The sequence below is a fragment of the Sorex fumeus genome, unplaced genomic scaffold (assembly GCF_029834395.1).
Source record: "Sorex fumeus unplaced genomic scaffold, SorFum_2.1 ptg000020l, whole genome shotgun sequence".
NCBI lineage: Eukaryota > Metazoa > Chordata > Mammalia > Eulipotyphla > Soricidae > Sorex > Sorex fumeus.
Window position 1 is genome coordinate 8,620,964 of NW_026606077.1, and position 281,427 is coordinate 8,902,390.

At 51.2% G+C, this 281,427-nt stretch overlaps 10 protein-coding genes across 37 annotated transcripts in view; 5 read left to right on the top strand and 5 right to left on the bottom strand.

Moving 5' to 3' along the window:
* USP54 (ubiquitin specific peptidase 54) overlaps positions 1–29,989 on the bottom strand; it is a 98,715-nt gene extending 68,726 nt beyond the window's left edge. Inside the window, exons 1-3 of the mRNA XM_056113336.1 lie at positions 29,887–29,989; positions 7,006–7,549; positions 1,280–1,372 (exon numbers count right to left, since the gene is read on the bottom strand). Of these exons, the coding sequence (XP_055969311.1) occupies positions 1,280–1,372; positions 7,006–7,152 (240 nt within the window). The 5' untranslated portion in view covers positions 7,153–7,549; positions 29,887–29,989. The remainder of the gene's footprint in view (positions 1–1,279; positions 1,373–7,005; positions 7,550–29,886) is intronic.
* A 51,081-nt stretch (positions 29,990–81,070) lies between these two features.
* On the bottom strand, positions 81,071–93,498 carry MYOZ1 (myozenin 1). The gene is made up of 6 exons (XM_056113337.1): positions 93,462–93,498; positions 90,628–90,721; positions 87,934–88,112; positions 83,514–83,757; positions 83,039–83,204; positions 81,071–81,549 (listed from the first exon to the last, which is right to left on the bottom strand). The coding sequence occupies exons 2-6, from the start codon at positions 90,698–90,700 to the stop codon at positions 81,318–81,320; spliced, it is 894 nt and encodes a 297-aa protein (XP_055969312.1). The 5' UTR covers positions 90,701–90,721; positions 93,462–93,498; the 3' UTR covers positions 81,071–81,317.
* Positions 93,499–96,966: 3,468 nt separating this feature from the next.
* On the bottom strand, positions 96,967–106,137 carry SYNPO2L (synaptopodin 2 like). Of its 2 annotated transcripts, XM_056113331.1 has the most exons (4): positions 106,033–106,137; positions 103,793–103,944; positions 102,860–103,371; positions 96,967–99,583 (listed from the first exon to the last, which is right to left on the bottom strand). In XM_056113331.1, the coding sequence occupies exons 1-4, from the start codon at positions 106,135–106,137 to the stop codon at positions 97,521–97,523; spliced, it is 2,832 nt and encodes a 943-aa protein (XP_055969306.1). In that variant the 3' UTR covers positions 96,967–97,520. The 2 variants fall into 2 exon arrangements, with proteins under 2 accessions (XP_055969306.1, XP_055969307.1); XM_056113332.1 differs by lacking the exons at positions 102,860–103,371; positions 103,793–103,944; positions 106,033–106,137 and adding an exon at positions 101,458–101,560.
* A 5,930-nt stretch (positions 106,138–112,067) lies between these two features.
* SEC24C (SEC24 homolog C, COPII coat complex component) lies at positions 112,068–141,798 on the top strand. Of its 2 annotated transcripts, XM_056113329.1 has the most exons (24): positions 112,068–112,187; positions 113,736–113,935; positions 117,617–117,752; positions 125,693–125,862; positions 125,974–126,348; positions 127,173–127,309; positions 128,629–128,697; positions 130,159–130,270; positions 130,493–130,620; positions 132,558–132,696; positions 132,908–133,023; positions 133,217–133,341; positions 133,477–133,668; positions 134,214–134,307; positions 134,674–134,790; positions 137,014–137,184; positions 137,817–137,913; positions 138,016–138,161; positions 138,600–138,738; positions 138,864–138,982; positions 139,078–139,257; positions 139,893–140,084; positions 140,316–140,405; positions 140,545–141,798. In XM_056113329.1, exons 2-24 carry the CDS (start codon positions 113,764–113,766, stop codon positions 140,683–140,685), a joined length of 3,357 nt encoding a protein of 1,118 aa, XP_055969304.1. In that variant the 5' UTR covers positions 112,068–112,187; positions 113,736–113,763; the 3' UTR covers positions 140,686–141,798. The 2 variants fall into 2 exon arrangements, with proteins under 2 accessions (XP_055969304.1, XP_055969305.1); XM_056113330.1 differs by lacking the exon at positions 128,629–128,697.
* A 119-nt stretch (positions 141,799–141,917) lies between these two features.
* On the top strand, positions 141,918–145,605 carry FUT11 (fucosyltransferase 11). Its single transcript, XM_056113383.1, has 3 exons — positions 141,918–142,571; positions 142,653–143,278; positions 143,759–145,605. The coding sequence occupies exons 1-3, from the start codon at positions 141,918–141,920 to the stop codon at positions 143,904–143,906; spliced, it is 1,428 nt and encodes a 475-aa protein (XP_055969358.1). The 3' UTR covers positions 143,907–145,605.
* Positions 145,606–148,527: 2,922 nt separating this feature from the next.
* CHCHD1 (coiled-coil-helix-coiled-coil-helix domain containing 1) lies at positions 148,528–149,888 on the top strand. Its single transcript, XM_056113335.1, has 3 exons — positions 148,528–148,690; positions 148,774–148,892; positions 149,599–149,888. Exons 1-3 carry the CDS (start codon positions 148,567–148,569, stop codon positions 149,707–149,709), a joined length of 354 nt encoding a protein of 117 aa, XP_055969310.1. The 5' UTR covers positions 148,528–148,566; the 3' UTR covers positions 149,710–149,888.
* A 4,477-nt stretch (positions 149,889–154,365) lies between these two features.
* Positions 154,366–169,798, top strand: ZSWIM8 (zinc finger SWIM-type containing 8). Of its 5 annotated transcripts, none has more exons than XM_056113325.1 (26): positions 154,366–154,957; positions 157,071–157,224; positions 157,473–157,567; positions 157,747–157,919; positions 158,090–158,197; positions 158,304–158,385; positions 158,508–158,628; positions 160,143–160,344; positions 160,466–160,641; positions 161,183–162,176; positions 162,470–162,601; positions 162,736–162,915; positions 163,205–163,388; positions 163,550–163,648; positions 164,690–164,814; positions 165,220–165,460; positions 165,555–165,713; positions 165,801–166,029; positions 166,187–166,476; positions 166,614–166,837; positions 167,437–167,925; positions 168,109–168,292; positions 168,392–168,565; positions 168,675–168,794; positions 169,107–169,217; positions 169,322–169,513. In XM_056113325.1, the coding sequence occupies exons 1-26, from the start codon at positions 154,750–154,752 to the stop codon at positions 169,366–169,368; spliced, it is 5,301 nt and encodes a 1,766-aa protein (XP_055969300.1). In that variant the 5' UTR covers positions 154,366–154,749; the 3' UTR covers positions 169,369–169,513. The 5 variants fall into 5 exon arrangements, with proteins under 5 accessions (XP_055969300.1, XP_055969301.1, XP_055969302.1 ...); XM_056113326.1 differs by having other exon boundaries at positions 154,367–154,957; positions 167,437–167,560; positions 168,218–168,292; positions 169,039–169,217; positions 169,322–169,798; XM_056113327.1 differs by having other exon boundaries at positions 154,367–154,957; positions 167,437–167,560; positions 168,218–168,268; positions 169,039–169,217; positions 169,322–169,798.
* Positions 169,799–169,914: 116 nt separating this feature from the next.
* Positions 169,915–175,719, bottom strand: NDST2 (N-deacetylase and N-sulfotransferase 2). 2 transcript variants are annotated; one of them, XM_056113334.1, is made up of 13 exons: positions 174,486–175,719; positions 174,229–174,316; positions 173,820–173,968; positions 173,460–173,645; positions 173,100–173,228; positions 172,799–172,981; positions 172,613–172,709; positions 172,127–172,250; positions 171,831–172,005; positions 171,286–171,456; positions 171,071–171,180; positions 170,597–170,699; positions 169,915–170,515 (listed from the first exon to the last, which is right to left on the bottom strand). In XM_056113334.1, the coding sequence occupies exons 1-13, from the start codon at positions 175,482–175,484 to the stop codon at positions 170,390–170,392; spliced, it is 2,640 nt and encodes an 879-aa protein (XP_055969309.1). In that variant the 5' UTR covers positions 175,485–175,719; the 3' UTR covers positions 169,915–170,389. The 2 variants fall into 2 exon arrangements, with proteins under 2 accessions (XP_055969309.1, XP_055969308.1); XM_056113333.1 differs by having other exon boundaries at positions 173,820–173,974; positions 174,486–175,718.
* Positions 175,720–178,827: 3,108 nt separating this feature from the next.
* CAMK2G (calcium/calmodulin dependent protein kinase II gamma) lies at positions 178,828–236,248 on the bottom strand. 21 transcript variants are annotated; one of them, XM_056113487.1, is made up of 23 exons: positions 236,055–236,248; positions 235,058–235,152; positions 221,846–221,905; positions 214,354–214,408; positions 213,609–213,674; positions 211,176–211,248; positions 210,932–211,034; positions 210,454–210,537; positions 209,783–209,877; positions 209,222–209,344; positions 204,768–204,851; positions 204,393–204,435; positions 202,436–202,498; positions 200,600–200,643; positions 192,210–192,242; positions 190,406–190,474; positions 189,113–189,157; positions 187,317–187,365; positions 185,578–185,691; positions 183,949–184,024; positions 183,507–183,601; positions 181,309–181,553; positions 178,828–180,823 (listed from the first exon to the last, which is right to left on the bottom strand). In XM_056113487.1, exons 1-22 carry the CDS (start codon positions 236,117–236,119, stop codon positions 181,321–181,323), a joined length of 1,767 nt encoding a protein of 588 aa, XP_055969462.1. In that variant the 5' UTR covers positions 236,120–236,248; the 3' UTR covers positions 178,828–180,823; positions 181,309–181,320. The 21 variants fall into 21 exon arrangements, with proteins under 21 accessions (XP_055969462.1, XP_055969465.1, XP_055969464.1 ...); XM_056113490.1 differs by lacking the exon at positions 202,436–202,498; XM_056113489.1 differs by lacking the exon at positions 192,210–192,242.
* Positions 236,249–275,838: 39,590 nt separating this feature from the next.
* The window catches only part of PLAU (plasminogen activator, urokinase), a 6,815-nt gene continuing 1,226 nt past the window's right edge, over positions 275,839–281,427 (top strand). Inside the window, exons 1-10 of the mRNA XM_056113510.1 lie at positions 275,839–275,912; positions 276,109–276,196; positions 276,593–276,626; positions 276,782–276,889; positions 277,527–277,701; positions 277,861–277,952; positions 278,267–278,489; positions 278,721–278,872; positions 279,588–279,728; positions 280,218–280,366. Of these exons, the coding sequence (XP_055969485.1) occupies positions 276,140–276,196; positions 276,593–276,626; positions 276,782–276,889; positions 277,527–277,701; positions 277,861–277,952; positions 278,267–278,489; positions 278,721–278,872; positions 279,588–279,728; positions 280,218–280,366 (1,131 nt within the window). The 5' untranslated portion in view covers positions 275,839–275,912; positions 276,109–276,139. The remainder of the gene's footprint in view (positions 275,913–276,108; positions 276,197–276,592; positions 276,627–276,781; positions 276,890–277,526; positions 277,702–277,860; positions 277,953–278,266; positions 278,490–278,720; positions 278,873–279,587; positions 279,729–280,217; positions 280,367–281,427) is intronic.

A 281,427-nucleotide genomic window follows, 5' to 3' on the forward strand; every position in this document is an offset into this window, starting at 1 on the left:
ATTTTGTATATCAAAATCATAAATGTTAATATTATTGCTACCTAAACTACAGTATAAACTTAAGATTGAAAACAAAATTTAATACTGCTGAAAACAGGTCAAATAATTGAAAATTTTAATCAACCAGCTGATAAAACTGTCAGTTTTCGTCAGAATTCCTACACTAAGAAGCAACTAAGTTAAACATAAAATTATTATTTCCAGGTAATCCTGAGACAAACCAAGAATTATGACTTAACGAAACTGCAATATGATTCTGGAAGCTTACTCAGCAGAACTGAAGCAGACCCATCCAGAGACAAACAATACACTGTAAATCTGGACTAAGGAAAAACAGAAAAGCCATGTATAGGAAAAACAGCTAAACAGATAAAGAGCAGGCTTCTTACGGGTATCTAACTTCTAACTACAATCCTCATCAGCATACACAGAAATGTCTCACTTGAAGTCATTTCTTGAACTTTAAACAAATCTATTTTATTTTATTCAGAAACAGAACAACTTGGTGACTGACAATGAGATAAAGAACTGCTAATCTACTAAATCTGGTCAGAGAAAACATTAGGAAATGGAGAAATGTAAAATTTTTAGTAGTGGTTTTTCAAGAAAGCAAAACTGTGGTTTTTCAAGAGAGGAAAACTTGTTCAATTTAGTTTTACAAGACAACAGTTAATTCCATTAAAAAACATCTTGTTCATGAAGGGATGGGTGTTAGAACACTGTATGAAGCCGAAACATGAACAACTTTGTAGCATTAAAAAAAAAGAAAAAAGAAAAGAGATCTTGCTCAGGGGCCAGGGCCATAGTACAGTGAGTAGCGTACATACCCCACTTGTATTTGGCTGACCTGGGGGTGGGGGAGGTAGGGTGTTGATCCCCAGCATCCCCTATGGTTCCCTGAGCATTACCAGGAGTAACTCCTCAGCACAAAGCCAGGTATAAACCCTAGGTGTATCCTCTCCCCAAAAATAAACAAATAAATAGACAAAACACCTTCCCGTTTATTCTTCTAATGAAAATTTACATTTTTATATAAATATGAATAGAATCCTATGTCACAATAAATAAAGATATCTAGGGAACAGTTCACAAAACAGAGTATCCAAACCAAACAGTAATTGTTAGAAGCAAGCAAAATGAAACATAAACTTCTTTTACACTAAGCTATAAGCTTGTAATTTATTAAAAAATTCCTTAGAATTATCCTGATAACCAAACCACCTCCATATTGATCCTCTGGCAACTTAACTGGAGAAAGAAACAAATCTGAAGTATTTACCTTGAGAGCACAAAAGATGCAGGAATCCCCCATGCACTTGTGAGTTGTAAGCTGCCTAAAACTACGTCGGAAGATGTCCAAGTGCCATAAAACCTGGCAAAAATGGAAAATGCTTCATTATTGTATAAAAAATTACTAATTTTAAGTTCAGAATTTCAACAAACATAAATTATGATTATAATAGATAACTTCCTTTTTTTCACTTTTTTTTATTAGTGAATCACCGTGAGGTACAATTACATACTTACAAACTTTCATACTTGCATTTCAGTCATACAATGATCGAGTACCCAACCCTCCACCAGTGCCCATTCTTCACCACCGATGATCCCAGTATCCCTCCCACCACCCCTTCCCCATCCCCCCTCCCCACCCTGCCCTTTTGTTCTCTCTTTCCTTTTGGGCTTTGTAGTTTGCAATAGAGGCATTAAGTGGCCTAAGTGGCCATTGTGTTCGATCTATAGTCTACATTCTCTCCCAATCTGAGTGGGTTCTCCAAACACCCTTTACTTGGTGTTCCCTTCTCTATCTGAGCTGCCTTTTCCCCCAGCAAATGCCTGCTTCCAAGCCATGGAGTAAACCTCCTGGACTTTGTCTCTAATATTCTTGGGTGTTAGTCTCCCATTCCGTTTACTATATTCCACAGATGATTGCAATCTTTCCATGTCTGTCCCTCTCTTTCTGACGCATTTCACTTAACGATTCTTTCCATATTGATCCACTTATATGCAAATTTCATGACTTCATCTTTTCTAACAGCTGCATAGTACTCCATTTTATAGATATACCAGAGTTTCTTTAACCAGTCATCTGTTCTTAGGCACACAGGTTTTTTCCAATTTTGGCTATTGCAAACAGTGCAGCAATGAACATACAAGTGCAGATGTCATTTCTACTATACTCTTTTACCTCTCCAGGATATATTCCCAGAAGGGATATTGCTGGGTCAAATGGGAGCTCAATTTCTAATTTTTTGAGAATCATCCATACTGTTTTCCAAAAGGGCTGAACCAGTCAGCATTCCCACCAGCAATGAATGAGAGTCCCTTTTTCGCCACATCCGTGCCAACACCAGTTGGATAACTTCCTTTTAAAAAAAAATTTTTTTTAACTTATTTTTGGCTTTAGGGCCACACCCAGTGGTGATCAGGCAGTATTCCTGGCTCTGTGCTCAGGGATCATTCCAGACAGTGCTCAGAAGACCACATGAGTGCTGGTGATCAACCATATTGACCGCATGCAAGGCAAGATCTGCCCATTATACTATTTCACTAGCTCCAAAAGATAACCTTTATTTTCAAGGGGGAAAAGCTCATTTTTAATATGTATACATTTTTACATATGTATACACACAATTTTATATATATACATTATACATTATATACACTATATACCTATACAAAATGTCAAGGAAAATGTGAGGTTTCTAACGAATGGGATAGATGACTATATTCTTTGGGAAAGACAACCATCTGCACATAAAGGTAGGTCACACAGAACACAGGGTATGACATATACCAAATGAGGCCCAAAATAGGAGATGCATGAGTTAAACTTGAGAGACTGGCACACATCAAAAAGAACAACCTGTGTCAGCATGGATGCAGGAAAAGGTATCCCTCATTCACTGTTGGAAGGAATGTCTACCGGTCCAGCCTCTTTGGAAGACAATATAGACACTTCTCAAAAAACTAGAAATTGAGCTTCCATATACATACCAAGCAGTTCCACTCCTGGGAATACATCTAAGGGAGCGCCCAAAAACATAATGCAGAAAAGATCTATGACTTCTATGTTCACTGTAGCACTATTTACAAGAGCCAAAATCTGGAAACAACGTAAGCACCCAAGAACAGATGACTACATAAAGAAACCATAGTACATCTACATAAGGAAACTCTATTCAGCTGTAAGAAAAGATGAAGTCATACAATTTGCCACTACGTGGATGGACCTGGAAAGTGTCACTCTGTGTTAAGTTAGTCAGAGGGAGAGGGACAGAAACAGAATGATCTCTCAGATATGTGGAGTATAAAGAAACACAGTAGAGGGGCTGGAGCGATAGCACAGTGGGTAGGGCATTTGCCTTGCACGCGGCCGACCCGGGTTCGATTCCCAGCATCCCATATGGTCCCCTGAGCACCGCCAGGAGTAATTTCTGAGTGCAGAGCCAGGAGTAACCCCTGAGCATCGCCGGGTGTAACCTAAAAAGCAAAAATAAAAAAGAAAGAAAGAAAAAAAAGAAACACAGTTGAGAATGAAAAAGAAAAATGAAAAGTAGGCTTGGTCCTGGAGGAGGGGTAGGAGGGAATAGGTCAGGGAATGATACAAGCTGACCATGGTGGAGAGAATGGTGGGGGACAGGGTACTGAAAGAAGGTATAAAATGCCTACCATAGAGATAGGCTGTGGGGCTGGAGGGAAACTGGGGACACTGTGGAGGGAAGTGGACACGGGTGAAGGGACAGGTGTTAGAATATTATGCACCTGAACTGTCATGAATAACTCTGTAACTTTGCAATTCACTGTGATTCAATAATTTTTCTTTTTACCCACACCTCCCGCTTTAAAAAAATTTTTGTTCAATAATTTTTAAAGCTATAGTTTGTCATTGTTAGATTTTTCAATTTTTTATTTTTAAAGTTACCATGCTATTTTTCTCAATTTTTAGATATTCTGTTGACCTTCTCACCATAATTTTAAAAAATGATGGGAACAAACATATTCATGACCCTGAGATTCGATGATAAGAAGGGTGCTTTACTTTTAGGATTTTTCTCTCAAAATCTCAAAATGTCATTCTAATAATGAGAAACATCGAATAAATTCCAGTGCTAGGAGATACTACAAAAGACTGGCATTCCACGAAACTGCTCAACCCATCAAGAAAAGGTAAAGGTAAAGTCCCTCCCGTTGATCGTCGATTTGCTCGAGCGGGCCCAGTAACGTCTCCATTGGAGACTTTGTTGTTACTGTGTCTGGCATATCGAATACTCTCGGTAGCTTGCCGGGCTCTCCGAGAGGGGCGGAGGAATCGAACTCGGGTCGGCCATGTTGGCCGCTTGTAAGGCGAACACCCTACCACTGTGCTATCGCTCCAAAACTGTCTAGCCAAGAAGAGCCAAAGGAGACACAACATGTAAAAGGTAATGAAGCACTCTGATAAGATCCTGAGGCAGAAAAAAATTACAGTGAAAAACTAAGAAATGCAAGTAAACTATAGATTTTAGTTTAAAAAAAATAGTACACTATAAAGAATGCCTTAGGAAGCTTCTCTTGCTCAGGAAACATTTAAATGGCATCATAAACAGAAAAATCACTCTACATCTAGAGTCCCAGTTCAGAGCATATTTCTAGAGCTTTTTATTTGTGTGTCTCAGGTATAAACTATTAAAGTTCTTCAAAATAGATGTAAAGAGAACATATATTAGTAAACAGAACTTTTTTAAAAGGAATATAACAGGGCAGGAGGGAAACTAGGGACATTGGTGGTGGGAAGTGTACACTGGTGAAGGGGACAGTGATGGAACACTGTATGACTGAAACCTAATCATGAACAACTTTGTAACTGTGTATCTCAGGGTGATTCCATCAAAAATAAATCAATGAACAGGAATAAAGATTTCAATGCAAAAATAAACAAATTTAAAAGAAGGACTATAACAGACTTAAAGCACAGCTTTTATATTGTTAAATATTAATTCATAGAAACAATTATTTTTAACTTCACAAATCACACAAATCACAAATCATCCTGTTATTCGTCGATTGCCTCGAGCAGGCCCCAGTAACGTCTCCTTCATCCTAGCCCTGAGATTATATTCAAGGCTCTTTAGGAGAATGAGACCCATCATTTTTAACTTATTATATAAATATTCTAAAACTTCATAAATAACTCAGCTTGAAAATATGGACACAGAACACACATATGGAACATATATGTATATTTCTGTATGAAATATTCCTATACAGAAACATACATGTGTGTTTCATATGGCACTGAGAATTAGAAAGTCAATGATATAGTATTGTTTCACCTGACAATAGAGATATAAAATAAGTAAAGAAACAGAATTATAAAACAAGATTTTGACCAGAAAGGGAAAGAATACACAAACCCTTTATTTAACACCCAAATTTGCTAGTTTCTAAATTATAAATGTACTATCAATTAATGTAAAGTTGCTAAAAATATATGTATTTTATAACATTTGAAAAAATCAAGCAACCCAATCCATCTATAAGAAATATGTCATATAGTTACTTAAACCTTTTCTATAGGCTTAACAGCATAGGAGTTTTTTAATTTTTTCCAAATTTCTTTCAACGAGAGGATGAAACTTTTATTACATAGAAAACTTTAACAAAACTCTTACCTTTATATAAAGAAACTACCTAACACAGTTTACTACCCAAATCTTGTGAATTCGTGTTGAAAGATTTTACCACTTTCTGAGCAATATACATGAAGTTTATAAAGGCCTAAGACTAGGAAAAAGTGGCCTGAGAGCAAGCGCAAGGGCTAAAGACAAGCTTTGTGTGTGGGAGACTCAGGTTCGGTTCCCCATAACCCACACTTCCCTGAGCACTGCCAGGTGTGGCAAAAATAAAACTAAAATACAAATCTGAAAATTCCTAAATTCAACACTTTTGATACCAAATACATTGTCATATGTTTTTCTCTGCTGGCAACTTATTTTCTCATTATGTTTGAAAAATATAAAGCTAATCTTTTACTTGCGCATAATTACCTCTACTCCACTAAGCAGAAACTAGAGCATAGTAATTGCTTGAACGGCAGGCCAAGGGTAATGACCCTAACACACGATGGTCCTGTGCAGAGTAAGCAGACAGGCTGGAAGCACTGAGACCCTGAGCTCACTAACGTGGCAAATGACCACAGAGGGAAACAATCGAGGAAGCAGGACACTAGCACTTGGTTAAGGGTGTATGCAGGTCTGATCTGTAACACCACATCAACTCCCAAACATCACTGGCTGTAGCTCTAAGGCACCTGAGAATCTCTGGTGTGGCTCTGGAGTTCCCTCAGCACAGCTGGGGTGGCCCTGGTGGGCCCCGACATCATTCGGATGGAGCAGCACTCATTCTCCAGCCCTTGCACTGAACTGCTGGTCCAGTGGGTCAAGCATTGCCAAAACAGTTCCAGAGCCCCTGGACACTACTTGGGAACGCTTTTCTCCCAGCCACAAAGAAAAGGGAAATCTCAAGTACATAATCACCTTAAGGGAATTACTTTCCACTAAGTCTGTTCAAGCATATCTGACTGATACCAATCATGAGGCCATACAGGAAAGTTCAAAGGAGGAAATAATGAAGTAACAGCAAGACTGGAAGCCATTCAGTGAGGATGCTAAGAAAAGACATATCATGAGACAAAAAAAGAAACGTGAGAGTCCGTGACTTGTAGAAAAAATGTTTGTTTCCTATACAAGAGGAAAGTAACAAACATGCAGGCTGGGAAGAGGAGAGGGGTAGAAAATCATTAGACTAACACCCTACCTGCTGTGCTATGGCTCCAGCCCCACAGTTTTGATTTTTATGATCACTATTAATCTTCCATTTAAAAAAAAAAACTTGTCTAAAATTGCAGACAACTTGAAAAAAATATTTGAGGTTACTGACCTTGAACAGAGACGGTCATATATCTATATCTAGATGATCAGAAATGAAAAGTCCAAGTTCACCAAAAAGAAAGTTCACTCTTACCTGCAGGGCACTATTGAGGAAGCAGCTATTTTGCCCAGGCTGGTTGATGAGGCCTTTGCTAGGGGCAATAGAGGTTGAGCTCCGTGGAGTAAACATCCCTTGAACATTACCACGGCCCCCTGAAAAGTAGTTTCTTTTCCAAGACATTCTTATTCACATTTAGCCTGAAAAAACACAGAAGAATTGCTTTGTGGAGAACGTTTCTATTGCTGAAATTCTAAATAGAAAGAGGATCCAGAATTCAGTGAATTTTTGCCGAAAGATTTGGAGCTTACAACTTTTCAATGATAAATATAGAAGGAATTTGGGTATCCTTAAATCCACAGGACCAAGCCGACTTTCACTTGCTCCAAACAATGGAAAATTTAAGGTCTGATATGAGCGGGAAAAAAATCCTTCAATGTTGCCTTTTTCTACTTTTCTTGAACTGTCTCCAGAAGATCCCGAAGTAGCTGAAATCCTCAGGTCCAACAGCATCCAGGGATCAGGGTAGGATGTGTTCTTTATGTTTGTTTATAATGCTTCTTCTGGGAGAGTTCTTCAGCTGCAAGGAGAGGCAGACAGATAAGAAAGAATCCATAGCAATCCACCTTGCCTTCTATCATCATTCTCTGAAGTAAAAACTCAGGTTCTAAGCAGCTGACAGTAGTGTCCACATCTCTAAGAAGCTTATTTTAAAGAGTTTTACTGTTTTTGTTGCTGCTTTTAAATATATTCCACACATCTATTACTCCATGTAGAACTCAGAGAATTTCATCTCCTCTTTTCCTCTGTGACTAGAATAGCCAGCTATGCCAGAGAGCTTTAGCAGAAAGAAAAAAAACCAAGAGCTTGCATCACTTAATGACTCTCCTGGCTTTGTGCTGTTCTGCCAAGATCAACGTTGCCTCACCTCTCACTATAAATGTGAAACCTTGGCAAACAATAGGGAAAAAAACAAAACACAGCCCTAACAACAAAAAGAGAAACACTCCAGCCAAAAAGCACGGGGAAAGGTATGACCAACTTTATCCTCAGTTAATACTGAAATTTTATAGAAGAAAGTTGATCTGGCAAGATTAAAAACAAATGCAAACTCAGGCTAACAACAACAACAACAAAACAACTGAGTTAGCGCACACCAAAACTAGGAGTTCGAACAGTTTCTTCCAGATACTGTTAGTAAATAAAATTTCAAAGATGTTTTACATACTGGTGGTTATAAAAAGTTGTTTAAAGATAGGAGTCAACCATGGCTTGGAGGCCAGCCGCAAATGCTAGGGGGAAAGGCAGCTCTGATAGAAAAGTAAAGTAAAGTAAAAGTAAAGGCCCTCCCGTTGATCATCAATTTGCTCGAGCGGGCCCAATAACGTCTCCATTGGAGACTTTGTTGTTACTGTGTTTGGCATATTGAATACGTCACGGGGAGCTTGCCAGGCTTTCCAAGAGGGGCGGAGGAATCGAACTCGGGTCAGCCTTGTTGGCTGCATGCAAGGCAAACGCCCTACCACTGTGCTCCAAATAAAGGGTGTTGGGAGGATCCCCCAGGATGGGAGATGCATGCTGAAAGTAGACTATAGACGGAACATGACTGCCACTCAATGACTCTTTTGTAAACCTCAGCACCCAAAAGGAGAGAGGGAACAAAAGGGAATGCCCCGCCAAAAAGGGGGGATGAGATGGTGGGGATGGGGGGGATGGATACTGGGATCATTGGTGGTGGAGAATGGACAGTGGTAGAGGGATGGGCACTTGATCACTGTATAACTGAAACCCAAGCACAAAAATTCATAAGTCTACAATTGTACCTCATGGTGTTTCACTAATAAAAATTTAATAAAAGATAGGAGTCAAGAAGTTTCTGCCTGCAGACAAGGGCCCTCTATAGTACCTCCTGTCTGTGGCAGTTGGGTGGTCCTGCCCACCTTGCCCCTATGCTCTCTAAAAACTTCCCCTAACTCCTGGCTTTTCTGTCTGAAGGCAGAACAAGCAAAGGGTCTCAAGCCATCTCCCTCCCAAATCTGACTAAAGGTTTGGATGTTGTGTTCTGCGTTTTTATTTTCTGAAATTAAAATATGTAAAAAAAAAAAAAACACACAACCATGAGCGTCAACTTGTCAGTCTCTATTCTGAGTAAAAGTGACCCATTCCAGAGGAAAACCCATGGTGAGTAACTTACAATTTCTTAACAAGCAACCCAGGAGAATGAAATTTTCTCCTGCACTATTTGCTTATTTCTCTTTTTTTTTGGGGGGGGGGGGCGGGTCTCACCCGGCAATGCTCAGGGGTTACTCCTGGCTCTGCACTCAGGAAGTACTCCTGGCGGTGTTTGGGGGACCATATAGGATGCTGGGAATCGAACCAGGGCCGGCCGTGTGCAAGGCAGACCCCTACCTGCTGTGCTATCGCTCCAGCCCCAGTATTTGCTTATTTCTTGGCATGTTTTCTTTTAACAGAGGACATGAGATATCATTTGGGTAACAAATCACTTAATCTTCACAGTATATATGAGGGACTTATCAGAGGCCATCCATTGGCCAACACTAATTTTCAACTAATTAAGATGCTAGTGAGGAAAGTCACAGAGAGCCAGTGGGTAAGGCACTGATTGCCTTGCATGTGGCAGACCCCGGTTCTAGCCCCGGCGCCATTGAGGGTTCTCCCTAGCACTGCCACCCATGATCCTTTAGCAGAAGCCAGGAATAAACCCGAGCACAGCTGGGTGTGGCCCCAAAACAAAACAAAGCAGAAAACAAGCTAGTTAGGCAACAAGGAGAAACACCAAGGCAGGAACCTTCTTGCAAAGAAATGCTTCTGAGCTTTCACTTCAAGTTTTCCTATAAGGTTGCCATAGCCACACAAGGAAAAAGAATTGAAATGTTAAGTGCTAATTTGGTTCCTAACAGTTTCCCAAATTTCTCCTCTTCTCACCATCATCATATAAACTACCTGGAAAATGTTAAGTGCTAATTTGGTTCCTAACAGTTTCCCAAATTTCTCCTCTTCTCACCATCATCATATAAACTACCTGGAAAATTAAAAATGCTCTAACATCTTAATCATTCTCTGGGAGGGTCAGAGAGATAGTACAGGAGTTAAGTTGCTTGCTGTGTATACAGCAGACTCAGGTTGAATTCTCAGCACCACATAAGGTCCCCTGAGCACCACCAGATGTAGCTCAAACCTGCATGCACCCCCCCACACCACCACCACCAAAAAAAGTTCCTTCTGAGATATCACCTAGGATTATCCACAGTATGTCCACCGGAAAACTTGAGGCACAGGAATATTAAGTTATTGCACAAGACTGTTCTTTCCTTCTCTGAATTCCCAGACTATTTATAATCTGCCCGTCATAATTAAAGTATTTGATTATACACAGCACTGTCATATTATTCTTTGTTTTTATTACTCTGTATTTGTTTTATATGTGGTCTCTCATATATCCTGAATGATTCTATAAAATAAAACACTAACTCATGTCAGATATATGTTAAATACTATTTGATTTTCATAACAGCCCTATCATGTAGATATTAGCAGCTTCACTGGGGCTGGAGAGGAAATACAGAGATTAAGAAGCTTGCTTTGTATGCGGCTGACCAAAGTTCAATCCTCAACACTGCATATGTGGCCCAAATCCCCCACCACACACATTCAAAATATTAAGAGGCCCAAATAAAGGTATGTGTGGCAGAACTAGAACTGTGGAACTGCTATGCTGTGACTTTCTTATACATTTTACACAGTTCTAGAAGATCCCATCCTTATATTAGTCATAAGGAGACACTTCAGTATATATACACTGCCTGATGATGACACCAGGAAGGATCCCACATCTTCCACACTGACTATAAGACCCTCAAAATACACACCCTCTTACACGCCCTACTTGAAGCTTCTAAGCAACTTTCAACAAGCTATGCAGCATTCCTCCAGCTCAACTGCTGCAAAGGAATGACAAGTACCAAGCCTCCTCTTTGCTCGCAGCCAAAGGACTTGGCAAGTAGGTGGGGCTTCCAACAGCCACAGCGGAACTTACTGAAACCCAGTCTGCCCTATAACACACACTTCTAAGCTCAGGGAACAAAGGGGGAGAGGCAGCAACAGAGAAGATTCCCAGCTCTTTGTTTTTTTTGGGGGGGCTCTGCACTCAGGAATTACCCCTGGCAGTGCTCAGGGGACCATATGGGATGCTGGGAATCGAACCCGGGTCAGTCGCGTGCAAGGCAAATGCCCCACCTGCTGTGCTATTGCTCTAGCCCCAAGTTTTAAATATTCTTTAAGTTGAGAATACATGGATATTTGCAAACAAATATTTTGTGTGTAGTACAAGGCAAGTACTCTACCCCTGAGCCACATCCTTGACTCTAGAAACAATCTTTTAATTACATAAAAATGACCTTGTACTGTAAGGTAGTGCTAAGATTAAATGCAAAATCAGCCTAAAACCACTAAACTGGTCAATAATAATTATGACATATAATACTGACAGTCACAAAGTTGTGGATTTCTTTTTAAGAGAAAGAAAAAGATATAGAAGAATAATTAGAAAAAGGAGCCAGAAAGAGAAAGAGAGGAGAGGGAAAGGGAGAGGTAGAGGGGGAGAGAGAGGGAGAGGGAGAGAGAGAGGAGAGGAGAGGAAAAGGGGTCAGGGAGATAGCTCAAAGGGTTAGAGCACATTTTATATGCATGAAGCCAGGGTGCATTTCCCAAAGTCTCAAGATCTCCTGAGTACTTAGGGAGTAGTCCCTAATCATCCCTATGTGTGACTTTAAAAAAAAAGAAAAAAACAGGGCCAGAGAGATAATAAGGGGACGGGGGGGGGGGGGGGGGGGGGGAGGGGGGAGGAAGGGGGAGAAGGCTCTGCTTTGCCCATGGCTGCCCCTCTTCAAATCCCAGGAACCACATATGGTCCCAGGCACTACTGGAAGTGATCCCTGAGCATAGAGCCAGAGTCAGAAGTAACCTGAGCCCAGTCACGTGTGGACTCCACCAGCCCCCAGCCCCACAGGAACATACACATACAAACACACACATACACACTCACACACACACACACACACACACACACGGGAGAAAAAGAAAAGGACAAATTGAAATAAAACCTGAATACTCTTTCTATGGATAGGGGCTATCACAAGAGTATAATGTCATGTTATAAGCAATAAGTGAAACAATAATTGTGATAGGATACAAAGAGAACTAGTGCTAGACTTGGTGTTAGAAAACAAGGTTTGGGCCTACAGAGATAGTACAGCAGACAGGATGTCTGCCTTGCACTGATGAAGGGACTGGCACTGGAATAACATACGCCTGATACTCAATAATAATTATCTTTATAACTTACGGTGATTTAATTTTAAAAAATTATACTTGCATTGATAAATCTGAAACAATCAATAACCTCAATTCCTCGGAACAGTCCAGAATCAATAATTACATATATAACCTAAACTGAACGGGAGGGATAGCCAGACTCAGTGGTACTCAGGAGCTATTCCTAGCTTTGTGCTCTGGAGTAGCTTAGGGACCACATGTGGTGCCGGAGAGTTGAAATGGGGTTGGCAAGACACAAGCCAAGCTCCATAACTCCTGTACTATCCCTGTATCACAATCTATGACATCTTGCTGGTTACTGTGAGAACTGAAATTTAAGGGGCAAGAGCAAGAGTACTTGGTTTGCATGCAGGAGCCCGGGGTTTGGTCCCCGGCATGGCACGGACCCCTAAGTATTATCAAGTGTAACTCCCTCCAAATGTACTTAATTTTAGCATGCAAAGTGCTAGGATCAAAATCTGGCATATAGGCACTGGAGCAATAGTACAGCGGGTAGGGCATCTGCCTTACATCAGCTGACCGGGGTTTGATCCCTGGCATCCCATATGGCCCTGAGCACCGCCAGCTGTGATTTCTGAGTGCAGAGCCAGGAGCACCCCTGAGCATCTTCAGGTGTAACCCAAAAATTTTTTAAAAATATATCTGGCATACAATAATTGCTATATAAATGCTAATGTTATCATTACCTTTCAAACAATCCTTCCTCATATGCTCTTTTACCATTAAAGATAAATTCACAGGGGCTGGGGAGACAGTTTGAAGGGGTGGAGTGGAAGCTCCTGAATTTGAACCTTTAGAAGATGGTACTGCTCCTCCTCCTCCACACCGACTCCAACACCACACCGACATCACTCCAACGCCACAATTTTACTTCATGGAATCTTCACTTTCTAAAGAAATCTCCCAATTTCAAAACATACTGGCTATTTCCACATCATTTTTCTTAACTTTTCTGAGGCCCCTAATAACACCTGGATGCTCTGATTAGATACTGAATAATAAAATGAGAAAATGAGTAAAAAATAAGTATGAAATTTGAACTACTAGCCTTACTACTATTCATTTTCCCTCTCTTTTTCTGCTGTCTTAAAATGAGCATTCCCTGGGAGCAGAGCAATAGCAGGGAGGGTCCTTACCTTGCGTGCCATACCTTGCCTTACCTTACCCAAATTCAATTTCAGGCACCATATGGTCCCCTGAGCCAGGAGTAAGCCCCAAACACTGTGTGTGTCCCCCCCCCAAAAAAAGAAACAAACAAGCAAACAAAAAACCTCCAGTCAGTTTCCTCTAAAAGCCTGTGCTCTCCCTGAGCACTTATCTCCTTGCTGTCCATTTCGCTGCTTGGTTTGCAAGCAGGAGCCCGGGGTTTTCACTCCAGAAGTTCTCTCTTGAGCATGTACTCCTCCCTTTCTCTTCCCTAACATCTTTCTAAATGTTTCAATAAAAACTTTCTTGCTTTACCAAAAAAAAAAAAGGAAAGAAAGAGAAAAAGGAAAAGAGAAAGAAAACTCCCAGTTATAAAAGAACCCAGGGAAATGCAATGTACAACAAGGTGACTGTGGTCAGCAATTCTGTATTTCAAATTTAAAGTTGCTAAATGTTAATTTAAATATGAGTTCTCATCACAAGGAAAAAAAACTGTAATTATAGTGATCAATGTTTACTAAACTTATTGATCATTACATTGTACACATGAAACTAATATATCAGTTACATGTCAATAAAGTAAATAAATATGGGGCCAGAGATGAAGTTCAGTGTTAGAGAACTTGGCTTGTTTGTGCGAGGTCCTGGTTTGATTCCCTGCACTGTCGAGTCAATAATCAAGTAAAACAATAAGAATTTTTGCTGTCATTGTATTTTGGTTTTTGTTTATGGGGTATTTTTGTTTGTTGGCATTTTGGGTCAGACCCAGCGGCAATGCTCAGGGATTACTCCTGGCTCCACACTCAGGAATTGGTCCTGGTAGTGCTCCAGGGACGAGATATAATGCCAGGGATTGAACCTGGGAAGGCAAATGCCCCATCTGTACTATCTCTCTGACCTGAAATGTTGTTACTGTTTTACTCTCCGTAGCACTGTCTGTCCTCCCTGTTGTTCATCGATTTCCAGTAACGTCTCCATTGTGAGACTTATCATTACTGTTTCTGGCATATCGAATACGCCACGCCACGGGGAGCTTGCCAGGCTCTGCCGTGTGGGCGAGATACTCTCGGTAGCTTGCCGGGCTCTCCGAGAGGGATGAAGGAATCAAACCCAGGTCGGCTGCATGCAAGGCAAACACCCAACCCGCTGTGTTATCTGTGTTATTCTCAATTCTGAAAAAGATACAGTAACCTGTAATTTTACAACAGCTGAATAAACTCTAGGGAATACCAAATAAAGCTGTTGAGTAATTTTTTCTTAGCTTTACTGAGGTATTCTTGACAGATGACATTGTGACCTATTGAAAGTATGAAGTGACATGTGTATAGTATTGTGAAAGGAATCTCACAATCAAGCAAACATACTAGAAGGACAATAGGAAAGATCAATGAAACTAAAAGCTGGGTGGGTTTTTTCCTTTCCCCCAGTTTGTCTTCTTTCTTTACTCTATGGAGGCCCCCCCAGTTGTGTCTGGGTGTCCAGAAACTGACCATTCCTGGAGACACTTTACTCAGGCTGAGTTTTTCAGCACTGGTGGGTCCCTAGCTGGTTCATACCTGGCAGTGTTCCCGGGACAAAGTAGTTCTGAGGAACAAACATGAGGTCTGTGCATGTAAAATATGCACTTCAGGGCCTTGAGTCATCTCTCCAGCCATAGGGATTTTGGTCTGCTTGGTTTCCAAATTGATTTTTTTTTTGCTTTTTTTGGGGGGGGGTCACACCCAGTGATGCACGGGGGAGAGCGGGGGGGGGGGGGGGATTACTCCTGGATCATGCACTCAGGAATTACTCAGGGGACCATATGGGATGCTGGCAATCAAACCCTGGTTGGCCATGTGCAAACGCCCTACCTGCTGTGCTATCGCTCCAGCCCCAATTGTTTATTTTTATTACTGAAAGCTGACAATTCTTTATATGCTAGTACATGCAACTCTTCATCTGATAAGATTCCTTGGAAATACTAGTTGGATACCTGCTGCAATTTGTTTTCGAGTCTAAAATGTGTTTTTAATTGTTTTGATAGTGTCAGGGGGAGGGCATTTGCCTTGCACACAGCCAACCCAAGTTCGATCCCTGGCATCCCATAGGGTCCCCCAAGCACCATAGGAATAACTCCTGAGTGCAGAGCCAGGAGTAATCCCTGGGCATGGCCAGGTATGACTCAAAAAGCCTAAAAAAAAAAAGGCCTATATCAATGGACAGGATTTCTTGTTTTTAATGGTTTATCCATTTTATCTTTCTACAGATGTGCTTTTTGTGCTATGTTGAAGAAATCTTTGCCTAAACCAAGTTCACAAAGATTTTCTCCTGGGTTTTGTTCTTGAAATTTTATGATTAAGTTTAAATTTAAATTTATGGAGGCCACAGTAATAGAACAGGTAGAGCTCTTTCCTTGGTGGCTGACATAGGTTCGATCCCTGGCCTCCCATATGGTCCCCTAAGCCCCACTAAGTGATCCTTGAGTACAGAACCAGGAGTTAAGTCCTGAGCACCGACAGATGTTACACAGAAAATAATCTGTGATCCATTGAGTTAATTCCTATAGATAGTGTGAGGTAAGCATTCCAATTACCATTATTATTATTTTGTTTGTTTGGAGGCCACACCTGGCAGTGCTCAGGAGTTACTCCTATGTGGTGTCAGGGATTAGCCATGTGCAAGGCAAGCACCTTACCTGCTGTACTATCTTTCTGGACTTATCATTATTATTTTTGCATGGATATTCAATTGCTTGTTTAAAAGGTTGCCAGTTTCACATTGCCTTATCATGTTATTTTTTTAAAGAGAAACAAAACAGATAACTAGGAGGCAAGACTCGTTCAAATAAAATCAGAAATATAAAAAAGGAGAGATTATAATTGATGCCACAAAACTACTAAAACCAAGGCTTATCATGCTGCTTAAGAAGTAAAACTCATTTTAGAAATATAATCCCATTTGTCTACAGTGATTAAAATTAAAGAAGTACTGGGCCCGCTCGAGCAAATCTCTGAATAGATCCTAATAAATCAGCTGATTTATTCTATCAACTCCTATTCCACAACTCATTCTAACACTCAGATTATGCTCTGTATCTGGGATTTCCTTGACACTGAGATTCTATATTCTGGTTAATGAATGTTGAAAGGAGTGCTTGACCATTTTTTAGAGGAATAAGTTGATTTCAATTTGGTGTACTGATTAATAATAGTTTTCCCATTTGTCTATTCCTGGGGTAGCCATCATTACACTTTTGAGTTCACTAAGAGGTAGATAATTTTCCCACACAAACTCCACACTAAATTGTAGTGAAGGGCATTAGCAACATAATTATATTACTTCCTACTCAGATGAGAAAGAATTGGAAGTAAAATTTGGATCTTTTGGTTATCTGCTCAATTTTCTTTACACTGTGATACAATCTATCTTTTTAAGAGATTGAGTCAATAAAAGTTATGACTCTTGAAGAAAAAAAATTATTGTGAGTTGAATAATATAAGAGAACATTTTGAAACATAAATCAGGAAGTTGGGTCTTAAAATGCAAGTCCCAAATTGGAAATGGCCAATTAAAAAGCTCCTTTTATCAATGTACTCCTATTCCTTTGTTACATGTGTAAGAGTAAAAAACATCAACAAATAAAAAAAAGTAAAGCTTAAGGCGTACATGGGTGAGCCCCTGAGTAAACCCCAACACTGCACACTCACCTCTCACTCAGCATTGCCAGGTGCGGTCCTGGCGGTCTCCAGCAGTCATGCATGGCCTCCACAACAATAGCAGAAACATTTTTAAGAAATACGAAAGGTCATGGCAGCAAGGCAGTAAAGGGCTTAAGGTGCTTGCTTCACATGTAGTCAACCCTAGTTCTATTTCTAGCACCTCATAGGGTCCCCTGAGCAGAGCCAAGAATGACCCCTTCAGGGGTCAGAAGCCAGAAGCAAACCCTGACCACTGCTTGGTGTGGCCCAAAAACAAACAAACCAAAATAATAAAGAAAGAAAGCAAAAACTATGAATTCTAGAAACTAAAAAGAGTAATTATATACCAACAAATTTTACTTTAAAATCTTGGAATACATAAATTCTTAGAAACACACAAATAACCAAGACTGAATAATAAAGAAACACAAAATCTAAACATAAGGGACTGGAGAGATAGTACAGCAGGTAAGGTGCTTACCTTGCATGTGGCTGCCCTGGGTCCGATCCCCAGCACCACTTTTTGTCCTCCCGATTGCCCTAGGAGTGATCCCTGAGCACAGAGCCAGGAATCAGCCCTGAGTATTGCCAGCTGTGGTCCCAAACCAAAACAAACAAAATCTAAACATAAATTTTTATGTTTACTATTTATTTAATCTTATTGGGGAGGGGCTTGTGGGGGAGATTTGGGCCACACCCACCTGCACTCAGGGATTACTCCTGGCTCTATGCTCAGGGATCATTCTTGGGGGTGCTCAGGAGACCATATGTGGTGGCAGAGATCAAACCCCAGTGGTGTGATCTGGTAAGCACCTGATTTCACTGTACCCTTCTCTCCAGTCCTATCTAAGGACTCCTAATCCCCCTTGTACTTAATCATTACTAAGTATCTCCTAGGACTAATTTTAAAGGCCTGTATTAACTTTGTAGTTTCTAGTAACAAATAAATGTGGAAGCTAGAAGCCAAGATTCCCAAAGAAGCATGTTATCTTACTACCTACTTCCTCCCTGTAGTGCCACTGCTCTAGTTTATGCGTCATTCTTTTTGCATCTGAAAGCGCTGATTTCCTGTGCGCAGGCTAATAACCTTTCATGCGTGAGATGGTGGAGAACACTGGTGCTCAACCTTTCTGCAAGCCCGCATGAAGGTAAATTTATCAAGAAACTAGTGAAAAAAAAATATTGCTCCATTTTAAAATTTGGGTTGTGGGGTTTTGGGATCACTCCTGGCAATGCTCAGGGGACCATATATTGTGATGTGTGTGTACTGAAGATCAAACCGGGACTGCCCTCAGACAAAGCAAGAACTATAACAACCCCAGTACTATCTCTCCAGTCCCACCAAAAATATTTTTAATTAAGAGATTCCCTGGGGCAAAGAGATATGGTATCAGGGAAGGATCAGCCTTGGATGTTCCCAGTCCATGTTCATCCCTGGCACCCCATAAGGTTCCTCCAAACCCCACCAGGAATGATCCTTAAGCAAAGAGCCAGGAATAAACCCTAAGCACTTGTTTCATTCAGGGCGCCCTGGAGGGGGACAGGTGAGACTCCTCCCCACCCCAAGGGACCCAGCCCCAGCTGCTGAAAACCTCCAGAACTCAACCACTCCCATGCTCACGGCTGCTCTCCACACACTCGGACAGGTCTCACCCATGAGTGAACCTATTCCTGCACATCTCATACTTCACACCGCTGATACACCAAGAGCAGCGCACCCCATTTGATGTTATTTAAAGTAAGAGGCAGCCAGCCTTAGAGGGAAATTTTTTTATAGATATATGTGTGTGTGTATGTGTATACACACATATATATATACATATATATATATGCCCACAAGGCTCAGCCTTTAACAGCATGTTAGTGATCTCTTATAGAATGGCTCAATGGCCTCTGGGCGAAATACAACAATCTTCACACTCTCTTCTAAGGAAACTTTTTTGTAGCATTTTCAATGACTTTTCATAACAAACAATACAAAATAAATTATTCCGGTTCTGCTTTGGGGCAGGGGTTAGGGTTCAGGATGAAAATATTCAAAATATGGTGGTGGGAAGGTGTTATGGTGGTGGGAAAGTGTAATGGTGTTTGGATTGGTGTTCGAATATTAAATGTAATCAAATATTGTGAACTACTTTATGAAAAATGAAAAAAAAAAGCCCCAGGTAAGATAAGGCCTATAATGATTGTGTAGTACTCTTCTTGTACCATTTTTACAAAATGGTTTTGTTCTCCTTATTTTCCCAGGGTTGATTTTTCCTTGGATATTGTGATCTTGATTTAAAACCATGTTATGAAACAACAGTGGACATTTTTCATACCAAGCATACAAAACAAGTATGATGGTAAGTGGTCTAATTTACATTATATATTTTTATTGTCAGTACATACTGTATACACTGCATTTTTTTACTTTGATTAAATTATTCCTGTACCAGTTTAACAATAAACTTTTATATTTCTATTGTATCACTGTATCACTGCCATCCCACTGATCTTCACTTTATGAGCGGGTGCCAAGCAACATTCCTCCCAGTCCTGAGATTTTTTTTTCTTTTTTGGGTCACACCCGGCGATGCACAGGAGTTACTCCTGGTTCATGCACTCAGGAATTACTCCTGGTGGTGCTCAGGGGACCATATGGGATGCTGGGAATCGAACCTGGGTTGGCTGCATGCAAGGCAAACGCCCAACCCGCTGTGCTATTGCTCCAGCCCCCCAGCCCTGAGATTTTAGCAGCCTCTTCTTACTTGACTTTTCCCAGCAATTGAAGGCTCCTTAAGAGTCAGGGGAATGAGACCTATTGTCGTTACTGTATTTGGCATATGGAATAAGCCACTGAGAACTTGCCAGGTTCTGCATATTTCTATTTAAAAAAAAAAAACCTGAGCACTGCCTGGTGTGGCCTTCCCCAACCCTATCCTCAAAAAGACGGCACCCTAAATTACATTACGTAAGTTTCAGATTCCATGAATCTGAGTCATAACATGATTATCCCAGAATATCAGTACCAACACCAACAGCCCAGATAGTAGGCTGTTATAGTATGTGTTCCTTTAAAAAAATACATGATTTAAATCATGGTGTTATTAATAAAAAGTAAAAAATACATAATGTAAAAATTATGTTGAATTTGGGGCCAGAGAGATAGTACAGTGTGTCAGGCTTTTGCCTTGCATACGGTCCACCCAGGTTCAATCTATACAGACATCCTATACAGTCCCCTAAGCTCGCCAGTAGTGATCCCTGAGTAGAGAGCCAGGAGTAAGCCCTGAGCACTGTCAGATATGGCCCAAACACAAACAAAAAAAATTTTAATGTATAAAAATTATATTAAATTCAGTAATACTAATAAATTTTATTAAAGTAGCATTTGCCATTCATCATATAAATTTTGCTATTACTAAATAGAACATATTGTAGAAAAGATTTGGTGCACATTTGGATATTGCATTCTTGAAACTACTATAATAATTCACCAGGAGGCACAGCTCAAGGAGGAAATGACAGCTAAATTTCAAAGACCATAGTTTAAAACTACTAATATTACAAGTTCAGAAGCTGATGACCTTTTAGAAAAAAAATAATTTATTTCCCTGTATTAATAAAAAACGGAGTTGGTTTACTTCACAACAAATAAGTATCACAGAACAGCATAAACATGCCGCCATTTTTCTTAAGCCAAAGTAATAAACCAGCTGCAGCTGCAGTTTCCCTGATTATTCCTTACTGTACTTAACCACAAAATCAGTTTCTCTGAACGCTGCTTCAGGGACAAAAAAAAAGAAAAATTTAAATCTAGTCATTCAAATGTTAGCTGAAATGAAGCTTACAATTATGAATAATAAAGAAAACTTTCTTCCATGGGTTATCAGCAACGGAACTTTGTTATGAATGGGTTATCAATGGGACTGGTAACTTTGCACGCTGCTGACCCAAGTTCAATTCCTGGCCCCACATAAAATCCCTGAGCAAAGGGTCAGGAGTGTGAAACTGAGGACAGGCCAGGAGCAAGCCCTGAGAAAAATAGGATGTGGCCCAAAAATCATAAAAATAAAAGTTCAATAAGACCTCTAACGATAGTATCAAAGTATCTCCACCAAGATATTATTAACTACAAATGGATAGACAGTAATTTTACAACGGAGAAATCATGCAGGTTAACTAAGGAACAAGGTCAACATCATCGGCAACAATGCATACTGACATCATGAATCAATGGAACAGTTACTCTGAAAAGGACACATTATTTCTCAGGCATTCTTGCTTAAACCACCTTATTTCAGTGGGTAGGGCATTTGCCCTACAAGCGGCCGAACCGGGTTCGATTCCCAGCATCCCATGTGGTCCCCCGGGAACCACCAGGAGTAATTTCTGAGCACATGAGCCAGAAGTAGCCCCTGTTCATTGCCGGGTGTGACCCTAAAAGAAAACAACAACAACAACAAAACCACATTATTTTATCCCAATCATGAGAAAACATTAGATATAGCCTAATTTTAGTTCCAATTTTAGTATATGTGCTGCGGGTTGGAGCGACAGCACAGCGGGTAGGGTGTTTGCCTTACATGCGGCCGACCTGGCCAACCCAGGTTCAATTCCTCTGGCCCTCTCAGAAAGCCCAGCAAGCTACCGAGAGTAACTCACCCAAAGCCTGGCAAGTTCCACGTGACATATTTGATATGCCAAACATAGTAACAAGTGTCACAATGGAGACACTACTGGGCCTGCTGGAGCAAATCAATGAACAGGAGGATAGTGACAGTGACATAGCCTAATTAGAGACACTGACAAAATAAATGATCGATATTCTCCCAAAAAGCCAAGGATATAAAAGATAAAAGACCGAAAAACTTACAGAATATAAGAGACTAAGGGGGAAAAGTGCCTAAAATGCAACATGAGGGACCAGAAAGACAGCACAGCAGGGAAAGTTCTTGCCTTGCACACAGCTGGCCTGGGTTCAATCCCTGTCACTCCACATGATTCCTTGAGCCCACCGGGAGTGATCCCTGAGCAATGCTCATTGTGGTCCCAAAACAAAAATTAAAATGCAATGTAAGAACTTAGATAGGACCTGGAACAAATGAAAAAACAATCATAGACAACTATTAAGTTCAAAAAAAGGTATTTCGGGCAGAAGAGCTAGAGGAGGGGAGATGCGTGCCTTGCACACTGAAGGCCCAGTTGATGCTCCAGCATCGGAGATGGTCCCCGAGTCCCACCGAGACTGAGCCCTGAGTACTGCCTGGTGTGGTTACCCTCGCTTCACATGGGGAAAAATAAGTCACAATTAAACGGTCAGAGGGAGCTAACATTGTGATACCCAATATCCTAACAATATAAGATTCATTAATAACAGGCAAATCTTTTGAAAAAGGGAGAGGACAGGTTTGGATTTCGATTTCCTTCCGTCCCTTTCAAAGCTGCTACTGTTTAAGATTCAGCCCTGCCCCACCCGGCTGATAGCAAGGCCTGAGAGAGCACACGTGGCATTTCAGAGGAAACAACACGACACTCCCCTTTTCAAAACTCAGTGAATCCCAGAGGGTGCATTCTTTGGACTGAAGAAGAACGATAGTTTTCTTATAAGAGTGGAAATTAATGGATTACTCACACATTTCTCTCACTTGTGTATTTTATTGCTAATAGAGCAAAAAGTCATGAACTAGTAAACTTAAAGAGAAAAAAACCCAAAAGAGTCAACTGTTTTGACAGACTATTTTTCTTACCAACTTCTACTCATGATCTTAATTTTTCTGTTATATATTTTATATCCATATTTTCTGTCAGTAAAATTACTAATGTATAAAATTCACTAAAATGCCTAGCACTTGATGGGCTGGAAGAGATAGCACAGCGGGTAGGGCTTTTGCCTTGCACGCGGCTGACCCGGGTTCGATTCCCAGCATCCCATATGGTCCCCTGAGCACCGCCAGGAGTAACTCCTGAGTGCAGAGCCAGGAGTAACCCCTGTGCATCGCCACGTGTGACCCAAAAAGCAAAAAAAAAAAAAAAAAAGCCTAGCACTTGCACAAAGTTTGAGAATTAGGTAGGGGTAAGGTAAAGGCCCTCCCGTTGATCGAGCGGGACCAGTAACGTCTCCATTGGAGACTTTGTTGTTACTGTGTCTGGCATATCGAATATGTCACAGGGAGCTTGCCAGGCTCTGCCCTGCGGGCAAGATACTCTCGGTAGCTTGCCGGGCTCTCCGAAAGGGGCTGAGGAATCGAACTCAGGTCGGCCATGTTGGCTGCGTGCAAGGCAAACGCCCTACCGCTGTGATATCGCATACACTTTGTACTCACTCATTGATCAGACATTCCATTAAGTCCCTACATGTGCGCCCCCCCCCCCCCGCCCACTCTGGACTATCTCTGTATAATGAATACGCTCTGTGCCCACAGACTCGGGGCCTTGGTTTACATGCTGCCTCCACCTGGAAAGACTTGCCTCTTTAGATCTCATTAAAAATAAGAATAGTCTTACTATGAACAACTGCACAAAGGCCTCTCCAGACCCTCTTCTACCTTTCCATTCTCATTTCATCCTCCTCTATACATATAAGACTTAGATGACTTCACTCACATCCTCCCTCACAAAACAGTTATTTGTGTATATGGACGATGTTATATATTATGTAAAGGCATTTTTAATTCCACATAAAGTTGTATATAAAGGTAAAGGCCCTCCCTTGATCGTCGATTTGCTCGAGCGGGCCCAGTAACGTCTCCATTGGAGACTTTGTTGTTACTGTGTTTGGCATATCGAATATGTCATGGGGAGCTTTATATAGAGGCATAGAATCGTAGAAAGTTTAACTAATAGAGGAAAAAAGATGTATTTCAAGAGACCAATACTCAGATCAGGGGCTAGAGCGATAGTACAGCAGGTAGGGCATTTGCCTTGCACGTGGCCGGCCTGGGTTCAATCCCCGGCATTCTGTATGGTCCCCCAACCACCGCCAGGAGTAATTCCTGAGCACAGAGCCAGGAGTAACCCCTGAGCATCACTAATAAATAAATAAATAAATAGATATTCAGATCAACCAATCCAGACATTCAGATAAATTTAGACCCTCATTAAATAAAAAAATTTAACTCCCTGAAATGTACCATACCTAATTTGAAATATTGCTGAAGATCTAACGGAATCAATATTTGCCTCTGATTCAAGAAAGAAATAAAGAAAGAGACCTCCTCATCAAAAAATGAGTCAAAGAGATGAACATAAACTTCCTCAAAGAAGAAATACAAATGGCCAAAGGGCATATGAAAAAATGCTCTACATCTGGGGGTATGGTGCCGCCAGCAGGTCAATCTGCACCTGTAAGGCGAGTGCATCAGCAGCCTGATGGTGCCTTCAGACTCCCAGATACCTAAAATTGCTGCTGTGCCTTTGGCCAGACTCCAAAAACTTGGAGTAAAGTTTACCAAGAAAGTAAAGGTAAAGGCCCTCCCGTTGATCGTCGATTTGCTCGAGCGGGCCCAGTAACGTCTCCATTGGAGACTTTGTTGTTACTGTGTCTGGCATATCGAATACTCTCGGTAGCTTGCCGGGCTCTCCGAGAGGGGCGGAGGAATCGAACTCGGGTCGGCCATGTTGGCCGCGTGTAAGGCGAATGCCCTACCCGCTGTGCTATCGCTCCAGCCGTAGGGCGTTCGCCTTACAAGCGGCCAACATGGCCGACCTGAGTTCGATTCCTCCGCCCCTCTCGGAGAGCCCGGCAAGCTACCGAGACTCAATATGCCAGACACAGTAACAACAAAGTCTCCAATGGAGACGTTACTGGGCCCGCTCGAACAAATCGACCAAGAAAGTAAACAGCCAAAAGTTAGGTATGTGGGAGACACACCCACAAACCACCTCCGGCTCAGCTATATAATTGGAAGCATAGCCTCTCTGGTTCTTGATCGAACTGCTTAATGGCCATGATCCCAGAGACTCAGAAACGAATCTCAGAACCCAAAGGCTTTTGGCAGAAATGCGTCCAGTCCCTGCAGTAGGTTGCAGGCGCTGGGCCACCCCAGGTGGGAATAGGTTTCGTGCCTTGGCCTGTTCCCCCTGGCGGCCCGGTGGCAGTCATCATCCAGAGGCCACTAGACAGTTAAGTTTGGGCCGACAGTGAAGAGACACATGGGACCTCACAGGATGGGGATGGAGCCGGCCCTTTCCTCCTCATCCCAACGAGACCCCGAATCACTGCCCACGAATGGCCTCTCTGGCTCCAGATCAAGCTGCTTAATGGCCATGATCCCAGAGACTCAGAAACAAATCTCAGAACCCAAAGGCTTTTGGCAGAAATACATCCAGTCCCTGCAGTAGGTTACTGTTGCTGGGCCACCCCAGGGGGGAAAGGGTGCTATCCCTCCACCTGCTCCCCCTTGGCAGCTCGGTGACCGCCATCCGCCAGAGACCACTGGACAGTCAGGTTTGGGTCCTCAGTGACAAGACACGCGGGGCCTCATGGGATGGAGGTGGCGCCGGCCCTTTCCTCCCCGTCCCAACGAGACCCCGAGTTGCCACCGAGGAATGGCCTCTCTGGCTCCTGATCAAGCTACTTAACAGCCATGATCCCAGAGACTCAGAAACAAATCTTGAAACCCAGCAGCTTTTGATAGAAATCCCCCCACATTAATTGTTAAAATTTCAGAATTTCAAAATCGCGCAGCCACTACTACAGCTGCGAGACATCATATGTTATTCATAACCAACAACAGAAAACAAATTGTCTACGGCTGCCTTTTCGGCAGATGTGAGTGTTGGGGTAAAATCCCAAATAATAATGGTGGGTCTGGTGTCAAAATATTGAATGTAATCAAAGTAGAGAGAGAGTAATGTGGAAATCATCTGCCCCGCAGGTGTGTGTGGGATGGGGGTATACTGGGGTTTTTGGTGGTGGAGAATGGGCACTGGTGAAGGTATGGGTGTTTCATTGTATGACCGAGACTTAGACCCGAAAGCTTTGTAACTGCTCTCATGGTGATTCAATAAATAAAATTATTTTAAAAAATGCTCTACGTCACTAATCATCAGGAAGATGCAAATCAAAACAACAAGATATCAATTCACACCACAGAGACTGGCACACATCAAAAAGAACAAGAACAACCAGTGCTGGCATGAATGAGGGGAGAAAGGGATTCTCATTCACTGCTGGTGAGAATGCCCGCTGATCCAGCCTTTCTGGAAAACATGGGCATTCCTCAAAATACTAGAAACTGAGCTTCCAAAGGACCCAGCAATACCAATCCTGGGAATATACCCTAGGGGCCCAAAAACACAATGCAGAAAATCCACTTGTACTTTCATGTTCACTGCAGCACTACACGCAATAGCTAAAATCTGGAAACAACCCAAGTGCCCAAGAAGACTGGATAAATTAGCCAGTATCTTGTATTTAGTAAATCAGGCATTAATGTTTTGTTTTGCATTTTTAGTTTCGGTAGAGCCATACCTAGCAGGGCTCTGAAGGGTGGCTGGGTCCCAGGGCTACTCTAAGGGGCTGCCAGGGTCACTCTCCATTGTACCAGGGCAGGGGGAGGGGAAGGTGGGAAGCATACAGTGCCTGGATTAAGCCCAAACCTTCACACATGAAAGAAAAGTGCCCCACCACTTGATTCACATCTAGGCAAAAGCATAGATGCTTTGAAGTTGCTGCTGAAGGAAATTAATATTAATCTGCATTACAATCCGCTCTGTCATCTCCAGGTCATTTACTACATGAAATAAATGTGATTTTTTTTTAGAACGTTCACAAAGTTATATGCAAAATATGTAAGGTCACGTAAAAAATAGGAACTCCAAAACAATAGCCATAACTATGACTAACCATCCCTATGTCATCCTCTCCCCATCCTTCTCTATTTTTCTCTTATATACGCACATATGTACAATGTCTGTAAAACTTCTATGTAGGGTCAAGGAGAGGCTTTAAAGGGTTGGAGTGCACCCTTTGTATGCAGAAGCACAAAGTTCAATCGCAGCACTTATGTCCTCACCTTCAGGTGTGGCCTCCCCAAAAAAACACTGACCCAGCACCCCACACAGAAGAAAGATTTATTCCATATAATGTTCAGCATTTTATTCAATAAGGAACAAACATTCCTCTCCACCCCTATCCTCCCAGTCCTAACTGGTGATCCTTTTCACTTAGCACTACTGAAGAACATCTCTAGTAATGCCAGTTATCCTTTCCTCTCAGAAAACCTGTTGGAAGAAGCTATTCTGCTAGCAACTTAAAATAATAGGGGCCATATTCTTTCAGAAAGAAGTAACATTTTATTAATTCTTTTGCCACAGGATTATCTAACTACTGCTCTCTACAAAACAGGACTTAATGTCTCCTTCCCAGTAACTTCCATAGTTGGTAAATAATCAGTACTTTATTGGAATATTATGTAAGAAGCTACATTACCTTACATTCAACATAAACTCTCTCAATATTTGTTAAATGAAGAAATAAATGGGAGCTGGAGTGTGGCATATCCAAGGCCACCAAAAAATAAACCAGACAAAATAAAGAACTAAGTTTTGAAACCATTATAATTTTCAGTTTATAGAGAATTCAAATATAGGCATGATCGGTCAGATTGCTCTCTCCCTGAATCAACTATCTGGATCATATGAGACCTAAATCATATCTTATGTTTCTAAAAGTTGATTTAAAAAAAATACTCTATATTATGGTCAGCAGGACCAAGCACTGCGTCTTTCTCGATAATTCTTCTTATAGCACCAAATAAGTAACAGAAGTGATAACGGAAAGAGAATCAATAGCAAATTATTTGGTCTCACGATGACAAAATGGTAACGATGAGTACCATAAAGTAGTCTGATATTATTCTCTGGTCCAATAACTTAGACCCACAGGTTTTTCCCTAATTAAAAAAAAAAACTAAAGCTTTTAAAATATAAACATTTATGGTAACTATGTGCAATTTGTGAATAAGTATAAACATACCCACTACCTAAATAACGAAAGCAAGATGGCTCTATCAACAAGAGAAAAATCAAAGGAAAGCCACTGACTGTACCGGCTTAACACACTTCTACTGGGAGAGCACTGGTACTGAGTGGCACAAGCCACTCCAGTGTGAGAGCAAGCACATGACCGGGAAGGTGGCAGAGGATACCAAGGAAAGAGGCATCGAGTGCCGAGCGATAGTACAGCTGGGAGGGCACCTGCCTTTCACGCGACTGACCCAGCACCCCAAAGCCCACCAGAAGTGATCTCTGAGCACAAAGCCGGGAGTAAGCCCTGAGCAGTCGGGTATGTCACCCCCATAAAAGAAAGAAGGAAATCTACTCGGTGAGGGGCAGGAGGGCAGGAAAGGCTGGGATCCACTCTGAAAGCCTTCACAATGCTCAAAAATAGTATGTGACCAGACTCCAAATGTTTGGAGTCAGTTCAAATCCCAACAGTTCACAACTGAGTTCACAACTAAGACTTTCGAAAAATTACTTAGTCTCTCTGGCTCTTTCAGCTATAAATTTATAGTAATACTAGTCCCTACTTAGCGAATACCAGCTCTGTGCTAGGTACTGAACACATGGGTGTATATCTTTTAATTCTCACAATCTGCCACATATGAATTATTTTCCTCATTGTCCAGGAAAAAAAAAAGACCACATTCTTTATCTCTATGCATGACTACTCCCCAGAAGGATACTACCAACCTGGCAGAGTTGTACTGGGAATTGGAAGTAAATAGAAAACTCTTAGCATTAGGAACTAGCACATGCCACATAGTAGAAGCTCCGGAAATCATTATTGTACTCTCATTTGAATAAGTGACCCAGTTGAACAGTAATGAAATCCCACGGGTAAGTTTCCCCAAACAATCCTTAACAAAACAACACCTCTATAAAACCCAAGGCTCACAACTTGCAGCTTAAAATATCAGAGTATCATCACCCAGTTCAATAGACAGACAGACAGACACACACACACACACACACACACACACACACACAGAGTTTCTCAGTTGAGCAATAAAATAGACAATGCAAAGAAAGTCCATTACGAAGGCGATATTAGGCTCAATCTGAACAACAAATACTAAATATTCTACTTTCAAAAAAAAATCTCAGACCTCAATGACACAGGTACTACTGAACAAATTTATCTAATGCCTCAAAAATAATTCCCAGAAGCATCTGTTATCCTTAAGTACTCAGCAAACTATTTCCCAGAATTGACAACATATTGCCAAAATCCTAGTGAGTTTTGCCAACACCATTCTGCTGATAGGAAAAATGAAGCATTCTGGATCTGGCAGCAAATGATACTTTCCAGCTTAGCCTCAAAAAAAAGATCTTTTCTTTGTTATTACTTTCAATGTTTTAATTTTTCAGTATGTCAATGCTGGAAATAACTAAAGAAATCATAAATAATCTTCTCTTTGAAGGACATCTAAAATACTACACCTACAACTCTTGCCTTTCACACTACTGTAAGCTCAAGAAAATCTATGACAGTGATTTTTAAAACCTGTAATACAAGTCAAAATGCCAGGGCATGAATAAACACTCAGGAAAAAAAATTACAAACCTTTAATAACAGAACCAGAGAGGACGAAAGAACAGAAGCAAAAATGAACATGAAAAGAGGCTCCTGAATTCCTAAAATCGCAATTTCAAACTTCAAACTGTCCTTTTCAAAGCAACATCTCACAAACACTGATCAGTTCCCCATATCCCTCCATCTACCTTGTTTTCCCACAAGCATGATACTTACCGGGACAGCTAACTCAACCTCCAGCAAGAGGCCTCCAAGCAGTCACAAGGGCATTTGTGGGGCAAGTGATACAGGAATGGGGAGGGCCGAGGGAAGAGCTGGAGTTGTGGGGAGGGAAGGGTACAGAGGGAGGAGACAGCAGCAGTTCGGAACAATGGGAAATTGTGAATCAAAACCACAAAGGCTTCCCGAAGAACAGGATGACAGGGAAAAGGCAACTCTTTTACCACCTCCCAGGAATCAGGAACTGACAAATCACGATAAAGTAAAAAAGACAGACCTCCAGTTAAATACAAACAAAGCAAACATAAGTAACTAACCAAAAGTAACTTGAAAGTACTATCAAAAACTTCATAGAGACTTAAGAAAAACAATTAGGAGGCTGTTTCCTCCAGGGACATTCCTGATGACAAAGGTCAGCAGTATAACAATAAGGTTTACAGGGTGGCAGCTGCTTCCAAACCAGGGCCAGCCCTCAAAAGCAGTCTTCTGCACTACAGTCAAAAGGAGCATCAGAAGACACTTTCATAGTGCTTTAAAGAATAACCCAAACAATGTCACTGCTTAAATCCTTAATTCAAACTTCCAAAACTATCTGCAATTAAATTATTTTAACATGCAAAACTCCAACTGTCTACAGCAATACACACTCTTAAAATTATTATGTGTACTGAGCTGTTGGATTCAACAATTAATTTTCAAACACTTGGGATAGCAAAATTTCCCAACCCTGAAGGCGAGGACAGTGAAAGATATCCACCCTTCTCTCAGGGAAGAGGCCAAGTTATATCATCAAGAACAAACAGCAGGTCCCGTCCTGCCCACAAGCATGTGATCAGCCAGCCCAGAACTTCCATTTGCAGGCAGTGCACAAAGGCCCAGAGGAGCAACACTCTGTTATGAATTGCTCCCAGTTATAAAACAGCTTTATTGAAAGGAGTTGTTTAGTAAGCATACTGATGAAAGAACTCATCAGCAGAATCCTTGCCAAATATGAAGATGCTGTATTTCTATAGATTGTGGAAAATATGAATTGATTCCTTGGAAAATATGAATTGATTCCTAAAAGATTTAGTAAGATCTATTGGCAAAATTAAACAAACACAGGCACTGCCTAAATCTAATTTGATTCTAATATTTTAGCAATACACAGAAATAAAAGCAACTCTTTGAAGATGAAGTGTCAAATTAAAAAAAGTAGGGGATACTATTACTTTTGCATTCAGTTTTGGGGTATTCCTCACATTTCAAAATACAAAACAGGATTTCTTCTGCTCAGTAGTAAATGCAAAGAAAGAATGTACAATATCAAAGTTAAGATCGTCAACCAAGATTAATAAGGTGGCTATGCATCCATTTATGTATACATCCATTAATTCATTAATCAAATAAAACTACAGGGGCCAGAGAGATAGTACAGCAAATAGTGTGCTTGCCTTACAGACAGGGGACGAGGTTCAATCCCCAGTACCCTATGGTCCCCACAGCCCCTGCCAAGTGTGATCCTTAGTACAGAACCAGGAGAAAGCCCTGAGTACAGTGTGCTGTGTCCCAAAAAAACAAATTAAAACTATATTACTGTAGTGATACAGAGCTTCAACCCTAGACACAATGCAACTAGACAACAAGACTCTTCATGTATCAGTCAGGCAAGGGAGGGGAACCACAGTGAACTCTCATCCTAATAGATTCAAATCTTTGAAGTCTGTCAGCAAACACTTAATGTAAAACTCCCACAGTACCCACATTCTACTTTGCCTGAGTAATTTTTTAACATTTCTTATTTCGTCTTCAAGATTATCCAGGAGGGGCTGGAGCGATAGCACAGCAGGTGGGGTGTTTGCCTTGCATGCAGCCGACCCGGGTTTGCGGGTTTGATTCCCAGCATCCCATATGGTCCCGAGCACCGCCAGGAGTAATTCCTGAGTGCAGAGCCAGGTGTGACCCAAAAAGACCAAAAAAAAAAAAAAAATCCAGGAGATTCTATCACAGCGAGAAAGAGAATCCTCTATCATTACTGGACTTCCCTACCAAATAAAGAGAATAACTATAGGTTTGGCCTGAGTGGTAAATTGCCTGTAGGAAAGTTTTTGTGGGCATAATTACTAGATCAAGAGGGAGTGTGATATACATAATTTTAGATGTCAGATATAAATATCCGGAGACACCAAAATTGAATGACTACTTACTACAGTACTTGATAAAACTGTTTCAGTAAAATATGTCATATTTTGAAATACTTTGCAAAGAATGTTATATAACATCCCACTTCTGCCTAACCAAAGATCGCTGAGAAAAAAATTACAAAATTTGGGGGTGAAGCAATAATAAAGTGGGTTGGGCCTTGCATGCGGCGACTGGGGTTCAATCCCTGGTACCCCATATGGTCCACCGAGCACCGTCAGCAGTAATTCCTGAGTGCAGAGACAGGAGTAACCCCTGAGCATTGCTGGGTAGATCCAAATATCCCCCCCAAAACAAATTAAAATATTCTTTCTAATAAATCTTCTAACATATCACAATTATACACACATAGTGCATATATGTGTGCATGCACATATAAGCACATATATTAATAAATTAGGAAGAAACTCTGAAACTTAAATAATGCAATCAAAAAATTCTTTAACGGAGAAGGGGATAATGAAAAGAACACAGAATGAAAAGTAAAGAAATCTACCTGTTGCATTTCCACAACCTTTCATGACTGGTCTCCACCACTAAAGGAGAGATACTGGCAAGTGGACCACACAATGTTCAATTTATGAAAGAACATTTTGCTCTTCATAGAGTTGCAAAAAAGGAACAAGAGAATTTCTCAATGAAACATTTCTCTAAAGAGCCGAAATGAAAGAACAGCAAGTATGCTTGCAGTGCATGCAGTTGACCCGAGAGTTTGATACCCAGCACTCCATATGGTCCCTTGAGCCCACCACAAGTGATCCCTGGGTAGCACTGGGGGACAGGGCTGAAAATACAGCTCAGGCAGTAGAGCACATGCTAGCGCATGAGGCGAGTTCAATTCCCTACAACAGGCAGCCCCTAAGAGGGCCTCTACAAAAGACAGAAGGGACGGGAATTGGGCATACAGTTCAAAACGAGAGAACTTGTCATGCATGAGGACTTGCGTTCAATCTCCAGTGTCACAAAACAGTATATATAGATAGATATAGATAGATAGATAGATAGATAGATAGAGATATAGATAGCTGACAGACACATGAAAAGATAGCATTAGGGAAATACAAATCAAAACAACAATAAGAGAACATCATCTCACACTTATTAGAATAGTTGTGATTGAAAAAAGACTACAGAAAGAGTTTGGTACAATAGCACAGTTGGTAGGACACTTGCTGACCCAGGTTCGATCCCCAGCACCACATACAGTTCCCGGAGCACCACCAGGTTTAATTACTGAATGCAGAGCCAGGAGTAACTTCTGAGCACTGCCAGGTGTGCCCCACTGCCAGGTGTGCCCCTCCCCCCCATAAAAAAAGCTACAGACAGCAGTGTACAGTATGTGGAGAAAAAGGAGCCCTTACACACTGTTGGTGGGAATGTAAACTGGTGGAGCCACTATGGAAACAGCAGAAATTTCTAAAAAAAAAAAAAAAAAAAAAAAAAAAATTGGAAGCAGGGGAGATAATTCAAAGAGTTACAGCACGTGTTTTGCACTCTGGAGTTTCAAGTTTGATCCCTGGGACAACATGGTTCCCTGAGCACTAAATCAGAGATAGCCCCAGCACTGATACGTATGCTCCCCCTCAAAAAACACCACCGATTCCAACAGATATATGCACTCCTACGTTCACTGCAGAATTATATACAACAGCCAAGAAACAGAAACCATCTGAGTGCCAGCAATAGATAGATAAAGAACATATGCTATTGGGGCTGGAGAGACAGCGCAGCAGGTAGGGTGCTTTCCTTGCACATGGCAGACCTGGGTTCAATCCCTGGCATTCCATATGGCCCCCCAAGCACCACCAGGAATGAGCTGAAATACAGAGCCAGGAATTATACCTGAGCACTGCAAGGTATGGTCACAAACCATAGAAAGAAAGAAAGAGAGAGAGAGAGAGAGACAGAGAGAGAGAGAGAGAGAGAGAGAGAGAGAGAGAGAGAGAATATATGCTATTTAGTCATGTGTCACTTAATGATATTTCAGTTCAACAACAGGGCATATATATGGCAGTCTATACCATAATACCTAAGTGTGTAGTAGGCTACACCCTAGGTTTGCATGATTACACTCTATGATATTTGCAAAATGATGAAATCACCTAACAATGCATTTCTCAGAACGTAGCTGGTGGTTGATTCATGACTATTATTAACACCATTATTACTACACAGTTATATTAGAAGGTGAAGTCCTGTCATTCGTCACTACATGGGTAAACCTTGAGGGGATTATTCTATACGAAATAAGTCAGACAAATACCAAATGTGGAAGAAACATAGAAAATAAAACAAAATAAATAAAATCCAATTCTTAGGTTCTGATGACAGAACAGTAGCGATCAGAGAAAGGAAGTATGCCAGAGGTCAAATGGGAACAGGGGCCAATTGTATGATGGGGGGTGACCCAGTGGGGGTGGAAATCGCAGCACAGACTTCAGATAGTGAAGTGTAAAGCTGTACAACTGAAACTTTCCACAATCCACAATATTATAAACCAATGTGACCTCAATCTGAAGCATATACATATGGAAAACTTCTGAGAGCTGCTTAAAAAAAAAAAGATGGCATATAATCCAGGGAATACTGAAGCCAAGGCACCTACCTGACGCTCAGTTGCGGCTGGGGCTGCAGCAGTGACGTTTCATGTCCTGGCACATTATATAGTCCCTGAAGAAAAAAATTCAGTGCTCAGAGGGTCAGGTGGAAAGGAGATAAAATCCATATGCAAAGCCTGAGTTCTCACCTTTTGAGTTATTTTCCTGGCCCCTTAAGGACACATTTTGAAGAAACTTTGGCTATTAACCACAGACCTGAATAGCAAAAGATACAAGAAAACTTCTGTGTATTTTTCATACATAAAGACTAAAAAAGGAGTTAAAGCAGTCAACGAATAGTTAGTTTGGGGGCTTGTTTTTTGTTTTCTTGGGTTGCATTTGTTGTTTGAGTTTTTGTTGTTATTGGTTTGGGGGCCACACCTGACAGTGCTCAGCACTGTCTCCTGGATCTGTGCCCAGGGATCATTCCTGGTAGCTTCAAGGACCATACAGGCCACTGGGAATTGAACCTGGGTCAGTTACATGCAAAGTAAGCGCCCCACCCACTGTCCTATCTCTCTGGCCCCAATTATTTGGTTTCTAATGTTACAGTCACATTATTATTTGCATTCCATATATTCAATTACATTCTCACATCATCCTATAAAGTACTAAAAGAGCATTATGCCATTATGAATAAATCAATAAACCTTTAGAAAGGGTGTTTAAAAGTTATTCATGAATAGGGAATAAGACTCAAAATGCTTTGTATGTACAAGGCTCTGGGTAAGATCCCTGATGCCATTATAGGTCCCTTAATCACCAGGAGGGAGCAGCCCTGGTGGTCCCTGGGCACCACCCACAATTAAAACCACGAACAAAAAAATTTCTCAAATAGAATCAAAACAACTAAAGAATAGTAAGAATATGAAATCTCTCGCAAATGCAACACAGAATCACCTAAGTGCTGATGTCACAGAAAGTGGTGAGAAACATGAATCTCACTTTCTTAAACCTTAGGCTTACAAGTTAAAGACATTATCGAGAGACTTGCTTAAGAACAGAAGGGGAGATAGCACATCTATCTATGACATTGAAACTAGAAGCATCTAGGTACTGGAGAGATAGCACAGCAGGTAGGGCATTTGCCTTGCACACGGCCCAACCCAGCTTCAATTCCCAGCATCCCATATGGGCCCCCAAACTCCGCCAGGAGTAATTCCTGAGTGCAGAGCCAGGAGTAACCCCTGTGCACTGCCCGGTGTGACTCAAAAAAAGAAAGAAAGAAAGAAAGAAAGAAAGAAAGAAAGAAAGAAAGAAAGAAACTCGAGACATCCGTAAAAATGACATGCCACTGACCAAACAAGTGCAAGAAAACGTACGCAAATAGGACTATATTAAATTAAGAAGCTTCTGCACCTCAAAGGAAACGAAGACCAGAATACAAAGACAGCCTACAAACTGGGAGAAATTATTCACCATCACTCAATAAAGGGTTAATAAGCATAATATATAAAGCACTGGTAGAATTTTCCAAGGAAAATTTCCAACTATCAAAAAATGTGAAGAAGGATGAACAGGAACTTCCTCAAAGAAATACAAATGGCCAAAAGGAATATGAAGAAACACTCTGTATCACTAATCATCAGGGAGCTGCAAATCAAAACAATAATAAGATATACCAGTGGTAGGGCATTTGCCTTGCACGCAGCCAACATGGCCAACCCGAGTTCGATTCCTCCGCCCCTCTCAGAGAGCCCGGCAAGCTACCGAGAGTATCTCGCCCGCACGGCAGAGCCTGGCAAGCCACCCGTGATGTATTCGATATGCCTAACACAGTAACAACAAAGTCTCCAATGGAGACGTTACTGGGCCCGCTCGAGCAAATTGATGAACAATGGGAGGACAGTGTCAGTGTCAGTGACCTTACACCAAAGAGATGGGAACTCATCACAAGGAACACAACAATTACCAAACTTGGTGTGGATATGGCTGGGGGATGAGAGAAGGGACACTCATTTACTGCTGGTGGGAATGTAGATTAGTTTAGCCTTTTTGGAAAACAATATGGCCATTCCTCAAAAAACCAGAAACTGAGCTTCCATAAGAACCGGCAATACAGCTCTTGGGAATATACTCTAGGGACCCAAAAACATAATGCAGAAAAGTCATCTGTGCTCCATTGTAGCATAATTCACAATAGTCAGAATCTGGAAACAACCGGAGTGCCCAAGAACAGATAAGTAGGTAAGAAACTATGGTACTGCTATGTAATGAAATACTACTGAGTCATTAGAAAAAAAGGAAGTCATTGAATTTGCTTATATATGAATGGATACGGAGAGTATCCATCAGTGAAATGAGTCAGAGGGACAGACATACAATGACTTCACTCATTTGCTATATATATATATATATATATATATATATATATATAATGAGAATAATACCCAAAGACAACAGGAGGAGGACTGGTCCATCGTAGGAAGCTTGCCACAAGGGGAGGGCGGGGCAGGTGTGGTGGTGAGGGGGGAGTGCAGTTAGGACACAGAAGGGGACCACTACGACAATGATGGTAGGAAATAATCACTCAGACAAGAACTGGGTGCTGAAGGGAGGTAAAGTAATATTCAAGATACCCTTTCAGTAACAGTATTGCAAACCACAGTGCCTAAAAGGTAAAAAGAAATTGAAAGGAGAAAAAAGTGTCTGCCATAGACTCAAGTTGGGTGAAGGGAAGGAAACTAGGGAAACTGGTGGTAGGAAATGTGCACTGGTGAAGTATTTGAATATTAAAATATATGACTAAAACTCAATCATGAACAACTCTGTAACTGTGTATGTCATAGTGATTCAATTTTTAAAAAAGGGAAGGGGATGGGAGGGAAAGGGGAGGGTAAGGAGTAGGGGAGAGTGAAGGGAGAAGAGGGGGAAAGAAAGGGAGGGAAAGGGAAGGAAAAGAGAGAGAGGGAGGGAAGAGAGAAGGGAAGGAAGGAGAGAGCAGAAAAGAATGGAGGAAGAAAGGGAGGGAGGGAAGGAGGGAGGGAGGGAGGGAGGGAGGGAGGGAGGGAGGAGGGCGGGCGGGCATAACGGAGTGCCAATAAAAACTGCTGAGAGTCTATGGACCACGGTGTTCCTAGACTGCAATAGACAAGACATGACCTGTACAGATTCTCTCTGAAGACAACAGTTTGAATGTACTACTTTGATAAATAAAAGCCATTGAGGCCCCTTCTGCTGAATCTACATCTAACACTCTCCCTACTATTTTCTCAGATGTAGTCTGAACCCTGATCCTATAATTTTCTCATTTTCATCTGCTCTAGTTATATAGCTATTATGCTAAACCTCTTTAAACCACAGACCCCATATCTCCTTCTGGGGCTCTTTCTTCAAGCACTTATTCCAAACCAAGGAAGATTTGGAGCCTGAGCATGTGACTCTGGTAATTCACTTCCCTAGTATATGTAATACCCTGACTTTAATCCCTAACACACCCTACATGGTGGAGAAGAATCCCCGACATTACAATAACAAAAACAAGCAGACAAAAAAACACCCAGTTAACAGAGCCAAAAGTCTATGATGACCACCAACTAAAATAAGGAATGAACTGAAAAGCAATTTGCTTCCAGTTCTGACACTACTCTTTGTCATGGAAATGATTGCATGTGCTATAACAGAAGTCTGCAAAAACTCTCTCCCTATTAGGTCTCACGAAATGAAGTTGATTCTACCATCATGGCAGAATAAATTTTAACTCTGGCAATATCGTTCCCTGAATCTTTCTGTGTCCTAATTACAGTGAAAGTCCTGAGATTTCTACCAACTACTGCAAACAGCAACCAATTTGGGATACAGTTACTCTCTCTATATATATATGTATGTATGTATCCTGTATTAAGGTAGATATATATGTATGTATCCTGTAGTAAGGTAGATTAGTTGTATTTTCCTCATGTTTTCTACTCTCAAAAATCACACGGTTGGGGCTAGAAAGACAGTAGAGAGGACAAGGCACTTGCCTTGCAAGTGGCCAGCTGGAATTAAATCCCCATCATTGTATATGTTCTCCCAGTACCACCACAAAAGTAACCCCTGAGCATTGCTAGATGTGGCCCAAAAAACAAAATTAAAAATTATTTTAAATCACACAGTTGGATGGGAGAGATGGCTTAATGGGTTAGAGCACATGTTTTTCATTCTAGAGGCCCAGATTCAATCCAGGGCATGGTGCCCTGAGCACTGCCAGAGTAACTTCCAAGCACTGAACCAGAGCAGTCTCTGGTGTGGTCAAAAAACAAAACAAGGGAGCTGGAGCGATAGCACAGTGGGTAGCGCGTTTGCCTTGCATGCAGCCAACATGGCCAACACAGGTTCGATTCCCAGCATCCCATATGATCCCCCAAGCACCGCCAGGAGTGATTCCTGAGTGCATGAGCCAGGAGTAACCCCTAAGCATAGCCGGGTATAGCCCCCCCCCCCAAAAAAAAAGCCCAAACAGTTGTGGAGCCAAGAAAATGGTTCAGAGGGTTGGAGGTTTGCACTGTAATGCGGGAGCCCTGGGTTCAATCCAGGGCCCTGCACCATCTCTCCTGAGCACTTCTAGAGTGACCTCATTCTAGCACCACTGGGTATGCCCACACAAAAAAGTTATAGACACAATTGTGCCAAACAGGTGAATGAAGAAACAAATTGTAAAGCAGGAATGGTGGGGCTGGGGGTGCATATAGGGCCGGTAGAGGGGGAGGTTCTGTAGGTTAGGAAATTAGGGATGGCCTGTTTGGAAAAAAAAAAACTGTGTTGATATAATCAAATACCAATATCCATGAGAATAAAGTTGGGCTCCTCTCTCAAACAATATGCAAAATTGAATCCAATTGCTCAAATATCCAAATAACTTAATGAACTATAAAAATTTCAAAGAAAATAGAAGCATAAATAATTATAACATCGGGTTCCAAAACATTTTCTGAAATATGATATAAGCAGCCAAAACAAAACCAAAGAGACCTGTGACAGAAGAGTGGTGGAGCACTTGCCTTGCATAAGGTCACACAAGTTCAATCCCAACCACACCACATGCCAAGTCTGATCCAGGTGACACTGTCACTTGGGATTCCTTGTTACCACAACAAAATAACAATCTTTGGCAAACTACAAGTAAAATGTGTAACCCTCCAGTGAGCACTACGTAATAAATACACACACACGCACACACACACACACACGCACACACACACACACACACACACACACACACACACACAGCAAGACCAAACCAAGTGTACAACTCCTGGAAACAGTACAACCCAAGTGTGTATCCCCCTCACCCCTCAGGGTGCACCACAACAAGGGCACAGTGAAACCAAACGCATGGAACTCCCTGACTTACTACAAAGGAAAGGGGGAGAAAATTCAAAAGAAGAAGGATGGGCTAGGAGATAGCACAGTGATTAGGGTGTGTGCCTAGCACTGGTTTGATCCGCAACATTACTTGTCCTCCCAGGCATCACTGGGCATAGCCCTGGAGACCCCCAAGCACCACCAACGTGTCCCTGGCGGTCCCTGGCACCACAGGGCCAGAGCAGCACAGATGGTCAATTATCACTGGGAGAGACCCCCAAGTCCCCATCACTGGTTGGGAAGCTCCCCACCAAGAAAAAAAGAAGAGAAAATGTAAAATGATATAAATTTTAATTAATCAAAATTTAAATGTTTATATATATATATTATCCCCCCCCTGCTTTTTGGAGCCACACTTGGTGACACTTAGGACTTTTTCCTGGTTCTGTGCTCAGAAATCACTCCTAACAGGATTCACAAAACAAAAGAGGTGCCTTGGGGCTGGAGCGATAGCACAGCGGGTAGGGCGCTTGCCTTGCACGAGGCCGACCCGGGTTCGATTCCCAGCATCCCATATGGTCCCCTGAGCACCACCAGGAGTAATTCCTGAGTGCATGAGCCAGGTGTGACCAAAAAAACAAAAAAAAAAAAAATGAGGTGCTGGAGGTTGAACCCAGGTGAGCCACATACAAAGCAAATACCCTACCCACTGTACTATGGCTCCAGTTCCTGCAATGAGTCTATGAGTACCCTTAAGAAAGCAGTAACAGGGGGCTGGAGAGATAGCACAGCGGGTAGGGCATTTGCCTTGCACGCTGGCCGACCTGGTGTTCGATTCCCAGCATCCCATATGGTCCCCTGAGCACTGCCAGGAGTAACTCCTGAGTGCAGAGCCAGGAGTAACCCCTGTGCATCGCCAGGTGTGACTCAAAAAGCAAAACAGAAAAAAAAAAGCAGTAACAATCTGCAGAAAAATATTTACAAATTATTTATCAGGTAAGGAACTTGTAACTGGAATAGTTCAAGAGCTGTCAGGGGCAGGGAGAGGACCCAGAGCACCAGCACATGTGCTCTGCGTGCTGGGCAAGCCTGGTCAGTATACCAGGGCAGCTCTGCCGATGTGGCCCACAAATGAACCAAACAAAAACTACAACAAACGAAAGCTCCAAACTTGGTTTAAAACATGAACTTTTTAAAATTTGTGTGGGGGTGGGTATTTCTAGTTGTGGTTTTGGTTTTCGGGGACTACTAAGAGTCTCAGACACATAAAGCACATGTCCTATCACTGAGTTACATCCACAGCAAATAGAATGTTTAAAAGGAACTAGGGCCAGAGAGATGGGGCAGGGGTCAAGGCACTTGCTTGCTTGCTCTCAGCTGACCCTGGCTTGATTTCCAGCACTACAGTTGGTCCTCCAAGCACTGCTACAAGTGATCCCTGAGCATAGAGGCAAGAGTAACCTCTGGCCACAGCTGGGTGTCGCCCCAAACCAAAAGTAATTCTTAAAAACACACACAAAAACTCTATTAGTCTGAGAAGGCGACTCCCCTAAGGGTTTCCACTCCCCTACCTGCAGCTCTTCCACTGCTCTGCTCCTGTCTTATTCTTGTTTATCTCTTATTTTAATCATGAGCGAAAGGGTGAAAGTACACATATGAAAGCAATTAATAACTTAGAAAGTCCCTCTAGAAACAACTAGTCCCAATAGTTTGTTATGTCGTCCTCCGGAATTTTCACTATAAAAATGATCATATTCTTATTTTTATAAATGGAATCAAACAAACTGTTCAGAGGCATTTCTATTTCACCTGATATCAAGGATTTCTTGTCATATAGATGTGCATTTCCACTTAGTTGGTTTTCCTCTGTCTGATTCTTTATCTGGTTGGTATTTAGTCTTTCGGAGCCCCAAGTCCCTTAGTTTCCAAAATGGCAAGTATACTAAGGCACACTGCCCAGAATTTGTGTGCAACTATGGCTGCCAGAGCCTTCCGGGGAAAGCCCCTACAACGGCAGAGTGAGGAGAGTGGCTGAAATGGGTCCAGGAGGGTGGAAGGACTCTGGGCAGACTTTTCTTACTGGGATGAGGACCCTATCATTGAAGACCCTCCATCAAAGGGGTCCAGGGTGAGGAGCCCCCTTGTCTCCAGCACCCTCTAGGGGCTCCTCTCTGAGCATCTCCACAATCACCTGACTCCACCAGCTGCCAAGCCCTCCTGGCCTCAAGCGGGCTGGGGGACATTCACTTCCCTGATGCTGTCCTTCCAACTGGCTCAGTCATTAGGAAATGCCTGTGAGGTGGCGGAAGGCAGTCTGGTCTCAGTGCCAGCTGCCAGCCCAGCACTGCTCTGAGAGGCTCCGATCTGCTGGATCTGCTGGAGGAGGAGGGCCTGGTGGAAGGGTGAGGAGGATGCGGCTCTCCCTGGTCCTGGTCAAAGACTTTAAGATAGGGAAGGAACGGGGCCCAGTCAGAGTACACTGGAGTGATGCAGAGGGGTGGGGAGAGGACGGGGAGCAGGGAGGTGAGCTTGCGTTAAGGCTCTGGAAGGGAAGCCCAAGATGTCCAGAGGTGTCACTGCATCACAGGTAAATTGCCCATGATGGGGGTGATGGAGATGGCAATATCTCCCACTCTCGGGAGGTGCTGCTACTATGGGTGAGATGGGTGGGTTTCAGGACGTCAGAGCCCCTTGGGCCAGACCCAAACAAGGGGAAGCCAGGTTTAAATTCACACTGAGGAGGGAGGTTTGGGGGGCCACTTTTCCATCACTGCTTCTTGACTTTTTAAACCATTTTACTGAGGTACAATTAACCTTTTTTAAATCTATACTATTTAGCATACAACTAGATTCTGAGGCTCTTATGAGGTATGCTGATACCTGGGTGTTTATTAGATCAGCATCTCTTTAAGGGAAAAAAACTCTCTATTATATGCTCAAATTTTCTGAGCACATAATAGAGAGCAATTCAAAAAACAAAGCTAGGGGCTCAGAAGAATAGTGCAGTGGTTTAAAATGTATGCCTTGGGGCTGGAGAGATAGCACAGTGGGTAGCGCTGACCCTGGTTCAAGCCCCAGCATCTGATATGGTCCCCCACGCACTGCCAGGTGTAACTCCTGAGTGCAGAGCCAGGAGTAACCCCTGTGCATCGCCGGGTGTGATCCAAAAAAGCAAAATAAATAAATAATAAAAATAAAATTTTTTTAAATAAAATGTATGCCTTGCAAGCACGTAGTCAAGAGTTTGAATTCCTGGGTTCAGTCTATATATGCCATGCTTGGCCCTGGCAGCTCTGTTACATAAACCTGACAGCTCTGCAATCTGTGATCCCCAATGCTACAGGTAATTTATGGCAGTACTGCAGCGATGTGTATATAAACAAGCACAAAAGAATGTGACCCCTGGTGAACATGACAATTAAAAAGACATGTGATATCTTGCATTGGTGTGGATATGGGGAAAAGAGGACCCTCACTCACTACTGGTGGGAATGTGGGCCAGGCCAGTCGTTTAGGAAAATAATAAAATATTTCTCAAAAAAATTAGAACCAATCTTCCATACAACTTAGCAATTCCACTTCTGGACATCTACCCCAAGAGCCCAAAAATTCTACTCAGAGAAGACATTTGCACTCCTGTGTTCAATTGTAGCACTATTCACAATAGCCAAAACCTGGAAACAACCCAAGTGTCCAAGAACAGGATAAAGCAAGTATGTACAATCTACAGACATGCCACCCTGAACATGCATGATTTCATCTGATCTCAGAAACTGAAAAAGGTCGAGCCTGGTTAGTACTTGAATGGTACATACACACAATGAAATACTACTCAGCTGTAACAAAAGATGAAGCCATGCAATTTGCTGCTTTGGGTGGATCTGGAGAATTCATGCTGAGTGATATTATTCAGGAGAGAGACACAGAATGATCTCTCTCCTATGTGGAATATAAAAAAACATAGGAGGGAAATAACAAATGCCCAATAGCAACAGAAACTGAGAGCAGATCTTCAGTAGGAATCTACCACAGGGGAGGAGAGGTGGGAAGAGAAGTTGAGGAGGGGGACGCTGGAACAGCGAGGGAGATGAGAAAGTGGTCACTCTGGAGGAGGGCTCAGTACTGGAATGTGTCGTGCATGAAACCCTATCCATAACAGTATGGATAGTGCCCAAAGCAAAATGAAACCAAAAGATGTATGAGCACCAAATGCAGAAGGTACAAGCCTAAGGGAGAACCTCAACCACCATTTGTGTGCCTCAGTGATGAGGGTGACTCGGTGGAAAGCACCATGCAACACCACAACTGAAGAAGTGTCAGCCTAGATGAGCATGGACAGCCACATGTGCGAACACCACAACTAATGTTCAGTGTCCGGCAAGCACCACAGCTAAAACCTGTAAGCACCACACCCAGGAATGTATCCCACCCCCATCACCAAAGCAACAACAAAGGGAAAGAGGAAAAGAGAATTTGTTTTTTCTTTTTGGGTCACACCCGGCGATGCACAGCGGTTACTCCTAGCTCTACACTCAGGAATTACCCCTGGCGAAGCTCAGGGGACCATATGGGATGCTGGGAATCGAACCCAGGTCAACCGCATGCAAGGCAAACGCCCTACCCACTGTGCTATTGCTCCAGCCCCGGAAAAGGGAATTTTTTAAAATTTTAATAAACTCAGAATATGGTTTGCAAGATTCGCACTCTATTAAAAATAAATAATAAAATGCACTACTAATAACTTTTAAACAGGGGCAGGAGAGTTAGTGCATGCCTTGCACTCACTAAACCAACGTTCTATCCCCAGCTTCCCACATGGCCCCCTGAAGCTAAGCCATAAGGAGAGACCTCTTCACACCAAGATGACTGTAATCAGACAGACAGGTATGGATCGGATAAATAGATCAACAGGTTGAGCTCATGATTTGCATGTAGGAGGCCCAGGCTTAATCCCGAGCACTGCCTGGTCCCCCAAGCACCACTGGGAGTGACCCCTGAGCAGAGAACCAGGAATAACACCTGAACACCATTAAGTGTGGCCTCCAAAAACAAAACAAAAGATGTAAGTTTTGGCAAGAATGCGGAGAAGGGGCTGAAGAGACAGAACAGCACGCAGGGCACTTGCCCAGCACGCAGCTGACCAAGGTTGAATCCCCATCACCCCAAATGGTCCCTGAGACCTGCCGGGAGCGACCCCTGAGTGCAGAGCCAAGAGTTAGCCCTGAGCACTGCTGGCTGTGGCCCCCACAACAATGTGGAGAAATCTAAATACCCCTACTCTTTGGTATGAAAAAGTAAAATGATGCAGCCACTTTATAAAAGTGATAGATGCTCAAAAGATTAAACATATGGGCCAAAGAGACAGCTCACAGGGCTGTAGCACATGCTCTGCATACCGGCATGCTGAAGGCCCAGGTTTGACTGCCGGCACTACATTGTTCTCCAACAAATGCAAGAAATGATCCCGGAGCACTGAGCTAGTCCCTGAGGACTGCCAGTGAGCGTCCCTACAATGCACACAAATATTGACAGAAGTATTACTTATTCAGAAGTCAAAAAGTAGAAACAACCCAAATGTACATAAACTAATGGATAAAAAACTAATATAAATAAAATATATATATTCCTATAACAGACTATTACTCAGTCATTAGAAAAACAAACGATTAATACACGCTACGTGTATGAACCTTGAGAACATGCTAAACGAAAGAAGCCAGTCATGAAAGATCACCTGCAGTAAAACTTCAATGACATAAAATGTTCAGAACAGGCAAATTATAGAGATAGAAAGTAGCTTAGTCAATGTCTAAGGCTGAGAAAAGATGTGAAGAAAACTGAAAATGACTGCTAATTGGCACAGCATTTCTCTTGGAAGTGAAAAAAATGTTCTAAAATTTATTTGATTATGATTTTTCAATGGATTAATATAAGGCATTAAGTTGTTCACTTTTTTTAGGTCATACCCAGAGAAGCACTGGGTATTGATCCCAGGGGTCGAACATGTGAAACTTGCACTTCAGGATGAGAGATGGTCGAGGCCCTGAATTTGATCCCCGCTCCCCCTCCCCCATCCCATACTGCTTGGTTCCCCAAATATCATGACCCTGTCCCACCCCCAAGAACAACACTGCTGGGTGTGGCCCCAGAACAAAACAAGAAAAGCATGTATTCCAGCCCTTTGAGCTATCTCTCTCTGGTCCTGAATTCTATATTTTAAATATATAAACTTTATAACATGTAAATTTTATCTCAATATTTATCTTTTTAATGAAAGTTTCCCCATTTTTTGCAAAATGAAGGGTTTCATGCAATGTTTCATGTTTCAGTTGGTGTTTTATACCCATGAATAATACCAGGTGCCACCTAGTAAAATTAGATGCTGGAAAAAAAGCTTTTGTGCTTTTGTGCATATGAAATTTAAAATAAGTTTTTATAAAATACACTGAGGGTAGGGCGTTTGCCACGTGGCCGACCTGGGTTTGATTCCTCCGTCCCTCTCGGAGAGCCCAGCTACCGAAAGTATCCCGCCCGCATGGCAGAGCCTGGCAACTCCCCGTGGCGTATTCGATATGCCAAAAACAGTAGCAACAAGTCTCACAATGGAGACATTACTGGGCCCACTCGAGCAAATCGATGAACAACGGGAGGACAGTGCTACAGTGCTACATAAGCGACAGACAGCTTTTCAGGGCATTCATATATCCCAATATTGCCGTTTTATTCAGGACAGGATAAAGTCATCATTTTTCTGATAATCAAGATGCCAACAGTTAATAGTAACAGTAATATTTTATATATTTTATCTGCCCCAAAACAAAAATTAATGTGTGTAGATAAATAAATGTGTGTGTAGTTCACAGAAAGAAAACATCTAACTAATAAAAACAGGGAAAATGTCCTATTTGTATTCATATTAAAGAAATGCAGGTGGGTAGAGTGACAGCACAGTGCCTTGCACGTGGCAGACCCAGTTTCGATCCCATATGGTTCCCCAAGCACCGCCAGAAGTAATTCCTGAGTACAGAGCCAGGAATAATCCTTGTGCATCACCAGGTGTGACCCAAAAAGCAAAAAAAAAAAAAAAAAAGCAGGGCTGGAAAGATGGTAGAGTGGCTAGGGTTCTTCTCTCTTGCACGCTGCTGACCCAAGTTTTCAATCCCTGGAACCACACACGGTCCTCCAAGCATCACCAGGATCATTCCTGAGAGCACAGCCAAGAGACAATTTCACACCCTGAAATTGTCTGGGTGCAGCCCCAAAACCAAAATTTAAAAAGGCAAAAAAGAGTTGGAGATGTGGCTAAAGGGATACAGCAAACGCCTTGCACTTATGAGGTCCTGGGTTCCATTGCAGACATCAAATGTTTTCTAGCCCTACCAACACTATTGCTGGGGTTAGCCCTGGTGGCCCTCCAGCACTGCTGGGAGTGTCCTGTAGCACTGTAGCACTGTCCTCCCGTTGTTCATCGATTTGCTCGAGCCGGCCCAGTAACATCTCCATTGTGAGACTTGTTACTATGTTTGGCATACCTAATAAATACCTCACGGGTAGCTTGCCAGGCTTTGCCATGCGGGCGAGATACTCTCAGTAGCTTGCCGGGATCTCCGAGAGGGGTGGAGGATCGAACCCAGGTCGGTCAGGTCCACCACGTGAAAGGCAAACGTCCTACCCGCGGTGCTATTGCTCCAGCCATCGCAAAAAGAAAATTACAGATCACATTCACATCTCAGATTTTCAAACATTTAAAAGTTAGATGAGGGGTTGGAGGGACGAGAGGGAAACTGGGGACACAGGTGAAAATGTGCACTAATGGAGGTAATGGGTGTTAGAATGTTCTATGACTGAAACTTGACCATGAACAGGTTTGTAACTGTGTATATCATGGTGATTCAATTGAGAGAGAGAGAGAGAGAGAGAGAGAATGATTATAGTCAATAAAAAGAAAGGATAATCATGTGATATGATAGGGAAACTTTTTTTAAAAAGACTTAGGTAAAACCAGTGTAGCACAGATGAGGGTGTGAAACTTTTTGCCCTGTGCATTTCTGTTTTGAGGGTTCAGATTTGTAATTTTTTGCTATAATAAAAAGTTAAAATATTAGTTGTTAAGAGAATAGCTCTTCCTAGAGTTCTGTAACGTTCTAAAAAATTATTGAACTTCGCTAGAGGGTCTTTATATAGAGAAATTATATGCTCAAAGGTCAGGGAAACTAAAATTTGTAGCTTGGTCAGAAATTAGAAGGCCTGCCATGTTCTCCTGTGAACACATATCTTGCTTGCTTATTTCCACTCTAGGGAAGTCTGTGTTCTCTCTTGAACACATACTCCTTTCTCTCCCCTCACATCTTTCTAAACAAGTTTCAATAAAAACTATTGTGCTTTACAAGCAAGCAAGTCATCAAGTCAGCCATTAAGCCAGTCAGAAAGCCAGCCAGCAAGCCAGCAAGCCAGAAATCCAAAAAGTAAGCAAGAAAGAAAGGCGGGTGGCCTGGAGACTCCCAAACGTGTGGCTGGTATCTAAAGGCATTTTTGTGGAAGTCTGAACTGCACTGCAACTAACCTAGAGTTCTTTACCAAGTTATTCATCACAAAATATAGTACATGTCCATACAATAAAACATGAATCAAACATGAAAAAAACACGATGCAAATAGATATTTATTGACATGGACATACAATTATCATTTTTGTTTTTGTTTTCACTTGAGCACCACAACCAGAGGTGCTCAAAAGCTCTCATCCCCAGGATCCTGGATGTCAAATGGGAACCTCCAGCACAAAAAGTATGGGTTCAATCCAGCACAGCGGTAGGGCGTTCGCCTTACAAGCGGCCAACATGGCCGACCCGAGTTCGATTCCTCCGTCCCTCTCGGAGAGCCCGGCAAGCTACCGAGAGTATTCGATATGCCAGACACAGTAACAACAAAGTCTCCAATGGAGACGTTACTGGGCCCGCTCGAGCAAATCGACGATCAACGGGAGGGCCTTTACCTTTACCTTTACCTATTGCTAATCACCATCTTTTTATCTCCAGTTCCAATCTCTTCCCCTGAAGTTCATAACATATTTTATTTCCTACTAAACTCCATGCAGGGGGGCAGGGGGCGAGAGGAGTTTTGTTTTGGGGCCAAACCTATTGGTGCCAGGGGATCATATGTGATGCCCAGTATCTAAAGGACATCTTTCATCCAAAAGCATGCATTACAACCCAGAGTTATTTCTGCAACCCACCGCTACTACTTTTATACTTGGCTGTCTACTGGGTAGATAATGCGTAACATGTACAAAGGAAACACTTAATTCTCATCACACAGACCCAAATCAGTTCACCATTCTTATTTTAGCAAATAGCACTACCATTTATTCACTTTTTCAGTTCAAAATTAGAGCCACTCAGTGTATTAAACATGAAACTACAGAGACATACATAAGGATTTTAACAAGATTGCTCATTTGTTTTGCTATGGCTGCAGCAATTGGAACTAAAAATTTTTTATTGACAAGGCAAATTAAAAAGTCAAAAAATTATTCTGAAAGACACAGCTCCTTGTAGATCTACAATGCACTCACAAAACTCAGCAACAAAAAATGCAATGACCCCATCACAAACAGGGTGAGGAGATGAACACTTTCCCAAAGAAGACATAGGGATGACCAGGAGGCAATATAAATGAGTGATTATGTTACTCGAGATCAGGGAAATGCAAATCGAAACAATGAGATACCCCATACCTGTGAGAATGGCACATGTCAAAGAGTCTGGGAATAGACAGTGCTGGTGGGATTATGGCACGAAAGAAACCCTCATCCACTGGGGCTGGGAATGTCATGTAGTTCAGCCTCTATGAAAAGTAATGTGGAGCTCTCTCAAAGGAAATAGGAATAGAACTCCCATATAACCCAGTGAAACCACTTCCTGGAATCTATTCCCAAAACACAAAACATTAATTTGAAAAGATATATATGTCTGTTGCATATGTTCATTGCTGCCTATAGAATAGCCAAGATATGGAAACAACCCAAATGCCCAACTACAGCTAATGAACAAAGAAGTTATGGTAAAAATATACAATGGAATACTATGCAGCTCTAAGAAATAACAAAATCATGCAATTCACAGCAACGTGGATAGAACTAAAGGATATGGTGTTGAGTGGTCAGTCAGAAGGAAAGGGATGATACAGAATGCTCTCATACGTAGGAATTAAAGAAACACAGCCAAATAGCAACAAAGATACAAAGGCAACATAAGGGGAGACTTGAGGCACACAACTGAATTGGTAGGGGAGGGGGTGAGGGGAGGGGCATAGGGATCCTTGAGGGAAGAATGTAGTGTACACATCGCATTAGTGTGGTATTGGAATGATGTACATTGAGAAATCATGATTAAAAGCATTGTAGCACTGCACTGTAGCACTGTCCTCCCGCTGTTCATTGATAAGCTCGAGCAGGCACCCGTAAGGTCTCCATTGTGAGACTTGTTGTTACTGCTTTTGGCATATCGAATCCACCACGGGGAACTTGCCAGGGTCTGTCATGCAGGTGGGATACTCTTGGTAGCTTGCCGTTCTCTCCGAGAGGGACAGAGGAATTAAACCCGGGTCAGTCACGTGCAAGGCCTTACTTGCTGTGCTATAGCTCCAGCCCAACAGCACTGTAAACAACAGAATCTCAGTCCATTTTTAAAAACCTCAGAACTAGGGGCTGGAGCAATAGTACAATGGGTAGGACATTTGTCTTACATACAGCCATCCCCAGTTCGATCCCCAACATCCCACATGGTTCCAGCGTCCCACCAGGAGTGATTCCTGAGCAGAGCCAGGTCTCAGACATGAGCATTAGGTGGTGTGACCCCACCCGATGGTGTGTGTGTGGGGGGGGGGGGGGGGGTAGCAGAGGGAGGGAGAGAGAGAGTTCCTTGTAGGAAAGAAAAGAAAGGAACACTGTAAATTTTACCTATAAAGTTTTACCTCTAAGAAAAATAAAAAATATCATGTTAGACATTGAGGATGTAATTTGCGGGGGGGGGGGGGGGGGGTGCGGGGGGGAGGGGTGTTGAGCATTTATTTTGTGTATGAGATCCTGGTTTCAATTCAGATGTTACCAAAATAATAGGTAAAGGTAAAGGTAAAGGCCCTCCCGTTGATCGTCGATTTGCTCGAGCGGGCCCAGTAACGTCTCCATTGGAGACTTTGTTGTTACTGTGTCTGGCATATCGAATACTCTCGGTAGCTTGCCGGGCTCTCCGAGAGGGGCGGAGGAATCGAACTCGGGTTGGCCATGTTGGCTGTGCGCAAGGCAAACGCCCTGCCGCTGTGCTATCGCACCAAAATAATAAAACAAGGCTAATGTTTAACCCAATTATCCATGAACAAATGAGTGGAGGGGAAAAACGTGTGGTAAAAATACACAGTGGAAAGGGCTGGAGCCATAGCACAGTGGGTAGGGCATTTGCCTTGCATGCAGTCGATCCGGGTTCAATTCCCAGCATCCCATATGGTCCCTCCAAGCACCGCCAGGAATAATTTCTGAGTGCGTGAGCCAGGAGTAACCCCTGTGCATCGCCGAGGGTAACCCAAAAAGCAAAAACAAAACAAAAAGAAAATACACAACGGAATATTACTCAGTCATAGGATTATTTTCTGCAGTTTGCCAAATGTGGATAGAACTGGAGGTCATAATACTGAGCGATGTTAATCAAAGGGAGAAGGACAAATGCCAAATTACCTCTCTCCTCACGTAGTAAGAAGAAACATGTAAGGGAATGAAAAATTTCCAAGGGCAAGAGACTCGAGCCTGCTTGTCGACCTGGGTTTTTGGAGTCGTTATGCAGGGAGTGGAGTAGTTATGGAGGGAGAGGCACCTAGAGGCAGTGGGGGAGGGCGCAGTACTCTGCTGGTGGGTGCAGTGCAACAATACGGTCCTGAAACATTCACACCAACAATTTCCTAAATCACAGCAACAAATTAATATAATGAAATTTAATCCAAATTAATTTTAAAAGTTCAAAAGAAAACAAAAGAAAAACATAGACTTTCTGATTTGGGGGCCGTACACAAGTAGTGCTCAGGAGCTACTCCCAGCTCTGTGCTCAAAAGGTTACTGTGATGGTGCACATGGGAATTTGAGGGGATGGGAATCAAATACAGATCCTCTTCATGTAACATATGTGCTTAGCCCACTGAGCGGTCTATGTAGCCTAGATAAAAAAGGGTGAACAAGGGTCAGAGGGGTAGTACAGTGGATAGGCACCTGTCTTGCACACGGTCAACTCAGGTTCAATCCCCAGCACCCCTTATGGTCCCCCAAGCCCTTCAAGGAGTGATCCCTGAGAGCAGAAGCATGAGTAAGCACTAAACACCACTGGGAAAAGAAAGAGAAGAAGGAAGGAAAGAAGGGAGGGAGGGAAGAGGAGGGGAAGAAAGGAGAGGGAAGGGAAGGAAGGAGGGGAGAAGAGAAAACTGAATACCATACTGAGCTATGGGTATTCAATTTTTAGTTGGGATTTTTTGATTGATTTATTATTTTGGGGGGGTCATTTTTTATTTTGGGGGCCACACCAAGTGACGCTCAGGGGTCACTTCTGGCTTACCACTCAGAAATTACTCCTAGTGGTACTCCAGGGACCATATGGGATGCTAGGATCAAATCCAGACAGCATACAAGGTAAGAACCTTACCCACTATACTTTTCTCCAGTCCCTTTTATTCCTTTAGCTTAAAAACTCCAATCCCAATAATTTCCAATACAAATGGTTTTCAAACCATTTGTGATTCAGTCTGCCCTCAACTTTACTTCCAGTTAAACCAGTCTTTCCCAACGTGGGCAAAACCAGATCCCATGGGGGCACTAGAATATGTCCTGGGGGGCAGTAGTAGGAATGGGAGTGGGGGGCCACGCTTTCTGTTTGTTTGCTTGAAGAAAGAGGTAGATGTCTAGGAGGGTGCTGTGTAATTTATTTTTTTGAAAGCGGACAGTTCAAATAAAAGTTTGGGAACCTCTAAACTAAACCGAAAACTCAAGATAAGTTTCTAATCTAGCACAAAATATTTCTTAGGGCCTGAGAGAGAGTGCAAAGGGCAGATCACATATTGTATGAACTAGACCCTGAGTTTGTTTTCCAACATATCATGCCCCCCAACCTCCACTCTTCTGCACCAATAATTATGTTTCTGGTAACCCCAAGTACCTCTTGGTCCAAACAGCACCACCTTACTAGGCTAGGCACGCCTGGGCTAAGTACTCATAGAATGCCTTTCTGCCACCTGAACACCACTTGGGAGGTAAAATAAATCAAATCAGAGGGCGAGATATAATACAGCAAAGAAGGAGGCTGCCTTGTATATGGACAACTGGGATTTAATCCCTGGCACTCCATATGGTCTCCCAAGCCCTTCCAGCAATGATCCCTAAGCACAGAGCCAGAAGCAAGCAAGCCCTGAGGACCAGTGCATATGGCCCCAGAAACAAAATAATAGGTAAGTGGATATATAAATGTACATATATAGAGATGAGATATAGATATATGAATATATATACTTCTTATTTTTAGAACCAATATTCATGCTGTGGATAAATTCCTAGTAATATAGCGGAATACACTTTGGTTTTTGTTTGGGGCCAGACCTAGTGATGCTCAGGGGTTACTCCTGGATCTGCTATCAGGAATTCCTCCAGGCAGTGCTTGAGGGACCATATGGAATGCTGGGGATCAAACCCATGTGCAAGGCAAGCACCCTACCCCTGCAAATTTCTCTGGCTCAGGTAAATGCATTTTTAACAGACACATTGTATGGGTATTTCCTACTATATTTACAATTAACCAAAAGGCCCAGATTTTTCCACATTAAGTTCAGTACAACCGGCTCTTCCTCATTCCATTCTTGTGCTTTTGAGGTTTTAAGTATTGACTTATCCCTATTAAATTTAATTTCAGCTTGAGTCCATGATTTCATCTTATGGATATAACTTTTAAGGTTTTATTCATACCTGTTGTATTATCTACTCTTAAAACTTCGCAATACTTACATGTAAGACTAAAAATCAGGGGAGCCTCCCCAGCCGGGCTTGGGTGTCTGGGCAGTCACTAACGATGTTAACTCAGTCTGGCTATGCAGGCCTAACAATTTGGTGCCTGAACTCAATAATGATGAGGACCGCCAGGGTCCACCAAGGCTAGATTCAGCAGTGGCCATTTGGTACTAGGGACTTAACTTGGGGCTTCTAGCAAGCATTGTATTCCGGCCCATTGAACCAAGTCCCCCCTCCCCAGAATAATAAGCTTTCTCAAGTTTCTACTCTATCCAAGGTTCAAAGATTCAGTCTGCCCTCAACTTTATTTCCAGTTAAACCAGTCTCTCCCAAATTGGGTAAAACCACACCCCATGGGGGCACTAGAAAGGCTTTCATGATGAAATCAAGACATTCTGATAAAAAAAAAGACTATAATAATTAATCTTTTATACACCAATCAAACCATATTTTGTTCATATATATCAGTTACATATCATGAAACATTGAGAAACCACACGATCATAACTATGATCAGAACAAATACTTGATCTACTAACCTCATAAATATAAAATGAAATAAAGAGACTACAAGAATAGAAACAGAAGTAATTTATCATGTTAAATCAATGCATACTAATTTATTTTGTTTAACACTTGGTATCATTTGTCTGTCTGGTCATTTATAACTGAATTCTCACAGAATTCAACATAAATTCCATAAGTCTATAATTTTCCTGCTACTCTTTTTCAGGTATAGACCATACAGCACTGTCCTCCCGCTGTTCATCAATTTGCTTGAGCGGGCCCAGTAACGTCTCCATTGTAAGACTTGTTGTTACTGTGTTTAGCATATCGAATATGTCACAGGGAGCTTCCCAGGCTTTGCTGTGCAGGCAATGGTAGCTTGTTGGGCTCTCCGAAAGGGGCGGAGGAATCAAACCCAGGTCGGCTTGGCCAGCCGCGTGCAAGTCAAACACCCTACCACTGTGCTATCTATTGCTCCAGCCCATTAGGTATCAGGTATCAGGATATTTGCCTCCATACAATTTCTCAAAGAGTAATAATAGAAGCTCTGAGATTATCAGTTAGTTAATTCAACACTGTGAAATTCAATTGAGTTTTTTTGCGGGTTTTTTTGGGGGGAGGGTTGGGGGATGAGGGGCAAGGGTAGCAGGGGAGGCACACTTGGCCGTTTTGCACTCAGGGATCACACCAGCAGGGCTTGGGGGACCATATGAGTACCAGGAATCAAACCCGGATCAGCCATATAGAAGGCAAGCATCTTCCCCGCTGAAGTCTCTCGCTAGCCCTCAACTGAGGTAGGACTTTTTATTGTTTGTTTTGGTTTGTTTGGGGTTTTGGGTTATTTATTTATTTGTTGGGCTATGCTCCATGGTGCTCAGGGCTTATTCTGGGCTCTGTACTCAGGGCTCTGGGGGCCAAATGTGATGTCAGGGAACAAACCTGGATCAGCCATATATAAGTGCCCTACCCGCTGTACTATCTCTCCAGCCCCATCAACTAAGTTTTAAGACAAATCCATCCTAATCACCATGGTTACACTTTATATAAAGAAATTTGGTAATTTGTATTTACTTCATATTTTGAGAACTTTATCCTCATTACTAATAATCTATTCAGAACTTGTTTTGTAAAAGAAGTTTACAATTTCTCAAAAATCCAATAAATCAAATAGAAATTAATATGCTATTATATGACTTTATAGAGAGAGAAACTTAAACATAGAAAAATTAAAATTATTTGCCCAAGGTCAAAGAGCTACAGTGAACCAGTCTCTCCTGCTGCAGTCCAAAGATGATATGGAGGTACAATACAAAATTATTTAAGACTGTAACTAAAAATTATTGCTTAAGGGGCTGGAGAGATAGCACAGTGGGTAGGGCATTTGCCTTGCACACGCCGACCTGGGTTCGATTCCCAATATCCCATATGGTCCCCTGAGTACTGCCAGGAGCAACTCCTGAGTGCAGAGCCAGGTGTAACTCCTGTGCATCACCGGGTGTGACCCAAAAAAAGCAAAAAAAAAAATTATTGCTTAAAAATTTTCGTACTTGTAGTTGTAGACCTGACTTTAAGTAGGGACGAGAATGCAAAGACAGCAGGTATGGCTATAGAATGGCAATCGTAAGGGCCACGGTGAGGCTCTGTTGTAGAGAACAAGCCTCATGTGTTATGTGATCTTCACAGAGATCCCAGCACTAGAAAAAATGAAAGGGAATATAATAAGTCCAGTCATTATGCAAATATGCAATACCTTCACTACATACTGGTTGCAGTATTATACTAGTTCTATAAGATGGCACGGGGGGGGGGGGGGGGGGAGGGTCGGAGGAAAGCTTAGTATAAATACACCAAAGTAGGAGTTTGTACATGAGGCCCAGGTCTGATCTCCAGCACTGCTGAGAGTGATCCCCAAGCACTTGAGCACCCCACGTGTGGCCCAAAAAAGCACACACATCCCCAAAAAAAAGATTACATGAACTCTTCAGATCTTCCTAATTAAGAATTTAGAATTATCTCAAAATAAAAAGTTTATCTTAAAATGTTTTTAAACCAATTTTATTTCAAAGAGATTTACTAAAATAATTTATGTGAATCAAAACAAAATAAACTAGGACTACATACAGGACTCTGAAAGCAGGCACTGTGGACTTTATAAATGGGGTAAGTCCATAACCCAAAGCACAAAACAAAATAAAGCTCGTCAGAAATTTAAAAGGTACGCCAAGGACTCTTGTCTCCCACAGCAGAGAAATCAACCAGCACATAACAGGAAACAAATTACTGTCACCTCAGAAAGACTCGCTAGAACAAGTGTAAACCATGATGTACCCTACTGCAGTCCTTAACTTAGAGAAACCCTGAGTGTCATGGGAGTCACCTTCAACCTAATATTCGCAGCCACACATTTCAAGAGGCCCCCAGATGCTTCCATTTTATTTGCTACTCACAAAGTGCCTAAAGCTTCAAACATTTCCTGCTTCTCCCAGCTGCAGGACTTGAAATTAGGAAAACATTCACTCAGCAGCGTCTGGAGCTGGTCTGGTTAGAAGGATGAGCTCATCCCTTCAGATGTGCACCTGATCCTCAGTGAGCTGCTCCTCCTCCAGCAGGTCTTTGGATGTTTAAAGCGACACCCACAACCTGTGCCACCACTTGGTCACAGCAAGAACAAGTCCTTTCCCACACATGCCGAGTGCTATGGAATCATTTCCTGCTCTAGCTGTTCCACACAGCTGCGAAGTCCAAGCGGCTGTGGAAACAGCGGCAGCTGCTGCGACTCCTCCTCGCTGGAGAAGCTTCTCATGTTCGGCTCTAATGCAGGATAGGCTCTTCACACAACCAGTGAGCATCACAGAGCTTGTTTCAACAGGTCCCTACTGGAGTCAGACCTTATCAGATAATCCTCCCTATTCAGGATGTGTAACTCATTTCCAGGAATGTACTGCTTCCACAGCTTTCTTATTCTCTTTGCTCTGCCTACAATCAGTTAACTAAGACAGCAAGGGTACTTCATGCAATTAGAGCTGCATGCTCCAGATTCGTCTACCCTTAGTTTCACGTTTTTCTTTTGGGGGAGAAATACTGGGGATCAAAGTCAAAGTCCCACATAGGTCAAGAATGCAATTTACCACTGAGCTACATCCCTAGCCACCCTCAGTGTTTAATAGTTTTGTTCTGTGCAAGGTTCCCCAGCGATGCTGAAGGTTACACCCAACAGTGTGCTGGAGAACCCAAGGTCCTTTGCACACCAGACATGCACACCAGGTCTTTGAGCCATCTCCCAGGACCCCTCTATTTTAATACATTTTTTGATGAAGGGGGCACACATACAGCAATGTTCAGGAGCTATTCCTGTGCTCCCAGTTATCCCTAGCGGTGGTCAGGGGAACATGTGTGTGCCAGAAATCCTATGGGGGTTGGCCACATGCAAAACAAGTACCTAACCTCCTGCATTGGCTCTCCATCCCATTATTTTATTTTGGTTTGGTTTTTGGTTTTGGTTTTTTGGACGGCCACACCTGATGATGCTCAGGGATTACTCCTGGCTCTGTGCTGAGGGATCACTCCTGCCAGGGCTTGTGGGATCACCTGGGTGCCAGGGATCAAACCCAGGATGGATGTGTACAAGACAAGTGTGTTACCGACTATACTGTCTTTCCAGCCCCCGTTTCATTACTTTTAAGAAAACATTTACTCTGCTACAGCTATCTAGCTATTGGTAAAGAACAATTTTTTTATGTAGGAGTACTGCTATAAGAACAATTTTTTTTAAGTTAGGGGTCACATCTATCGGTACCCAAGCTCAAGCTCAGAGCTTAAGAGACCACGGAATGCCAGGGCTTGAACGCAGGCCTCCAATATGCAAAGCATATGCTACAACCCAGTGGGCTCCTGCACATAATTAGCGGCAGGTACACCAGTGCTTAGGGCTTACTCCTGGAGGTGCTCAGGGAGTGCCACAGGCCAATCTTGGCTCAGCTATTTGCAAAGCAAGCATCTTAACCTCCGTACTGTCTCTCTGGTTCCTCAGTTCATATTTTTTTTTCTTTTTGGGTCACACCTGGCAATGCACAGGGGTTACTCCTGGCTCTGCACTCAGGAATTACTCCTGGTGGTGCTCAGGGAACCATATGGGATGCTGGGAATTGAACCTGGGTTGGCCACGTGCAAGGCCTCAGTTCATCTTTACCTAGAAGATGTGCAGACTTTATTTCAAAATCATGAAATAGTGATATACTAAAAGAGCTTCATATCAGGGCCAGAGAAAATACAGGAGTTAAGGATTTGCTTTGCATGTAGCTGACCCCAGTTCAAATTCTCAGCACCACAAATTGTCCCCCAGAACTTCCAGGAATAGTTCCTGAGCATTGTTGGGTGTGGAAAAAAAGAAATAAGAAGTCATCTATTTAAAATCCTAACTAAACAATAAATATTTCTGTGCATCTATAACATACAAACATCTCTGACAGAACACTGAACTAGGTTTTGAACAGCCACAAAAAAAATCAGGGGTCGGAGTGATAAAGCAGGTAGATACTTGCATTGCACATGGTCAATCAAGCTTAATCCTTGACATTCCTCTGGTCCCGAGTACCGTGAGGAGTAATTCACAACAATTCCCTCAGTCCAGAGCCAAGAATAACCTCTGAGCATCACGGGGTGCGACCCAAAAATCAAAAAGTAAATAAAATAAATAGAAGACAGGGTACAGCAGGGAGGGTATTTGCCTTGCACACTACTGATCCAGCTTCAATCCCCAGCACTCTATATGGTTTCCTGAGCCTCCCAAGAGTGACTCCTGAGTGCAGAGCTATAACCCTGAACACTGTCAGGTGTGCCCCCAACTCCAAAGAGAAGAAGACACAAGGAAATGGAAAATATTCCACTTTCATAACTTGGAAAAATTAATGCTGCTAAAATGACTAACCTCCCCAAAGCACTAAACAGATCAGATGTAATCCCTACTCAAATACCACTGACATTCTTTGTGGACATATAATAAATACTGCTAAAAGTTATATGGAGCCATAAAACTCCCCAAACATTCAAAGTAATTAAAAGAAAAAAAATAAGATGAAAGGCATTGCATTTCCTGATTTTAAACTATACTATAAAGCCACAGTAATCGAAACAATGTAAAACTGAAATAAAAACATACTTTCAAGTTGGGGAGGTAGCTAAATGGGCTGGAGACAGGCTTACAGGAGTTCCGGGTTCAATGTCCAACACCACATGGTTCTCTGAGCTCTGCCTTAAGTGACCCCAAGCACTGAGTTGGGAGAAGTTTCTTCACCCGTCCCCAGGTATGGCCCCAGGTATGGCCCCAAACACCACCAACAACAGGAAAAAAAAAAAAAAGAACTTCGAGAAAATGGAATATAATTGAAAGCCCAGAAATAATCTCTCAGATGTATAGGCAGTTAATTTAAAACAAGGAGGTGGGTGCATTAAGTAGAGGAAAGAAAATCTCTTCTACAAATGATGATGAGAAAACTGATTAGTCATATGCCAAAAAATGAAATTGAACTCCTATTTCATACCACATACGAGAATTCAAAATAGACTGAAGACGAGAATGTTAATCCCGAATCCAAAATATATATGAAGGAAATATTGACAGAATTCTTCAACACATAGACTTCAGAGATGCAGTCAATGAATAATGCAGTTGATTCCATTGGTGGGGGGGGGAGCAAAAATAAACAAATGGAAAAAAATTGTTTTAATTTAAAAAGAAAGAAAAAAATGGGACTATATCGAACTAAAAATGTCTACATTGAAAAAGAAACAATGGCTAAAATAGAGACCCTATTGCAGAAAAGGGTTTTATATATCTGGCAAAAGATATATAAAACACTCACAGAACTCAACCCAGCAAACAGGAAAAGGAGCTTACCAGACACTTCCTCAAAGACAACATACAGTCAGCCAGCAGGCATAATGGAGAAGTCTTCATCCTCAGTGACCCTCAGGGAAACGTGAATCAAGACAGTGAGATATGATCTCACACCAGTGAGTATAGCATGAGTATCAAAAAGCCGTAGGGACTGGATAGATGGTACCGCAGTTAAGGCACTGGTCTTGCACCACCGGAACCCAGCTCAATCCCCAGCACTGCATATGGGTCCTCCTTCATCAGCAGGAGTGATCCCTGAGCACAGAGCCTGAAGTAAGCCCTGTGCACAGGTGTGGCCCCCAAAAAACCCAAAAAACAAAAACTAACAACAACAAAAAGCCCATAAACAGCAAGCTCAGTTGGGATTCACTGCCAAGGAGAATGTCATCTGATTCAGCGTCAAAAAAGAACTGCATGGAGACTTCTCAAAAAATTATAAATAGAATTATTATACAATGGTAATGTATGTCTAGGCATCAACTTCTAAAGCACAAAAACACTGATTTAAAAATATTCTAGGCCAGTCAGAAAATACAGCGGGAAGCGCACTTATGTTGCACATAAGTCCCCCAAGCCTCTCCAGGAGTGATCCCTGAGCACAGATCCATGAGCAAGCCCTGAGCACAGCCTATGTGCCCACCACGCCTCCCCCGCCACCACCACTCACACACAAAAGTACTCTATTCAGCTAGGTTAATAGCAATTGGGATTGAGAAGGGATCACTAAATCAATAATAGTTAGAAAGATCGTTCGGGATGGGAGATGTGTGCTGAAAGTAGACTGAGGACCAAACATGATGGTTCTCATTATCTGTATTGTAAACTATAATGTGCAAGAGTAGAGAGTCACGGTCCTCCCGTTATTCATCGATTTGCTCGAGCGGGCCCAGTAACATCTCCATCGTGAGACTTGTTGTTACTGTGTTTGGTATATCGAACACATCACAGGTAGCTTGCCAGGCTTTGCGTGCGGGCGAGATACTCTCAGTAGCTTGCCAGGCTCTCTGAGAGGGACGGAGGATTTGAACTCGGGTTGGCCATATTGGCCGCGTGCAAGGCAAATGCCCTACCACTGTGCTATCGCACCAGAGTAGAGAGAAAGAAGGAAATTGTCTGCTGTAGAGGCAGGGGGAGGGGTACATTGGGGTGAGAGGAGGGATACTGGGGACACTGGTGGAGGGATGGGTGTTTGATCACTGACTGAAACTCAATCATGAAAGCTTTGTAACTGTATCTCATAGTGATTCATTTAAAAAATCTCCAAAATTAAAAAAACAGATTAATATTCAGATCTGAAGGAATGATACAGAGCTTCAGGGAGAAACAGCTTAGGGAATTCATAGCCCTGAAACCAGTTTTGCAAGAAGCATTACAGTAGCTTCTTTAAAAGGGAAGACAAAGTCCTCCTACTTAGCATTCACTCATAGTGCTTATGGTCGCCCTCTACTAGATTAAGAAGGGTTTGGCTACTCCTAGCCTGCTAAGGGATTATATAAATTCTCAATAATAAACATGTCATTTATGTTGAACATTATACGTTGAGCACCCATTTTTTTATTATAATCCTTATTAATGCAGACATTTAAGCAGAATCTGTATTTCCTTAAATAAATCCAATATTCTTTCTTAGGATCACGACCACGACCATCCTGTTGTTCGTCGATTGCCTCGAGCAGGCCCCAGTAACGTCTCCTTCGTCCTAGCCCTGAGATTCAAGGCTCTTTCAGGGTTAGGAGAATGAGACCCATCATTGTTACTGGTATTTGGCATATTGGGTACGCCACGGGGAGTTTGCCAGACTCTGCCGTGTGGGCAGGCTACATTCGGTAGCCTGCCAGTTTGTCCAAAGTAAGAATGAGATAATAAGATGTCATAATAAGATGCTTCCTGGAGCTGGGTTTTACAGTCTCGGAGTCTTGGCCGTTGATGGGATTACACAGCTCCAGGGGGCCAGTTGGTGGGTGTGACCCCTGCCTACTACTTGTTTTCTTAGGATAGAACATAGTTTTTTATTTCTAGAGACTTATTCAGGTTCTCCCCTTATATTTTCCTAACTCTCCTCTTAATAAATTTTACACTTATAGGACTTATATATTTCATGTAAATCTTAAAATATACTAGCAAATAATTACTCATAAGATTAATTTTTATAATGTATATGCCTATATATAAATATGTCTACTTATAGGTTTTGGGAAAAAATTACTTTATTATCATTGATTTATAATTTTATGGAATTCTAAGAGATTAGCTCTATCTACATGTGTAATTTAAAAAGAGAGATTTAGGGGCCAGAGGGATAGTACAGAGAGGACACTTGCCTTGCACGTAGCGAACACAGGTTCAATCTCCAGCATCCTATATGGTCCCTGAGCACTTTCAGGAGTGACTCGCACTGTCAGGAGTGACCCTGAGTGCAGAGTCCAGAGTAAGCCCTGGTTGTGGCCCAGAAATGAGAGAGAGAGAGAGAGAGAGAGAGAGAGAGAGAGAGAGAGAGAGAGAGAGAAATTTGCCCTGAATGTGCACTGTAGCACCGTAGCACTGTCCTCCCGTTGTTCATCGATTTGCTGGAGCGGGTCCAGTAACACCTCCATTGTGAGACTTGTTACTGTGTTTGACATATCGAATACGTCATGGGGAGCTTGCCAGGCTTTGCAAGATACTCTCGGTAGCCTGCCGGGCTCTCCAAGAGGGGCAGAGGAATCAGACCCGGGTCGGCAGGGTTGGCCGCGTGCAAGGCAAATGCCCTACCCGCTGTGCTATTGCTCCAGCTCTGAATGTGAGATTAGAAAAAAATAGTAAGGGAAAAACAAATAGTCAAAGTCATCAGAACTGAAGATTTTGTCTAAGAGAACTGAGCTGACATTGGGGGCAGGGGAGATGTCTTGGGACACTGGTAGACACAAGCAGGCAATCTGGTGATAAGAGTGGCACTGGAATGATGTATCCATGAAAAGTATAATTAATAGTATTGCAAATCCTGGTAGCTCAGTTAAAAATGATTTATTAAAATCAAAATAAGTGGCTGGAGTGATAGCACAACGGGTAGGGCGCTTGCCTTGCACGCAGTCAACCCGGGTTCAATTCCCAGCATCCCATATAGTCCCCCAAGCACCACCAGTAGTAATTCCTGAGTACAGAGCCAGGAGTAACCCCTGAGCATCGCTGGGTGTGACCCAAAAAGCAAAATAAATAAATAAATAAATAAATAATAACATAGTCGGGAAGATGACTCAGAGGACTGGACCCATGCATAGCCTACAGGAGCCTCAGGCTCAATCCTGGGAACCACAATGGACCATGAAACCGTGGTGTGTGATCCCGGAACACAAATAAAAGCAAAAATAATTCAAAAAAGTTCCTTACTCAAAATATGTTATGTGGTAACTTGTGGCTTAAGCATTGGTCTTAACTTGATAAAACAAGAATATAAACTATGCATTTTAATCCATTAAATATTCTAAAACACTGAGGTATCTGAAATGTTTTTTAATTGCAAAGTTTCTTACTTCAACTCTATGAAACGACTAGAAGTTTCCTTATTGGTGGGCCCAGAATGGATGAAGACCAGGTCTCAAATAATATTACCTCCCTTTGGAGCTCCCCCATCACCCCACTGAAGGAGCACATGTTGGAATTCTCGATTGTTCACAAAGACATTTCTGGTCTTCAATAACCATGAGGAAAAATAAATAAGAGCTGCAAGAAACAGCAAAAGAAGATCGAGGAAGTTATTTCTTCTGGCTTTGGGCAGGATATACTGCCAAAGGAAGAGGGTCTGCACAGAGAAAGAGGAGCTGAATATAATCCAGAAATGAGACAACTAGGCTGGGACTCATGCTTTGCATATGGAAAGCCCGAGTTTGATCCCAAAACCACATGGTCCCCCAAGCAGCACTGCTGGGTATGGTCCCAAAACAAACAGAGGGGGAGAGTGAAGAGGGGAGGAAAGGGGGGGGGGGTGTGGAAGAGAAAGGGAGAAACTGATGAAACTAATACAAATTAAAAATTCTGTTTCCATGGTGAATGAATAAATTTTTCTACAAATATGACCATGAATCTAAACAATTATCTAAAGATATTTAGGCAGAAATTCTTTTGGGAGAAAAAAATTGTTTTGGCTTTTGAGTTACATTCAGTGATGCTCTTAGCTCTGTACTCAGGGATCAATCCAATAAGACTGACAAAAAATATATATTTTTTGCAAGAGTTCAACATGGCTTTATTTTGTTTTGTTTGCCACACGGATAGTGCTCAGGGCTTACTCCTGACTCTGCACTCAGGAATTACTCTCGGCAGGCCCAGGGGACATATGGGATGCCAGGAATCAAACCTGAGTCAGTAGTGCACAAGTGCACAAGGCAAGCACCCTACAGGCTGTACTATCTCTCCTGTACTAAGAGTCCAAGTTTTTCCATTTTTTTAATTGAATCACTGTGAGATATACAAAGTTGTTTATGGTTAGGTTTCAGTCATATAATATCCAACACTCACCCCTTCATCAGTGCACATTTCCCACCACCAATGTCCCCAGTTTTCCTCCTGCCATCCCCAAGAGTCCAAGTCTTATCCTCAGCTTCTGTTTTCACTAAAAAACGCAAATGCTATTTAAAAAATGTGCTTTGAAAAACATGGCTCTATCTTTCCACATGATACAGGATGGTACTGCTTCTAACAAAGTGCTAATATACTAAAATATAGATTTAAAAAAAAACATTTTAGTTTATCAACAATGACAGCATTAGGCTTCATGTTTGCAAATTTTTAAATAATTGTAACCATTTTCCCTGAAAGTCACATGTATGATATAGATAAAATGAAAAAATCTAGGGCTGGAGTGATAGCACAGCGGGCAGGGCATTTGCCTCGCACGCAGCCAAATGGCCGACCCAAGTTCGAATCCTCCGCCCCTCTCGGAGAGCCCGGCAAGCTACCAAAAGCATCTCTTCCGCACGAAAGCTACCCAGGACATACTCGACATGCCAAACACAGTAACAAGTCTCACAATGTTACTGTGCCCGCTTGAGCAAATCAATGAACAATGGGAGGACAGTGACAGTGACATCTAAAAGTATATAATCGTACTAAAGAAAAGTTATGAAATAACATATTACAAATATTTTATATATATTATCATATACTGATGTACAATGAGTTCTTGAATAACATCATTTTATTAAGCATCATTTCATTCTGTTGATGAGGAAAGTAAGCTGATTCCAAGTTAGGAATAGGTTTTTGAAACTGCAGCTTGAAACAATGTAAATAACCACTTTGTTAGAAGGTTTCTCCACATACATCAATTTACTCCTATATCCCAAAAGTTGTGAACTTTAGGTTTGTTGGCGGTTCTAAATTTCCCATGTCAGTGAGTGTGGGTCTGTGTGTCCATGCACATTATAATGAATAAGTGTACTGGGACCAGAGGATTTTGTGTTTCTAAACAGTAGGAAGGGTGCTTGCCTTGTATACGGCAGACCTGGGTTTGATGCCTGCATCCCATATGGTCCCTCGAGCACCATCAGGAGTGACTGCTGCCTTCAGAGCCAAGAGTAACCCCTGAGCATCACTGGGTGTAATCCAAAAACAAAACAAAAAGAGGGAGGGGCGGGGAGGGGAGAATGGAGAAGGGGAAGGGAGAGAGAAGAGAGGAGAGAAGAGCTAAGCGGTCCTCTCTCTGTGCACCTTTTGCTGGAATATGCAGGCTGAAAATGAGTGAATAAACGAACTATTACGCAGAAATGATTACTTAATTCTGTATGTATTTGGGTACTCCTTTATGAATTTGACAGTTTCCCTGGTAACTTTGTTTTCTTATACATTGTTTCAAGCTGCAGTTTCAAAAACCTATTGTTGATTTTAAATGAGAATTGAGGGGCTGGAACCATAGCGCAGCGGGTAGGGCGTTTGCCTTGCACGGGGCCTACCTGGGTTTGATTCCCAGCATCCCATATGGTCCCCTGAGCCCCTCAGGGGTGATTCCTGAGTGCAGAGCCAGGAGTGACCCCTGTGCATTGCTGGGTGTGACCCAAAAATAAATAAATAAATAAATAAATAAATAAATGAGAATTGAAAGTACTGCATCTGAAACAAACAAGAAGGAAATATTTTATTATACACTCTCTGAGGGAAAAAAGATTGAAACTAGAACCTCAAAGCGAGTTTCTACACCTGATTAATGTGGGCCTAATTTTTTGTATTATAAATTCTTTTCAAATGTGATCAAGTTGATGACCAGTTTATCATTAACCTAGACATCAGAATTAATTTTCAGTATTCTTTTTTTCTGGGAGCAATTCTTGTGTTTCCAAAGGCTAGAGTTCCCTTTTCCCCCCCCCCCCAATTTTGGAAAGAAAATGACAGTCCTCAAACCTTACTCCTTGCTCTGTGCTCAGGGGTCATCCCTGGCAAGGCGCTGGGGACCATATGGCGTGCTGGAGATCGAACCCAGATCAGCTGCATGCAAGGCAAACAACCCACTTCTATACTATTTCTGGTCGCCTAAATGTTCTTTACTATTTTCCGAACTTCATACCTTACCATTTCTTCTCTTTCTTATCCTCGGGAACTTGTTTTATGTCAGGAAAATATCCACATACTAAACACTCACAGTTCCTACAATACTTTGGTGTCAGCCTCTGCCTTCCCTTCCCTTGATGCTGTTGCTCCAACATCCCAGGGTTGTCACACACACACACATACTTGATTGCAATGCTCGCTGGAGGTCACCAACTTTAGTTCCTGTATTTGTACACACCTAGCTGCAGCAGTGCTTGGAATCAGAGATTGATCTAGGGCTAAGTCTTACCACTGAGTTATCCCAATGTCTTCCCACACCCCACCAAGCTTTGTTTAATTCCAATGTCCATGGTTCCTCTATATGCCAACCTCCACGCCAGTGCTAAATCAGGAATATGTCAACACATATGGGCTTCCCTTCAGAAAAGTGTGAGGCAACACTGTTCCCCAGTAAGTTTTGTCCAACTATACCAATAATTAAAAGAAAAGGTATCATCTGCAGGCTCAGACTTGGCCCAGGCGCCAAGATGTTAGCCCCCAGGTACAAGCCAGTACGCCTGGCCACGCTGCCCTATCCTGTCCTGTAATTTGATAAATCTCTGCAAGCTGGGAGGCACCTGCCGAGGGGGTGGCCTAAAATCCCAGCATATACAGCAGTATCTGCTCCTGTATAACAATCCCGGCCGCCACCGGCTCCTCGAAGACCCTGCCTTTGCAAGATCAGCAAATGTGAAACCAATTTCAGTGACCTCGCTCTCAAGATCTCGTTCATAGGTGCTCTGGTTGGAATCTCCCCCCTCTTCTTCTGGTATCACTTAATCACTTAACTTCCCGTTAGTCGTCGATTTGCTCGAGCGGGCGCCAGTAACGTCTCCATTTGTCCCTGTCGCGTGCTAGCGTAGCCCAATGGCATCTGTTCGCTCCGGGAACATGAAGGGCCTCAAACCGCCCACCTACCAGATGGTCAGACTTCTTCGTCAAGATCATGAACGATCGGTTTGAGGCCCTCTTCTGGTATATATTGAAAAAAAAAAACTTATCTGTGAGGGAAAATTGGACAGAACATTTAGCAATCTATATTATGTCTGGCAATGATGACTATATATATTAATGTTTAAATAAATCTTCTTTGATTCCACTGTTCTTCCTGCATTAACATATGCCTCAGAGACCTGGACCCTACGAAAACGGGATGAGAACGCTATTCGGGTCTCTCAAAGAGGAATCGAAAGAACTATGCTTGGAATATCACAATTCACTCAAATGAGAGATAGAATCCGGAGTTCTGATCTTCGTCAACGCTCAAGAATCAGGGACGCTGTCTCATTTGCCAAGACATCAAAAATCAGATGGGCTGGACATGTAATGAGGTTTACAGACAACCGCTGGACTAGAGCCATTACTGATTGGATTCCACGGGACATCAAAAGATCACGTGGATGCTCACCTACAAGATGGTCAGACTTCTTCGTTAAGACCCTAAATGATCGGTTTGAGGCTCTGCATGTTCCTAAAACGAACAGATACCATTGGGCTACGCTAGCACGCAACCGGGATGAATGGAGACGTTACTGGCACCCGCTCGAATAAATCGATGAATAATGGGGATTAAGTGATTAAGTGAAATAAATCTATTGATCATTAAAAACTGAAAAAGGTTTCATCTACATATGTGATTAAGTATCAGTTAATTTATATATTCTAATACAGATTTCCAATTTGACCAATTTTATTCAGTTATCTTTAACTTTAGTGTTTTTGAGTATGTGTGGTGTGTGGTGAGTGGGTGTGTGGGGGGGGATTAAGTGTGTGTGTGTGTGTGTGTGTGTGTGTGTGTGAGAGAGAGAGAGAGAGAGAGCGCGAGAGAGAGAGAGAGTCATTCCCAGTGATATTCAGGGGCTACTCCTGACTCTGTTCTTAGAAGAGTGCTCATGCAGTCCTGGGAATAAAACCAGACCTCCTGGGCTGGGGCGATAGCCCAGCAGGTAGGGAATTTGCCTTGCATGCGGCTGACCCGGGTTTGATTCCCAGCATCCCATATGGTCCCCTGAGCACTGCGAAGAGTAATTCCTGAGTGCATGAGCCAGGAATAAGCCCTGTGTGTCGCCGGGTGTGACCCAATAAATAAATAAATAATAAAACCAGTCCTCCTATACAGACTGGGCCCTTCTCCCCAACTTCAAATTCAACTCCTTTAATTTGGATGGTACATTCTATAAGTAAGGTTAAGTAAGTTTCTGCATTTTATAATCAAATCTCATTTATACCCCAGAAGTGTTCCCCCAACCCCTTTTGGTCAAATACATAGATAGTATAATTAACCAAACTTGGTTTATTCTAGCTCATGGGGGCTGGAGCAGTATCACAGCAATTATTAGTATTTACTAATATCAATAAATATTAGTATTAGTATTACTGTTGCTACAATAATATAATACTACAATACCTGCCTTGCACAAGGCTAACAGGATTCATTCCCCACCACCCTACCTAGTCTCCATGGCAAGCCAGGAGTAACCCCTGAATGGAGAACCTAGAATAATCCTTGAGCATCATTGGGTATGGCCCAAATAACAAAATGCATAAAGAATTCTAACCCCTCTTTAAATTTTTTGAGTAGCACTGTAGCACTGATCTTTGGGCACTCTACTCGGGGTAAGAATTAGAGAATTGAAGGCCAGAGTAATAATGCATAGGATAGGGAGTTTGCCTTGCAGACCTGAGTCCAATCCCTGGCATATCAAATAGTGCCCTGAGCCCTTCCAAAAGTGATCCCTGAGCACAGGGCCAGGAGTAAATCTGAGCACCACCTCGTCTGACCCCAAAACAAACAAACCAAAAGTAAAAAAATAATAATTAGAAGATAGGGCCAAAGAAAAGGCTCAAAGTGCTTTGCATGTAGAAGGTCCAAGTTTGATCCCCAGCACCAGAGAAAATGATACAGAATTGGAAATAGCTCCCAAGCATAGCCAGGATTGCACACCCCCTAGCCCCAAAAGTCAGTGGAGTTTATTTTTTATATTTGGTTTTGGTACCATACCTGGCTACGCTCAGGACTTCTGGCTGTGCTCAGGATTCACTCCTAGCAGTGCCCAGAGGACTTAATGTGGTACTGGAGATCAAACCCTGGTAAGCCACATGCAAGGACCTTGCTAAGCCACACGCAAGGCAAGCACCGTACCTGCCACACTCTCCCCTCAGCCCCTAGAGTGGGGGGTTTAAGAATGTTCTGAGGCTAGTAGGATAGCTCAATAGTCTGAGCACATGCTTTACATACCAGAAACCAGGTTTGATCTCCAGCATTACATGGTCCTCTGAGCATCACTGGGAGTGACCCTCAAGCACAAAGTCAGAAATAGCCCTGAGTACCTCCAGGTGTGTCCAAACAAACAAACAAAAAAAAGTTTTAAGACTTAATCTCCTTACACATCATAAACTATTCTTTGCATTTTCAACCATAAAGAAGATTCATTCTCAACCCTTAAGGCTCTTCTCTCATCACTTTCTCTTGCCATAAACCTTTTTTGCTATGTCTCAAAACAGGAAAAACATGGCACATGGCCCAGTTAGTTAAAAGGTGTAAGAAAATACAAAAATCTCATTCACACCTAAGTGCTATTCTAGCTAAAATCTATAAGGATGAACAACTGCAAAAAAAAAAAGTCAATTCAATGGAAAAAAAACTACATCATGGACTCACCTTAGATCTTCTAGTTTCTTGAGAATATCGAGTAGGAGCTAGAGAGAGACTACAGAGGTTTTGCATGCAGGAGACCCAGGTTTGATCCCTGGCACCAGCGAGCACTAACATGGGAGTAGCCCTTCAACACTGCCAGGTGTTGCCCTAAAAACTAAATGCCACTTAGGGCTGGTACAGCAGGTTGGGTGCTTGCCTTGCACTTGGCTGATCCGGTTTCGATTCCGAGCATCCCATATGGTCCCCTGAACAATGGGAGTAATTCCTGAGTGCAGAGGTGGGAGTAAGCCCGGAACATTGTTGGGTATGGCCCAAAACAAAGAATATTACATACCAGAACACAGTTGTACCCTCCACTTTTTGCTTTAAGGGTTTTTTTAGGAGGGCACACCCAGCAGTGCTCAGGGATTACTCCTGGCCAAGGACTCAAAAGTCAGTCCTGGAGGTGCTCTGGGACCCATAGGTAGTGCCAGGGATCAGGGATCAAACCAAGACCAGCTGCATACAAGCTAAGTGCCTTACTCCCTGTACTATTTCTCTGACCCTTCAGATTTTTAAAGATATAAAGCACTAAGATGTGATGTTTAAATTCCAAATAGAAAACCAAAAATTTGGGCTTTGTAAGAGTTGTTTAAAAATCTAAAAGCAAACTATAAATGCATGTGATACATAAACTTTTCTCCGTACAAATCCCCTCAGCATAAAATATGTTTGACCAAATCCCTTAAGTTCTGTTGTAATAACACTCACCCTGTGCTATGTATATAGATAACCATTTCTACTATTAAAATGATCATTTTCTGGAAGCTAATACATGCGAACAATTTCTTGTTACAACTATTTCCCCCAGCGTCGCCCCTTCTATGATTATGCACAGTGTGAACCTGGTAATTTACTCAATTCTCTATATAATGATACAAACCTCTTATTTAGCATCATGCTAATATTTAAATTAGTTCTTCGTGGGCAGTACATTTAAGAGAAAAAAATCTATGAAGACAGAGATTAAAGGGGTCAAAGCAATAGTGTAGAGGCAGGGCACTTACTCTGCAAGTGGCCAACCCCAGGTTCATTCCCTGGCACCCCAGATGGTCCCCTGGGGCCATCAAGTGAATCTGAGCACAGAGCCAGGAGTAAGTCCTGTTGGGTCTGCCCTCCCAAAAATAAAAACAAAACAGAGACAAAATGCTGCTTTCTAATTCCACCTTGAATCTGCCCCTATCCCAAAGCTCCCTTGCTGAAAAAGAAAGAAATCTTTCAGGCCAGAGCAACGGTACAGTGAGTAGGATGTTTGCCTTGCACGTGGCTGAGCCTGTTCAATCCCCTCTACCTCGTATGGTCCCGAGCCCACCACGAGTATTTCCTGAGCACTGCCAGGTATAGCCTAAAAACAAAAAAACAAAAAAGGAATTTCATAGGTTTTTCCAATCATATGAATTTCCAACTCTAATCCCTATCCTGCCATTTACTAGTTCTGTTTTCTGCTTTTTTTCTTTTTCTTTTTTAATTTTTTTATTTTATAAGGTAGCACTGCACTGTAGCATTGTTCTCCCATTATTCATCGATTTGCTTGAGTGGGCCCAGTAATGTCTCCATTGTGAGACTTGTTGTTACTGTGTTTGGCATATCGAATACGCCACGGGGAGCTTGCCAGGCTTTGCCGTGTGGGCCAGATACTCTCGGTAGCTTGCCAGGCTCTCCAAGAGGGGCGGAAAAATCGAACCCGGGTTGGCCGGGTCGGCCATATGCAAGGCAAATGCCCTACCACTGTGCTATCACTCCAGCCCATTTTATAAGGTAGTTCACAATATTTGATTACATTTAATATTCAAACACCAATCCCACCACCATTACACAATCCCATCACCAAATTTGGGATTTTTCCATATCAAGCCCCGATCTGTGTCCCAAAGCACAACTAAAATAATATATTTTGTATTGTCTGTTATGAAGAACCGTTGACAATGCTTACAAAAAAGTATTCATATAGGAAAGTGTGAACATTGTTCTATTTTGGCAGGGGCCATTAAGACATTCTTTAGGATATTAACATGTTGTTAAAGGTTGAGTGACGTGAGCTTTCGTATACATTTATGAAAATATGTATATAAGCATATATATATATTTCTCTCTATGATTTGTTGCCAACTATCTGAACCCCATCAAATGTGGTGTGGTATTTATGGAGAATAGGTAGGGAGTGTCTTATGGTGTGTTGCGTGGCCACATTTGTGGCTGCTCAGTTCGAAAATAAGTTCACTCATGCATGAGACTCATCCTGAGCATATGGGAAAGCAGCCTTGAGTGTGGCAGCGGTTGGGTTCTGGAGGTGGTTGGCTGCCGGGGATGGGTCCCTTGGGATGGGGAGGCTCTCACGTTTACTAGTTCTATGATCTTCCACAACTTATTTTTTTCCTTCCTTCCATTGTGTGTGTGTGTTTGTTTGGGGACCACACCCAGTGGTGCTCAGGGCTTTCTCCTGGAACTGCTTGGGGAACCTTATGCAGGCTGGCTGTGTGTAAGACTCTACTCACCGTTCTCTCTCTGCAGGTAGGGTGCTTGCTTGTATCAGTCAACCTGGTCGGATCCCAGTAACCCCATATGGCCCGCTAAACTCTGCCATGAGTGACCCCTAAATACAGAGCCAAGAGTAAACTCTGAGCACAGCCAGGAGAGACTCCACACACACACACACACACACACACACACACACACCTCTTTGTTTTTGTTTTGGGTCATATCCAGTGGTACTCAGGAGCCACTCTTGGCTCTATGGTCAGGACTCACTCCTGGCAGTACTAAGGACCATATGTGGCACCCACAACCCAGAATCGAGCCAGTGTAGACCTTAAACTTTTTTAGGCTTTTTCCACTCTGGAGAAGCTCATATCTGGAGAAGCCCATATTTTTTGTGTTTTTGTGGTTTTTTTCTCTTCTTCTCTTCTCTTCTTCTCTCTCTCTCTCTCTCTCTCTCTCTCTCTCTCTCTCTCCTCTCTCTCTCCCTCCCTCCCTCCTTTCCCTCCCTCCCTCCCTTTGTCGCTCTCAAAATTCTCATACATTGACGCTGGCATGTACCACCAGTGACTCACACTTGAATGTGACTTAACGAACGCAAATTGCAGTGCTAGTGTCAATGTGTTGATTCATTCTTTTTCAGTTTTTGTTAGCTGTGGAGTCCAAGCTGAGGTGTACGGGTGAGGGGCATGCAGTGCTGGATACTGAACCTTGGGCTCAGGGAAGCTTGCAAATGGGTCTCACAAATGCAAAACTTGTGTTCTATCACTAGAGTCACATCCCTAAAACCAACTTTAATTTTTAGCTTCAATTTTCTTATCTTTAAAAGTGAAGTACTGGAGCTAAAGAGACAGTATAGCAGGTAGAGTACTTGCTTTGCACACTGCCAACTGGGATTCTATCCCTGCACCCCATACAGTACCCTGAAGTCCGCCAGGAGTGATCCCTGAGTGCAAAGCCAGGAGCAAGCCCTCAGCACACCTGGTGTGGCCCAGTAACAAAAATAAACACACAAAAAATTAGTACTGTACCTGTTGGAAAACGGTGTTGAAAAATGAGATAATGTGCCTGACACACTGACAATTTGAGGGATTATGCTGATTATCATAACTTATGAATATTCAGTAGTATGCTAAAGGGACAGCTCAACATACTGAGTGCAGACTTGAATGTGGGACATTCAGGTTGTATTCCTGCATAGCCTATATTCCTTTCAAAAACCCAGAAGAAATAAAAAGTGTAGTGGACGGGCCAGGAATGTAGTTTAATGGAACAGGACAAGACTCACAAATATGAAGAGGACTTGGGCTTGATGACAGCTACCCGCGCCCCCCCCCCCCCGCCCCCACACACACACAGTCTGCCTCCCTCACCCCCCCACACACTGTTATGTTCAGGTCAAGGACATAGCCTGAAACAGGGAGTACAGGTTTTACATTCAAAAGGCCAAGGCCAGGACCTGATCCCCAGCACTGAGCAGTTCTGAGATTACAGGAGCAATCTACTCCCTCCCTTACCCCATCCCATAATGTATTGCACACCACTGAGTGCAACCCCAAAATAAAAGTATGTTTGGTGGAGAGGCCAGAGAGATAGTCCAGTGGTTAAGAGCGCTTGCCTTGCATGGTGTCAACCCAGGTGGATTTCGAGCACCAGGTATAGCCCCCCCTCCCCCCTCCCTCCTCCCACCCACCCACCCCTCCCACCCACCCCCCTCCCGCCCAAATACCACCAGGAGTTCTGAGCGCAGAACCAGAAGTGACCATTAGGCATCACCAGGTGGGGCCCCAAAACAAAACCAACCAACAAACAAAAATATGTTTGTTAATAATTTTAAAGGACAATTTTTAAACACTTCAACATTATTTACTGACCCACAAATTTTCCTCAAGCTTCCATTCTAACTTTTGTCTCTTCTGAGAAATATGTTTTATTGATAGTTCAATACTTTCTTTATATTTTATAACTTAAATTTATTTCTCAGAGCTGGAGAGATAGCTCAACAGACTGAGCATATGTTTGCATGCAGGAGGCCTGAGTTTGATCCCCAGATCACGTGGTCCTGCTGAGCACCACTGGTGATCGCCCCAGGCACAGACCAAGAACAGCCCCTGCACAACACCAGATATGGCCAAATACAACAAAAAGTTATTTGCTCCTTTTAGCCCTGTTGACTAAGTAAAAGTCTCAGGGCCAGTCTTTTTTCCAAAAACCCATTTCCACTTACTGTGCCTAGTTACATTATAATTATTTGTTGATCACTCTCCCTTTCTAGGCTCAAGGCAATTCCCAGGCAGAGGGCAAGCTTGTATTTGTATCCTGAAAGTTTAACAATCAGCTTGAAGTCCCAGTAATCAGACACGAAATTTATCTAAATGTTTGTGAATAGATTAACAGATAAATATTTTTCCCCTGAAATGCATTACACAGTACACATACTAGGAACTCAGTAAATCACTGGACTGATACGGAAATATATTGGACCTGAGCATATGAAGCTTTATACTGCCTCAAAAAAAGCACTATGGCCAGAGAGACAGTACAGTGGGGTAGGGCACTTGCCTTGCATGAGGCTGACCCTAGTTTGATCTCTGGCACCCAACATGGTCCCCCAAGCTCCCTAGGAGCAATCCCTGAGTTGAGCCAGGAATAAGGCCTTGAGTACAGCCAGGGGTGTCCCTCCCCCCGAAAAAGCACTTCTACTTTCAAGTTTATGTACTAACATTACAAATGTTGTTGGGGCTGGAGAACTAGCACTTGCCTTACACACCACCTACCCAGCACAAAATATAACACTCCCTCTCCCCACCAAGCTTGTCAGAAATAATTCCTGAGCACAGAGCCAGGAGTAAGCCCTGAGTACTTAAATGGTTCCAAAACAAAAAAACAAACAAAGTTTCAGTCTAACACATATCAAATCATTTCAGTCATTCATCAATCACATCAAAGCCAGCTGTAGGAATTTAAAAACATTGTTCTAACGATTACATTTGTCAGCCCCAAACGTGCAGTCATATCAGAAAATATTCTTTGCCAAATATAGTCAGACAAGTTATCAAAACATTTGTATCTCAATACATAAATTTCAAGCCTGACTCAAAGCCATTGTTTTCACTAGGAATAGTGTTAATGAACAAAGTGAAAACTGTTCTTAAGATTCAAATATGGAATATTTTTGACCTCACTGATTATAACTCCTTTAGGAGTTAACTTGTGGTTCGACATATTCAAGCCTTGCTCCGCCTCCTAAAACTAAACAATTCTCTTAAAAACTGTCATACTACTGGTTTACTGAGATACCATATAAGTTGCAGGACACAGTTTCACCTCTTGATAAATACTCGCCCACACTACACACTATCCAGTTCTTAAAAGGCAAAAGCAAAACAAACAAAAAACCCATCTTGTACTTAACCCGGAAACTTAAGTTTTAATGCTATGATCTGGTGTTACTTCAACAAAAATTATGTTTTTAAAAAGCAAATTACTGGGCCGGAGGAATAGCACAGTGCACCTGCTTTCCACGCGGCCGCCCCAGGTTCGATCCTCAGCATCCCATTATGGTCCCTGAACAACCCCAGGAAAAATTCCTGAACCCAGAGCCGGGAGTAAACCCTGAATATCGCCGAGTGTGGCCCCAAATTATTTTTTTAAGGAAACTATCTAAACCTTTGGGGTCTTATAACCAGGTCAGTATAACTACCCCTAGAGCTCAGACTTTGCTGTTGCAATCCAGACACTTTCCTCGGTGCTTAAGTTCCGTTCACGGAAGATGTAAGCGTCTTACAGCACAGTCCTCCAACGTACCACCGAAACTGCTGCTACGCTGCATATGTAATTTCATAAGTGCTCCGTAAAGGAATGCTCCACTTGAATGAATGTGGGAACAAACGTGATCTCCGCGCGCACACACACACGCCCCCTCCCTCCAACTCCAGAATACGCTCTCCGGGAAGCACACGGCAGCTTGGGGTGTTGTGGCTTTTCTTTTTCCCCCTTTTACTCGGAGGAAGTTCTCCCTCCCGCCTCCACCCCGCACTCCCCTTTAGAGCCGCAGTTCCTTGTCCCGCTCTCCGTCTCTCCACCCAACAGGACCTCCCCAACTCCGACAAGTTCCCGGGGACCCTCCCTCCACCTGGCCGAGCCTCGGGGAACCCTCCTGGGGAAGCGGCTGGGGTCGGGAGCGCCCCAGGGCGGCGGGGCCGCGCTTCCCGCCAGGCCCCTGCGGACCCCGCGGCCTCGGACCGTCTGACCCCCCGCCCCGTGCGCAGCCCGCGGGGCCCAGCGCCGCGCCGCCGTCCCCCAGACCCTCCTCGCCGGCGGACCCCGTTTCTCCCCCACTTACTCCTCGGCGCCGCCCGGCCCCTCGCTCCAGCTCGGCGCGCGGAACCCTCGCGCGCCCCACGCGCACCCCGCGCGCTCCAGCCCCTGCCCCTTGAACCCTGCTCCGCCCGGTCCCTCCCCGCCGGACTTCCCAGCAGCTCCAGCCCTCGCCGCGAGCCCGGGCGCAGAGCGGCTCCGCACCCACCGCGGCCCCCGGCTCCGTCCTCGCGCGTCACACTCGGGCTCCCCCCGCCCCGGGCGGCAGCCCCTGCGCCCCGTTACCGCCGGCCCCGCCCCCCTGGGGGTGTCGCACTCACCGCTCCCGCCGCCGCATCCTCCGCCGCCGCGGCTGCTATAGCTACAGGGAGCCAAGGCAACCAGCTCTCGCGACATCTCCCGGCGCCGCGGCGCGAGGCGGCGAGAGTTGCCGCGCGCAGGCTGGAAAGGCGGCGGGCGCCCGGCGGCCGGGACGTCTCGCGAGAGGACCGGGCGAGCGGCGGAAATGGCGGCCGGAAGGTCCGCGGCGCCGAGAGCGAGGCTGGCGAGCGGCCGCCGGCGGGGCGCGGGAAGGGTGGCGAGCCCCACCCGCGGCGGCCGCTCCGACGGGGGCCGCCTCCGCCCGAGGGCCGCGGGCGGCCGCCGGGTTGCGCTCGGAGCTGAGCCGGGGCCCCCGGGGCTGCCCCCGCGGGCGCGCCGAGCAGTCGGGGATGCCGCGAGCGGGACGGGAGAAGCGCGGAGCTGCCTGTCGCCCCGTTTCCCCGCCTGGAGCGTCCGTCGTCCCCCGGCGTCGGGTTGCGAGGGGGAACTACCTCGGCGTCACCGAAGGGGCTTTGATGAAAGTGGGTTTGATCTTAGGTGCAAGAAGGGGGCTGCGTTGGAGTGATTTGAACCCCCCTTCACTTTGTGGCCGCCCCCTTGGCCACATCCCGACCTGGACTCTCAGCTCTTGAGTTTCCCTCACCTCCCAAACCCCTGTCATTACTAGCAGACTGGCGTTGGGAACAGAAGGAGGATTTTAAAGACCCTTAGTTAAGGCCGAGGCGATGGGCTCCATAGACTGGAGCACTTCTTGCTGGGCCATGTGAGAAGCCTGGTTGGATCTCAGGAACCACGTGATTTCCCCCCCGCCCCCCACCAGCCCAGCTGTTAGGGGGAAACCCCCGCCCCTGCACCCAGCTGGATGTAAACCAAAAACCAAATATAAATATCTTTGGTCATGAGACCCAGGATGGTTAGTGTAAATGTGGTCAACAACTGACCCAGAAGCAGAAGGAAAATGTTGTTTCTTGACATGTGATCTCAGTGGGCTGGACTGCATGCTTTGAATGCAGGAGCCTGGGCAGGACCCAGGTAACATACGATGCCCTGAGCACTGCCAGGAGCTACCCCCAAGCACAGAGCCTGAAGCACTTCTGGGTGTAGCCCTGAGACGAAAAGAAAAATAAATGTTGCCTTTGTGGACCCAAGGGATCATACAGTATGTACGACATTTGTCTTGAATGCTGGCCACCGGGTTCTATCCTGGCATCCCATATCGTCCCCTGAACACCACCAGGAGTGATTCCTGAATGCAGAGCCAGGAATAATCCCTGAGCATCACGAGATGTGACCCCAAAAGACAAAAAAAAAGAAAAAAACTCCTTTGTGAAGACTGCAAAGCTTAACAACTGCAAATACTCTGTTTATATTCTTAAGCTGAGAAGCTTGATGTGTTTTTACCAAAGGAGTTAATGTGTTACAGATCTTTCACACCTCAGAAGACAAAAACATTGAGGACTGAGACTCATTGGAGCTTAAGTCCAGTTGAAGCTCAGAAAATCAAAGCTGGAAGACCAAAGACCTATTCCAGTTTCATTGTAAATTGATAGTAATTCATTTGTGTAGTGAAAAGCACACCTCCCCATCTAGAACAGATGAAAAAGTGGCCAAATACAGTTTCAGTCTGGTGGCACCTTGATTCTGGTAGATGACCACACAAAACCTTCCTCTCAAATATAAATATTCTTTATTAGTGTAACCTGTTTCTGTTCCATATAAACAGTAAATTAGTGGAAAAGCATCACTCTTCTCTGGAGTATGTTCACATTCACTCTGATTAAGTATATCCGCATTTACTCTGATTATGTACTATTACTTTCAGTAGACTTATTTAGAAAAAGTGACACTCCTCAGATTACCCATACAGGCGAAGCATGCATTCTACAGTGGATGGACATCATGGGCCCCATGAACCACACTTTGAGTAACTTTTATTTTTTCAGGATATCCCTAATGAAATTCAGCCCAGTTATTCAAAGCACCTTTATCATTGTCTTTTCATTCCCTTGTGCTGATTGGATTTGTGAGATTATATCCCAACTTAAGTAAAAATCTTTATTTCACTATTTGGGGGAAATCTAAATTATGTCCACTTGAATTTGAGAAGTGCACATAAAAATAAGATTTGTGTGAAAATTCATGATTCTGAATCCCCTAAAATTCATTTCTAAAAGACAATAATCAGAGTAAATGTTTCAATTTCATGAAAATGAAATCATTTTAGCCTATAATAAATATATTTAATATCAACATGTAGTATATAACTTGATGGGAGGCACACTGGCACGGTTTGGGGATTTCTCTTAGTTCTGTGCTTAGAGATCATTCCTAACAATACTCAGGAAATTATGTGCTACCACGATTCAAACCAAGGGCGAATCTTAATCCTTTTATTATCCAGCTTCTTAAATACAATGATCAACAACTCACGGAGATGGCTAAATTCTGCCAACTTTCCCCAGAAGTCATTTTCCAAGAGCCTGTGAAATCACCTTTGTTGTTGTAGAGGCCCAGTGATGCTTGTGGACCACGTGGTGCTGAGGATTGAAACTTGGCCCTCACGTGCCTGGCATGTGCTCTTGAGTCAAGCCTATGTTCCCAGACCATTTAAGCCACATCCTTAGCAAGTTCGTTTTTTTGGTGGAGGAAGACAGACAGTGCTCAAGGGCTACTTCTAGCTTTATGGGGGGGGGGGGGGCGAGGAGATGACGGGATCACTCCCAGCAGTGCTTAGAGGACCATGCAGTGTCTGAGATTGAACCTAGAGCTCCCACATGCAAAGCATGACTCCAGCCCCTGCAAGCAAGCAGGTTTCCCCCACTGCCTTCTGTATTCCAACATGGCTTTCTATTTCATCCATTTGGAATCTGTAAGCTTTAACACATATTCCCAACCCTGTCTGGTGCCATCTGAAAACTGAAAACTCTAGTTCTGTGATAATCATTTAATCCCGGTTACCCCACTTTCTAATTTTTAAACAGCACCAAGGTCATTAATATCAGTTTCCTAACCACGGGACAGAATAAATTCTTAGTTTTGGCTACATATGGGCCAACACATATGTTTGTTCAATAATACATCTTACGTATTACTGAATAATTATGTCTTTGTATTGTGTGTACCTATGAATGTGGTTTCATGGGTGTGGATGTGGGTGTGTGAGCACTCAGTGTTCAGGTCTTGTCTTGAAGTCTGAATAATGAATGATTAGTAGTTGGCTTTAATTAGTCTCTGTGCATTGTCAGCCTAGGTTCTCCACTCCCCTCAAATATCAGAGGACGAATTAGTTCATTTCCTTTAAATTTATTGACTGTTAGCAGTGGCAGAGTAATTCCAGAAAAGAGTGGGTTCCATGCAGAGCAAGTGGGAAGGGAGCTCTGAGTTGGTGAGAAGTGGATTGGGGATTTGGGGTGAAGACTGGAAAGACAGATCTCTCCCTCCTTTCTCTCTCATTCCCACAGATGTGCTGGATTACAATGGAAGAAGTCCTTCTGCATTCTCTCTCCAAATTGGAACCAGAAAGGGGAGCTTGAGGCCAGGAACAGGAGGAACCACCTCACAACTCCTCGGTTTCTCCATCCAAGGGGATGCCAAGATTCACATTGTAGTCTACGTGTTCCCCAGAGCTCAGCCAGGGAATGGGGGTTCGGTTGAAAGAAGGCCTGTTGGAGAGGTTCTGGTTGTAGAGAATCAGGGGTCCATTCAGCAGGGGCCCCAGATCAAACTTAGGCATCTGGAAGGTCATACGTTTGGAGGCCCTCTCATATCCACCATAAGGCATCGCTGTCCTAAGAAGGAGACACATTAATTAAAGAATGAGCAAAAGGAATAGAGCTTCATCAATGGGATGCCATCCTGTTTTCTGTTCTTTGGTTGGTTGGTATTTGTTTTTTGAGTCACACCCAGCAGTGCTTCGGGGTTACTTCTGCTTCTGCACTCAGAAATCAATCCTGGCGGAGCTCAACCATACGGGGTGCTGGGATAGAACCAGGGTCCAGCACGTGAAAGCAAGTGCCCTCCCTGCTGTATTCCTATTCAGCCTGGACGCTGCTCTGTTTTAGAGAGAAGCCGCAAAATCTAGTCTGAGACTGCATCTGTACTCCTTTTTCTTTCTTAGACTCCTTTCCCCCTTCCCCAGAAATAGTAAGAAAAGATCTAAGTAGTCAGGGAAATAGTACAAGATTTAGGGTCTTCTCTGCATGCAGTTAATTCTAGTTACACTCCCCAGAATCACATGTGGTCCCCAAACCTGCCAGGAGTGATCCCTGAGCACAGAGTTAGGCTTAAGCCCTGAGTACAGCCAGAAGTGGCCCAAAAACAAAACAAACAAAAAGATAAAAAGAAAATCCAGCTGCTTAGGACCAAATGTGGTACTACCCATTCTAAGGCTTTCACACAGATCTATCCTGTCTAGAAAAGCCCAATTCCAAGAAGAATTACATTAGTATCTCTTAGGCTTATACAATTGGTATCCATACTTATATGAATTAGTGTCTATACCTTGTATCTATAATAGATACTTAGTATCTGCTAGAGAAATAGAAGCACTTTTAGGGAGAATAGTAGACTTAGTCTTAAGTGAAGGGAAGTTCAAGAAGCGTTTAAAAATATATTGGGGCTGGAGAGATAATAGTACAGTAGGGAGGGCATTTGCCTTGCACATCATGTCTGACCCAGGATTGATTCCTGACACTACATGTGGAACTGCCAGGAGTGATCCCTGAGCACAAAGTTAGAAGTAAGCCCTGAGTACTGCTGGGTGCAGAAAAAATAAGTAGTCGGGTCGGTGGGGAGAAGCGGGGGATAGACTGGAAAGATAATACAGTGTGTAGGGCATTTGCCTAGCACACAGCCAACCCAGGTTCATTCCCTACTGGCATCCCATGTGGTTCCTTGAGCTCCGCCAGAAGTAATCCCTGAGCACTGCCAGGTATGCCCCCCCCAAAAAAAAACCCTCTTTTTTAGAAGTCTAAAATATTCCTTGGCTTATAGTCAGAGCTCCCAAGCTCAGAGGTAGAGTGACAAGTGACATCCCCACGTATACACAGCTATTAAGTCATCTTTGAGCTTAAAATCCAGAGCCTGCCTCCCAGCTGGAGTTCCCGTCAGCGTAATTCCCCTTAATTCCCCATCTCTCAGCCTCAGCAAGCCATTGTTTGGCACTCCCAGATTCCTCCCATTCTTCCTCAGCTTCCTTCTGAAGCGTCTGAGCCAAAGTCTCCATCCCCACGAAGGGCACAGTACCACACACTGGAAGACACATGCTCCTTCCCTTACCTGTTGAAGGACTTATACTGGGGGAGTTCAGCTTTGGCCCCATAGGCCAACAGGTCAACACCAAGTTCCACTTTTTGCTGGGAGTCAATTCCCATGGCTCTCTCCCAGGGCGAAATATAGGTCTTAAAGATGGTGACATGTTTTCCTTCTCCACCTGCCTGGTCTCCTAGCAACCAGAGGAGAGAAAAGTGCAATAATGTTATCAGCCAACAGAGGTTTCTGCCATGTCCCTGGACGAGGGCAGTTGCTAGGATCAGGGGCCGAAGATAAAAACATCCTGGTAATTGGAGAAGCTTTGTGGGGTCAGGAGAACAGGAAAACAAGACTTTTGGGTGTGATAGACACATCTCTAGATCCCCTGGACCCAGAACCCATCAAGTTATCCCCCCCGTACCCCACTCCCAAGCCAGCCTCATTCCTGGGGATACCTACGCTCTAGCAAACAGCCACTTTACTCTTGAGTGAAGATACTTGCCTGTTCCCATCTCACCAGCCCCTGCTGTGCCAGGAGCTCCTCCTCTTCCAGCCTGGCCCCCAGGACCACCTGAACCCCCAGATCCAGCCCCAGGGCCCTGGTGGTGCAGCTGGTTGGAGCCATACTGTCCAGCAGAGGCATGTTCCCCTGCCTGGACTCCGCTGCTGCCCTGGCCATAGGACAGTCCCTGGGCAGCTGTGCCCAGCTGGCCCCCCACTGTGGGGAGGAACTTCTGGAAGTGATCCTGAAAGAAATGACAAAGGGAAAGGAAGGTTAGCACGGGGTACAGGGAATATTCAAAATCTGTGCGAAGCAAGGAGGAAGTAAGTGGTCATGACAACTGCCAACTGGACACCTGGGGATTTTCTAAAACTTTCCTCCTCTCTCTGGATAGTGGATAAGCTAACTAGAAGAAATAAACTTCTGGCCTGCTGGGACCCTGTGATCGCACCTTATGGTGAGGCACTCATTTCTCCACTCCCCTTTCTCCTCCCCAGATGAAGAGGACCACAGTTTCTGCTCAACTCTAATCTGAGTGGATGGGAGGCCAGGACCGTAGCTCAGAGGACCCCAATGCTTGCCTGCATTTTCCAGGCCCTAAACTCCGTTCACTCCAAGGGGGGCCGTTGGCACAGGGCAGCATTGCCTTAGCATGCCTAAGCATTGAAGTGCCCAAGCCTGGCCCTGTTATTTGAGTGGCTTATGAAGTGGTCCCCAGACCCAGTGAGCATTGCTTGAGAAGCACCTCCCTCCTTTTTTTTTTTTTTTTTTTTTTTTTGAGCAGATGCATTGGCCTGGAAAGACAAACCTTAATTTGGAGAACTAGGGGCTGGAGTGATAGCACAGTGAGTAGGGCGTTTGCCTTGCACACGCCGACCCGGGTTCAAGTCCCAGCATCCCATATGGTCCCCCGAGCACCACCAGGATTAATTCCTGAGTGCATAAGCCAGGAGTAACCACTGTACCTGTGCATCGCCGGGTGTGACCCCCCCCAAAAAAAATTGGAGAACTAGAGAGATCTCTGCCTCCTCCCCTCCTCATTTTGTCTAACCAGGCAGAATTCGCTTCTCTCCTCTCCTTTTCCTCTCCCCCCCACTTTTCTTTTTCCTCTCCCCCCCTTTCTTTCCAGTTAGACAAGGAGTTCCTGACAGTGAGACGATAGTGGAAAGGGTATGGGTGGCCAAAAGGGCAACACTGGATTTAGCTCCAAAGCCTAAAAATAACTCCACCAACTCCTTTAGGAGGCTGTCCCGGCCATCCCACCATCACACACACACACACACACACACACACACACACACACACACACACCATGCCTCACCCAATGTAATCAGACCCAGGCAGGGAAGAGGCCTCCTAAAGTTAGACATAACCAACTCAGCATTTTTACTGTGCTCATATATGGGACAAGACAGACAGTCCTGCGCTGGCCCCATGGACACATCTATTTCCAGTCTCTCCTGAATGCCCAGGGAAGGTGGAGGGGCAGGAAAGGAAATTAAAAGGCCCCCTTCTCGGATACAGAATCTTTATACCCAGCCCCTCTCCAGCCCCTACTTCTCCTTCTTTGGAGAAGATTCCAACTGGGAACTTAGGATCTTAAAGCATGAGTTTAGTCCCCAGGTCTGGAAGTCCCAAGAATGATACTCTAAGTCTTTTAAAACTTTTCCACTCATGATCTCTTTCCATCCCAGAAATTTTTATAGTGCCCTAGACATATTAAAAAAGATGAACAAATCAAATATTTACTGATAAAGATTTGGCTGGTGGGGGGGGGGGGGGCACACCCAACAGCTCTTACTCCTGGCTCTGTACTCTGAATCACTCCTGGCATGGGTCAGGGGCCGTATTTGGTGCTGAGGATCAAAACCTGGTTGGTTCAAGGCAAATGTCTTATCTATTATACTATCTGCCAGTCCCCAACATAGATTTATTTTTAAAATAGTATTCTCACAACTCTCATAATTGATAATATGACCCTATATGGGATTGTGATCCACAATTTTAGAAGCTAGGTTTTAAGGACCAGAGTGACAGTGCAGTGGGTAGGCGCTTGCCTTGCACACAGCTGACCTTGATTCGATCCCTGGCATCCTGTGCACTGCCAGAACTAATTCCTGGGTGTAGAGCCAGGAGTAACCCCTGAGCATTGCTGGATGTGGTCCCAAAACAAAACGCTAGGTTTTAGATTTATTTTTTAATGACTCAAGAAGATGGCTATATACATTCACTTCATTTGGCACAATCCACTTTTTTTTTTTTTTTTTTTTTGCTTTTTGGGTCACACCCGGCGTTGCTCAGGGGTTACTTCTGGCTCACGCAGTCAGGAATTACTCCTGGCAGTGCTCGGCGGACCATATGGGATGCGGGGCATGGAACCCGGGTCGGCCATGCTGGCTATGTGCAAGGCAAAATGCCCTACCCGCTGTGCTATCGCTCCAGCCCCGGCACAATCCACTTTTGATTCACCTGCATCTCACCACGGGGTGAGTAACTTCTTTCTTTTACTTTATGATGGTCTGTCTATTATGCCTCTCTTTTCATTTAAAAAATTATTTCATATGTATATATGCGTGTGGTGATAAGAGGATAGAATCCAGGATTTTTTTTTTACACATACAAAGAATCTGCTCTACCGTGAGCTATTCTGGCCAATAAATAGTTTTCTATTATAAATCTGTCCTCACGTATTGCATGAGACATCCCTGCAGTTAATTTTTTAAATGCTCAAGCAGCTGGAGAGAGAGTACAGGTGTCAAGGCATTTTTCCTTGCAAACTGTCATCCTGGGTTCAATCTGCAGCACCACACAGGGTCCCCCAAGCCCCATTAGGAGAGATCCCTGAGCACAGAGCCTAGAGTAAGTCCTAAGCACTGCCAGGTGTGACACAATAAAAAAAGAAAAAAGAAGAGAAAATTTTTTAAACCGCACACAGGGTGCTTACCTTGCATGTGGTCAACCTAGGTTCCATCCCCCACACCCCCATATAGTCCCCCAAGCACCACCACGAGTCACCCCTGAGCACAGAGCCTGGTATATGCCTTGAGCACTGCCAGGTGTGCCCCACCCAAAAAAAATGTTGGGGTGGGGGAGATTGGAGAAAAAGCACAAAGGTTAGGGAACTTGCCTTGCATCCCACCAATCCTAGTCTGATTCCCTAGCACCACCAGCAGTCACTCAGCACAGAGCACAGAGCCAGGAATAGTCCCTGAGCACTTCTGGGTGTGGGCCAAACTCTCCACCCTGTAAAGTACATTTCAGAGGCAAAGGGGCTCGGCAGTCGAGAGAACATGCTTCAAATATTTTATGATGCTCAGAGTTGGTTCCTGGCATCAAAACCCCTTCACCCCAAATAAAATTTAAAAATGTGTGTCTGGGGCTGGAGCTATAGCACAATGGGGAGGGCGCTTGCCTTGCATGCGGCCGACCCGGGTTCGATCTCTGGCATCTCTTATGGTCCCAAGTCCCGCCAGGAGTAACTCCTGAGTGCAGAGACAGGAGTAACCCCTGTGCATCGCCAGATGTGACTCAAAAAGAAAAAAAAATGTATATCTGAAATTAAAATTTAGCTGGGTGTCCTGTCCAATATTTAAATTTAATTCACTTTTACAAACCAAATATTTCTCACTTATACTAGAATGCTATTCATGTGTACCCGAAATTTAAGTGACTTGTATTTTTGTTTTGTTTTGGAGAGGCTATATCCAGTGGTGCTCAGGGTTTACTCCTGACTCTGTGCTCAGGGATCACTCCTTGGGGGACCACAAAGGATGTTGAGCATTGAACCTAAGACAGCTGTATGCAAGGCAAGCGCCCTACCCGCTGTACTATGTCTCCAAACTCATGGCTTACAATTTTTTTCTTTATTTTTATACCCCAAATATTTCATAGCACATACTGAAACAAAAAAAGTGTGTCTGCTTGAAAATACAGTACTTGGGGTCTGGAGTGATAGTATCGGGGTTCAGGTGCTTGCCTTTAACATGGCTGACTCTGCTTCAATCTCCAAGCATGACCAAAAGTGACCCCTGAGTACAAAGCCAGGAGAAAGCTCTAAGCTTCAGCAGGTGTGGCCCAAAAACCAAAAATAGATAAATAAATAAATAAATACAAATATAAATATGGCCCTGGGCATCCTGTGTTTTCTCTGGCAACTCTATCTTTAACTATTACCCATACTGAGGAGGAATTTTATCCCTGAGGGTGTGGTACTCCCTAGCCCGCTCACTGGGGCAAGCTGAAGAGTCAGCGGCAGACGTGGGCTTGAACTCACTTTGAGCTGCTGGGATTGGGCTATGCATGGGAGTTTAATGAGTTTATACGTTGGCATGGAGGGGAGCCTGATGGTATTTGGAGATTTGGGACCCACCTAGAAGCTTCTAGAAGAGTCACTAGGCTTTGAGAGTAGTTTCAAACTTACCATCGAGCTGTCAGAGAAAACATCAGGGTTGTTTTCATAAATAAATTTTTCCACCCGCATCTGCCTCAGTTTGAACATCTTGGAACCCCGGTTAGTGAGCAGTGAAAGCTCCTCCAGCATCACATCCCTTGGAACACTGATCTTCTTGCCCAAGTTCAGGCCCGAGCTCTCCTGTCCACCTTTTAGGGGCAAGGGAAAGAAGAAAGAATTTCACGCGACTCAGGATGCAAGTGTCATCGATGGCGAAGGCTGGACTTTCAGGCAGAGCTGGAGAAGGCCTGGTCCATTCTGCCTAGTTAACGAAGATGTGATTTCCTGGGCTTGGTATTGGAAAGAAATGCAGGGAAACTGGGGTGCAGAGTGGAGACAGTGGGACATTCTACAGTAGAGAAAAAGGAATAAAGAAAGCATGGGGTACAGGACAAAAGAAAGTATCATAGGGCTGGAAAGACAGTACAGCAGGGAAGGTGCTTGCCTTGCATGGGGCTGACCCGGCTTTGATCCCCAGCATCCCCTACAGTCCCCCAGGCACTTTGAGGAGTAATTACTGACTGCAGAGCCAGGAGTAACCCCTGAGAATTGCTGGATGTCACTCAAAAACTTAAAAAAAAAATCCCGGGGCTGGAGAAATAGCACAACGGGTAGGGCGTTTGCCTTGCACGCAGCCGACCCAGGTTCGATTCCCAGCATCCCATATGGTCCCCTGAGCACCGCCAGGAGTGATTCCTGAGCACAGAGCCAGGAGTACCCCTGTGCATCGCCGGGTGTGACCCAAAAAGAAAAAAAAATTATATATATCCCACATGAGTGGGGATGGAGGCCTGGCTGAATGACAGAGCGCGTGTTTTGAAGCGCTTGTATGGGGCCTTGGTTTCATCCCCACTTCCCCTCAAAAAAGTAAGACAAGAGTTGGAAAAGTAGTGTGGTGGGTTGGGCACTTGCCTTGCATATATAATCAACCCAGGATTGATCTCTAACCGCACATGGTCCCCTGAGCACTGCCAGGAGTAACCCCAGGAGTCAGAGACAGAAGTAATGTTGGGGCACCATCAGGTGTGGCCCCCAATCAACATACATGCATACATGTTTACGTATTAGGTATGAAGGAAGCTATAGGGTGCAAGGAAGCCCAAAGGCTCAGGCTGTGTGGAGTCCACCACCTCTCAATAGAGGCCCTATCTGCATCCTTTCCTTCCTTGCCCCTCAGTGAACACTGTCTACACATGCTCCTGCCCCCTCAGAGAACATGCCCAAGCAGTTTTCCGTATTGAGTATTTACACAGGCTTGTAGACCTTGGGAAAGACCTAGGAAAATTTGCCATTCTCTGAGATCTTCCTCTATCCTGTGTCTTGTACATCTTTCTGCCTCATATTATGGTCCTGTATTTGAGCTTGGTAATAGAGGAATATATGATGATGATGATGAGGAGGAGGAGGAGGAGGACTTAGGGGCACACCTACCAGGGCTCAAGGCTTACTCTGGCCTCTGTGCTCAGGGCTCACTCCTGGTGAGGCCAGAATCAAACCCAGATTGGCTGCATGCAAGGTAAGCACTCTATCTGCTGTACTGTCTTTCCAGCCTGAGAGGAAGATACTATTGTCTCAAATTATTGTGTTCTATAATTTCACTTTAAGTCCTTTGCTGAAAACAGTTTTGTTGCATAACTAACGAACCATAAGGCAATTCCGCTGTAGAAAATAAAATAACTGCTTGACAGTTTGGTTTGACAGTTTGGTTTTTTAGCTGACACAGTACTCCCATTTTTATATTATAAAAAATTGGCAATGAAACTCACTCGAAGTGTGAAGTAGGAGTGTGTAAAGCAAGATTTCCTACTGTCCTAAAAAATATCACATAAGTTTGCAAATCCTCCTTTGGGGAGCAGTTATCCCTCCTAAGTGTCAAAAGCAAAGGCCTTGCTAATGGCAAATACATAAGGTGATTCACAAATGTCACCAAGAGCATTCATGGTCAGTATCTTTAATTTAGATACAACAAAATGCCATCTTTGCCAGTTTTACTAAGCGTTATTAAGATACTGGAGGTAAAATAATTAAGTACCTCCCAACTCACCCCCAAAAAAGATTATTCAATGATTTCTGTGTCTTGAGAAGGCAATTTGCAAGGCAAATGCCCTACCACTGTGCTATCGCTCCAGCCCCAGGGCATAATATATTTGATAGTAGAAATAACAATGTAGAGAATTTGATATTTGGCATGAAATGTGACATAAATATTTTGATTAAATATAAGGACAAACATATAATGGAAGTATAGTCTCCTGTGGGTGCCAGGTTGTATTATGTTGTTGTTGTTGGCTTGTTTGGGGGTCACACCCAGCGGTGCTTAGGGTTTACTCCTGTCTCTGTGCTCAGGGGTCACTCCTGGCAGGACTTGGGAGACTTTCTGCTGTGCCAGGGATCAAACATGCAAGGCAATTGCCCTGCCCACTGTGCTATCTCTCTGGCCCCCTCTATGTTTACTAGTTCTATACCATAAACTTCATGGTATGAAACCACAGCGATCCATCTCTCAAACATTAAAGAAAACTTAACAACACACATGAAAACTCAAGGAGAATGACCCAGAGGGCTAGAGTCCTGGTAGAGTCCTGGGTTGGATTTGATACCAAGACCTCGCGGTCTTCCTAGGACTACCGGGTATATGTCCTGGCCCCTGAAAAGAAAGTGTACCTCCAGTGAGTTCCATGATCAGCTTGCTGGGTTTCCTCTTCTTGTTGGGGGCCGGAGTTCCCGAGAGTGGCATTGTGGGGCCAGATTCAATAGCCTGGAGAGGGAGGGAAGGAAGTGGGAGTCTGGAAAGAGTATCTACACAGGTCAGAAAGATAGTACAGTGAGGGGGTAGGTCTTTGCTTTGAGCTAAGCGACCAGAGTACAATCCCCTACACCCCATATGGTCCCCTGAGTACAGATGGAAGTACTGTTCCCCCCCCCCCCCCCCCCACACACACACAAAAAAAAGAGAAAGTCTGTGAAAAACTTTCTGGATAACAGTGATAGTACAGTGAGTAGGGCCTTTGCCTTGCATGTACCCTACCTGGGTTCAATCCCCAGCACCCTGTATGGTCCCCCATAACCCCTGAGCACAGACCCAGGAGTAAGCCCTGAGCACTGCCAGGTGTGGCCTGAAAAACAAAACAACAGCAAATAAAAGTTACTTTCTTTGTGAAGGTGGAAGGAGGTTGGGACACAGTCCCCAGTGCACAGGGGCATTCCTGGCACTGCACTCTGGAGTGACACCTGGTATTGCATAGGGATCATTTCGGTAGGGGGGAGGGGGGCTCTTTTTGTATTATTTGTTTTTGAGCCACGCCCAGCAATGCCCAGAGGTTACTTCTGGCTCTGCACTCAGAGATGACTCTTGGCTGTGTTCACGGGACCATATGGGATACCAGGGATCAAACCGGGATCAGCTGCACATAGGGCAAGCGCCTTACTAGCTGTATTGTCTCTCCAGCCCCATTTTTCAGGGTTTTGGAGCAGGAATAGCTGCATGCAAGCAAGAGCCTTAACCTCTGTATTATTTCTCCAGCTTCAAGATAGTACTTCTTTTTGTTGTTGTTGTTTTGTTTCGTTTGGGGTCAAACCCGGTGGTGCTCAGGGCTTACTCCTGACCTGTGCTCAGGGCTTATGGCTCTGTGCTCAGGATCACTCCAAGTGGGCTCAGGAACTCTAGGGGAGGCCGGGGATCGACCCTGGGTGGGCACATGCAAGACAAACACCCTATCCGCTGTGCAACGGCTCCCATAAAAAGTGGTGCTTCTTAACCTAGGGTGAAGGGCTTCAGGGAACAAAATTTATCAAATTTTTCCTAGGTATGCATATTCCTCCAAAACACGAAAACATGCTGCCTGAAAACTTCTTTTTTTTTTTGGTGGGGGGGGAGGCTGGAGTGATAGCACAGCAGGTAGGGCATTTGCCTTGCACACGGCTGACCCGGGTTCGATTCCCAGCATCCCATATGATCCCCTGAGCACCGCCAGGAGTGATTCCTGAGTGCAGAGCCAGGAGTAACCCCTGTGCATCGCCAGGTGTGACCCAAAAAGGAAAAAAAAATTTTTTTTCTGGAGACCAGGCAGGAAGTGTAGCTGAACCTCCTGCTTCTATGCTCTGCCAACCTTGTTTCAGCTGTTTCACACAGAACTCCCGAGGATTAGGATCTGTATGTGTTGGTTGCTTGGGGGGTGGGGGGGTTTGGTAAAACAAGTAACACAAGCAGAGCAATGTTCCCAGGTCTCGTTGGCTGGCATGACTTGAAGATCCTAATTTGCATGGGGATTTCAGATTGGGGCAGTCACTTGAAGCTCTGTTCTCTCTTCAGTCGGCCCCAAAGCCCAGGGGAAGGGAAGATGTTCTGCCAGGGTTGAGGTGAGCAGCCAAAAACGTTCTCCCCAGGAAGAAGTCATGGCTCCCCCGTGGGCCTGCTGGAACGTGGCCTGGGAGGTCACAGAAGTATTTCCACATCCCTTTTAGTCCCTACCCCCTCAGACCCTGAGCCCAAGTGAGGAGAAATATCAGCATTGGGGTGTGTGTGTGTGTGTGTGTGTGTGTGTGTGTGTATACAAGCACGAGCGCGCATGCGCATGCTCAGCCAGGGACAGAGTGGGGGGGTGGGGGTGCAGCAAGTATTTAAACCTTGATGTCAGTTCAACAACAGCACAGCTTTGAGAAACTAAGGGTTGACGGGAACATAATAGGATCTTGCATCCAGGGTATAAGCTGAAAAATGACACAGACCCCTATTCCCCCTTAACAGAAGTTGGACTCATCAAAAACGCTCTTGTGGGATCGGAGCGATAGCACAGCAGGTAGGGCATTTGCCTTGCACGCGGCCGACCCGGGTTCGATCCCCGGCATCCCATATGGTCCCCCAAGCACCGCCAAAAGTAATTCCTGAGTGCAGAGCCAGGAGTGACCCCCTGAGCATTGCTGGGTGTGATCCAAAAAAGACCCCCCCCCAAAAAAAAAGCTCTTGTTAGGCTGGAGAGATACTATAGGGGGTAAAGAGCTTGCCTGGTACACTGCTGACCCAGGATCGATCCCCAGCATCCCATACGGTCCTCAGGCCTGGCAGGAGTGATCCCTAGCACAGAGCCAGGAGAAGCCCCGAGTACTGCCACATGTGACCCAAAAGCGAACAAACAATGCTTTGGGTGCTGAGTGTATCTCACAACAGAATTAGCATATTCTACTCACATACTGGCCAAGGCCAGCGTCTGGAACCAAGTGGCCTCTCCTCTCTGCCTCTCAGACCCAGTCTGCTTCCTTTATTCTCACTTCCCAGAGCCCCTTCTTACTCCTCAGGGCCTCTTCCAACCATCTCCACTGCACCCACTCTCCCTAGCGCCTCTCCCTCCAGCACGCTCTGCAGCTCCTCCGAACCTGACAGCTGGGAGCCAGGCAAAGACGCAGAAGGAGGGGGGTGGGTTCCCACAGATCAGGGGTCCTTTGCAGACAACAGTCGACGGCGGGCTCCTGGTCCTCCGGCCGTGGGGCTGGGGACTTACCGGCAGCTCAGGCAGTGGTCTTGGCTCCCAGGGGTCCAGCAGCTTCAGTGGACTGAACTGCTGTGACCAGAGAACCTGAGCTGGGCAGGGATGGGGGCAGTCCAGGCAGCGGGGGAGGGTGGGTGGTTATTAATAGAGATGATGAGTGCAAGCAGCTCAAATGGCACAGGGGGTACTGAGACCCTGAACCCGGGAGCCCTGCTGCGTGCCCAGAGGCTCAGGAAGGGGGAGGAAAGACCTGTGGGGTTCTCCCACTGAGCAGTCTGAGCCAAGGGCCAGTCTGCCTAGGGACTCCCTTCCCCCTGGCGCATGGAGCACGCAGCCCACAGAAACCTGCAGAGAAACTGGACACCCAGAGCCTGAGAGGAAGCAAGTGGTGCAGAGCGGAGGGTAAGGACCAGAAGCCTGACCAGCTGCGCAGACTCAGTCCGGCTGGAGCCCAGGGAGAAGCTGTGGTTTAAGGTGCCAAGCTGGGGGGACAAAGTCTGTCTACAATGGGATTGCTCTCTGCAAGTTCCTGGAAGGAGGGGCTTTGTCCCTGGGAGTGCCAGGTCTTGACAGGATCAGGAAACAAGTTGTCCAAATCCAGAGCTACCTTATGCTGCCAAGGGTTACACAGGAAGACTTCGACCAGATTTTGCTCTTGTTCTTTTTTCTCTCTCTTTTCACAATTTTTTGGTTTTGTTTTCTTTTTAGATTTCAGAAAGATTTGGGTTATGATTACTTCCAGGCCACACCCAGCATTGCTCAGGGCTTGCTCCTACCTTGACACTCAGGAATTACGCCTAGAAGGGCTCTTGGGGGACGGACCATGTGGGGTGCTGGAGATTGAACCCAAGTTGGTGCAAGGAATGTTCCCTACTGGCTGCACTATCGCTAGACCCTTAATTTTTATTTATTGTAGTTGCAACATTGTTAATAGTTTATGGTTTTGTTTTGTTTTGTTTTGTTTATTTTGGTGATGGTGGTTTGGGGGCCATACCCAGTAGTTCTCAGGACTTACTCCTGGCTTTGTGTTCCTGGCAGTACTCAGGGGGCCATAGATGGTGCTGGGCATGGAACCCCATTCGGCCACATTCAAGTCAAGAGCCTTAGCCCCTGTGCCGTGTCTCAGGCCCCTCTGCACGGGCCTTAGAATCAGCCGCTCTGCACCTCTGCTAGAACATACTGCCGGCTTTGGCTCTCTTAGATGCGGGTCCTCTGGGGCTCCCAGAATCCTTTTCTCACTCTGTGAACTCTCTTTTCTCTCCTTTCCCCATCCTCAGCTTCCCAGGCCCAGCTAGGAGCTGAAGGTTCTCCCATACCCTCCAGATCTCTCAGCTTATGTCCTCCATCCTCTCCCAAACCAGAGAAGAGAGAAACACATAGCAAAAAGCGATTTCATCATCACTGCCTTCCTTCCTTTAAAGACGGGTGAGAAAAGTGGTTCCCTATGATTGAGCACCTAAAACCACCGAATAGAAGGTAATATTTAGCCTGTGTGCTCTGGGCCCAGCGCTTTGAAATTTTCCAATCCGTCCTTGAGAGCGTCTGGGTCCTGGGTCTCGTCCTTGGCACAAATGCGCCCTCTGCTGTACACTGGGAGCAATGACATGCTCCCTCTAAGAAGTCACGTTCTAGCTGCTGCCAGTACCTTTTCTCCTCTCAGTCTACATTTTGTCTCTCCTTCGCCTGCTTTCAGCCCCAGCCACTGCTTTCCCTTTGCGGATTTCCCAGAGTCCGTAAACATAGTTGTTTTCTTCCAGTAGCTTTGTAATGTTGACCAGAAGCTCAAAGGACCTTTCCAACTCCCCCCGTCCCAACTTTTCTAAGTTCTATAAACTGAGACCTCACATAGGAAGTATAAAGCAGAGGGCAAAAGGGGAGTGGAGAGGTGGAGGTAATGTCTTAGCATATCTGATGCTAATCCCAGATCTCTTTGCTCCCAGCATTGCTCCGGGGACCATGTGGTGCTGGGGATTGAATTCAAGCTTCTCGCATGCAGAGTATGTGCTCAGCCTAGTAAGCTTTCTGTCCTGCCCCAGAAAGGGAGTACTCCGAATGGAGAATGTGGGCAGAGGAGACCAAAGGCGGCAGTGAAGTTGGTTAAGACAGAGCAGGACAGAATTGGTAGAGAAGTGCAAAAGACCAGGGGGTGGGGGCTGGAGAGAGAGCACAGCGGGTAGGGCGTTTGCCTTGCACGCGACCAACCCGGGTTGGATTCCCAGCATCCCATATGGTCCCCTGAGCACCGCCAGGGGTAACTCCTGAGTGCAGAGCCAGGAGTAACCCCTGTGCATTGCCGGATGTGACCCAAAAAGCCTAAATAAATAAATAAATAAATAAATAAATAAAGACCAGGGGGTGAAGAGCAAAAGAGTGAGGAAAAGGAGGGCAGGAATGGAGGAGGAGATCAAGGGAATGAAGCAGAGAGCTGAAGAAGAGATCATACTGGGGTATAAAACTAGGAGAGAGTATAAGGAAGTAAGGTGCCTTGCCCATAACTGACCCAGATTTAATCCCCAGCACCCCCTCCCCCCATGAGCCATCCCTGAGTTCAGAGCCCAGTAGTAATCCCCAAGCTCCACCAGTTATGTCCCCCCCAAAAAAAAATAATTAAAATTTGCAAACAAATCAGAAGAGAAGACAGCAACAGAAAGTTAGGGCATACACGTATGTTTATTCTTGTGCAGAAACCAAAGCACTGTGACTCACACCCAGTGTAATAAAGGAAACGGTCAATTCCCAGGTCAACAGCAAAGATGTGTGGAGGAAGTAAGGGTGGGAGCTTGGGACGTCAGGAAGCGGGAAAGGAACAAGGCCAGGGCTTGAGGGTCAGGTACTACTGAAAAGCGTTTGGGCTCTGGGTGTTTCCTTGCTCCTTCCCAGGCGCCCACGACAAGAGGCAGTAGACAGACAGGCAGACAGACTCAAAGGAGGGAGCACAGATACTAAATGTTGTTTCCACACTCAGCCCCACACATCAGTCCCCCACATCATGCCCCTCACTCTCATGACCACATGCCCCTCCCCCCTCACCCCCACTCTTCTTGCAGGCAGTTGGCTGCCTCTTCCCCAGCCTCACGACACCAGCACTTCCTCCCTCCCCCTCCCCGTGACTCACCTTCACGCATTTCTGCGCTGCCCCTGCTTCCTGCCTCACCTTCCACACACTCCCTCTTTTTTGCCCTCCTATCTGTTTTAGGTCTGGAGCACTGAAACAAAGAATCATTTTTCTCATTCTCAGGGAAAAAACGTTTTGCCCCCCCACACCGTGGATGCTTCTTGTGCAAGGGTATCTCGAATTGCTAACTTTCTGAAATCCTAAAAAGTAAAATTCTTTTCCTGATCTAGATGGTATTAACTCAATCCGTACAAACTGCCCTGGCCCCTTCCGGTCACCTCATACTCTGTCTTTCTCGGAACGGTACATCTCTGCTACCGAGGCTGGTGTTTAAGCCAGTGAGCTTATTCTCCCTGGGGACTACTGACACACCTGCATATCTGACCCTTCTCTCGCCAGCAGGTTGGGGGCATGACTAGACCTCCCGTCTCACCCTCACCTCAGATATCGCATCTGTGCACAGCTGGCAGAAGCCACATAGGTATAATAAGCACACGAAGGTATAAGCCAGCCACGTTTAGGAAAGAGTGAGGAGCAGAAAGTCAGTTAGTGCCTGTCAGGGCCACCTCAGTCCCTTCACCTCCTCTCTTGCTGCGAATTTCTTGCCTGAGCTGTCAGCAGTAGTTTCTCTGTGTGTCTCATTATATGTCACCACGAGGAACAGAGAAAAAGCACCAGTAAGGGGAAAGAGACCAATGGAAGGGTATGGGTGGGGATTCAGAGAGAGAGAGAGAGAGATTAGGCAAAGCACTAGAGACAAGAGAAGTGTGGGGACAAAGTACAGCAAGCAGAGGGAAGAAAGCGGCCAGGAAGTTGGAAGGAAACTGGGGGTTGTGACAATCAACTCCAAAGCCATCTCTGGGCGGCGGGAGGGAATTTCACCTCCAGAAGCCTGAAGAGCGAGTGGGAGGGATGGGTAGAACCCTGGACACCCGGTGTGCCGCCCTCCGTTGGTCCTAGCTGCCGGGGCAGTGATGAGCTGCCCCAGGCCTCCACACCTGAGCCTGCAAGCCGGTTCTGGTGGCTGAAAATCTGGGTCTGGCAACCTGGAAGCCGCAGGAGCTGGGGGAGGCCCCAAGCCCCCTGGGAGACTCTGGCGCAGGCACGGGGCTCAGCACAGGGAGCGAGGCCAGCTCGGCTCTCCAGATGGGCTCGTCCAGCGTGGTGGCGGCACGAGGGGCGAGCACAGTGGGGGCCAGGGGCTCCGCCGTGGGCTGCGGTGCTGGGGTGGAAAACCGGCGGATCTCCTGGACGCGGGCGGTTTTGGGGCCCACGGAGCTGGCAGGGCCGGGAGTCGAGGGGCCCTCGTCAAAACAAAACATCGCAGTTTTAAGTTGGTAGGGCTGGTGTCGCATGAAATCGAGAGCCTTGATACCCTGCTTGGGGGGCCCCTGGGGCCCCGGGGACTGGGCCTTGCTGGGGAGAGCGCGGGCGGCCTGGGGGAAGTAGGGCGAAAGCAGCGGGTTGTACGCGATGGGCGGCGGGGCGCGGATGTTGGGCGAGTACTTCCAGGAGGGCGGCAGGGACGGGGTGGGCGAGGGGCTTCGGGGCCGAGGCCCGCGGCCCAGGCCTGGCCCCGGGGGCGCTTCCACCACGTAGCGGTCGGCGCGGCTCTGCCGCCTGGCGAACAGCTCCCCGCCCCGGCCCTGAAGCCGCGGCGGCTCCAGCACGCCCGCCGAGGAGGCCGCCCCGTTCACCAGCCCGTCCAGGAGCCCTCGGGAGGGGGGCTTGGGCGCCACCGGGGGCGGCGTCTTCGGGGGCACCGGGGGCGGCGGCGTCTTGGGCGCCGCGGCAGGCGGGGCCGGGCCGCCCCGGGCGCCCGGCGGCTGCATGAAGTTGCAGGCCTCGGCGCCCAGGCTCAGCGCGTCGTCGTCGGGGCCCGACTCGGCGCCCGCCGCGCGGCCCTTCCCGTCCAGGTTCTGCACCAGCGACAGCAGCTCGGGGTTGGGCGAGTTCTTGGCGTCGTCGGGGCCCGGCCGGAACATCTGCCGGCGCGTGCCGCGGCGCCGCGCCTCCTGCAGGATGCCCGTGCGGGCGGCGGGCACGGCGATGCGCTGCTCGCGCGCGCTGGGCGCGGGGGGCGCGGGGGGCGCGGGGGGCGCGGCGGGCGCGGGGGGCGCGGCGGGCCGCGACGGCGGCGCCGACAGGAAGATCGACGCGGTGGACGTCAAGGCCGCGGCGCCCGGCGGCGCGGGGGGCTCGGGGGCCGGCGTGACGGGGCGCGCGGGGGCGGGGATGTACAGGGAGCTGGTGGCCGTCACGGGCCCCCCCGGGGGGCGCGGGGTGCTGGGCGCGGCGGCGGCGGCCCAGGGCGCGGGGGACGCGAACGGCGGTGGCGCGGGGCCGAGCCCCCCCGGGGTGTCGATCGCGCGCTTCGGGGCGTGGGGTCGGAAGATCACCGAGGAGGGGGCCGGCCGCTGCCCCGGCAGGCCGGGGGTGAAGGGCCTGGCCGAGCGGTTGAAGATGCTGGGCGCCGGGGCGGGGGCGCCGCCGCCCGCGAGGAAGGGCGGGGGGCTGCGCGGAAGCGGCGCCGCCTCGGGGGGAGCACTGTGCGCCCGAGCAGGGGCGGGCGAGGCCGGCCGGGGGGCGGCGGCGGCGGCCAGGCCCTCCCGGGGCGCCTCGTGGGCGCCGGAGCCGGAGGCGGCGCGCTGGACCCCCCGGCCCGACGCCTCGCTCAGCGGCGCCCCCGGGCCCGGCCCCGCCAGCTCCATGTCCAGGTAGGGGCTGTCCCAGTCGGCCTGGTTGGTGAGGCTGCGCGCGTCGGAGAAGGCCTCCTCGTCCAGCTCCGACTCGCTCGTGGGAGGCACGCCGTCCTCCTCCTCCTCCTCCGTGCCCGTGCCGGCCGCAGAGCCAAAGCTCACCAGTGTGTACTTCTTGGCTCTCTGCCGCCTCTTCTTAAACATGAGCACCCCCTTGGAGTGGGGGTTGGGGGCTGCCGTGAGCAGCGAGGCAATGGTCCGGCACTTGGTCTTGGCTTCCTTCACACTCTTCTCTTGGAGGCTCTCAGCCCGTTGCAGCTCTGGGGAGGCCAGCGGGGAGATTGGTCAGGGAGGCCCTCCTCGTCCTGTTCCCCAGGGCCTTCACACGACCCGCCCCGCTGCAGTCAGCTCCCGCAGACCCCCACCCTGTCTCACAGGCCTGCCCCACCGCGCCTCGGCCCCTGGCCAGACGCTCTGACCAGAGCTAGTGGAGGGCTGAAGGTGAAACCAAGGGCAGGCTAAGTAGGTGACCAGAGCTCTCTTACGGCCTCTCTCCCCTCCACTGTGCTGCCGTCTTCCCCCAAATATGCCCTCGACACCCTCCAGTCTCTGGGGCGGGGTTGGAGGGGTGTCATTTCCCATGACGGGCTAGGAGATGAGGCAAGCCCCAGCGGAAGAAATGGGACCCCCCTCCCTACAGAGACTGGCTTAGAAAGCGCCTCAGAAAGTCCCAGACTTAGCCCTCTTCCAGCACTAATCTGAGTCAGAATCGAGGATCCTAAGCAACAAGGATCTTCGCTGGGTTTCTTTCACCCGTCACAGTTTACATCCATAAATTCATAGAAATAACCCCCTCAACACACCATTTCAACAAGAACATGGCTCTCATGAAAGCCATCCGTGGGCATATTTTCCATGCATTTTTCTCTCATTTACAGACACGCTCAGCTTTTACAGGCCCAGGTGACACATACCCATGTCCCCACACAAAACCATTGAACACATTCACACAAGTTCCTGGTAGCCTCTCTTCCCAGAAATCCCCACTAATCCTCACAGAGATCCTTTGACTAACAACTTGGATAGAGCACCTGTACCCCACCCCCCCCCACCTCACACCCCGATACTCACAGCCTCAGATCTGAAATGCCAGAGAAGCCTGGCATTGCGCTGCAATCTTTAGTATACCTCAAGGTTACCAGCTAAATATATTCTTTCCAAGCCAGTGGGGAGCTGCTTGGGGGGTCAGAGCTGCTCCCTGTTTCCTGATTCTTTCAGGCACAATGCCCCGGGCAGCAACTACAAGGACTGAACAAGGGGAACTGTGGGATAAGGCTTCCCATCCCGCGTGGGGTAGGAGGTGGGGCCAGGAAGTGCCCTGCCCCAGTGGCTAGGCCCCTGCTTTGGGCGAGGACATTCTGGTCCCTGAGGCCCAGTTCCCCCTGAAAAATTCTTGAAATTCCATGTAGTTTCCACTCAAGATTCCAAACTCCCTTCTGATGATGATTGCCATTCTGCTCATCCCAGTATTTATACCATATGATTAGTACCGTGGATGAGGGATGGCCATTGGAATCAGAGATTGGCCTGGGGAGAGCGGTGACTCTTCCCTGATGAAGTGTTCCCATATCTGTTCATGAGAATGATAATGGCCAACCCTCAGTGAGCTGCTGCGAAGGCTTTGTGAGATAATGTAGGTAAATTTAGCACTTCACAGCACTGCTGAGGCCCAGAATGAGGAACCAGAATGAATAACTATTACTATCAAAGCTTTCTTGATACTAGGATACTAGTCGTACAACTTTACAGACATCTTCTTGTTCACCATCTTTTCCCATGCATTCCCACATACATGCCTCAGGTTTTCATAACCACTTATACCACTTATTCTCTCTCTCTCTCTCTCTCTCTCTCTCTCTCTCTCTCTCACACACACACACACACACACACACACACACACACTTTCTTCAACCCAAGTTTTTTATAGTTCTTGACAGAGTCACATCATTCTCCCATTTTGGAAAAAAAGGGGCTGTGAAATTATCCCGAGGAAGGAATGCTGAGGAAACAACAATAACAAGGAAGGCGGGGATGAAGTAGTAGAGCATCCCCAAAGACCCTTCCCCTTCTCAAACTGTTGCTGTACTCTCCCTCACTCTAGAGCCTAGAGCGCATGGCCGTAGGAAGGCAGTACCTGCATAGAATGAGTCCTGGAGCTCAGGAAGTGGCTCTGGCTCTTTGTTGCAGCTGGCTTGGCTGAGGGGCTCCTGGCCGTTGGGCACAAAGGTCTCCATGCCGAGAAAGGCGGTGATGGCTGGAGCAAGACCAGCTTGAGCCACCCCCCACGCCTTTTAAAGCCCCTTTGTCTTGTCTCCAGAACTGGCAGATGAATGAGCTCACTGTCCTATTTTGGGAGCCCAGCCCCCTTCCTTCTCTCAGCTGCCCCGCAAGCCTTGGTGTGATGGACGTGGGCACCTGCCTCCCCGTCCCCTCACCCCGCCCCCCGGACAATAAGGACTGCGGGGCTAAAAATATCCCTGAGCCACTCACTAGCTGCAGTCACACCCAGCACGAAGGAAGGGACGAGGGTGCAGAAGTGAGATTGGGGATGAGCATGGGGTCCTGGCACGCACCTGGAGTCTCTGTGGGGAACTGCACATTCTCAGTGATGTCGGGCTCACATGGCCACATCCTTGGTTTCCGTCACACACACACACACACACACACACACACACACACACACACACACTTCTATGGATCAGCAGCCGAATGGTGGAGGGGAGGAACAAGAGATGAGAAGGAGAGGGGGCAATCCTGAGATCTCCAACGTGGCACGAAAGACCTCTGGGGAGAGATTTTAGTCTCAGACCTTGTTCTATAGCTCACATCAAAAATAGCAAAGAGGGGCTGGAGCACAGCGGGTAAGGAGTTTGCCTTGCACGTGGCCAACCCCGGCTTGATCCCCGGCATCCCATATCGTCCCCTGAGCACTGCCAGGAGTAATTCCTGAGTGCAAAGCCAGGAGTAACCCCTGAGTATTGCTGGGTGTGACTCAAAAAGGGGGGAAAAATAGCAAAGAGCCTGAGGTAAGTGCAGCTCGCTTCTTTGGCCCAGGCCTACATTCTTGCCTGAGATAAGGAGCCAACGAGCTCTCCCTCTGCAACTTCCTAGACACATCATGACTCACTCAGTGTCCTCAACTCCAGAAATCCTAACTGAACAAAATGACCGGATGCGGGGCCTGCTATCAGCAGAAGGGCCCCTTGAGCCCTCCCTGCCCTCACACTCTGCCTGCCTCCTGTCTGTCCTCTTTCCCATCTGCCAGCGAGCAAAATCACAGCAACGTCCACTCAGAACCTTTCAACTGCCTGGCAGCTTGTTCCCTGGTCAGTCGGAGCCACACGTGTCTTTTGCCACACGGGTTTCAACGGAAGCAATGGAGATTATGAGGATAATCATTTATCCTCACCTGCTCATCACTCTTGGCCACTTGTCCCCAAAATTCCATCAGGCAGGCAGAGTGTGTGGTTAGTGAGGAGGAGATTTAGAGTTCGTGTTGGAAGTATCTGGCTAGAGAAAAAAAGTCGGGCACTTACTGGCTTGCTTCGCCTTCTGGGCATAGGTGGTTGTAAGATCTTCGGCCACGGGATGGGAAACAGGCCCTACCATAGGGATGAGATGAGGGCCGGGCCGGAGGGGACCATGGGGCAACAGCAGGGCTTCCGCTGGGGGTGGCTGGAGGGTGGCCCCGTCCTCCCATGATGGAGAGCTCACCCGGCTGTCACCCTGGCTGGGGGGGCCAGGGACAGCAGGCGTCGGCTCTGCAGGGCTGTCCGACAGGTAGACCTCGTCAGGTGGGGCTCCCGGCGGGGTGGGCCTCGTGGGGCCTCGGCGGCGGGAGCGGCGAGGCTTCTCCTGGGTGGCGGGGCCATCGGGCTCACTGTCTGTCTCCCCGTAGTAAGCCTCGCTATCAGGGGGCGACAGGAGGCTCCCGGGCTGAGGAGGCTGGGCAACCGGAGCCCCGGGGGTCTCGGGGCTCATAGGGGAGAGGGGTGACAGCACTCGGAGTTCACTCGGGGATGGAGAGCGCACACACTCATCCTCCACCCTGCAGGGAAAAGATGACACAATGTGAGAAATAGGGTCCCCCTCCGCCGTGGTCAGAGGACTGACATGTGTGAGATCTGGAAGGGGCGGGAGGAGGGAAGGCAAGAGGGGAGGGAACTGGTGCATAGGTGGGGCAGAGGGAGGGGGAAGACAGACATCTGGAGGCAAACTGGGAGACAAATGTGCACGGAGGGATGGAGTAAGAGTGGGCGCAGAGGGCATGTGATGGCAGGAGAGACGGGGGGAGTCAGGCCGTCACTCAGGCTCCCACGGGGCCCCTGGCCCGCAGCTGCTGAGTCGCCCACTCAGGAGGTGTGTGCGAACAGCTAGACTCCAGAGCAGACGCAGAAGCACAGACATACAAGCAATAGGAGGCCTGGCCTAGGGGGACAGAGGCGGAGCAGGAGGGAAGGGGACCATACCGCCACACAGTGAGGACAAGCTGCGTCCCTGAGGCGTCGATGAGGCTCATGGCACTGGCGTGAGAGAGGCTGGTGCAGGAGACCCCGTTAATGGCCAGAAGCTGGTCCCTCTCTCGGAGGCCTGCCCTGCCAGCCTGGCTCCGTCTTCGGATCTGAGAAGGCATTGGAGAGAGACAGTCTTACGGGAAGGGGGGACAGCAGGTGGGGACAGGCCCATGTGTGCAGGGCGTTCTCCTGACTCTCGCAGAGTAAGGCTGAGTGAGGAAGGGCAACGAACTGCAATTGTGGGGGCTTTTCCAGAGGGAGAAGGTGCCAGTGGGGAGGGTGCTACAGTACGTGAGGGGAAGCAAGGTAATGTTGCCTAAAGAGGGTGAGGGTGAGTAGCAGCGGGGAAGGTGCTGGAGGTGGAGGTCAGACCCCTCTCAAGATTTCCTCCAAGGGTATAATCTCTACCGGTAAGTAGATCTCTGACATTGGAATCCCAGTGTTATCTACATAGGCAAGATATTTTAATGGGCGGTTGGGGGTGGCAGGTGGCGAGATAGTACAGCTGTTAAAGTGCTTGCGTTGCACACAGCGGACCTGACACTAGCATATTGGCCCCCTGAGAGCTGCCAGGAGTGATCTCTAAGCACAGAGCCAAGAGTAAGCCCTTAACATAGTGGTGCGTTGCCCATATTCCTCCTTCTGCACCCCCCTGCCCCACTGCTAAGAAAAATATTTTTAAGCGGTTTCTTGCAGTACAGTTCAGCAGCTTCTGGGAGATTGTGATAGTGTGCATAAATTGACAGTAATAGTCACGACCATTTCTCATGACCAGACCTTACTAAATGTTAGGCACTGTGCTAAGCACTCTATACTTTCTGGTTTTTTGGCTTTGGGGGTCACACCTGGGCTGTGTTCAGTGCTTAGTCCTAGCTCTGCACCTGGGATCACTTCTGGCGGTGCTCAGGGGGTATGCTGTGCCAGAGATCGAATACAGATCAGTCATGTTCAAGAGCAATGCCCAACCTGCTGTACTGTCTCTCCAGATCTGCAATCTACATATTTATTGCAGTTAATGTTTAGAATGACTCTATGAAGTAGATAGCACTGTAGCACTGTCCTCCAGTTGTTCATCGATTTGCTTGAGCGGGCACCAGTATTGTCTCCCTTGTGAGACAATACTGTTGTTACTGTTTTTGGCATATCGATTATGCCACAGGGTATGTGTGTGTGTGGGTGGGGGGGGAGGCTTGCCAGGTTCTGCCATGTGGGCGGGATACTCTCGGTAGTTTGCTGGGCTCTCTAAGAGGGACGGAGGAATCGAACCTGGGAGAGCCGCATGCAAGACAAACACTCTACCCACTGTGCTATTGCTCCAGACCATGAAGTAGATACAATTATTATTATCATTCTGGTGCTAGGAATCAAAGTTTCATGCATATGAAGCATGCACTCTATCACTGAGCTACATCACAGCTCCCTATATGTACCATTACTGCCCATGTTTTATGTTTAGGAGAAAATTCTAGAGATATAGCTCAGTAGGTAGGGTGCTTGCCTTGCACACAGCCTACCCAGCTTCGATCCCTCGCACCACATAGGATTCCCCGAGTCCCACCTGAAGCAGTCCTGAGCACAGAGCCAACAGTAAACCCTGAGCACTGCCACGCAGGGTCCCTAAGCCAGAAAAAAAATTTAAATAAAGAAGATGAAGCTTTGTAGTGAAGGGAAAAGCATAACAACTTCCTCTGACAGGTCAGGTCTTGCCATGACACTCCTAGTACCTAAAAAAAAGTTTCTTCTTCTGAGCAGGCGGAACTGACTGAGGGGAAGGGGAGCATCGAAGGCTTGAGAAGGGCAGGGCAGGCTGGGTGAGAAGCCTCAGCTCATCACATACCAGCTTCAGGAGAAATGAGCACATTCCTGAAGTTTGCAGGAGGGGAACAGACCCAGCAACGCCATCGTTCTCTGCTCTGACGCTGCCGGACGGAACCGAGGCCGCCTTTCTGCACCGAGGAACACTGAATTCCCTTTTCTGCTAGCATCTCACACACACATAGCCCACCGGAGCCAGTGCTCAGACACTGTTCCCCCCCACAAGATTTGAGCATGCTTCCCTGCCCAACCCCACTCTTCCTCCACGGACCCTCCTCCCCACCTCCCCCCCACACACACACCATGTGCCACCACGACACTTCCCAGGTTCCCTGGGATCCCCCTTTCCCTGAAACCTCAGTTTAGGGTCTCTCCCTTACCTTGGACACCTGTAAGGGTTTCCTCTGCTCGGCCCCCCCCTGAAGTCGGAAACCCCAGGGGGCTCCCCCTGACAGTGTGACCAGCACCTTTTCCTCAGCACCCATTGCTCAGCTTGGCCAATGGCCCTTGAAGTTTGGACAGTGTCCCAGGGAGAGAAGTAGAGGCGCTGGTACCCCGTCCGGCCTGTCTGGCTGTCCTGCTGCCGCCCCAGGCCTTTCCCCCACGCCACACACGGCGGGCAGGGCACTTGGCCCTCGGCTCAGTCCAGTCCAGTCCAGCACATGTGTCCTGTCAATCGGGGCTGCGCTGAAAATAGTTGCCGGCTGTACAACTCCCTGATCTAATTATAGTAAAACCCTCTGCCCTCCGCTGTCCCCCATTCTCTAACATGGCGTTTGACTTGGGACTCCGAGTAGCAACTCTTCTGGCACTGTATAACCAACGTAGATCCATTTGGAGACAACGCCTTCTTTGAGAGGATCGCGGACTCACCCCAGTTACTTTCCTCTGAAGCTCATTTCAGAGTGGCAGCAGTAGAACTTCAGTTCTAGAGCAAGGAATGGCCAAATTGGTCCTCCAAGTCCACAAGCTTCCAAGAAGGACAACCTTTCTGCTGTCTGCATTTATGTCTTAATCAGATGGAGATTTAGACCCTACTGCAGTGCTGGGTGCAGTGGAGAGAAATTCTGATCAGATCTGTTCCAGTTGAACTGTAAGCTCTACCATTAGGTCATCCTTTCCTGTCTCTTGACTCCTGACCTGTAGAATTAATCTTGTCTTCCTCCAGCCAACATATGTGTCTTGTTCATGGCTCCATTATTTTGTTTATTTTGGTTTTGGGGCCACACCCGGAAGTGCTCTTGTCCCGATGCTGCTGGGGAACATACAACGCCAGGGACTGATCTCGGGCTCCCTTGTGCCAAGCATGCTTTGCGTGCACTCTGCCCACTGGGCTACCTCTCTAACCCAAGGTTCCAATATTGTCATTCTTAGTCAGAATCACAGCTTGTAGGGCTGGAGCGATAGCACAGTGGGTAGGGCGTTTGCCTTGCACAAGGTCAATCCGGCTGACCCGAGTTCGATTCCTCCGCCCCTCTCAGAGAGCCCGGCAAGCTACCGAGAGTATCTCGCCCATACGGCAAAGCCTGGCAAGCTACCCGTGACATATTCAATATGCCAAACACAGTAACAACAAGTCTCACAATGTTACTGGGCCCACTCAAGAAAATCGATGAACAACAGGAGGACAGTGCTACATTGGTGTTGGAATATTACATGTAATAAAATAAAAAAAATTATAGCTTGTTGCTATGTCCATCTGCTTCCTATGCTTTGGTAAACCTGAAGGCAAGGCCTGTGTGCTGTAGGCAAACGATGGCCCATAGAGCTCTTAAATATTCAGTAAATGTTTGTTGGAGTAAACGATCTCTTACTGTACAGACATGGCCATGGAAAGGTATAGACTGTGTATAAAAAGCATGCTAACTCAGGTTAATAATAAAGTCTCTATCATTTTTTGTTTGGTTGCTCTTGGGTCACATCCAGCAGGCTTAGGGGTTACTCAGGTGTCACTCCCGGGGGTGCCCAAGGGACCATTCCGTCCCAGGGATTAATCCTGGGCCTCTGGCATGCAAAGTATGCAGCCTAATCCAGCCCTCTATCACTTTTAAAGTTAGCATTACACACATGTGTCCTATGTTAAGAAAGATTTTTTTTAATGTTTGACTCATTTAAATTTTATTTTTGGCACTGGGTTTTACAAAACTGTTATTGATATGGCTTCACATAAACCAGCCCAGCGCCAGACCCTCTGCCAGAGAGTCCATTTCCCTCCACCACTGTCCAAATCTCTTTCCACCCCTTAGACTTTGTGGTAAGCTTCCTACCAGTTCTCAAGTAAGAAAAATTTATTAACAAATATTTAAAGTAATGAAACATTATCATACTCCTCTAGTTATAATCACCCCTTTATAATTGTTTTGCTTTTTTGGTCATAGCCCTGGCTGTGTTCAGGGTTTACTCCTGGCTCTGCATTCAGGGATCACTTCCGGCTCTGCTTGGGGTACTGTTTGCATTGCCAGGATCAAACCCAGGTCAGCTGTGTGGAAGGCAAGAACCTTACGCACTGTATGTAGTTATCATTTTCAAAAGCTACAGGACAATCAGTATTAATTGCCTTGCTATATGATACTGGGATTTAGAGTTGGAATAAGTCATATAAGATACTGGGATTTAGAGTTGGAATCAGGGTGGAGAGTTAAAAGAGCTCATGTGCATGTTTTGCACGCTAGAGATCTGGGTTCAATCCCCAACCCCTACTTGGTCCCTGAAAACCAGCAGAAGCATTCTTGGAGCACAGACTCAGGAGTGTCTCCAACCATCACTGGGTATGGCCCGAAATCAAGAAAAAAAAAAGAATACTTGGATTTGGAATTTTTTTGGTTTTGTTTCTGGTTTGTGACAGTGCTTGGAAAACTGTGTGGTGCCAGGGATCAAAACAGTGCAACTCTTGCATGCAACACATGTGCTTGGCAATCTGAACTATATCTCTCCAGCCCATCATTCGAACATTCATTGAATACTGGCTAGGTATCAGCCATTGTGCTATAGCAGTGGCATGCAGTTAATCTTGAAAACTTGTCCATTACTAGTTCCCCAAAACCGGACAGCATATAGGACTAGATGGTTGCATAATAATGAGATAATCTATTAATGTACACCTACGTAATAATATTCATACATAGTATACACATATATGCATAATCTATTAATGCATATATTATTCCCTCAATCCTATGAATTATGGTTTTTGGGAGGGATGCTTCCAATTAGTGCTCAGATGCTTCCAAACCGTTCACTCCTAGAGATTCTGGGCTAAATGGGCCAACTACTCAATGCTGAGGCACAGGTTATATGGTGCTGTTCTGCTCCAGGGTTACTTGGCCTACAAGGCTATACTTGCAGTGCTTGGGGCTAGTCAAAGATGGGGATCAAATTCAGGCCTTTGCACCTGCCTCTGATCTGAGGAATCACCCCAGCGCAGGACTATGATTTTATTAGTTTGGTTTGGATTACAATTTTATTTAATTCTTTTCATTGTTTCAGTGCTCATACCCTTTTTGCTTGCTGTTTTTTGGTGGGTGTAGGGAGCTTACCCACTGGTGTGCAGGGCTTACTTCTGGCTCTGTACTCAGGGATTATTCCTGGCAGTGCTCAAGGGACCAGAGTCCTTTATGTGTGTCAGAGACTACACACTTTGTTATGGTGCCAGGGATCCCAAACAGCAGTACAACTGGGATTGTCCTGGGCATGTGGGATAGTGCTGGAGATCAAACTGAATGTCATTCAAGTACTGAGTCATTCTCAGCCCCCAAGAGTCTAAAAAGCTCCAATAGATGTTGCTAATTTGCAGTCTAGACTGAGATCCAGAGGAGGTAAATGGAAACCAACAAAACAAATCTATCCTCAAGAAGTAAGTGGCAGGGGCTGGAGCAATAACACTGCGGGTAGGGCATTTGCCTTGCAAGTGGTCGCATGCGGCCGACCCGGGTTCGATTCCCAGCATCCCATATGGTCCCCCGAACACCGCCATGAGTAATTCCTGAGTGCAGAGCCAGAAGTAACCCCTGAGCATCTCCGGGTGTGACCCCAAAACAAAAACAAAACAAAAAAAAGAAGTGGCATTAGCACTTGTTAGGAGTACAGTCTTATCCAAGACAGGATCTACTTGTCTATGCTGATAAATTAAATGGGATAAATTATTCTCAAATGCTGGGTATAGAGCCCAGTGTTAGGCAAATGCTCAATAAATTTTAAACTTGGAAAAACTATTAAACTAAGTGAATCTCAAACATAGTATGTATGAATTATTTAGAAGGTTATTATTATTATTAGGGTTTGGGTCATAGCCAGCAGTCCTCAAGATTTACTTCTGCCTCTCTGCTCAGAAATCATTCTTGGTGGGTTTGGGAGACCATCTGGGATGCCTGGAATTGTACCCAGGTTGGCCGTGTGCAAGGCAAGCACCCTATCCACTCTATATCGCCAGCTCCTGGAAGGCCTTTAGCTTGCTGGGACTCTCCTCCAGTATTTCTGATTCACTGTCTGGGTGGGTATTCTAAAATTTACATTTCTGTTTACCACGATACTTAATTTTTTGGGGGGGGGTGATTGGATAGAGTGGGGAATTGACAGTGCTCAGAGCTTACTTTGGGCTTTGCCCTCAGGGAGCCTTCCTGGCAGTGATCAAACTGGGGTTGGCTGTGTGCAAGTCAAGGTCCTGCCCACTGTACTATCTCTCTGACCCCTATATTGATACTATTAGTTCCAGATTCACACATTGGGAAACACTGACCTTATAAACCTCTGAGGCCAGGAACAATCTGTTTACTAAAGCTTCCAGCACACCAACGCAGATTACAAGTGCAGTGTTTACTAAATGAATCACACTGTCTTTTGGAATAAATATGTACTGTCAACATTCAAGCTGGACAGGACACTTGAAGGGCGGGCCTGAGCCAGCAATGGAGGGAAGTGAACACTCTGCTAGGTGGGTCTGGCTGAACGTGTGAAGCCCTTTTATCCACAGTATTGGAAATCACGGTGACTGCATTTATTTTTATTTATTTATTTACTTTTTTATCGAATCACTGTGAGATAGACCCTTACAAAGCTGTTCATGACTGGATTTCAGTCATACAACGATCCAGCACCCATCCCTCTACCAGTGTACATTTTCCAGTACCATTGTCGCTAGGTTCCCTCCCATCACCCCCACCCCCCTATTGCTTGCCACTATGTCAAGTGCTTTTCCTCTTTTTCTCTCTCTCTCTCTCCTCTTTTGGGCATTGTGGTTTGCAATATTGATACTGAAAGGTTATCAAGAATATCCCTTTACCTACTTTTAACACTCTGATTCTATCCAGCATGATCATTCCCTGCTATTAGTGACTACATTTAAAAGACAATGAGCAAGAACTTTTATTTACTACTGAACTACAACCAAGAACATGGTTGTCACATAGCAGTGTTCACAAAACGAATCAAGTCTTTTTTAATGGATTTTATGAGGCCATGAACATTTTTTTACCCGTTGATTATCTACGATCATTATTAAATGGAACAATCATTGCTCCTGTACCTATAGCTCTACCAACAGATTTAGTTTCCTGAGAGATCACGCCATTCTGCATATCAACCTGGAAACTGTTATAGTAAAACTGCAGCTGACAGTCACCGAGCACTTACTATGGTGCCAAACAATCTATACGAGTTGCCTAAGCTCATCCTCTCATTAAAATAGAAAAGCACTTAGTATTGTATTTTACAAACGAAAGAAACAGAGGCAGTTTTTTTTGTTGTTTTTTTTAAGAAGGGGAGCATACCCGACGGTGCTCGGGAATCCTGAGCAGGGGTTCAAACCCAGGTTCCGTCGCATTCTAGCCTCAGTCTCTCGCCCTTCCGAGACTGATTGTTCCCAAGTCTAGCGACCTGCAAAGCCAGAACTTAGAGGCTGGAGAGACTGTACGGGGGAGGGCGCTTGCCTCGCACGCGGCCAACCGGGGTTCAATCCCCGGCACCCACAGGGTCCCCCAAGGAGTAACTCGAGTGCAGAGCTGGGGCTGAGCCTGCGCATCGCCGGGTGTGGCTCAAAACAACACGAGCCTGGAAGCCGGCGAGCAGAATGCACGTCCTCTGCCAGCAAGGGTCCTGTCCTGCAAACATCACGACCAGCAGAGGTCATGGGTGAGAGCCACCCCGAAGACGGAAGTCACGGGGTCAGGGGTCAGCAGGAAGTGGCTACCAGACTCCAGAGCAGAGGTCACGGACGAGTTAAAGGCGCACGTCAGAGGCACCTGAGTAAAGACAGTGGGCGAGCCAGGCCTTCGGCTGCCTCTCGGCCGGCTGCACCCCCGAGGTAAACGGACCCCAGGGCGAGAGGCGGGAAGCCTGCAGAGCCGGCGCCCGTGGCCACGGCGCATGCGCGGCATCCGGGCCCCCGCGCGCGGCCGAGCGCCGACGTGGCAGAAGGAGTGGCCGGCCCGGGGCGCGGGGGCGGGACTTCCGGGGCGCGCACGCCGGCCCCCGAGGAACCGGAAGTGGAGCCGGGGAGCCTTGACGTTTGGAACGAAGTCGAACCTGGAGCTGGAGCCGGGTGAGGAGTGGCATCGGGGCCGGTGGGCGGGGGGGGCCGCGGGGCCGGACCCTCCCAGGCCAGGATCGGGGTCCGGTCGCCTGCGGGGGGCGAGCAGCCGGGGCCGCGGCCTGGCCGGAGCCCCTCACCTCACGCCTCCAGAACCCGGGCTCTGCCCCGACCCTCCCCTGGCGCCTGCCGGCCCGGATTCCGGCTCCCGCTTCCCGCCCGAGCCTGGCGAAGGGCGCGGGACGCCCGCCCTGGGTGCGAAAGCTGCCCGGCCGCCGGCCCGGCCTCTTGCGCCGGTCCGGGCCGCCGCCGCCGCCCGGCCACTCGGAGTCCTCGGGCGCTGGCCCCGCCCCCGGCGCTGTCACCGTCCGCCGCCCACCCCGCCCGGCTCGGAGCTCGCGCGTGTGTCCGGGCGTCTCGGGCCCGGAGCAGAAACTCCTCGCAGCTCCTGCCGTCCCACCCGTCCACGCCCGCGCGCGCAAACGCACTCAGAACACGCGGTGGCAGGCGAGGAAGGGGAGCGAGGGACCTGTCCAGCGCGGGGGGTCAAGTTTAGGGTGGGCGGGAAGGCGCCTGAGATGGCTGTGAGTTTTTCAGAGCGTGCTAGTCGAGGAGAAACGGAGCTCGCGCCGTGGTCAGCGGCCTTTCCCCGACAGGGAGGACCTGCTTTGGGTCACTGCAGCCGCGGGACCCCTCAGCATCCCGGGCTCCTCTCCCTTTAGGACAGTGTGGGTGAGAACGCTGTTTGGAGCCGAGCAGAACGAGGAGAGCTGGAGAGATGCTGGTATCTGGGAAACTCAGTAACCCCTCTGCTCAAAGAATAAGGCTAAAGGCCTTTCCCCCATAACATCTTACTTTGCTGCTTGAGCTGTTTCCCTGGGTGGCATTGGAAAAGTTTTGTGTCTGGCTTGCACTCACATTGTCTCTTCGGGTACCTTGCCAGAGTTATCAGATATCCTTGCATTGAGTGTTTTTTAATGCTTCCGTTCAAGATTCATACACTCTCTGGTAGGAAGGCTCATGGTGGAGCAGCGTTTGAATGATTGCAGCAAAGTCAAAGGATGTCATTCCTCGAATCACTTACTTCCAGATGACAGAATTGAGCTGATTAAAAGTAAACAGTGTGTATTCAGGGCTTGAAGGAATGGATACTGGAGTGAATGAATGAAAAGTGGAAACATTGTTTCATTTACCTGTGATCGCCCTTGTTCATTAGCCACTGGACTCCTTGTGTGACTGAAAATCATACTGCAGGGGAATGGAGCTTGCTGTTCCGTTTCCCTTTCAGTGGACCAACCTGAAAGCTGAAACTTATACCCAGTTTGCGGTGACTAAGCTTGGGGTTCGTTGGGAGAAACAAGATTCTTATTTTGAGGAGATGAATCGGGCTTCTGCCTAGGGTAGAAAAGGATGGTGGTAGCTTCCGGAAGGTTTAGGCTGATCACTGACTGATAAAGGTAGTCTTAAATTTAAGTCTTTATTTTTTAACATCCCTGAGTAATTGCTCCTTCATTAGAAAGCTGGTTTTGGCTCATTTCTTTCTTTTTTCTCATCTCTTAGGTGAGACCACGTCGGGGATGCTCTCATAATGAGCGTTAACCAGTCAGCGCCACCTGTGCCGCCATTTGGGCAGCCCCAGCCTGTCTACCCGGGGTACCATCAGTCCAGTTATGGTGGGCAGCCAGGATCCACTGTTCCTCCTCCTCCCTATGGAGCCTTCAATGGCCCGGTATCAGCCTATCAGCAGACACCTCCCCCAGGTAAGTCTCCATGTCTCTGCGCTGAGGGTCAGGGGACTCTTCAGATTAGATTGTATTGCCCTGCCTACGCTGCTGCGGGAGATATTGTGAATGAGATTGACGAGCATGAGTCTGGCTCTGTGTCACTCAAGCCTTCCCTGTTTTCACCCAAGTGCTGGTGATTCGGTGTTTCTGCTCCGAGACGACAGGTAGAAGCGGAGCTTCCAGTTCAGTGCTAGTTCCCTTCCCATGTGAGTCACCCTGTGCAGCCTCACCTGGCTGTATTGTTCACAGCTGGATGGGAGGGTTGTGATTCGACTTCCTGTGATGCTTACGGCCAGCATCAGATAGTTCCTGTTGTCCTTGAGATTCCCAGAAACCAATTTTGATCATGTTTGTTGATAATGCCTCTGATTGGACTGCTGGTCATACTCATCAGTGACTCTGGTACCTGGGCAGCTAGTTTGTTGTTAAAAGTATGATGATGTTTGAGTTCCTGTGATTGGGTTCCACTAATGTCATTCATTTTGTCTGGAGTTTCCTTTGCTTCAATTTTTTTTTTTTTGGTTGTTTTGGAGCCACACTCCGCAATGCTCAGGGGTCTGCACTCAGATCACTCCTGGCTGTGCTGCTCAGGGGATCAGAGTGGGTGTGGGGAATTGAACCTGGGTTGACCACATGCAAGGCAAGCATCTTATCTGCTATACTATTTCTCTGGCCCCTTCCTCTGTTTCTTAGCTGCACTGTAATATCAGGGCAATAAGAGAGGACTAGTCAGGTGCTGCCTTCCAAGTAATGTTTGGCTTCTGTGTCATTTTTTTTCAGAAGAGAAGCTGCTTAATGTTGTCCAGATTATCCAAAAGGGCCCTTCAAGGGACTTACCCAGCAGTGGGGAGTTTGGGGGCCATGACCAGATAGTATGGAACTGATAGTTTAGTGCTTGAACCCAACAGCATAGTGCTGCTCAAACTCAGGTGTTCTGCTTGAATCTGGTAGTACTGGGGTCACCAAGGCCACACCCTGCAGCTTGGGGATCGAACTCAGGGCCTGAGTATGCGAAGTTTGCTCTTCATCCTTTGAGCTCTCTCCCCAGCTCCTCAAGGCTTTGCAGCAATTGGTTTATAGTAGATAATTTTTTTTTTTTTACTTTTTGGGTCACACCCGGCAATGCACAGGGGTTACTCCTGGCTCTGCGCTCAGGAATTACCCCTGGCAGTGCTCAGGGGACCATATGGGATGCTGGGAATCGAACCCGGGTTGGCCATGTGCAAGGCAAACGCCCTACCCACTGTGCTATTGCTCCAGCCCCTATAGTAGATCTTTGTTTAGGCTGAGGACTGTGCCTGACATTTTAGGGTCCTTTCTCTCCCTCTCCCCACCTTCCTTCCCGCCCTTTGATTTTTGGGCCTCCCCCAGCAGTGCTCAGGGACCAAGTGGTTCTGGGAATGGAAACCTGGATCTTTCACATGGAAAGCTTGTGCTCCTGCTCTTTGCGCTATCTCCCTGCCCTGTTTTATGCTTTTTAAAGGAAGTGAATTTCATAAAGGGATATGGAAAAAAGAATACTAAGGACACCTAGGTAAAATTTGGGAAATGAAAGCAGTATTGGCGTTTTAATCATAACTTGGGGGGTGGGGGATGTATGAAGTGGTGAGATTGGGTTTCAGGACTTAAGTTGAGCTTTCCTGTGGGCTGGGACTCTAGCTGGATCGAATTGACATCAAACTCACCCATCAATCCTGACAGCTTTGTTACTGAGAGGAAAACATAGCTCTTTCTGTGACGGCTAGTGAGCAAGTTCAGATTCAACATGTAACTCGAGACTGCTTCTATAGACTAATCTAATCTAATCTAATCTATCTATCTAATCTAATAATGATTGTATAGCAGGGGATTGGCAGGATATCCAAGGTAACTGATTTCTGTCTTACTGCCTTTCTTGTTTGGGGGTAGAAAAGTAGCTTTGAGGTCAGAGCGATAGTACAGTAGTTAGGAGCTTGTCTTATATGCTGCTGCCCTCAGTTCCGTTCCCAGAACCCCATATGGTTCCCTGAGCCCCAGCAGGAGGGATCCCTGAGAACCGAGTAAGGAGTTAGCCTGAGCATCATTAAGTGTGGCCCAGAAAGCCAAAAAAAAAAAAAAAAAAAAAGAAAAGAAAGAAAGAAAAAAGAAACCTTGATGGTAGGTGTGATGAGTGGAAAGGATTTGTGAAGACATAGGTGGCAGCACTAATGGAAGGATGAAAGGACAGGCCAACTGTTTCGACCAAACTATTGGGCAGAGACAAAGTCTGCAGCTAGCAAGCACGTTCCTCAGTCATGTGCCCTTGGGGGCATCCACACTTCCAAGGGCGTAAAAGGAAGATGAGCCAGAAAGGGCTTAAGGCGCTTGCCCTGCTTGTGGCCGAACCTGGTTCAATCCCTGACATCACATTTGGTCTCCTGAGCCAAGCCAGGAGTGATTCCTGAGCACCACAGGATGTGGCCTCTAACCATCTTCCCCCAAAGAAAGGTGGTTAGCATGAGTGCAGTATATGAAGATGTTGTGGAATAGTCTCAATGATGCTTTAATTCATCATTTAATATATTACTTGACCATTTTCTGTGCCTTCTTTTTCATAGAGCTCCAAGTTCCTGAGCTCAGGAGTTGAAATTTTCCTTAAATGGACCTAGAGAGAGATAGTACAGAGGTTAAGGTGCTTGTCTTGTTTGCGGCCCATCTGGGTTCAATCCTTGATACCATATATGGTAACCTGAGCACAGGCCACAGGACAGAGTCAGGAGTAAAGGCCTCAGCAATGCCTGCTGTGACCCAAAGACAAAACAGAACAAGCAAACAAAAAAAAAACAAACAAAGAATTAACTTGTTGGGGACCAGGGAGATAGCTGAAGGGTTGGAGCTTACTGAAGATCCATGTATGATCCGGGTACCATGTGACCCCCTGAGCACAAACTTGCCTGACCCTTGAGTACTGAGCTGGAGTAACCTCTGAGTAAGGCCCGGTGTGGGCCTAAAATTAAAAAAACATAAGAACTGTCAGGTTTGGCTGCAGAGATAGTTGAAAGGGTGGGAGCACATGCCTGGCACACACAAGGCCATGCGTTTGATCTCAGCATGCCCCATCCCCCAACACCCTGGCTGTGGTCCTTCTGGCCCACACCATGCCATCAGAGCAGTGCTGCATTGCTGCACCATCACCGAACCATCAGGCTTCCACCGCTGGGCATTATCTCTGAGAGTGGCCCCCGAGACCCTGGACACTGCTGAGGAGGCTCCTTCCACTCCCCCGAAGGGATTTAGCTTTTCATCTAGTGTGAGGGTGTGTGCAGAAGAGCGAGGGTTGTTTGGCATCTGTGTTCAGATCAACCAGGGCCAGAGCTGTGTGTTGACAGTGTCTTTTGTTGTACGTGGTGTGGTTGGACCAGCACAGAACTGAGCTTCTTGTATCCTTTTTTTTTTTTGGGGGGGGGGGTTGGGTCACACCCGGTGATGCACAGGGACAGGGGTAACTCCTGGCTTTGTACTCAGGAATTACTCCTGGCAGTGCTTAGGGGACCATATGGCATGCTGGGAATTGAACTCGGGTCGGCCTCATGCAAGGCAAACGTCCTACCTGCTGTACTGTCGCTCCAGCCCCACTTCTTGTATCATTGAAGGAGGGAAAAGTTATTTCTGAATTGATTGGATGCTGTTTACTCTCAGGTGTGTCGAGGGTCCCACCTTCTTCAGGGGTGCCTCCAACCTCCACAGCACAGGCCCCTTGTGGCCAGGCTGCATATGCTCAGTTTGGCCAAGGAGATGTGCAGAATGGCCCGAGCTCCGCTGTTCAGATGCAAAGGTATGTATTTGGGTCAACCAAAAAGCTGTCTGGTGAATGAAACTGGAAGGATAGAACTGGATGAGGGCCTGTTTCCTTTACTTTCCCTTCCTTGCTTTTCCCTTAGAGCCCTTTGTCTCTTCCCTTTTATATTTAGTTTTCTGGGTTTTTTTCCAGGTGATAGGTACTGTGGATTTTGGGCTCATTTCAGAAGCTGGGTTCTTCTGTATATCTTTTCCTGGTTCATTCATGTTAATCAGGGAAGAGGAGATACTCTTTATTAAGTAAAGCACATAAATGAACACATTTTTTTCTTTCTTTTTGGGTCACACCCGGCGATGCACAGGGCTCACTCCTGGCTTTGCACTCAGGAATTAGTCCTGGTGGTGCTCATGGGACCATACGGGATGCTGGGGATTGAACCTGGGTCGGTCGTGTGCAAGGCAAACGCCCTATATGCTGTACTATCACTCCAGTCCCAAGTGAACACTTTCATGTGTGACTTGGTACACCTCTCTTTGCATAGAAGTTCATCATGGAAATGCAGGCATCTCTGGTCGTATGTTATGTGGGTTTTTTTGATAAATAAAGAATGAAGCATAACTTTGGGTAAAGTGTGCAGTTATGTGGGTAAAGTGTGCAGTAATATGAGGTAAAAACCTTTGTTTTCATTTTCATTTTGGGGCCACACCCAGCTGTGATCATGGCTTACTTAGTCCTGGGCTGTGCACTCAGGGATCACTCCTGTTGGGGCTTGGGGACCAAATAGGCTTCTGGGGATGGAAGCCAGTCAGTCACATACAAGGCAAACACCTTACTCCTGTACTATTGCTCTAGCCCTGGAAAAACCACTTTTTGATATATTTTGGGGTGTCCAGAATACATTGTAAACATCGAGTGTAGGCTAAAAGAGCCTGGGAAGTTCTTCCTAGCCCTGTGTGTTTGGAAAATTCTGAGAAAGGAAAGGAAATCATTCCTTTACTCATCTGCTCAAATGTAATTATTATGGAGGTATATGGTGTGGCCCAGTAGTTGAGCCCATGAGGAGCCTGGCTTCCATCCTTGGCACTGCCAAAAAAAAAAATCTATTTTATTATGTGTTAGACGATATTCTAGAGATTGGCGATAAGGCAGTAAACAAAGTAGAACAAATCTCTCTTCTCATGCAGCTTTTGGATTACTGAGTATTTCTCAACCAGGGTGAAAATCACATAAATGGAGAGCATGGGATGAAACTAGGGACCAACTATTAGATTAGGGTGGGAGTTGGGATCAAGGAGGGAACAAGGTCAGGAGAGGAACATGCTCAGTGGTCTGGGGGCACGCACACAAAATGGTATTAGCTGAAGACTCAGGAAGAAGTGAAGTAGAATTAGGAAACAGAAAACGACGTAGAGACTTACGTGTTTTAAATACTTTGGTTAAGAGAAGCCCCTTGAAAGTGATATTTGAAATGTCAGTGAAATGATGACGAGTATACGAGGAAGCAGCAAATGGGAAGGCCCTCAGGAAAGAGTGATTTGATGCCTGCGTGGAGTGGCAGGCTGGTCTGGCTCAGAGTGGAGACTGGAGGGTCAGGCGGCAGTGTAGGCAAGAGCCCCGTCCAGCATTGGGTGTTCCGGCTGGGTTTGGTTGGTGGTGTTCGGGTTCAAACCCATACTTCCCCTGGAAGCATGCATTGTTCCACTCAGCTGCATTCCTGTTCTCACGTTTTGTAGACATGTTTTGTAAGACATTCAGATTTTACTTCTGTTGCGGAGAACATTCACTGGAGAGTTTTTTCATTCTTTGTTTCTGTTTTGGGGCCACAAGCAGCAGCGTTCCAGGGCACCTTCTGGCTTGGTGCAGGGGGTTGTTCCCTACAGTGATGGGAAGACTCTGCAGTACTGGGGGTGCCTGGAGCACCGGTGTGCAGAGCATGCGCCAGCCCTGTGAGCTGCCTCTCCAGCTCCATGGTAGCTTAAAACTGCCTCTCCAGTTTTAAGCCCGGACAAATGTGTTACCATTTGTTTATTTGTTGAATTATGTCATATATCTTTTAATTGTAATTTTAAAGTACAGACCACATAAACCATACAAACTAAAATGCTCGACTTAGCAAATTGTTTTTTTTTGGGGGGGGGGGCATGTCTGGTGGTGCTTATGGCTTACTCCAGGATTTGTGCTTAAGGGTCACTTTCGGTGATGCTGGGGGTGCCATATATGGTGCCACAGTGCCGGAGATTGAACTGGTGTCAGTTGCATGAGAGACAAGCTCCCTAACCCTTGTTCTGTCTCTCTTGGACCAACTTAATGAGTCGTTATAAGGCATCACGATCACGAACATCCTGTTGTTCGTCAGTTGTCTCGAGCAGGCACCAGTAACGTCTCCTTCTACCTAGCCCTGAGATTTTAAAAGAGCCATTTCAATGCTCTTTCAGGATTAGGAGGATGAGACCCATCATTGTTACTGGTATTTGGCATATTGAGTACGACACGGGAAGTTTGCCAGACTCTGCCGTGCGGGCAGGATACTTTTTGTAGCCTGCCAGGTTCTCCAAAGGAAAGATAATAAGATGTCGCATTTGCGGCCGTGCGCTTCTGGGAGCTGGGTTTTATAGTCTCTGCATTTTGGCCGTTGATGGCACCAACCTGGCACTGGCGGCAGCTGGTGGGTGTGACGCCTACCTACTGGAAGATATGGGGTCTGGGTGGAGAAGGCCCAGTCTCAATCCGAGTAGGCTTGGAGACCTCAGCCCCGGGACCCGCATGCCTGGGTTCCTCTGCCAGTTTTCATGCATGAGGCCCTTCCGGACGTGTGGACAGTGGTCCCGGCATTGCTGTGGCTGGCTCTGGAGGTCCTCAGCTGCTGGGGCTCTGCTCGGGGCGGGGAGGGGAGAGAAACTCAACCCTCCCCCCTCCAAGGGGCCCCAGTGAGGACAGCCAGGCGCAGGGGCAGGAGACCTATAAGGCACATCAAATGTAATTACAATCTTGAATAAGAAATAGAGCTGTGGGTGCTGGAGCAATAGTACAGGGGTTTAGAACAGTACAACTGACCTGCATTCCATCCCTAGCATCCATATTGTCCGCCAAACCTACCAGGAGTGATAGCTGAGCCAGAGGTAAGTCCTGAGCACCGCCAGGTGAGGCCCAAAAGCAAAACAAAACAAAAAGAGGAGCTGTATCTGGACAGACATCTGAATGGATTAAGTACATGTTTTATATGGGAGGCCCAGGTGTGATCCCTGGCACTGCAGATGGTCTCCAGACGCTGCAGATGGTTCTCCAAACACCACTGAAAGCAACTTTTTTTTTTTCTCACTTTTTGGGTCACATCTTACGATGTTCAGTGGTTACTCCTGGTTCTGCACTCAGGAATTACTCCTGGCGTTGCTCAGGGGACCATATGCCATGCCAGGGATCGAACCCGGGTCGGCCATGTGCAAGACAAACACTCTCTGCTGTACTATCTCTAAACTTCTAAACATGGAGTTGGGAGTAGGTTCTGAGCACCACCAGGTAGGGTTCCCAGAATAACAATGACAAGAAGTGGTGCTGTGATACGTACCCAAAAGCTCCCTCCATTGCTCCAAGGCAGTCATAACTTTCTTTCCCCAGTAATTTTATTACAGTTTTTCTCGTGCAGGTCACACCCAGCTTGTTGCCTTGGGGGTCAGAGGTCTTACCTAGCTGTGCTCAGGGAATCATGCAGTGTTCAGGGGACTGTGCAGTTCTGGGGATCAAACTGAGTGGGACTCCTTCATGCAGAACAAAGCACACATTGTAGCCCTTCAAGCTATTTTCCTGGCTTTTTTTGGGGTGTGTGTGGGTGGAGGCACAACTAGTGATGCTCCAAGGTTGCTCCTGGCTCTGCTTGGGGATCGCTCCTAGCCAGGCACAGGGGACCGTATGGGATGCTGGAGATTGAACCGGGGTCAGATGTAGGTAAGGCAAGTGCCCTACATGCCATCCTGTCGCTGCTTTTCCCTGCCTTCCAGTTGTTTTATTCCTTCGTAGGAGCAAAGCATTTTATTGAGATATTTGAGGGGGAAGATCTAAGTCTTAACAAAGAGATCCCCTAAGCTGTACAGACAAAGAAAAGCTTTAACATGCCAGAGAGAGTGCAGCGGGTTAGGTGTTTGCCTTCCATCCAGCTTTATGTGAGGGCAGCCCACTCGGCACCCCTTAGCAGCACAAGGGGCAAGCACAGAGCTAAGGAGTAACCCCTGAGCGCCACTAATGTGCTCCCCCAAAAAAACCAAACCAAAATTTGTGCATTTAGAAAAGGAAAATAGTTTGAAATTGTCTGTTGTATTATTATAATCTAGTCAATTTATTCCTCGAATTATAATTTCGTAGAACTTGGGTAGAGAAAGTGAAAGTGTAGCTCAGTAGTAGAGCGCTTAACTTGCATGTGTGGGGGCCTGGGTTTGATTCCCAACACTGCCAAAACATAGAAATCAAGGTGCTGATTAGTGCTAGCCCCTGCATGTGGCCTACCCAAGTTCCATCTCTGTTTTTGTTGTTGTTGTTGTTGTTGTTGTTGTTATGGTTGTTTGCTTTTTGTGTCATACCTGGCGATGCTCAGGGCTTACTCTTGGACTCTACTCTCAGGAATCACTCCTGTCGGTGCTCAGGGGATCATATGGGATGCTGGGATTGAACCTGGGTCAGCCACATGCAAGGCAAATGCCCTATCTGCTGTATGACTGCTCTGGTCCTGTTCTCCATGCCCCTCCCCCTCCCACTCGGTTTGGTCTCCAACACCACGTATGGTCCCCAAGCTCTGCCAGGAGAGATCCCTGAACTCAGAGCCAGAAGTAGAAAGCCCTGTGCACAGTAGGGAATTGGCCAAAACCAAAATAACAAAGATAAGTTAAATCTACGAGTGTTTCTTAGTCACACCATAAAACCTGAAAGTTAGAGGGAAACCCAGGGATCCCAGGATAACTTAGTGATAGAGAGAGCCATCTGCCTTGCAGGCATGAGGCTACAAGTTTGATCCTTGGCATGATCCTGGTGGCACTTCAGAATTGCCAGTGCCACAACCAAGTGTGTGATCTCGAGTACCACAGTTAAAGCCTATGTGACCCCAACAGTCACCATAGCCAAGTATGTCACCTCTGGTGAGTGGTGCAACCAAAGTGCATGTGAGCACCACAATGGACATAGTATGCGGCACCCACGGAGCACTACCACTGAGAGTGTATGGCCCCATCCTCACAGGGGCAGCCACTAAAGAGAGGATGGGGGAGATGGCGAAGAAGGGCTGGAGAGCATGGATGCTTTCTGTGCACAAGCCCTGGCACTGCCAACTAGGGCTGCCCCTGACAGAGGAAAGTGGAAAAACAAATAGGAAAGAAAAAGTCAAATATCTCATTTAAATGCTCATTTAAAATGCTTCAGTAAATCAAGATATATGTTTATTTAGCTGAATAACATTTAATGATGAGGGGCCGAAGCAATAGTACAGTGCGTAGGGCGGTTTCCTTGCATGGGACTGACCCAGCTGTATTTAAGTAGGTCTTTTCATAGGGGCAAAATCAGCAGGAATGATACAGCAGACCTTCAGTTAAATTAATTACTGTTAAGAGAAATTTGATTCATTCTTGAAACCCCAGAAAGAGCTTATTGCTTATAATAATCTTATTTGTAGATTTCTGCAGTGATACTGCTGTGAAACACCAATGCAGTTGCTAGTACAGTCCTATGTGCTAGTTATGGGAATGGTTTACACTGATATTTAAATATGTCATTTGAAGGGCTGGGGATGAATGAAGCTCACTGGTAGGGAATTCGCCTTGCACGTGTGAGGCTGTAGTCCTGGAACCACACAATAAAAGCATCACAGGATATGGCTCTGGAGGTCCCAGCGCTGCCGGCCTTGCTCTGGTGGTGCGCTGCAGTGCACGCTCAAGCACCTCAGCATCCTCAGGCCTGAGCATTGACCTGTACAACCTGGTTGGACGGCAGTATCCCCACGTCCCTCTCAGCACTGCTTGCAAGGCCCCCCAAAAGAAAGACCAGGGGCCAGACGATCATACAGCAGACCCGGGTTTGATTCCTGGCATCACGGTACCCTGAGCATTGCAAGGTGTAGCCCTGGAGACCCGTGGAACTGTCAGGTATGAAACTGGAGGCCCCCCAGCACCCCCCGGGGGGCACAGGTATCCCCAATACTGCAGGGTCCCTGCAGCTTCACATTCTAAGGCTTTGAACTGACAGCCTTGTTGACTGAGAATCTCTGAGGGGAAAGGGCGCCAGGGGGACCAGGGCCTCCTGAGCACTGCCTGGGAGACACCTCCCCCTCCCCTGCCAGTAGAAACGAACTTTACTCTGTTTGGTTAATTAGTGCCAAAAGCACACACACAAGGCCATTGAACTGAGAGTTCAAGACTGATCCTGAAGCCCCCATCCAGGCCTCAGGGCACAGGCGCCCCCTCCTTCACTGGGTAGAGGCTGTCACTGCCACTCTGCAGAGGTTCCCTTGGGTTCTTATTTAGGCATGATTGAACAAGTACGGGGCCTAGAACTGTTTTCTTGCTTTTCCCTTGGAATGCTTTCCTTCTTGCATGCGATCCCTTATTCAAAACTTTTTCCCAAGTGTGTGTGTGTGTGTGTGTGTGTGTGTGTGTGTGTGTGTGTGTGGTGCTGGGGTCATTCCCAGCTGACTCGCAGTGTGGGTACCTCCCTGGCTCTGATCAAGGATCCATGCAATGCTGGGGACTCAACTTGGGCTCCCATTCATGCAAAGCATGCTTGACAGCTCCTTTTGTTCACTCTGTGTATGTGTGTGTGTGTGTGTGTGTGTGTGTGTGTGTGTGTGTGTGTGTTGGGGTTGGGGGGATACCTTGCCCTGGGTGTGCTCAGGGGACCTTGTGCAGTGCCAGAATAGACCTCAACTGTGTACACAGTGTGCATGCCAGCCCACTGAGCTACCTCTTTGGACCATTCTTCCATTTTCATTATGGCTGACCACCAGCAACAGAGCTCAGGGGACCCAGCTGGTGCTGGGGCATGGGGGTGATGACACTTTGCTCATGAATGTCACCCGTGTGCGTGTGAGGCATGTGCTTGACTCCTTGAGCTGTCCCCCCAGGCCTCATTTTTTTTCCTTTTTCCAACTTGCTCCTCAGATCTCACACATTGTTCTAACGGTTTTCCTAGAATCTGATCATACTTTCCTTGCCTCGTGTGAGGCCCTGGATGCTTGGATGCCTTTCCCGGCACTGCATAAAAAAAAATGGAGCCCTCCGCCTGACTGTTGTCACGTTTATTAGGCACCTGCTGTACAGTGCCTCTGTGAACCTTCTCTTCAGCACCGTCAGGGAGCCATGCAGCCAGGGTGGTTCACCGGAGAACCGAGACTGAGGAGCAGAGTGAATAGTTTTTGATCTGAGGGTACTTGGCCTGTGTTTTGGGGTGAATCCTATGGGGGACAAAATTTGCCAAGAATAATCACAGTTGGGCTGGAGTGATAGCACAGCGGGTAGGGCGTTTGCCTTGTATGCGGCCGACCCGGGTTCAATTCCCGGCATCCCATATGACCCCCAGAGCACTGCCAGGAGTAATTCCTGAGTGCATGAGCCAGGAGTAACCCCTGTGCATCGCCGAGTGTGACCCAAAAAGCAAAAAAAAAAAAAAAAGAATAATCACTGCACAGTGTAGGTCATCAGGAATATAACTTATTCTCAAATAGAAAGAGGTATGAAGCCGCAAGAGAGTCCAGGGTGAGGCGCAGACACTATAAAATTAGAGATTTTTTTCTGTCGAATGTGGAGCTCCTGCTGACTTGAAAGGCGGTTGGGGTCCGGGTTCGATCCCTGGCATCCCATGTCCCCAGAGCACTGCCAGGAGTGATTCCTGAGTGCAGAGCCAGGAATAACCCCTGAGCATCGCTGGGTGTGACCCCAAAGGAAAAAAAAAACAGGAAAGGAAGGAAGGAAGGCAGTCGGGCACACTCAGTCTCCTCCCCACAGGCTCCCTGGGCCTCAGCCGTTCGGGGCCAGCCCATCTGCCCCAGTCAGCCAGCCCGCCCCGCCTGCCTATGGCCCTCCGCCCACAAGTGCCCAGGTGACCGCTCAGCTGGCCGGGATGCAGATCGGCGGCGCTGCAGCCCCAGCCCTGGCCCCGGGAGGGCTGGGCTATGGTGAGTGGCTGCGTGAGTGGGGGGTGGCGGGGCGGGAGGAGGGCACTGCAGCGATGTGTGGAGCCGGAATGCCGAGGGACTCGGTTCTCACTCTGCTGTTCTATTTCCCAGGCCCCCCAGCGCCTCTGGCCTCCGCCTCAGGGAGTTTTCCCAGCTCGGGTCTGTACGGCTCCTACCCTCAGGGCCAGGCTCCTCCCCTGAGCCAGGCTCAGGGACACCCCGGAGCCCTGCCGCCCCCACAGCCAGCCCCACCGCAATCCTCCAGCTTCGCACCGGTACCGTCTGGGGCTCCTCGGATGCCATCAATGGCTGGCCCACTCCTGCCTGGACAGGGTTTTGGAGGGCCACCAGTGAGCCAGCCCAACCATGTGTCCTCACCCCCTCCTCAAGCTCTGCCCCCTGGGACCCCACTGAGTGGGGCCCCGGGACCCCCGCCACCGCCCATGCACTCCTCCCAGCAGCCAGGCTATCAGTTGCAGCAAAATGGTGAGTGTGTTGTTCCCTCAAGGGCCAGCATTCAGCGACCTGGGCGCATTCTCTGGGTTTGTGCGTGCTTGGGGCCCCCAGCTGCCAGTGTTCGGAGACCACTCCGCTTTCTTCCTTGTGATATTGGGGACCAGGTGGCCCCTCCAGCCCTTTGAGTGTCCCTCCAGCTGGTTTTTTGCTTGCTTGTTTTCGGGCCGTACGCAGCAGTGCTCAGTGCTTACTCTTGCCCCTCCACACAGGGGTCACTCCTGGCAGGGCCAGGAGAACCCTAGGTGCCAGGGATTGAACCTGGGTCAGCCTCATGCGGAGAACATGCCTTATCTGTTGTGCTTTGGCTCTTGCCCCATTTCTCCAGCTGCTTTTACTTTCAGTATTCCTTGCTCAGCGGTGAAATAGATGATCAACTGCAGGGTCTTATGACTAGGATATGGGCTTTATAAGATACTTTTTTTTTTGGTGGTGGTTTGGGTCACATCCATGTTGCTCAGGGATCACATGTGGCAGTCTTGGGGACTATATTCCAAGGGATCCAGGTTGACCACGTGTAAGGCAAGTGCCTTCCCTGCTGTAATACCTCCAGCCCCATACTCTTTTTCCTTTCTTGTTCAGGTAATATGCTCTTGCAGCCCTGCGTGGTTGGTACTGTTGGCCCTGAGTAGTTGGCTGGGAGGTTTGGCCTTTTGGAGGGACTGTCCCTCTACTTGCTTCTGAAGAGTATCCCATTTACATGCTACGTGTTTAGGGATCTTGTCATTTTCCTGAGATCTTAAGAAGAGCTCTGGAAGGGCTTTGGAGACCAGCAACCTTAGGTCCTTGTCTCACAGGTTCCTTTGGACCAGCCCGGGGCCCTCAGCCCAGCTACGGAAGCCCCTACCCGGGCACATCCACATTTGGCAGTCAGCCCGGACCCCCTCAGCCACTGCCGCCTAAGCGCCTGGACCCCGATGCTATCCCGAGTCCTGTAAGTAGCTAGTCCCGAGGTCTTGGGAAAGGAACTTATGTCTCTCATGGAGGTGAGTCAGCCTCGATGAGTTACTGACCTCACGTTTTCTGATTATTTTCCTTTTTCATTCATCTTTTTTGTAGGGTGTGGAATCTAGATACATTTTTGACTCTTTGAGTTGGAACTTGAGGTTCCAGAAGTCTTCTGGGGCGGAGGTTGGGGGGGACGTCTTTGCTGCGTCATGGGGCAGGAAGGGAGTGGGGACAGTACTTAGCAGTGTCTCTTGAGTGCTGGGTTGACGGCTATGTCTCGCCACTATGGGATGGAGCAGGGTTTCTGTCCTCTGCCCTCCTGTGGAGGGTGGCCGGGATGAGCTCTTGATCTCTTAGAGCTAGTAGGGCAGTCTTCTGCATGTGTGAAGCCAGTGGAAATTCTCTGGTGTTGGACGTTAAAAGGAGGAAAGTCTCATGCCGCCACTGCCCCTCCTCAGAGGTGTGTTGGAAGGAGCCTGCCCTTGTCTTCGTGGCCAGGCTCCTGTCCTGTGATAGGAAAAGCCACCTGTAGTTTGCTAGAAAATTGGGGAACAGCTTCTCCTGGAAAGAGGATGGCTCTGCCCCGTAGGGCCCTCAGCCATTCTCCCCCGCCCCGCCCTGCCCCACCCCGCCCCGCCCCAGGCTTCTGTGTTATGCTTGGAATAGAAGCTGGGGACCACTTTATAGGTCTGTCCGCAACATTTGCTGTCAGTGACCTCACCATGCTTAGCCATTGTCATATGCCATTCTGTTCTCTTCCCTCTTCCTTTGGGAACGACCATGGTGAAGGAGCCTGTTGGCTAAGGGAGTCCTGAAAGGATTGAGGAGATCCTCCTCCCATTCTCCTCCTTCACTGAGGAGAGTCTGGAAGGTTTTTATTTTTCCCCAGAGTCAGAAGAGTCTGTGGATGGGAAGTTTGGCCTTTTGAAGGGACTGTCCCTCTACTTTCTTCTGAAAAGTGTCCCATTTACATTACCAACAACAGTTCTGTACACCACATTGCTTAAATAAATAAATAAATTTTAAAAAGTCAAAAGTCCTCCCGTTTAGCCCCTGCAACCTGTGCGTGTCTCCTGGGTCCCCCAGTCCTTATCTTTCTACATCCGGGTCTGAGCCAGTCAAGCCTGTGTTGGCTGGAAGACGTGGAGTCTTTGGCTTGAAAAGGGGCCTGGTTTCAGCAGCGTGGACCGGGCTCCAGCTGTTCACATCTAACTCATCAGGGTTGAGAGAAGTAACATCTGCTTCTTGTTCTTTTGTCTCCCTCCCTGCGTTCCCCTGATGCCTTAATTATTAAAACACTAAAAGCCATTCAATGAGCTGCCTCCTCAGCAGAAAACCAGGCACAGAATAGACCCTGATGCCATTCCTAGTCCAGTAAGTGCAGGGGGTGTGTGTGTGTGTGCGTGTCACCCCTGTGTTAGTGCACCCGTGCATGCCTGTCACGTCCACACCTCGACCACCATGGCCATCCCTGTCCGTCATCTCCCTTCACTCCTTCTAGACCCTTTGCTGTCACAGACTAGAAGGGCGTGCATGCCTCAGTCACAGTGGCATGAAGTCAAGCGTTAGCAGCACCTTAGTGTGGGGCGGGAGCGGTCAGGCTGTGACGGAGGGCCCAGGTGGCATGCCACGCTTGGTTTCGGTCCTACTGGCTCCTCCAGGAGCCTGCATATGACATGCGACAGAACAGGACAAAGCTGAGCAGGAGCACCTTTTCCCTTTGGGTTTGTTTGCCCACAGCTTGTGGAGAACCATTTGGGTAGGTGGCTGCTTCTGTACAAATTTGGGACACTGATCTTCCTTCTGGGGCCGGGACTGCTGGTTGGGAAAGTCCAAGCCACTTCCTCATCTGGGTTCTCTCTCTGACGTGTTTCCAAGCTTCAGCTTTTTTTCAGCTGCGTGAGACGGAGTCTTGGTCTCCTTTCACTTTTTCCTGATTTGACCGAATCTGTCTTGAAGTCACTGACCCAAGGTCATCAACCCGCATAAAGATCTGATTTTACAAGCTTTGCAAAATATTTTGCAAAGTTTTTTCTTTGGCTGGATCTGTCAAAATATGGGGGAAGAGGATGAGCTGTACAGGATTGGATTATCCTCGTCTCCCATATTTACACATGGATGCTTACCGGAAAGTGGGGCAGCATCTGCTTCCTCACCTTACTGGATCATTTTGGCTGTTAATCTTCTCACCTTGTTCCTTCTATTTCCATTGAGTGTAGTCATTTGAGGTGGATTCATTTTTACATGGTTACTGTCATCTGTTTTTGTTTTTTTTTTAAACTCTGACTCAGAATGTGTCTTGGAAAGACAAAGGGAAGGAAATGTTTGCCGGGGAGGAAACTGGAATTTGATCATGTTTAAAATACTGTGATTAGATGGGGCTGGAGAGAGAGTACATCGGTAAGGTGCTTGTTCCGGCATCCCATATTGTCCCTGAATGCTGCCAGGAGTGGTCCCTGAACAGAGAGCAAGGAATAATCGCTCAGATCATGGGTGCCACCCCCAGCCCCCCTCCACTCCCCTCCCCCAGAAAAAATTTGTGATTCGAGCTCTTCTAAGTGTTCCTGTAAGGGGAAGAGGAAAGATGGTGATTGCCGTGGGTTGGGTGCTGTGGAGACTCATAAAGGAGCTCATTTGGGGGGTTTGACTGTTCAGCATTTTGCTGCCGAGTATAAGATGGAGAATGGCACTGTGCAGTTCTGTGATCTCTTAAGGGCAAGTGGGCCCAGGGCATGAACTCTTCCTTGGCAAGTGATTACTCCAGCCTTTCTCCTTGTTGCCTGGGACCTGGCACTCCCTTCTCTCGCGTCCGCTCATTGTCCTTCTCCCCTGCAGATTCAGGTCATTGAGGATGACAGGAACAACCGGGGCTCCGAGCCATTTGTTACCGGAGTACGGGGCCAGGTGCCACCCTTAGTCACCACCAACTTCCTGGTGAAAGACCAAGGTGAGCAGGACACTGATCCCTCCACAGATATGTTGCTCCAAGATAACAGCTTGCAGGTGGGGCTTTTGCCAGTCTTTGATCGAGAGTAGGTCCTCATTGGTCTCAGGAGACAAAAGCCACCATCCATCTGCTCTAATATTCGAGGGGGCCATGGGGCGGGTCCCTAGTGATGAACTGGTAGGGTTCTGTGATGAGACTCAGGCTTCCTGCCTCCTCTTTCAGGGAATGCAAGTCCCCGATACATCCGGTGCACATCCTATAACATCCCCTGCACATCTGATATGGCTAAGCAGGCTCAGGTACCACTGGCAGCTGTCATCAAGCCACTGGCAAGACTGCCCCCGGAGGAGGTGAGTCCTAAGCCTGGGAGGCGAGCAGCGGGAGTAAGACGCTCGATGTGATTCTGGCCGGCAGAGTGGAAGTCTTGGTTGGGCTGGAGGGGAAGGATCACCGATAGCTTGATATCCCAGGGCAGGGAGGGTCAGTGGGGAGGAGAACAAATCCCAAGAAACAGAGTGGGGGCAACAGTATGGAAGAGCAGACTCATCGGGGTGGAGACTGTTGCGTTCAGAAGCCCCTCCTGGAGTGGCCACACCCCAGGGATAAGGAGGAAGCACCTCATTCTTATTTTTCTCATATGTTGCCTTTTGCTCTTTTGTTCTTTTGTATGCGGAGGGGGGCACACTTTGAGGTGCCTGGGGATGACTCACAGTGCGGTGCTCAGGGGTCACTCATGGCAGTGCTCAGGAGACCATTGGTACCAGGGATCCACCCCCAGCTCCTGCATGTGAAGGATGTGCTTCAGCCCTTTGGACCCTCTCTATGGCCTTTGTGTTGCTGTTTACCATCTCAGGTTACAGTTATTAGGACAGTGTACGTATGTATGTAGAGGGAGAGACGCACACACACATGTATTGTGCTGATTTGAGCATATGTTGTCATCTGATCCCTGAAATGGGTATGACAAGTCAGAGGCAGGCCCCTGCTTTGCTGCGCGGCATAGGGTACCTTCATGCTCCTGTCTAGCGTGTTCTACGTAGGATAGGTTTCCCTGCAGCTAGAAGCTCAGGGCCCATTTTACCTTCTCATCTTGCTCAGTACTTTTCTCCGTCTCTTCCTGGGCAAGTCGGGTTGATTGGATCTGACTATGTTTTGGATAGACAGAGCCAGTTTCTACTGTGTAAAAGAGAAGGCAGATCTCTTACCTGTGGGATGACATGTGTCCAGGACATCGGTAGGTGCCTTAGACTCCTAGAGGTAGCAGGGAGACAAGAGTCATAAAACTTGACTTCAGGGAGGGAGGAGCAGGAGTCAAGATTTCTAAGGTAAGAATAAGTAGATAAAGGGGCCAGACAGATAGGGGACAAGAAGGGCAAAAGATAGGGCAGCAGGTAGGGCATTTGCCTTGCACAAGACTGACCCAGGTTTGATCCCCAGAATCCCACATCATTCCCCCAAACCCCGTCAGGAGTGATCCCTGAGTGCAGAGCCAGGAGTAAGCCTTGAACGCAGCCGGTGTGGCCCCAAGTCAAAAACAAAAGAATGAAAAATAAACAGGGTCAGAAACAAGAATCCTGGGTAAGCTTTGATCTTCTCCTATTCCCTTGGCGGCTCCTGGCTTGGGAGAGCTAGTTTCACGGTCCCTTTTCTTTTGTTGTTTTATGGGGCAGGGGATTGAACCCAAGGCCTCACCTATCTTAGGCAGATGCTTCCGTTTGTAAGTAGTGAAATTTGAGGGGTTGGAGAGAAGTACGGCAGGGAGGGCGCTTGCCTTGCACATGGCCTATCCTGATTCAATCCCCTGCATCCCATGTGGTGCCCGGAGCACTGCCAGGAGTGATTCCTGAATGCAGAGCCAGGAGTAACTCCTGAGCATCACTAGGTGTGACCCAAAACATAAATAAAAACAAAAGTGAAGTTTGTGCCAGAGTGATAGTATAGAGGTTAAATTGCTTGCCATGCACATAGCAGACTCTGGTTCGATCCGTAGCACTGCATGTGGTCCTTTGAGCATTGCCAGGAGTGACCCCTAAGCTTGGGTGGGTGTGGCCCCCAAACAAATGAAAAGAAGTAGAACTCTGGAGGTGAGTGAGAAGAGAAAACTGTAGACTCTGACCTCTGAGGGATGTTACTACCGTTACTGCTGCCCTCCTCTGGCCGCCTCTTTCCCGCTCTGTCCCCTGCACCAGACCAGATACCTGGGCTTGCTCTTCCCACTTCCAGTTCCCATCAGCTCTTGCCACCTGTGTGAGCCCTCCATGCCTGAGGCTTCCCCTTTGCTCTTCAGGCCTCACCATATGTGGTCGACCATGGGGAATCTGGTCCTGTGCGCTGCAATCGCTGCAAAGCATACATGTGCCCCTTCATGCAGTTCATCGAGGGAGGGAGGCGCTTCCAGTGCTGCTTCTGCAGCTGCATCAATGATGGTATGTTCACGGGAGCTGGGGCTGGGGGAGCAGCTGCGCTGCCATCTCCTTCATTTTTCGCTCTTGGCAGCTCGAGGGGGATCTTTTGTTCAGGAGCTGGGAGAGTAAGGCCTGCGAGGGAATGTGGGTCAGTAGAGCAAGCTCGGCCAGGGGCAGACTTGCGAAGTCTGAGAGTGGGCCTTTGAGTAACACACTGCCATGCTCCCCACAGTTCCCCCTCAGTATTTTCAACATCTGGACCATACCGGCAAACGTGTGGATGCTTATGACCGTCCTGAGCTATCCCTTGGCTCTTATGAATTCTTGGCCACTGTAGATTACTGCAAGGTGAGGGAAGGCAGCATGGGGAGGAACAGTCTGTGTGTGTGTGGGGGGGGGGGACGGGGGACACAGTGAGACAGCTCAGAGCTGCTATGGTCATTCCCCTTGTCCTGTGTTGTCCCCTCGGATGTTGACTTTTCTTTAGTCCACTACCCCGCTTACCTATCCTCCTCTCCCACAACATCTCCTTCCTTTGCAGAACAATAAGTTCCCCAGCCCTCCCGCCTTCATCTTCATGATTGACGTCTCCTACAATGCCATCAGGAGTGGTCTCGTTAGGCTCCTCTGTGAGGAGCTCAAATCACTGTTAGACTTTCTCCCCAGGTGAGCATCACGGAGCTCAGGTGCTTCCTTTGGATAGGGATCGGGTGGGTTGGTTCAGCAGATGGATCCTAAGGTCATGGCTTGGTGGGTGGAGGAGAAAGTGGCGAGTCTAGGTAATGATGTTGCCTTCTACAGAGATGGCGGGGCAGAAGAGTCAGCAATCCGTGTTGGCTTTGTCACCTATAATAAGGTGCTCCATTTCTACAATGTGAAGAGCTCGTTGGCCCAGCCACAGATGATGGTTGTGTCTGATGTGGCAGACATGTTTGTGCCCCTGCTGGATGGCTTCCTGGTCAACGTCAATGAGTCTCGGGCAGTTATCAACAGGTAAGAGACTGTGGGGTTAAGTAAAGCCGGAGCGGGGTGGGTTCAGCCTCAGAGCTAGAGAATGAGCAGGGGCTTCAATACGTGGACAGGGCTGCCCCGTGCAGGTCTTAGAGTGTGGGGTCCAGAAGACCAGAACTGAGGATTGGCACACATGGACAGCTGTATACCGAGCCGGGTGTTTGGAACATACCCAGATGTGCTCGGGAGATATTTCTGGCTCTGTGCTCAGAGTTATTCCTGGCAGTATTGAGGATCAAGGCAGGGTTGGCTGCATGTGGGGCAGTCCATTTGAATGTTGTTCTGTCTTGCTGGCCCCTGGATAGCAATTATTTTTTTGGGGGGGAGTGTGAGTTTCTGGGCTCTACCTGGTGATACTCAGGGCTTTCTCCTGGCTCTGTGCTCAGAGATCACTCCTGGAGAGGCGTGGGTTCTGGGGATTGAATTTGGGTTGGCTGCACGTAAGACCAGCATCCTCCCTGCTGTGCTGTCGCTCTCTGGCCTGTGGATAGTAAGTTTGACTGCCATCTCTCACCTCTTTGTTTCAGCTTATTGGATCAGATTCCGGAAATGTTTGTAGACACGAGGGAGACGGAGACAGTATTTGCCCCAGTTATCCAGGCTGGGATGGAGGCCCTGAAGGTAAGGCAGGAGGCCCTGTGCCTCACTCTCCTCCGACCCTCTAAGCCCCTTAACTACAAACCTCCCCTTTCTTGTTTTTTGTTTGCCTGATTTGGGGCTATACGTGGCAGTGCTCAGGAGTTACTCTTGCTCTGCACTCGGGAGTTTTTCCTGGTAGGATGCCCCGGGATCAAACCTGGGTTGGCCACATGAGAGGCAGACACTCAGTGCTGAACTATCACTCTGGCCCCTACACCTCCCTTTCTCCAGTGACCTATGACTGTCCAGACATAGCCTCTCTGGCATGGTTGACATGGAGTGCGTGACAAAGGAAGAATGAATAATGGATGAATAAAGGAAAATCGAACAGTTTCCTGTCTTTCCTAGGCCGCTGAGTGTGCGGGGAAGCTGTTTCTCTTCCACACCTCCCTGCCTGTTGCGGAGGCCCCAGGGAAACTGAAGAACAGAGACGACAGGAAATTGATCAACACAGACAAGGAAAAGGTCTGGGATTTGGAGCTGGAGGGTGACTTTCCATTACAGAGGAGGGTGGTGGCTGCACTGTGCTATATCTGCCACATGCCACGTTCTCTCATCTTATTCCTTCTTTATGCAACACCACCTTTCTCTCTCCTCTCTCTCTCTCTCTCTCTCTCTCTCTTTCCCCCCTTCTCTCCCCCCCCCCCCTCCCTTCATCCCTTGGTGTTCTCAGTTCTGTAATCCTGGGCCAAGGGTTTACGCACATTTGATACTTTTCATTTCCTTGTCTTGTTACTCTATATACTACATGTAAGTGAGAATATCCCCTATTTTTTCTTCTCCCTCTGACTTGGTTTGCTAGAATGACACCCTGCACTGGAGAGTTAGCATAGGGGTTGAAGCACTTGGCTTTGTTCATGACCAACCATAACGCCATATTCGTTAAAAAAATTTTTTTGAGGTGGGAGTTGCTGGTTTTGAACCACACCCAGCAGTGCTTGGGGGCTGTGTTCTTGGCTTTGTGTTCAGGAGTGAGTCTTGTCTGTGCCAGGGATTAGAAACAAGGATGGGTGTGATGCCAGGCAAGTGCCTTAGCCCCTGTGCTTGCAATGGCTCCAACAATGCCATATTCCTAACTTTATTGAGGGAGTCTGGGGCTAAACACTGCCTCTTTGTTTTTCTGTTTTGTTTTTTGGCCACACATAGCTTTGCTCAGGACTTACTCCTGTCTCTGCGCTCAGGGATTATCCCTTGCGAGCTCAGGGGATCCTAAGATGTGCTGGGGACCCAGGGCCTTATCTGCTCTACTCTCGTTCCGGCCATACCACTGCCCTTCCCAGTGTCGCATCTGGGACTGCCCGCATATCTCATAGCGCTCTCACTCATCTCATTCCCAAGACCCTGAGAGGCTTATTTGTTTGGGGACCATGCCCATTAGTATTGGGCGGCAGCACACAGAGCCGGGAGCAGAGCACGGCCTCCAGTCCTTTCAGCCGTCTCCCTGGCCACCTGGGGAAATTCCTTTCTAGTTAAGCCAAAACTTAAAATTCTGATTAATCATGTTTCTCCAATTAAAACAGAAAATACTTTTTAGACCATGGGAAACTCACTCCAACAACAGCCTGTAGTCATAGTGCAGATGTTGACCATGATTAATCAATGCAAGGCAGTACGTGATTACCCCAATCATGTGGAACTTGCTAGGTAGACACTTTTTCAGAATAATCATGCTACTATTGCAAACTCTCAGTAGATAGATTTGAATCTTTTTCTGCTTTTGGCAGAAAAATGATTGAGCCCAGGATCTTGCACGTTGTAAGAGCAAATACTCTTATCACTGAGCTGTGCCCTGACCCTTGATTGGCGTCTTGGTTGCCAGGGGAGCTTTCCTGGGAGCTCCAGGACCACACCCCGTGGTTGTCAGCCAGCCGGCTGGTATTTCAGCACAAATGCCTGAGATGTGGTGCTGTCTGGGCCCTGCAATGCTAGGAATTACCTGGGTCACCCAGAAGGTTCGCAGAGACATCCAGGGCCTCATCTGGCAGTGCCTGTGGACGTGTGGTATGGCGAGTGAACCAGGGTCAACTGCATGCAAGACGTGTGCCTTAACCGTTCTATCTCTCTGGTCTCAGTTTTGAAGTCATACTTGCACGTCCATGCATTTACCCAATATCACAGATGCCATATTCGGATAGGGTGGAGCTACTTGAACAGTCTTTTTTTGTTTGTTTCAGGGGTCATACTGGAAGTGCTCAAGGGATACTCCTAGCTCGGTGCTCAAGAGTCACTCTTGATGGTGCTGGGGATTGAGCCTGGGTCTCTAGTGTGCAGCACATATGCTCGGCCCACTGAGTTTTTTTTTTTCTTTTTGGGTCACACCTGGCGATGCACAGGGGTCAGTCTTGGCTCTGCACTCAGGAATTACTCCTGGCGGTGCTCAGGGGACCATATGGGTTGCTGGGAATCAAACTCGGGTTGCCTGTGTGCAAGGCAAATGCCCTACCCACTGTACTATCACTCCAGCCATCACTGAGCTATATTTCTGCCCTTTTTTTTTTTTTTGGCTGTTGTGGGGGGAGGTTTGGATCATATCTGGTGGTATTTGAGTGGCTCCTGGCTCGATTCTCGGGGATTGCTCCTGGTGCTGCTCAGGGGACCATGCGGTGGTGGGAATTGAACCTCCCCCATGCAGAGCATGTGCTTAGTCAGCCCTTTGAGCTCTGATTATTGTGTCTTCTTCCTCTCCAGACTCTGTTCCAGCCTCAGACCGGTGCCTATCAAACCCTGGCCAAAGAGTGTGTGGCCCAAGGCTGCTGTGTAGACCTCTTCCTCTTCCCTAATCAGTATGTGGATGTGGCCACGCTCTCTGTTGTGCCCCAGCTCACTGGTGGCTCTGTCTACAAATATGCTTGCTTTCAGGTATGGCCTGGGTTTTGGGCGGGGAGCAGCTGGGGGGAGCATTGGGAATGTCTGTCTACATGTGCAGTAGCTTTGTAGCTGCTGACTCACTAACAGGAATTGTGTTAGAGCATATAGAAGATAATGGTGAACAGGAAGACGGGGGTGAAGGTTGAAATCAGTCCTTAGTTGATATCCTGGCCTTACCACTACTGGCTATGTAATCTGGGGATAGAGTATTTACCTCTTGTTTCTTCATCATGTCAGAAATAATTTCTGAGGGGTGGGATCACACCTGGCGATGATCAGGGGCGACTCCTGGCTCTGAACTCAGGAATCCCTCCTGGTGGTGGGATACGGGATGTGCACCACATGACATGCCAGTGTACTCAGGGAACCATATCGGATGTCAGGGAGTACACCTAGTATGCAGTGCAAATGCCCTACCCTCTGTGCTATCACTCCAGCGCCAGGAATAATTTTGTAAAGCACTTTATATCTCTGTCCATGTACACGCTGAAAAGTAATCATTACCATTACCATTATTAGCGTTTTTGCTGTTACTTGTAGTTGCGATCCAGACTTGGAGAGTGGAGGGGGTTCAGGGAGATTGACTCCAAGAAGTTTGAAGTCCTGTGCCTCTGGGCCCGCAGGTGGAGAATGACCAGGAACGGTTCCTGAGTGACTTGCGTTGGGACGTACAGAAGGTCGTTGGCTTTGATGCTGTGATGCGGGTCCGGACAAGCACTGGTCAGTCCTAGTCGGCAAGAGTTGGGAGGGGGCGCTAAATCTGGGAGGGAGCAAGTAGTTCCTGCCATACATTCAGCCGTGACCCTGTCCGTGTGGCCCCAGGTATCCGTGCTGTCGATTTCTTTGGGGCTTTCTACATGAGCAACACAACAGATGTGGAGCTGGCAGGGCTGGACGGGGACAAGACGGTGACTGTGGAGTTCAAGCATGATGACCGGCTGAATGAAGAGAGTGGCGCTCTCCTGCAGGTGGGGGTGGGGCAAGGGCTGGGGTCTTTCCACCGGGTAGAAAAAGGCAGTCGGGACGAGGGGGAGTTAGAGCGGGCGCTAGAAGTTGGGGAAGGGAGGTGGTTCTGAAGATGAGTTTCCTGCAGATGCTGGAATGATCTCAGGAGGCTCTGGTGCAGTTGGGGCTGGGGGTCCTGGAACAGTTCCGGGTGGTGATATAACATCAGACCCATGGGGGGAGGTGGGGGGGTGCGCTTTCTCTTTGTTCACTTAGGGTAGATTTCCAGAGGAACCTGAATAGCTGATTTAGTTGCTTTTTTTCAGAAAAGGGGTGGTAAGCCCAATAGATTTGGGGAGCTTCAGCCCTAGTTCTTAGTGTTGCCAGGGGACCTTTGTTCCTCAGACTCTGGTGCAGGTGGGAGAGTGAGTTCCCATCTCTTCCCCCCCACCCCCCCACAGTGTGCCCTGCTCTACACCAGCTGTGCGGGACAGCGACGTCTCCGTATCCATAATCTGGCACTGAACTGCTGCACCCAGCTGGCTGATCTGTATCGAAACTGTGAGACTGACACACTCATCAACTACATGGCCAAGTTTGGTGAGGCCAGAGGCGGGGTGGGCTGGGGTTAAGAAGTGCCCAGATGAGCATCAGTTCAGCATGCCTGGGGAGGTGCATGTGACGGGGGGCAGTGGGTGACCGGGCCATCTCCCTTCCTCCTCCAGCATACCGGGGGGTCCTGAGCAGCCCTGTGAAAACTGTCCGTGACACGCTCGTCGCCCAGTGTGCCCAGATCCTGGCCTGTTACCGTAAGAACTGTGCCAGTCCCTCCTCTGCAGGACAGGTAGGCCAAATGTGACAGTGGAGGTGTGGCTGGGGACCTCTGTCCCTAGGTGAGCAATTGCTTCTAATCATGGGCTTTCTCTGGTGACCCCTCAGTTGATCCTTCCTGAGTGCATGAAGCTACTCCCAGTTTACCTGAACTGTGTGTTGAAGAGTGATGTTCTGCAGCCTGGAGCCGAGGTCACCACGGATGACCGTGCCTATGTCCGACAGCTGGTGACCTCCATGGATGTGGCCGAGACTAATGTCTTCTTCTATCCTCGTCTCCTCCCACTGGTACGCCTGAGGGCTGGGCTGTGAGAAGGGGCCTGGTGATTTTTGTCCCGTCATCTTCCCAATGGTGCCTGAGGTTCCTGGGGTGGTTCCTGGTGGTACTACACCTGCAGTGGGGCCCGATGCTTCACTGTGACATGGTGCTGGTCAAGCCTGTGGGGCTAGGGATCACTGAAGCCCCCCATGGAGCCTACAGGCTACCAGAATCACCTGTTGGTGCTTAGGGTCCATGCAGCAATGGAGATTGAACTCAGGGCCTGATATATGTGGGCCATGTCTTCCAGCTCTTGGAACGATCTCCCAGGCCTCAAAGGGACAGGAGAGGCCCGAGTGGCATCCCATATGATCCCCCAAGCCCACCAGGAGTGACCCCTGAGCACAGTCAGGTGTGGCTCAAAAGCCAAAAGGATGAGTGGAGGGGGGCAGCAAGGAGGAAGGGTCAGTGTTACCAGTGCCTGACACTAATGAGTTTGTTTGACCTATGTTGTCTGGTCTAATTTTCACAGAGTGATAAAGACTCAAGAAGGGATGGTTTCTGAGTCTTGGCTTTCTGAACTTGTGTATGCAGCAGGGGAACTGGGGGCAGCAAGTGAGCCTTCTGAGCCTTGGTAACCTTTTGCTCCCTTCCTTTTGTGTAGACAAAGTCTCCCATTGAGAGCACCACAGAACCACCAGCAGTTCGAGCATCTGAAGAGCGTCTAAGCAATGGGGATATATATTTGCTGGAGAATGGGCTCAACCTCTTCCTCTGGGTGGGAGCCAGTGTCCAACAGGGCGTTGTCCAGAGTCTCTTCAGTGTCTCCTCCTTCAGTCAGATCGTCAGTGGCTTGGTGAGGATAGGAAGTAAAGGGGAGTTTTGGTGTGGGAGTGTATTTTGTGGCCTAATAGGAGTTGTGCAGGCCTGGGGCCCTGAAACAGCCAGAGCACTTGGAAGGGAGGAGAGGGGGCTATTGTCATTGTTTCCAAGCTTCTAAATTTCGGCAATACAGAAATGTGCACTACTCCATCTGGACTGGATGGTTTCCCTTATCATAAACGAATAAAATAAATTTGTCTTCCAGAGTGTTCTGCCAGTTCTGGATAATCCATTGTCCAAGAAGGTTCGAGGCCTCATTGACAGCTTAAGGGCACAGCGATCACGGTACATGAAGGTAATACTGACGTGGACCCCGAATTTCTTACCTTGTCAAGTCCTCTACCTGATGGGGAAGTGACTGGATAATGGGACTTCACAGCATGTGTAATTGATTCCCTCTAGCGTTGTCTCATGACCCTGTGTTTTGCCTGTAGCTGATCGTGGTAAAACAGGAGGACAAGCTGGAGATGCTCTTCAAGCACTTCCTGGTGGAAGACAAGAGCCTGAATGGAGGAGCGTCCTATGTGGACTTTCTCTGCCACATGCACAAAGAAATTCGACAACTACTGAGCTAGAGCAAGTGGGTAGATGGCATAGGGTCCCAGGCCAGCTTCCAGGAAGTTACCCCAGGAGAGCAGAGAAACTGGGACACTTTCCTATCTTATAAGTCATGTAAGCTGACCTCAGTCTCTTGGGGGGTGGGGGAGGTCTAAGGAGACACCTTCTTTCTGGGCTCAAGTATCCTACCACTCTGTCATGTCCTGCTGATGGAAGGTGCCCCTATCCCTTCACTTGACCCTCCTTTTTCCTGCTAATCCCGTCATAATGAATGTAGTTCCTCAGTTCACTGTATATGATTCAGAGTTGGGGGCACCCAGACCCTGGCAGCAATATGTGTCCCTCTGGACCAGCCTCCACAAGAGGGGTAGGCAGGAAGGAGTGGGGAATCCTAGGGTTACTGGGGGCAGGGGGCAGGAGGGCTGATTCAGCTCAGTGTCATCAACAACTTCCTATATTAGGGATAAAACATACAGGTGCACAAGAGCCGCAGGTGGAGGCCATAGGAGGTGAAGAGAAAAGTGGTGGGTCCCTTCAGGGGCCTAGAAGGCAGCAGCAAGTGAGAGTCCCTGCGGGTGGTGGAGGAGCTTTCTCAGCTCCCACTGCTCTTTCTCCTCGGCAACGGTCGGTGATCGCCGTGAGTGGAGGCGCGTGGTGAGAGCTGAATGCTCAGCCTGGGAACTGAATTGCAGTCTGTTGCGACCTGGGAGGGCCCCCGGCCTCCTCCTCGGCGGAGAGGCCCCAGCACTGGAGGTTCTGTAGGGAGCCTGGCCGTCAACTTGCAATACCTCACAGAGCCAGCCCACACCCCAACTCTGAGCTTCCACTGGAAACACCGCTTTCTCCAAGCTGGGGGTCACCGGGGAGAGAGGCGTAGGCTGCTGGAGCTCCGTCCTCTCCTGCCAGGACACCGCGGGATAGCACTGGGCCCTGGTGTTGAGAGCGGCCGACATGTATCTTCCAACCCCAACTGTCTGGGGCAGGACAAGGGCTAGGCTAGATGGTGGCCAGCTTGCCTGCTCCCAGCCTGGGCTCCCCCTGCTCCGGACCTCGCTCTCATTTCTCCTCATTGGTTTATTTTTCAATGCATCTTTAATTTGTAAAGAAATAAAATAAATTAAGATGTAACCGGCGGCCGCCTTGCCCCGTGACCATCGATCGCTTCCCCGGCGGGCCCTAGGGCGCGGCCGCCCCGTGGGCAGCGAGCGGAGCTGCGCATGCGCGCGCGCGGGGCGGCGCCGGCGGGGCCATGGCGGTCTGGGGCGCGCTGGTGGTCCTGGGGGCGCTGAGCGTGTGCGGGGCGGCGGGCTGCGGGGCCGAGGGCGAGGCCGGCGGGTGGGCGGAGCCGTGGGGCGGCGCGGGGCTCGGGCGGGCGGCGGCGCGGGGCGCGGCGGGGGCGGCGGCGGGGGCGGCGGAGGCGCCGCTGCTGCTGTGGTGGAGCCCCGGGCTCTTCCCCCACTTCCCCGGCGACTCGGAGCGCATCGAGTGCGCGCGCGGCGCCTGCGTGGCGTCCCGGGACCGGCGGGCGCTGCGGGACCCGCGGACGCGCGCGCTGCTCTTCTACGGCACCGACTTCCGCGCGGCCGAGGCGCCGCTGCCGCGCCGGCCGCAGCACAGCTGGGCGCTGCTGCACGAGGAGTCGCCGCTCAACAACTTCCTGCTGAGCCACGGCGCGGGCATCCGCCTCTTCAACCTCACGGCCACCTTCAGCCGCCACTCGGACTACCCGCTGCCGCTGCAGTGGCTGCCCGGCCTGGCCTACCTGCGCCGCGCCGCGCCCCCGCTCCGGGAGCGCGCGGGGTGGCGCCGCCGCGGCTACGCGCCGCTGCTCTACCTGCAGTCCCACTGCGACGTGCCCGCCGACCGCGACCGCTACGTGCGCGAGCTCATGCGCCACATCCCGGTGGGCGCGGGCTGGGGGGCGGGCCCGGGCCCGCGCCGAGCGAGCGAGCGCGCCCCCTGACCGGCCCTCTCCCCCCCCCAGGTGGACTCCTACGGGAAGTGCCTCCAGAACCGGGAGCTGCCCACCCCGCGCCTGCAGGACACCGCCACCGCCACCACCGAGGACCCCGAGCTCTTGGCCTTCCTGTCCCGCTACAAGTTCCATCTGGCCCTGGAGAATGCCATCTGCGACGACTACATGACGGAAAAACTGTGGCGCCCCTTGCACCTGGGCTCTGTGCCCGTGTACCGCGGCTCCCCCTCCGTGCGAGACTGGATGCCCAACAACCACTCCATCATCCTCATTGACGACTTCGAGTCGCCCCAGAAGCTGGCCGAGTTCATCGACTTCCTGGACAGGAACGACGAGGAATACATGAAATATCTGGCCTACAAGCAACCGGGGGGCATCACCAACCAGCTCCTGCTGGACAGCCTGGATCAGCGCGAGTGGGGTGTCAACGATCCCCTGCAGCCCAACTACCTAAACGGCTTCGAGTGTTTTGTGTGTGACCACGAACTGGCCCGGCTGCAGGCCCAGAAGGCCCACGATGCCTCCCCGGGAGAATTCCCTGCCCCTGAGCCGCGCATTGCCCAGCCCTCACACATGGCCTGCCCCATGCCCACACCGGGCTTCGGCAGTGTGGAGGAGATTCCCGAGAATGACAGGTAAGGCCAATCCCAGCGCCTCACCGACTGGTGTCTGCCAAAGTAGCCCGAGGCGCTGTGGGATGCTGCCCACACAGGCCCAGCCATCCTGTCTGCGGGGGGATTTGGGGAGGTGGGTGCCCGAGCAGGCAAAGAGCTCAGAAGACTCCAGTGCAGTGCATTGCTGTTGCAAGCCTCGCCAGGGGAGTGTGGAGGACCCTCATTTTGACGCCCCTGCACCAAGCTGGAGTAGCTCCTGGTTACCACGTGGTATGACCCCAAAACAAAACCGTACTTGGTGAGATAGATAGGAACTGAAAAGCACGGCGAAAGATGTAAAATAGAAAGAATTCAAGGCAACAACTTACGAAACTTGGCTTATGTGGACAAAGGCTTCAACCAGAGCAAAGGGCCTGTCTACCCTAGAAACAGACTTGGGTTGTTAGGCAGGACTTGTATGCGTAGAGATTCCATAATCCAACCCCTGTTTTGTTGTTTCAGCTGGAAGGAGATGTGGCTGCAAGACTATTGGCAAGGTCTGGACCAGGGGAACGCTCTCACTGCCATGATCCACAACAATGAGACACAGCCGCAGAAATTTTGGGATTACCTACATGAGATCTTCATAAAACGGAACCAAAATCTTTAATTAGTCCCATCAGAGAGCCTGGGTAGAGCTACGGAGATAAAGTACTTATTCAACTATGGATCATGAGGGGCATTTGCTGATAAACCCTTCACTCGTATGAGTACAAGGAATTCTGTTATACTTACTGGTATTTTATCTAATGATGTATAATCAAGATTTCAGCTTATACTAACAGCCTCTCCTCAAAGTGCAATGAAGGCATTGTCCAGTACTTGGTTTAGCAGGAAGCAGAAGTCTGAAGCGCCCATGTAGTTCAAGGAGTTTTTAAATTTTTTTCTTTTTTTTTTGCAGGGGAGGAGTGGGGTGTTACTCCTGGCATGCTCAGGGGTTACTCCTGGCTCTGCACTCAGGAATTAATCCTGGCAGGCTCAGTGGACCATATGAAATGCTGGGGAGCATCTCCGGGTCGGCACTGTGTAAGGCAAATGCCTTCCCTGCTCTATTATTGCTCAGGCCAGTAAATGACTTTTTAAAAGGATTTCTCATTTCTCTAGCCATTTCATCTTTGTTCTGAGGTTCAGTTGCACATCTCTTAGTACTTGGCTACAAATAAGGTAAGATGAGCTAGGTTTAGAGTTTTAACATTTCTAATCTCTTCATATCCCTCATTATTCAGTGTCCTGAGTTTCTTCTCCTCACCTGCTTTAAAAACTGTTATGCTGAGGTTGGAGAGATAGTACAGTGTGTAGGGTGCTTGCCTTGCTCGTGGCCAGCCCAGATTCAATCCCTGACACCCCATATGCCCATTATATGGGGATAGCAAGCACCTTACCTGCTGTACTATCACTCCAGCCTTTAGAGTTGTATTTTTTGGTGTCATTTACTTTGCTTTTCAGGTCATACTTTTAAGTAGCTTTTTCTTTCCAGCACACGAAATCATGAGATTTTTTTTTTTTGTTATATGATTTTTTTTCTACTATAATTTCCAGGCTTAGTTTCTATCTTCAACCTACAATAGAACAGGACACCTCATTACAAAAAATGAAGCCTTTCATAGGCTTACCTGCATTAAATTCATTGTAGATTTGGCAGCTTAGTATTTTTTTGTTTGTTTGCTTTTTTGTTTTGGGGGGCCATGCTCTGTGGGCTACTCCCTGCTTTGTGCTTTTCCCAGTGGTGCTTGGGGGTGAAAGGGACCATGGAGTGTTGGGGACTGAACCCATGAGCTACTACCTCTCTGAACCGTAGTTCATTTCTTATTTAGGGCATATCTAGGATTCCTTCTCACTTGATTCTGGCTACTAATTTATTCTGTTCGTGTGCTATGACAGTGTCATGAAGTGTCCTGTTCTATTGTAGGTTGAAGATAGAAACTAAGCCTGGAAATTATAGTAGAAAAAAATCATGTAACTGAAAAAAAAATCATGACTTCATGTGCTGGACAGATAGCACAGCAGGTAAGCTTGCACTGCACATGCCTGACCTGGTTCCATCTCAGCATCCATATGGTCCCTTGAGCCTCATCCAGGAGTGATCCCTGAATGCAGAGCCAGGAATAAGCTCTGAGCATAGCTGATGTGACTCAAAAGACAAAACATACGGTTTTGAAATGTTCAAATAGGGAAATATGAATCAAAGTGTAGATTTTTGTTTTTAATGTGTGGTCCAGGACTTCGCCTTGTACCTACAGTACAAGTGCTCTAGTGCTGACCTACATCCCTGGTCCCTTAAAGTACAGATTTTTATAGGACTTTGGTTCTTTTTTTAGTGGAGTCTTCCATCTATTTTTTTCTCTTTTTTAATTAAACTTTTTTTTTGGGGGGGTCACACCCGGCACTGCTCAGTGGTTACTCCTGGCTCTGCACTCAGGAATCACTCCTGGCGGTGCTTGGGGGACCATATGGGATGCTGGGAATTGAAGCCCGGTCGGCTGCGTGCATGGCAAATGCCCTACCTGCTGTGCTGTCGCTCCAGCCCCTAATTAAACTTTTTTCCCCCTTTATTTTGCTTTTACCTGGCAGTGCTCAGGAGCTACTTTCAGCTCCCTGTGGTGCTTACAGGACTGTGTGGTGCTGAAATTTCAGCTTGGGCCTTCTGCATACAAGCAAGTACTCAGTTTAGTGAAGTAGCTCTCAAGACCTTTTTAAGTTTTTGTGTGATGAAAAAGGTTCCATTTTTCCCAAAAAGTACTGAGAACTATAGTGGAAAAAAATATAGTTCAACCAAGCCCTTAAACTCAGGGATTGAAGGAAGTGACCAACTGGGTTTCAGTTGCTAGTACCCTACATAATCTCCCTCAAGCTCTGAGAGTGAGCCAGGAGTCAGCCCAGAGCACCGTGGAGTGTGGCCAAGGATTTCATTACCATGATGATTTTCACCCCCCACCGATTTTATTATTTAAAAATTGCCCTGCAAAACACTGGGGATGTAGCTTAGGGGTAGATTCCTTGCATGTGTGAGGCCCTGGGTTTAATCACTGGGGGAAAAAAAAAGAAGCCTTTCATAACAGCATGGAAAGAGAGAAAAACAGACCTTCCAAAATACACTGGGGTTGAAGAGAGCTAAGTGTGCAGGAGTGGGCACTCGCCATGCAAGAGGCTCAGATTCAATCCCTGTACCAGATATGGTATCCATGGAATTATCGTAAGTTTCCCCTGAATTTCCAGTCAGGAATAGCCCAAGCACTGCCTGAGTGACCCCACAAACAACTCCCCCCCAAAAAAAACCACCCCCAAATACTTACCTTAAAATTTGATATTGTAGGCTCCACAAAAATGTCAAATGAAAGATTCTAATTTCTAAGATTTCAGTCTTTTTTTAAATTTTTGGGTCACACCCAGCGATGCTCAGGGGTTACTCCTGGCTCTGCACTCAGGAATTACTCCTGGCCGTGCTCGGGGGACCATATGGGATGCTGGGAATCGAACCAGGGTTGGCCACGTGCAAAGCAGATGCCCTACCCGCTGTGCTATTGCTCCAGCCCCAGCCCTGATTGCAGTCTTTTTAAGTGCAAGTGTTGCTGGTTTATAATGAAAAAATATGTATTACCCAAGTGCAAACTAGGTTAGGACAAACTTCATTACATGCAACAAAAAAGGGCAAATGTGGAGTCTTCTTCCTAATCACGGTCCTAGAATAAATCACAGTCCTCCCGTTGTTCATCGATTTGTTCGAGTGGGCCCAGTAACGTCTCCATCGTGAGACTTGTTACTGTTTGGCATATTGAATACGTCACGGGAAGCTTGCCAGGCTTTGGCCGAGCGGGTGAGATACTCTCGGTAGCTTGCGGGGCTCTCCAAGAGGGACGGAGGAATCGAACCTGGCTCGGCTGGGCCTGCCGTGTGCAAGGCAAATGCCCTACCGCTGTGCTATCGCTCCAACCCTCCTCCTTCCTAATATCACTTCATATTGGCGGGACGAGGTGGGGGCACTGCCAAGGGTCATCAGGGTCACTTCTGGTGGTAGTGGGGACGGGAGGAGAGAGATGCAGTGCCAGGGACTGAACTGGTGTCGATCATGTGCAAAGCAAGCACCTTCACGTTTGTACTGTGCAGTCTCCAGCATTGGCGTCTCTTTAGCACTTCTATGAACAAAGTGAACTGTAGTTATGATTGCTTGTGTGTAGATTCATGTCTTCTCTGTGGCCAGTGCTTCCCAGTCTTTCTCCTTGATTTCTGTCACCATATAAGTACTCATATAGCATGGTAAAACAGGTGCTAAAAAGGAAAGAATCAGAAATAGCCACTTACCTGAGCACTTGCCAAATACCAAAGGCTTCAGTTTCTCTTTGGAGAGATCAAGCAGCATGTTTGCTCTGGTTCCGGGCCAGTCTCTGTACACAGCAGCAGGCTTTGGAGTTACTGGTGGTCAAAGTGCCACAGACGAAGCAGTTTATGCTGCTACAAGTGGGGTTGGAGCATGGGGCTGGTGACTTTAAGAATGTCGCCGTTCTCTCAGAGCTCAGGTTTCATTTTGTATAATAAATACTTTTTTAAACATTGTCTTGTGCTTGGCTGTATTTCTGTGATATTATGTTGAACTTGAAAACTTACGGAAATATCTGTTCATTTAACTAGTATTCATTTAACTAGAACCTTTGCGCATTTAAGTAGTATGAGCAATGTCCCAGGCAATGGGGACTCATTAATGAACGTTATAAAGTCTCCGCTCGCATGGTGTTTACATTTTAGGATTTGGTTTGGTGTTTGGGCCACAAACAGGCTGTGACCTGGGCTTACTCCTCGTGGGAGTAGACTAGACCATAATGCGGTGTTAGTGATTGGACTGGGGCGGCTGCCTGCAAGTGCCTTACCCACTGTACCAGCTCTCCAGCCCAGTGCTTGTATTTTAAATGCTAGGGCATAGAATCACATTAAAATATAACAGGTCGACGGAGGCGGGGCATGAGAAGTCAGGGAAAGTTCCGAAATTGAATAACCAGCTGTCAAACAGGCAGAGATTTCGGAGATTTGAAATTGGTGTTCAACTATTTCAGCACACTAAATATACAGCCGAGTAAGCGCTCCAGAGTCATCTACGGAGGGTTGGGGCAAGGGCAGCGGGCAAGGCGCTGGCACGCAGACAAGCCCGGGTACCGCGCACCGTCCCCAGCGCCCCGCGGGACTCGGCACGCCGCGGAGCGCGCCTGCGCGGAGCCGGCCCCGGGGGTCACGTCGGGTCACGCGCGGCGCCGAACAGCCTGCCGGGAGCTCGGGGCGCCATGGCGGCGCCCAGCCTGCGGGGTCGCCTGGCGCGACTCGGAACCTCGCAGAAGCCGGTGCTGAAGCCCAACAAGCCGCTGGTTCTAGCTGACCGCGTGGGGGAACGCCGCCGGGAGCGGGGCGGTGAGCACGCGGGGTCTCGGGCCCCCGGAGGGGCTGCGGGGCGGCCGGGCTGAGAGGTCAGCGTCTCCCCGCTCTCCCCGCAGAGGCGACCTGCATCACGGAGATGTCGGTGATGATGGCTTGCTGGAAGCGGAACGAATTCCGCGACGACGCGTGCAGGAAGGAGATCCAGAACTTCTTCGATTGTGCATCGAGGGCCGAGGTGACAGGCTCCTGGGGAGCACGGGGCGGGGGGAGGCTGCAACTCACGGCTCTGTCTCCTGCTAGGTAGGAAGGTCACTTCTTCCCGAAAGGACGACGAGTTGGGGCTGGAGCGATAGCACAGCGGGCAGGGCGTTTGCCTTGCACGCGGCCGACCCGGGTTCGGTTCCCAGCATCCCATAGGGTCCCGCGAGCACCGCCCGAGTGCAGAGCCAGGAGTAACCCCTGTGCATCGCCGGGTGTGACCCCCCCCCCCCAAAAAAAAAAAGAAAAGAAAGGACGAGGAGCTGTTTCACGCTGGACTGGGGAAGGGTTCGGTTGAGTGACTTTCGTTAATTGCTCAGGACTTTGTAATTACCAGACATAAATGAAAGTAACAGACTGTCTGGAGTTGGGGACTGCTAGAGTAAGGAATGAATGGGAAAACCTTTGTTGTGAAACGTAAATTGCTTCTCAGAAAGACATTATTTATCTGTGCCTTGAGCGCGTTTGCTTTGCTACCTAGATTCTAATTGTTTCCTGCCGCGCTTGTTTTAGGTCATAGTCACTTAGAGGGCCTAGGGCCTTTTTGTTGAAAGAGTACTGAGAAAACAGATTTTCCCAGGCTATTTGATAGTGTACTGTGGTTGCGGACATTGTGAGAATTATCAGCCGAAGGTCAAGGGGAAATTTGGAGTTGTCATTCTTCTTTTGTTTTGTGTTTTCAGGCAGCCCGAAAGATGAGATCCATCCAGGATACTGTAGCGTCTGGGAGTTTACCCCCCAAGAAAATGAATAAGTTGTTGCAGAGGTTTCCTAACAAACCTCACGTGAGCTGAAAACAGAGGTACTTTCAATGACTGGACTGTGGCTTTTGAGAACTATGCAAAAGTTATTTTCTGAGGCATTTGCACTACCCTGTCATTTTTGAAAGGTAAAGAAGGCCAAACATTTTTTTTTTTTTATCCTTTGGAATCCTTGGAAGCTAAGCAGTATCTTGAATAAATTCCTATATATATAAAAAAAAAAGTGGACTTTCGTTGTGGATTGGGTTCCCCTCCATTCTTTGTTTCGCTTTTCGCCACACTCAGCAGTGCGCAGGACTCACTCCTGGCTCTGCACTCAGGTATCACTCGTAATGGAGCTTTGGGGACCACATCTGGTGCCAGGGCTGAACCTGGGTCAGGCACATGCAACACCAGCACCTTACCTACTCTACTTCTTGGCCCTACTCCATTCTTTTGTTTGCGGGCCACACCTGGTGATGCTCAGGAATTACTCCTTGTGCTTGGGGAAACCATATGGGATGCCAGGGATCAAACCAGGTTCAGCTGCATGAAGGGTTCTTGTATCCCATATATTATTCTACCAAAGTCTGTTCTATACTCCTGGATTTGTCCCAGGAACAAGACAAAAACTTGTTAAGGGGGACAAAGTAATAGTTCAGTGGGTAGGGTGCTTGCCTTGCACACAACTGACCTGGGTTTGATTCCAGGTACCCTGAGTGATCCTGAGCACAGAGCCAAGAGTAAGCCATGAACACAACCAGGTGTGGCCCCCACACAATTTTTTTTTTTCTTTAAGCCCTTTTAATTCTCTCCTTTGGGATATTGCAGTCTGCCTGTATACACGTAGTGTTTTTGCCACTATCTGTAAGTATTTAGTAACAACAAATTTTGTGCATAGATTCTGAAAGGTATTCCCTGAGTAATCCTGAAGTTCACAATTAGACCCAAAGTAATTATAGATTTTATTTGACTCACAGAATTAAAAATTGTTTTTAGGTGAAAGCTGTAACTCAGGTAGAAAGTATTAGGCCCGGACAGTATTCCTCCCTGAAATTAAAGAAAAATAACAATAGGAAAAATGTCACAAAATCTGCTCCCCAGTCCCCACCTAAAAGAATGCAACTAAGTGCGAGGGATGTAGCTCAGCAATGGAACACTTGCACACTGTGGATTTGGTAGTTGCACTGCCAAAAAAATGCATACATATATATATATATATATATATGTTCATACATATACACGCATTAAAAAGATCTGGCAATCTTAATTTCTTATTCCGATTAGGTGGTAATCAGCAGGACTGATTATTTTTATTCTTCAGTGACTTCTCATTGAACTCTCCTAAATGTTGAAACAGACTTGACAGTTATTGTTCTTGGTGTATCGCCTGTGCATTTCTCTCATTAAACTATTCACCTATTTTCTAAAGGCATAAAAATCATTTTCTTGCAAAAACAGTGTCACCTCAGGATATTCTCGCTGAATGGGCGGAGTACATGCTTTAGATGAGGAGACCAGGGTTCCATCACACAGATGGTTTGGTTCTTCAAGCGTGGCAAGATTGGCCTTGGTGTTCCTGCAGGTGCAGCCCCTATACCAAAACAATACCCACCTTGTTTGCTCTTTGTGAATCATGAATCGGAGACTAGAAACAACGATTGCATTTTTATTTACACTGTGTCCTTGCAGGCATAGCTGCCTTTAGTATGTACCTTCTATCAGGGATTGTTAAATGGCTTTTGACTCTGACCCTTTTTCACCTGAGAAATTTTTACATAATTCTATATAAAAACATATGTAAGTCAAACATTTACTGTAGCACTGTCCTCCCATTGTTCATCGATTTGCTCAAGTGGGCATCATAAATTTACTTTAAAACAAGTTTTCTGTGACTTCCACAGTTTTTTTTTTTTTTTTTTTTGCTTTTTGGGTCACAGCCAGCGATGCTCAGGGGTCATTCCTGGCTCTGCACTCAGGAATCACTCCTGGTGGTGCTTGGGGGACCATATGGGATGCCGGGCATTGAACCCAGGTCGGCCGCGTGCAAGGCAAACGCCCTACCCGCTGTGCTATCGCTCCGGCCCCCAACTTCCACAGTTTTAAGAGCCAGATTTTATAGCATTAAATAGACAAAGAGGTCTGTGGTATGCTTAAAGGTCCAGTGGTAAAATATAAAGGAATGTTGCCTCCAATGGTTCTCTCCCTCTGAGCACTTCTTCCCATCATTTTTCTTTTTCTCTTCTTATTTTTTTGGTCTTTTTTGTACCACACACAGCGGTGCTCATGACTTACTTCTCCTGGCTATGCACTCAAGGATCACTTTTGTGAGCTTGGGAAACCATATGGGGTGCCGAGGAATGAACCCAATTCAGCCACATGCAAGGCAAGTGCTGTACTGCTTGCCACTATTTTCCTCCTCTACCTCCAGCCCCTTATCCAACCATTTTCATATCCCAGGGCAATTTGAGCCTTTCAGGAAGCAGCTCAATGCTTCGGCACTTTGGACCATTCTTATAAATTCTTTTTCTTTTTCTTTTCCTTTTTAGGGCACACCCAGCGATGCTCAGGGGTCACTCCTGACTCTGCACTGAGGAATTACTCCTGACAGTGCTTGGGGGACCATACGGGATGTCAGGGGCTGAATGGGGGTAGGCTGCAAATGCCCTATGTGCTATATTATTGCTCCAACCCCTATTTTTTTAAAAAAATTTTTATTTTTGTGTTACACCCAGCGAAGCACAGGGGTTACTCCTGGCTCTGCACTCAGGAATTACTCCTGGCTGCTTGGGGGACCATATGGGATGCTGGGAATCGAGCCCTGGTAGACCACGTGCAAGGCAAACGCCCTACTTGCTGTGCTGTTGCTCCAGCCCCCAACCCTTATCTTATAAATTCTTAATCTATGGTCAGTAAGTACTCAGGGAAAGAATATGGGAAAGTGAAAAGGGAAATAATTAGATCTATAACCACAAGAGAAATTTAGCATTTCTTCTAGGGAGAGGTGTAAGGTGGGCCTCCCAAGCTGAGATGGACTGGAGAGATAGTACAGGGATTAAGGCATGTGCCTTGCATGCAGCAGATCCCAGTTCACTCCTGGCACTGCAACCCATATGGTCCCCAGAGCTGTGCCTGGAGTGATCCCTGAGCACAGAATCAGGAGTAAGCACGGAAGCCACACCACTCCTCCCCAAAAATGGAAAAAAAAAAAACCCGGATTAAAGGGCTGGGGGGGGGGTCATTAGGCCAATTGGGCAGATTCAGTGGTAGAGCTCCAGAATGTAACACTGAGCAATGATGCTGGTGGACTTGCAGGGCTACACCCAGTGGTGCTGTGGAGTGGTAGTTGCATTGAGGGGTAGGGAGAGGTAGGATGTGGTGCCGCTGTGAACTCCTGTGAGCTGGATCAGACTCATTTAGCATTTGAAGACCAAGAGATAATATAGGAGTTAAGGGTCAAGTCAAAGCCAGGTGGTTCCCTGAATATGCTTGGATGTACCTCCAAAACAAAAAATTCAGCATTTCAGATAGGACTGTGGTATCATTAGCCATTCCTATATGAAGTCATAGTACTTCCCCTTTACTACAATGTTAGAAACCGCAATGTATCTGTCAGTTTTAAAATCGCAGTATTTACTACATTTGTTGCTGGATCTTATTTAATGTTTAAGGAATTTACAACTGGCAGAGTCGAGAGAGAGTACAAAGATTAAGACACTAGCTTAGTATGTCGGTTGCATCTATCCTTGGTTCAAATCCCACACCCACTATGATCCCACCAAGCACTGCCAGTGTGGCCCCAAAACAAAAAGACAACTGGGGCCAGAGATACACTATAGTGGCTAAGTGGCTTACCTTGTTCGTGGCTAACCAGGTTTAATAGTCACCCACACTTCCAAGAATTACAATTTTTTTTTCAGTGTTTGATAACTGTGTTTCAACGTAATTGTTTTCTTTGTATTCTTTTTCTTTTCCTGTTTAAAATTTTGCTTTGTTTTTGAGTCATAGCCAGCAGTGCTCAGGGGCTACTCCTGATTCTGTTCTCAGGAATTACTCCTAGTGGTGCCTGAGGGACCCTATGGGATGCTGGGAATAGAACCTGGTTGGCTGTGCAAGGCTAGCACCTTACCCTCTGTGCTGTCTCTCCTGGCCCCTTTGTATTCTTTTTTCCTTTGGGGTGGGGTGGGGTGGGGTGGGGCGTCGTTGGGTCATACCCAGAGGTGCTCAGGGATTATTCCTGGCGGTGGTGTGGTATATAAACCATAGGAGTTCACCGGGATGCTAAAAGGGCCATCGTATAAGAAGAAACGAAAAGAAAAAAAAGACAGCCCCCTGTGTCGAAGGCCCCACCGACAATCAGTGCAACCATTTCCTGAAATCAAATGCCTTTTCCTGGTGCTTCCCCAATTGGAGCTATAAAAAGTCTCCTGGAATGCAGACCTCTGGACTACAGTTCCCAGAAGGCGGCGCGGCGCCGGGGCCTATCCGGAGTTGGGACGGTGGCCCCGCCCACCGCCCCCGGCGGCGTCTTGACAGCCTACGATTCCCGGCATGCCGCGCTCCCGACTGTTTACTCCCGGGGACGCCGTGAGCGCCGAGTTGCTCCGCGCGCCTGGCGGCCTCCCGCTCGCAGGCCGCCTCCCGCTTACCGCGCCCGAGGGTGGGCTCGACGCCACACGCAGGGGGTCGTAGCGTTCAGGCGGACGGGGCCGCTCCGCCGCCGCGCCGCCGGCCGCCGGCCGCAGCGCGCGAGGACGGAAGTCGCCGCGGCCGGCGCGGCCGGAAGTCCAGATCAGCTGATGGGGGAGGCGGCGCCGCAGCCGCTGGGAGGCCGCGGCTGCTGAGCGCTTCGTGCGGGCCCGGAGTCCGGCGAGTCTGGCCGCCATCCCCGTTCGCACCTCGTAGCTGGCCGCGGCTCGGCCCCGCCGCGCTTCCAGGCCCGGGATCCCGGGCCGGCACGGCCCGTCCCAGACGCCCCGACCCCCCCCGGCCCGGCTCGCCCCCCAGGCCCCGGGCCTCCCCTGCGCCCCCGGCCGGCGGCCCAGGTCCCGGATCCGCTGAGGGGGGACCTGGCCCCGGGGGGCTGCGGGCCCCATGGAGCTGATGTTCGCCGAGTGGGAGGACGGGGAGCGCTTCTCCTTCGAGGATTCGGACCGCTTCGAGGAGGACTCGCTGTGCTCCTTCATCTCGGAGGCCGAGAGCGTGTGCCAGAACTGGCGGGGATGGCGCAAGCAGTCCGCGGGGCCCAATTCCCCCACGGGCGGCGGCGGCGGCGGGGGCGGCGCCGGGACCCGCATGCGAGGTGAGGGCGCGGGCGGCCGCGCGGGAGCTGTCCGGCCCGGGAGCTGTCCGGCTCCCCGCGGCCCCGCCGCTCGCTTTTCCGGGGTGCGCCGGGGAAGGGGGTGCGCGCGCGCGCGATGGTGATGGCCGGGGCAGCCTGCGTGGGGCCGCCGCGCCGACAGCCCTTTCCCCTTCCTTCCTTCCTTCCCGAAGCCCGAGAAACGGGGGGAGGGGGAGGGAAGGGAGCCCCCCACCCCCCCGCTCCGGCCGGGGGAGACTTTCCCGAGTTGAGCCGCAGGCCGGCTGGAAAGTGGCCAGCAGGGAGCGTGGACAGCGAGCGGGTTGCGAAGCGGGATCGCTCGAGGAGCGTCCACGCAGTCGGCCAGTGGAGGAGAAGCCCCCCCCCCCCGCCCCCAGGCAGGACAACCCCGGCTCGCGGGCGTAGATCAGCCGCAGCCGAGGCTGGCACCAGGGGCTCAGCGCCGCGGAGGTGCCCGCGACCCGCGCAGCGTGCGGGTGGGTAGGGGATTCCCTGGGGCGCCCGGGGGGCCGCTCGCCCGCTCCGAGGCTTTCTCCTGCCCCGGCATTTCCTTGAATGCTCAGAGCCGTGCAGCCTGCCTGGCGTTTTGCTTCTACTGAAGGTCCCGGGCGGGAGGGCGGGAGGGAGAATGCCGATGATCAGAGACGTCCCCGCAGCTCACAGACCACCACGGCGTCCACCCCGCCTTCCTCGTGGAGGGGAGCCGGCTTTCCCACCTCTCCCGGCCGCCGAGAGGGTCTGACTGCGATTCTGCTCGAGCCGTTCCCGGGAGCGGTGTTTTCCACTCTGCCCCCACGTGTTTCTCGCCCTGCTGGGGAGGCAGGGGGGGAGGTTCACCCCTGTCACTCTTGGTGCGGTAGTCTTCCACTTCAGTTGACGGGGTAGGATGTGCCTGTGCCTGTGTAGGCGTTCTGTTTGGCAGTGCTGGGGATTGAACCCAGAATCTCGCCCAGGCCAGGCATGGTCACTCTGCTGCCCATCCGAGTGCCTGGCCCTTAGAGCTGCCTGGTTTGGCGGGAGATCGCTGATCATGGGGGAGGTGAAGACTTTTAGTATTCTCCTGAACAGGTTAGAATTTCATTGATCTCCAACCCCGTCTCCCTTCCGGGATTCCCTGTCTCGTTTGTAAAAATAGAAAAACAACATTCGAGAAAGGGGTGGGAGAGATAGTTCCAGCTTTATCGCTTGGCTTGCATGCAGCCAAGCCTGGATTCAGTCTCTGTCACCACAGGTGGTCCCCTGTGCACCTTCAGGAGTGACCCCTGAGCACTTCTGCATATCGCGCCAAAACAAAACAAAAAGCCTTCTTCTGGAGACGAGGTAGTTAGCTCGAAGGACTGGAGCTGCCTTGCTTGTTGGAGGCCTGACTTCACTTCCTGCCCCCAGATATACCAAGCCTCCCCCAGCCTGCCCCCACCACCCCTGGCCAGCTCTGCCAGAAAGGAACGTTCAGCTGCATGCTTTTCTGATCTCCTAGTCTGACTAGCATTTTGTTGTGCTTCGTGGTCTATTTCATTGCTTTCTGATGAAAACAGTGTGAGGTCCCATGGGTGGTATCTTCATCCCACCCTAGGTGATTCCAGTACCTGCAGCTCAGTTTTCCTCGCGGTGACATATATCTGGCTTCCCCTGTCCCAGGGCTCCATCCAGGTGTGGCAAAGCAAGTACTGCCTCGCTTAGGTCTAAAATTCCCTCTTTCAACTCTTCTGCCCCCCGGCCTGTCTTCCTTTAGAGACCTGTAGTCATATAGAGGAAAAGGCACAGTGAAAAAGCAGTGAGAAAAGAGAATGCCAGAAGAGACATTGACAACGTAATATGATCCTCACGCGCTAAGTCCACGGGAAATTAGATGCCCGACTATGTGAAAGAGGTTCCTTGCTTCCATCCTGGAACACACCTGTTCGGCCTGGAGTTTCTGGGCTCTCCCTGGTACCTTCTCTTCAGCCCCTAAGTAGCAGGCTGTCAGCTGAGGATCGTTTAGCTGCTCTCCCACAGTGGCTAGTGTCTCCTGACAGGAAGACCCCCTGGTTTTTCCCTCTCGTTCGTAGTAAAGGTGCTAAAGTAATCATGACCCCTTTTACTTCTCCCTCCAAAGATGGACTGGTGATCCCGTTGGTGGAGCTGTCAGCCAAGCAGGTGGCATTTCATATCCCGTTTGAAGTGGTAGAGAAGGTTTACCCCCCAGTGCCGGAGCAGCTCCAGCTCCGAATTGCTTTTTGGAGCTTCCCTGAGAATGAGGAGGATATTCGGTAAGGCGGAGGGGCTGCTGGTGGGGCGTGGGGTTCTGATATTCCACACTGTCTGCTGGGCTTTCCAGAGAACAAAGGAGAGGTTGTATTTGGGGCCGTGTAAGAAGATGACAGGGTGTGGGGGGGAGGGTCCTGGGATTTTCCTCAGGGGTGACACTTGGGGAGAGAGTGCCCAGGGTATTGTGGCCACAGACGGGGTCTGTCGAAGGTTATTTGCTGAGTTGTGCCTCTGTGTTCTTCATGCCCAGGCTGTATTCCTGCCTGGCTAATGGCAATGCAGATGAATTCCAGCGAGGTGATCAGTTGTTCCGCATGAGGGCTGTGAAGGACCCATTGCAAATTGGTAGGGGTCCCATCATGTCCCGTGACCCCCTCCCCCTTGGCGTCTCCCATCCTCTGCATGTGAATTAACGGCCTACCGCAAGGAACCGGAACAGGTTGCCTCAGCAACTGCCGGCCGGGTTCCAGGACAGAGGCCTAGGTCTTGGCAGCTGTCAGTGACCACCTGTATTTTTTCCCCAGGGTTCCATCTGAGTGCTACAGTGGTATCACCTCAGGTGGTCCCCCCACAAGGGGCCTACAATGTGGCTGTGATGTTTGATCGTTGCCGGGTCACTTCGTGCAGTTGCACCTGTGGGGACGGGGCCAAATGGTGCACCCATGTCGTGGCACTCTGTCTCTTCCGCATTCACAACGTGAGCGCCCCTCCCAATTCATCCTGGTCCTATCCTGTGCTCTGTCCCCTCCTCTGCTGCATGTCTGGCCACAGCGTGAGCCCCCTTGCCACCCAACCTGTTCCCTGTTCTCAGCCCCAGGAGCAGCAGACCTTTTCTCAGATCACTTCACTTCCCTCTGCCTCCGTTAGGCATCTGCAGTTTGTCTGCGTGCCCCAGTCTCGGAGTCTCTGTCTCGGCTACAGAGGGACCAGCTGCAGAAGTTTGCCCAGTACCTCATTAGTGAGCTCCCTCAGCAGGTGAGGAAGATTGGCGCCTCCGGTTCCTCCCAGGACTGTGTATCCCCCTTCCTGTGGGCCTCGTGACCCGCCGGGTCAATTGTGCTTTTCTCCTTTTACCCCTTAGATCCTCCCCACAGCTCAGCGTCTCCTAGACGAACTTCTCTCCTCTCAGTCAACAGCCATCAATACTGTGTGTGGAGCCCCGGGTGAGTGTGTTCAGAAAGCAGTCCGAGAAGGCGTGCTTGCTGTGCGGGTGGCATTTACTAAAGGCTGTTGTCAGGGGAACCCAGGCTCCTAACTCTAGTGCTCATTGCCTCTCCCCCGCCAGACCCTACAGCGGGACCCTCAGCCTCTGACCAGAGTACTTGGTATTTGGATGAATCGACGCTCACTGACAACATCAAGAAGACCCTGCACAAGTTCTGTGGCCCCTCCCCTGTGGTCTTCAGGTAAACTGGATATCTTCATGCGTCTGGTCTGCAGGGAGCTCCTGCCGCCCTCGGCTGGTGGCAGGTCCTTTGTTGCATGAATGCCTGTTACTCGTGTGGGTACGGTGCCTGACCGCACAGAAGGGATCCTCATGCGACCATGGTGATGAGATATTTGGAAGGGGGGAGATTGAACCCCACTGGGAGTACTCAAGGCTTACTCTTGGCTCTGTGCTCAGGAGTCACTCCTGGTGGTTCTTGAGGGACCGTGGTGCTGAGATTGAACTGGGGTCGACTGTGCATCGCAAGCACCTTGCCCCCTCCTGTACTGTTGGTCTAGCCTTAATTTTCTTTTTTTTTTTTTCCTTTTTGGGTCACACCTGGCGATGCAAGAGGTTACTCCTGGCTCTGCACTCAGGAATTACTCCTGGCGGTGCTCAGGGGACCATATGGGATGCTGGGAATTGAACCCGAGCTACTCGGCCGCGTGCAAGGCAAACGCCCTACCCACTGTGCTGTCTCTCCAGCCCCTTAATTTTCATTTTTCAGCTTTTTGTTTTCGGATCACGCTCAGGGAGGCTCAGGAGCTACTTCTGGTTTAGTGCTTGAGAGTGATTCCCACTAAGCCTGGGGGGTGGAGGGGCGTGTGGTAGTGAGAATCACATGTGCACTGTCAGCCACTAAGTGCTACAGCCAGAGCTCAACCACGGAGCCACAGCACCACCAAAAGGGTGATGAGAATTGATCCAGTCAGAGAGAGTGGTATGTTTTTCGTCAGGCACAGCAAAGAGTAAAATTGAGACAGAGTGAAAATTGTGTATTGGGTGGAGGAGAGATAGTACAGTGGGAAAGGTGTTTGCCTTGCACATGCCCAACCTGGATTCCATTCCTGACACCCTGTATAGTCCCTGATCCACCCGCAGAGTGACCTGAGCAGAGAGCTAGGAGGAAGCCCTGAGCAGCAGGGTGTGGTTCAAAAAACCAAACAAAATCATTGTCTTGGATATTGTTTTTTCCCTGTACTCTGTATTTTGAGGATCCCCTTCCCCTCCCCATTTTTTTCAAATCAAAGTCTTGTTGTACTTCTGCCTGCTTTTTTCTTTCAGTTTTGGGGTCACATCCGGTAGTGCTCAGGGCTTTCTCCTGGTTAAGTGCTCAGAATCACCACTGGTAGGGCTTGAGGACCCAAAAGGGTGCTGGGGACTGAATCTTGAGTTGGCCATGTACAAGGCAAGTGCCTTATTTGTTGTACTATTGCTCTGGTCTTCATTCCTATCATTTTTCATTCTTTTTTAAAATTTTTAAAATTTCTTTTTTCGTTCTTTTGTTTCTGGACCACCCCTGGCAGTATTCAGGGCGTATGCCTGCCTCTGCCTGCCCAGGGATTGCTCCTGGTGGGCTCAGGAGGGCCATGTGAGGTGCCGGGATCAAACGTAGGTCAACTGCATCCAAGGCAAGCACCTGCCTGTTGTACTAGAGTTCCGGGCCCCAACTTCATGCCTGTCTTGAGGGCATTTCCCACACTCTTTTCACAGTGATGTGAACTCCATGTACCTGTCTACCACGGAGCCTCCAGCTGCTGCTGAGTGGGCGTGTCTGCTTCGCCCTCTGAGGGGTCGGGAGCCCGAGGGAGTCTGGAACCTGCTGAGCATTGTGCGGGAGATGTTCAAGCGGAGAGACAGCAATGCAGCGCCCTTGTTGGAGATCCTCACCGACCAGTGCCTCACCTACGAGCAGGTGAGCCCCCGAGTGGGTTCCCCTTTCCTTTCCTGACTCTCTGCTTGGCAGGCACACTGGGGAGGGCTCCTCGGGTTTTCTGCATGCTCCCAGGGGCATTCAGAGCCCTCTTTGTTTCCAGATAACCGGTTGGTGGTACAGCGTGCGCACTTCAGCCTCACACAGCAGTGCCAGTGGGCACACGGGCCGTAGCAACGGGCAGTCGGAAGTGGCAGCCCATGCATGTGCCAGTATGTGTGATGAGATGGTCACCCTGTGGAGACTGGCTGTGCTGGATCCTGCACTCAGCCCCCAGCGGTGAGTGTCCCCGTGGGCCAGCGGCAGCAGCCTGACCAGATAGGCCCACCCTCACTCCTTGTGCATCTACAAGCATACCATTCTTCTTTTTTGTTTTTTTTTTTCTTTGTTTTTTTGTTTTTGATGGTGTCCAAGGGTTACTCCTGGCGGCTCCCTGGTAGGGTGTTTCTCCTGGTAGTGCTTGAGCGGATCATGCAGTCGTGCTGGTGACTGAACGCAGTCCCCCCATGTCATACCTCACTGGGGCATGCAGTTCTCTCTCCAGCTCTGGATGTACTATTCTTCTAATTCTGGGGAGTGGGGAGGAGCTCAGGGCCTAGAGTTGCCAGTGATTTAGGAATTCTTTAAGAGGCTGGCTTCTTTCTTCCCCTAAATTGCACCCACTTTCTACAACCTCTGAGGGTGAGAGTGATATCTCTCAGGCTGGCTCAAGAGGTGCTTCCTGGAGTCCTTACTTGTGCCCTACTTGGGGGAGGGGATAGGATAGAGGCCTCCCATCTCTTCCTAGCCCCCAGAAGCCTCAAACCCACTGTCTCCGCAGCCGCCGGGAACTGTGTGCACAGCTGCGCCAGTGGCAGCTGAAGGTGATTGAGAACGTGAAGCGGGGACAGCACAAGAAGACCTTGGAGCGGCTCTTCCCTGGCTTCCGGCCAGCAGTGGAGGCCTGCTACTTCAACTGGGAAGAAGCCTACCCACTGCCTGGTGTCACCTACAGCGGCACTGACCGGAAACTGGCACTGTCCTGGGCTCGAGCCCTACCTGCTCGACCAGGTGTCTCCCGCTCTGGGGGCCTAGAGGAATCCCGGGAACGGCCCCGACCTCTTCCCGCTGAGCCAGCTGTGCGGCCCAAGGAGCCTGGGGCCAAACGCAAGGGATTGGGTGAGGGGGTTCCCTCCTCACAGAGGGGTTCCCGCCGCCTCTCGGCCGAGGGGGGAGACAAAGCTCTGCATAAGATCGGTTCAGGTGGGGGCAAGGCCAAGGTGCTGGGTGGGGCTGGCAATGGGAGCAAAGGCCCAGCTGGCAGCGGGAGCAAGCGGCGCCTGAGCAGTGAGGACAGCTCCCTGGAGCTGGACCTGGCCGAGATGAGCCTGGATGACAGCAGCCTGGCCCTGGGGGCAGAGGCCAGCACCTTTGGCGCATTCCCTGAGAGCCTGCCACCCTGCCCTCCCTCTGGGGGCTCCCGAGGCCCCCCCACCTTCCTTCCTGAACCCCCAGATAATTATGAAGAAGATGCTGGTGTGTACTTCTCAGAAGGGCCTGATCCTCCCGCAGCCTCTGCTGGCCCTCCTGGCCTACTGCCTGGGGAGGTCTGTGCCCGCGGTGACCTCCCTTCTACAGATGAGGGTGGCAGTGAACCTCCCAAAACCAAAGAGGTAGCCCCTGCAGTTGGAGAGGAGGATGATGACTACCGGGCGTATTACCTGAATGCCCAGGATGGGGCTGGGGGCGAGGAAGAGAAGGCCGAGGGCGGGGCCGGGGAAGAGCACGACCTGTTTGTTGGGCTGAAGCCGCTGGAGCAGGAGAGCCGCATGGAGGTGAGAAGGCTCGGGGGTGCTTCCCGGCCAGTGTGGGAAGGAGGCTGTGCTTGGGAGGGTCAGGAACATTCTAGGAATCTCCATCTCTCTTGTAGGCTTCTAATTTGCTTCCCTGCCTGTGTGCTTTCATGTGTCATTCTGTAACTGGTCTGAGAGTTACTGTGGTGGACCCGGGCCCAGTGTAGGGCCTCGCCCATAACAAATGTTTGAGGCGTATTCGCTGCATGAGTGCCTGCAGTGTCCCACCCCCGGAGTGGCGGTATTCACCCCTTTGGTCTCATTCCTCTTTCTAGGTATTATTTGCTTGTGCTGAGGCCCTGCATGCTCACGGCTACAGCAGTGAGGCCTCCCGCCTCACCGTGGAGCTTGCCCAGGACCTGCTAGCCAACCCGCCTGACCTCAAGGTAGAGCCGCCCCCTGCCAAGGTGAGAGCGACCCCCTGCCCCATCTGTCCCCACTTAATCCCTGCTTCTCTCCCATTTCCCGTCCCAAGTCATGGCCTCCTCCACTAACATGAATCAACCTCGTCTCCTGGCCTCCCTTGTGCTTGCCTCTCTAGGGCAAGAAGAATAAGGTATCTACAAGCCGTCAAACCTGGGTAGCTACCAACACCTTGACCAAGGCGGCCTTCCTGTTGACAGTGCTCAGTGAGCGCCCGGAGCACCACAACCTGGCCTTCCGGGTTGGCATGTTTGCCTTGGAACTACAGCGACCCCCAGCTTCTACCAAAGCCTTGGAGGTCAGAATTCTTTTTTTTGGGGGGGGGGGTGGGGGTAGGGTTGTGGTATTTTGGCCACATTTTTGGTGCTCTGGGTGCAACTCCCAGCTCTGTGTTCGAGGGTCACTCCAGGCAGTGCTAAGAAATAAACCTGCACCTCCTGCATACAAGGCCTGTGCTCAGCACTATTGACCGCTCTCCAGCCCGAGGTCAGAGATTCTGAGCCTGGACTCGTGTCTCCTTAGAGACTTGAACCTTGATCTTTATCTCAGCGAGGTCTGAGAGACCTGAGCTCCTTCCCATCCCCCAGGTGAAGCTAGCGTATCAGGAGTCCGAGGTGGCTGCCCTGCTTAAGAAGATTCCTCGAGGTCCAAGTGAGATGAGTACCATGCGGTGCCGGGCCGAGGAGCTACGGGAAGGGACACTCTGTGACTATCGGCCAGTGTTGCCGCTCATGTTGGCTACTTTCATCTTTGATGTTCTCTGTGCTCCAGGTGAGGTGCCTGACTCGACAAGGACCTCACACTCTGCCTTGCGTGTCGGACCCATCAGACAGTTTCATGGGAGAGTGGAGCGAGCAGGGTCTGGCGCTTCATCTCTTTCGTTCTTTCCGATGATCCTGCTGTCTTCCTGACTTACCCCATCTTCCATCCAGTGGTTTCTCCTACGGGTTCCCGGCCCTCCAATCGAAACTGGAATCATGAGATGCCTGGGGATGAAGAGCTGGGATTTGAAGCTGCAGTTGCCGCCTTGGGTACGTTTGTCAGTATCTTGAATGTTCCTGGGAGCTCGAGCTCGATTTGCTCGAGCGGGCCCAGTAACGTCTCCATTGGAGACTTCGTTGCTACTGTGTTTGGCATATCGAATACGTCACGGGAAGCTTGCCAGGCTCTGCTGTGCGGGCGAGATACTCTCGGTAGCTTGCTGGGCTCTCTGAGAGGGGCGGAGGAATCGAACTCGGCTCGGCCATGTTGGCTGCGTGCAAGGCAAACGCCCTACCGCTGTTCTATCGCTCCTGGGAGCTAAGCCTGGTCTAATACCTTCAAGGGTGAGAAACCTTGGCCCTGTTCCAAAGGGGTAATGGGAAAGCCAAGATGGTATGTGTGAGCCAAGTAGTTACTTGACAGTCAAGAATTTAGCACAGAGGCTGGAGCAATAGCACAGTGGGGAGGGCGTTTGCCTTGCATGCAGCTGACCTGGGTTCATTCCCAGCATCCCATATGGTCCCCTGAGCACCGCCAGGAGTAACTCCTGAGTGCAGAGCCAGGAGTCATCCCTGTGCATTGCCGGGTGTGACCCAAAAAGCAAAAAAATAAAAAAAAATTTAAAAAAATTAGCACGAAAGTGTGTGCTGTGGGTCTGAAGACATAGTACAGGATTAAGGCATTTGCCTTGCATGGGATTACCCCCAGCTTGATCCCCAGCACTGCATAGTCACCTGAACACCAATTGGAGTAACCCCTCAAGCACTGGCCAGGTGTAGCCTGAAGCTGTCCACCAAAAATAATAATAATAAATAGAAGGAAAAAATATGTCTTAAAGGCAGGCAAACAAAACAACATGAATAAAGGCAAAAGGGCAATTCCTCGTCAAGAGAATGCGGAGCCCAGCTTGGAAAGGCAGAGTAAACTAGGTTAGGAACATCTGGAAAAGCAGACAGAGCCAAGTGTGAATGTAACAGACCATGGGCCGTCGTGGAAAAGTGGGTTGGAGTAGAACTCCTTCCCTCACATGCTGGTAACCGGGGCACCCAGGCCTTTACAGTCTCTGTTCCCATGTGCACCTCCCCCTACAGGCATGAAGACAACAGTGAGCGAGGCAGAGCATCCCCTGCTGTGTGAAGGTACACGTCGGGAAAAGGGGGATCTGGCATTGATACTTATGATCACGTATAAGGATGAACAGGCAAAGCTCAAAAAGGTAAGAGTGATCTCACCGCCTTTCTCAGGGGTTCCAGTACAGTGAGAAGAGTGTAACTCTGCCCATAGGAAATAGGAAGGACCTGGGGAAGACCTTATAAAGAACAAGACCATTGGTTCTTATAGAAATGCTTGGGTACGGGGGTGGAAGAAGCCAAGGGTATGGCATTCATTCATTCACTTCAGTATTTATAGAGTATCAGTATACTATCAGTATACTAAGTCTTGTTATACTTGTTATAGAGGATACCTTGTGGGCAAGCCAGCCTATCTTCCAGAAAGTTCTTTGTTGCTAAAACTGGGGTAGGCTTCCTGAGAAGGTGGTGAAGCTGCTTCAAGGAGAAAATTAGGTCAATAGAGGTCAAAAGGGTAAAGGGAATTCTGTCACTACTGCTTTGTCCTCCAGATTTTAGACAAACTCTTGGATCGAGAAAGCCAGACACACAAGCCGCAGACATTGAGTTCATTCTACTCATCTAGTCGCCCAGCTGCCGCCAGCCAGAGATCCCCTTCAAAGCATGGGGCCCCAGCTGCATCAGGGTCCCTACAGCCACTGGCCTCAGGTGCTTCAGGGCCTGCTCAGCCAGGGAGTGTGGCAGGGGCTGGCTCAGGCCCCACGGAGGGCTTCACGGAGAAGAATGTGCCTGGTGAGGTGGGGGCACCGGGGAGGGTTGTGAATACTCCCTGATCATGTTGGGGTCTTCCATAAACTCATGCCAGGGCCCTAATTTCCCCTTCCAGAGAATTCCCCCCACTCCCCCTGTGAGGGTCTTCCCTCTGAGACAGCTTTGACCCCAAGGACGGAAGGGAAGGTCCCCAGTCGCCTGGCACTTGGCAGTCGTGGAGGCTACAATGGACGTGGTTGGGGGTCCCCAGGGCGGCCCAAGAAGAAGCACACAGGTATGACAGCCCCTGGGATGAGCCAGTATGCCTGCTGGCTGACTCCTGGAGCTTCTCCTTCCTAAGACCGACTTGTCTGTGGGTCAGGCATGGCCAGCATTGACAGCAGTGCCCCCGAAACAACATCAGACAGCTCCCCTACCTTAAGCCGGAGGCCACTTCGAGGGGGCTGGGCCCCCACCTCCTGGGGCCGAGGACAAGACAGTGACAGCATTAGCAGCTCTTCCTCGGACTCCCTGGGCTCCTCGTCCTCCAGCGGGAGTCGCCGGGCCAGTGCAAGTGGAGGAGCTCGGGCCAAGACCGTCGACGTGGGCAGGTCAGTGGGGAGAGACAGCCACTGCCTCTGCTCGCACCCACCCCAGGGCTGCATCCCCAGTGGATCCAACTCCTGTCCCCTGCAAGTGTCCACACTCTGGTTTTCCTCAACCTTCCTGGGGCCCTTTTCAAAGGAACCCCAATCCTGGTCCCTTCAGGTACAAGGGTCGCCGTCCCGAGAGTCATGCCCCTCATGTACCCAACCAGCCGTCCGAGGCAGCTGCACACTTCTATTTCGAGCTGGCGAAGACAGTGCTGATCAAGGCAGGGGGAAACAGCAGCACTTCCATTTTCACACACCCATCTTCCTCAGTGGGCCACCAGGGGCCTCATCGCAACCTGCACCTTTGCGCCTTCGAGATCGGGCTTTATGCCCTCGGCCTGCACAACTTCGTTTCCCCCAATTGGCTCTCGCGTACCTATTCCTCGCACGTCTCCTGGATTACAGGTAACTCCAGGATTGGGAGTCCAGTCTGGGCGGGAGGGGATCGCTGGCAGAGAACTTGATCCTTGTGGAGTTACTGATCTGACGGGAATGCTGCTGGGTGGTGCTAACCTGCCTCTGCTTTTCTCCTTTCTCCGAAGGCCAGGCAATGGAGATTGGCAGTGCAGCCCTGACTATCCTGGTGGAATGCTGGGACGGGCACCTGACTCCCCCTGAGGTTGCATCCCTGGCTGATAGGGCATCGAGGGCACGAGACTCCAATATGGTGAGGGCAGCCGCGGAACTAGCCCTGAGCTGCCTTCCTCATGCCCATGCTCTGAACCCGAATGAGATCCAGCGGGCCCTGGTACAGTGCAAGGAACAGGTATTTCTACAGGCAGTCGGGGCACCTAGTGTGGGGTCTGGGAGGAAGGTCGAACACGGGGGAGAGCCGAGAAGCCAGCTCTTGATGCTCAGACCTTGCAGTTCAAGCTGCTCCTTTGTCCTGTCCTGTCGGGGTGACACATGACATTCCTGCTTTTGCTTTCAACTCTGAGATTAGGGTTCTGCTTATGCTATTGGTAATGAGGCGGAGACTTCTGGTTCAGAGACCAAAGATGATCACCAGAAGTGAATACTTGGGGAAGGCTTGAGGAAGATGAGGGGACTCGGGTGGAAGGAAGTACTAAACTCTCGAACTGGGCTTTCGCCTGGGACGGTTCGGTGTCTTTGAAGCTCATGGTCTGAGGCTGACTCGGGGCACGGGCCCTGATCACTGAGGCCTTACTGGCAACCAGCCAGTTTCGAGGGAGCTGTTGGAATGTCAGTTAAAACCAGCTCTGAGTGAGGGTTGGGGATGTGGCCCGGTCGTAGAAGACTTGCCTTGCACTTGAGCTCCGGGGCTCAATCTCTGGTCCTGCCACAGAACAAAACCTGGTCCGAGTAATCCCTCCCACCTTAACCCTTGGTACCCTTCCCTTTCAGGACAACCTGATGTTGGAGAAGGCCTGCATGGCAGTGGAAGAGGCAGCTAAGGGTGGGGGCGTGTACCCCGAAGTGTTGTTTGAGGTTGCTCACCAGTGGTTCTGGCTATATGAGCAGACAGCAGGTGGCTCATCCACAGCCCGTGAAGGGGCTACAAGCTGTAGTGCCAGTGGGGTCAGGGCAGCTGGGGAGGCCGGGCGGGGGCTGTCTGAAGGCAGGGGGGCCCCTGGGACTGAGCCGGTTACAGTGGCGGCGGCGGCAGTGACAGCAGCAGCCACAGTGGTGCCAGTCATTTCAGTGGGGTCCAGTTTATATCCGGGTCCAGGACTGGGGCACAGCCACTCCCCTGGCCTGCACCCCTACACTGCCCTGCAGCCCCACCTGCCCTGCAGCCCCCAGTACCTCACCCACCCAGCTCACCCTGCCCACCCCATGCCTCATATGCCCCGGCCTGCCGTCTTCCCTGTGTCCAGCTCTGCATACCCACAGGTGAGACCCGTGCTCTGGTGGGGCTTTGGACATGGGGGGGGGGGGTGGCGTGGCGTGTGGTTGGAGGGGGATGCTCGGATGGATGATAGAGCTGTCCAGGAGCCCTGGGAGGTGGTGGGGAACTGGGGCGAAGGAGGTTCTCCCCTAATCTGACTTGCCTTCCTTCTCTTTTCCCGACTCTAGGGTGTGCATCCTGCATTCCTGGGGGCTCAGTACCCTTACTCAGTGACTCCCCCCTCACTTGCTGCCACTGCTGTGTCTTTCTCCGTCCCTTCCATGGCTCCCATCACAGTCCATCCCTACCACACAGAGCCAGGGCTCCCACTGCCCACCAGTGTGGCCTGTGAGTTGTGGGGACAGGGAACAGGTGAATGGAGGGGGGGTCTGGGCCAGGGAGGCGGGGAGGGACTCCTCTCTGCCCTCAGTGGGCGTCGAGTTCTTCACACAGCCTTTATCCCCCCTTCAGTGAGCAGTGTCCACCCAGCGTCCACGTTTCCAGCCATCCAGGGTACCTCACTGCCTGCTCTGGCCACACAGCCTAGCCCTCTGGTGAGCGGGGGCTTCCCCCCACCAGAGGAGACACACAGCCAGCCTGTCAACCCACACAGCCTGCACCACCTGCACGCCGCCTACCGCGTTGGTGAGAGGTCCCTTCCGATGAAGCCCCCCTCCCCCCGTAGCTCCGAGTGTGTCTCGAGGCACAGCTAAGGGGGACGGACTTCTACTACCCGCCAACCCTTTCCTCCCAGGAATGCTGGCGCTGGAGATGCTGGGTCGTCGGGCACCCAACGATCACCCCAACAACTTCTCCCGCTCCCCCCCCTACACTGATGATGTCAAATGGTTGCTGGGGCTGGCGGCAAAGCTGGGTAACACCTCCCCTCCCAAGGGCCATTGTCCACCCTCCTGCTCCCCCTTCCTATCCCAGACCTCCTTCCTAGCTCTTGCTGAGTTGAGGCCTTGGTCGGGTATGTGTGCGTGCGCGGGGGCAGGGGGTTCCCTCAGCTCCTCGGGTGGAGGGAGGCTCTCTGCCAGGCCAGAGCCGAGAGAAAAGTTGGGTCCCTAGGGCAGAAGTGGCCACCCCCTTCTCATGCCCCTCCCCCTGCCCCCCAGGAGTGAACTACGTGCACCAGTTCTGTGTGGGGGCAGCCAAGGGGGTGCTGAGCCCGTTTGTGCTGCAGGAGATCGTCATGGAGACGCTGCAGCGGCTGAGCCCTGCTCATGCCCACAACCACCTGCGTGCCCCGGCCTTTCACCAACTGGTGCAGCGCTGTCAGCAGGCGTACATGCAGGTGAGCGCCCTCGAGTGCACGGGGGAGGGTGTCACTGGGCGCCCAGCAGAGGGGAGGCGTGTGCTCCCATGCTCAGTGGTTCGCCCGCCCTGTGTCCCCCCCAGTACATCCACCACCGCTTGATTCACCTGACCCCTGCCGACTACGATGATTTTGTGAATGCGATCTGCAGTGCCCGCAGCGCCTTCTGCCTGACCCCCATGGGCATGATGCAGTTCAACGACATCCTGCAGAACCTCAAGCGCAGCAAACAGACCAAGGAGCTGTGGCGGCGGGTCTCACATGAGATGACCACCTTCTCCCCCTGAGTCTGGCCCCTAGAAGGCCCTGTTACGGGGACACAGGCCTGTGGCTCTGGGGGCGCGTCACCCGGGGGAAGTGTCGTGGCTGGACAGATCGGCCTCGCTCAGTTCCCTGGTTTCCCACACTGGCAGCTGCTCTTGGACTGTAGCTTGGGGCCAAGATGTCTCAGAGCCCAGAAACCTCGGGCTGGGGGAGACGGCCCTGTCTGGGAGGGGGCGTTGGGTGGCCTCTGGTATTTATTTGGCATTTATAAATATATAAACTCCTTTTTTACTCTGCCTGGGCCGTTCCCTTCTTCCGCTCCAGGGGCAGTCGAACCTTGAGCTGGCTGGTGGAGGCAGGGAAGCTTGTCCTTTATTCTAGGTCCCCCCCGCTCCAGTGAGGCGACAAGACAGAAAAATAAGGATGTTTATTAAGGACATTCTGGCCCACGGCGAGGGCTCATACTCAGCTCTCGGAGCCACTGTCCGACCTCATCCCATTCAATGTGAATGACATTAGGAGGCCGGGCCACAGGTAGATCCCACTGATCCCCCCAACCAAGGGTCCCTCTAAGCCAGGCATACACTGGTGCGGCTCATGAGGGAAATCACTGGGTTAATACATTCCTCTTACCCTGCCTGGATCGTTGCGTTCCTCCCCACCTTCCTAGACCACGGTTTAGAGGTGCTTAGTACCATGATGTGGGGTTCCGGACCCCAAGGCTAGCGGAAAGGGATGCCCTTCCCTTCTCAGCCGTCCCAGGCCTATGGGGGCGGGTCACTGAGGTAGAGGGGGAGGGGCCAGGCCTCTCATTCCCCCGTGGGCCCTGTTCTGGGCTGCCCCTTAGGGAAGCAGGGAGGCTTTTGCTGGAAGAGAAGCCCAGGACCTCAGCCCAGACTGGAATGCTGTAGTTCTTCCTGAAGCCACGAGGGCACTGGCTGGCCAAGCCGACTCAGCAACTTCGACAGGTCCAAATTATGGTTCCGGAAAAAATCCGTAAGGAAAAGGCGGGACTGAAGAGCAAGGAAGGCAGAAATGTCAGGAGTGGGCTGCAGACTCCGGTGGAGCGCAGTCCCTCCCCGGGCTTGACTTACGTCAGTATCCATATCCGGGTACTTCCGGCCTTTGCTTTTGCCTAGACAGCGAGTCTTACCACCTTCAAGTCCCTGGCACCAGAATCCTTTCTCTTCATCAAACCTGCTCGATAGGGACACATCATTAAGTGAGAGTAAAGCTATTCAAGTCCTGTCAGTGCTACCTCTCCTGGCCGGTGTCGCACATTTCTTCGTATGAGGTGGTAAATTCAGGTCTCCCAACTGGCTTGATTAAAACTGACAGGTTTGGGGTAGTTCAGCTGGAAGGGCGCTGACTTACATGTTGTGGCCAACCCAGGTTTCATCCCTGGTACCCTATATGGTTCCCGAACCCCACCAGTAGTGATTCCTGAGTGCAAAGCCCTGAACACTTCCAGGTGTGGCGGAAGAACTGACAGGTTTACCTGCTCTCCCATATCCTTCCCGCACAACCCTCCCCCTCCTCCCGTCACCCCCTGGGTTATGCTCTCCCACCTGAGGGTCCGTGTGTAGTTGAGAAAGGGTGTGATACCCAGGAACTTCTGGATACTCTCCATTGAGGCGGCTGGGTTGTTACGCAGCTCTTGGCCATCCACAATCAGCAGCTAAAGGGACAGGGATGTGGTTCCCGTGTATTCCTTAGAAGCCTCTGGGCTGAAGGGAAGAGGAGGTAAACGCGGCCCTCGATGGAGCTACCGGGGGATTGTTACCTGTCCGGAAGGGTAGTAAGTAAGCCAGCGTTGTAAGTGGGTAGAATAGTAGCCAGGGACAAGACAGCGGCTCTGCAGGGAGCGAAGTGCCAGTGGGGCCTGAGAGGAGGCTGAAACCACCTCATAGAAAGTGTGGTTCAGAGCAGTGGGATCTCCATGTGCTCGCTGGTGCTGAAAGGACAGGCGAAAGAGGAGATTAGAGTGCTAACAGAATATGATGTCCTTGCCTGTTTGCTCTGGTGAGAACTTCCTCAAACCTGCCCTCCACCTTTCCCTCAACAACTAGTTTCCTGGGGCCTGGAGCGACAGTGCAGCAGGGAAGGTGTTTGCCTTGCATACGGCCAACATTGGTTCGATCCCCAGCATCCCTTGTGGTCCCCCAGGAGTAATTCCTGAGTGCAGAGCCAGGAGTAAGCCCTGAGCATTGCTGGGCTGTCACCCAAAACGCAAAAGAAGAACTAGTTTCCAGATTTCATTTTGTCTAGTCTTTGAAGCAGGTACCACCTCTCCCTGAGGCCCCAGTATGTCTCCAGCTTCAGGCCAACCTGGTACCAGGAGTAGGCCCTGTCAGCAGGATTGATGAGCACAGTGATGATTTTGGCTCGGGGCAAGAGGGCAGCTCCCCGCCGTGGCACAACCTCTGAGTCAAAGTAGGTGGCACTTTTTTCAAACAGGAAGTCGGTGCTGGCATTTGAAGGGACAGGGAAGAAGTCCATGTACCTAGGGGGTAGCAGAGAGAAAAGGTAGAGAGTTTGCAGCTTTTCAATGCTGGTGGAAGCTGGAATGGCATTTGAGGGGACAGGTGTTCCTCTGAGAAGCACTGCAAAGGGTTCTGTCTCACCAGTCAATGCCCTTGTGGTAATTCGGACCATTGAAGAACTGAATCTCCTCAAAGGTGCTGGGGCTCGGGAAGCTGCCAGTCACAGCGGGGTGCAGGCTCAGGAAGAAGTGAACAGCGGTTGTCCCTGGATGGAGAAGAAAGGCCAGGCCATTGCGGAAGCGAAGTCAGCTCAACCACACGAGCCTCACAGTGGTGAGAAAAGAACCGCTCTGGGTAGTACAATCCCATGTAGCCAAACCAGAGAGGAGAGGAGAGTCAGAGAGGTCCAGGGAAGGGTTAAAGTGGTTCTCAGCCTTGACTGTCTATTAGAATCCACTGTGGATCCTTAAAATTTCCAGAGATGATTCTGACATAAAACCAGCCAGGGTTAAGAATCACTGTCTCAAGACTGATCTGATGACAGGTGTCTATGAGAAGGGAGTTTATTGACCAAGAGAGGCCTTGGGTTTAAGAGAAGGCAAGACAAGTTGGCTAAGGAGGAGTCACCGGTCTTCTGGGGTCCCACGATGAGGAACTTGGGGAGCCGATCACAGGTTTTCTCCTTAGACCAAATATCTTTGTGCCTCTTGTCATCACAGGGATTCTGGTGAAGCCAAGAATGAGATCAGGCCTCATCTTTTCTTGAACTCCCAACCCCATCACATCTCTGGTCAGTTTGCTGTCCATCCCTACCTGCCACAGAGGGCTTCGCTCTTGAGGGAAGAGGTCAAAGTACTTTCGTGCGAGAGGGACGGGAGGGAGCGTCTGTAGGCGTAGTCTGGTCCAGCACTGGAGGAAGCGCACCAGGCTCTCAAAGGTGTACAGGCCCAGCCGGTCATTTCCGTAATTGGACAGATGGGTCATAAAGATGCTGATCTGCAAGGGGACAGCTGCAAGTCAGCCTTGGGGAGCTGAGCCCACCCCGCCCCGCCCCACCTCCATTCCAGCCTGAAGCGCGGTGGCACTCCTGTCCTCCAGCCCCTCAGCTCTGTACCGGGTTGAGCAGCACCGTCAGAAAGAGCTCTCCACCTCGGATGCTCCGATCCAGTTCCCGAGAACCTCCAGGATACTCGTTGTAGAAGATAGTGTGGGTGAAGAGGCCACATGTCTGCCGTGGCAGCACCTGCAGGAACAGGGAGCAATGAGATGCGACAGGGAGAAGGGGCGGAGCTTCCAAGTTACCGAGACCTCATCTGAAATGACAGTAAAGCTCCTGCTCTGAGCATTATGACTTCTCGCCCCGCTACCCTGGTGACCCAGTTGAACTAGGACCAAAAGGTGACTGAGGTCAGCACGAGCTGGTGGCTGAACGACAATGGGAGTCCGTTCAGGTTCATTTTGGGGGCCCCCTCACCATAATGCCATTGTGAATGAAGCCTCGGCGGTAGCGTGCGGGGCGGAGATGGGGATATTCCTCAGTGCTGGTCACCTGGATGCCCCACACAGATTTCCAGGCCTCGTAGAGCTGTGTGTGGATGGGGTACACGCCCGAGTGGTGGGGAGCCACAGCGTACCCCAGGTCCGTGGGGATTCCATGTTCCTGGGGATGGCAGACACGCTCACCAGAACCTGGCGAGGTCTGGGGAGCAGAGGGTAAAAAGGGTGCGGGAACCTCGACAAAGAAAGGCGGAAAGGGTAAGGAAAGGGCGCCCCATAGGGGAAGCTGGAAAGGAAACAGGGTCTCTGGGGAAAAGCCCGCGGAGGAAGTTCTCACCAGAGCAAACTGCTTGTTGAGCCTCATCTGGTCGGCCAGAACGGAGCGGTTGTGGAACAGATGTGGCTGCATGTGGCTCCACATGTGGGGGAACCACCAGAACTCTCTGCGGTGCTTCAGCAGCATGTCGTCCCCTGCGTCCTCCTCCTCTGTCCCTAGGACCACAGCCCGAGTCACTCTGTGCCCTCCTCTGTCCCACAAGTGACCACCTGCCAGTCTTGGGATGCTGACCTCGCCCTAGATGAGACATTGGCCCCGCCATCAACTTGCTCTCCAGCCCCCCAGGCCAACCGACAGCCAAGCCCAGTGTGCTCCTCACAGCACTCTGATCCCAAACCTGGCCCCCTCTGCCGAACGTGGGTGCCAAGGAAGACAGAAAGGTATGCTGAGAGCTGGGACAGAGGCTCACCCGTATGATAGAACTTGCCAGAGAAGCCCAAGTTGAAGGTGAAGTTGGGGACTAGGTTCCTGAGTTTGTTCTGGGTGGTCAACAGAGCCTGGGAAGAGCAGCAGGGAAAAGAAATGAGCAGCAGCCTTCCTCCAGCCTGGAAACATGACAGGGAATACCTAGGACAGGTTCGGGATTCTTTCACAGACTGGAATCTGACAGACCCGACAGTGAAATCGTTTCTACGGAAAGAAATCCGAGTCAGGAAGAAGACTGACCTCCACATCAGCCACCTTCATGCGGGTACCCTCCTTGCCCACGAAGATGTCATCGATGTCCACCAAGATATAGCGGTCCAGGTCCAGGCAGAGGCGCTTGCCAGTGAGGTACGCAACCGCGTCGACGAAAACGAGCTTGTGCAGCCAGAAGGCCAGGCCATGGCCGAAGAGCACTCGCTGGATGCCATCGTGAAGCCCGAGGTCTTGAACCACGGTGGGAAGCCGGGCTCGGCGAGACACGGGTGCCGGCACAGGGGGCTCAGCTGGCCGAAGACTGGCCAGAAGCACTGGTTCATACGTGCTGTGATTAGACTGGAAGATGGTCCAGTCATCACCAGGCAGGGGTCCAGGCTCCAGACGGCTGGGGCGCGTGAGGTGCAGCAGAGGGGCCGAGGGATTCACTTGGTAGTCCCGAAGGCCCACGTTGGAGTGGAGAAACAGGGGAAAGCCCTTCAGCTGGGCACTCAGAAGGCTGTGTTCGTGGGCTCGGAAAAAGCCAATGATGCCTACCCCATACTCCACACAGTATCTGTCGAGCAGTTCACGACTCCACGCGTCCAAGTTGACATACTTGAGCAGGTTCTCATAAATGACCAAGATATAGCGGCCACGGGTCTGATCCGTCAGGGTCGGCATGTCCCCTCGGCCAGGCGCCAGCTCGGTGCTGTAACGAAAACGGCTGGACTCCAGGATGGCCACGATCTCCTGGCCTAGCTGGGAGTAGGCGCTCTCCACAAATACCAGCACCACGGGCTCAGTTCGAGCAGTTTCCGGAGGCCTGGGGGGCTTCGGCGGGACTGGCGGGCGGGCGGGGCCCGCAGCCCCGCCGCTACTACAGTCTCCCAAGGGCAGGGGCAAGGGTTCCTTGGCCTTCGGGCTAGTGGACACGTAGTAAGCCAGGAAGGCCATGGAGCCCAGGCTGAAGGCGATGAGCAGCAGGATGAGGCGGTGCAGTTCCAGCTGCCGGGCTGGGCGGACCACCTTCCACAGCTTGAGCATGGCGGGGGCCCAGCTCCAGGGAGGGAGGGAGTTTAATAGGCTGAGGCTCTCCTGGGAGGCTCGGATGAAGCCAAGTCCTTCACTGGAGGGGAGAGGAGGTAGGCAAGGAGACAGGGGGCAACTGGACAGAATGCACTGGCCTCAGGTGACCATGGCCCCCTGGTCCATGGCTTTAGGATGCAAATCTAACCAGTCTCTGCCCCAAATCCTGGTTGACTTCCTCACATCAGAGATCAGCAAAATCCACGACCTCTGCTCCCACTGTAAGACAGAAATCGCTGAGTTATTGGTCCTGGTGAAACTAGGTCCCATCCCAACCCCTCCCCTGTCTCCCTCAAACCTCCATCTCGTACCTCCTGCTCACAGGATGATTTGTTCTCCAAAGAAAAAGTCCTGTAGAAGAACAACACGATCTGAGTCTCAGTCTCCCAGACTGTTCTAGAGGATGAGGGGTACACCCAGAGGGATTCAAGGTGGGGTGACTCTTGGCAGAGTCAGGGGTCAGCCTGGGCCTCACCCAGGGCCTCTTGCAGGCAAAAAAGCCAAGCTCCAGCCCCCTTGAGCTTGCTCCCGGGACCTCTCTCGTGTCTTTGACAATGGTCTGAAGTTTCCCTCCCTGAGTAACGCTCAGAGTGGGAGCCCCATGACCCAGGGCTGAAGGGAACCTGCGCTCCCAATGAAGAAGTCAAAGCATGGAGGAGGCTGAAAATGAGCCAGCTCAGAAAGGAATCCCCAGCCCGTCAGGGAGCTGCCAGCACTTCTGATTTTCCTGGGAGGGACAAAAGCCTCAAAAGTTCAGCGCTCCTGACCAAACATAAGATAAGAGGAAACTCATGATCTGGTTAATCTTTGTCATTCATCAAACTCGAGCCCACTGGCTAACAGCACTAACGAACTCACAGTCACGTGGACAACGGAGGGGGCCTTGGAAAAGAGAAACGGGGTGTCAATCATCTCCTGAGCTTCCAAACCCAGAACTTGGAAACTCTTCTTCCCCCTCCTCCCCAACCATTTATGAGAAGCTTCCCCTCTCTCTTAATTCCCTGGTGGCAATGTCAGAAGGGACAAACATGTAACCCCAGTCACGATACATCCCTGAGCCAAGCCAGAAAGCCAGTACCCAGCCACTGCCCTTGCTAATTTAGCCTAGAAGGTACTATTCTCTTGATTCCTGAACGGCCCACTGGGCAAGACCCCAGGGTTTGCTCAAAAAGCAACAAGTGGGGCTGCAGGGCAGTGGCAACCTCCAACCAGCGAGGCTGCAGAAGGGCAGGGGTGCAGAACACCTTGGAGGGCAGAGCGGAGCGGATTCTGGGACTATGCGGATTCTGGGACTATTTTCCTTAAACGGCCTCTGCAACGTTGTTGCTCTCTCCACTTGAGCCACTCCGAGGAAGGCCAGAGGCTCAGAGCGCCGCTCTGCCACTCATCCAGGTCCACAAGCATCTCCAGCAGGGGTTTGTTAGGCAGAGGCTGGATTCTTCAGAATTGAAATAATTTAAGAATGGTTCAGTTTGAGAGCCGGACAATACAATGGCTCACGCGCTCCATATGGTCCCCCAAGCGCCGCTGGGAGCCATAACTCCTGAGCATTGCCAGGTGTGACCCCGAAAGGGGAAAAAAGTTCTATTTGGGCCTGAGTAAAAACCTCATGGAAGTGACGAGAGCTAGAAGAGAGAATCGAAATGGGAATGCAAAAGGGGTGAAGTCCCCCGAATGAAACTGAGAAACACAAGTCTCAGAGGAAGTAAATACTTGGGGTGTACCACCTTTGTGCTAAGAATAACAGTATCTGCCGAGTGCGAGCTCCCGCTTGGTCCCTAAGACCTTCACCTACGTTCCATCCTCACAACCATTCTCATTGTCGCTCTTATCCCCATATTGAAGGAGCAGCGTGCCAGCCCACTCGCTCGCTGCTCGAGCAACAGAGGGACTGAGACCCGCGGCGCCGGTGCTCTGAGCACCGCGTCTCAGCTTCCTGCCTGGAGGCGGCGGGCGGCAAGATTTAGGGACGGGGCGAGGGGGCTCTAAGAGCCAGTGGGATGGGAGTGGGAAGGGAGGGTTCCGTGTGCAGCCGTGGGACAACTCCGAGGGGGCACCAGGAGGTGACCCAGGGCGGGAGAAGGGGGTGGGGGAGGGGAGGGAAGCGGGTGGGTTGGGGAGCCGGGCGGAAGGGTCCCTCCAGCCGGGGGCACGGGCACGGGCATGCGGGCCTGGGACGCCGGGGAGTGGCTGAGGGGGCACTGTGGGGTCACAGGTGGCTCTGAAGGCAGCAGAGGACGGGGCGCTGCCGGGGACGGGCTGAGGGGCGTGCAAAGGGCAGGCTGGGCTCGGGCCAGTGGCCGCTAGGCTGGAAGCGCCCCGGGGGAGTCTCCCCGCCCAAGGGGCAGCAGAGGGAGCAGAGGCCGGGGCCGGGGGCGGGCCGAGATCGCCACCCCGCGGGCGGATCGGCGGGGGTCTCCCCGAAGGCGGCTCACCCGGCGGGCTGGGCGGCGTCCCCGCGGTGCCCGGGCTCCGCCGCGTCCCGGGGCGGCCCGCTCTGCCAGCTCTCGGGGCCTCGGGCCGCGTCGCGGCGGCTCCGCCATCTCGGAGCGCAGGCTCCGCCGCACCGGGCCCAACCACCGCGGCCGCAGGGGGAGCGGGCTCCGCGCGGGGCCGCCGCCGCGCCGCCCCCGGACCCCGGACCCCGCGGCGCGCCTCCAGCCGCGGCCTCCGAGCCCCGCGCCCCGCCCGCAGGACCCCCCGCGCCCGAGCCGTGGCACAGTCGGCGGCGTCGGGCGGGCCGGGCCGGGCTCGTCCACTCAGGCGGCGCGGGGGGAGCCAGGCCGGCCCATTGGAAGAGGGGAGGGGGCGGGGCCGGGCCCGTCCATCCGGGCCGGCGCGGGGGGACCCGGGCCGGCCCATTGGACGGGGGGCGGGGCAGAGCCACGCTCCTCCACTCAGGCCGGCCCAGGGGCCGAGGGGCGGAGCTGGGGCCGGGCTCGTCCACTCAGGCCCGCGCGGGGGAAGCCGGGCAGGCCCATTGGCGGAGGGGAGGGGGCGGGGCCAGAGCGAGGCGGGGCCAGAGCGAGGCGGGGCCGGGCTCGCCCACTCAGGCCGGCGCGGGGGGAGCGGGGAGGGGGCGGGGCCAGCCCTCTAGCCCCGCGTCCAAGTCAGTCCACCGACCCCAAGCTCGCCCGGCATCTCCCAGGGACCGGTGGCAAGGCTGAGCCACAGAGTTTTCTTCTCAGGCCGCTCAGACGGTGTGGGAGAAGGTACATTTGTCCCTCTGAAGCCTTGTAACCCAGGCTGCTGACATCAACCCTCTTCCATCCGTAAGGCTCTGGCAGCAGTTAACACAAAGGACTGTTTAAAGGTTATTTTATTAAATATCTTCAGTTCAAGGTTTCATTGTAACAAAGCTATGAAGGATCTACCAACATTCAGAACAAACACTAATTATTTTTAAATTATTTCTATGTCATCATGCAAAAATTCTGCATCAAATGCCTTCCATTTCCTGTTTAAAAGGTGATTTTTTTTTTAAATAGTCTATTGTCTATAGATGCTGACATTAGCCCCAGAAGAGGAATAAGAATGCTAAGAAGTGGGGCTGGGGCAGCCATATGAAGCTATGGGTCTTAATGAACTCTAAGACCATTTGTCTTCAAGCCAGCAAAACCAACCTGGTGGTGAAGGTGTCTGCGTGCTGGTACTACAGGCTGCAGGGCAGAAAGGGGCAAGGGCTCAGGGGCCGGGGCATGCATGAGGCGCTCGGAGGAGCCTGGCTAAATCCAAGCACCAGCACCTGTGAGTCTGCTCTCTTCTCGGCTGGTTCCAAGCACAACGGTAGCTTTGCCTCTTCTCCCAGCTCCTGTATCTCCTTGAAGGTAGTCCAGGGAGCTGAGATCTAACCGCTTCCTCCCCAAGAGTGCAGACACTTGTGCAGACAGATCTGCACAGTTGTTTGGGGGGCGGGGGGAGAGGGGAATCAAGGCCATAACAATTGCTCCTCTGGGATTGTTTTCTGCTATCTGCTCAGAGCACAGATCTTTCCCTCCTGGAATGAAACTCCTTAGCAGAGAGAGGACAGAAACTGTAGGAGCCTTGGCTCTGGACACCTCTTTTGGGTACATGCAGGTGAGAGGGGGTGACGCCCATGCAGATTGTCCAGCAGTTAACGCTATACTGCAGTTTGTCAGAGGAGACCTTCTCTTCTTGCTCGAGCCGTCAGATCATTCTCAGACAGGAAAAGAGATGGACGAGTGCGCAAGGGAAGAGGACGGAAGGGAGGCCGCCCTGAGGGCTGCCCCAGTGCATAGAAACAACCACGGACTCTGGGACCTCCTCGCTCCTCCCTTCCCACGGGGCACTTGGCAGAGCACGGAGACCCAGAGGAGGATCAGCACAGGGACCACCACCACGAAAGGCAAGACAAAGATGGTCCAAATCAGCACAGAAAGAGAACTGCCAAAGGCAGCAAGGCGGGCCCTGAACAGGCTCTCTCCTTGCTAAGTTGTTAAGAAAACGAACAGGAAGCAAAAGCAGCAACCCCTCCCCCTCCCAGCGGCAGGGACGGGCCTCCCTAGCAGGGTGCACGGTGCATCCTATAAACATGGATGAGTAAGTGAGTGCATGTCAGACTAACACGAGGTTTCTCATCGGCTTGGTAGCGGACACGCTTCTGCAGCACCAATTCTCTTCCCTCTACACTACACCAACAGTACGGCCACGACTGGCCCCTCGGTCCTGAGGCCATGGCATCTCAGCTGCCTCGGCGGCAGCCTGGGAACACTGCAACCTCTCCAAGTAGGTCTGATGGCCCCGCTGTGTTCACGGGCCTCCTGCTCGCCTCCACACATTCTGAAGAAGTCCATTCCCGGGCAGAGGCGGGCAGGCCACTTGAGGGACTGCCATCTCGTCACGGCCCCCAAAGCTCTGTCAGAGTCCTTGCCTGGTCCCCCTGTGTCTGTGGAGGCCAGAGGCCGAGCTCACCTCTTCAGGGCTTGGGGGTGAGCCCGCTGCGTTTGCCAGGATGGGCGTCATACCAACTCCTGCCTTCTTGCCAGCCCAACGGCTAGATGGTGGTTTCAGAACACCTCATGGTATGGGTTCCTTTTTTTTTTAAAACAATTTTTTCTTTTTTTTTGTTTTTTCTTAAATGTAAAAAACACCTCGGTACAGCAGAGACAGACATGAAGGGCGGGCGGGAGGGCTGCATGCAGGGGCGTGCATTGGCTGCTGCCGCTTTGTAATTTAATTGTTTAAACCTCAAACGAACAGGACTGCCGCTGACACTCAGGCCCTCCAGAGCCACTGGCTGCGAAGGTTCGACCTCCAGCTGGGATCTCCTAATGTCCCTGTCAAACAGAGAACAATGAGCACACGAACGTGGCCACGGCTGCCCGAGAAGGCAGAGGACCGCAGTGCCGGCTGCAGGCCGGCTCGGTGGCAGAGCACGCGCCACTGAATGGAGACCCTGGGTTTGAGCCCCACCCCAAAAGAAAAGGCGAAATCACAGTCACAAAGCCTCACACTGGCAGAGCACTTTTTGAATGCTCTGCTTGGAAAGAGCCGGAGTCCTTCTGACTCAGTTATAGAGGGGATGCCCCCTGCCCCCTCGCCTTTTGACAGCGAAGGGAACTGCAGCCAAGGGAGAGGAAATAACCTCCTTGAGGTCCTCATTTCGAGTCGGGAGCCAGACCCAAGTCCACCACATTTCAGAGCACGACTTATCATGGGCCCAGGGTTGAGCCGCCGCCATGCCACCGGGATGGCCTGGTCCTCCCCCCCCAGTGTGTGACCCCAGGGGTCCCGGCCCCTCCTGCCCCCCCTCCAGGTGCACCTGTGGCTGAGCTCACTGCAGCGGTGCGGCAGGGGCCCCTGAGCAGTGATAGTGGACATTGAGCCACTTGCCGTCCCGGCGATGCCAGACCCGAGTCTCCTCTGATTGGCTGGTTCGAGGCCGGCCCTGCCCATCGATGTACTGGGTGAGGCGTATATAGGCGATGCAAGCTGCTTCCTCCCCGATCACGTGGACGTGTGGGTTCAGGATGGTGGTGTGGATGGGCTTGCTGTTCTTGGACAGAACTGCAGGGGCAGGGCAGGGCATGTAAGAGGGCTCAGCCTGGACACAGGCATTCTCCTCCCAGTATGCACTTTTAAATCTCACCCTCTTTCCAGCAACCATTCTGGGCATCTCCTCGTCTCCCACCCTGCCCAGGGCCAGAAAACCCCACTTAGTCTCAGAGACAGGTGGTAATGGTGCTAAATAGCAGCTTTTGATTTGGCTTGGTTTTTGCAGTGACAGGAATCAAACTCGGGGCCTGGCACAGAGGCGCCTCTGAGTCCTCTTCTCTGCAGCCTCATCTGCAGCAGTGACTCTGCTGATCAGACATGCCGAGGGTCTCACATGCAAAACACATATTCCTTGGCCCATAGCATGTTCTTCATTGTAGAAAAACAGGTCCAAGGAGGTTAAGGAAATAGAATTTGACCAAATAACACTACCCTGGGACTGCATTTGATTTGATTCTTGACTAAAACCTATGTCTCGCTACTCGCCTGGGCTGATGATTGGAATTCATAAGATGTGTTGCTTTGTGGGGCTGGAGTGGTAGTACAGAGGGTAGGGCGTTTGCCTTGCATGTGGCCGACCTGAGTTCGATCCCTGGAACCCCATATGGAGCCCTGAGTATGGCCAGGAGTAATTCCTGAGTGCAGAGCCAGGAGTGAGCCCTGAGCACCACCGGCTATAGCCCCAAAATCAAAACCAAAAGGAAGAAGAAGGGTTGCTTTGTGATGAAAAAAACAAAAACCCCACCTGCACCGTGTGGTGGGGATGGCATATGCTGTGTGCAGGCTTTGCAAACCGGAGGCCTGGACTGGAACCCTGGCACAGCAAGGTCCCCCAGCATTACCAACAGTGACTCCTGAGCACTAAGCTGGGAGTAGCCCTTGAGCATGTTGGTGTGACTGAAAGCATTTGTAAAATAAAAAAACAACCCCTGCCTAGGAGGAAACTCAAAGGCTGGCATATTATTTGCAGGTGCTTGATCCCCAGCAATGGTCCTGCCGGGAGGGGCCACCTCCAAAACACCCTGCCAAAGTTGAAGCACCAAGTTCAGGATCTTTCTAAGGTTCCTAGGATCCTCCTGGGGGAAGAAGTTGAACCGCCGAATGGCAGCAAGTGCTGTGCAGGATGTGCTGGTGTTACTAAGTCACATTTTGGCCCAAGTGCCAAACAGGGCTCACATGAGACCATCCCCAGGGCGAGACCATCCCCAAGGCTCCTATAAACTAAGGAGTTGCCTTTGGCAACTTTTGGAAGTCCTTAAGGACACTTAGAGCTGACTTTTGTAGCAGAGAAACAGAGGATGGTAGTTAACAGACAACTATGATAAACCTCAGGCAGGATGGGAAAGGCCCAGGATAAAGGGGGAAAGAAGGGGGGGAAATAAAGAAAAGAGGAGAGTGAGACAAGGTGGAGGAGGGGATGATTCAGCTTCTCATCCCCTGGACCTTCCATGAACTTTCTGGAGTGTCCCTCCAGCTCCAGTGTGGCCCCCCCAGCCAAGGACTTCTGCTCCCTCTGGCATCCGGGAGGAACCTAGCTACTACCATCTCTCACGTCCCCACCAGTGCCCTGGGCCTCGCTGGCATCTCCCGATCCTGGCTGCCGTGCCCTGCTGCTGGGAACCCTTCCTGGCTCCGTCAGTACTTGCTGAGCCCACCAACGCTTCCAACTGGCTTGGAAAGAGGTGAGGCCGACAGAAATACAGTGACCCCCTCCCCCTTCCCCAACCGTGGCCACTGGCATGGCTGGGCGGTAGCTGCGGAACACACAAGGCTGGGGAGGGCCCCCTGCAGATGCTGGTTCGGGACCACGGGCAGGCCGAGGAGGCAAGCACGCAGACCAGGGTGCAGCAGGCAGATCAAGTAAAGGGAAAGGGGGTGACTGGGAAGAGGAGGAGGTGAGCAGGGACAGAGGCAGAGGAGGTGAAGGGGCAGGCAGGAGTATATCAGCAGCACGAACCCACTCACGATTCTCAAAGTAAAACTTATGGAAATCCATCCCCTCCACGAGGTTACCAAGAGCCTCGGGCTCAAAAGAAGTGAGGCCTGGATCACAAATCTTCCTGCGGGTGGGAAAAAAGCAGCCTGTCAGTCTTTGCCGCGGATTACCTGCCTTTCTGCCCGGTCAGGGTGTCGGAACTGCCGGCAGCAGCAGGGGAGCTGTGGGCCAGGCCTGACTAGCTGGCTGCGTCCTCACTCGGGCTGCCCGTCAGACGCAAGGCAACGCATCTTCCGGAAGGGCTCCCGGCCTGGGGGGCCTGCTGACTCAAACCTGCCTGAGGACCGGCATTCCCTTTCCCCAGGACCCTGAGCTGCAGTTTTTGGGGAAAAGGAAATTAAAACAAAACAAAACAAAACAAAAAAACACCTTGAGAGACGACTTGGGTCTCAAGAAATTGGGGCTACTCACGTGTAGGCCTCAAAGTCCCCGTTGTTGATGGCCTCGATCAGCTGCTCTGTGATCTTAATGATCTCCTGTTTGCGCACTGTGGAGGGAAACAGAGGAAAATCCAGCCATTACCCGAGTTGGGTGAGGGTGTGCTCCTGGCACGGAGAAACCCCCAGTGATGACTGACAAGCTGCCCCTCCTCTGCCTGCAAGGACCCTGCAGCACCTGCCCTCCTGCCCGCCCTGCCCGGCCCGCCCCCTCTCCTGCACCCACTGCTACGTCCTCTGGCCTGTGCCTCCATTTCCCTCCCAGACACACTGCAGCCCTCCCGTTCCCAAAAGCCCAGAGCCTCGGTTGGGAGCCTAGCATTAACGACCCTTCCCGGGAGTGGCCAGCCCCTCTAAGGCATCACCCGTTAGGCTGCTTCCATCACCCTGACTTCTCTCGTCCGAAGGGGCTCAGCGGGGTCTCAGCCTCAACCCCAGGGTCCATGAGAGCCAACAGAGCCTCACAGAAGGTTCCAGAAAGGACGGGTAGAGCCCTGGGGTGGACGCTCAGTTCTCTTGTGACCTCGCTTACCACCTCCTCCACGAGGCTTTTCCGGGACAAAGGAAAAGGAACTCAACTCTCCTAACTGGAGCCTCTCGTCAAGCTCAGACCAGCTCGAGTGCCAGGCAGGGCATTGTCCCCCGGAGCCCCCAGCCCGTCTTAAGCAGGGGAGCTTCTGCTGACATTCTGCACTCACGGGGAGCACCGCCGTTAGCAGAGGGTGCCATCAGGGGAAGGGAGGGCGGCTGAGCTCAGAGTGCCCCTGACTGGAGCCCCAGACCACACCAGGCCACAAGCCTTTCCTCATCGCAGCGAGAGGCTGCAAGACAAACATGAGCATTAGGATGGCACAGCTGAGGGGCGCAGCTGGGACAGGGCAGCGCAGCCAGAGGTGCAGCTGGAAAGGGACCCGGGCCCATGAGCATCATCCAGGGGCCACTCCGGGTGAGCCAGTGACAGGTTAAAAGCTCGAGCCACTGTGAAGAGGCCGACGTGGACATGGCGCGACCCACACACCCCGTCTCCCAGCTCAGAGACCGGGAAAAGAAACTCCAAAAAGGAGAGGCGGTAGGAGGCAAAGAAGCAGATGAACGCGTCATATCAACACGGACGGGACTCGAGACAGAAACGCCAGCTACCACTCACCAGCAGGGCGCCCTATCCTGATGCTCTACCATCTCCCAGGAGGCAGGTACCATTTCCTTCCCATTTGACAGAGGACAAAAGGCAAGTCCCGCGAGGCTGACGCTACTTTACCCTGAAGGTGCTGTAGCTGGGACAGGTCTGTCTCACCCCAGGCCCCCGAGCGGGATTATCAGACGGAGCCTCAGGAAATACCGCATCCCAACAGGCCTCTCCGCTCGGGCCTCTCCCCGTCTCCCGCTCCCCCCTGGCCCCGGCTTCTGGCTCCCGCCCGCCCAGGCGCTCTCCCCTTCTCTCCAGACCCTGCTCGTCCACCTTCATCAGCCCCCCCGCCCTCCCAGCGGAGGCCAGCATCCTAAGGCTGGCCGGAGGCTGGGAGGTGCGGGATGGTGTGTCCCTGCCGTGGCTTCAGGACGAGCCAGGGAGACGGAAGCCAGCATGTGCCTCCCTCACACTTACTGGCTGAGGAGCAGAGAGAAGGCTGGGGCTGCATGCCTGCGGAAGGGGCTGTCCTGTCCCGGGAGCTCCGTCCTTCGGGCACCGAGCTGCTATTCCCAGTGCGGAGCGGGGCAGCTAGCCAGCCAGGGCAGGGCAGGGCAGGGCAGGGCAGCCAAAACAAACAGAACAAGGCAGGTGAGCGAGCAAGCCGGACCGGACCCAGGCCCGTGGCACTGAGGAGCCCGGGCACGGAGAGGCCTCGGGCCACCGGGATGCTGGGTCACATCCCACGCCGCTGCCTCTGCCAGAGAGGCCTCCCAGCCAAGAATCCCAGGAAGGCGCCTGGCCCTGGGCTGCCGGAGGGGGCCTGCCCCAGGCATCTGCTCGGCAAGGCCAGGGTTCCAATGAAGGGGCCCCTCATGCCGCAGCACCACCGAACGACACTGAGCCAGCCGTGAACCCCGGCATTCCTGAGCACCTTCCTAGTTGGTTGGGGGCCACTCCTGGCAGTGCTCAGGAAGCTCCCCTGGCAGGGCTCTGTGAGGTGCCAGGGACCAGACCCGGGTCATCTGCAAAGGCAACCCCCTTATCCTCTGCACTCTCCTCTCTGGTCACCCCCTTTTTTTGGAGGGGGTGCCCAAAAGATTTGGGGCCTGGGTACTGCCTCTGGGCAAGCTCTTTTAGCTCTGTTGAGCAAAATCTCCATTTTTCCTGTTTGTTTTTTGGGTCATACCCGGCAATGCTCAGGGCTTATTCCTGGCTCTGCACTCAGGAATTACTCCTGGCAGGGTTCTGGGAACCATACGAGGTACCGGATCGAAACCTGGTTGGTTGCATATAAGGCAATCACCCTATCTGCTGTAGCATAGTTCTGGCCCCAAAACACCATCTATTTTTTTTCTTGTTTTTTTGGGTCACATCTGGAGGTGCTCAGGGCTCACTTCTGGCTCTGTGCTCTGGGATCACCCTTGGCAGTGCTCGGGGTGGCGACCATATAGGATGCCGGGGATTGAACCTGGGTTGGCTGTGTGCAAGGCAAGCGCCTTACCTGCTTATCGCTCTTTCTGGCCCAATATAATCTTTTCTGAGTGCTCCTTACTACAGGCAAAGGGACCAAGAGCTGGACCACGAGTTTCCCCATGGAGTAGTCTGCCGAGCCCCCCAACAGCCAGAGACCAGGGCCACCACACCCGGCCACATGTGGTTCGGAGCCCATAATTAGTCACGGGGCTTTGGGATGAGTGGGACCAACTACTCATCCAGACGTGTCCAGGTCTGTTCCACTTTACAAGGGAAAGTCTCACATCCTGGGAATTGCCTCAGTCCTGGGCCAAGTGGGATGATTGTTCACTCGCTCGAGTCTTGTGATAGTGTGTCTGGGCTCCTTCATGGGAATTCTAATGTCCCTGATTGGCACTGTCACTGCCTTATCAGCGAGAGGGAGAGTGCTGAATCTTGGCCCCAGGGAGCCCAGGAAAAGCTCTGATTTGGCTCTTCCAGATTGGGGTTCAAGGACATAGTGATACCCCAATGATATCAGACAGGGGCTTCAGATCTTTGATGATGTATTTATTTATTTTTGTGGCGCTGGGGATGAAATCCAGGACTTTACACACACAAGGCATGTGCTTGGTCTCTGTCCCCTCCCCAACCCTGCCCCTTCTCCTGGGGCTTGGTGAACCCCCAAGGTCGGCTCTGGGAGCAACCCAAGTACCTGGAACACTGCTGGGGTCCCTTCCCCAACCACAGGCAGCACCTACCTTTGAGGTCCTCGTCCTCCGTGGTGGCATTGCAGCTCTCTGTGGAGCCCTGTCAGCCAAAGAGAACACGTTGCTATACACTCGCCCTCAGGACCCAGGGAGCCAAGCCAGAGAGAACGGAGAATGTGCCCTTCTGCAGCACAAGCAGAACCGCCCCAGGCTGCTCCCTCACAGAGCTCCACCTGCCCCTCGGTGGACAGCACACTTATCCGGTTACTCAGGCTAACGCCCAGAATCATCTCTGAGACTGTTGCTGGGTTGCTTCTGTTCTTTATCTCTTTCCCTCATATCTCTGCTCTCCAATCTAAAATAAAAGGTTGCTACCTCTGCTCCCAAATTAATCCTCTCTCTTTTTTTTTTTTGGTGGGGGGAGGTGCAGGGGTCACACCCAGTGCTGCTCAGGTCTTACTCCTGGCTCTGTGCTCTGGGAATCACACCTGGAAGGGCTCAGGGGCTGAGCATGTCGGGGATGGGCTGCGTGCAAGCAAGCATCCTACCTACTCTACTTGCTCCAGCCCCAGCAATCCTACAGCTCTTCCCCTCAGTGCGCAACTACCAACACTCCCTACCTGGGTTCCAACAGCCTCCCAGGCATGGCCGGCTTCACGCGTGCTCGCTCCCCGTGGTCTGTGCCCAGAACCCAGAGCAACTTTTTAGAGTGCAAAGCAGATTTGATCATTCTGCTAAGAAGCTCCAGTAGTTTCGGGGCACTGCTGGAACAGAAGGTCCTACACTGCAAGGCTGGCTCACTCCCCTAGCTTCCTTTCCTGGCCCCACTCCCCCACTGCCCGCCATGCTCAACTCTGGTCATACCTGGCAATTCTCAGAGGCCCGAGCAATGCCGGGAATCAAACTTGGGCCCCTTATCTGCAAAACCCAAGCTCAGCCCTCTGAGCTCTCTCCAGCCCACGCCTGCTAGAAATATTCTGTTCATTCCTTTCACTCCATCCACACTGGTGGTTGTGGGTTTTCTGCTCTGGATCTAGCTGGCTGTTTCCTTCCTGCTGTCTCTTTTTCTTTTTCCTTTTTGCTTTTGCTTTTTGGGTCACCCTCAGCGATGCGCAGGTGTTACTCCTGGCTCTGCACTTAGGAGTTACTTTTGGCGGTGCTCAGAGGACCATATGGGATGCTGGGAATCGAACCCAGGTTGGCCGCGTGCAAGGCAAGCGCCCTACTGGCCGTGCTCTCTCTCCAGCCCCTGCTGTTTCGTTTTCAATTCAAATCTCACCTCCAGCGAGAAGCCCTGTCCTAAGCCTTAGCTCAAGGCGTGTACTGCTCTCTCACCATCTTCTTCCTGTACTCGCCGCTACTGGACTGTATGTTACTGATTAGGCACTTTTTTTTTAACCTCTCACACATACCTGTGGAGAGTGATTTTTGTCTTGTCACCCCTGTAAAAGTGGATGGTTTAGGACCCAATATGTCTGTTTCCATGGCAGTGTAATAAAGATCACAAGGGGACTGAGGGGACAAAGGTGTGAGGCCAGTGAAGGTGCTGGGGTCTAGTTCCCTCTTCCCGGCCTTTCTGCCTAGGGTTTACTCTCTTTCAAACGCCATAATTCACGGAGGAAGGTTCAACCGTTACTTCCAACTTCCAAATAAGGAAACCGGGACACAGAGTGGCAGAAGCTTGAGTGGTGGCCTGGGGTTCTCACCGGATCTGTCTGGCTCTAGAGCCTGAAGTCAAGTTCGCTAAAGAATAAGGCCCTGTAGGGAGTGGACAGGCAAGCAGTCCCCCAGTTCCGGTGGCTGCAGGCCCCTGGGCCCTGTGACCCAGCGGGCTCAGCGTCACTCACCTTGATTCCGTCTGTAGCATTGTGGACCACTGTGGTTTGGGGTTCCTGTGAGAGAAGATGACAGTTATCTCCTGCCCTGGGGTCGTGCTGACAGCTCCTCCCTGAGGGCCCCCAGCCGCTAGCCCAGCACTTCATACACCCGACGATGATCACTGAGGCCGGCCCCCAGCCGTCGGTTCCCACAGACACCCTGGCTCAACTGGGCTCCGGACACCTCAGATGCCCCAGACACCTCAGATGGTTCTGGGTGCGGACAAGCGGGCACTTAATGGAAACAGGTCACTGGGGAAGCCAAGGGGACAGAGTCTGTGCCCCTCATCCTGCCAGCTTGGTTTTGGGGGGGATGGAACCCACACCTGGTGGTGCCCAGGGCTCACTCCTGGCTCCACGCTCAAGGGGACCATATGTGGTGCCGGGATGGAACCCGGGTCAGCTGCATGCAATGCAAGCGCCTTCCCGCTGTGCTATGGCCCCGGCGGGCCCTCCCCCTGCGAGTTCTGCGCGCACGTTCCCCAGGGGGCAACGCAGGCTGAGGGCACAGGCTGGCCCCTGCCGACAGTGTTCATCAGGGGGTGTGTGAGAGGCAGGGACGCAGCGAGTGTGAACGAAGGTCTCCCCGGAACACCCAAGGGGGCCCCCTCAGCAAGCAAGACCTACGAGCTGCCTGCCTCCCCCAGACTTCCTGTCCTTAAGGCACCACATCCGGGAGCAGGGGGGGCAGCAGGAAGGAGGAATGGCAGAGCCATGAGCCCCTCGCCCCTGGCCGTCCCCCTGCTCCCAAGCAGTGAGCCACCACGAGCAGAGGGAGCTCAGAGATCAGACGGCCCGGGTGAGCCCCCACAGAAGTCAGCACCAGCAGTGCAGATGCTCTGGAAACCTACAGGCCTCTCAGCACAGAGGTGGGGGACCCCCGCCCTCCTTGCTGCTCCTAGTATGGCCAGGACAGAGAGGCTGAGGCAGGGATTACTGGTGGCCTCTGAGAACACATGGAGACGACCCAAGACGTCTCCCTCCGGCGCTCTCCTTTTCCAAGAACTCAACGTCCTCCCCCCTGCCCCCCCCCCACCCCCCGTGGACCCAGCCCAGGGGCCCAACCTGGGGCTAGGGAGCTCTGCCAGCCCTGAACCCGCTTCCCCAGCCCCACAGCGAGGAGGGGAGCAGCTGTCATGCAGGAAGGAGCACACTGCCAAGCAGGGCAATGAGGGCGAGAGACGCCCAGACGCAGGGCAAGAGGAGGGCGGGGAGGAGCAGGAGCAGCCAGGGGCGGGCGAGGAAGCCGTAGTCAGGAGGTACCATGGCCGTCTGCAAGGGCGCGGGCTCTTGGACTGGGCTTACGAGACTGTTTTTGTTGTTGCTCTGTGGCTGAGACAAGAAAACAGATGGTTTAGTTCCTCGAGAGCCCTGAGGCTGCGCGGGTCAGACTCCCAGACCTCCCTTGGCCGGGGCCTGGCTCCATCGGGCTAAAGACGGGAGCAAGGGGGGAGATGATGGGCGGAGGGGACCCTCAGAGGAGGAGTCGGGAGGGTCCTCGGGGGGATCCACTCCTCAGACTCGGGTCGAAGCATCTCTCCACAACTCGCCACTTACGCCAGGGGCCGAGCTGCTGCACCCTCATTTACCACCCGAAAGAATTGGGGGAGATTTCCAAGAAAGCAGAACAGCACGTAGAAACCCTGGGTCCCCATCTCTCGGACCCCTGTTGCCCTTCCAACCTGTCACCTGCATGTCCTCTCCCTTCAAACTCCAGCTTCATCAGGAAAGAAAGAAGAAAGGAAGAGCCTGGCCGAGGAGACAGTGTCCAGAGACAAGGGGCGGACTCCCACCACGAAGGTACCAAATGGACCCAGCGGCTTCAGGGATGGGGCAGGCCTGTGCCTGACGAGCCAGGGCAGGACCCCAACGAGGAGCGGCGGGGTCCCAGGAGAGGTGTGGCTGCCGGCTCACTACCAGGACCCCAGGACGCTCGCCCAGGCCCACACTGTGAACGGCAGGGAGAGCTGGGGTTGTGTGATCCCGGGAGCACAGTGGGTGGAGGACGGTGAGGGAGGAGGAAGGCTCTCATCAGCCCAAGGAGTTGTCACCATCTGCCACTTACAATCCCCTGACCACTGTCCTCTTCCACTCCAGAGGCCCGAAGACCCGCCAGCCCCTCAACAGGTGAGGGGGCATCCTGGTGTTGCTGAGGACACAGAAAGCCTATCCACTGGTCTGGAGGCCTCATCCTGAAACCCTCCACCATCCGCTTCCTCTTGACGGCTGACACCCCCCACAAGCAAGGGCTGGATGTGCAACCTCAGGTCCGGCACGAGAGCTACCGGTCTCTGGGAATGCTGGACAGAGACACCCAGAAGTCATAGGTTGCTGAGTTCAGTAAAACCACACGTGACTCTGCACACCCGCATTCCCCGGCCCCAGGACGGAGCAGAACCCTCTGGGCTGACATGGACCTCCCGTCCAAGGCTGACCGCAGGCTATCCCGCCTGCAAAGCCCCGAAGGGACAGAGACCCCAGCAGACAACAAGGGGCCTGGGAAACCTGCCCTAATTTGCAGAGGGCCAGGCTGGCGCTGGCTGAGCTCCACAGGCTTCACAACGGTTTCAGCCGCTGTGTCCCATGACCCAAAGGCCCCTGCTGTGATGCCACAGCTGCTCCCCTGGGTAGGTAGGATGGAGCCTCGGGCACTGGCACAGCAGAAAGGTCAGGATGCACGTCCTCAGCCCCGACCCTCCAGCCAGCACCTCTGCCCACTGGATGCCCACAGGTGCTCCACAGCGAGGGACGGTCACGCCGGCGCTTGCCCTCTGGCCCTGAGTTCCTGCCAGCTTCACTTCCTGCCCAGCTGAGGGCAGTTCACACTTGGTGGCAGGGGTGCCATGTGCACGTTCCAATGCCCTTCTCGTTTGTTTTTGTTTTCGAAGGTCACCGGGTGACCTCGGGCAATGGCCCCCGCCTGGCAGGCCGGGCCGCACCTGCCCACACAGCACAGACATGCAGTGAGGATGAGTGGAGCACACGCACATGGCAGCATGAGTTTGCGTGGCCGGCAGGCGGGCGCAGGCAGCATGGAGTGGGCGATGGGTGGGCAGGCAAGGCTCACCATTAGGTGCACGCTGGAACTCGACTTCCTTTTCTGGACACATCACAGCAAAAGGGAAAGAGAAGGGGAAAGAGGTAAGAAGAGAAGCACAGAGACGCTGCAGGTTAGCGCACCAGCGTGGGCTCCGCGCCAAGAGCGGAAGAGGGAGCTCTGGAGTCCAGCCCGAGAAGGGTTCCAACAGCAGCGAGTTCCCTCCGGGCCCCGCGGCGGGCAGCTTCCCAAGCACCCACCGAGCCGGTTCTGAGTCAGTGCTCAGAGAAAACTGCTAGAGAGATTAAGGGACAAATCTAGTCAGGAAGCATCGCCGCACACGCGTGGCTCCGCCCACAGAGCAGCACATCTCACGGTTATCCTGGTCATCCGCGCTCCCTCACTCCTAGGCAGCTGCCAGGGAAACGGAGCAGCGCTCCAGGCTGCTCCCAGCTCTCCTCGCACTGACTTCCGAACGCAGACCGCCCAGGCACTGGGCCCTGCTTCTGAGATAAAGATGTGAGGAGTCTGAAACGCACCTGACAGCTAGATTTGGGCATCCCTTTGTTTGTTGGCCTGGGCTCGCTCGTTTCTAAGACTTCACTGTTTCACTGCACTTTGCGATTAGTGGGAAACAGAGGGGAGGGATTCAATTCTGTCAACTGCGACAATGCCGAACGCGACAATTCCTTCACCTCAACTGGACACCTACGCTGGCAACTTTTATGTTTGGAGGTGAAACAAGAGCACAAAAGTAAAAATCGCATCGCATAGCAACCTCACAAGGAAAAAGATTGTGTCCAAAAAGCAAAAGGTGATTAAAAATTTTACAGTGATTCACTGGGAGATATCTATGGGTCCCGGAGGAAGGTGCCTGTATTCTGTGGACCACTGCCTGTTTACTAACAGTCTCAAACAGGCTGGGCCGAACAGAGCATGGAGCCTATGGTGCTGGCCTTGCATGCAGCTAGCCTGGTTCAATCCCCGAGCACAGAGCTGGGAGTAATCCTTCAGCACTGTGATGCAGCCAAAAAACAGCCTTCCCCCCACCAAACAAAAACAAACCCTATGAAACAATATTCAACAAATACTTATTGAGAGTTTTTCTTGGCACCGACAATAGGTGAGATCCACGTTCCTGCCCTCATTTCACCTTAGCAGACATTCCCCAGACACGGTATGCTCAAAAGGGCATTCTAAGTGTTCAAAGCCCAAATTTTAGAACTCAGTTTAAAGAAAAAGAATAGCAGACATATAATTAGCTCTCCTTGGTCTTAAACGTGAGATGAGATTTTTTTTTTTTGCTTTTTGGGTCACACCCAGCGATGCTCAGGGGCCACTCCTGGTGGTGCTCAGAGGACCATATGGGATGCTGGGATTCGAACCTGGGTCGGCCGTGTGCAAGGCCAACACCCTACCGGCTGTGCTATCGCTCCAGCTGCAACATGAGATGAGATTTTACTTCCAAGATTATTCCTCAAAAAGCGGAAGTTGACTTGCAGCCCCCAGGCCCTTATCTCTGCATCCTAAGAAGGGATGCATCTAAGAAGGAGCTTTGAGAGGAAACAGCTGATCTTACAGAGCCTGCAAAACGCGTGAAAGTCAGTATGCACCTCCTGCACCTACTGGTTTTTCACCCCTGCAGAGCATAGGTTTCGAGCTGGCCCATGCTCCCGTAGAGGCCAGTTTGGGGTGCTGACCAAGACAGTCCTAATTGTAGGGACTTTCAGGCACCCCCAGGTGAGGGTCCTCGTGAGGCCTGGGCTGTGCCTTCCTGGGGAACAACAGCTCCGTTTCCTAGTGTGTCTTACACGGGAGCCCAAGAAGGTCTGTTCGACTCACGGTCCTGCTACCAGTTCCACTTCCTCACCCCACCCCCTTCAGGGTGAGACGGCAGCCACGCACAGCTCGGACCTGGGTCATTTGGGGGAAGAACCGTATCTTGTTTTTCATTTTTAAATTTTATTTTTGGTGGGAAGAGGTTTGGGGCCAGAACCTGGTGAAACTCAGGGCTTCCTTCTGGCTCTGTGCTCAGGGAGCACATATGTGTTTGGGAGGCCATATGGGATGCTGGGGATCGAACTCAAGTTGGCTGCGTGGAAGGCAAACGCCTTACCTGCTGTACTAACTCTCTGGCTTGGTATCTCATTTTTATTTATTTTTAATGTAAATCAGAAGAAGCATCACGCCTCCTTTTCACAGTTAAATGAGAGGCGGGAGAGCAAAGTCAACGTACTGAGTGTGTGCCCTGTAGGCAGGAGGTCTGGGTTCAATGCCCAGCACCACGTATGCCCTGAGCAGAGCCAGGAACAGATCCAGAGCACTCTGGATAAGGCAAAGAATACAGGAAATAACAACAATCTCCCTATTTTTCCTTCCGCTTGTTTGTTTTTACTTTTTGGGTCACACCCGGTGTTGCACAGGGGTTACTCCTGGCTTGTGCACTCAGGAATTACTCCTGGCGGTGTTTAGGGGACCTTATGGGATGCTGGGAATCGAACCCAGGCTGGCTGTGTGCAAGGCAAACGCCCTACCCACTGTGCTATCACTCCAGCCCCACCATTTGTATTAATGAACAGTTGGTCACCCTGGCAGCAACCAGCATTCTGCACAAACTGCCCTGTTAGTGGCCTCCTGGGATCAAATTTTTGTAGCCCTTCAAACTGTGTCTCACACGGCCACAGACCCTGTGACAATGCACCTGCCTTCACAGACACAGAGCCAGAAGCCACAGGCATGGATTTCAAGAACACAGACCAAGACTCCTTGTTCAAGCCCCTTGTCCTAGTGGAGGACCCTCAGGAAGCTTTCAGATAGGGAGGGAGAACACATGGTCAGCACAGGGGCTAGGGGGAAAGGCGTCTGGAAAGGAAGAAGGGGCTGAACTAAGTGTCCAGGAAGCCAAAAGCTCAGGCCTCTCTTCCAGAACACAGGTCAGCGGCAGCACTGTGCCACTCCTTCCCTCCTCCAGAGACAGCCCACCCGCCCTAGGACACCGTTCATTCTCCTATGCCCACTCCCCTGTAGCGACCTGCAAGGCAGCTGAAAGAGAGGGAAGAAGCACCTGGAACCTTATCACCACTGCCCACCTTTCTGCCTTACGAAGTTTACAAACCTCATGATAAACTACATACAAGATTGTGCCTTACTTTGAAAATAAGAATTTGAAGTTTTAGTAATACACAATCTAGATGGAAAAAAAAAAGTAAAAAATGCAGGAAAACGTGGAAGTTTCCTCAATTCCACATCCCAGTAAAGTTGCTACCAGCAGTACAGTGGATTTTCTTATAATTCACATAATCATGTAACCACGTAATTCACGCAATACACCATACTATATACCTACATATATAAAATAAAATTTTAGACAAAATTCAAACTGTCTGGTATCCCACTTTTCTTCACGTAACAGAAAACATTTCTCTCACTAGTCATGAAAATCAGTGACTTTATTATGATCGATTACATGGGCTGCTCAGTTACTTAACCTTTTGCTTGTTGGCTTTTGAGACTATCTCCAACCTTTTCACAGCCATAAATAACGTCACGCTGAACAACTTTCTGCTTATTTCGGTTTCGCCATATTTTCTAAGATTTCCTTTGGGTAAGTTCCCAGAAGAAGAGCTAACGGGTAATAACGGCAGGAGAGCTCCATTCCAATTCACCCCGCCAACAGAAGCCTCAGGGTCACGGCCAGTGCCCTACTGTAGCCTGCACTCCCCACACTGGTGAGCGGTTACCCACAGCTGCAAACTACTCCTGTTTCCTCTTTTCCACATCCTCAGTTTATCTTCTTTGATTTATCGACTCGTCTCACGCAGTGTGCTTATCTTATTTACGAGAGAAAGCTCTGGTGTAACCTTTATTGCACCCTCACGCCATGCCTGGAACTATTTCCTCCAATGTCTCCTGTGGACCTTTGAGTTTTGGTGGTTCATGCCTTTCACAAACATTTACATCTTCCAGTCTAGTTCCATGGCTCGGGGCCTTGCTTGTTCAAGCATTAAGGTGCATTACGGAGCATGAATCAGGGAAGGCACTGGATGAGTTCCCCACATACGCTCCTGCTCCTGAGGCTGCCTGCCCAGCTCAATCCTTCTCAGCCCTTGTGGAAGTTCTGATGTTCTTATTTCTGTTCGTTTCCTTCCTCTTCGTTCTTTTTCCGTTTCCTCGGCTGAAGTCCTTCCCAGAGATTTTGCCTTTACTAGAGTCTTAAGACATCATGTTAAATAATATGTTAAAACATGATGTCTTAAGACATCATGTTAAATAATATGGAGGGTGGGGGTAACACTTATATCCTGCCTCTCCAGGCTGAGTGCTAGAATCTGAATATTTTGTTGATTTTGCGCCAGACCTGGTGGTGCTCAAGGTTTACTTCTGGCTCTGTGATCAAGGATCACTCTTAGCCATGCTTGGGGGACCACATGGAGTTTCGGGGATAGAACGCAACCTGCAAGGCAAGTGCTTTACCCTCTGTGCTATATCTCTCTGGCCCCTGTTTTTATTATTTATTTATTGTGCTACACCCTGCAGTGCTCAGGGATGACTCCTGGCTCTGCACTCAGGGATGACTCCTGGCTGGGCTTTGGGAACCAGGGTTGGCTGCACGCTGGGCAAGCATCCTATCCGCTGGATTATCTCTCTAGCCCCCACTGGGCTTTTTGTTTTGTTTTCAGCCATACCCAGCGGTGCTCAGGGGTCACTCCTATTAGGGATGCAGGAACCACATGGAGCGCAAGGGATTGAACCTGGGTGAGTGGTGCACAAGGCAAGTTCCTACGCACTTTATTATCTTTCTAGCCCTCTGCTGTTTTTATAACAGGGGTTACGCCTGGCAGTGCTCGACTCCTGACTCAGTGCTGGGGGACCATGTGGTATAGGGGGCTGAGCTCAAGATGCCTGCATTCAGAGAACGCAACCCAAGCCCACTGAGCTTCCTCCTCCCCAGTTCAACCTGGAGTTTCTTACCCAGCTCCTTAACTATCTCACACAGCTGTGCCTCACACAGCCCTGGGCCGGCATCTGCAAGTTTCTGCTATAAGTCTCTTGAAGGACCCCAATCGTCCCCTCCTCCCAGCACCCCGCCGTCTCTCGCTGCCTCATGGGCACTGAACTGTGTCAGGTCACCATGCAGAAGCCATGCATGCCCAGAACCACTGTGCTGCTTCTGTGCACTCCTTTTAGCTTTGGAGCCTCACCCTGCTGTGCTCAGGGCTTACTCCTGGGTCGCCTCTGATGGTGTTCGGAGAGCCATACGCGGTGGCGGGGGCCTAAGGTGCGAGCTCTACCAGCCCGACAACCTGCTGTTTCAAACCATGCATCTTCTCCTGCGTGATTCTCCCTACTGGGAACATTCCTCCTCACCTCTGCCCTTTTCAGCCTGGCCAAACAACCATCTATTTTTTTTGGGGGGGGGGGGGGGGGACTGTACATGCAGCGTCCTTCCCAGTGCTGCCTGGGAGACCATGCAGTGCCAGGTGCAACTCCGCCCACTGGCGCAGCGTCTCTCTGGTCTCACAGAGTTCTTTTGTGGGAGGTGAGTCATACCTAGCAGTGTTCGGGGCTTACTCCTGGCTCTGTGCTCAGGGACCACTGCTGGTGGGGCCCGAGCAACAACAGGCTGTGCTGGAAATGAACTGGGGTTGGCTGTGTGCGAGCAGGCACCTTCCCTGCGGTACGAGTCCTCCAGCCCCCAGTCTTAATTTTGACGGGCTAACTAGCCCTCTGAACTCAGCGGGGGTGGGGCGGGGGGGCTTCTGTTCTAAGTCGATGCTGATTTCTCTGCAGCCCAGTGCCTGCTTTGCTCTGGAACCAGCATGGAGGCTTTCTCTGTTTCTCAACAGTGGCTCATGTCACCATCTTCCTGAGGCTCAGAACTGGGTGCGCACATGAACACAGTGACCAGCCCCCAGCCCCCAGCATGTCCAGTGCTGGGGGCTCCCTGAGCTATGCCAAGCTTTCCGGCATCTTCATTTTTCACCTGCATCTCCGTGCGGTCAAAACAAAACCTCTTTCCCACAGAAACACAACCTCTAGCCTAAGTACCGCCAACCCTTTGAACGTTCAAGAAACCTTGACGTGATCTTGGGTGAATCCCTAAGTCTCCACGTCCAGCGTGACTTCCTCCGGGTGGTTCTCTCCTCCCAGGCAGCAGCCTGTGGCAGCCTTGACCCTGACCAGTGCATCCCTGGCCTCTTTGGGAGGTGGAGCCTTTGGAATATTCCCCATGCTAGTCCAGATCACCTTCTCTTTCCCCAACACTGGACGGCATCACACTGACACGTGATACTGGTTCCTCGGTGTCTAATTCCAACGCCCCCAGTCTACCCCTTGCCACGTCTTTTGGAAACATTCCTCATATTAGAACTTGCCTGTGGAGTGGCCCCAGGGCTTCCCCGCAGTCTAGCCAGACCGACCCAGCGGTCATCCTGATACCCCTCTTACAGCCCGCTCCCTTCTCAGCCAACAGAGACTGTCAGATGTCTAACAGAAGAGCCCATGATGTCTCAGCGGGGGAAGCTCACATTCTCACTGTCAAACGAGAACAGAAGGCGCGTGCCCACACCTCCTTGCCACCGGTGCCCTCTCTCAGGGCACCCCCGACATGGTCCCAATCTCCCCGCGACCTCTAAGCACTCTTCAATGAGACGTTTCCCCTGGAGCTTCTAGAACTCAGGTAGGCAGCTGGTAGGATGGACCACCGGGCTGCACAGTCCTGGCTGGGACTCAGACCACAGACTGCTCTTAGCTGCTTCCAAGAGGGCCCCATCTCCCCTTCAGACAGCCTTGTGGCGTCCTAAGCCAGAAACCTGCGCCACCTCATTCTTCCTGTGAGGCCCTAGAGAAGCGAGGGCTGCACGGGCTCTGCAGGTACAAACCTTATCCATGGTTTCGGTGACTGAGGGCAACCGGGAAGAAAGCATGAGGTCCAACAGGAAACGGAGGGAGAGTGAGCCCACCCACATTCACGTGACATTACCACTTGCACAGAATCACTGTTGCTTCCAAGTCAGACTTTGTCTCACCAGCCTGTTTGTTTGGGAGTCACACCTGGGGGGTGTGCTCATGGCTCATGGCTGTGCACTCAGGGATGACTCCTGGTGGTGCTTGGGGGACTGTAGGGGACGCTGGGGCTCGGACCTGATTGATCACCTGCTGTGCTCTCTCCGAATCGCTCTAGGTCTGTGTCTGTGGTGCCGGGCGGTTTGGGACCACCTAGTTTCAGGCACCGCCTCCAGGGCACAGGAAGGGCATGTGTGGATTTAGGAAATCCCTCCTAAAGACAGAGTCACCATCTTCTCCAGACAGAAGCACGATCTCACTCCAGTGACACCTGCCTCTCCTTCTAAGCTGGCTTCACCCCTCGCATTTGGGTCCTTGAAATTGGGGGGCTCCCACCCACCCCCAGCTAGCTCCTTGTCAGCAGGCGTGCATGGAGGCCAAGCGCCCCTCCTGGGGGCCAGCAGCACACAAAGCGGGCATGCAGAGAACGGGAACAAGGAGGGAGAGGGCGGCGCACGGGTCTCTCAGCTGCGGACACAAGATGCTGTGCGGGCCCACGTCAGCTCTGGTGGAGCCGTCACGGTGGGTCACTTCGTAGCTCGACACTCTGTGGTATAAATTAGCAGGATTCAAAAGGGCCTGGCCTCCCTTCTAATGTCCCCGCCCAGAACCCTTTCTGTGACCTCTACGCCTTGGGCTTCCTGGGGACCCCAGACGACCGCTTCTCGGCCTTGGCCAGGTGCCCCAAGAGCCCCTGTGCCCCCTCCTCTGGCTTGTGTGGCTCAGGGGTCAACCCCCCACATACACACTGAGGGAAGGAGACGCGAGACCACGCTCCTGGTTTGTTTCAGAGGAGTCGAGGCCAGAGAAAGTTCTAGACTTGACTCAGTGGTTCCGGGGCTGGGCTGTAGAAAAGCTTTAAGGAAACAAAGACCTAAAAGGGCAGTGCCTCAGGGCCCTGCACCCTGAGTGCAACAGGCAACCATGGTTTTCATTTGCTAAAATGGGTCTGGGCTTTGAAAAGTGAAGAATGGGAAAAATGACCAAAAAAAAAAAAAATCAAAAGCCACCGTATCCCCCTCCCCCACTGAGAGCCAAGATCTGGAGATGAGACCCCTTTTCGGAAAGTCAGTTTTAGGGTCGGATTTGGATCCCTTTCCTGACTCGTTCCCCAGTGAGGCTGGGACTCAAGTTCGGGTCGGCTAGAACTGGACTCCGAGACTGGGCCCGGAAGCACCCAACCCCCTTCTGCCCTGTAGGCCAGAGAAACCTGCTCCTCCACACACAAAGGTCTCTGGATTCAAGCAGAGAAGCAAGGACGGAAGGTGCCCAGGGAAGGTGGGAAGAACAGGGTGTCAAGAGGCGAAGGTGGGACTGCAGGGGTGCGGGGAGGGGGTGGGGGCAGGGCCGCCTACCTTGACGCCACCATCGGACTTCTTATTCAATAGGCTTTTGGCAGCTGTGGAAACAAAGAAGAAAATCAAGCCTCTTGCAGGGAGCCCTCTCCCCAACCTGAAGTCTGGCTGGACGGCAGAGCCGGCTGTCCGAGGGCTGAGACAGGGGCGCAGTCTCCTGCAGCCCCAGGAAGAGGCCCTTCCCAGTGGCCCCCACAAAGCAAGAAAGACATCTGAAGCAGCACTGAACCTGCAGGGCACTCCCCACCCCGCCGCCCCCCAAGACTGAACCGGACTGAGCAGAAACAGGGACACAGTGTGCTGACGAGGAGGCGACCACGTGTCCAGACGCAGCCGCCGGGGGACAGGGGCGGGGGGAGGGGCGCGCTCCCTCCCGAGATGCCACGGAGGGTCTCAGGACGGCCAAGCTGGAAGGATGCAAGACATCTCCGAGTGTTCTCAAGAGACAAGAATGTCACAGTGCACGAAGGAGACCAGGCGTGAAGACAGACGACACAGACAGACCAAGACCACCTTGCGGGAGGGTCCCGCCAAGAGGCAGCCCTTCCCAGGCTTACAGCGTCCTAGCCGCCAGAGGTGTTCAAACAGGCACAGGGGCAGCTCCGTGCAGGGTCACTGTGGCGCCTGCCGGCACAGAGGCCGCAGGGCGATGGGAGACAGCCGGTGGGGGAGCAGGGAACACACGGGGCAGCGCGACCCGCCCAAATGCCTCATCCCCGCGGGCTTCCTTCGCAGGGCCGGTGCCTTGGTTCCCCTGCCTGCTAGCTGTGTGACTTCAGTGAATTGCTGAACCTCTGAACCTCAGTTAATTCCTAGCTACCAAATGGGGTGGAATGGGGCCGGCCTCGGTTAGAGAGGAGTGCGGGACGTCCGTGGGGTCATGCAGGAGGGGCACCAAGCACAGTGCTCAGCACACAGCAAGTGCTCAGAGTTAGTGTCATCCCGACTCTGCTGCCACGCTCCCCTTCGAGGGGCCTTTCCTGTGCAGGCTGGGTGCCATCTCCCCCAGGTGACAGGGGTGGGGAGCCCTGTCCCTGCCCCCGCCCCCCGCCCCCGAATGGTCTTAGCTCCGGTTGAGAGGAGTGGACGTGAGATGCACGTACCCCGTCGGGTTACGACAGTGCCTGCCACCTCCTGTGGGAAGTGAGCGGAGCACCCAATTCTGCACTCGGCTCTCCTTTAAAGCCACTTGGGAAGAGAAAAAAAATACCCCAGCGACAATAACAAAAACGCCTCTGCCGCGTGCCCTCGGGAGACTGGCGTGGGGTCCTGACTAACGCTAGGGCTTTCTTTCTTTTTCTTTCTTTCTTTCTCTTTCTTTCTTTCTTTCTTTCTTTTTCTTTTTTGCCAGCTTCCAGGAAACGAGCTGGCTGTGCCAGGCAGGGTGGCTAGAGGCGCTTGCTGGCCCTCGGGGGCCAGGAGAGCTGGGGGGGGGGGGGGCATTTGCTGGATGCAAGCTCAGGGCCGCCAGCTCTGGCGCCAGGTACCATCCTTCTGAGGGCCGTGGCCTCCTGCCGAGGCTTGGCCTGAGCACTGACCCCCCGGGGCTCGTGTGGGGGGGGGACACACCGTCTGGCAGCGCAGGCTCGGGGGCCTGAGGAGACTCCCTCCGCCCAGCCCTTCGTCCCCAGCTCCTGTGCCCGAGAGCCGGCAGGCGCCCAGCATGCACGGCTGGTTAGGGGCGGGGGCTCGGGACACCGTGTGCTCGCAGATGCCGTTAGGTGGTCCGTGCGGCATGCCCCGTCAGCCCGCAAGCACGGGACTCGCCTCCCTGTGAGGGGGCTGGCATGCGGCGGGGACTGGCACAGGCGGGCGGGGAGGTCTCATGCCACGTACCTTGCCCGGCCAGGCCGGCGGCGCTCGCGGCAGGCGAGGCGGGGGCGGAGCTCTGCCTGCCAACTGAGGGGACACAGTCTCAGTGCACAGCGCCGCCAAGCAGCAGCAAGCCCGCCCGGCGCCCAGCCACAGCCCGCCAAGCAGCGGGAGCGAGGCGGCCGGGGCCAGGAGCAGGCGAGCCGGAGGGGACGCCGGGGCTCGGAGGGAACTAGGGCGCGGCTCTCCTGCCCCGTCTTCCCCGGCCAGCCCGAGCCGAGGACGGTCCCGTCCCCTGGGAGCGGCGAAGCTCACGGACAGGCCGTGTCCCCCAGCCTCGGAGACAGCACGCGGCTCTCCCCCTGGTCCGGCACCACGCGCGCTTCTCAGGGGGACGATGCTGAGGAACGGGGTCCCCCTCCCCGGGAGAAGACGCGCCAACACGTCTGCGGACGGGGCTGGCAGGACCCCCAACCTGGGCCCGATCCGGAGAGCAGCCAAGCGGCCCCCTGAGGAAAGGGGCTTCTCCCTGACTGCACCCACGGCCTTCGCGAGGCGCCTGGAGACAGCCCGTTTTTCTCTGACCGAGCACTGGAAGGGGCCACCCTGGGATGGCCGCAGGGGCCTGGAGAGAAGGGACTTCAGGGCAGTTCCTCACACAGATGCCCATTCCTGAACCAGGACCATGAGGAGGCCGAGGTGAAGGCCGGAGACCTGCGTTTGAGGCACATTTCCCAGGCGGAAACAAAAACCAACATCAAAAACCAAAAACCTCCCGGCCCGAGGGAGAGAAGCAGCCCCCTCGGAGCAGAGACACGGCTCCTGGCCACGCCGCGGGCCGCGAGTCCTCAGAAACACTCGGGAACTGAGGCAGAAGCGTCGTCAGGGCCTCACAGCTCTGACACAGTAGCCAGATGCCACCGCGCCGCTCGCAGCGTGGGAGGGACCTGGGCTCACTGCCCAGGGGTGCCCGCGACCCGCCGGGCTCGGACACGTGGGTGTGAGGTGGGACACTGTCCTGGCTCTCACCCGGACCCCAAGTCCTCTCCCCCAGGGCCACCTCGGGGTTACCTGGAACCAGCATGGACGGACGGACGGACGGACGAGCTGTGAGTGCTCAAAGCGCAAGGGAGCCATGTCTGCCCAAGCGCTCCCGCACAAGCCCCCCGTCCACGGCAGTGCAGGAGGAAAGCAGGGAGGGGGTCTGGTTAGGAGAATGGGGGGGGGGGGGCTTGAACCAAAACAGCTGCGGGTTAGAGGGACGGAGACCCAGGGACAGGCAAGCTGGGAAGAAACCTCTCTCTCTGGTTACGAACTGCTGAGACTCTCTCACGGAAAGTCACTGCACTTCCCAACTGAGGGCAAACAACAATGGAGAGGATGGGGAGGGGCAGGTGGAGTGTCTTGCATCGTAAAAAGAAGGGTCAAGTCCAATGGTGGACGGATGGCGGCACCCCAACGCCCCCGACTGCCCGTGCGAATGTGAGCGAGTCCCTCCCCTCGTTCTGCCATCTGCTTCACTCTCAGTCTCGACGTCACAGCATCGAGGCAGTCGCTGCCTAGGGTCTGGGCATCTGGAATAACCCCTACTGCTCAGGCCACGTGAACGGTCAAGGAGAGAACGCGCAGGGACAGACTGACAGCAGCCACTGAGCAGAGCCGCTCCACGGCCTGTCTCTCTCCCCCGCGCCCTAGAAACGGCCTCGAATCCTCCAGGGCTGAGAGTCTTCAGAGCACCCAAGAAGAATCCAAAGGGAGGCTGGGCGGGCTGCGTCTGGAGAGGTTCGAGGGCGCGGAACTCGTCAGTGTGAACTCAGGCCGAAAGCCCATCCCGAAGCCGCAGCTGCGCCCCTCGAAATAGGCCTCGGGTGCCTGAAAACCCCCCTGCACACCCTCCATCGTGCTGGCAGGGCCCAGAGGGCGATGCCCCCATCGGACCCACTCACCTGGGCAGACTCAAGTGCACGCCTGGAAAACATACCTGAGAAGTTCCTGGAGACGAGCATGGTGGTGAGGATGGCACCCTGGGGAGAGAGGAAGCGCTGTGACAGCGGCAGAGCCGGGCGCCGAGAGCCCGAAGCCACCGGGTACGGCCTTCCCACTCAGCCCCCGGCCAGGCGGGGCTCACGCCTACAGCCTGATTTTATTTGGGTTTTGGGGGGCTACACTTGGTGGAGCTCAGGGCTCACTCTTGGCGCTCAGAGATCATTCCTGGCAGCGCTCGGGGACCACAGGGGACACCAGGGATGGAACCGGGGTTGGCTGTGCACAGGGCAAACCCCTCACTTGCTGTCCTACCACGCAGACCCCCTAACGCCTGCTTTGAGGGTCCAGCGGCCCGGGAGGGAAGACTCACCTTCAGTTTTCTCCGCGCGTTGAACTTGCGCAGGCACTCCACCGTCTCCTGGCGGTGCATCATGGACGCCACTGTGGACCGTTGCTGGAGGGGACACGAACGGACAAAGCCGTGAGGCCCTGGACACCTCCTCAGCCCCTGACCCGGCACCAACGGTCTTACGCTTGGTCACTGCGGCATGGCTCCCAAGGAGAGAAAATGGATCCTAGATCCAAAAATACATCCAGAGCGACTCAAGGCCACAGGATAGAGCTAGAGATGAGCACGTCACCCGCGGCCAGAGCTGGTCGCGGGGTACAGGACCGCTCACGACTCCTCTGGGGAGCAGAAGTCGGGATGGGAGAGTGTGTCCGGGAGATGGGGCCCTCTGGCAACACCCGCCCCACCCCCCGCCCCAGCTGAGCACCTGCAGAGCTCGAGAGGGCTCGGTGCAACAGGCCGCAGCTCCCGAATGAAGCTGAGCTCCGGACGCGGGGAGCCGTGCCCTGCAGGACCCGCCTGTCTTGTGCAGTTCCCTCCAACGTATCACCACTGACTTCTTCCTTACACCATGTCCAGTGGACATGGTGTACACTTCTTTGATGACTGAGGGTCATCAATACAAGCACTGCCCTGTAGAGCACTGTCCTCCCGTTGTTCATCTATTTGCTGGAGCGGGCACCAGTAACGTCTCACAACAAATTGTGAGACTTGTTGTTACTGTGTTTGGCATATCGAATACGTCGCAGGGAGCTTGCCAGGCTCTGCTGTGCGGGCGAGATACTCTCGGTAGCATGCCGGGCTCAAAAGGGGCAGAAGAATCAAACCGGTGTCGGCCCGGGTCGGCTGCGTTATCACTCCAGCCCCATCAATACAAGCATCAATTAATAAATAGCATCATAACACATGGATGTCCTCGGGGCTACTGAGACACACAGGACATATGTGCGTGCCTGTCATTCCGCTGAGCCACGCTCCCAGTCTGAAACATGTCTCCAAATTCTTTCTTTGTTTCTTTTCCTTTTTTTTTTTTTTTTTTTTGGTGGAGGGAATGTTTGGACCACACATGATGGCACCGAGGAGCTACTCCTGGTTCTGTGCTCAGGGAATCACTCCCTGGCAGGGTTCAGGGGACGACTTGCGGTGCCGGAAATCGAACCTGGGTCAGCTGTATGCAAAGTGCCCTAACCTCTACACTATCTCTCAGGTGCTATTTCCCAACTTCTTTTTTCCCCACCCATTTCTCATTCTTGAGTGACCACTTTCATATCCCTCCTTAGCCAGCCTGCTAAAAAAAATTAAACCTTCCAACTTGTAGTCTGGACCCACAATCGCAGGCGCTGGTCACAACCCTCCCCTGTCCTTGCCCACTTTCTTCCCTGGTTGCTAAGCAACAATCCAAACAGCCCCGAGTCTCCTGCGTCCCCCTCCTCCAAAGCAGAAGTTCTCACAGAGACAAATGAGCGTCTCCTGTCTCCCCAAGAACGTCAGCTCCAGGCTGCACCCGAGAGCCGATCCCCAACCTTGGTCTTAGGGCTTCTTCCCCCAGGAGCCTGGGGTGCAGAACCTCCTTCTCTTCAAGCCAGCCAAAGCTTAATCACCTTTGTTTCCTTAATTACCCAATATGTTAAACCTCTTTTTTTTTATTGTGGGGGTATAATGGCAGGAGTTGGGGCCGACTCCTGGCTCTGCACCCAGGGGTCACTCCCAGGCAGGGTTCAGGCAAGGTTCAGGGGATCAAACGGGATGCCGGGGATTAAATCTGGGCTAGCTACATGCAAGGCAAGCACCCTCCCTACTGTACTCTTGCTCCGGTTCCCCAATCCCTGGTCTTGAAATAGTACCACACCTGGGGCTGGAGAGAGAGTACAGTGGGTAAGAAAGATGTCTGCCTTGCATGCAGGCAGACCCTGGCATCCCATATGGTCCCCCCCAACCCCCACCCCTGCCCAGCACCCCCAGGAGTCATTTCGGAGTGCAGAGCCAGGAGTATCCCCTGAGCATTACTCGGTGTGAACCAAAAACACAAAACAAATAAATATTTAAATAGTGTCACATCTAGGGCCAGAGAGATAGTACAGTGGGCAGGGCGCTTGCCTTGCACGAGGCTGACCTGGGCTTAATCCCAGGACCCCATATGCACCCCTAACCTTCTGAGCACCGCCAGGAGTGATTCTTGAGTGCAGAGCCAGGAGTAACCCCTGAGCCTCACCGGACGTGGCCCCAAAACAAATAAAACAATAGTACCATTTCCTACTCCCATCACTGCCCTGCCCCTGCCCCCCACCCCATTCCTTCCTATGTCCTTCAAACTCCTTTCACACCACTGACTTGCTCGGTGAACCAGGACCTCAAATTGGCCGGAGCAGAAGATTCTTTTCCACCCTTACAGGGGTTCCACGGCCTCTGATCGCAGAGGCTTCCTTAATGACCCCCGTTTCCTAGGCGCCTCCGCTCTGCTTCCCCTCAGGATGGTTCTCATTCTGTCCCCTCCGCTGCTTCCTGCATCCCCCCACCCCCGTCATTAAGCACTGCCGCTCGGTAGCCATTTCTGCTTTGAGTGAAGCCACAGACGCCCACAGTGTGTCCGACCAGCACAGAAGCAAGCCCATGTGTGTGGACGGCCTCATCTGCTCACGCTCGGACAATTACAGCAGCTTCCGGAGTCGCTGCCTCCAGACGCTAACCGCTTCAGCTCCATTTTCTACAGTTTCCCGAGTGACTGTCCTTAACTGCGAACTTCACTCCTTTAAAACCCTGAAATGCTTCCCTACGCTTTCAGAGGAAAATCCAAACTCAGAGGGACAATTTCTTTATCACACCACCTTTCACTCCAGTCTGATACTGATACTCCGGCTGCTCTGTTTGGGGGCCACACCCGGCGGTACTCAGGGCTCACTCCTGGATCTGCACTCAGGGCTGCAGAGGAGGCCTGCACCCACCTGCTGGACCACTGCTCCAGAACACTGTATCTTATCTTCATCTATGGCTGAACTATTTCGTGTTTCTTAGACTCACCACAATTTCCTATGGCCCTGGACCACACTGACCGGCGCCCTCACATGATCTCCAGGACACTCAGGCCAAGAACTAGGTCAGAAGTCACTTCCTCGGGGCCAGAGGGATAGTGTAACAGGTGCTATCCCTGTGTACCCACTCTCCCACATTTGCCTTACGTGTGACCAACCCTGGTTCAATCCTCGACACCCATAGGGTCCCTCAAGTCTGCCAGGGTGACCGCTGAGCACAGAGTCAGTAGTAACCCCTGAACACCGCCAGGTGTGGCCCCCAAACCAAAAAACAACAAAAACAGAAGTTGGGGCTGGAGCGATAGCAGAGCTGGTAGGGCATTTGCCTTGGGCTGACCCAGGTTCGATTCCCAGCATCCCACATGGTCCCCTGAGAACCACCAGGAGTAATCCCTGAGTGCAGAGCCAGGAGTAACCCCTGTGCATCAACGGGTGTGACCCAAAAGGAAAAAAGAAAAGAAACAAAACACAACAGACGTTACCTCCTCTGTGCAGCCCTTAGGCACCACACTGCTCACCTGGGACAGGAGGATTTCCTGTGTGCTCAGACACAGCCTGGAGTGTCTGTCACTTAGATATGCCCGCAGGGGAAGGTTGCTGCCTCATTCATCTCTGTGCCTCCAGCAGACTCACAGGGGGCCAGCATCAAAGTGGCTTTTACTAAGCTTGAGAAGGACAGAGGAACCGCGTGTGGGGTGTGTGTGTGTGGGGGGGGGGTTCAATCCAGGGGCTGAGCGGCAGGTCTTCCTCCCTGCTGGAGATTGTAGCTTGGCAGAACCTCACAGGAAAACTGTGTCGAGCCACATCAGTTCCAAGCACAGCGACAATGAAGCTCCCCTTCCACCTGGTCTCACTGCAAGGACTAAGTGCAGAGAGGAGGGTGCCCGCTGCCAGCTCCCCTTAGGCTTTGCCTGCCATCGACGCTGCCCTACGAGTGCCTCGGTGCCCTGGGCCCCCTCCCAGAACAGAACCAAGTCTCACGATGCCACAGACAGCGGCCACCGTCCCTCTGCAAGGAACCTACCAACTCGCTAGGAGTCCAGGAGGATGATCTGGGTTTGCTTTGGTTTTGGGGGGGCCACACCCAACAACGCTCAGGGGTTACCCCTGGCTCTGCTCTCAGAAATTACTCCTGGTGGACTTGGGGGACCCTATGGGATGCTGGGGATCGAATCTGGGTTGGCCTCGTGCAAGGCAAATGCTTTTCCCCACTTCGGCCCTCGGTTCCTGTTCTCTCATGAAAGGAAGTAACTGAGACCTAATGAGCCATGGTGGCACAATGCTGGCGACTGGCTGGTCGCCATGGAGTGGTGACGAACATCTGAAGCAGCAAGAGATGACAGACCCAGAATCACAGTCCGATAGGCCAACGTCACCTGGATTTAAGAGTGAGGGAGAGCCGGACGCCTCCGCAGAAGGCGACACCATCATCTCCGTGACACTTACGCAGACCCAAGGGTGCTTGAGAGCCTGGTCGGCGGTGATGCGCTTGGCAGGGTTGATGGTCAGCATCTGATTGATCAAGTTCTTGGCTTCCGGAGTCACCGTGTCCCACTCGGGGGACGGGAACTAGGGAGCAGGAACAGAGGGGGGGTGGGCTGAGTCACTTCTTGCCCCCCACACAGGCTCTACCTCTGCCCCAGCACCTTGGAGGTGGCTGAACTCTCCCCAGTGGAGCGGGAGAAGCCCTGGGGGACCCCTACGTCTGCGCCGACTTGACGGGGCTGGTGCAGGCACTGGGGGACAGGAATAGCACAATTAGCAAGGCCAGGACATCAGCACGGCATAGGAAGCGGATGCCGCCATCTTCCAACTCTTCCAGGAGGAAACAGGTAACAGAGCAGGGAGGGTGCTGGCCTTGATCCCTAGCACCCCAACAAGGCAGGAGTACCCCTGAGCATCGCCGCATTGCTCCCTGGGGACACGGGATGGCAGAATTGAGAGCAGCATGCCCACCCCCAGCTCTCAAAGCTCGCCCGGAGGACGGAGCTCAGACCAGGTCCTTACATCATAGGCTCCGGCCTTGATCTGCTGGTAGAGCTTGTGCTGATCCTCATCCCAGAAGGGGGGGTAACCCACGAGAAGGATGTACAGGATGACCCCTAGGAGAACAGAATCCAGGTCACTGCGGTCAGTCGGCAACTCCCCGAGGAGTCAGGAGTCAGCCCCCCAGGGCTCGGAGGCAGGAGCGGGCACCGTGCCCTCCCAGGCTGCTCTGCTTTCGTCACCCTGGCTTAGCAGACACTCCTCAGGTGCCTCCTGTTCTCCAAAGTGTGGACAAACCCTCCTTGAGAAGGACGTGACAGTGGGGGCTGGAGGAATCGTAAGTGGGTAAGGGGCTGCCTTGCATGTAGCCAACCCAGGTTCGATCTCTGGCATCCCAAAGGGTTCCCTGAGCCCACCAGGAGGGATCCCTGAGTGTGGATACCGGGCCAGGATAAACCCTGAGCACCACCAGGTGTGGCCCCCAAACCAAAAATAAAAAGGACACGGACACGACTGAGCGGAGGAAGCACCTCAGTCGGGAGGAGGGTGTGATGGGAAAGAGCAGCCCTGGGCCACGGCAGTCGAGCCGTGGAGGATCTACACACCAGGAGGATCAATGCCGCTTCCTTTCTCGCCATCCCTGGAAGCTGGGGGCCCTGATCACCGCAAAGCTGGGTGTGGAGTGGGCTTACCGCAGGCCCAGATATCCACAGGTTTTCCATAGGGATCTTTCCTCAAGACCTCGGGGGACAAGTAACCTGGGGTGCCAGCAAAGCCTGCAGAAGAGAGGGCAGAGGCGCACTGAACCCACTTTCTCGCTCCTGGAGTCCACAGCAGTCCCTTCCCCGCCTCACCCCTGCCGCCTCTTGCGCCCGCTGCCCTGCGGACTGCGCACTCAGCACAGGGCATTCCGAGGGCCAGCCTGCACGCCCACGCAGACCCCCTCTCCCCTGGGGCAGGGAGGACAGCACAGACAGCAGCTAGGCTCATGACCCCCAGGGCACACGGGGCCAGGGCCCAGGGGAGCTCCGCATCCTCCCCGCCTTCGGTCTCTTTCCCAGCAGGCCAGGACCATTTGGGCCTGGCTTCCGGTTCTGAGAGAGGAAGGCAGATCCGGACGGACGAGGAGGAAGGGTGGGGCGGCATTGCAGGAAGACAGGGCGCCCTTACCAAACCAAGCCTGTTGCTCTCCCTGCACTTCAATGGCCAGGCCGAAGTCAGCCAGTTTGACAGCAGCACCCTTGCATTTACTTGCCAGCAGCAGGTTCTCGGGCTGCACAAGGGAGAGGGAGGACCCCAGTGAGGCACCGGCCAGTAAGCCCAGGTGGGCCCTCGCAGTACCAGCAACCGACACCAGGTGGCGCCAACGATCCACAAACTGGAGGCGCATGGGGGGAGCCAGGGGCGCGCGTACCTTGAGGTCCCGGTGGACGATGTCATGCTGGTGGATGTGGTTAACACTCTCCAGAATCTGATGTATACAGTGGCTGCAGGCGCAAAAGGAAGAGAGACGTCAGCGCAGGGTTAAACTGCCTCCACAACGCGTACTGCAGACAAAACCCTGAACCTTGAGGCGGCAAGTACTCAGAGAATCACGGAGCATGCTAGAGCCGCAGACTCGGGAATCCAAGGGTCCAACAGAGGAGGAAACGGAGGCACAAGCAGGGTAAGTGATTTCTCCAGTGCTTCCTGCAGTTAGAACTGAGCCGGCCACACACCCGTGGGCTGCAGAGGTGTGACACCTCCAGTCTGTTTCCAGACTTCTGAGAAACACCATCCCACACCTTCTTTCTCTCTCTTCCCCCCCATCCCCAGCACAGAGACACACAGACAGCTGCGCGCGTGTGCACACACACGTTCCTGGAGAAGAGGCTTGTGAGAGACATCAAGGAAACCAAGACCCTCCACTAACCTCTGCCGTGTGCCCGAGGCAGGAATCAACCTGTCCTGAAAGGATTTTCTACTGGGAAAGACCAACTCAGACCCAGTTCTGACTGTTGCTTCCTGCCTCAGGCCCTCTGCCTTGCCGGAATCATACTCTGCAGCCCAAAGGCTGGTTCTCGAGAGCAGTGAAAGATGAGGAGGAGCAGGGGCCGGAGTGAGAGAACACAGTGGTTAGGGCACCTGCCTTAAGCCAAACAGACCCAGGTTTGATTTCTGGCAACCCATAAAGTCCACAGAGCCCCGCCAGGAGTGATCCCCAAGTACAGAGCCAGGAGTAAGGTCTGAGCACCGCTGGGTGTGGCCCGAAACCAAGAAAGGAAAAAATGGGAATAATTTTACGCCCGGGAGACACTGCAGGTGATGCCAACTGCGGGGGTGGGTGCTGGTGGTCTGCCAGGGGAAGCGGCCAGGGCTCCTGCCCAAGCTTTCCCGTGTTGGGTTTGGGGAGGCGACCACCAAACTAAAAGACGACCCAGATGCTCCGGCCTGAAGAGCAGCAACGTGGGCCCAGCTGGAGCCCTCGTCTGTGAAAGCCCCCACAGGTGGTCTCAAACCGTCCAGCACCCCCCCACCCCCGACAGGCTCCAAGCGGCGCTGGGCACTTGGTGGTGAGCGCGGGTCGGGGATGGTCACTAGGCCTCCCTTGGGGACCCAGCCCCACAGCTGGCCAACGAGCCTCTGCGACTGAGCTCAAGAGGCGAGTCTCCACAGAAATGTATAATTAGAACGAGCCCGGCTCGCAGGGAGAACCTTCTGGCCAAAAATGGCAAAAGTGCGAAGTGTCCCAGCAGTGCCGGGCCAAGCCCACTGGTTCAGTCACCCGCGCTCTCCCTCCTCCCTGCCAGGCTCCCTCAGCCCCGTCCTCCCCTGCCGGCACTGGAATCCAGCGCCCCACTTGGACATTCCTCCCCAGGCCGGAGCATCTGAAGTGGATCAGCAAACACTGGCGTCCCGGGGTTGGGAAATCAGCGAGGGAGCCGTACTCCGGCTCGCCAGAGCCAGCCAGCACCGCCACCTCACGCTGGAGGAGCCGCAGGTGGAGGAGGAAAAGCGGGGTGACAGGACACGTCACCCCGAGAGGAGGCCGGGGACCGCGGGAGGTGCTGAGGCGGGAAGGCCGGGCCAAGAGAGCTGCAGAGAAGGAGGGTGACCGGCAGGGACGGAGCCTCAGCGGCCACCGCTCAACTACTGCAGGCCAAGCGCCGTGAGGAGGCTCTGCTGGATCAGGGGCCCACACGGGTCTGCTCCTGCAGGACCCTCCTCCAGTTCTCGCCAGCTCTCCCCCAGCTGCCATGCCACACACAGCAGGGTGTCTGTCCCAAGGAGGCAGAAGGGCCCTTGCAGGCGCTAGTGAGGAGTGAAAAGGCCATTTCTGGGGCAAAATGAAGGGGCACTTGTAAGAACACTGAAAAAATACGTTTTATTTTGAGCAACACCCCGCTGCGCTTGGGGCTTATTCCTCCTGGCAGGCTGGAGGGACCACGCGACCAGACGTGGCGCTGGGGATCCAACCTGCGTCTGCTGCATGCAAGGCACCTTGCCCCACCCACTGCACTATCGCCCTGGCCTCTGCAGAACAACTTTTTATCTGGGAATTCTTTATTTATTGCGAGTCACACCCAGCGGCGCTCGGGGCTTACTCCTGGTCCGGCTCAGGGATCACTCCTGGCGAGGAACCATATGGGGTGCCAGGATCACACCAGGATTGGCTGTGTGCACGGCAAACGCCTTATCTGCTGTACTATCACTTCTGACTCATGATCCTGGCCACAGAAGGCCTCTCCCCACCCCCAGTCCAGATTTGCAGAATCTCTATACAGACGAGCGCACTCGTGCTCCTCCCCAGGGATTCAAATAGATGCAGAGCCAAGACTCACGCCTGAACCCGAGGCCCCAGCCTCACCTGGCATCGGCCTCGCTGTAGTACTCTCTGGCCACGATGTCTTCGAACAGCTCCCCGCCAGTTACCCTGCAAGAACCAGGTGCAGAGGCTCAGCGGAGGCCGGGACCGGCCCGGGGGAAGAGCTTCCGAGCTCACCGAGGAGCCCAGCGCGGGCTCTGTCTCAAGGTTTGGGGGTCTCCTGGCTGCCTCGAGCCCACCTGACGCACCAATTAGCAACTCAGGCCAAGATGCAGGTGCAGGGGACCCCGGGAAGCCCCTTGCCTGCACTCAGATAGACGTGGAGACAGGCGGCTGCCAGAGCAGCGTGTGAAGTGGAGGGCTAACAGGATCGAGAAGGCAGAGAGCCCCTCGGAAGAGGCAGAGAGCCCTCCCGGGAGGCGGAGAACCACTCGGGCGGCATTAAGCCACAGGCACTGGGGAGGAGAGACCGCTGGGGGCCCATTTTGTGACTCATAAAAGCTCCCTTCGCCTTTCCGGGATTTCAACGGACACGCTGACCGGCAGTCAGCTTCCCTACTAGGGACAGTGCCAGGAGCAGGACGAAAGCGAGGCCCAGGCCTGCAGCGGGAGGCGAAGGTGGGAGCTGAGGCAGGGGGGCAGAGGTCCGGAGCTGGGGGGCAGGGGAGGGGCACCCCTTGCTCTCCGCTCTCACCACAGGAAGTTAAACCCAGACCTTCCCCCTAGGCCCACACGGGGGGAGCCCCCCCCCCCCCCACCTCCCAGACCGTCCGGTCCTGGCACTTACAGGTCAAACACGAGGTAGTGAAACCCTTCTTCAGAAATACTGTCATGGAGACGCACTGCAGGAGAGGACACAGGAGTCAGCAGAGCCAGGGCTCGCGCCAGCCCCTGACGCCCCCAGCCCACCCCGTCTTTGTGGGATTCTCCTCCTGGGACACCCCCGCCACACAGGGACCGCCAGCCAAGCTCCCCGCGGTCACCGCCTGCTTCAGACAAGAACAAGGAGGCAGGGGGGGGCTTGTGGGGGGACAGTGGCAAGGGTGGTCCTGAGTACCCTGCGTGTTGGCAGACACCGTTCGAGGACCACCGAGGGCACCCGGGCAGGACAGAGTGCATGTGCCGGGGCATGTGAGGGGGCAGGACACTGGGATGGGTGCGGCCAGCGAGGAGTCCCGCTGCTGAGATCCCAGCCCATAGCCTTTTCCTCATATTTTCTGACGCCAGGCCAGTGTCCGGAGATGGGACTTATCTGTCTGCTGGTTTGCTCGTTTGGGCCTCCCCCAGCAGTACTCAGAGACGGTACTCAGTGTCAGGGGTCATGGGGGCCTGCAGAGCCAGCGTCATCCATCACACTCTCCGCTGGGTGGTGGAACTCAGCAGCCCGAGAGCTGCCCAGGAGTCTGGGACACACCGGCACCATGGCACCTTCTCAAGGGGAAGTCAGGCCCGGGGAACGGACCCTCTTCCCAAAGGGTGAAGAGAATGTGGGGCAGGCTGTGAACCCAATTTGATCTGTTTGTGATTTAGAAGCCACACCCGGTGGTACTCAGGGCTGACTCCTAGTTCAGTGCTCAGGGATCACGTTGACGGTGCTGAGGATTGAACCTGGGCTGGCTGCATGCCAGGCAAACACCCTGTCCTGTCCTGTGGCTCTGGCCCAAGGACCCAGACGGGGTCACGCTTGTGTTTCCAATGAGAACGTGAGGGCAGGCCAGGAGCCGGACCAGGTGAGGCCCGTGATGTGGTTATTCCCGGCACGTGGGGCCCAGCACTAAACACCTGGTGGACCAAATGCCATCAGGAGTGGCCCTGGGGCCTGCCAAGAGCAGCTCAGGAGTCTCACCCTCAAAAACAGAAAAACACAGATGGAGTGGATCACACGCCACACCACGGGGCAAGAGACCCCAAGGGACCACTTGGGAAGGCAGCCGGGACGGCAGCAGGCCAGACTGAGGCAGGCCAGGGCCCCCCTGGCCAAGCAGTCGGCCGGAGCAGAAACCAAGCTGGCATCTGCTGGCATCCCTGTAGGCTCCTGCCCACACAGCCACCAGGGGTTAGAGACCTGCTCCCCACTCCTCTGTGCACACACGCAACACGCACATATCCACACCTCCCCAGGGTTCAGGAACACACACACACACACACACACACACACACACAGAGGCTAGCTATATACACCTGCACCTGCACACACACGCACGCGCGTGCACACCTGTGCACACAGACACACACACTCGTGTTCCCCATACGTGTGCACAGGCACACAGACACATGCGGGTATGCCCCCGTGCTCCACCCCCAGCTCTGCTCCCGTGGGCTCCCTGTGCCCTTTGCTCCCACAGCGCTTCAGGAACGGCCTCACACAAACCAGGTGTATGTGCGTCTGTGTGCATGTGTGTGCAGGAGCGCGCATATGTGTACAGTGTCTGTGTGTGCATGTACACACGTGCGTGGGGGGGACACTGAAGGGATTGTGCGTGTGTGTAGGAATGCAGGAGTACGTGTGTCTGTGTACACGTGTGTGCATGTGGGTACAGAGGACTTGCCTGACTCTGCCCTGATAAGCCAGGCAAGCTGCCGACCACCCCGAGACAGTCTCTGGGGACCCCAGGAACAGGCCTGAGGGGATCCCGCTGTGCAGGGCCGACGCAGCAAAGTTGGGGCCACGCTGAGCACCTGGTCCCTTTTTGCTGCTGAGCCCCAAGTTCCTCCCAGACCCAGTCTCTCTGGAACCTCCCAACAGGCCACACTTCTAAGTCCCTCCTCAAGGCACTTGCTTTCTTCTGTTGCTTCTTTGCTGGGGGCTGGGGGGGGGCGGGGTCACACCCAGCGATGCTCGGGAGTTACTCCTGGCTCTGCACTCAGGAATTACTCCTGGCGGGACTCAGGGGACCATAAGAGATGCCAGAGATCGAACCCGGGTCAGCCGCGTGCAAAGGCAAGTGCCCTCCCCGCTGTGCTATGGCTCCGGCCCCAGTCATTTGGTTTCTGTCCCGGGACAAACAGAGTCACACTTCTCCAGATGGGAGAAGAGAGGAGGGTCTTCAGGACAGGAGGGCACCACAGCCAGACCCCTGTGTCCCCCATTAACGAGCCTGGGCACACTCAAACAGACACCCCCGAAGTCCCACCACCCCCAGCCCGCCGTGTGCTTCTCTGGTCTAAGCTGGTACCTCACGCTGGGCCCTACCACAGCTGCTTCTCCCTCGTTTCCAAAAGGACTTTCCATTTAATTAAAAATTTGCTATTAAAAAGCATTAAAGTGTGTAATACAAATAATCCCCTGGAAACCAGCTGTCCCAGAAGCTGAAGAGCAGCTTCGTTAGGGCAGTGACGGACGGCAGCGGGCAGTTCAGCAGGATTCAGGCCCAGGGGTGTGTCTTGCTGCCCCCGCCAGGGAACCCCCGGCCCAAGGCAGCAGGGCTGGGAACTGGGCAGCAAGCGGAGGCCCTCAGGCCTGTGCCCGGACAGTCGCCAGCACCGGTCCCTCCCAGGACACGCAGCCCCAGACCTGCTGAGCTCTGTGCCCTGGGGCGACGCAGCAGAGAGGGGAGGGAAGGTCCCGGATCCTCACACCCCAGCCCAGTGTGCGAGGATGATCAACCAAGGCCTCAGATCCGGACAAGTCTTGACTGCGCATCTCCTGGGCAGACTGGACACAGGAAGGACCCAAGGCCCACTGGCCAAGCATTGTCCAACCATCTCTTCGCACTAGACCCTGAGCCAGAAACAACTCCGTGCACTGCTGAACCTGCGTGTGCACTGGTGTGTGCGTGGGGCGCTCGAGACACTGGCCACATGACCTAAGAATTAAAGAACTGAGAGCTGAAGCCGAACCACACCATCATCTGCCTGGAGATGCAGAAAGGCCGGCCAGGGTAGTCTCCGGCCCGTCCCCCAGCCCCTGCCAACGGGAACCCACTCCACACCCAGGAGGCGCTCCCCAAAGCAGGCCTGACCGCCACACTCCCATGGTGAGGCAGGGTCACCCAGAGAGAAACAAGAGTGAACCCCACACCAGAACCGCGGGGCAGTGTGGCACCCAGAGGGAAGGAGGCTCTGGTCTGCCCCCTGCCAGTACCCGGGGAGCGCGGCAGGAGAGCCACACCAGTCTGTGGGTCAGCAAGCTGGAGAGCATTTATTCTCTGCATCTCAGCGTCAGCCTCATCAGTGTTCCTTCAAAGCTGCGAGAGGCATAAACCAACCCCAATACCCAAGGGCCTTTACTCCCAGGACTTTAAAAACCACCCAGCAGGGGCCAGAGAGATAGCACAGGGGTTAAAGAGTTCGCCTGGCATGTGGCTGACCCAGGTTCGATCCCCAGCACCCCAGATGGACCCCCAAGCCTGTCTGGAGTGATCCCTGTGCAGAGGGCCAGGCATAAGCCCTGAGCATCATCAGGTACGGCCTCCAAATCAAACTAAAACCAAACTCACCCGACAAGGGGTCAGGAGTGATCCTCAAGGGATGCCCTTGATTCCATCCTGGCCTAAGCGTGGCCCTGCCACACCTCACCAGCTGGGTTGTGGTGGTCCCTGAACGCTACCAGGTAAGGCTGCCGCAGCAAGAAAAACAGAAAAATCCCCCAAGTCACCCAACAATATGCCACAAATTTTCGAATCTCGGGGGGCAGGGGTGTTGATGTCCCACGCGGTAAAGGCCACAAGCTACCCCTGGAGGTGCTCGGGAGTGACCTCTGCTTGGGTCGGGATTGGAACCCAGGCAGTCGCAGACAGGACACGCGCCTTTCCTCCACTTCCACTCCCTCAGCCCCACAATATGCCGTGGTTTTCAAACTAACAGGTCCTGGTTCTCAAACAGCATGGGATAATGTCATTATGAGCAGCACCTGCGACCGTGTCGGGAGGGAGATCCCAGGGATCCGGCAGCGGCTGAGCCGGGAGCAGGCGGCCAGGGTCGGGTGCTGTGTGGCCTTTCCAGCCCCTGCGTTTCCTGCTGATGGGCTGGTGCTGCTCTTACTGGCTGCAGAAACAGACTCTGGGCCCGCAGTAAGCGGCAGCTTGGGCCCAAGCTGTGGGTGGGGGTCGAAGGCCGTTGCTCTGGGAGCTGTAATCTCCATTTCTATCGTCTCCCCGAGTTCCTAGGCCCTCTGTTTGCTTGAACCAGCTGCCAACAATCTCATGAAGAAGCTCTGACGACAGACCGTCAGGGCCAGGCGAGACAGCGCTGGTGCCTGCAGTTACTAAACCAGCGAGCGACACCCTCAGACCTGAGCGGGGGGCACCTGAGCCCGCGTCCCCGGCTGCAGTGTGGCGGCACCTGGGGCAGGCGGAGGTGGCCCAAGCTCAGCCCTGACTTGGGTGGCAGAACCTGAAGTTTCGCCTGATTCCACAGGACTCGCGAGCACCACAGACACCTTTGAAATGCGCTGCCTCAAAGCACGGTGCTAGGCCGGGATGGAGACTGCCGGGGCAGCTCAGCGGGGACGGAGGACAGAGCCTGCTCGTTAGAGGAAGGCAGGGCGGGAGGACACACTCCGGGCGGGCTGCAAGCCATTAGCACGGTGGCCTCTGGGCCCTGGACTCAGCTCTCCCGGGGCTGCGCTCAGTTCTGCAGTGTAAATGCCTGACACACAGGCCTGCTGCTGAATTAGAGAACTTCTTTTTTCTATGTATGTAATTTAATTTGCTTTTTGGGTCACACCCGGCAATGCACAGGGGTTACTCCTGCTCTTGCACTAAGGAGTTACTCCTGGCGGTGCTCAGGGGACCATATGGGATGCTGGGAATCGAACCCAGGTCGGCCGCGTGCAAGGCAAACACCCTTCCCGCTGTGCTGTTGCTCAGGCCCCCTATGTATTTTAGACGAAACTGAGGATAGGGATCTCCCACACCCCCTTCATACATTAAAGCACCCCTGCCCAGCCCAGCGCATTTGCTACAATCAGGGACTCTAACCCTGACACCTCATTAGATCCCAGAGTCTGTCGGCATTAGGTTTCACACTTCCAGTTGGGAAAGACAATCTATGAGGGGAACAAGAGCTCTTTGCATCACACGTCCTTAAGAATTCAAGTATCTCTTGAGGCTGGGAGCCGCCAGAGGCTGCGCAGGGTGCTCTACCCCCACTCCCCCACCTTGGTGGGTCCCCAAGGGGTCCTCAGGGGTTTACTGACCCCCAAGATCTTGTCATGAGCTGGGCCAGGATCTGTGGACACCCACAGCTCCGTCATCGCCTCAGGAGACCCAATTTCTCCTGGAAGTCGGAGCCTGGCCTGGCCAGCACTCCTGGCACAGACCTGACCCATCCTCCCCTTTCCCTGCCCCCAGACACTCTCAGGACCTGGCAGGAGTGCTGGAATGGAAGCAGGGGCGAGGCTGCACCTGCGGACAGCGTGCATGCAGCTGGACCACAGCCTGGGTCCAGCCTCCTCCTGAGGAAGCAGGTGGTCGGGGCCAAAGTCCCATGTCACGACTTCTGCACTGCGGGCAGCCCAAGAGAAGAGTCTTCAAATCAGGTAAAGCCTGAAAGGCGAACGGGCATCGATTCCATTTCTACAACAGACGTGAGTGGCAGCCTCACACCTCCTGGCCACTAGACTCCCGCTGGCGCCTTTCCTGGCCACTTCACCAGGACCCTCCGGGGGTCCGGCAGGCCAGGACAGGTGCTGCTTCTGCCTCCTCCAGCGCTCCTCCCTGCATGATGGTCAGCCCGGACGCAGAAGGAGAGCAAGTTCCCTGCCCCAAAGCCAGAGACCAGCGTTGGAGCACAAACGCTTCCATACCCTTGGAGTCGCAGCCACCCACGGGCTTTTCCCTCTTGTCCCGACGTTCTGGGCTCAGGTCACAGGTTCACAAGCCAGCAGGGCCCGTGCGGGCCCCGAGCCATCCAAGGCGTGGCAGGGCCTCGGCCGCAGACTAAGTGGGTGGCCCCGTGACCAGCCCCTGCAGCTTTCCAGCCACACACAGAACCAGGTCTTCCGGGTGGAAAGATTAGAGCTTTTTTTTTGCCCCCCGCCCCCCCCAAAAAAGTGAAATCTCACTTGCCAATATTGGCAAATCATAACAAATGTTCTCCGCCCACAGAGCCGGTCAAATGAAACAAGCCTGGGTGTGTGACCGCTATGGAGATGGCAGCCGGCTCCCCCCCGCCGCCCCCTGCAGGCTGGGGACCCCGCACTCTATGCGGGGGGGAGGGGGGCCTTACTGCAGAGATCAGCTGAGAGGTGCTGGCTGCAGAGAACATCCAGCACCGGGCGGGCTGTGGCAATCTGCTCCGCGTGTAATCCAAGCTGCTGATTAGGATCTATAAAGCCCTGCGTGGCTCCAGTTCTGGTTACCTCCGAGCTGCCGCTCCCCTTGGGCCAGAGGACAACCTCGGCCATCGCAGGCAGGAGCTGGCCGGGCGGCTGGGGAGGAAGGATCTCGCTGCAGCCTGTCACCTCCCGGGCCTGGCCACTGGCCGAGCAGAGCGGCGGCCTCGGGGTGCCATGGGAGCCGGGCTATTTAGGCCAGGCCAGAGGAGCACGGAGCACGTGTCGTCCTTTGTGATGACTCAGGCCTTTCAGGGAAAGCCTCAGAGGTGCTCGGGCCGGGCAGCCTGCAGTCGAGACCGGGGCCTCAGCTCCGACGCCACAGCGAGCCCCGTTTCTGTCCACGCCAAGCAGCTCCAAATTGGGGCCAACGCTTTTGGCAAAGGCGTTTTTCAGCCGAACAATGCAGAACGGAGCCAGAGTGGGCTGTGGCAGGAAAAATGCTGCTCAGGCCGTGGGACAGCCAACAACGTGCTCTTGTCCCCAAGTCACGGAGAGCCGGGAGAAACCCTTCTGCTTTCTCTGTTGGATTTTTTTCCCCCTCCTCCATCCGAGTGGCTCCTGCTAGTCCCACTCTGGGAAGCCAGACGGGAAGCCAGTTTTGCTTTCCCAGCTCTGGGAAATCAAACAGGAGTGCCATGGAAACCCCCAGAGCGTGCAAGCCACCGGCACATAACAAAACTCCAAGTCCTGACACAAAACTTGAACCCAATCACGGGCACCATGGGAGGGCCCCTGGGGAGGGCCCAGAGGCTCAGCCCAGAGCTCCACCACACAGGGACAGCCAACTCAGACACCTCACTCTCGGCCCTGAGGCACGGCGGGGTGGACACACTCAGGTGCTTTCACGATAACGGTGCCCGGTCTCTGGGCAGGACACAACTCTTCTCCCGCTGGGGCAAAGAGAAAAGACACAGTGAACCAAGCCCAGGCCCCAGAGGGGCTCCTGCCACAACAGCAGCTGCCCGCTGCCCTCAGCGAGTCCCCGTGCACGGACACTTACCAATGTTGGGATGTTTCAGAAGTCGGCATATCCGGGCCTCACGTTCTAGCTTCTGGTGATCTAAATGCAGAAGGAAGAAAAGCTATCAGCCATCCAGTCTGTCCGCAGCCCCTGGCAGCTGATTCCCTTCACACCCAGGGGCTTCAGCAGCCTGGACAAAGCCTGGGACCCCTTTCTCCAGAGGAGGAAACACTTGGCCAGTCAAGCTGGGCTCTGACTCCCCGGCGGTTCACGACACTACGGCAGAGCTCGCTGGGTGAGGGCCCCAGGGGCAAGACTCAAGTTTCCCGAGCAGGCACCACACGGCACCTTTCCCAGCACTGCTGCAGCGACCAGGATGCAGTGATGAAGATGCTGTTCAAGATAAAGAGGCAGCAGGCACGGACACTTCTGCACACAGCGATACATCTTCTCTGAGCTTTTTTCTTTAACTGAACGAAACCCTTGCTTTTAGTATTTTTATCCTTAATATTTGGAGGAGTAAGGGTTAGGCTACCTTCGATTCCTCCGCCCCTCTCGGAGAGCCCGGCAAGCTACCGAGAGTATTCGATATGCCAGACACAGTAACAACAAAGTCTCCAATGGAGACGTTACTGGGCCCGCTCGAGCAAATCGACGATCAACGGGAGGGCCTTTTACCTTTACCTCCACCCCAATCTGGTAGTGTTCAGGGCTTACTTCTGGAGGGGCCTGGGAACCAGCTGGGTGTTGGGGATAGAACCAGGGTCATGTGCAAGGCAAGTTCCTTACCCACTGGACTATCTCTTGAGCCTCAGTAGAAACATTTTTTTTCTATTTAAAAAAGATTTTTTTCTAGTTGAATCACTGTGAGATAGACCATTATAAAGCTGTTCGTGATTGGTTTTTAGTCATACAGTGTTCCAACACCCATCCCCCCCACCAGTGTACATTTCCCAGCACCAGTGTCCCCAGGTTCCCTCCCACCACCCCCAACTCCACTCAGCCTGCCTCCCTCTCTCGCTCCCTCTCCCCCTCTCCCCTCTCTCTCTGTCCCTGTCTCTCTCCTTTTTGGCACTGTGGTTCTACAATACAGACACCAACACTGAAAGGTTATCATGTATCTTCCTTTACTGTCTTTCAACAGTCAGTTCTTGTCCAGCCTGATCATTTCCAACTGAAATGTTCGACACATCTTTTCATTCATCCCCGACACCTAAAGATGGCATTTATTTATTTATTAATTTTTATTGTTATCTTTTTAGATTTGAAGAGATTTATTCTCCTCCCCTACACACACTTTATCTCGCCACTGTGGTTTCCAAAACCATTCACAACGGCTTGTCCCAGGCGTTCACATTCCAACACCCATCCCACCACTGCCGTCACCTTCCCTTCACCCTTGTCTCTCTTTTCCAAACACCCACGCCTGCCCAGGAGCAGGCCCACAACAACTTCCCTTACGTTGCCTGTTACCACTAAATGGCTAATGGAATGATCAAAAAATATATCACCAAGGAAAATTTGTGAAAATTGTTGCATCTCACCATGGGGACATTAAGTCCTCTTCTGCGGGTTTACTGAACTGTTGTTACAAGTTAAGCCTTCTGTTTTTGTTAGTCGAGATTGTTTGACTTCTATGTTACATTCCATCCAATCTGGTGTGCTACTCCTAGGCTGTCAGTATTGTAGAGCTCGGAGATGCTGAGGTGTTGTGTGGCCACATTTGCAGCTGTGTGCTCTAGAAAATCCAGCATATTTAACTGGGCAGTAGGGCCAGAGGCATGGTGGGGCTCTGGGGTGCGGGAGGGGCTGCCAGGGCTCTGCTAGGGTGGAGCTGGCCCGCCCAACCTCCTGAGAAAGCCACAGCAGTAAAAATGGTATCTGAAATAAAGTAGCAGCTAACATGGAAACTTCGGCACAGGCTACATCTTTCATCCATCCTCACACAGCCAGGAAAAGACGGTCTTTAAATCAAAGTGCCGGCTAGCAGGGAAACTTCTACACAGGGGGAAAGATGGTATTTAAAACAAAGTAACAGCTAACAAAGAAACCTCTGCACAGGGTGATGCATTATTTTCTTTTTCGTTCATCCCCCACAACACCCCAGTGGATGCCAGGACCATGCCCACTTCACGGAAACCAGGACCCACTCACTGGCCAGTTGCTTGAAGCAATCAGCAGCTTGGCAAAAAGTTCCTGGAGCTGCTCCACTGAAGTGAAACGACCAGATTCCAAGTTCCTGGATCCAACGGGCAGCCCGGGAAGGCAGAGGCCCAGCAGGACCAAGAGAAGCCTGGAGGCCCACGTCCTCTCTGCTCACGGGACACAGAGGAACCCAGCCCAGAGCTGCCCCTGCCGCTGCCGCCGCCGCCTCCTCCTCCTCCTCTATTCTACAGTGACACTCTTCTCCTTCCTGACTCCCCCAAAGCCCCCTATCTGCACTTTCCACAAGAAGTGAGGGCAGATCAACAGCAGAACAGCCCACCAACAACAGGAGGAGTGACCAGCAGGACCGACAGCCAATCGACAGCACTCACAGCCGCGGTCACAGCTATTATCCACCAGGCATTTGCTCTGCGCCAGGCAGAGGTCTGGCTTCTTGCTTCATCCTTCCCAAAACTGCGGGAAGGACGGGATCTGTTCAGCATCCTTGCATCCCTGACAAGGACACTGGTCCTTCAAAAAGAGAACGCGGGGGCCGGAGAGAGACAGCACAGGGTAAGGCGTGTGCCCTGCACCTAGTGACCACAATCGGTCCCAGCAATGCAGGGTTCCTGGGAACAGTCGGGAACAACTCCTAATGCCGGGACAGATCTGCGCGTAGCCCCTGCGTACTGGCTGGGTGTGCTCCAAGCTCTCCTCCCCTCAACAACAAGAGCAGGGCGCGTGCCTGGATGCGGCAGATGTGGGTTCCATCCCCAGCACCCCAGATGGTCCCCCGAGCCCTGCCAGGACTTAGCCCTGAGCACCACCAGGTCTGGTCCCCAAATAACAACAAAAACCCCGAGTTCAGTTTGCACGGAGGGCTGGTGGGTCTGAGCTGCACACCCCCTGTCCCTACCTCACGGACAACAGCACACGGCAAGCGATGGAGCCGAGTGGAAGGCTCCAATCTTTGGGACAAGGCCCAGTTCAGCTCACCCCAACTTCTCCAACCCAGGCAGATGCTTCACACCCAAGTACCTTGGTGGGGAATTCTGCACCCGTACCTCGACCTCAAACAACAGAGCCTGCATGCAGCCCACTCACAGGTGATGAAACTGAGGCCCGGAGAAGGGACCTACTGCAGAGTGAGGCCCGTCTGAGCGAGCAGTGAGGGACGAGAAGGTCCGTCTGCACTCACTCCCACGGGCGCCCGCTAACTGCAGTTCTACTCTGTGAGACAGGCTGTGGGACACGCCGAGACTAATGCTGCCGCCCAGATAATCCAGGCCAGTGGCTCAAAGATCTGGGTCATCCTCAGGTTCGTAAGACCCGGGACCAGGCCCTTGCCTTCCGGCAGCCAAGTCCCGGGGACTGTCGGAAAGTGGGGGTGCGGAGGAAGGAATCTCAGATCCTGGTGGGGGATGTGAGTCCTTCCACACCCCCAGTCCCGGGGCTTGGCCCACAGGGTCCGAGCTGTTCAACCTGAAGCCCCTCGACTGACCGGAAGTTGATGGATGACTGACGCGCCAGCCTGAAGCCGCGGCTCTGACCACACACCCCCTGCACCCCCACCCTCGGCCCCGGCTGCCCAGGCAGGTGCAGAATAGCTTCGAGCAATGCGGAGGTGGCAGCCCAGGGGAAGGCCCGGAGATTAATGTTTATCTCCTCCCTTAAGTCTCTTACTGGCTAACGGTTACAGCCCCACAGCAGCAACAGCACTAAAAATAAGGGTGCTCTGGCTTTACTGGTGACTCAGAGCCAGGAGAGACAGGCAGCTCCAGCCCCTCCAGGGGGATGCCCAGAGGGCCCGGGTCAGCTGCTTGGTTCAGTACTCACTCCAAGGAGCTGAACCTGAGGAGAACCCCAGACAACACCTGTGGTCCCTGAGTCAGGAGTCAAGCCAGGAGCACAGTGGCCTGGGTCAGCCCTGCCGCACTGGGGTGGGCCGCAGAGCTCAGGGAAGGGAGCCTCGACATGGACGGGGGGGTTTGAGCTCCACGTGGTCCCCCAAGCACTGAGCCGAGAGCACCACCACCGAAAGAGAAAACCAGCAGGGCCCAGAGCGACCGTTCAGCGGGGAGGGCACGTGCCTTGCACTCAGGACCCCTGGAATCTCATACGGTCCCACGCCCACCAGGAGTGATTCCCGAGCTCAGAGACAGGAGGAAGTCCTGAGCAGTGCCAGGTGTGGCCCCAAAACAAACAACCACAGTGAATAAGCCGAATTTCAGTCAAAAAATAATTCTTGGGACAGGATGGGAATGGGATGGGAATGGGAAGGGATGGGATGATGATGGGAAGGGGATGGAATGGGAAGGGGATGGAGATGGGATGGGGATGGGATAGAAATGGGAAGGAGATGGGAAAGCGAAGGGATGGGGATGGGATGGGAAGGAGATGGGATGGAAAGGGAATGCGATGAGATCAATGGGACAGGATAGAAATGGGATGGGATAGAGACAGGAAGGAGATGAGATGGAGATGGGAAGGGAAGGAGGGAGATAGGGAGGGAAGGGGATCCTCCAACTCTCACATGTGCCCCATTCCAGGAGGGCTGGGTTGGGGATGGCACGACGCAGATGACACGTAAGATGTCACAGCAAGAGCACAGCAGAGCAGAGACGGAGGACTCATGAGCGAACGGGGATGGGCAGGGCAGCTCTGACAAGACGACGGCATGTGATTAAAGACCCCCAGGAGAAAACACAGTGGGCTCAATAAAGTCGCCGACACAGGTGGCTGCCCCAGCCCAGGGACAGAAGGAGACCTCTGGGACCCCCAGACCCTGACAGACCCGCCCCGCTCCCCAGCCCGGGCAGACACGGGGTCCACGTCACAGCACCCGACCCGACTGCAGCCTTCCTGGCTGGGTGCCCCTCACACAGTGGCACATGAAGGCCGGCAACGGGCACTCCTAGGAAAGGTGAGCAGGTCCCTCTTCCTGCCCAGCAGGTTCCTCTTCCTCCCCAGCACCCCTGCCCACAGGTCTCTCATCCTCCCCCACCCCAGCACTCCTGCCTGCAGGTCCCTCTTCCTCTCCAAGCATCCCTGCCTGCAGGTGCCTCTTTCTCCCCCCCATACCCCTACCCCCAGATCCCCCTTCCTTCCCCCAGCACCCCTGCCCGCGGGTCCCTCTTCCTCCCCCCAGCACCCCTGCCCGCAGGTCCCTCTTCCTGCCAGCACCCGCCATCCAGCAGCAGCTGCACAGGGTTTCTGGATGTCCCTCTCCTGCGGCCATGCACAGCTGACCTGCACCCTCCTTCCCCAGCCGTCACCCTGTCCCCTTCCTTGTAGGTGTCCCATCCTGTGTCCAGGCCTGGGCAGAGGCTAGAGACCCCCCGCCCCACCCCAGCAGCAGTCGGGGTCCAGGCACAAATGGGCGAAGAGCAGCCGCCAGGACCCCAAAGGACAAGGCCACGCCCATCATCACATCCTGTGGGGTGCATGTTTCCTCCAGACACCCCCTCCTCACCCTCCCCTGCCACCACCCAGCCCGCTAAACCCACAGAGCAGCTCAGACCTTCTGAGGCTGACCCCTCTGCCCACCCACCTCAGCTGGGCTCGTCCCCACCCCCTCACGGCTCGGCCCCCCCACTTCCCGTCTGACAGGAGCCACTTCCTGCCGACTGCCATGGGGAGGCCCAGCCGCTGGCCCGCCCAGCACCAACCACAGCTTGCTGTGGGGTCCCCCAGAGAGCAGAGGGGGCGAAAGGGGCAGAAAACAGAAGGGGCTGTTCCTGGGGACCGGCCCGCCCGAGGCCGAGTCGGGGCAGGACACGGGGGTCCCGGAAGGTCTTGGCTGCCTCCTGAAGTGCTTCGAGACCTAAACCAGGGCGTCATGGAGGGCAGCAAGGAGGAGCCAGCCAGCACAGAGACAGCATGGTCAGGCAAAGGGGTGCGCCAAGGGCTCCCCCGGCTCGGAGAGCAGCCGCTGCAAATGTACTCTCCTTCCCTGTCAGGGCTGGGGTGCAGGCCCCCCGCAGGGACAGCCTGATGCGCCGCTGGCGTGTCTCTGAAACCACATACACCAGCACCAGCTCCCAGCAGGTCCTGCAGCCCCCCACACTTACGGCTGGCGAGGTCACGGACCCTCACAGGCGAGGAGGACCTCCACAACTTCCCGTCTCTAGGAGAAGCTGGACACTGCACGGGGCATGCCCGGGGCTCGGACCTGCAGCCCTGGCCTGGATCGTGAGATGCTTCCTGATTTCAGATGCTCACTTGCTCCTCCCCACACTCCTGCCTTTTCCTCAAGCAGCAGAGGCCCCTGAGGTACCACCCTGCAGAGCAGAGCCCCAGGCAGGACAGGAATGAGGGGTCCTTCATCCACATTCTCCAGCTGCCCAGAAGCAGCCCTGTCCTTGCGGCACTGCCCTGGGGCTCTGCTCTGTCCCTCAACTCACTCTCCTGAGCACAGGGCCAGGAACAAGCCCAGAGCACCAGCAGGTCTGGCTCAAAACTAAACCAAACCAAAAAACCCTAACAAACAAATCTGGGCTGGACACATAGTACAGGGATTTAGGTTTGCCTTACATGTGGCTGACCCCCATTCAATCCCTGGCACCTCAGAGGGTCCCAAGAGCCCCACCAGGACTGGTTCCTGAGCGCAGAGCCAGGAGTAAGCCCCTGAGCACAGCCAGGTGTGACCCTAACAAACCATGAAACAAAGGCGAAGCATCTCCTGTGAAGGGGACACTCATCCATCACGAAAGGGCAGGGGCCTCACTCAGAAACTCGGGGAGATTGAAAGTTGGGAGGTCGGGAACACAGCGGGACAGAGTCTGGAAGTGTCCCAGTGAACTCCAAGGCCCTGTCCTGTCGCCCAGGCTGCAGCCTGTCAGACCTATCTCCAGCCACTCGGAGTCCAACACACAAAAGACCTGAGCCTTCAGAACTTCCAAGAAGCTTTGACTGGGAGAAGTAGAGGGGGAAGATGCCATGAAGTGCGGAGAGGGTGTGTGTGTTAAAGATAGTACAGTGGGTAGGGCACTTGCCTTGCACACAGCCGATCCCGGTTCAATCCCTGGTTTCCCACATGGTCCCCAGCACTGCCAGGAGTGATTCCCGAGTGCAAAGCCAGGAGAAGCCCTGAGCATCACTAATGTGGCCCCCACACAAGAGTGCCCCATGGAGAGGCTCTCCCCACCAGCCAGTGCAGTGAATCCACAGGGGGTCACTTGCCAACCTCAAGAAGGCTGGGCTCTGCCCCTGGACGGGGTCAGCCGATGTGGCTCCATGCCCCCCGGCAGGCCGCTGGGTGCCGGCAGCCTTTGCCCACTGTGTTGATGACATTTCCTTCATGGTAACCAGCCCCAAGTAAAACATCCCAGGAAGCAGCCCCTAAAAATAGCTCCTCCCAGGGCAGCGGCAAGCAAGGGGGGAGGGAAAGAGGGAGGAGGAAGAGGGGAGCAGACGGGAAGCTGTGACGCTGATAGGGCCCCAAATCGACCTGGTGTGGGGGGAGTGTCAGGTGGCAGCCCACCACAAAGGGGCTGCACCCCAGAAAGGGGCGCAGTGGGCAGAAAGGACAGGCTGTTCTGTGCCCCAGTGCTCTGGGCCGAGGTGCAGGGGTGAGGGTGGCGGGGCAGGACTCATCACTGGGGCAAAATGCCCCCAGCTTGTGTTTTATGGTTTTATTATGCGGTTTTGGGATCGTGCCTGGCAGAGCACAGGGGACCAAACCCACTGCGATGGATTTGCTCTGGGGCCGGCTGCGTGCAAGGCAAGCACCTAAACCTCCCCCCAAATTTCTGAAAATGGGGGGCCTCTCGACCAAGACCACCTTGCCTGAGGCTGCAGGAGTCTGAACAGGGCAAAACACGGTACAAGAAGGGCTCAAATCAGTGAACCGGACATCGGTGCCTCGGTTTCCCCACTGCTTGGGGGCAGATCCGTCTGGTTGAGGCAGATGATAAAGAGCTTCTGCCGAGAGGCACTCCAGAGGTGCAAAGAGCCCATCTCTTCCTGTCACCACCCTTTTGGCACCCATGGGATCAGGCCGTCGTTGGCCTGCCAAGGCTGTCCAAAGAGCAGCGGCGGGCAGACGAGGCCGGAGTCGCCACACCCATGACCGTGTCCAGCCTGCGTGCTGGGCCGGCCACTCACCTCTAGGATTTCAGCCTGGCCTTGAGAGGCGGTGGCTCAGCCCGGGGAGCAGAGCGAGCGGAGGCCCTAAGCCTGAGCCGGGACCACCTGCCGCTGCGCCCCCACTCTGGGCTGCGACGGCGGGCAGGTCGCGGCCACACGGGTGTAAGCGCTGGCACTGAGACGAGCCTGCGGGCCGCGGCTTCCTCGGCCATCCCAGTCCACAGCGAGGGGCGCGTCCCGTCTGTGCAGGGTGGCGTCCAGCCGCAGCAGCCGGTGCTCCCGCCGCGCCTCTGGGAGGAGGCGCTGTCCTGCAGAGCCGCTCCCCAAACGCGGCCTGGCCTTGCAGCCACCCCGACTTCTTCTCACTCTTCCCTTCCCTCCCCTTCCCCTCACTTCACCCAGATCCTTAACAGGAAAGGGTCACTTGGAGATACCGCAGGGGACACAAATGTCATGGGGGCTAGTCAGGCCAACACCAAGGGGTGGGGACGTTCAGCTGGCACCAGCCAGGGGATCCCATTTCAGTCCCGAGGGCCAGCTGGACCCAGAAAGGGACAGTCTTTGCCCTTCTGGTAGCCAACGTGCCAAAACCGCAGCCTTGAGCACACAGACGAACCCCCACAGCCCGTCTGGGTAGAGGGTGGCAGCCCGCGGCAGAGACCACCTGAAGAAGCAGGCCGGGGGATCTGGGAAAGCATCCGAGCCAGCAACTTGGCCCATGAGTTCTTGGGGTGTTTCTGGAAGCATTCAGGGCCACGTGCAGCAGGCGCTCCAGGGCAATGGTACAAAACGCAGATTCTGTGCCTGCAGCCCAGGAACCAGTTTTATGTTTGCCTTTTTTTTTTTCTTCAGCTTTCAGGGGATGGGGACGTGCTGGGGACTGAACCCAGGGCCCAAGGCTACTTGGCTCTACAGGGAACTAGGTCCCTGGCCCTATTTTCCTCCCCGCCCCCCTTTCTTTGAGGTAACACTGATTTGCACCATTTTCTATGCTCCAGGGGCACCTTTCCACACCTCTTCGTAAGTAAGCTGTCACATCACACCCACCAAATTGCCAAGTCCTTCCGGCACCATTAATTATGACCCCGTTGACCCTTGGTGGTCCTCCCCTCGCCTCCCCCCCCCCCCCCCCCGCCAGAGACCTCAGTTCTGAACCCAAAGGGAATCTGCAGTTTAACCTCCAGGAAGGCCCAACTCTGTTCCACAGGGCCATACACGGCAAGGACGCGAGAGGCCTACGCTGTGTCCCCCACTGGGCCCTGCCCGCCTTCTGCCCCAACGCTGTGCTTAGTCTCCTCTGTCATTGCAGCAGTTGTGCCGGGCCTAGAGCCTGGCTCCGCGGAGAGCTGTGGGGAAGTTCAAGCCAGCACCATCCAGGGACAAAGCTCCCAGCCACTTAGCCTGAGTTTCCCAAGAGCTAAAGCCAAAAGGCAATGATGACTGGCCAGGTGCTGCCCTGAACTGTCCATTCAACATGGACTCGGTAAGCATCAGGTTCTGGGCTGGGTCTGCCCATGCAGAAGTGAAAGAAACAAACAGCCTGAGCTCAGGGCAAGCACAACAGAGCGCAGGCTTAGGATGCATGAGGTCCGGGTTTGATCTCTGGCACCAAAAGCTCAATCAACCGACCAGGGATGGAGAGACAGCAGAGCAGGGAGGGTGCTTGTCTTGTGTGTGGCGGACCTGGGTTCGATTCCCCGCATCCCATATGGTCCCCCAGCTCACCAGGAGTGACTGCTGAGGGCAGAGCCAGGAGTAACCCCTGAGCACCGATGGGTGTGGCCCAAAAACAAAAACAAAAAAAAACCCACACACACAACGAAACAACCAACCAACCAGATAAGGTCCCTACTCGGACCTGCCAGGACCACAGAACAGGAAAGCCTGTTCACGCTTAGCGTCAACAGACAGTTCTCCACGTGGGGAATATGCCAAAGTGAACCGCTGCCGCAGATGGGAGCCGTGCGCCTCGCAGCTGCCCTCCGGCCGAGTCCACTGCAGTGACTGGAATCCACGTCAGGGGTTCAGAGAAAGAGATTCCTTATGGCGCTGACTGTTCCAAGGATAAATCTTAAGCTATGTAAGAGGAGGGACCATCTACCCTTCAACTGCAGCAACATGGGGAGAAGGCTTCGCACAGAGCAGGAGCGGGATCGAAAATGTTATGTTCCACGAGGTGAAAATCTATATGCATATGAATAAAGATAAGAAGGGAATATGAAGATTTAAAAATAAAAAAAGACATAAGGGCTCAGGCTCCTTGGAGGGGTGCTCTTAAATCTTAAAATAACAACTTATCATTGCCATCACCTGGCCCACTAGCTCCTGCATCCAAGCCTATTTTAAATGCCTCCTTCAGCCTCGCGCAGAGCTAAGCTGGGAACCAGGGGCTCTCCGGAGGCCCCGCTCCACGCCCCTCGCGCTTCCCGAGCCAGTGAGCCGTGTGCGATTTGAGTCGGCGACTTCATGGCACCCGGGGTACGAAGGCGGTGCCCACTGCCAAGCCACGCAGACTCCAGACCTGACAGCCCAGCTGCCAAGGGGGCCCCAGGCCCACCCACCAGGGAAGGACCAACCGAGCAGAGAAGCTCGGTCCGGGTCCAGGGGGCGGCATCCGCCCTGTGCCTGCTGGGCCACCTCCCCACGGATGCCAAAGAGAATCGGCTCAACACCCTTTTCCTTTCCCTGGGGCTGGCAGCTGAGTCCAGTGACTCACAGCAAGCGAGCAGGCAGGAAGACTCGGCAAACATCAAGCCCCTTCAAAACCTCCGGGGTGACCGTGGTGGGCCAAGCAGTGCCAGCTCAGAAACCCAACACCTGCCGGGCCCTAGACAGACAGACAGCGACAAGTGAAACCCGGCGCCAGCTGCTGCACCTTTATAAAATATACAGAGTAAGCTGAGAGGCCACGGGGAAGCCGCAGCCTCACTCCCGAGCCCACGGGCACCCGCGAGTGGGCACCCCGGCCCGGTCCCCGCCAGGAGCTCACATCCCCCATGTCCACACCCACGGCACAGCCGCTGGCTGTCTCGCTCATCTCCAAGACAACACCTCCTACGCCCCCGCCCCCCAAACACCACCGGCCTTCCACACACTCCTGACCCCGTGCGGGTGGCACTGGAGCCCCGCAGCCACCACCAGGGCTCTGTCCCAGCGTCAACCTGGCACAGAAGCCACCGAAGAAAACTCCAGTCTTGGCATGATCATCTCGAGAGAGGGGGAGTAAGCTGTCTGAGGCATATGATCTTACACAAGAATCCTCTTCTGGAGGGGGGGGGAGAGAGAGAGAAAGAGAGAAAAATCAAAGAGAAATCAGACCTCCTTCAGTCTGGGCAGGGAAAGGAAGGGGAAAGAAGACAAGACGGAGAGGTGGTGCGGGCAGGAAGCGGCCACACAGGCCAGAGAAACTCGAGCAGGAAGAAAAGGAGCAAAAGTGGCAGGTCTACCAAGTCGCCACTCCAGCAACCCCCGCACCCTGGGGCTGGGCCCCCAGCTGCCTGTCCCTTCTTCCCCTGGGTCAGATGGGGGAGGCCAAGCATTGCATCATTAAGTGGAGACACCGGACACCAGCCCTGTTTCGGAAGCGCCGGGGACAGTGCTGTGTGGGCACCGCGTGGGGCCCGCACCTTGCAGCCCCACCCATCAAGGCTGTCCCCCCACCCCCCTGGGAGGAGGGCATCCAACTGCCCACATATCTCTATGGCAACCATTGTCTCCAACTCAAGGTACCCAGAGAAAAAGAAACAACAAATAAATCAACTTAATAGCCAAGAGCCAGAGCTGGGGGCTGGGTGGGCAAGACCAGCCCTGTTTCTGGGGACGCAGGGCTCCCCCCACCCCCAACGGGCAGGAAACAGGCACAGTCCTGCTAAAACAGGTCTAATAACTGTCAGCGTGACATAAGCCCCCTGTCATCTCGGTGGCGTTTTATAGCCTTTCCGAGGCTTGGGGACATCTATTACGTCTCTCCGCCCAGAAACACCCAGGTCATTACCGGCCGGAGCCCAGAGCCTCGGCTGGGCTCCTGGCGCATCCTCACTCCTGTCTCTAGCCTGGCGACTCACCCCTCGGCTGCACCCCGAGGGGCTGCACCCTGCAGCCCTCAATGGCCTGACCCAGCCCCCCTCTACTCACTAGCCCTGTGCACAGAGCATTTCACACACGGCTGGGTCTCTGACTATCAGATGAGGTGAGCCTGGCACACGCCCAATACTAGGCTCAGGGAGTGTAAGCAGGAGGTGTGAAAGACGGGCCTGGCCCTCCCAGCCTCAGGGGCCAGGGAAGCAGATCTCCCTATCCCAGCTCCAGGAACCGGAGCCTTCCCAGCCCAGGCCCCCACCAGGAGAGAGTTCCAGACCAGGCCGTCCCCCCTGGCCCAGGAGAGGCTGCTTCTGCACCACCAACTTTGTAATTTGATCAAAAAAGCAATCAATTTCATCTGCCAGGCCGCTCGCAGAGGAGCCCTCTCCAAGGCCAGCCTGCGAGGAGATGCCCGTCCCTGGGAGCCTGTCCGGCCGCCTGGTGGGCACCGCACCGGAGAGCTGGATCTCAGAGCTGCTCCCTTGAAGCCATTCCCATCCGACTCACCACAGGGGCGACCACAGACAGGCCAGCAGTGGTGCCCAGCTGCCCCAAAGCGGGAGACGGGAACTGCTCCAAATGAAATGCTCTCCATTCCACACACCACACGAGACGCCTCCCGATCCCCCACCTCGCCTGGGCAGACGGGAACTCCCTGGACCTTGAGGAGCTGCTACCCCTTCCTCCCGCACCAGGCGCTTCTGCATCTTCTCTCTTCTCACCTGAGCATCGCCAGGCTCTCCACACCGCTTCAGGCCCGGGCGGCAAATGCCAGCTCACCCTCAAACTCCAACTCTTCCCCCAAGTGCTTGCTCCAGCACCAATTTCCATCGCCTGAAGCATCTTGGAATGAAGTCCCAGCATCTGAACAACCTGCCACCTACTTGCCCCCTCCACCCGCTTCCCCTCCCCCCCCACGCTGAGACCGGGTGCACTCACCCCGGGCAGACAACTTCTTGGTATTGATGATTTTCGCTGCATATTCCTGGGTGGAGGTTTTCTTCACACACCTGCGGACCACAGAGAAAGCACCCCTGGAGGGAGAAGGGGGAAAAAGCTGGGACACGGAGCGGAGCCAGGTGCCCGTGCCTGAGTCTACACCGAGCAATGCCTGCGCTGACACGCATTAGGTCTGAGGCCCCTGCTCTCCGCAGCCCGCCCCTCAAACTAACGCACACACGCTCGCACACCCGGAGGGGTGGACGTCTGCCCCCAGGGGCAGCTCCGCGCTAGAGAAACACCCACTCCACCTCCCTGTCTAGTGCCCGGGAGAGCGAGCGAGGGGCCCCAACCTCAGGCTGTCCGTGGGGGAGGGGGATGCTGAAACACACCTGCTGCGTCTCGGGCATCCCGGTACCCTGCAGCCTGGCCGCACCGGGCAGGGGGGCGACGGAGGGGAGGGGGCGCATCCCCGCGCGGAGAAGCCTCCCTGGCCCCGGGGGTGGGAAGGCGCGGAAAGTGCGGCCCGGCGCGGGCGCGGGTCCCACGGCGCGGGGCGCCTCGGAGGAGCCCCCCGCCCGGGGGGCCGCGGCGGCGGAAACGGCGAGGGGGGCGGGCGGGGCGGGGGCTGCGGCGGCGGCGGCGGCGGCCGGCGGGCGAGCCGAGGGGAGGGGGATGCGGCGGCTGCGGCGCGCGGCGCCGGGACCACTGCAGGGGTGGGGGGAGGGGGTGCCGCAGCGGTGCCCGGCCGCGGCGGCCGCGGGGGCGGGGCCGGCCCCCACATCCCCCCGCGCCCCCCGACACGCGCGCACACACATGCACACCCGCGCGACACACTCGCGCGCGCGCGCACACGCACTCACACTCGCGCACACACGCGCACACACGCGCGCTCGGAGCGCGGCCCCGCGGGCGCTGCGGGGCCGGGCGGGTCGGGCCGGGGGCTGCGGGGCCGGGCGGGGGGCGCGGCGGGCCGGCGGCCGGGGGGCGCACGCACTTGCCGAGCTCCTCGAAGAGCTGGTAGTCGTCGGTGAAGCGGGTGCAGGTGGCGGTGGTGGCCATGCTGGCGCCGCAGCCGAGCCCACGTCGCTGCACAGTCACGGCCGCCGGCCGCGGGAGCAGAGGAGGAGACGGGGCTGCGCCCGGCAGCACCGCGAGACTTTACCGGGGCGCGCGGGAGGGCGGCGGGAGGGAGGGGGAGGGCGGAGGGAGGGAGGGACACCCCCGCGCCCGCCCCCCGCGCCCCGCCCCCCGCGCGCGCCCCCCGCGCCGGCCCGCCCCGGGGAGGGGCCTGCGCGCGCGCCGCCCCGGCCCGCCGCGGCCGCCGGACCCCGCGGGTCCCGCGGCGCCCGGAGGCCAAGGTCACCGGCCGCCGCGGGACGCTCCCGGCCCGGCCCGGCCCGCGGGAGCCGGCGGTGTAGACGGCGACGCGGAAAAGCCGCTGCCCGCGCGGCGCGGCGCGGCGCGGTCGGGAAGAGCCGGGCAGGGGCCGGGCCGGGCGGGTGGGGGCGGGGGCGCCGCCTTCCTGCGCCAGACGCGGTGGGAAGCGGCGGGGAAGAGGCCTGGCGGGCTGCGGCCGGACGGGCCGGTGCAGGAAGGAAGGGCGGGACGGGCTAACGGGGCCGCGGGCTGCGGGGCGCCTTGCGGGGGCTCCCGCGGGGGTCGCACGGGCCGTCGTGACGGTGCCGTTGCAGAGGGAGCGGGCTGGCCGGGGGGAGTGGGAGCTGGGCTGCGACCGCCCCGCCTGCGCGTCCGGCCGGCTGCTGGCTGGATGGCACTGCCCAGGGTCTGATGGGGCGATGAAGTTACTTCATCTCTCCGTGCCCAAGGGGGCACTGTGTGGAGAGTGAGGCTGCGTCTCCGCGGGCACTTTCGGTGCCTGAGCTGAAAACACGGGGAATAAAAAGTAGCGTCTCCCCCAGGTTGTATTGAGCGGAATAAATCATGCCGAGCACCGAGAGTAGTCCTGGTGCCTCATTAGAGCTGTGCGCGCTGTTATTATTCAGTATCTGCTTTCCTGGGTCTTCGGGGAGAGAGTGCAGCAGGTAAGGTCCTTGCACGGCCGCCCCAGCTCGGAGCCGGCACCCCATATGGCCGGGTGTGCCCTGCCGGGAATGATCCCTGAGCTCAGCTGGGTGTAGCCCCCAAGTTGTGTTTTGCTTCCCCTTCACTCTGCAGGCTCACATAGGACGCCGCTCTAGACTGAGCCCAAGAACCCCTGCAAATATTGGAGGAGGAAAGGGGGTCCTGGCGGGTCTGGCAGAAGCGCTCTCAGCCTGCCCCTGTGTGTCTCTGTCTCTGTGTCTCTGCCTCTCTCTCCCCCCTGTCCCCCTCTCCCTCTGCAGAGGATGGGGAGCCGGATCTCCTAACTGTCTAGGAGGAGGAACGGGCTGGGCAGGTTCCTGACCTGCCAGGGCACCTGCACCCCAAGTCAGGGGCCGGCCCCAGCCGGCGGGAGGAGCCCCGCAGAGACTGCAGTCAGCCTTGATTACAGCAGGACGCCCACTGGGAGTTGGGCCTCCATTGTCGGCTGACGGGTGGGTGGAGCCCGGCTCCCTCCCCAGCAGCCTGGGCGCAGAACCAAAGTGCGCACTGGGTGGGTGGGTGGCTGGGGGGTGGTGGAAAGGAAGCCTTAAGGGTGGCCTGGGAGCGGGGTGAGGGGGCCGAGGGGAAGGCTTGAGGTGACAACACCAGCCCCACACCTCCCAGGGCAACAGGAAGTCAGGCCCTGGGGAGCAAGGCCACTCCCCGCGGCGAGGTTAGAGCCTGAGCAGGCGCTTCGGGGTGACGGTGAGACTGGAGCCCTGGTCACGCCCCTTTCTGCCAGAAGCGCAACAGCTCCCCCACACTCTTGTAATTAAAAGGAAGCTGGGAGGGGGCACCCCCTGCCCTGCTCAGGCATTACTCCTGGCCATATGGACCCTACAGAGTGCTGGGATGGAGCCCAGGTCAGCCGCTTGCAAGGCAGATGCCCTCCCCTCCCCCCCCCACTACCGCCCTGGGCCCCTCACCCACTCTCTTGGGGTGCACCCCTTTGGCCCCCAGACTGGTTGCCCACCTCTGTGCCCTTGCGGGACCACAAGATAATTTGGTGGCTGATGCCAGATGCTGATGCTGGACCTCATAGTCCTGAAGGCAGAAGCGAGGACCCAGAACATACAGAGGCTAGGATGCGGATACGGGGGAACACAGGAATCAGGGTGCCCGCCCCCACTTTCCCCAGGAGCCTGCTGAGCTAGCAAGGCCAGGGGGTCAATGCTGGGGTGTGTGTGTGTTAATTTTAGGGTAACCCTGCAGTATCATTGCAATAGGTGCAATAAAGCACTGGGTGTTGAGTATGTGAGTAAAAGGGAGATGAGAAAAATATTGGGGTGAAGCCTTGGGGATGACTCATCTACTAGCTACCTTTCAACAATATTTATCAACTGCAGAGCGAGCTGTGCCTGGCTCTTTGCGAAATACGCGAATAAAGTGGAAAATTACAGTTTACACCATTAGAAGGAAGGAACTCAATCAATTTGCTCCTTTTTCCTTTCCCTCTCTTCTCCCCGCCCTCCCCTCCCCCTACTACTTTTTCCAGGCAGTCCAGACTCTGATGTGACCAAGGTGGCAATTTGGATCCTGTAGACACTTTGGTGTGCGCAAACACACACACACACACACACACACCCTCGCGCATAGACCCTCCCTGGCCCCTATCACTGTAGCACCCACACAACTTCCAGCTACCCCAGAGCAATTAGAGAGAAGATACAGATAAATAATAATGAGTTCACCAGCAACCTGCATATCAGTATCTATGGCAACCTCTCATGGGGTCCTCAAGCTGCACTGTTCTGGTTGCAGCCGGTCCCCTGGGCAGTGCCAGCACTCAGAGACACAGGAAATCGATGTCCCACTCAGTCCTCAGTGGACGCTGCCGGGTGGGACCCTTTGTCACTCTGCCCAGCTTTCTCTTCGGCAATGCCTAAATTTATCCCAGCAGACTGGCCCCCCTGAATCCAAGAACCTTCCCTCCTGGATTCAGGAAGTATCATTTGGAAGTATTATTCTTCAGATCTGAGGAAAATGGGGCCGTTGAAAGCAAGGAAAGTCTGATCTGCAAAGGCAGGGCTGATGCTCTTGGAAATGAAGAATCATTCTCTGCTCCCCAGGGAAGCTGGGGAATGAAGGAAATCACCCCGTGTTGCTGAGAGTTTCTAATCCACATTCTGGAGGATGCTCCAAGTTACTTGGGCACGACACAGTGTCTGCTCAACACTTACATTGGGCTCTAGAGAAGATTTTGTTGAAGAAAAAGAGTCTCTGACTTTAAAAGCAAACAATGCCCTGAATGAAGTTTGGAACCCACAAGACGAATGCCTCCTGAAGCCCCCTCTAGCTCTGAGGCTTGATGGCAAGTGTGGAGAATTAAGGTTGATAATATTGTGGCTTCTTTCTGAAGACTCTGAAAATGGTGAGGCAGAGATGATGGGGAAAGGGAAGGATGGGAATGGCATTTCCTTTCTTTCATTTTTCTTTTTGGTTTCTGGGCCACACCCAACAGTGCTCAGGGATAACTTCCAGCTCTGTGCTCAGATATTCGTGACTGGGGGTCAGGGGGACTCTGTGCAGTGCTGGGCACTGAAGCGGGTGGGTTGTATGCAAGGCAGACACCCTCCCCCTGTGTCATCTCTCCAGCCCAAGGTGAGAAGGGCAAATGAAAACATTCCAGTAAGCCATCGCCAGACAATGAGGAGGAAGAGAGGCCCTGGGTTCTTCTGGAAAACAGAAAACCGCAGCCGTGTGCAGGAGCTTGATCTGCTTTGTGTCCCGAGAGGTACTCTTGTCTTCAGTGGAACTGTGTCCCTCCTGAGCCTGAGAGCTGCACAGGGGGTTCGAGGAGCAGAGAGTGAGGGCTGAGTGAAGGCTGGGGAGAGGCCGGGTCTGGGTTGCATTCTTTTAATGAGGGAACTTGGGAGTGGCACGAAAAGAAAACAAACAAACAAGCAACCGCAGATGAAATCCCTGGCTGGGGCTTTTTTTAAAGGAGAAGGGGACGCACTTCTAGGAGTGGGGCTGAGGTGGGGCTGAGAGTGGCTCAGGGCGTTTGGGGAGCAGAGTGTGAAGCGTGGGGCTGAGGGTGTGGGACCCGAGGAGCTGACAGGGGAGCTCAGTCGCTTCCATTTTCCAGCAGCTTGATTGCTAACAACCCGCCCCTGAGTCCCCGTCACAACTCCCACTGGGGACCCCGCGACTCAGGCTACCTGATGATCTTTCTGCTCCTGGTCTCGACACCACGCAGGAGCTCCGGCATAGCGTAAGCGTTCTAGAAGTGTTTGTAGACGGAATGAAGTGGTGTGGGCAGGGAGTTGAAATGTGGGGGCTGGAAAGAGAGCATCAGGGAACTGACAGCTGCCGTCGGAGGGGAAGCGGGGGAAGCGAGGTCGCGCTGCGGGCTGGAAGAGTGGCGCGTCGCGCCCCCTGGTGGGCACCTCGGAGGTGTACAGGGCGCCTTCCCAGAGGGAAGAGAGGAATTGGGGAGAGGGGGGGTCTTGTTTGGAGAGGGAAAACCAATTTGGGCGTTTCAGGAGGGAGAGCTTGCCACACCCCATCTTCTTAAGTCACCTCGTTTTATCGCCTTCCTCACCACCCTGCGAGTGTAGAGGCATCCAGCCCATTTTACAGAAGAGGAAACTGAAGTTTAGAATGATGGAGTAGCTCGCCGAAGGGCAAATGGACCGTAGGTAAGCTGGAGGTGTGTGTTTGAAAGCAAGTGAACAGAGAGGAACATGGAGCAACGGGGCAGCGAATGGACAGTGCAACGCAGATGTGCCCTCAGACCACGACTGGGGTCTACATTGGAGTCTTACTTCCAGTGTGGATTTACCCCCATGAGTTCCCAGTCCTGAATCCGGTCACTTACTCAGAGCAGACCCTCATTCATTTCATTGCATACCGCTTACCGCTAGGAAAGAAAATGGTCCTATGGCAGGGGTGGGGTGGGGTGGGGGAGCAGTGTGATAGGACAGCAGGTAGGGTGTTTCCCTTGCACATGGCCAACCTGGGCTCAATCCCCAGCATCCCTTATGCTCCCCCAAGCTCGCCAGGAATGGTCTCTGAGCACAGAACCCCGAGCACGCTAGGTATGACTCCAGAACAAAACAAAAAACCCACAAGAAAACAACCCTATCAAATTCACGTCTTCAGGGAATGTGGAGCCTTTTGCAGGCAGGCAGTGAACCTAAGAGGAAATGGGAGTAAGATCTAAAAATAGAACAGGGCAGGAAAAATAGGACAGGGCTTAAGGCTCATGCCTTGCACGTGGTCGACCCAGGTTCAATCCCTGGCATGGCATATGATCCTCTGAGCTCCAAGTCAGTCAGTCAGGAGTGACCCCGTGGCAAAGAGCTAGGAGTAAGTCCTGAGCATGGCTGGGTGTGCTGAGCTCTGCCAGGTAAGTCTTGAACCCTACTGACCATAAAACTAAAAATAGGACAAAGAGATGGGAGGGGGGTGATAGAGAATTTTTTGTCTGTTTCTTTATAGGTCATACTCAGTAATGCTCAGGGTCAACTTCTGTGTCTGTGATCAGGGATTATTCCTGGTGGGCTGAATTCAGGGGACCGTAAGCATTGCTGGGGATTGAACCCGGGCCAGCTGTGCACAAGGCCAGTGCCCTGCCCGCTGTGCTCTCTCACTTCCGGGTTTGCTCCCCACTGTGACACTGTTGCTCCCGCCCCGAGAATGATTTTATCTGGGCTCAGACATGGCTGCCCTCTGAAAGGGACATGGGAGGCCCTGAGTTTGACTTCCCTCATGCCGCATTGCAAAAAGCAAAAAAGAAAAAGAACTTTTAAGGGAGAACTACACGAGAGGACGAGGCCCTCACCTGCGTACAGAGTGTCGCTGGTGCAAGGCCAGACCAGGGATAAAGACGCTCCCCGTGTGCTCAGGGGAACATGGGCATGGCGCTGGTAGATTTATCCTTATGCTCTTGGTTGGTTGGTTTTGAGGTTATGCCCGGCGGTGCTCAGGTATCACTCCTGAGTGAGCTCAGGGGACTCTATGGGCTGCTGGGATCAAACCTGGCCCCGCTCCGGGCCTCCTGGCCAGGTCAGACTGTAACCACAAGCACAAAGACTCCACTCTCCACATATCCCCGGGCGATGTCGCCTGCACCTGGCTGCCTGACTCCAGACTTCGTGAGGGCAGGGATGTCGGTTTGTCCCTCCAGGTATCCACATGTGGAGATGTCAGGGGCATCAGCACCCCACCCATGTGGGCAGATGAAAAGCAAAGTCCCGGTGTCTCTGCTCGAGCGGGCCCAGTAACATCTCCATTGGAGACTTTGTTGTTACTGTGTCTGGCATATCAAATACTCTCGGTAGCTTGCCGGGCTCTCCGAGAGGGGTGGAGGAATCGAACTCGGGTCGGCCAAGTTGGCCGCTTGTAAGGCGAACGCCCTACCCGCTGTGCTATCGCTCCAGTGTCTCTAAAGGGGAGAAATCAAGTTGGGACAGGCAGAAGATTCGTAATGGAGAAACTAGGGGGTGAGGAGGACTGGTCTGTGGAGGCAGAGAGGGGGGCGCTTCTGGGCGGGAAGTGGTGGGCACACTCTGAGGCGCTGTTTGGGAAATGGGGGTCGGGGGGCAGCGGGGTATGGAGAAACAGGACATAGAGCTGGGCATCGTCCTCTGTCACTCGGGCCTCCACTGAGCGGGTCGGACCTTGGTCTGAACTGGACTGTGTTTTCCTTCTGTCCCATCTCCTGGGTGGTCAGTCTCCGGTCGGGAGTCTGGGGTGGTCTGCATCAAGGCACTTCCCAGGTTTGACCCCCACTGTGTAGTGGTGGTCCCTATTCCAGCTCCCCCTCGGGGGTCTTTCCTGCCCCTTGGAGAGCCCCAGGTCTGCTTTCCCCAGACCTGGCCCCATCCCTGCTACCACAGGACACCAGGGCCCCCCGTACCGGGGTTGAGTCTCGCTCAGTGTGCGGGTCCTTTCAGCATCCCTCAGATGTGTGGCACCCTGGGGAGGGCTCTTTTCCCTCTTTGCATGATCATATCTGTTTCCCATTTCCTTTCCCCTAACCCAGAGAGAAATCCAGAGTTAACACGGTAACCCTCCTGGAGTTGCCAGCTCCATTCATTCATTTTTGATTTCAAGAAAACATTTCAAGGAAAAAAAACTTGCTTTTTTTCCAGGGCCTTGTGTTAGAATCTAACAAGGAAAACCACAACTGAGTTCTCTGGACTTGGGAGCCCACCTGCTGGGAAGGAGGAAGAGAGGCGCAATGGTTCCCGAGGCAGGTGGGGAAGCAGACACAAGAGAGACGGGGCCCCCCGCTGGTCAGAACAGTCGCAGGGGGGCAAAGCTACCCGAGTCTGTTGTGCTGCTGCTTCTGAACAAGGGGGCGTGTTCGGCTTATTTACAACTTTCTAGACTTTCTGTGATTCCAGTCGATCTTGAATCACAGAATGCATCTGCAAACATGCTCGGTGTACTTAGGAACGAACGTTCCAGGCTGAGATCACGCAGAGGGGAGGCCTCTTTGCCGGCCTCCAGCTGGGGGTTGATCTCCAGGACCCCATATAGTCTGACACCACCAGGAGGCGTCCCTGTGCACAGTGCCAAAAAAAAGTTCTGAGCACCTCTGGGTATGGCTCAAAACAGAAACAAAAGAAAACAGAACATCAAAAGGGTAATGAGATGGTGTGACGCTTTGATCTGGGGGTCCTGATCCCCAACATCGCGTCATCTCCTGGCTCCTCTGGAGCGAGCCCAGAGCTGGGGGAATCCCCCCCTCAAGCACTTCCAGATGTGTCCCCCTCAAAGCAGGCAAACAACCAAACAACAACAAAACTCTCAGGAATGTATGAATGATCTTAATAGAACCTCTCTATGTGTGATACTAGGTGAACGGTTTTTCTCTTCTTGCTTTCTCAATTTTTATAAAGAGCACAGCTTGAGAAGTAACAATAAAACAACAACAATGCCACATATTCTTCAGCATCTTTGTGTGTGTGTGTGTGTGTGTGTGTGTGTGTGTGTGTGTGTGGTGGGGTGGGGAAGGCTGCAGCTGGCAGTGCACAGGGCTTACTTCTGACTCTGTACTCAGGACTCACTCCTGGCAGGGCTTGGGGGACCACCCCGGAGGCTGGGGGGGGTCAAGCTCAGGGTGTGCACCTGCAAGGCAAATGCTCTCCCCACTGTACCATGTCTCCAGCCTCTCAACCTCTTATTTATCTTTACAGAATCGTATAAGAGAAGTTCTGTTATTCCCACTTTACAGATGAGAAACGTTTTCTGAACTTGCCTGTGCAATGTTTAGTGCCTAATTCCAGATCGTTCATCTGCCTTTAGAAGTTGTAGCTGTCACAAGATTCTTCTCAAGGGGCGAAGCTTTGGCTTTTTTTGGGGGGGTCACACCCGGCGATGCACAGGGGTTACTCCTGGCTCTGCACTCAGGAGTTGCTCCTAGCGGTGCTCAGGGGACTATATGGGATGCTGGGACTCGAACCCGGGTCGGCCGCGTGCAAGGGAAACACCCTACCCGCTGTGCTGTCTCTCCAGCTCCAGCTTTGGCTTTCACGTTTCTTTCTACCGCCTCCAGGCCTTCATGTGGGACGGGCGCTCTGGGAAGGATGAGTCTGTGTGGTGGCTCTTGTATTTTTCTGATCCGGGCCACCTTGCTGGTGGAACCTTCTCGTATGCTCTCCACCCGGGACCCAGGAGTGGAGAACTCTGGGGTCCCATGGGGACAGCCGGGACTAGGAACCGCTCTACTCCCAACGGGCAGTGATTCTACTTGTCCACTAGAGGCCGCAGTAGGCCCATATTTAGAGAGCCAATGAGGGGATTTACACACACACACACACACACACACACACACACACACACACACACACACACACGACTCATTTCCAACATCAAGCCTGTCCCAGAACCCAAGGCCCCAGACTCGGCCTGTGAGTGTCCTTGGCTTGCTTCTCCCCAGAGAACATCAGGTTCCTAGGCCTGGTATGACTTACATGACAGCGTCAGAGTAAAGGTTGCTCGTGGCGTTAGATGAGAGCGTGCACCCACTAGCCCACCCAATCAACGTGTGTGGTGCCCCCGTGCCCTGCCCTGCTCACGCTCTGCCTTTGCCCTCCTAGCTCTCCTGATCCGCTCACTGACCGTCACCACGCGAGTGCTCTGGGCTCAGCCCGCCGTGGGTCTTGTTTCTCTCTAGTGCGTGGTGATCCCTGCTTTAGAGCAATTGAAATCAAGGCAGGAAGCAGAGGGAAGAAACTTTGTCCACATTTGGAGAGACGCAGATCCCAGCCAGCTGACTGGAGGGGGTTTGGGGTTGGGGTTGGGGTGGGTGCGGGGGGCTCCACCAGTGCCAGGAGGCCCCTCCGCAAAACGTTTCTGCTATTTCTTTCTTGGAGGCTCCTGGGAGCTCAGATTCCTTGGGTTTGGGGTGTGACGGACCGTTGGCCTTCCTGCTGGCGCCTCTCCCTCCTTTGATCACTGTGTAGCAGATGAATGTTGAATTCGCTTCTGCCCAGAGGCCTGTGGGACGGGAGGTTGCAGGGGCGTCGGGAGGGAATCTGGCAGGAGAAGCAGGCAGGGACAGCGTTCCGGGGCCGCCGTTGACAGGGCCATTCATGAGGGAACTGGGTGGCTGCAGATTACGGCTGGGGCAGACTCTGCTGGTTTGGGGCGACTTCCTGGAAGGAAGGAAGGAAGACCAGGGTCGTTCAGAACTTAGCCTCCACCTACTCTGTCGGGGTGGTGGTGGTGTGTGTGTGGGGGTTCTCTGAAGAGAAGTCATCAGAGAAGAGTGGGGGAAGGTAGGGCCCCCCCGCCCCCGCCCCCAGCTGTTCATTCCATGGTGCCTAGGTAGGGGACAGGGCGCCCATGTGCTCAACATTCCTGAGAAGCAGCTTCTGAGTCAGACTCCCAGAAACAGCTGAGGCAGCTGAGGCCTGAGTCTTGGCTGCACTTCCCCATTCTCGGTCCAAAAGCACCTCCCGCCCGCCTGCGCTCCCTGGATGTGGCCAGACACTCAGCCCTGGCTCTGGGCAGCAGCGGGCCTCTGCAGAGGACTTCCACCTGCGTCCCTCCCCAGGCCCTGGCCCTCAGGTGGCGGCCCGTGGACCATGCCACCTGTGCCAGCATGTCCCGGAGGGCGAGACGCCTACAAGCGGCAGCTCCCAGCACAGCCATTGTTGGGCGCCACTGGGAAGGGGCCGAGAAGACTTGGCTTGTGTTTAGACAGCAGCAGCATTCCTCAGGCGGCCTGCCAGCGCCTCCCCGCTGCCTGGGTGTGGGGCCCAGGACAGGCCAGGGCAGTGCCAGAGAGCTGACTCAGGGGCAGCACACGGGGAGCAAAAGGCCTTTGCACCCACCGGCTCAGCGTGGGGGTGGCTGAGGAGGCCCACTCTGATGGTGCGGTCAGGTGAGACCACCCACGGGCTCCCTGCGCGTCCACTCCTGTGCACTGACCCACAGGGCCCTTTCCTGACTCACCCACAGACGTGAAGGCTGTCTGGGGTCCCAGTGCCCCTTTGCAGTTGATTCATTGATCCTTCCTTCCTTCCTTCCTTCCTTCCTTCCTTCCTTCCTTCCTTCCTTCCTTCCCCCCTTGTATTTTATTTTAAACGTTATTTGAGGTTCTCTCGTTGACAATACTGTCAGTGCTGGCTTCCCATGTACATCATTCCGACAGCTCACCCGTCACAGTGCACCCACTGGTGGAGAGTGCCTGCCTTCCTTCCAGGGCTGCAGGGAGGACGGATCAATTGAAGCCACATCTGTGAAGGAATCTTAAGTGCTCTAAAGCATGTCTGTCTCCAGCTCCTTCTTGCTCTCCCTCCCTCCCTCTCTCTCTCCTCTCTCTCCCATCTTCCCCTTCCTTTCCCTCCCACCCCCCCCCCCCGCCACACCCAACAATACTCAGGGGTTACTCCTGGCTCTGCACTCAGGAATCATTCCTGGTGGTGCTTGGGGAACCATATGGGATGCTGGAGATTGAACCTGGGTCATCTACATGCAAGGCAAGTGTTCTCCCTGCTGTGCTATCCCTCCAGCCACCTGCCTTGACCACTTTTTCTGCAAGTTGCTCTGAAGCCAGATCTGGAGCCTACAGCTAGTCCTGAACCTCCGAAGCATTGACTCGAAACTCATGTATGTGGTGCTACAGGGCCAGCTCAGAGAAGCAATCCCCACCACCCTGTCTCTGTTCTATGGCTCCTGCCCTTCTAACCCAGCACCTGCAGTGTTGCCTGAAGTGGCAACCAAGGAACCGCAAATAGCGCAGGCTCTGCAAACAACACAGAAGGCTCTGCAAACAACACTGCAGGCTCTACAAACACCACATTGGAGGTGGCCTCCTGCCGCCCTCACCTTAGCTTGTCTGGCATCCCTGGCCAGTGCAGCCCTCCATGTGTCCGCGTCTCTGCAGCCCTAGGATGACAGCGCCATCTGCCAGCTCTTTGGATGACTGAATGGATGACTCCCTAGAAATCTGGCTTGACTTGATGTGTCGGGAAGGGAGGAATTGTGTCCCCCACCCCCACCCCTGGCGCCTCACACCCACACTCTGGGGACTTTTTCCTGCATGCAGGTGCCAGGAGAACTGGGCTAAATCATGTAGAATAACAGCTGACGCGTGGCCCCGGGGAGAGAGGGGAATGCATTGAGCCTGACGGCAAGGAAGCCACCATCAGCAGGCCAGGGCTTGCCCCTCTGTGGGCGGTGTGGGCTCGCGGTGGCTCTGGCACTTCCTCTGGGCCTTCATGTGACTTGCCCTTCCGGGAGGGGTGGCTGCCCAGCTGGGTTCAGAGCAGGAGGCTGCAGGGAACCAGGGTGAGGGGGCTGCTCCGCCAACTGTGTCCCCTTCCCCCCACGCATTACACATCTAGAACTTTCCTACCCAACTCATTTTTTGTTGTTTGTGGGCTACACCCAGTGGTACTCAGGGGGCCTTGGGCCACACCCTGTGATGCACAGTCTGGTAGTGTGGGTCAGGGCTGGTGCTCAGGCCTGGTGGATCTGTGCTGAGGGCTGCCAGGGCTACCCAGGAGGAGCTGGGGTCAGGGCTAGGCCGAGCCAGGGATCGAACCCAAGGCCTTGCACCTACCAGGCCTGTGTTTGACCCCTTGAGCTCTCTCACTGGCCCCAGCCAACTCTTGAACATGTTTCTTTAGTAAATGTTTTCCTTTCTTGAGTGATAAGGAGGGAGAGGCCTGAGAGGTAGCATAGCACAGAGCAGGGAGTAAATTCTGAGCACTGCCAGGGTGGCCCCCAAACAAAAACTAAAAGGGGGCTTGCTTGGTGGGGAGTAGGCAGTGTAGTGGACCCCTGAAGAGATCATGCCAACGACTGGAGCACATGACTTAACTGCAGGAGGTCCAGATTCTACCCCTGGCATTCCGGTCCTTTGAGCATTACCAAGAGCAAGCCCTGAGCACCAAGCTGGGAGTAGCCCCTGGGTATCACTGGATGTGGCCCCCAAAGGTTAAAAATTGAAATAAAAAATGTTGGGGAGGGCTTGAGAGATGACTCCAAGGGTTGGAGCACAGACTTTGCATGAGGGAGCCCCCAGCTCCATCCCTGGCACTGCATGGCTGCCTGAGTACCTCTGGGTAGAACTGAAAACAAAACAGAAAGGAAAGGGTAGGAAGTCCTGGTTTATGTCACGATGATCTGTTGGCCAAAGCATGCCGTAAACTTGCTGATTTCAACATGCATCATTTTCACTGGAAAGTTTTCACTAAAAAGGAACTTAAATTTTAGGGCCAGAGGGATAGTAACACTGCACCATAGCACTGTCCTCCCATTGTTTATCGATTTGCTCGAGTGGACACCAGTAACGTCTCCATGGTGTTATTGTTCTTGGCTTAGCGAATACGCCACGGGGAGCTTGCCAGGCTCTGCCGTGTGGGCGGGATACTCTCAGTAGCTTGTCAGGCTCTCTGAGAGGGAAGGAGGAATCAAACCCGGGCCAGCCGCATGCAAGGCAAATGCCCTACAGCAGGCAATGCACATGCTTTGCGTGCAGACAGCCCTCGTTCAAAAATGCCCTCAGTACCACTTACGTTTCCCAAGCATGGCCAGGAGTGCTCCTTGAACACAGAGTTCGGAGTAATCCCTAAGCCCAGCTGGGGCTTACACACACACAAAACAATTTAAATTTTTAACATTTCTTAACATTTTGTGTCATGGTGCTTTTTTCCAGAAGCGAACCCTAAGTCAAGTTGCAAGGAACTTCTTTGAAGGTGTTCTGAGAAAACTCCAGTTATGAGGTGGGGAAGTGGGCCCAGGGACGAGAGGGAGGCAGGGAGAGGTCAGTTATCCAGAAGAGCTGGCCGGCCGCTGGGCCCTACCTGACATGCTTGGCTAAGGAGCAGCCAGCACGCCCTGGGGCGGACCAGGTTCAAGATCACACAGTAGCGCAGCTCAGTGTGAAGATGCTCACGTAGTGAATCTGAAGTTCAAGGTCTCTTTCCTGTCTCATGCATTCTTGGGGGTCGCTTGCCCCTGAGAGGGACGGTAGAACAGCACGGGCCAGAGGTGTCCCTCCAAGTCACATGTGGGAAAACAGTTTCTCTGGGCAATCAAGAGTCACCGTACCCAAAGTGATCTCAGCAGCAGCAGGGACCTGTGTGTGTGTGTGTGTGTGTGTGTGTGTGTGTGTGTGTGTGTGTGAGAGAGAGAGAGAGAGAGAGAGAGAGAGAGAGAGAGAGAGAGAGAGAGAGATTTGGGCCACACTCGGCGCTGCTCAGAACTCACTGCTGGCTCTGTGCTCAGGGCTCACTCTAGGTGGGCTCAGGACACCCTATGGGGTGCCAGGGATTGAACCCAGGTAAGCCACAGGCAAGGCTAGTGCTCTATCCACTGTGCGATCTCTCTGGGGTGGATTTCCAAGCAGAAATGAAACAGGCAGTTTTTAGCTAATACCAAAAGGCAGCTAAAGCATTATTAGAAAGTTACTTTGACAGTAGAATAGTGTCTTTCAATCAGCTGACAGTGAAATAAAGATATTATCCTTGATTTATTTAAAAAAAAATATCAGGGAGGTTACCTAGGAGCAGACTGAATTCTCTGGGAGTATTCTGGGAGATGGTGCAGTCCATGGGTTTCAAAGTTATCTCACTTGAAATCGCCCAGGGACATAGCTTAGAATTGGAGCACCTGCCTTGCATGTGTGAAGTCCTGGGTTCAATCCCCAGCACTGCAAAAAGCAAAAATAAATAAATAAATAAATAAATAAAACAAAACAAAAGAAACAAACCACACTAAAACCAAAAGTGGGGGCCAGAGAAATAGTACAGGGGTGGGGTGCTTACTTTGCATGCAGCTGTCCTTGTGTTCAATCCACAGCACCCCATAGGGTCCCCTGAGCACCACCAGAAGTGATCCCACTTTTCTTAGGTGATATCTCCTCTTGAGCACTCACAGTGCAGTACACTTATAGCCTTTCCCCAGAGACTTACAATCACTGCATACACATTGGGGTGACATGTGTTTCCGCTTGAATCCCATCATTAATGCAGTTAACATATGCAAACACACTCAGCAGAGGGCAAAAAACAAGAAATTTCTCCTGCAGATGCCTTCTTTGTAAGCAGTTGACCCAGGTCTCATCCCTGGCACTACATAGGGTCCTCTGAGCACTGCCGAGAATGATCCCTGAGCACAGAACCATGAGGAATCCCTGAGCATGGCCAGGTGTGACCCAATCCCTCCACTGTCCCCTAAAAGAGTCACCTTTCACCATTAAACCCAGATCTTGATATCTACTGCCTTGGGATTCTACACAGAAGATGAAACGTTTAAAAAAAAAAAAGCTTCCTTGGCTTTTTTTTTTCTTTTTTTTTTGCTTTTTGGGTCACACCTGGCGAAGCACAGGGGTCACTTCTGGTTCTGCACTCAGGAATTACCCCTGGTGGTGCTCAAGGGACCATATGGGATGCTGGGAATCGAACCCGGGTCAGCCGCGTGCAAGGCAAACGCCCTACCCGCTGTGCTATCGCTCCAGCCCCGCTTCCTTGGCTTTTGTGCTTTAAATGCCAAGATTTGGCCATCTGATGGATTTCCCAGAATACTTTCACTATCCTCACTTCATGTACTTATCTTGGTTTGTGCATTTATATTTATTTGGTGTGTGTGTGTGTGTGTGTGTGTGTGTGTGTGTGTGTGTGTGTGAGCGTGTGTGTGCTAGGTCTAAACTCAGGGTCTCCTCACCTATGCAAGACACATGCTCTACCACTGAGCCACATCCCCAGCCTCTTAAAGTGATTCTTGAAACTCCCCAACTCACACAAACACACAGTTGAAGAAGGAAACCCCAGAACCATCTGTCCTGCCACCAGATGGATGCCCCGTGAGAATACTTGCCTCCACCCTTGCTCGGGACCCGGGGCTTACTGAAGCACCGGACATGCAGGGAGTCCCTGGTGAGACTTTGTGGAAGGGCAAGGTGGATGGCGGATGACAGGTGATAGGAGAAGGAGAGCCACATGAGCCTGAGCCTGAGAACTGTGCTCTGTAGGAATGTCGTTGGAGACAGAAGGACCTGGAGAGTGACTTAGCTCCCCAGCAGGCTGGCCAGAAGGACATGAAGGCAAAGAGGTGTTTGAATTCCTGCAACTGGGCTCACACCCTTTCAGGCCCGTCTTCGGCAGCTCACTCTGGGTGTGTGAAGGACTCCTGTCTACTTTCCCCTAAGTCAATCTCTGGATTAGTGCCTTATCCCGGGCAGCTCCATCTCCATGACTCACAGCCCATCCCGAAGGGAGCCGATGCCTCAGACAGGGCATACCATCTGTTTTGTGGCTTCCTGGCTCAAACCCCAAACCCCACCCAGCCTCCTACTGGGCCTCTTCTCCCTCCCGATTTGAATAAAAAACTTGGCTCTGACTCCTGGGCCAATCTGTCTTGATCATAGTTGCGATCAGGAGCTGTTTTCACAGTTCGGTTCCAACACCAAACTTATCAGCCTCCCTGGGCCTCGCCTGGTCCTATAGGTGTCTTTGCTTTAGGTCCTCAGTTTATGATATATCTGTGCCTTAAAACAAAATTAAAAAGTTTATGCATATTATTTATTTCGCTGTTTACAACTCCGTGCAATGATCCACATTTTACAAATGAGAATGCCGAGATTTAGAGCGAAAAATAGGAGCTGGAGAGATAGTACAGGAGGTAAGTGGCAGGCTCTGGCTGGGTCTGGGCACCATCTATGTCCCCTGAACACCACCAGGAGAGATCCCTGAGCCCAGAGAAAGCTCTGTGCATGGCTGGGTGTGGCTCAAAAAATCCAAAATAATTAATAACAATGGTGATAATAATAAAGGGCTGGAGTGATAGCACAGCAGTAGGGTGTTTGCCTTGCACACAGGCCAGCCCGGCAAAACCGAGTTCGATTCCTCTGCCCCTCTAGGAGAGCCCGGCAAGCTACTGAGAGTATCTCGCCCACACGGCAGAGCCTGGCAAGCTACCTGTGATGTGTTCGATATACCAAACACAGTAACAACAAGTCTCACGATGGAGATGTTGCTGGGCCCGCTCAAGAAAATCGATGAACAACGGGAGGACAGTGACAGTTTACAATACAGTTGCTGATAGATAAAGTGATCACACTTTGTCTTTGCATTGCATAAAAGAGGAGTGAGTACCTGGGCCAGGAGTATGACCCCTGGGAAGTAGGAATGTGAGCACCCTTAGGGACTGCTGGTAAGCACCACCACCAAGTGGGCAAGTGTCTAAAACAAGACAGATGTAACCTCCAGTCATTGCACCCACAAGGGAAGGGAAAATAATTTCTCTACATGTGATCTCATCTGACCTCAACATGTGCTACCGTCCCAAGGGACAAGCGAAGAAATCCACTTTACGTTGCATGCCTAGGAGGAAGCAGGCTGGAAGGGGAATCCTCACATCTTGAACTTTATTTACTTATTTATTTATTTATTTATTTATTTATTTATTTTTGCTATTTTGGGTCATACCCGGCAATGCACAGAGGCCACTCCTGGCTTTGCACTCAGGAATCACTCCTGGCAATGCTTGGAGACCATGTGGGATGCTGGGAATCGAATCTGGGTTGGCCGCGTGCAAGGAAGATGCTCTACCCACTATGCTATCGCTCCAGCCCCATCACATCTTGAACTTGACACTTGACAAGAAATGGTAGGAGAGATAGTAGAGTGGGCAGGGAGCTTGCCTTGCACTTGGCTGACCTGGGTTTAATCGCCAGCTTTATGGTTCCATTCCTTGTGGACCCCTGAGCCCCACCAGGAGTAATCCTTGAGCACTGAGCCAGAGTAAGCCCTGAGCACTGCTGGGTGTGGTCAGAAAGAAAAAGAAAGAAAGAAGAAAGAAATGGATGATAACAGGAAGCAGAGAGGGGCCTGTGGGCAGCCGTGATCACACCGCAGTGTTTGTGCTCCAGTGCGAGATTCCAGCTTGCTGTCTTTGATCACCAGAACTAGGTCAAAAATGAATCCGTGCTCGGGAGAACTGACTCACTGTGGTGTCTATCAGCTCCAAAGGAGACAGGGAGCCGTGGAGGGCAATTGCCGATGAACGAAGTAGAGAAGGTCCCAGAAATGTCGGCCGCAAAGACACAGAAACCCACCGACCAGCCAAGGACAGGCCCCGGACTGAAGATTCAATTTTGAAATCAGTCGGACCTGCCAGTCCCGTCTTCCTCTGAGCCAGCCCTTCCCTCTAAAGCGTCTTGGCAGCCTGTGCCTTTCCTCTGGCTCTCGTGTTTCATCCTTTCTTGCAGGGCCTGATCTCAGTCTCCCGTCTGGGTCCCCAGCCCGACGTGCAGCTGCCTCCTGGGCCTGCGCCTCTGACTCATTCTCAGAACCCGCAAATTCCTGAGGCCTGGGAAACTCCCCTTTCTTGGGATTTTTTTTTGGGGGGAGGGGGTTGAGGGTAAATATATCTAATGTAAAATTTACTATTTTAAGCCTTTAAAATATTCCTTGTGGGGGCTGGAGAGATAGCACAACGTGTAGGGTGCTTGCCTTGCACACGGCAGATTCGGATTCAATCCCCCGCCTTCCATATGTCCCCCGAGTACCGCCAGGAGTCATTCCTGGGTGGAGAGTCAGGACTAACACCTGAGCACCTCTGAGTGTGGCCGAAAAACCAGAACCAAAAGCAAAATATTAACTGTGGCAGCCTGGAGCTGTAGTTCAGCGGGCAGGGTGCTTGTCTTGCACTTGGCTGACTTATGTTGGGTCCTGGGCACCCCACATGGTCCGCTGGGCCTCACCAGTGGTGACCCTTGAGCACAGAGCCCAGAGTAAGCCCTGAGCACTGCTGGGTATGGCTCAACAACAAAACAAACAAACGAAAACCAACAAAAAAGCATTGTTTTTATTGAGGAAAACAAACTTAAAACCTATCTTTTTGATCGTTTCTGGGCATATAGTTTAGTAGCATTAAATATATTCACATTGCTATGCAACCACAATAATTTTTCATTCCAGACTGTTTTTTTTTGTTTCGAACAGAAACACCGAGCCTGTTAAATAGAAACCCCATCTTTCTTCCCACAGACCTGCTGCCCTGTATTCTGCCTACCTAAATACCTCACCTGAGTAGAAGGATATGACCCGTGTCCTGCGTGTCTGACTTACATCACTAAACATGCTTCCAAGGCTCATCCATGTATACTGTGCATCAGTGTCTTCTTCCTCCTTTAGGCTGAATAATAATCCATTGTATACATGTGCTACATTCTGTTTATCTCTTTGTCAAAACGGTGAACAAAGCTGCTGTCAACATAAGAGTACAGGTCTCCTCTTGAGTCTCCATTTTCAATTGCTCTCTGAGTTGAGGGGAGATTTTGAGTCACAGCTGCAGGGCTCCGAGGCTCTTCCTGGCTCTGTGCCCAGGGAACCATGTGAGGTGCCAGGGATGAACCAGGATTGGCCACATGCAAAGCAAGGTGCCCTACCTCCTTGATAATCTCTCTGGCCCTCTGTTTTCAATTCACTTAGGAAATACAACTTGGAACAGAATTGTTTGATCATCTGGTGGTTCAAGGTTCAACTTTTTGTGACCCTGTCCAACTGTTTTCCCCAGAAGCTGTCCCATTTTATGACTTTACAGAAATGCTTAAGGGTTCTGATATCTCCACATTTTGTCAACATTTGTGTGTTTTTGTTCTGGGTCACACCTGGTGATGCTTAAGTATTACTCCTAACTCTGCACTCAGGAATCACTCCTAGTGGTGCTCAGGGGACCATATGGGATGCTGGGGATCAAACCAGGGTCAGCCTTGTGCAAGGCAAGCACCCTCTTCCCTTTTTTGATTACAGATATGCTAATGGGTGTGAAGGGGCATATAGATCCCTTTGGAACACAGTGCTCCACAAGTCCTGGTGTTCCTGATTCCCAGGGGCTGCTCCTCCCTCTGGGCATCCCTGAGTTGCGTTTTCCTGTGCCTGAGAAGTCGTTGCTGCGGATGAGCCAAAGTGCTTCTCTCTCACTGTGCCCTCTCTCTCCTCTCACAGGCTCTGGGAGCTGTTCCCATCTCTCTGTATTGCTCAGGAGCGTGTGCTTTGCTTGCAGGAGACCTCGGCTTGGCCCACCAAACATTGCTGGAAACGACCCTGAACATCAGGCTGGGAATAGTGGCTGCCAGGCACCACTGGGTGTGGCCCCCCAACAAAAAGCAGGCAAAAGACAAGAAAAAAATGGTACAAAGGAAAGGGGAGGTGGTTAAATCAGAGGAAAGGGATCAACTGCATAGTGAAGGATGAAGTTAAATTTTAAATAATTAATTCATTAGTTTTAAATAATTAATTCATTTTTTGCTTTTTGGGTCATACCCGGCGATGCTCAGGGGTTACTCCTGGCTCTGCACTCAGCAATCACTCCTAGCACTGCTGGGGGACCATATGGGATGCTGAGGATCAAACCCGGGTGGGCTGCGTGCAAGGTAAATTCCCTACCCGCTGTACTATCGCTTAGAACATAATGCACTATTGACATGATTGATATAGAATGATCATACCTAAAATCATATAATGCTTTAAAACCAATATTATTTCAATAAAAAAATTAAAATAATATAGATAGACTTGGGGAAGTATATGAATTTGACCTTCCTCCCTCCCTCCCTCCTCCATTCACCCTTCTGTCTCTCCCTCCCTCTCTTTCTTATTTCTTTCCTTCTGCCATTCTTCCTTCCTTTTTTCTTCCTTCTTTCCTTCCTTTCCTCCCTCCATCCAGTCTTTCTTTCTTTCTTTCTTTCTTTCTTTCTTTCTTTCTTTCTTTCTTTCTTTCTTTCTTCTTTCCCAGTGGTCCTCAGGGCTTACTCCTGGCTCTGGACTCAGGGGTCATTCTTGGCAGGGCTCCCGGGAATCATATGGGATTCTGGGGTCAAACCCGGGCCAGTTATGTGTAAGCCCAGAGTCCTCTCTCTCCAGTGCCCACCCTTGATTTGCTTCAGCCCATAGTCTCCTGGTCTTTTCTGCTTGGTGCCCCCCGCCCCGTCCAGAGACAACTGCGCTGACTTCCTGGGGACTGACTTTATGGCTTTGACCTGGCACTGATCTCACAGCTCAAACGACTTCCAGAGTGTGGACAAAATTGTTGTTTGGTCTTGCCAGGACCCAGAGAACATCTTAGATCCCAGTTGCATCCCAGCGTGTTTGAGCCAAGTCCTTCCTCTGCTGTGGTCCAGCCTCTGGCAGGCCCTGGAAGGCTGATTCACCTTCCCATGAGCCTATGACTCCTAAGGGGTCCTGGAAGCCTGGAATTTTGGTCAGGATCTTCATTCATATTCCCAGAACTCAGGAACTCTGGGGGTAATAATGGTTTATGTTGTTTAGTGCTCATGTCCGTTCAACAGACCTCTGATGTCAAAGGCAGGACGCGTCAAACCCAGGCCCTGTCCCGTCCACCCAGGGTTTCGCTCCATCCTGGGCCTCACACCTTGGCTTAAAGGGGCCCCGTTCAACTTTCTTTTCTTTTAGTCACTTTTGTCTTCTGCAAAAAGCAGGTGGCCAAACCATCGCTTTGCGTTCCACAAAAGAGAAAACAGAGGCCCAAGAGGGAAGTGATTCACACAGGCTTACGGATGGAATTAGCGACTGAGCATGAAGTGGAGTTATGTTCTCCGATTCAGAAACCACAGCCCTTGCCATTAGTGCACTGTTGCCCTCTTCATCAAGAGGAAGCTCTCTGAGGTGAGCCTCTGGGGCAGAAAGACAGCTCCATGGGCAGAGCTCTGCCTTGAATGCAGAATGCCGGGTCCATCCTCAGCTCCTCTGGGTTCCCTGAGCACCCCAGGAGCCAAACTCCTAGCACTCCCAGGAATAGTTCCAAGTACTCCGAGGTGTGGCCCTAGGAACAAGAGAGAGGGAGAGAGACAGACAAATGGACAGAGACAGAGGAATTGTACCTATAAGTACTTAATAGTACCTATTAAGTACTATTGTACTCCTAGACTCCTAGGAGTGCTCCTAGACTCGGCAATGAGGTGGTCTATCTTCAGTCTTCCATAAGATGATTGGACTGGCCTTCAAATACCAATTTTCATGGTACGGCTTTTTCCAAGAATTTTCCAAGGCTCTTTTTGTTGCCACGTTTGATTTCTCTACCCCTCTCGGTGAGCCCGCAAGCTACTGAGAGTATCTTGCCCGCACGGCAAAGCCTGGTAAGCTACCCGTGATGTACTCGATATGCCAAACACAGTAACAAGTCTCAAAATGGAGACGTTACTGGGCCTGCTGGAGCAAAAATCGATGAACAATGGGAAGACTTTTGGTTTTTTTTTTTTTTGACCACACCCTGTTTTGGAGTAATGCTCAGGGGTTACTCCTGACTCTGCACTCAGGAATCGATCCTGGCCATATGGAATGCCGGGGATCGAACCCTGGTTGGGTGTGTGCAAGGCAAATGCTCTCCCCGCTGTGCTACTATGCCGACCCTAAGGTTCTTTAAGAAAGTAAGTTTCTTTAGAAAGGTTCTAAGGTTCTTTAGAAAGTAAAATGTGTGAATGTCCAAGCCAGGAGTCCTAGAATGTCCTAGAATGTCCTAGCACAATGCGAGGGCATTTGCCTTGTGCACAGCCCGCCTGGGGTCCATCCACAGCACCACAGAGGGGTCCCCTGAGTTCTGATAGCAGAGACCCCTGATTACTGCTAGGTGTGGCCCCGAAACCAAAAGTCAAACAAATTTTTAAAATAATATATGACCTCCCAGTTGGAGAAACAGGAGCCCCGGAGGGCCCAGGATGTGTCTCCGTGGCGGAGTTCAGCTCCCTTCACAGGCAAGGTCCAGCATATGGTCCCTGAATTGGATTCCCTGGAAAAGGAATGTGGTGGATAAAATCTCACCTGTGTCCTTTGGGCCGGACGTGAGACTCAGCAGGTAAGTGTGTGCCTTATCTGGATTTGATACCCGGCACCACAGAAGAAAAAGAAAAATTGGGTAGGAGAGAGACAGCTCACCCACTCTCTCCTCCTGCATTTTCACTTCCTCTCAGAGACACCTTTCACTTCTCTCTCTGCTGTGGCACCTAGTCCTAGAGGTGGGGGTGGGCATTCAGGGGGCAGTGAGTGTGTTATTATTCTATTTCCTGCAGGATCAGCACCTTCAAAGTCACTCTCTTACTTCTCATATTTAAATTGAGGCTGGCAGGAATTTTAATTTTGACTCAAAACCTTGTATATATTCATGTTCAAGAGCTTTCGGTGGGACCAGTGGGTAAGGTGCTTTTCTTGCATTTGGCCGACCCTGGCACCCATCTGGTTCCTCATGCCCAGTCAAGAGTAGATCTAAGCACAGAGCCAGGAGGAAGCCCTGAGCACTGCTAAGTGTCCTTTCCCACAACCTCAACCCCCCCAAAAGAAAAAAAAAACAACTTAACAAACTCACAGTGCCTTCCTGGAGTGTGTAAGATCAAGAACAGACCTCCATCTGGCTTTTGAGACCTTCTATAATCTGACCTTGCTTGAGTAAAGGCCCTCCCATTGATCATCGATTTGCTCGAGCGGGCCCAGTAACGTCTCCATTGGAGATTTTGTTGTTACTGTGTCTGGCATATCAAATACTCTCGGTAGCTTGCCAGACTCTCCGAGAGGGGCGGAGGAATCGAACTCGGGTCGGCCATGTTGGCCGCTTGTAAGGCGAACGCCCTACCCGCTGTGCTATCGCTCCAGCCCAATCTGGCCTTACCCTATTTTTTACACTCTTCTTGCTACTCTTCAAGGCAAACCTTCTGTAATTGTGTCTGAGTTCTCATTGTTTATGTACACACACACACACACACACACACACACACACCAATTGAATAAACACAAAATTTTCTCTTCATAGTGTGAACTCTGGTCTTTTTTCCCAGGACTCCTGTTGACTCTTCAACTTCTGCTCCTTACCAGTCCCCGTGTGACCCGTACTTTAAGATTTATTTAGGTTCAGGCTACAGGTCAGACTAGCTAATGCTTAGCGACTTGTTGTTAGTCTGATGGTAAAATGAAAACACAAAGGGGCTGGAGGAACAGTACAGTGGGTAGCGTGCTAGCTTTGTATGCAGCTGACCCGGGTTTGATCCTCAGCACCCCATCTGGTCTCCAAGCCCTGTCAGGTGTAATCCCTCAGCACAGAGCCGAGTCAATCCTGAGTACTTCAGGGTATGGCCCCAAGCCCCAAAATTAATTAACCAATTCATTAGAAACACAGAGTATTTACCAACTTACCCATTTGGGGGAGTGAGGTTTCGATCACACTCACTGAGCCGACTCCTGGCTCTGTGTTCAGGGGACCGTTCGAGGAGTGAAGCCTGGAACACAGGCTGGCCGCGTGCCAGCGTACTCACTGTGCTGTCCTCTGGGCCGGTTTAACCATTTATATCAGCTTGGCCAGGTTAGCAGCGTTCGGGGTACTCACACTGTTGGACTTTCTCATCCGAGAGAACTGAAGCTCTGTCACAGCAGGGGCAGAAGTGCAGAGCACCAGGTTGATTTAAACCTCTGCCCATGGGACAGGGAGCCCATCCGAGTAGCGAGTAGCGGGGTGGGACCAGTGGCAGATAAAAGGAATCCCCCAGCCCCATCTCTCTCTGAGTAGCACTCTTCATTTTTGTTTTTTGTTTTTTGTTTCTTTTTGGGTCACACCCAGCTATGCACGGGGGATACTCCTGGCTCTGCACTCAGGAATTACTCCTGGTATACAGTGATAGTACAGTATGGTGCTCGGGGGACCATATGGGATGCTAGGAATTGAACCCAGGTTGGCCACATGCAAGGCAAACGCTCTACGTGCCATGCTATCGCTCCAGCCCCAGAGCCGCACTCTCCGGACTCGCTCCTGTCAGATGGGGCTGTGCGCCCCTGAAACAGGCCCAGGAGAGGTGGCCTCGAGGGCCCAGCCGGGGCAGAGTATAGGCAGGGCTCAGGCGCCCAGGTAGTGACAAGATGCTGGTCACAGGTGTCTCACCCACATGCACGAGGCCATGGGAGACTAAGAAAGAGGGACAAAGGCATGAACTACTGGGGTACGGTTGGGCGGTCCAGGGATGGGTACAGGGCACAGGGAAGTCACCCACATGTTTGTGGCCATGACCGGAGGCTGGGGGACGCTTCTACAGAACAGAGAGAGCAGCGCGGGGCAGGACCTGGCCGTTATTCCTGGGGAAATGAGTAGGCTGCAGGACCAGACAGGGAAGTTGTTCACAGGACTGTCAGTGTCAGGGACAGGGCCGGTGACACGGGTAAAAGACAGGCCTGGGCATCTGGCGAGGCACCCAGACCCATCTACTTTATCTGTTCCATAAGCTGACTCTGAAAAGAACATGTGTTGGGACACAAAAAATTTCCCGTTGAGTAACAAAAATGGAAACTATTTTAATGGTTGTTATCAGCGGCAGAGCCTGGCAAGCTCCCTTGTGGAGTATTCGATATGCCAAAAACAGTAACAAGTCTCACAATGGAGACATTACTGGTGCCCGCTCAAGCAAATCGATGAACAACGGGAGGACAGTTCTACAGTGCTAAGCTGACTTTCAAGCTTCCGAGGTTTGTATTCAAATCTTACGTACAGTTTTCAATAACTCACCAGCACAGGAAAATCTGCTTTAGCACTAACGATTAAGTCACTCCTCACCCCATCACCCCGTCTTCCACTTCCCGGTAACCCTCATTTTTCGTTCCTATGAGCTTGACTGGTGTGGAATTTGACTGTTCTGTGTCTAGAGATATGTGTGGACTCATGTGATATCTGTCTTTTTTGGTGACAGGCTCATTTCATGTACATAATGTCTTCCAGCTGCACTCATATTGTAGCAAATGACCAAATTTCCTTCCTTTTAAAGACTGAATAATATTCCATTGTGTGACTATCTCACTTTTGTTAAGCCGCTCATCTGTCAGTGGGCACTTGGATTACTTCCACCTTTCGGCTATTGTGAAAGTGCTTCCCATGGATATGACTGAGCAATCACCCCTGCTTTTAATTCTTTTGTATATAAACCCAGAAGTAAAATTGCTGGATTATCCTAACGTTCAAGGGTTTTTGTTGTTTTCTTTTGTTCGTTTGGTGTTGGGGAGCTCCCTAGCCATGCTCAGGGGCTTGGTGGCCACTTCTGGTGATACTCACGCTGGTTGAAAGGGCTTGATGATTTCCTACTTGACCTGATGATATGATGCAGCTTAGACCAAGTGGTCCCGATGACCACCAGGGCCATATCCAATGGTCCTTGGGGGCCATATGGTGCCATGGATCGAGCTTCGAGTTTGTTACAGGTGACTTACATGAAGTGGGGAGAGAGGGCAGAAGCATCGAGAAAAGAGTGCTTCCCCTTCTCTGCTTGACCGCCCCCCCCCCCTTGGTCACCCACAGAATGCTTGGCATAGGTCAGGATTGGTAAAGTCTGCTACGAGTACCTAGCTGGCATGGACCCTCACTCATGTCCCGCCAGCCCTACAACGCAGCGAGCAAGCTGAGTCTGAGCCCACTTGGTCTGCGGGGTGCTTGAACTGGTCCCCACCTGAGTCTCTGCAGAGGTGGACTTGGGCTGGAGTGAGGAATCGCTTTTTTGCAAGAACAGGCAAGTTTGTCCTAACCTCTGCCCGAATTTTCCAGGAATGTTGCTTTCAGGAAGAAAAGATTTTCCGAGGGGTCTACCCTTCTCTGGCTGACAGCTCAGTTCTACTTCTGGGTGGCAGCACCTTTTCTCCAAGGAGCTCAATATTTGCACCTTAAAGGGATGTGGTCTCTTTGCTTTCAGGGCTAGGCAGTTTTTTCTTTTATAATTTCCTGACAAACTCATTGTGAGGGCTCCTTGTCCCCTCCTCCTACACTGTCTGTCTGCCCATGGCAGTTCAGGACATGCCAGGCACGAGTGCCAGCCCTTTGAGCTATCTTTCCTTTGAGTATCATTGAGCTATGTTTACTCTTTAGAGAAAGTACTATAGTATTTTCCCTAGTGGTTTGCACCATTTTCTAATTTCACCAACAGCACCAGACTGTTAATTTCTTTACATCCTTGCCAATACTTGCTATTTTCTCGTTTTGTTTTTGGTTTGGTTTGGTTTTGCGCCACAGCTGCCAATCCTCAGAGCTTTGCTCTTCATTCAGGAATCCTGCTGGTACTCAGGATGTAGGTGATTGAACCCAAGTCAATCACGTGCAAGGGAAGTGCCCTACCCACTGTACCATTGCCATAATCACCCTTTTTAAAACATAGTAATGATCCTACATAATGCCTTTTAATTACTTTATATATACTCTGTTTATCTCAACAGGTTTAATTCATTGTTGTTATTATTATTATTATTGTACAATATTTTGAGCTTGTTTGGGGGGGACACATGATGGGGCTTCTCACATTCTGTACTCGAGGGTCAAGGGTTGCTCCTGATGGTGCTGAGTGGGTCATGAGGTGCCAGGAATTGAACTGGGGTTGCCAGCATGCAAGGCAAGTGACTTAACCCCTGAACTATCTCCAGTTCTCAGCTTGTTTTGTTTTTTGTTTTGGGTTCACAGTCAGCTGTGCTCAGGGCTTAATCCTGGCTCTGTGGCCAGGGCTCACTCCTGGTGTTGTTCGAGGAACCAAACATTGTGCTGGGATCAAACCAGAGTCATCTTTGAGCAGATTTGAACCTTTGAGCCTTTTGTAGGGCAGGGTCCTGTCTGTTCTGTATGTTGGCATGGACTTGCGCGTCCCTGGCACCGCAGGTATTGAGTCGAATCTTCTGGCTGCCTGAATGAAACAAACGCTTTGAGTTGAGCTCAATTGTTTTATTATCAGAACTTGGGGTAGAATCTTCTTTACAGATAAAGCAAGGTGACTGTGTGGGTCCAGTGTGGGACCCTGGAGGGAGGGCAGAGCGCCCCGTGCTTCCTCCACTGAACGTGAGTGTTGTCCCACACAGTCTGTGTCCACTGTCGCCAGGAAGTTCTCACTGTCCCTGACAAAGGGCAGTGCTCTTCTGGTAGAACAAGAAGTCTCTAGAAAAGCCACTGACCTTGAGCAGTCCAGGGCAGCCAGCAGAGGAAGCATGGGAAAGAACTGGCAAGCTCCGCCCTGCCCTCACCTGCTCAGATTCTCCCACCGTCCTCGTCCTCGAGGTCCTGGGAGTCAATTCCTCCTCGGCCACCATAACACCATGACAGTGAGAGTTACAATGAAATCCTGAGTGCCTTTTGTCTCCATAGAAAACAAAGCCCTCATTCACCATTCACTTAACATTTTAATTTTATTTCAACTTACTTCACCTACTTTTTTCATTTGGGGGTCACTCCCAGCTCTGTGATAAAACAGAGGGGTGCAGTGGGGGGTGCTGATGGGCAGCAGTGGACAGATTTGTTCCCGGGGGACTCGGGGTACTGTGCAATGTGGGGGAAGAACCCAAGCCTCTGACATGCAAAACACTTGCTTCAGCCTGTTGATCATGGCTTCTCTCTCCAGACCCATCTGACATTTTGAAAATGAAACTTTTGGGGGGGGGGGTTGGGGCCACCCCCAGTAGTACTCAGGGCTTACTCCTGGCTCTGAGTTCAGGGATTACTTCTGGCAGCCTTGGGGGACCAAATGAGGTGTCAGGGCTAGAACCCGGGTCAGCCACTATAAGACAGGTGCCCTCCCTGTTGTACTATGCTCCACCCCCAAGAATGAACTTACTGAGGCCTGGAGATGTCACTCCGAGACAGAGTGTCCCTTTGCAGGCTCAGCCCCAGCATGGCCCCACATGCTAAGTGCAGTTCCCGTGGCACCATCACGGCTCTAAACACAAGTGTGCCATGTCGGTACACAAGAAGTGTGTGACCCCAGACACAGTAACTACTGAGGGTGTGTCTGTGACCCTCAGTTATTGTTATGATATGGAGAGAGAGAGAGAGAGAGAGAGAGAGAGAGAGAGAGAGAGGAAAATTAAATAAAACTATCACGAGGATCTAAAAAGAAAACAGCCAAAGAACAATCCCAAAGGTTTTCTGAGAAGATTCTTTGCAGAAATAGCCTCGGGGTGGCTGGGCTGGCACGAGGCTCACCGTGTACATCCCCTGCTTGATTCATCCCTGTCTGGGAAATCCTGCCCAAAGTCTCTGCCTTCCCACCCTGGACCTTCTCCACCTCTCACAGGATGGGATAGTAGAGAGAAAGTCTGTGATCGGGATACGGCACTCTTCCTTAGACGTGCATTGGCTGAGGTTTTCCCCGGACTTAGACTATAGCAGAGTCCTCAAGTGGATGTTAAGAACTGGATTCCTGGGGTGGGGACATGGCTCAGCGGGTGGAGCACATGCGTTGCATTCAGAAGCCCCAGGTTTGATCCCTACTACCTACCACCTCCTACCAAAACTGAGCCCAGAGTACCCTCTGAGCACTGCTGGGTATGGACTCTCATCCCTCTCTGAGTACAATGATTCATTATCTTAGAATGAATGAATCAAAAATGTTAAGGAAGTAACCTGAAATTTGTGTTTTTATTTTATTTATCTATCAGCTATGTTTATAGGGCCATACTGAGGGTGTCTGGGGGGTCCAGGCATCAGCCCCAGTGATACTTACCCTGCGGCATGTACGAATGACTCAGTGCTGAGGCTTGGGGCGAAGGGCATGCAGTACCTGACCAGGCAGTGTGCGGGGATTCCAGGCTATACCTGGAAGTGCTCGGGAGCTCTGTGCACTGAGGAAGATAGAACTCGGGGCCCCAGGAGCTGCCCACATGCTCTCCCACTTTGAGCCAGCTCCTGGCCTTATTTATTTATCTATTGTTGCTATTGGGCCATGCCTGGCTATACTCAGGGCTTAATTCTGGCTCTGTGCTCAGGAATCACTCCTGGCAGTGCTTGGGGAACCATATGGGGTGCTGGGGATCAAACCGTGTGCAAGGCAAGCACCCTTCCTGCTATAATATCACTCAGGCCCCTATTTTTTGGGGGGTCACACCGACGATGCACAGGGCTCATGCACTCAGGAATTACTCCTGGCAGTGCTCAGGGGACCATATGGGATGCTGTCACTCCAGCCCCAGACCCCTATATTTTTACTTTATTATTGGGGGGGGCGGCTGGAGTGATAGCACAGGGGGTAGGGTGGTTGCTTTGTACGTGGTGGATGACCAGGGTTTGTTTCCTCCGTCCCTCTTGGAGAGCCCGGCAAACTACCCCGTGGCGTATTCGTTATGCCAAAAATAGTAACAATGGAGACGTTAGTGGTGCCCGCTCGAGCAAATCGATGAACAATGGGAGGGCAGTGCTACAGGAGAGTGCTACAGTGCTATTATTGGAGTGCCTCACCTGATGGTGCTCAGGAATCATACAGTGCTGGGGACAGAACCCAGGTCTTGCACATATGAGGCGGGTTTTCTACCACTTGAGCTCTGCCATATCTCTGTCCCGTGAATTCTGTATTTTAGACCCGTGAGTCAGGCGGTTTTCTTTCTTCCTTAATAGGCAGCAGCTCAATGGTACTCAGGGGTCATCGGTGCCGCCCTGGGGGTCAGTGCTAGGGAGGGAGGGAATGTGGTAGCAGGGCTTGAGCTGGAGACCTTGCACATGTAGGCATGTGCTTGAACCAGAGCCCCAGCCTGTGAGGCCTCCCCCACCCTTTAGCTTTACAAAATTGTTCATATACAGCTGTTTCAGGCATTCAATGTCCCAGCACCCACCACACTACCAGTGGAATCTCCCCTTCACCATTGTTCCCAGTTTCCCACTCTCCCCTCCAATATTTTTTGTTTCTGACTATTATACAAGGTTGGAAAACTTATTAGTGATAATAATAATTAGAAATATATTTCTAATATATTTATTAGACTGACTGTCTGACTGTACTGAGAGCCCGGCAAGCTACCGAGAGTATCTCGCCCGCACGGCAGAGCCTGGCAAGTTCCCCGTGACGTATTCGATATGCCAGACACAGTAACAACGAAGTCTCCAATGGAGACGTTACTGGGCCCGCTCGAGCAAATCGGTGATCAACGGGAGGGCTCAGGAATTAAACATTAAAAAATGTTTTTTCTTAATTTTTGTGGTTATAATTCTAAGATACAACATCTACATAGTACCTAATAATTTATAGTAGATATATTATTAATATATACCTATGCAAATCTTAGTGCCTTGTAATATTTCCTTTATTTGGTTTTTGGTTTCTTCATACAGAATTAACATGAAGATAATTAATTTCCCCCAAACTCTTCTCTTTCTTTACCGGAGAGAGTGAACTTTAAGCATTCAATAGAAGTGCACATTATAATGTTCATCTAAATGTGAGGACAATATATTTGGGTTGTGACATACAATCTGGAATGAAACTCACAGATTTCATAGAAATTCCATTTTGCTCTGGTCACTAGATGATTCTCTGCACTGTGGAGCTCACATTACCAGTTCATTTGTTTTCTCTATATATCACATATTAGTGAATAAAAGTGGATTTTCAGTAGTGTACTTAATGTTCTATATAAATAAATACACGCTGATTAAAAAAATAAATATATTGGTCTGTATTCCCAAAGTTACCCTTCTTGGCCTCCTTGAAAGGGTGAGACACAACACTCTCAGTGATTAACAGCACAGACTTTGGATTCGAGCATCTGATTTTGAGTTTGCAGGTTATTGAGTTGGGAGTGACATCTTCACCTCTTAGAGTCTCAGCTTCCTTTTCTGTGAAGCGGGGGTGACACTGCCGTCCCTTCACCAAAGACTGATAAGAGACTACCTACCTGTTACCCAGTGCCTCCTGAGATAAAGTGCATGTTCAATAAACAGAGATAATTGTTACTGCCTCACAGAAGAACGTGAGAGTAGTGACATGAGTTAAATCTGGTTGAATACGAGTTGTGAGAAGAAAGTCTTTTGGGGCAGGGGGCTGAGGGAGGGGGAATGGAGGATATTGGTGACAGAAATGTGTGCTGGTGAAGAGACGGGTGTTGGAACATTGTATGACTGAAACCCAATTATCAACAACCTTGTAACTGTGTATCTCACAGTGATTCAACTAAAAAAAAAGTCCTGCATCACAGACAAGTAGGATTTCTTCCAGGGGTACAAGTGTGGTTCAACATATACAAATCAACTAATGTGATACATCACAACAAAAGAAAAAATTTAAAACTACGTGACTATATTAATGGAAGCAAAAAAGGCTTTAACAAGATTCACCACACATACATGGAAAAAAAGGGAACAAAATGAGAGCAGAAGGAAGGTCTCTCCACATAGGAGAGAGCATACACAATAGCCCCTGAGCTAATAGTAGAGTCGGTGATGATAAACCAGAGCTTTTCTGTAGATCAGACAAGTCAATGTTACTTCCATAAAATTATTTTTAGAGAATAGTTTAAAAAAGGGGCTGGAGCAATAGCACAGTGGGTTGGGCGTTTGCCTTTCACGCTGTTAACCTGGGTTCAAGTCCCATCATCCCATATGTTCCCCTGAGCACCACCAGGACTAATTCCTGAGTGCATAAACCAGGAGTAACCTCTGAGCATTGTGGGATGTGACCCAAAAGAAAAAAAAAGAATAGTTAAAAAAATAGAAAGAAAGAGAGAAAGAAAGAAAAAAAGGAAGAAAGGAATGAAGGAAGGAGAAAGAGAGAGAGAAAGAAAGGAAGGAAGGAAGGAGGAGAAAGAAAGAGAAAGAGAGAGAGAGAGAGAGAGAGAGAGAGAGAGAGAGAGAGAGAGAGAGAGAGAGAGAGAAAGGCTTGCCACAAAAGTTTCCAGGGATCCACATGGATAAATCAGCACAGTGAGGAGGTCACTTCTCTGACTAGAGCCAGAAGACGCACCAGTGCCAGCTATGATAAATAAAGAAAAGGACATTTTTAGCAAAGTCTAGCTTGAGTCGGGTTAGGCAGGAACCAGGGCAGACTTGGACATCTGGGACTGCTCTGGCTGGCACACAGGGTTGGACGTCAGAAGGTTTCCAGACTGAAGGAGGAGTGCCACGCAATACTGCCATCGAGAGTTCTTTCATCCTGGAATCAACCAGATCTAGGCCTGGGTATGAACCCAGTGCCTTCACGTACCTGCTGTCTGACCTGCGATCAAACTGCTGAACTCTATGAGCCTCTGTATGCTTGGCCATAAAATGGCATTTTTAATTTAATTTTGATTTTTTTTTTAGTTTTGGGGGTCACAACTGACAATGCTCAGGTGTTACTCAAGTGGTAGAACACATGGCTAGCATGTGCAAGACCTGGGTTCAAACCCTAGTATTGCATGATTCCTGAGTACCATTGGGCGAGGACCCTCCCCCAACAATAAAAGTAAATGAACGGAGTACAGAGTGATAGTATAATGAAGTGCCTTACTTTCTGTACTGTCTCTCTGGTCTCAGATACTCAGACAGAGCCTTGAATGGATGGGGCCCTGATCATTTATTCAGGTTTCACTTTCTTTCTCTTTCTTTCTTTCTTTCTTTCTTTCTTTCTTTCTTTCTTTCTTTCTTTCTCTCTTTCTCTCTTTCTCTCTTTCTCTCTTTCTCTCTTTCTCCTTCTTCCTTCATTCCTTTCTTCCTTTTGTTCTTTCTTTCTCTCTCTTTCTTTCTTCCTTTCCTCCTTCCTTCCTTCCTTTTTTTTTGGGGGGGGTGGGAAGCACAACCAGAGGTTCTCCGGGCTAACTCCTGGCTCTGAGCTCAGGGATCACTCCCGGTGGTGTCAAGTATTGAACTGAGGTCAGTCACATGTAAGGGAAGCACCTCATCTACTATTATATCTCTCCAACACCCTTGCTAGAATTTCAGAAGAAAATGAGTGTAAACTAGGAGGTTAAAGGCAGGATATAACTTCCATATGGAATTTCAGAAAACCAGATGAGGGTATGCAATTATTTAAAGGGGGTTGCCTACATCATCCTTGGCCCCAGAGTAACAATAGGAAGGAAAAGGAAAGAAACCAAGAGGAAGTGGGTGTGGAAAAGAAATAGATGAGAAGCAAAGTGGGCGGGGCAGAGCAGGGGTTACAGGGGCCCAAGGGGTTCAGGTACGTCAGTGATGGTAAGAAATGATAAGGCTGGAGCGATTGTACAGGGGGTAGGACGTTTGCTTTGCAGGCGGCGACCAGGCTTCGATTCCCAGCATCCCGAATGGTCCCCTGAGCACTGCCAGGAGTAATTCCTGACTGTATGAGCCAGGAGTAACCCCTGTGGAAAAAAACAAAACAAATGATAGAGCTAAATATCCAAAACCACAGAGTCAACAACACTGAAATGATGAGATCCAAACTTTAATAACCAACTTTAAAGGGTGCCTGTCAAGGCGGCTGGCTGGGGTAGGGATGAGGGGAGGGACCCTTGGGACACTGGTGGAGGGAAGTTGACACTGGTGGTGGGATTGGTGCTGAACCATTGTGTCTAAAACCCAATCATGAATCACAGTGCCTTAATAAAATAAAATAGGTAAAATGAATAAAAAGGAATTAGCAGTTGTCTATTCATTTCTCTCTTTTACCATGAAAAGAGGATACTATCCCCTTGGAGGGAAGAGACTTGGTTTTCTGCCATCCTTCCCACCATCACTGCTCTCTGAGGCAATAAGACGTCTCTGGGGAGCTCAGCCCCCGCTCTCTGCACGCACCTCTTGTGGACTCCCCGGCTCCTTTCCAGGGGATTACTCCAGTACACTCGTCCTTTTGATCTGGAACCTTCTGGAACCTTCAAAGAGACTGACCTCTCTGGGGTTGTGAGCTCCTTCTCAACCTGGTCTCAATCACTGCTTGGGAAAAAAGCAGCACCTTGTGTAGGTGGGCCGGGAGACAGTCTGGGCTGGGGTGGGGTGGGCTGGAGAGTGGTCAGGAAGGGAGGAGTGAGGGCTCGAAGTAGGAAGGGAGAGGGGCTATGTGTCATGAGGTTCCTCAAAATGGTGAATTCTGAATCCTGTCATTTTCAGTGAATGAACACATATGATTCACTTCCCTTCATTAGCTCTCTCTTCTCTCGTTGTAATGGAAAGGGAAGTTCTCATATTTGTTCTGAAGAGAGAAGCATAGAGAATCCAGCTTGGGCAAATTCTGGGCACAAAAGAAGATCTATGGCAAAAGCTCGGGAGATTCTGCAGGTTCCATTCTGAAAGGGAGCTCTAGTTGCTGGCTCAGGGCAGGATGCAGTTCCCTGCAGGTCACTGACTTCTTGCAACTTTTGGCAAAACCACTTGTTTTGTGTTTCCCTTTCCATCCCTTTATTACCGCTTTAGCTTCCACTTGCCTCTTTTGTTTGCCAATGTGGTCCTCTGAGCTCCAAGCAGAAAGACTGGGCCCCCCTTCAGTTCCTGGCGGAAGCAGATGTTTGGAAAACCAAGCCCAGCACTCTTTTAAGGTAGTAAGTTCCTGACTAAAGAAGTGCTGAATCTGGTGGCTGGAGAGACAGTATGGTATGAGGAGCGCTTGTTTTGCACGCAGCAGACCCAGATTCAAGCCCCGGCACCCCAAATGGTCTCCGAGCACCGCCAGGAGTAATTTCTGAGTGCAGAACCAAGAGTAACTCCTAACTATGGCTGGGTGTGGCCCCAAAGCAACACAACAGCTACAAAAGAAATGCTGGATTTAAGTTAGGGAAGATGGAAAAATCTGACTGAGACTCAAATTAGGCAGAAGTCTGAGAGGGAACCGGGGGCTGGAAACTGGGCCAGGGACGGAGCGGAAGCCAGAGTGGAGGAAGGGGTCACCTCGGACCTGGCCTCCCCGGCACACAGGCTTTCCACAGTGCTGCTGATAAAAATCTAGCCGTGGGGTACAGCCCCTGGGATCTGGCTGTCTATGAGTAAGGACACAACTATGTGGCTTCCCTGATCCCTGTCCCCACTCCACAACCACTGGGGACATGGGAGCTCCAACTTCCCTCTCTGGTTTCAGGCCGGGACCAGGCTTCCTGCAGCTGCTGATGTCTAGTCTGGACTTGTCCATCCGGTGGCCTCAAACCCAGGGGAAGAGTTCTGGACCCAAGGAAGCTGTTTGGGTAACTGTACTCCCATCCCACAGCTTTCCACAGAGAAGGTGCAGTGGAGAGATGGAGGCCACAGAAGACAGAGGAGGCGGAGCGGGTGGGAGTCGGGCTGCGGGGGTGGGGAGCAGTGCTTGCAGCTGCCCTGTTGCTGGGAACTGCTGGCTGGGGACACCACACTGCTGGAATTCTGGGAAGGCTTTCAGAATGGCCAGTTCTTCGGGTCCAGGACAGCCATGATCCACCAGGCAAGGGAGACACGGAGGATCGGAAATGATAGTGTACAAAGTTCATCCATCTCCAGCATCTTGAGCAGTGCCTGTGGGCTGCCTGGGGGCGGAGGGGGGGGTTAGCTCACAGGGATGAGGCCAGTGAGGCCCTGGGTTTGATCCCCAGTACTGTCTTCTACCCCCCACCCCCTGATAAACAACAACTCCAAAACAAAGCGAACCTTCTCACATAGAACTGTGCCTGGTGCCGGTCAGGCCCACGGCTGACACATTAGATCTGTCCCGGAGGCTTAGGCAAAGCAGATGTTGCCTTGGTTTGCAAATGGGGAACTGAGATTCGAGAGTTCTTCCGGCAAGGTCACTTAATTTGGTTATGGCAGAGCTGAGGCGAGATACTGTGCCCTTCATCCACGTACAGTGTGGAATTCACTTCTTTCGTCGAGCTGTCCAGAAACACTGTGACTCAGTGTGAACTTCCCTTTCGCTCTTGCCGGTGAGAAAAAGCCACCACTTCCTAGATACCTTCCCAGGGTCCGGTTCAGACCGCCTGGTCCTCCTGGCGCACCTGACTTCTGCTCACCCTTCGTGAGCAGATCACGGGAAGTGGACCACCTCTGATAGCTCCGTGGCCACATCTGACTCAGGTGGTCAGGTCCCGTGCAATCCGGAGCCTGGTGGTGTGCCTCTGAGAGAAGTCACACGCATTCAGTTCCTTATTCTCTCTCATTATGAAAAAACTTCAGATGAATTAAAAAGGCCCTCCCGTTGATCGTCGATTTGCTCAAGCGGGCCCAGTAACGTCTCCATTGAAGACTTTGTTGTTACTGTGTCTGGCATATGAATACTCTCGGTAGCTTGCCGGGCTCTCCGAGAGGGGCGGAGGAATCGAACTCGGGTTGGCCATGTTGGCTGCGTGCAAGGCAAACGCCCTACCGCTGTGCTATTGCTCCAGCCCTTCAGATGAATTAGACCTCGCAATTAGTTCTTTCTCAGGCAAGTCACTAACTCATGATGGTGAGAACTTTCATTTTTTGCTGTTCTTGTTTTGTGTGTGTTTTGTTTTGTTTTGTTTTTATGGGCCACTCCTGCCTTTGCATGCAGGAATTACCCTGGTGGTGCACAGAGGACCATACGGGTTGCTGGGAATCAAACCCAAGTCAGCAGCACGCAAAGCGAATGCTTTACCCTCTATTTTATTTCTCCAGCCCCAAACTTTCTAGGAACTTTCAGTTCAGATCCCAGGAATGTTTCTGCGAGGAGATTCTTCAGGCCAACCAAGGACTCCCCAACTCTTTTGTTTAGCCCCTTTTCCCCCTGCTTTTTGGGTCACACCCGGCGATGCTCAGGGGTCACTCTTGGTTCCGCACTCAGGAATCACTTCTGGCAGTGCTCAGGGACCACATTGGATGCTGAGAATCAAACCTGAGTTGGCTGCATGCAAGGCAGATGCCCTACCCACTGTGCTATGGCTCCAGCCCCTTGTTTAACCCTTTTATCCCGCCACTGGTTCTCTCTATACAGCATGCGCCTGGCCTTAGAGCGTTGGGCTAAGGATGCAAAGACATGGATTCTCGTGAGGGCTTTGCCACTCATTAGCCATGTATCTGTCTTCTCCTCAACTAATTCTCCTCATCTGCAAAATGGGAGTAGCAGTTCAAGTTTAAAGAGAAGGAATTTATGTCAAGGAAATTTGTAACACAAGACAGAAATGATGACTGTCCTCTTATTATTTTTTTTTTGGCAAGAAAAAGCAAGAGAGGAGGAAGTTTCCAGAGTTTTCCCAAAGGGCTCTGTTCCTACTTGTTTATTCATAATAAAGCAGATTCATTCCTAATAAAGCCCCCTTGTGAACAAGGCATGTCCCAAGTGCAAAGGGAGAGATGAGGAGATTTAAGATGTAGTCTCTGCCCTCACAGAACCGAGAATAGGCCGGCACTGAGAGATAGTGCAGCAGGGAAGGCACTTGCCTTGCACACAGCCAACCTCAGTTCCATCCCCGGCATTGCATGTGGTTTCTCTGAGGTCTGCCAGGAGTGATGTCTGAGCACAAAGTCAGGAGTAAGCCCTGAGCCAGCATCCTTTCTCCCCCAAAGAGAACTGAAAGTCCAACCTGGACTGATGCCCCCAAAGATGACCAGAGATTTCAGGGCGTGCTAAAGATCAGAGTGGAAGGGAAACTCTGAGGAGCTTGGAGGTACAAGGTCCAGGTGGAGAGGAAGGGGGGGGAGGGGGGTGTCATAAAGCATAACGGTCTCGATCTCTTTGTCCAGGAGGAAATGAGGTCACCCTGCTCTCAGGAATCAGCATGACAGCCTCCAGCCAAGTAATGGGGAGTCATGCCCTGCAGAGAGCTCTGTGAATCACGGTGGGCAGCTGGGAATTTCCTGATCACTAACCTAGGAGTTTCGGGTTAAGCCCCCAGGCTGCACCCTCTGTTTACATTTGATCACGTTTATTTACAATTAATGGCCTCTTCACTCCAAACAGAACATGTCAATCCGATAGAGGAAGTAGCGAGGCTCTGAGGCCGCAGCTGGCTGACTCAGTCCGCTAGCTCGCGCTCCTTCCCGGAGGCTGGCAGCTTAATCCAGCCCAGAAACTCTCCAGGGAGGACGTAGGTCACCTGTGTCCCCAAGGCTGGAAACTTGCACTTTCCCAGGCCCGAGGCAGGGCCCCTGAGACCGCTGAAGGTCTCCTTTCTCCCTGCTGTCCCCTCTGTCCCCGTCCACAGCACTCAGCTGTAAGGTCAAGTCTGGCGGCAGGGGAAAGGGTCTCAGTCTGATATATTTTTTGCGGGGTGGGGGGCCATACCCAGCAGTGCTCAGGTGTTACTCCTGGCTCTTTGTTCAGGGATCACTCTGGTGGTGCTCAGGAGACCATGTGATGTGCGAGAGATTGATGGGGTGGGGTGGGGGTCTACACCTGCATGGTCTCTGGGGTTGCCCCTGCAGTTCCACCTAGGAGCACTGTCCTGATGGAGGATGCGGGGGAGTGACAAAGCTGCAGAGTCTCCTCGGGGCTCCCTCCATTGTGCCAGAACTGCTGGTGCATACATGGAGGGTGCGTGTCCATAAATGGCCGTGCTCACTCTTAGGCCGGAAGTTCTGTGGGACTTGTTTGCACATCGTCAGTTTTCTTTAGCACCTAATCTTATTTGATAAGCAATCTCCACCTTTCCCCAAGCCCTTCTGGCCACTTTCTCTCTGCGAGAACAGGGCCTAAACCAATCGAAAACGTCTAACCAATTTCCACTTTCCACACATGACTTAAATGCCCTCAACACTGTGTGAGCAACAAATTCAGCTTTGTTTGATCCTCTCGTCCCCTTGGTGGTTTTAAATGTATTTTTATAGCTTTATTTTGGTTTGGGGCTGGAGCGATAGCACAGCGGGTAGGGCGTTTGCCTTGCATGTGGCCAACCCAGCCAACCCAGGTTCTATTCCTCCACCCCTCTCGGAGAGCCCAGCAAGCTACCGAGAGTATCTCGCCGGCTCGGCAGTGCCTGGCAAGCTACCCGTGAGGTATTCGAGATGCCAAAGACAGTAACAATTGTCACAATGGAGACGTTACTGGGCCTGCTCGAGCAAATCGGTGAACAAGGGGAGGACAGTGACAGTGATTTTGGTGTTGGGGCCACACCCCACTGCTTGATCCCCCAGAGAGGCTGTGTTCAAACCCACCTGCAAAGCATGGACAGGGGCCTGCTGCACCACGACCGTCCCTAACCCTTGGCAACAATATCTGATTTTCTCATGGATGATATTCGACCCGAGTACCGTTTTAGCACTCTGAGGGTCAGTTAATGACAGCTATGCCCTGCGTGCGGACTCTGCCCTGCACTCGCAGGCTGTTGAGGGCAGTGCTCGCAGAAGGGCTGATAAGGCATCTGAGAGCGTCGGAGGACAGATGTGGCGTCAGAGTGCGCCTTTTTTCGAGGCCCTCTTGCCGCTCTGCAAATCTGGGCCCGGAGCCCTGAGGCGGGGCCCAGGGCGATGAATGGGAGGTGTTGCAAGCAGACCTCTCTCCATCCTTCTTTTGGGGATCGCGCGCTCCGGGCGCGCGAGGGCGGAGGGAGGGGAGCGCTGGGCGGGGCCGGGCCAGGGCGGGTCTTAATAAAGAGCCCGCGCCCAGCACGGCCGCCAGAGCCCTGAGCCCAGAGGCCGAGCTCCCTCGCGCCTTTCGGTGTCCACCGGTTCCCAGCCCAACAGAACCGACCGGGTTCCGCACACCTCCCGCTGCAGCTCGGTAAGTGCGGGTGGGGCCGAGCGCGCAGGGCAGCTCCGGGCGCGGCCTCTTCCCCCCGCAGCCCTGGCCGCGGGCGCTCCGGTGCCTGTGCGGGTCCTGGCGGTGCCGAGCCCGGTTCGCGGGCCCGGGAGTCCCGGGGCGCCTGCAGGAGCCGGCCCGCCGAGCGCGCGCCTCTGACCTGGGCTTCCGTTTGCAGAGCCGCGCGCTAGAGCGCCAGCGTCCAGGCCATGAGGGTCCCGCTGGCCAGCCTGCTCTTCTGCTCCCTGGTCGTGATCCACGCCCAGGTGAGTGGTGTCTCCGCTGTGACTTACGCGGGTGGGAGGTGGCACCGGCACCGGGCCGAGGAAGGGGCAGCTTGCGGCCGGGCCAGTCCCGCGGACTAAGGACCCGGCTGGGCAAGTGGGATCCTCTGGGCTGCGGTGGCGTTTCTGGAAGATTAAGGGGGTTCTGCAGCTACCCAGGAGGACGACCCCCGAGGGGGTTCCTGCTGCAAGCGCTTGAGCGGGACGCTTGCTGGAGTCCTTCCTGCTCTGGTCTGCGAGCCTGTTCCGTTTTGGACTAGTTGCAGATGAAGGGGTGAGGCGAGAGGCGGGAGTTGGGCAAGTGTGAATTTAGGGACTAGGGCCAGTTTATCCCGGATCATGGGTCTGTCTTGACCTTGCCTTCACTCCCTTTCCTAGGGTGCGCATGGATATCGTTGGAGGTCCCATTCAAGTGAGTACCCCCTCACCCTTGCACCTCTCTTGCAGCCTGGGGAGAGATAGGTCGGATGGGACAGCCGAGGATGCCCTTCCCCAGCCCTGCTGCTGGGCTGGCCTCCTCCTGTCCTTCTCCGCCTTTCCTCCCTTACCCTCCTTTGTCACCCCCAGGGGACTGTGGCTGTCTGAACGGAGGCACCTGTGTGTCCTACAAGCATTTCTCCTACATTCATGCCTGCCTCTGCCCAAGCAAATTTGAAGGAGAGCACTGTGAGATAGGTATGGAATTTTGGGGAGAGGTGAGCTGCACACTTGGGCAGAAGCTCGAGCATAGAAGGGAGGGCGTCTGCCTTGCATGCAGCTGACCCTGGTTCAATCCCTGGCATCCCCTATAGTGCTCTGAGCAATGCCAGGAGTAATCCCTGAGAACAGAACTAGCAGTGACCCCTGAGCATCGCCAGGTGTGACCCCAAAACAACATCAAACAAATAAAAACCTTATCATAAGTAAATAGTAAAAATCTCAATAAAAAACCAAGTCCTGGGGCTGGAGGTTGTTTGCCTTGCACGTGGCCAACCCAGGTTCAATTCCCAGCATCCCATATAGTCCCCTGAGCACCCCGCCAGGAGTAATTCCTGAGTGCAGAGCTGGGAGTAACCCCTGTGCATCGCCGGATGTGACCCAACAAGAAAAAAAAAAAAGAACAAAGTCCTCTTTTTAAAGCAGGAGAGTGGCAAGAGTGAGAAGGTGACGGAGGCGGAAAAAGCCTTCATCCCTGGTCCACATACCCTGTCACACGGTGGCTACACACACTGGGGGTGGCAGCAGCCCCTATCTGGTTTTCTACCAGTTTTACGACACGTGAAGCCTGAAAAGCTGTCCTAGATGCCCGTCTGAGCTTCTCCTCCCTCCCTAGATACATCAAAAACCTGCTACGATGGGAATGGCCACAGGTACCGAGGAAAGGCGGACATGGACATCATGGGCCGGCCCTGCCTGGCCTGGAACTCTCCGGCTGTCCTGAAGAACACGTACCATGCCCACAGACATGACGCCGTTCAGTTGGGCCTGGGGAAGCACAATTTCTGCAGGTGAGACAAGGTGGTGAGGCTCTGTCAGTGTCCTCCCAGACCACCCCACCCCCACCCCGTGTCCATCGCTGTTTCCAGAGCGCTGGCCAGAGGAGGAGCAAGCCAGGCTGCTGGCTGAGTCTTTTCTGGTGGATGCCAACTCCCTTCTCATGTTGCCAGGAACCCTGACAATCAGAGAAGGCCGTGGTGCTATGTGCAGGTGGGCCTAAGGCAGCTGGTCCAGCAGTGCAGGGTGCAAGACTGCTCCGAGGGTGAGTGCCACTGGCCTGCCACAGTCCACATGTCCCCTTAGTCCATCACAGGAGGCAGGAGGAAGGAGCTTGCCTGGTCCCAAAGAACTGGGAGTTTGGGAGGTCAGAGGAAGAGATGTTTCTTTGGTTTTGTTCTGGGCCACACCTCTGGTGCTGGGCGGGATAGGGCACTTGGGACCGTGCTCAGGGGACCGTGCCTTGCTTGTCATAGCCCCTGGGCCTCCTGCACGCAATGCATGTGCTCTAGCCCTTTGAGGAGAGGAATACTCTATCCTGCCTGCATCCCTAAGGGCTCTCTCTCTCTTCTCCTTCAGGAAGAGGGTCTTTCTCAACCCCTGCAGTGAACTCAGAGTTTCAGTGCGGCCAGAAGACTCTGAGACCCCGCTTCAAGATTGTTGGCGGGGATCAGACCTACATTGAGAATCAGCCTTGGTTCGCAGCCATCTACCGGAGGCACCGCAGCGGCTCGGTCTCTTACTTGTGTGGTGGAAGCCTCATCAGCCCATGCTGGGTGGTCAGCGCCGTACACTGCTTCATGTACGTCCCTTCATCCCTCCATCCCTTCTCCCTGACCTTTTGCCTACTGCAAAACATCCCTTTCTCTGTCCTAAAGACAGTCCTTCAGCTCTAAGCCTACAGCACCTCTCCTGAGGGGCCCCTGAGGGGGTAGCTGTGGGCGGGGGGGGGGGCGGGGGCAAGGTCCTACTCTCTGGTCATCTTGGGCATGGACCTGAGATGGAGCTGGCTGACGAGGGTTGCCTTCCACAGTCATTACCCCAAGAAGGAGGAGGACTACATCGTCTACCTGGGTCGGTCAATGCTCAACTCCGGGACCCCCGGGGAGCAGAAGTTTGAGGTGGAAGAGCTCATCTTGCACGAGAACTACAGTGCAGACACGCTGGCTCACCACAACGATATCGGTGAGTGGCAAACCCGCGGGCCTCAGTCATCTTGACGGCGGCCTGGAAGGCTTCCAGCTGGTAGGCTGGGGCTTCGGGAGCTTGAAGAACCTGCTTGCACATAATGAAAGGAGAGGTGGGAAGGGTTCCAAGCGGAATCACTAAGGTGTTTGTCTCTGGAGACCCTGGTTTTCCCAAACCAAAGGATGGCCGTGACTGTGGCCCCGTGGGCGCATGGGGTGAGCTGCAACACCTTGTCCCCTGTTGCATGCAGCCTCTGTCCCAGGATATATAACTGATCTTTGTCTTGGAGTTCTGCCCAAAAAGTTACCTTGGCGAGGGCTCTTGGCAAGGGAAAGCCCTAAGGAGTATATGCAACAGTCTTCACAGCCCCGGCTGAAGCAAAGCCCTTACGATATACATAGGGGCCCAGAGTGATGGTCCAGTGGGTAAGGCACTTTGCCTTGCACGTGGCTGACCTGGTTTGATCCCTGGCACCTCTCGTGAGATCTGGAGTGATCCCTGAGCTCAGAGCCAGCAGTAAGCCCTAAGCACTGCTGGTCATGGCCTATCCTTCACTCCTTGCTATACTCCAGAAGAGAAGAGAAAACTCCTTTCATTCAGGAGACAGGTGACCTCTGACCCTAACTGCCCTGTGGAAGGTCACCATCTGCCACAGAGCTTGGAGTGGGAGATGGTGGCCTCTAACCAGGTGATAATTTTCTCCTCCCTCCAGCCTTGTTGAAGATCAGGTCGAGCCTGGGCCAGTGCGCACAGCCTTCGCGCTCAGTACAGACCATCTGCCTGCCCCCGCTGTATGGCGACAACCGGATTGGCACAAACTGCGAGATTACCGGCTTTGGAAAAGAGGATCCCTGTGAGTGAGGTTCGGGGTGATCTGACAAGGTCCCGGAAGTGAGCTCAGCTTGATTCAGGGCGACTGTGCGAAGATGGGAGGAGGGCGGAGCAGTGTAGGACTCCGGGGTGGAGCCGGGAGTGTGTTTTGGGGAATGATGGAGCCCTGGGGGCGGGGGGGGTGGCGATGAAGGGCTGGACGTGGAGTGAAGGCTCAGACTTGGGGAGAGAAAGAAAAAGAGGATTTTCCATATTAAGCCAGAGTCCCCAGGACAAACAGTCTTAACCTAAACTCCTCTGGGATTGGAGAGACAGTATAGCAGGTACGGTGTTTATCTTGCATGGACCTGGGTTTGATCCCCAGCATGCCATATGGTTTCTTGAGTCTGCCAGGAGTGATCCCTGAGTACAGAGCCAGGAGTAAGCCACTGGGTATAGCCCCCAAATAACAACAACAACAACAAAAACAATAATAATAAAGGTAACCTAAACTCCTGTGTCCTGCCCATAGCTGACTATATGTACCCGGAGCAGCTGAAGATGACGGTCGTGAAGCTGATCTCCCACCGGGAGTGTCAGCAGCCCCACTACTATGGCTCTGAGGTCACCCACAAAATGCTATGTGCTGCCGACCCTCAGTGGGAAACGGATTCCTGCCAGGTAAGAGTCCTCAGCCACTCTCCATCACCCCCCCCACCCCCGCTCCAGGTCTCCCAGCTTAGGGGTACCTCCCTTCAGTCAAAGCCCTAACCAGCGAGAATCAGGAGATCAGTTCTTTGAAGGTTTAACTCAATTTTTAATTGTTTCCCAAATATTAGTCACAAAGCCTGGCTCTGTAGCAGGCACATCAAACAAGGGTGGCAGCAAAGAAAGGGGCCCTAGATTGTGAGACAGAGAAAAGAACGCAGGGTGTGGTGTGAAAGATCAGATGTTTAAGGGAGGAGAGGAGGGCAGCTAGCTGTCACAGGTGAGGTTTTGGAGAGGTGACTGGGGAGGGTAATGCTGGAAGCCCAGCTCCCATCCAAGGGAGGGGCCTCCAAGCACCGCTGGGTGTGGCCCTAAAACAAGAGAGAGAGAGAGGAGAGAGAGAGAGACAGACAGACAGACAGACGGAGACAGAGAGACAGAGACAGAGAGAGACGGAGAGACAGAGAGAGACGAGGGAGGAAGGGAAAGAGTGGGAGAGAGAGAGGGAGGAGGAGAGAGAAAGAAAGAGAGAGGGAGGGAGGGAGAGAGGAAGGAAGGGAGGGAGAGAGGAAGGAAGGGAGGGAGAGAGAGAGGGATGGAGAGAGTGAGAGGGATGGGGGAGAGAGGGAGAGGGAGAGGGAGAGAGACGCGGAGGAGGAGAGAGAGAGAGAGAGAGGGAGAGACCAAAGGGATGCGAGGAGGCAGAGGGGAGAGGAGTGTTCAGTTGGAAGACACAGAAATGAGATGAGCAGTGACATTCCAGGATGAAGAGAAGAGGGTCTGAGTATAAGTTGGATGGGTGACGGGGAACAGCAGGGTCTGGAGACCAAGCGGAGGATTTGGGAGGGGGCCCCCACACTCAGCCCTGTTCAGGGCTTACTCCTGGCTCTGCTCAGGGTCACTCCTAACTATGCTCTGGAGACTGTTGGGGTCCCTGGGATCAAACCACCGAACCTGGGTCAGCCACCTGCAAAGCAAGCGCCCTACCCGCTGTGCTCTCTCTCCTGCCCCATGCCAAGGATGTTAAGCTGAGT

Coding starts and splice junctions, on each gene's coding strand:
- MYOZ1 (XM_056113337.1), bottom strand. CDS start 90,700: ATGCCACTCTCGGGAACTCCGGCCCCCAACAAGAAGAGGAAACCCAGC. Junction 88,113..90,627: donor GATCATGGAACTCACTGGAG/GTACACTTTCTT, acceptor TGCCCCTAAAAG/GTGGACAGGAGAGCTCGGGC. Junction 81,550..83,038: donor CAGTATAAGTCCTTCAACAG/GTAAGGGAAGGA, acceptor TCTCCTTCTTAG/GACAGCGATGCCTTATGGTG.
- SYNPO2L (XM_056113331.1), bottom strand. CDS start 106,137: ATGGGTGCTGAGGAAAAGGTGCTGGTCACACTGTCAGGGGGAGCCCCC. Junction 103,945..106,032: donor AACCCTTACAGGTGTCCAAG/GTAAGGGAGAGA, acceptor ATGCCTTCTCAG/ATCCGAAGACGGAGCCAGGC. Junction 99,584..102,859: donor CCAGAAGGCGAAGCAAGCCA/GTAAGTGCCCGA, acceptor TGGCCTCCCCAG/AGCTGCAACGGGCTGAGAGC.
- SEC24C (XM_056113329.1), top strand. CDS start 113,764: ATGAGCGTTAACCAGTCAGCGCCACCTGTGCCGCCATTTGGGCAGCCC. Junction 127,310..128,628: donor CCGATGCTATCCCGAGTCCT/GTAAGTAGCTAG, acceptor AAACACTAAAAG/CCATTCAATGAGCTGCCTCC. Junction 138,162..138,599: donor AGAGTGGCGCTCTCCTGCAG/GTGGGGGTGGGG, acceptor ACCCCCCCACAG/TGTGCCCTGCTCTACACCAG.
- FUT11 (XM_056113383.1), top strand. CDS start 141,918: ATGGCGGTCTGGGGCGCGCTGGTGGTCCTGGGGGCGCTGAGCGTGTGC. Junction 142,572..142,652: donor AGCTCATGCGCCACATCCCG/GTGGGCGCGGGC, acceptor TCCCCCCCCCAG/GTGGACTCCTACGGGAAGTG. Junction 143,279..143,758: donor GAGATTCCCGAGAATGACAG/GTAAGGCCAATC, acceptor TTGTTGTTTCAG/CTGGAAGGAGATGTGGCTGC.
- CHCHD1 (XM_056113335.1), top strand. CDS start 148,567: ATGGCGGCGCCCAGCCTGCGGGGTCGCCTGGCGCGACTCGGAACCTCG. Junction 148,691..148,773: donor ACGCCGCCGGGAGCGGGGCG/GTGAGCACGCGG, acceptor CTCTCCCCGCAG/AGGCGACCTGCATCACGGAG. Junction 148,893..149,598: donor ATTGTGCATCGAGGGCCGAG/GTGACAGGCTCC, acceptor TTGTGTTTTCAG/GCAGCCCGAAAGATGAGATC.
- ZSWIM8 (XM_056113323.1), top strand. CDS start 154,750: ATGGAGCTGATGTTCGCCGAGTGGGAGGACGGGGAGCGCTTCTCCTTC. Junction 162,177..162,469: donor AGCAGGAGAGCCGCATGGAG/GTGAGAAGGCTC, acceptor TCCTCTTTCTAG/GTATTATTTGCTTGTGCTGA. Junction 166,030..166,186: donor AAGACCGTCGACGTGGGCAG/GTCAGTGGGGAG, acceptor TGGTCCCTTCAG/GTACAAGGGTCGCCGTCCCG.
- NDST2 (XM_056113333.1), bottom strand. CDS start 175,484: ATGCTCAAGCTGTGGAAGGTGGTCCGCCCAGCCCGGCAGCTGGAACTG. Junction 172,710..172,798: donor AGCGAAGCCCTCTGTGGCAG/GTAGGGATGGAC, acceptor TGGCTTCACCAG/AATCCCTGTGATGACAAGAG. Junction 171,181..171,285: donor CTTACTACCCTTCCGGACAG/GTAACAATCCCC, acceptor CTGTCCCTTTAG/CTGCTGATTGTGGATGGCCA.
- CAMK2G (XM_056113487.1), bottom strand. CDS start 236,119: ATGGCCACCACCGCCACCTGCACCCGCTTCACCGACGACTACCAGCTC. Junction 211,249..213,608: donor TACAGCGAGGCCGATGCCAG/GTGAGGCTGGGG, acceptor TTGCGCCTGCAG/CCACTGTATACATCAGATTC. Junction 189,158..190,405: donor CGCCCTTGCAGACGGCCATG/GTACCTCCTGAC, acceptor CTTCTCTCACAG/GAACCCCAAACCACAGTGGT.